General features: G+C 41.1%; 6 protein-coding genes across 12 annotated transcripts; 4 read left to right on the forward strand and 2 right to left on the reverse strand.

Moving 5' to 3' along the window:
* The first annotated feature begins 14,592 nt into the window (after positions 1-14,592).
* Positions 14,593-22,233, forward strand: LOC140519838 (inositol monophosphatase 3-like). Of its 4 annotated transcripts, none has more exons than XM_072633297.1 (6): positions 14,593-14,922; positions 15,424-15,586; positions 15,836-15,931; positions 16,146-16,307; positions 16,613-16,875; positions 20,236-22,233. In XM_072633297.1, the coding sequence occupies exons 1-6, from the start codon at positions 14,593-14,595 to the stop codon at positions 20,245-20,247; spliced, it is 1,026 nt and encodes a 341-aa protein (XP_072489398.1). In that variant the 3' UTR covers positions 20,248-22,233. The 4 variants fall into 4 exon arrangements, with proteins under 4 accessions (XP_072489398.1, XP_072489396.1, XP_072489397.1 ...); XM_072633295.1 differs by having other exon boundaries at positions 20,240-22,233; XM_072633296.1 differs by lacking the exon at positions 20,236-22,233 and adding an exon at positions 17,759-18,494.
* On the reverse strand, positions 18,407-21,742 carry FNDC11 (fibronectin type III domain containing 11). Its single transcript, XM_072633294.1, is given in 3 exon segments — positions 18,407-19,501; positions 21,618-21,699; positions 21,701-21,742. Coding segments are annotated over 3 exon segments (1,116 nt in total). The 3' UTR covers positions 18,407-18,509.
* A 24,028-nt stretch (positions 22,234-46,261) lies between the features above and the next one.
* On the forward strand, positions 46,262-82,147 carry SRMS (src-related kinase lacking C-terminal regulatory tyrosine and N-terminal myristylation sites). Of its 2 annotated transcripts, none has more exons than XR_011972299.1 (10): positions 46,262-46,346; positions 46,912-47,014; positions 47,674-54,982; positions 70,908-71,029; positions 73,531-73,697; positions 74,996-75,137; positions 76,377-76,535; positions 79,015-79,196; positions 80,062-80,229; positions 81,407-81,535. XR_011972299.1 is itself a non-coding variant. In XM_072633293.1 (10 exons), the coding sequence occupies exons 3-10, from the start codon at positions 54,561-54,563 to the stop codon at positions 81,598-81,600; spliced, it is 1,545 nt and encodes a 514-aa protein (XP_072489394.1). In that variant the 5' UTR covers positions 46,262-46,346; positions 46,912-47,014; positions 47,674-54,560; the 3' UTR covers positions 81,601-82,147. The 2 variants fall into 2 exon arrangements, 1 of the variants encoding a protein (XP_072489394.1); XM_072633293.1 differs by having other exon boundaries at positions 80,073-80,229; positions 81,407-82,147.
* A 13,094-nt stretch (positions 82,148-95,241) lies between these two features.
* On the forward strand, positions 95,242-114,032 carry PTK6 (protein tyrosine kinase 6). Its single transcript, XM_072633303.1, has 8 exons — positions 95,242-95,684; positions 98,423-98,544; positions 102,429-102,592; positions 105,611-105,764; positions 107,583-107,744; positions 108,532-108,713; positions 112,074-112,227; positions 113,269-114,032. Exons 1-8 carry the CDS (start codon positions 95,449-95,451, stop codon positions 113,454-113,456), a joined length of 1,362 nt encoding a protein of 453 aa, XP_072489404.1. The 5' UTR covers positions 95,242-95,448; the 3' UTR covers positions 113,457-114,032.
* Positions 114,033-117,667: 3,635 nt separating this feature from the next.
* Positions 117,668-124,295, reverse strand: PPDPF (pancreatic progenitor cell differentiation and proliferation factor). Its single transcript, XM_072633304.1, has 5 exons — positions 124,038-124,295; positions 119,671-119,755; positions 118,876-118,953; positions 118,466-118,562; positions 117,668-118,106 (listed from the first exon to the last, which is right to left on the reverse strand). The coding sequence occupies exons 2-5, from the start codon at positions 119,723-119,725 to the stop codon at positions 117,992-117,994; spliced, it is 345 nt and encodes a 114-aa protein (XP_072489405.1). The 5' UTR covers positions 119,726-119,755; positions 124,038-124,295; the 3' UTR covers positions 117,668-117,991.
* Positions 124,296-124,353: 58 nt separating this feature from the next.
* Positions 124,354-219,087, forward strand: EEF1A2 (eukaryotic translation elongation factor 1 alpha 2). 3 transcript variants are annotated; one of them, XM_072633301.1, is made up of 11 exons: positions 124,354-124,484; positions 124,606-124,673; positions 126,637-126,671; positions 141,620-141,858; positions 192,283-192,538; positions 196,354-196,533; positions 199,781-200,077; positions 210,415-210,565; positions 211,396-211,652; positions 215,693-215,927; positions 218,703-219,087. In XM_072633301.1, exons 5-11 carry the CDS (start codon positions 192,395-192,397, stop codon positions 218,828-218,830), a joined length of 1,392 nt encoding a protein of 463 aa, XP_072489402.1. In that variant the 5' UTR covers positions 124,354-124,484; positions 124,606-124,673; positions 126,637-126,671; positions 141,620-141,858; positions 192,283-192,394; the 3' UTR covers positions 218,831-219,087. The 3 variants fall into 3 exon arrangements, with proteins under 3 accessions (XP_072489402.1, XP_072489401.1, XP_072489403.1); XM_072633300.1 differs by lacking the exons at positions 124,354-124,484; positions 124,606-124,673; positions 126,637-126,671; positions 141,620-141,858 and adding an exon at positions 189,465-189,929; XM_072633302.1 differs by lacking the exons at positions 124,354-124,484; positions 124,606-124,673; positions 126,637-126,671; positions 141,620-141,858 and adding an exon at positions 189,793-190,440.
* Positions 219,088-245,975: the final 26,888 nt, after the last annotated feature.

A 245,975-nucleotide genomic window follows, 5' to 3' on the forward strand; every position in this document is an offset into this window, starting at 1 on the left:
ACTATTGACCTACTTTATTACTTTTTAAACTAGCACCTAGTTTTATTTACTACTTCAATGATCTTTTTTCTTCCAATTTTATTGACATCTTCTTTGATTTTTAGAATTTCTACTTTGTTATTTAAATGGAAATTTTTGACTTGTTGTTAAGGTTGTTTAATTAGCCACCCCATTTATTGATGTGTTCTTTCTTTTGTTGATGAAAGCATTTAGAGCTATAAATGTTTCCCTCAGAACTGTTTTAGCTGTATCTCATATGTTTTGATATGTTATCTCATTATTGTCATTTTCTTTGATGACATTTTCTATTATTTCTGTAATTTATTCTTTGACCTGCTAGTTGTTCAGAAATGCCTTCATATTGGGGGATTTCAACACTGAATCTCTCAAATACCCTCATCACTCAATTCCTCAACCTACTTTCTCTCCATGAACTACTCCTCTGTCCCACCTCAAACACACATCATGTACTCTTGATTATGTGCTCATTCACAAATGTACCACCTTTACATTTAAGAATTCTAAAGTCCCCTTATTTGACTACAATTTATTGGCTTTTCACCTCTCCTTCTGCCTTCCCTTTCAAAACCCTACCATTTGTCCACCCTGTGACCTCCATACCCTTGACCCCTTCCAATCCATCTCTCCTCAGGAGCCACTCTCATCTTAGCATCTTGACCTCTTGGTGAACCAATTCAACTATACTGTCCTTCTCTCTTGCATCCCTAGCCCTCTTATCATATCGCCCGTTACAACCAGCCAAATCTCAGCCTTGAACCACTTCCACCCCTTATTGCCTTCACTCTTACACGTATACTATAGAAAAGATGGAGAAAATCTCATGGCATCTCTTCCAAACCTTTTTGTCCCTCCTCAAACCTTTCATATCTCTTCCTGCCCCCTCACTCTCTTAGCTAAAAACCTTGTCTTATATTTTACAGAAAAATATGAGACACTTTGATGTGAACTCCTTCTTTCTCCCCTTTCCCTCATCTTCTGTCAAATGCCTTCTTCCACTCTCTCTTCTTTCACTTCTGTCTCACATGATGAAGTGGCCTGAATCCTTACCAAGGCTAACTCCTCTACTTGTTCAAGCAATCCAATCTTATCTCCTCCAACAGATTCCCTCCACTGTCATCTCCATTCTTTTACTTATTTTAAATCTCTACTTGTTTACTCACTCATTTTCTACTGCCTACAAACATGCCCATGTGTTCTCCATTCTGAAAAACCCCTCAAGTGATCCTTCTGTCCCTATTAACTATTGTCCTTTATCTCTTCTCTCCTTTTTGGTAGCTAAACACCTCTGAAAAGTCATCTACAGAATTGCCTCCACTTTCTCTCCTCTTACTCTCTTCTTAACCCCTTACGATCTGGTCCAACCTTTTCATTCCACCAAAACTGTTCTCTCCAAAATTACTAATTATCTCTTAGTTGCCAAGTCCAATTATCCTTCCCCAATCCTCATTTTCTTTTGCCTCCTGTTGTCTCTGACACTGTTGACACTCTCTCCTCTTTAATATTCTTTTCTCTCTGGGTTTTTGGAACACCACTTTCTCCTGGTTTTCCTCCTACCAATATGACTGCTTCTTCTCTGTCTCCTTTGTTGGATCCTCTTCTAGATCATGTTCTCTAATGTTAGTTGTCCCTTTGGGAACTGCTCTCGTTTCCCTGTATACTATTTCACTTGATTATCTCATCAGCTTCTGTGGATTTAATTACCTACTGATGATTCTCAAACTCTATTGTCTTCTAATCTTGCATCTCCAACTACCTTACAGACATCTCAAACTGGATGTCTAACAGACATTTTAAATTCAGTATGTCCAAGAAATAACTTAATATCTTTCCCCTTAAACCCTCTCCCCTCCTACCTTTTCTATAATTATAGAGTACAACACATCCTCATAGTCACCAGAACCTCCCAGGTTCACAGCCTAGAAGTCATCCTGGACTCTTCACTGTCTCTCAACCTGTATATCCTCTATGCCTGAGGATTTCACTTTTGTAACATCTCTCATTTATATCCCTTTTGCTCCTCTGACACTGCCACCACTCTAGTGCAGGTCCTGAGGTCCTTATCATCTCATGCCTGGATTATTGTAATAGCCTGCTGGTGTGTCTGCCTGCCTCAGATGTTCTTTTTGGCTCTAGGTACAGGTGATGTATTTCCCACTGGACTCAAGAGTTTGAGTCATGGTGATGCTGAAGGCAGGATCCCAGGCCTGTGGATTCCAGATTCCATGACCATCCAGCCCAGCAGGAAAGCCTTGAGAAGTTAGGGTGCTCAAGCCTAAGGGAGTCTTTGAACTTAAGAATATGGGACTGTGCTGTATAAGAAACTGAGATAAATTATGAACCTAATTCCTTCCCCCTCTCCAGAATATGAAGTGAGGTAGGGATTATGCCCAGGTATTGGGGGGAATTTTTGTAAATTTGTTTTTGTTATTCCTTTGAAGTAAATATTCCTTTGTAAAAGCTAACTACTATTTTGTAACTATTAAGTTAAATGGAACTAGAGGGTAGGGAACTCTTACATTTGAGGGAATATCATTGGTAGGAACTGGAGTCAATGGCAGACAGCCTATATACCCCCAACCTTTAGGGGAACTAGATAACCCTGGGGAGGAGTGAAATATAACATGCCTTGCTTCTAGACAGTAGGGACCAGGGTAGTCACTGCTATGAACTATAATATCATTGTTATAAAAATAAATGTTTTGAATACTTTTATAAACTAATGATGAAATTGTGGGATGGAGTTAACCACACTGACTCCACCTTGTGACTCAATTCTGGAACTTAGTTCCCTTCCTATTCAGTTATGGATCTAGTCCAATTTCTGTCTTGTCAGAAAACTTCATCCAGTTATTATCATATTGTTTAAGCCCAGCCCTATGTGGCTAGAGAGCAGGGTCACCTCTGCCTGTTGCTTAGAGTCCCTTAACTAAGGACCTAGGTTATGATGACCAGACTCGAAGACTGATGCAAGGAGTTTTCTCACCATTGTATATCTTAAGCAACCCACCTGTCTTATCTGAGTGCTGGCTACATCCTGGTGAATCAGTTATTGTTTCCATGTTCCTTTGATTGAGTTGGGGGTAGGGAGGAGGGTGACACCTCTGTTTTTGATTTTAGGGAATTGTATCTGTTTGCTCTCCTCCTTCCTGCTCAGAATGCCCTTAATCTTTACTCCAATTAGAAATTAGATTACCTAATTTTATATCCTGTTTTCTTTTAATTAATTGGCCTTAACTTGATTAATTTTTCTTATTGTGTAGAAATCTGTCTCCCTCTCTATTCAGGGTCCAGCCCCCAAACTGAGGAGGTTTGGTCTTAATTTGTTATGAAATTGGCATGCATTGCTTAATAAATTGATATGCTCAGAAGCTCAAACGTTTGCTTCCTCATTCATTTCAGATTCCACAGGCCACACTAATGAAGAATGAAATGAGCAGAACTAGGAGAACAATTTATACAGCAACATAAAAACAAACAATTTTTAAGCTTCGATCAAGTTACCATTCGTTATTCTGGAGGATTGATGATAAAATACGTTGTCTATTGCAATGAGGTAGCGGATTTAGGGTACAGGTTTTTGTGTCGCCTTTGAGGTAAATTTATTTTGCTTGATGATTGTGGCAAGAGAATGTCATTATTGCTGCAATTCATATCACTACCTTGAGCTTGCAGAATTTAGCCAAGACACCAAGACACTTTATCTCAGATAATTAACTGGTTAGTGATAGAAGAATTTCTGGTTCAGCTTTATTAATCCTGTTAACTTATGATGAATATTTCCTGTCACTAGCTATATCTCTAGTGTTAATAGCCCACAGTTTTCTGATTAGTTTATTATTTTTCCTGATGTAGATCTTCCTTCTTTTGATATCTGTTCATTGATGTGTAAATCTATACCTTTCCCTTTTGCCTTTTACAAAATTCCATTACATCCATTCTGTCTTGTAACTAAGACCTATAAAGAGTTACTGAAAATGTTGGTTGGGGCCCACTGGTTTTTGCGTACCTTAGGACTCTGCTCTGAGTATATGATAAACCAGTTATAAAAAACCTCTATGGGCTGATTAGTATGATGGGCAGCAATATCTGTAAAAGAGTAATTAGACTATTTTTATGTCACTATATATATTTGTAGCAAAATTTCTTTTTTTGTTGTGGAAGAGAAAATAGATTTCTTTTAATTTTAGAGAAATAGAAAAGCAGAGAGTACTTCAGATGTAAAATGTTTCATGAACTTTCATCAACTTTGTATTATTAATTATTTGTATTATTAATTTTACTTAACTGTTTTAATTCTTTATAAGAGACCCCTCTGTTGGGATTGGAAGCTCAATTCCGTGTGGACAGTCTCGGGCAGGTAAAGGTGGGAGCTTCTAAATCTTAGAGCTCTCATGAGACCCTCCCAGGAAATGACAGGGAATCGAGGTGAACCGAGCTATCTCGAGTAATTCCGCCTCTTCCCGTGAGAAATGTGATGGGGGAGAGATCTCCCCGCCCTCGAGATTGTCCCGGATCTGGGCACACCTAGTTACCTAGCAGCACAGTATTCAGATGCAAAACTATGCGGCTGAAGGTTAAGTAGGATTGAGGAAGCCTGAAAGCTCTCTTAGCAGGTGAGGAGCCAAGAGGACAGTAGGCTCCGCTTCTCTTCTTTCCTCTCTCCCCTCCCCCTCTCTCCCCGCTTGTACTTCTACTTCCAATCCCTTAAGATCCTAGCCTCCTTAGGAAATCTCCCCCTCTTCCTCCTAAGGAAGACCCCCCTGCACTTGTAACTAGACCCTGAAATAAAGCTCAACCCTTGTTCGACTGTGGAACGTCCTTTCTCTCATATGAGCATCCGGTTTTGGCCAACCGAAGACCTCGGAGGTGAGGTAAGAAGACTCGGGTAGCCCACACAGGCCTCTAGGCCTGGCACCCCTCAGAAATGGGAGTGATCTGTAAATGCTTGTAAGGTAAAATGAAACATATCAATGAGAGTAAAAAAATGTTTTTCACTGATAAGTACAAAAATAACAACAAAAACTCTAAGAAAAAACAAAAACAAATCTAGATTATTAGTGACTGTGTTTGTAACTACAAATTTTTACTATTTATAGATTGTTAAATTAAAAACAAAAGGAGATGTGTATTTTAACTTTTAACTCAGCCCTAAAGAAAACTTTCTGGTTGTTTCCAAACCCTTTCTAAACTTTTCTGCTTATTATCCACAGATTTATTGCTTTTGTTTGTATTTCCATGGTTGTAGTCAGTGTGTATATTTTTGTTTTGGTTCTATTTTTTTCAATCTCCAGGACTTTATGGTTTCCCATATTTTTAAAAAATTCTTCATATTCATTATTATTATGGTTCATATGATATCCTATAGCCTAGCAAATAACATGAGCTTAAAAAAAGTTTGTTGAATGAATACCAAAATTAACTTAATTTGCATTTTTCTGATTATACAGCTTGAATTTTTAGAGAGCTGTTAATTTGTGTTATCTTTGTCAAGACTGTTTATATCTTTTGACTGCTTGTCTATTGACCAAACAATTATTACCTTTAGCACCTTATACCAATTTTTTTTTTTTATAGATTTTGGGTGTTCTGAATTTTATCAGAAATGTTAATTGCAAAAATGATTTTTTCCAGTTGTTTCTTTGCACAGCCATCTCCTTCATGCCTGGAATACACTGGAATACTTTTGTAGAGTCCCTAGCTTCCTTTAAGGCCTCCACAAGGCCCATCCCGATCTCCCCAGCTGGTAGGGACTTCTTGCCCAAAATTAAATTTGTATTTACTTGTCTTTGTTCATGTTATTTCTCTCCAGTAGAATGTAAACTCCTAGAGGTCAGGCAATGTTTTGCTTTTGTTGTTGTCTCCTAGTGCCTCATGCATAACAAGTCTATTTTAAAAATACAATGAATGAATCTCAGAATTGTTTTAATTTGAATTTTTCTGATCAGACAACTTGAATTTTTAAAATGTAGTTGGTAATTTGTGTTTGTTCTTTCAAGATGGTTTAGATCTTTTGATCACTTGTTTATTGAAGAACAGTTCTTACTCTTAGCGACTTATGTCAATTCCTTATAGATTTTGGATGTTAAAAGTTTATCAGAAATGTTTATGACAAAGATGTGCTTCTCAATTTGGTTTTTTTCTTTATTAATTTGTATGCATTTCTAATTTGTATAAAAGATTTAAAATTTTTTAAAAAAAATAATCAAATTTGTATGTTTGTCTCATTTTTCGAAGATAAGATGTCTGAGAATATCTTATTTTTCTACTCTTGCAAAAAATGTGACATTTAATTTGACTATTTTAAAAATAATTATATTGCTCATCCATTAGGAATTTATTATTATGTATATTGAGAGATATGAGATTATTCCTATTTTTCAGCTAGTAGCTATTCAATTTTCCCAAGAGTTTTTAATAAATGAGTTTCTTGTCCATTTTATGAATATTATATGATATTATTCATATTATAAATTTGAGATTAAAAAGAAAACATGCTATGTACAATCTGTAGTTAACTTCAGATTTTCATTACCTAGTCTATTCTATTTTTTTAAGCCTTTGTATGAAAAAAATCAATTAACTAGGATAAGGCAGAAAACTATCAATTGAGAAAAATTTTTGCATCAAATATCAATCAATATATCAAATATACCTGATAAGAGTCTGCTATCCAAGATATATAGGGAAGTAACACACATATATAAAAACAAGAGTTTTTCTCTAAAGGAAAAATGGTGAAAAGATACTAAAAAAAGTTTTAAAAAGGATTGCAAACTACTTACAATCATATAGAAGACTGGTACAAATCACTTAACCTAAGTTAAATGCAAATCAAAACATCGCTGAGGTTTCATTTTACACCTAATACATTGGAAAATGTGACAAAACATAGAAATAATCAATACTACAGGGAAAGACAGGCATACAAATACTAAAATAGTAAAAAATCCAATCTGAATGCTATGTAACTATAATGACCCCTGGTCAAACTGTCAATTAGTCTGACCATCCTATCAAGGAATCTGTAATTAATGGAAGAATGACAATGTCCATTTCCTTTGACCCAGAGATCCTATTGCTAGTCATAGACTCCTAAAGGAAGAAAGGAAGGCTGGGTGAGAAGAAGGGAAGGAAGGAACAGGCATTTTTTAAGTGTTGACTATTTGCTAGGAACTGTACTAAGCACTGGGGATACGAATCCCAGCAAAAAGAAAGACAATATTTGCCCTCAAAGAGTTTATATTCTAATGGAGAAAGGACAGTTCAGAGAAAGGAGGTAAAAAGTTGTGGGTGGTAGGATGAAGATGTCCATTGAGTGAACATGGTTATGAAGTCTGGAGACCCAGAACAGGATTGGGAGAGGATACTGAAAGCCAGCCGAGGTACCTCCATGAAATAGAAGGGTCAGGAAGAACTCATAAATGGGAGAAGGGGGTAGGCCTTACTGAAGGATATTCCAGGGTGAGGAAGCCTCTGGGAGAATTTCTGGGATGAGATGGTGGCAGAGGCATGGTTATGAATTCTGGAGGTAATGACTGGACCTGAGAAGAAATCAACATTTCTGGGATACAACTAAAGCAGTTCTTGGTGAAAAATCATATCCCTTCTTAGTATTTCATTGCATGTGAGTTATTGATATAAATGAATTTTCTGCTCATTGAAAATAATTTCAGAGCTAAAAAAATCTAGGAAAATGGAATTCTGCTACCTAGACAAGGTCCCATATATGCCAAAATATTCACAGCAGTACTTTGTAGCAGTGAAGAACTAGAAACAAAGTAACTGCCTATTTACCATGGAATGGCAAAACAAATCATAGTACATGAATATAATGGAATATTACTATGTTATAAGAAACAATGACTACAAAGAATTCAGAGAAACATGGGAAGATTTACATGAATTGTTGCAGAGTAAAGCATCCAGAACCAAGAAATGTATGTACAATGACTATAATGTGTATCCAAAGAACAAAAAATCCAACTAGAATGCTATGTAATTATAATGACCAATCTTAGGCCTACAGAAGGAATGAGAAAGCATACCTCTCTTCTCTCTCTTAAAAAATATAGTTAGCATGGGATCACTCAATGGGGAAAAAGAAGGGATATATTTGGAAATTTTTAATTTAATTGATATAAATTGATATAAAATATTTCAATAAAAACTTTATAAATGAAAATATCTTGGGATTTCAATGGATTTCAAGCTCAATATGAGTCAATTGTGTAACAGAACAGTTAAAAAATGGAATATGATCTTAGACCACATAGCACTTGATGCATTCTCATGTGTGGTCCCCCGGAAAGCTTCCATAGGTTTTAGGCTCTTTGGGGGTCAACATGTACTCAGCATTACAGTTCACTTTCTCCCACTGATGGGTTTCCTTTTCCTAGTCAATTGGAGCATGCATTAGTTCAAGGAAAAAGACTAAATGTCTTTTAAACAGTAGAGGAAAATGAATGGTATGAAAGATCCTCCCGTTCACATAAGTATAATTTCTCCCACAATGCTAACAATCAGGGAACATATTCAGAGAAAATGTGTGGCTAGGGAATACATCTAAAGGGCATTATCTTTGGGCATAGCAGAGTCACTGTTGTCCTCTGGTGATGCCATTGGATTTCTCTCTCCTGGGCATCACCACTGAGTTGCTCCTACTTATTCCTAATACTCTTCATCTGCAATGGAGTGTCTTCACTGAGGTATTTTTGCTTTCTGCTGCTCTCCAGCTTTGATGTAACTTCTTCCTAAGGCAAGAATTGTACTAGTTCTTTAACTTAGGGACCCAGCACATAGCTTAAGTGCTGCTGTGACACAGATCCTAGCCAGCTATACCTAGTCAGCTAAGGTATTTAGGTGGTACTTAGCCACCCTAGGCATCTTAAGTCTATGTTTTGAACTCCTTTTCTCCTGCAGTCACTAGGCATCTTTTAATCTGTTCATGCAAATCACAAGGGCTGGTTGAAGAATACTAAAGGGAGTTGTTGACCTTTGTCCTACTTCCCTCCATGTAACACCCATAAAACCTATTTATCACTACTTATCCTTATTAGGGCTGATGGTACCCTAATAAGATTTACATACATTAATGTATGCAATTAGACTTTATTGACTAGTCAATAATATGAAATCAGACTCTCTAGGAACAAGTCACAAATCTTACCCCTAGAGCCCGTAGTAAGCATCCTCATGACAAATTTCCTTTTCTGCCCAGATAGGGGTTCTGTGTCTCTCTTGAAGTAGAAATCTGGAAAGTTTTAGCCAATCAATACTGCTCTCAAGGAAATACATTTCCAAGTGTGGGGAATGCAGGAGTTTGTCCTAGTCTCAACCAAGGAGCAAGTTGACATCTGAAGTCTTCCATCAGTTTCTATGGTTCTGGCTAAAGGCATGTATCAGTTACAAATGAATTCTTATTGGTGATTGATTATCTAAACTTATGATGAAAGGAAACTATCCATCAAATCTAATGTCTTTAGCAAACATTTAGCAGTTGCTTACCAGATTTGGGGGATATACAAAGCAGGGATAACTATTTACCAGATCTGGGAACTATACACATCCCTGTTGAACTATACTACTCAAGTCCTTTTCTTATGGACAAACAGCCTATATATAACAATCACTTAGCCACAACATGTAGGCTTAGGACAAAATGGCGCTCCTCATACCAAGTTAACATGCTTATTCCCACTATGCTCAAGCACCTAAATCACTGTTTTCCCTATACTGCATTAACACAGGCATAGTATTGTATATAGAAATTCATGTCTCTTCTTTATTTAGGTGTGTGAAAGATGAAATAGGTATGCCTGGTCTATTAAGCTTACCAAATCAAACTGTTATTCTCTACTTTAATTGGACATGATCTGGAATATTGTACTTTGTTCTGATCACTGTATTTTAAATTTAGTTTTTATTTTCAGTTCCAAATTCTCTCCCTCCATCCATCCTTCCCCACCCATTGAGAAGGCAAGAAATATGATACCCATTACACAGGTGAAGTCATGCAAAAAATTTTGACATTTGCCATGTTGCCAAAAAAAAATAAGGCAAAAGAAAAGAAAGAGAAAAAAATATGCTTCAATGTACACTCAAAGTGCATCAGTTCTCTACCTGGAGGTGGATAACATTTTCATTATGAGTCCTTTGGAATTATTATATATCATTGTATTGATCAGTGTTGCTAAGTCTTTCACAGCTGATGATTGTTACAATAATTTACATGTAAATTGTTCTTCTAGTTCTGCTCACTTTACATCAGTTCATATGTCTTCCAATGTTTCTTTGAAACTATCCTCTTCATTTCTTAAAGCATAATAATATTCCATAACAATCACATATCATAACTTGTTTAGCAATTCCTCAATTGATGGGCATCCTACCAGTTTCCAATTCTTTACCAATACAAAAAGAGGTGCTATATATATTTTTGTACATATGAGTCCTTTTCCTTTTATCTCTTTGGGACATATTCCTGGCTTAAAGGTTATGAATAGTTTTATAGACCCTTTGATCACTATATTTTTGAAAGAATGTCAAAAGCTAGAGTAGTTCCAAAGGGGAGCACAAGGATGATGAGAGTACTGAAGATGACAACCTAGGAGGCTAGATGGAAGGTGATGGGGAGGTTTAGCCTGAAGAAGAGAAGACTTGGGAGAGCTTCAAGTATTTGAAAGTCTGTAGTGTGGAAGAAAAGGTAGATACACTTTGCTTTATTCTAGAGATCAAAACTATAGACAATAGGTGAAGGTTGAAGAGAGGCAAATTGCTTCTCAGTGCAATGAAAACTACTAATCATTATAGATATCCAAAAATGGAATGGGTTGGTAATAGGAGGTAGTAAGTTCCCTATCATTAGAAGTCTTTTTTCTTTAAATGTTTGTGTATATTTCATATTTTATTTTTAATTTATGGAATAAAACAAGTATTTCCATAACAGTATAATTTGAAAAGGTGATTACATATTTAAGTGTACGCACGCATGTGCACGTGCGCACACACACACACACACACACACACATACACACACCCCACTCTCTACATATTTCCATTTATCAGTTCTTTCTCTGGATGCAGAAAGCATTTTTCTCCAAATGTCCTTTGTAGTTAATTTGTATATACAGGTGGAGTCTCCATGTCCACTTATTATAGAGGGGGTTCTAATTAAATGGATGAAAAAATATTTATTAAGAATTTACTTTATGCAAAGCAATGGGGGTACAAATAGAAAGGGGAGAAATTCCTCATTTCAAGGAACTCACTCTAATACTGAGTTTTAGGTCAGCTGGAAAGAGTAAATGGTTATTCGGGTACTGCGCAGCAAAGCAGATGGTATGAATCTTCTAATGTCATTTTCACTGAACAATCATATCTATTTCTGATGTCAGATCATTTAGAAAACAAGTGCTAGGATTTTTGGTGGTGAGAGCCTTTGGAGACAGCTGCCAGGTCACATCTCCATAATGGTTTTTCTCTGGATAACAGATTCAGGCACCAGGCTGGAAATAGGACTTGGGAGTGTTGCTGCTTTTCCTGGGGATCATGGGGTCCAGGTCCTGGGCTCTCTCTGCTCAGTTCTGAGGAGGTGGTGGTCAAGATTGTTGCGGTGGTTTGATCTGCCTGGTCCCTCCCTCAGGGTCCCTTGCCATTTCAGTTAGGTGGGAGTGCCTGCCCCTGCTGAGGAATGAGTTGGACTAGGTGACTTCTGATCAGAATTATTAAAATCAAAACTAAAAAAAAAAACCATAACAAGATATATTGGCAAAAAAAAAAAAAAAATTAAGCAGCTTTTGTGATAAAACACTACCTCAGCTGGTTGGTAACCATACCTCTCATGTCCTTTTTTAATTCTGAAGGACATTTAGGGAATAAAACAAAACAAAATTTCCTCAGTCTCAGACAGGTGGTTGTTAAATTGTTAGTTTTAAATGTAGTTTATCAAACCAGAGTTCTCAAGGCCTCGATTAATTAATTGTTTTTCTTTCTCTCTAGAGAGACTACTCTGAAAGAGAAAAATGTGCTTCATTCCAGGAACCTCCTACATTGGAATTTGCCTATCCATGCCTGGATGAATCACACTTTTGCTTATTTTTTAAAAAATGATGTCAGATAATCAGGAAGCCTGAATACATGGATAATTTGTGGTACTCTGTTCATATTACTCCTTCATCACTTAAATCATTAATTATTTCCTTCTGCAACTGAGGGGAAAAAGGAGAAAGAAAAAAGGAGAAATGATGAAGATGGTGTTTTCATTACTTCAAAAATAAAAGATATTTCAGAATGTAATTCATCTCTTTCAAAGTCACTAAAGCCAGTCTTGTTGTTTACAGGGATGTGACTGTTCCTCTGTGTATGTGGGAATGGAAGTGTCTACCCTTCCATGAGATTATGGGAGTGTCTACCCATTCACGTGATTACAGAAGTTAGAGCCACAACCAGGGTGGAGGTAATTGGTTATGGACCTAGAAAACAGAATTTATCAAGTGCTCCTAGCACCTGTGATCTTTCAGCAGTACACAATAGAACTTAGCACTTAGTTAAAAAGAGGAAGGCACTAGAAGGCCAGCTAGGGTTGTTCCCTTCCGTCTGCATGTTCTGATTTCTCCCTGCATGGAGGTCTCTCCAGCAGCTAGGCCTACCACCAGGAGGTTTTGTCTTCTATTTCTTCCCTCCCCCAAATGAGGGTCAGTGGTGAATGGAGAAAGTTCAACTGAAAAATTCCTAGTTAGGGTTCTGGATATATGTCTGTGAGAAAAGAGTGTATTAATTCTAGTTAACAAATATTCATTAAGATCCTACTATTATAAGCATATACTATAACATCAATATTATAAAAATAAATGTTTTGAATACTTTTATGAACTAATGAGGAAATTGTGGGAATTGAATTAACCACACTGACTCCACTTTGTGACTCAGTTCTGGAACTAGCTCAGTTTCCTTCCTATTCAGTTATGGACCTATGAGATACCTTGTTGTGTTTTATCCTTTGTTCTCGAAGAGGACCATGACATCAAGATGATGACATCACTTGCAGTTGACTTCCATTTGAGTGAGGGAGGGCTGTGCAAGGTCAGCAGACTCACTTTCTTCTCCTCAGCCATCTGGGTCCAGTGGCCTGATATTCATAAGGACGGCTGGAGAAGGCCCAGGAAGCAATGTGAGACCCTAGCCCTTTCCGTCTTAGGTTGTATCACATTCTCACTTTGAGATACACCCATTCAATGAATAGGCTTCTTTAAGTTACTCACGGGACAGCCCTTTTAATAAAAAAATAATCAAAATGGGAGGGAAAGACTCTCAGGGTTCCTGGGTAAAAGAGAAACAATGACTATTTAGTTATTACATCCACTCTGTGCTAAGTGGGTGGGGACTTGTTTTCCAGCCTGTGAGCTCCAAAGTGAATTGGGTTGAAGGCTTGATTTTTGAGCAAGGAATGTAGCCAGTAAACCCAAAGGAAAAAAAGGCAGCTTTTGGCCATGGAGTTTATCTTCCCCTAGGCAGAATACCAAAGGAAAGGAATGAAGAGGAAAGGAGAGGAGAGGAGAGGAGCTGTTACTCACAGATTGTGTTTGTCCTTCGCTCTCAAAGAGGACCATGACATCAAGATGATGACATGACTTGCAGTTGACTTTGATTTGAGTGAGGGAGGGCTGTGTAAGATCACCAGGCTCACTTTCTTCTGAGCCATCTGGGTCCAGTGGCCCAATATTCATCAGGATGACTGGAAATGGCCCCATTAGACACCTAAGGAGCAGAGAGAGGAATATATAGGGTGGGAGACACAGAAAAAGATACTGAGGGCTATGGATGCAGAGAAAGTGACTAGGGACCACAGGAGATACTGTATATTTTAGTATATATATGATCTATAAACTGACTGTAAAGGGCAGAACCAGAATAATTTATACAATAACAACTCTGTAAAATGTGGAAAGCTGTGAGAGCTATGATGGATTTAATTACCCATTCACTATTGCAGCTGATGCATGGAAGAAACGTACTATATGCCTTCTGACAGAGAGGCGACGGATCTAGTGTGCAGAATGAGAGAAATATTCTTGTACACAGCCAATGAGGGAATTTGTTTTGCTTGACTATAGATATTTGTTACGAGAAATTTATTTTTCTTTTTTTCTTTTTAAATTGGGGTGGGGAGTGTGATGAAGAGAAAATAAATTTCTATTCATTAAAAAAATTTTTTTTTATTAGAGAGGTGGGGGGTGTGTGTGCTACGTGTGGAACGTCGCGTGCACTGTCATAGGAGGTCACTACAGAATTAATTTTGCTTAATTGTTTTAATTTGCTTACAAAAAGGCACCTCACGGGAGAAACAAACACCAGTAAAACCTAGAGCGCGAGCGCTGGAGAGAGCCGGGCCGGGGCCACACCTCCACGGTCACTCGGGGAGGCAGGAGGCTACGTGGAAGGGGCGGGTCGCAGCCCTGCGGAAGGAGGCGGGTGGGGGCGGAAGGAGCTGGGGCTGGGGCTGCAGGGGTGCAGGGGCAGAGGCTGGGGCTCCGCCAGGATCCTCTGCAGCCCACGCTTCGGGAGGTGGGGCTCATGGCCGCTCTGGGTCGGCGCCTCCCTCGCCCGGCCTTGGCGCTGCTGCTGCTGCTGCTGGCGGCCTGTGGTTTCCTGGTGCTACCGTCGCTCCTCAGCGCGGCGGGCGGAGGCCAGCAGCTGGATTTGAGGGAGCTTCTGGCGTTGTCAGTGGCTGCGGCCGAGGCCGGGGGCCGGAGGGTGCGGGCTGTCCATGAAGCCGGGCCGGACCTGCAGCAGAGGACCAAGGGCCAAACCCAGGAGGGCGCAGAGGAGCTGCTCACCGCGGGAGACCTGCAGTCCCACCGCTGCATGGCCAGCCTGTGGGCCAGTACCTTCCCTGGCATTCGGGTGAGGGCCACGTTTGGGGGGGTGGCGGTGGGGGCGAGGCTGAAGCACTGCTCGATCCATGCTACCCGAGAGCCTCCTAGGGTGGGCTCTTGGGCAGGTTCCTACATCCTCTCCCCAAATCCCTGAGATTGGCTGGGGCTCGTAACCTACAAAGGAAATTGATGCCGTAGGAGAGCAAACACTATTCAGGGTCCCTGGAGAGGGTAAGGACTGAGTGGAGTTCAGGCCCCTGAAGCTTAGATAGCAATGTGCGGAGGAATATTAGCTGAGGTTCCAGGATCGCTCAAGGTGAATAGTTCCCCCTTTCTCGGGAACCATTAATCAGCTGTCTTCAGACCGGAATCACGGGGCTATACCATTCTTTTACCTTTCTCCACTACCTAAGCCCTCTCTTCCCAACACTGTGCTTGTGTGTATGTATTTGTATGTGTGTAGGTATATATGTATGTGTTGGGGGGATATGTACTTCTAGCTCAGGGTGACAGCTGACTCACCCCTCAGGTAATTTCTGAGGAGCATGATGAAGCTGCCTTGGACCTTTCAGAACCTTGGGATGGAAAGATCCCCCTGGACATCCAGGAAATGGTCCCAAGTGGCCAGACAGTGTCTATGGAGAGTGTGACCATCTGGATTGATCCTTTGGATGCTACACAGGAGTACACAGGTTTGTGTAGTAATGATCAGAGATGCTGGGAAAGAGAACCTAAGAACCAGGGGATGGATTTGGGAGCCCACTTTTTCAGTTTTTTGGGATTGAAATTCAGTAGAGGTCTGTGATGGGAAAGGGGACCCTTCCCTTCTCTCTCAGCTCAAGACCAGAATTAGTATTGATGTGGGATTCTTACAGATTGTGTCCACTCTTTGGCTGATATTTCCTCAGTTTTGCTGCTCCTCTTTGTCCTTGTTTCCCTAGAGGGTCTCCTGTCTTATGTGACCACAATGGTGTGTGTGGCAGTGGATGGGAAGCCGGTCATTGGAGTAATCCACAAACCCTTTTCAGGGTTCACAGGTAGGGAACAGGGGACCAAGGGTAATGGTGGTGCTGGTAGAAGTGGAGAAGAAAGCTTGTTTCTAGTCTAGGGGAATCTCATGCTTCTCATTGAGGGAGGAGTCCAGATTTTGGCCTAAAGTGACTCCCCTATGTCCCACTTCTCCTTATGGATCTTCTGATCTTCCCTAGCATCATGCCAGGTACCTATTCACTCACAACTCTTTCTTTGTAGCTTGGGCACTGGTTGGACACGGAGCCAATGTTAGTGCCCGGGATTCATATGATAAGAAGAGTCCTCGACTCATTGTTTCCCGATCCCATGCTGGGACCGTGCGTACCTTTAGTCAGAAAGCTTTTGGGACCAACGTGAACATCATCCCTGCTGGGGGAGCAGGTAAATGGGAAAATAGCAGAATGTACACTTGGACCATGGGTAAGGGTAGGTGGAAGTTCATAATATCCCTTGGAGATGGGTGGTCTTGGATCCAGGAAGTAGGAAAATGGGGCTGGTTCTGCTCTGTTCTTCTGCTGGAACAACACCAAAAGGCTAGGCTACTTTTTGGGGACATATCCCCATTGTTCCTTGTGGGGAGGATTTTGGCCTGCTCCAGATTTGTGGGAATTATGTGCTATGGGGGGGTCGGCTGGGAAGACAGTGGCTTTCTGGCCAGCTAAGGGAATGCTTCTTGCTTTCCAAAGGGTATAAGGTACTATCCCTCTTGAACCTCAACACTGCTGAACAACCAGATCAAGCAGATGCTTACCTCCACATCACCTTCATCAAGAAGTGGGACATCTGTGCAGGGAATGCAGTGCTGTCAGCCCTAGGGGGCCACATGACCACCCTGGATGGGAAGGACATTGATTATCTGGATTCCCCAGGAAACAAAGAAGGGCTGATTGCCAGTGTGGGTTTGGACCACCTGGAACTGGTGAAGAAAGTCAGTGGTTTGGAGGAGCAGGTGAGAAAAGAGTAGCTGTGAGGAGTCCCCTGATGCTGCCTCCAGCCCACTCGTCTGCTCTTTAGGACCCTCAGCCAGGGGCTGAGGGTCAAAGGGGCAGAATTAGAGATTAAATTCAACTTCTCTTGAGGAGAAGGGAAACTTTTATAGGATTATTTTATAATAAAAGGTCTTTTGAGCTATTTTATTGTGCCCTAGACAAAGTTTCCCAAACATTTGACCTAATGCCCTCTTTAAAAAAAAATTACTCAGCACCCCTCTGGGGTTAGGTTGTTAAACCTTATTTTTATTCAGTGCCCCCCCTCCCCCACCACATTGCACCCAAGGGTACTACCCTGCCCACTTTGGGAAACTGTGCTAGACAGAAGGGGGATACATGACTTCTGGGCCTGACTTTCCTGGGCAGGGAATATTTCCTGGGTCTAATAATCTCCATAGTTCTCCTTGTAGGTCTGCAGAGATCACCCAAAGAGGAGCATTGGGGGGTATCACGCTCAGTGAGGCCTGGGAAGGGGTGTTAATTCTAGTTTCAGGGAGCTGTTTCAGGTTTCCTGGAGAAAATTGGACACTCCTGGGGCAACCTGGTATTTTGAATCTCTGTATCTCCGCAATGCTACATTTCTTTCTCATTCATTATCCAATTTGATTCCCAGAGTAGTCAGTATTTTTCCCATTTGTTAGGAACCAGGCCCACAGCAGTAAAGTAATTTAATATATTAGGATTTTAGAGTTGGAAAGGACCTTATAGAGCAGCTAGTTCAATAATCTTTGTTTCACAGATGAAGAAAATTAGACCTTAGAAAGGTTAAATGATTTACCCAAGGTCACACAAAAAAATAGTGACATCTTGACTAGGATATTGTTTCTTAATTCCTTGTTAAAGGCTCTTTCCATCCTACGCCATGGCCTGCCTGGAGTGGTTCCTGAAGATGACTGAAAACATTGGAGGCTGGCCACAGTAATACTAGGGAGCCAAAAGAACTCTGATTCCCTCTGATAATTCAAAGTCTAGAATACTGGGCCTTGAAGAAGTTGCCATACTGCTGGGGAGGAATCCTAGGCTTAGAGTAGCCCAGAAGAAGGAAGTCAATTGACTATCAGATTCTAGTTCTTGGAACCCTCAGGCATTTCCTATTCATACCTGCCTGTATTTCCAGCTGGCTGTCTTTTCCTTTTCCAACCTTGCCAGGGCATCTCCAAGCCCTTAGAGCCTTCAGTGGGAGGAAATGTCAGAGAATGAAAACCACCCAGTCAAGAATTAGGAAGGCAACTCAGCTGGACGTTTGAAACTGGGGGGGAGGGGAGAGGTGGGAGGTGGTAGACATAGGTTCCCTCTCCCTAACCTTGCTTTAGTTGTATCAGCATGGCCTTATCTGAAGAGGCTGATGTTTTCTGCCCACATGAGGAGATACTGTGATGCCCTTTGAAAAAGGAAGAACTTTGGGGATGCAGCAGTGGAAACTCAGGGCTAATGGAGGCTGCTTGGGGCGATCGCTTTGACCAAGTCAGAAAAACACTCGCGTGGCTGCTGTTACCTTTAAAAATAAGTTGTTTTTTTTTTTTAATTTTACCCTTTTTTAAACTCCTTTTTATTAACGGATAAATATTAGAAAATTGTCTCTCAGGCTCTGTGGTCAGGGGCAGGCCAGGCTGGCCCTGCTCTCTGGGGTGTGAGCCCCCTCTGGGGGTGCTGGCTTGGTTTTCAAGGTGAGGCTGTCCCTCCACGGCTCATACACAAGTGTGTAGCTCTCAGCCCTCTTGACTGTGAATTTATAGGTGCGGCTGGGCAGCAGGTTTCGGATGTCAAATGTACAGCTGGCCACTGGGATGACACCACATTGCACCCGCTCCTGCTGACTCCGGGGCTCCAGGAGCTTGAAGCGGAGCTCGAATTGCTCAGGCACGGCTGGCTGGATTGTCACAAACCAGCGCAGGCTTGCCCAATCATGGTGTGCCACTGATTCCTTTCGGTCGAACATCACTGGCATCTTGGTGCTCAGCATCAGCCGTATGTGGGGGATTTTGGTGGCACCAATGTCTGACACCAGACGATGCTTGATGTGCAGACGGCCTGGCACCATCATGGCTAGGAAGTTGTCCATCACTGCTGACAAGTCTGCCAGCCGCTGCTCCACTGTATCCCAGCAAGACAGGAAGGGGAGCGTGTCATGTGATTCCAAAAGGGCCACCAGTTTGGCCCGCCCTCTGTCCAGCTGTTCCAGTAGGTCACTGAGCAGAAGCAGCTGGATTTTGGTCTGGGCTGTACCCACTTTTTTCATGCGCTGGAATTTCCAGGGGTCAATAAGCTGGAACATGGTGCTAGGCAGCATTAGGGGATTCTGGTCACCTAGGGCCAGGTGCTTTGGGAGGATCTCGATGTAGTAGGAGCACTTCTTTAGCAGCTCCATTCGGGCATGGTGGCGTTTCAGGAGGTGGGGGCTCAGGTCCGAGGTCAGGAACTCCCGGAGAATGTTCCTCCGATCTGTGTATGTCCTCCAGGCCTCAGTCTCTAGCTGCTGCTCCTCCTCTAGAGACTGGAGGCTCTGTGGGCTGCCCAGTTTCATCCTGTTTAGGCCCAGATCCATTGCCCCAAAGCTCATCTTTTCAGGGCTCTGCAATGAGGGAACTGAGGACCATAGTTGAGAAGGAGATGGGTGAGTGACTCTACTCCACCAAGATTAGACTCCCCCTGAGGGTAGGATCATAGATTTAGAGCTGGAAGGGACCTTAGAGGTCTGTTATTCTGACCCCCCTTCATTATACAGAGGAGGAAAATGAGATCCAGAGTGACTGGCCTGAGGTCAGTGAACAAACAGAGCTGAGATTTGAGTTCAAGTTCTCTGACTCCAAACCAAATTCTTTGCAATGCACTAGGGCTGAGTAAATGGACATTTTCCCAGTGACTGGGACACCCTTCCCAAAACTGGCTGGACTCTTCCCCTGATATGCCACTGGACACAAACCATTGCTGTTTCTCCAGAGAAAGGGCAAAAGAGTAGGTTAGTTCTATGATGGAACTTTACCTCTAGGGGCAATGGGGTGTGGGCCAGGGATAACCTGCCTAACTAACCTTTTCTAGGAAGAGGAAGTGTGAGTGAGCATGGCCTGAGCCCTTAGACACTGGTTTGGTTGTCCAAACTGATTCTAACTTTCCTCCCAATCTTTCCTGGAAGGGGAATCCTGTGGGAAAGTGCTAGCAGTCTATCTATATCCAGACCTCTGTCTCTTCTAGGGAGGGAGAAGTGATTTTATGAATAAAAAAATGGGAAATAGGGAGGGACACACTGAGGTCAATGGGTTAGGACTGTCTTTGGTGTTCTCTTAATAATCATTCCTTACATTTTCATTATATTTTGAGAGACAGTTTGCTGAAATGGAAAGAGCCCTGGACTTGGAATTAGAATTCTGCTGCCACCACTTGATACCTGTTTGTGACCTTGGGCAGATCACCTAAGCTCTCTGATCCTCCATTTCTTCTATAAAAGAGATAATTGTTCTACCTACCTCATTGGGCTTGTTGTGAAAATGAAATGAGATAGTCTAGGAATGGGAGGTGTGATAGAAAAAAGTTTCAGAAATCTGAGCTATTTGATAGAATCCTTTGGTCCTCAGAAATAAGCCTTTGGGTAGATATCATCTCCTTGCTACAAATTAGAAAATGACAGCTAGAGTGGTTAAGCAATTTGTCCAAGATCACACCTTGAGTTAGTAGCAGAACTAGGAATCTAACATGTATATAAAATACATATACATGTATATGCCTGTTCACCCCCAAATTTGGTGCTGTCTTAAATACACCACTGAAAAGGTTCCAGCATCCCCATTGTTGGCCATCAGCTGCTCATAGTATCATCCCAGGGGATGAGTCCACCTCATGGTCACTTCTAGTATCTGGGTCCAGTTTGGGGGAGGAGTCTAGAGGGCTGGGTACCGTAGTAAATAAGCACTGTGTTAGAAAACACAAGGCATGAATTTGCAGCCAAAAAGTCTAGAAGAGTGAGTTCTCAAGTTCATGTTCATGGATGGATTCAACCCAATTTTTTTCTGACTATGCTGGTCTTGCAAAAGCTGAATTTAGCAGAATTGTTACCCCCTGAGCATATTGGACAGAGCATCCCTGATTTTCAGAATGGGTTACAAAGTTGTATTCTGGGATCTTCGGGAAGGGATTTGGATTCTGGGAAGGGCATAGTTAACCTGATTGTTTAAGGAAACAGGATACATTGCCTCTGCCCTGAGGGCAGTTTCAACCTGACGTCTGGAAGGAAGTGGGGCAGCGAGGACATCTTTGGGTTTTGGGGAGAAGCCAGAATTCTGAATTTCCAAGGTTTAACGGGATGTGCTTATTTCTCTGCCCTTGGGAAACCTAACCGTGGTTCAAATTCTGCATCCAGCTTTGGCTAGCTCCTTGCTGAACGCTTGCCTCAATCTTTGCCCCCCAGTGCCTATGTGCTGCCAGCCCAATTCTTGACTATATAATAGTCTGTTTATCTTGGTTGGGAAGTCTCCTGAGCCTCAGAACTGCTGAAGGAGCTGGGAGCATCCCCTGTTGACCCAAGATCTTTTAAAGACCCCTTCACAACTGCTACCTCAATTATCCAACCTCATCCGGTCTCATTTCCACCCTCCAGACTCCCCCTAACCCAAAGTGTTTGCCATGCCACTCCTGTTCCTCCCCGAACCCCCAGGATCGAGCGTTTTAGCAGCCAAGCTCCACTCCCCACACCCGGTCCTCCACTCACCCCTAGGGACTTGCCGCAGCCTCGGAAGCAGAGCGGAGCCACAGGGCTGGAGTGTGGCCAGACGCCCCAGGCTCCCAGGACTCGGCCAGAGAAAAGAGGCGGTTGCTATGGTGACCTTGGGGCATTGTGACGCCCCGAATTTCAGGGAGACCTCATTTTCTCAATCCACCTCCGGGATAGAGAAGGGAGAAGGGAGACCTGGATCCTCATATCGCTCCTTCCGTTGGGGCCCGAAAACAGGATCAGAAAGCTGGACGAGACCAGAGACCATCTAGGGACAGAAGGACAAGACGTGTAGAGAGGTATCAGCTGACGTGATTGAGAACGGAAAAGATTGAGGTTCACCCTGTGTTTTCGACGGTCTTCTTTCGCCTTCCATAAAGGTGCCCTTCGGTGACTTCGACCCAATTTATGACAGGCTTAAGAGGCTGAAGCTGGATCTGAGATGGGATCCGGGATGTGGGCTGGAGGATTAACGTTGGGCTATGGACTGAAGGTCTGTGGGTGTTGGCCTGCCTGGGAGATTCGTTCTTAATCAGGTCCGAAGGGCAACAGGACTCCCCGCCTATTTGATTGGTGGCTGAAGCAGAACAGAAGGTGTCACTTTGTCCTCTTAGTAAGTAGTACCTGATTTAAAGTTGGAGGGACTCATAGATGTAATTTAGTCCAACCTCATTTTACAGGTGAGAAAACAGAGGTTCTGAGGACCATAAAATCAGGCAAGTAAAGAAGCAGGGCTGGGAATTGAAACATCTCTGATTTCGATTCCAGTATTTTCCTCATTATTTATCTTATTGCATTCCCCCCTCTCCCCCCACGTAAAACAATCTGCTTCAGAATAGAGATCTTCCCTTTATGGTTATGTAGGTCTGAAATTGAGACAAGGGTAGGATGGGATGAGAGGATTGAGAGCCTTTTGAAAGCTCTTTCTATGGTGGAAGTCCTTGGTAGTCAAGATTATAGGATTAGATCCAAATTTGATTAGCGATTCCCAAGTCAATCCTGATTCTGGCACCGTGCCTGGAATACAGTAAGTGACTTGACCCCTTTCCCTACTCGGTATTCTCTACCTGGATACATGAACTTAGAAATTTGGGGATATTTCCTAAATAAGGAACTGGATTAATTTTACTGTTTGAGGAGAGAAAGAGCAAAGAAGGCAAGATAGTGATGTATAAACAATGCATTCTGGGCAAACACAGTCAGGGACACTCCTGTGAATATTTCTTCATACTTGCAGGTTAGTCTCATGACTGGCACATCTGGCACTATTCAAGGAATTTGAAGGACTCAGGTTCTGGAGAGGGACAGACACTTCTTCTGAGGGCAGGTCCAACTTTAGGGTCCAGACTGCTCAGGAACAGAGAGTGAAAAACTTTCTCCTGGGAAAGGTGTTGGTCTGTGGGGCAGAATACAAAGAAGGGAGAGGGACTTGGGATAAATCGAAACACAACTCTTTTTCAGTGAGAGTTGGTGGATGGTGATGCCACCAAGGACCACCAGGTGGTGGTAGAATCTAGTGCCCTCCTCAATCCCATTCATTTTGATCTCTGGTGGCTGGCTGGCCAAATGTGCCCCTAATAACTAGCCTGTCCCTTTTTTTCTGTAAATAAACAGAGGTGTGGCAGAAATGTGGTCTGTGACCCAGCTTCACCTAAGAGGGAGACGACTCTGTTCCTGTGATTTATGGCTTACAGCAACCTTAGAGTCTGGTCTAATTCCCTCATTTTACAGAAGAGAAGAGTCCCAGTAAGGAGAAGACACTTGTTCAGGGTCAAACAGCAGAACCAAGATTCCAGTCCAGGACCTTTGATCTTGATTTAAAATCCATTGCTCTTTCTGTTTCATTTCACTGTCTCCTATTCATGTTGTTGAGTTGGTTTTCAGTCTTGTCTGACTCTTTGTGACCTTATTTGGGGTTTTCCTGACAAAAACACTGGAGAGGTTTGCCATTTCCTTCTCCAGCTCATTTTACAGATGAGGAAACTGAGGCAAATAGGATTAAGTGGCTTTCCCAAGGGTCATATAGGTAGTAAGTGTCTGAGGCCAGATTTGAACTCAGAAACATGAGTCTTTCTGATTCCAGGTCATCCATTGTGCCACCTATCTGCCTCTTCAGTACATACCCAACTACAAATGGCAATCTGCTCTATTATACCCTCTGGAAGAGAGATAACCTACTCTCTATTTGAACACCTCTAGTTGATCAGAGCTGACATCTCAGTTCACATGTTAACTCTTTAGCTTAATTGCCTCTGTTTTTCCAGTTAGCTGAGTAACACAGCAGGGTCTTGAGGGAGTAGGCTTTAAATATGATGGGTACATTTTGAAGTTGGGCTCCAAACCGAGGGCCCTGAGTAGCTAAGTAGAATGCTAGTAGAATGGTGGGAGGACACTTAGGGGAAATGAGGACTTCACCAAAGACACAGAAAATTTCACCCCTCTACTTTTTCACTTACATCTAGTCATGGAAGAAATAACAGCTCTGGGAAGTAGCCATAGCAACTGAGTGACTAACATATTGGTTGGGCTGGAACATTCCATCCTGTTATTGTTTTCTACACTACATCAGAGGAGCAAAAGCTAGTCATGGAAAACTCCAGAGAAGTGAGATTTTGTAGAATTTTCATCCATCATTGCAAACTCAGATTATAAAAATTTGGTGGGCTCACATTATTGTTCTCAATTCTGTTCTATTCAACAAATATTTGTTAAGCCTTTACAGCGACCTTAGAGTCTGGTCTAATTCCCTCATTTTACAGAAGAGAAGAGTCCCAGTAAGGAGAAGACACTTGTTCAGGGTCAAACAGCAGAACCAAGATTCCAATCCAGGACCTTTGATCTTGATTTAAAATCCATTGATCTTTCTGTTTCATTTCACTGCCTCCTATTCATGTTGTTGAGTTGGTTTTCAGTCTTGTCTATGTGCCAGGTACTATGCTTATCAATGGATCTACAAAGATAGAAAAGATAAAGAACCCCTTCCATTAAAGAAGCTTACATTCTACTAGGGGAAGTATCCCATCTTCACAGAATGAAGTAGAGATGTGGACTAAACCCTTGATTTCATTGATATGAGCACCTTCCAGGCAAGGAAATTTCCACTATTAATGCAGGATGGCACTTCTTTGTCACTTATAGATTTAATTACCTAGAGAGTACTGAAAATTTAAGTGATTTTCCCAGGGTCACACAGTCAGTATTCCAACTTTTTAGGTAAGTTACACATATACCCATATATATACATATATACACGTCATAGATTTATTTTAGGTAACTAATTTGGTTGAGTATTTCTATTCTATCATAAACAAAAAGTGATGAACATTTCTAAAGGTAGCAGGAAACTCTGGGACTGATCATGGATTCTGGAATCATTGAACCTCAATTCATATCCTGTCTCTCTGATATTTGCTCCCCTTGTGACTTTGGTAAATCACTGAACTTTGTAGGACCCTAACTTCCTTATCTACAAATGAGGGGTTTGGACTAGATATCTTCAAAGGTTCCTTCCAACCCTAAATCTTATACTATGAACTCAGTTAAACTCCAGTCTAGTTTAGTTCTTTTTTTAAAAAAAATTAACACAAATTTTATTTTGTTTTCAAACAAAGACAAATCTCTCTCTCTCTGCTGCCCCCTGCCCCTATCACTTTGAAAGCAAGATAAACAAAAACCCTGTTACAAACATGTACAGCCAAGCAAAATACAATTTATCACCAGCTCTGTTGAAACAAAATCTCAGTCTACATTCTGAATTCATCAGTTCTCTGTCAGGAGATGAGCAGCATGTTTCATCATAAGCCCCCTGAAGTTGTGATTGGGTATTGTGTTGATCAGGGTCCTCAAGATCTCACAGATATATGTATGTATATATCTATATGTACATGTGCACATATATGTTCATATGTATTTTGTTTTTATCAGCCAAAATCTACCTTCTTACCCTCCTGCCCCAACCCCCTCCCTGCCCCCACTGCCATTAAAAAGATAAGAAAAAAAAATCCAAGCATGTATAGTCAATCACACCAAATTTCCCCATTGGCCATGTCCTAATATATATGTATATGTATGTATGTGTATGTACATGTGTATATATACATACAGACAGACACATACATATATTTTGACATTCTGAGTCCTTCACGCCTCTAATGGGAAGGAGGTATTTCATCATTAGTCCTCTGAAATCCTGGTCATTGCATCACCCTCTTAATGTCATTGATTCTCTTGGAGAGTGAAGGACAAGCAGCGTAACGTAACAACAGCTTAAGAGTTCGGTGCAATAGTATTCCATCACACTGTAAGTTGACTTGTTTATTCATTTCCTAATTTATATGCACCTCCTCAGATTTTATTCTTTGCTACCTCAAAAAGAGTTATAAATATTTCTGTACATGCTTAAAATTTGTTTTGCTTAGGACTAATCTCTATCTTAATCTATCCTCCCTTTAAATCTCCCTCCTTGCTTCCCCTCTTTCCTTCCAGTTTCCCTGCTGATTGAAGTGCATTTCTGTATGCAAATGTGTGAGATATTTATCCTTAACCTTCCTATCCCTTCCCCCTCCTTCAGTATATTCCTCTTCCCCTCACTTTTTATTCTTTTCATGATGAAGACATAACAAATCACTCACAGGTCTTGGCTAATTGGAATCCTTCTACGATCCCTGATGATGATACTGATCAGAGGGCATACATATATTTAAATGTAAGCAGTTTATCTTTTTTTTTTTTGAGGGGAGAAGGCAAAGCAATTGGGATCAAAATGACTTGCCTAAGGTCACATGACTAGTAAGGGTCAAGTGTCTGAGGCTGGATTTGAACTTAGGTTCTCCTGACTCCAAGGCCCACACTGTTCGCTGTACCACCTTGCTACCCTGGTTTATCCTTGTTAATCATTCTTCATTTATATTTACCTTTCTGTTTCTCTTCATTCTTGTGTTTGAACTTCAAAATTTCTCTGCAGTTCTGTTCTTTTAATCAGGGATGGTTCAAAGTTCTCTATTTCCATAAAAATCCATTTTTCCCCCTGTATCATTATACTCAGTTTTCTGGGTAAGTCATTCTTGATAAGTTATTGTAAGCCCTTTTCCTTTGCCTTTTGGAATGTCATGTTTTTGACTTTCTCCACGCCTTTTGGCTTGTAAATTGTGTAGGATCCTGACAAGCTCCTTGGTACTTGAATTCTTTCTTTTTGGCTATTTATGATACTTTTTCTTTGACCTGAAAACTCTGGATTTTGTTCCTGGAAGTTTCCTTTTTTGAGTTTTTTTCAGATGTCTAGTGGATTCTTTCTATTTCCACTTTACTTTTTGATTCTAAGAGATAGGGACAGTTTTCTTTGAAGATTTATTGAAATGTGATATCTAGATTCTATTCTTTTGGTTGTGATGTTCTGATAGTTCAATGATTCTTAAATTTTTTTTTTCTCCTTGATCTGTTTTCCTGGAAGATATGAAGCAAGAGTTTAAAAAAGATTCTTGCTTCATCTCTTCCAGGAATTCTAGTTGAGTTTGTGCCCTGGCTGGGTTTTTCTCTGAGTCATTGTTTATAGATGTTTGGAAGACATTCTCTTCTTCTGAGTTTATGTCTTGACTGTCCTGATCATCATAACAATTCATTATGGTGGAACTGTTATTATTTTTGTTTGCCCATTCTTCCAGCCTAATTCCTGATTTTGGGTTTGATGTTAGACTGAACTCTGTGGTACTTCTAGAGGGAAGGTCTGGGCTGATCCTGTTGTATTTTTTGGGGGGTGGGGGGAGATGTATTATGTGTTGTATTATTCCAGAATCTCAGGAACAGGTTGAGAAGACCTGCAAGCATTCAGTTGGTCTTAAAATGGTCTTAAAATCCAGAGAAAAAACAGATTGCTGCTTCCCTGGTCTGAGCTCTGCAAATTCCTGATCTGGTTCTGGGTCCAAGCAAGAGTAGATTGTAGTTGAACTATGCTCCTATCAGCTAACTGGCAAGCTCTGCTGGCTCAGAGCAGCAGAATTATAGGTCCCTCTTTTTGTCTGGCATTTCTACCCTTATTATTCCTCTGTAGGCTGGGCTAGATGTCCATGGTGAGACTCTGCTTTGCACCTCAGGTCTGAGCCACACCCCTCCAGTTGCAAACTCCTGATCATTCTCTTTTCCCTATGGCCTCCAGAACTGAAAATCCCAGGGTAAGGCTCAGGTCCCCTTCTCATTCCATCCTGCATCTGTGACCTGAGATTGGAGAGTGGGTGACAAACCTGCCAGTTCACAGATGTCCCATCACAATTACCCAGTGTGGATCTGGGAGTACCCCAGTTCAGGTCTGGGACCTCTTCTTGCATGCTCCTCACCTGACCTGTTCCCATTTTCCATAGATCTCCCTGTCTGTCTCTTTATGCTGAACTGAGCTGGGCTGGACAAGTGGATGGCTCACTGTGACTTTTCCTGAATTTCTCCATGAGGATTTGGTCTGGCACGTTTTCTAGATTTGTTTGGAGAAGTTTGTGGAGGGGAGCTTGATGATGTACTGTTTCCTTTCATTGCACTATCTTGATTCTGTCCTTATTTTAGTTCTTCTTTAATTATGTTAGCTTTTAACATGAAGCATTCTGAACCTTACTCTCATCAGATTTGGCTTAAGGAGGGAATGGAATACACTCAATTGGGTATGGAAATCTATCCTACAGGAAAGTAGGGGGAAGGGGATAAAAAGAGGGGAGGATGTAAGAAGAGAAGGCAGATTTGGGGAGAAAGTAATCAGAAGCAAACACTTTTGAGGAAGAACAAGGAGAGAATAGAAAAAATGGGGATGAGATAGGATAGAGGGAAATATAGCTAGTCTTTCACAATGTAACTATTATGGAAGTGTTTTGCATGACTACCCATGTATATCCTATATTGAGTTGCTCACCTTCTCAATGAGGGTGGGTGGGGAGGGTTGAAGAGAGAGATTTTGGAACTCAGTTTTAAAAACAAATGTTAAAAATTGTTTTCACATGCAACTGAGAAATAAGACATACAAGCAATGGGGTATAGAAATCTGTCTTGCCCTACAGGAAAGTAGAAGGGGAGAGGGATAAAGGGGGGGGGTGATAGAAGGGAGGGCAGATTGGCAGAAGGGGTAAATCAGAATGCATGCCATCTTGGGGTGGGGGAAGGAGAAAGATAGGGAGAAAAGTTGAAACTCAAAATCTTGCGGAAGTGAATGTTGAAAACTAAAAATAAGTTAATAAAAAATTAAAATGAAACACTGTAGAAACAGCTGGTGTGATTGCTGTCCAATCTCAGTGGACAGGAGAGATTAAACAATTCTTGCAGATGGTTTAAGCCCTGGGAGATGGGAAATATGCCAATCTTTTGGAATTCACAATGTAAGTGAAAATTCTGACAAAAAAATTTCTTGAGTGACTAGTGACATTTGGGCTTCAGTTTTAGAATTCTCTGGAGTAGTGTGCCTTTTCATGGAATTCCAGCCCTTTCTATTTCTAAGTGGAAAATAGTTGCATGAAAGGGAAAATACTTAGATCATCATGCTAGGGTGTCCAAATTTATCCCCTTGTCTTTTCTTCTTGGAGACAGAGGGAATTTTTCTCTTGGAGAGGAGGGAGTTTCATTTGCTTTCATTTTAAAAATAAATCTTTTGTTTTTATATCACCTATATTTCTTCTCCTCCTTTCCCTCCTCCCAGAGAGATATTTTTTGAAAAATAAAAAAAAGAAAAGAGGAAGAACTGAAAAAAAATCAGCAAATATATGTTGATCAAAAAAAGTCAGAAAATATATGCAAAGGATTGGGGGAGAGGAAAGGTGTTTTCTGCTGCTTCTTTGGCGTCATACCGGTTCTTTGTAATTCTCCCATATTCACTTTCCCTTTTGTTTTTTAGTCATTGTTCTTCCAATTTATGTTGTTTCTGTCATCATGTGTATTGTTTTCTTTGCTCTGCTTACCTCACTCTGCATAAGTTTGTGCAAGTCTTTCTATGCTCCTCTGTATTCATTGTTTCTTATAGAACAGTAGGAGTTTATTAAATTCCTGTCAAGTCAGGTCAACAAACATTTAAGTACTTGTTATGAGCCAGGCATTGTACCAAGGGGCTGAGGGCAGAAAGATAGGCCAAAAACCCTGCGCCCCCCTAAAAAAACCTCAAACCACTAATCCTGGCTCTCAAGGACATCATAGTTTAATATGGGAGTCAGCATACAAACCACTGTTCACAAAAAAGATATGTACAGTATAAATTGGAGAAAATCTGAGAGAGAAGGCACTAACATTAAAGAAGACTAGGAAAGTTTCCTTGCAGAAGGTGAGATTTTAGCTGAGACTTGAAGGAAGCCAGGGAAACCAGGAGATGAAGATGAGGAGGGAAACAATACCCAATATGGCAGACAGTGAAAATACACATAGTAAGGAACTAGAGTGTGCAGTGCAAGTAATAGCAAGGAGGCCACTGTCACTGTGCTGTGGAGTGTGTGTGTCTGGGGGAAAGGGGAACATGGTGTAAGATGAATGGAAAAGTAGGAAGGGTTTAGGTTATAAAGGACTTTCAGAGCCAAGCAGAGGATTTAATATTGATCCTGGATTTGGTTCATTCTCTGGAGTTGATTGAGTAGAATGGTAATGCAGTCAGACCTGTGCTTTAAGAAGACCATTTTGGCTCCTTTGGAGGAGAAAGAATTGGAGTGAGGAGAGACTTGAGACAGGGAGACCAATCAGAAGGTAATTGCAATAGTCCAAGCATGAGGACATGAGGCTCTGTACCAGAATGTTTTCAGCGTAAGAGGAAAAAAGGGGGTGAATAGGAGAGAATATTGAAAAGATAGAATCCATATGTCTTGACAAATGAATAGGTTAGGATAGAGATACTGAAGAGTTGGGGATGTCAAGGTTCCTGGTCTAGGTGAATGGGAGGATGATGGTGCCTTCAACAGTAATAGGAAACTTAGGAAGAGAGGGGTGTTTTGGGAGAGGGAATATAATGGGTTCTGTTTTGGACATGTTCAACTTAAGATGCTTATCCAATTAAGATCCAATTTAAAATATATAAGAGACAGTGGAAAAAGTGAGCCTGAAGATTAGAGGAGTGGTTAGAGCTGAATAAAAAGACCTGAGAATGATCTGTATAGAGATGATAATTTAATCTACGATCCAATGAGATAGATCCCCAAGCAAAATTGTATAAAGGAAGAAGTGAAGGCCAAGAGAACAGATTCTTAGGGTTCACTCATGGTTAGTGAATATTACCTGGATGAAGATCCAGCAAAGAGAGCTGAGTGGTCAGACATGTAAGAGGAGAAACAGAAGGGAGTAACGTCAAGAAAACTTAGGAGAGAGTATTTAGGAGAAAGTACTGATTGACAAGTGTCAAAGGGTGCATAGAGGTCAAGAAGGAGGAAGAATGAGAAAAGGTTTTTAAATTTGGAAATTAAGAAATCATTGGCAACTTTGGAGACTCCAATTTCAGGTGAACGATGACAGTAGTCAGAATGCAGAGGTAGGAAGAGAATGAGAGGAAAACAAGATTGTAGATGATTGCAGATGTGTTCTCAAGGAGTTTAGCTACGAATGGGAAGAGACATAGGACAATAGCTATTGGTAATGGATGGATCAGGGAAGCAGACAGTAGACAGAGAGACTGAAGATTAGCTTCTCCTAAGGAGAAGGGCCACCTCTTTATGTGAGCAAGAGTAAACGAAGAGATAGGCTGAGCATTTGAGTAATGTTGTATGAGTTCTGCTGAATGACTTCAATTTTTTCAGTAAAGCATGAAGCAACATTCTCAGTTGGGGAGAGCCATATGTAGTTTGAAGAGGGGAGCCATGCATGGGAAACTTAAGGAGGGATAAAAAGTTTTGGGAAAGCTGCTATGTTTACACGCCCTGAGAATTCTTTAGGGAGGTGTAAAAGGTTTGCCTTGCCACAGAGGGCCCAGTTGAGATTACGTAACAGAAATTTGTAGTGGAACCAGTCAGAATGCTTTCATGATTTTCATGAGCCATAGTTTGTTCAGCCATTCCCTAATCGATGGGTACTTTCCAGTTCTTTGCTACTTTAAAAAGCACAGTTATAAATATTTTGGTGTATACAGAGCCTTTAGTCTTATCAATAGTTGCATTTACTGTTACTACATTTTTTCCTTCTTTCTCTTCACACCCCCCATCCCTACAAACTGCCCACCTTGTTCATATTGGCATTTTCTTTGTCTTCCTTCTAGACTTTCCCCCTTTGATCTGGTGAATTTCACTTTTTGATTTCTCTCTGATAATCCCTAGTTAGGCTTTTATTACCTTTCTTCAGGACTATTGCAATTATCTGGCAATTGGTCTCCCTTCTTCCAGTCTCTCCCCTCTCTAATGTATCTTTCACATGGCTGACAAATTTGTATTCCTAAAACATAGCTCTGACTACATATATACACAAGGTGGTTCCTCCTGATCTCTACAAGTCTTATTTAATATCCTACCTTTTACAACTATCTATTAGTCAAACTGGCCTCCTCCTTGTGTACAGTATACTATCTCCAGTCTCCATGCTTTTGTGCTAGAATGCAGTCCCTCCTCATATGTGTTGTTGGTGTCCTTCAAGGGACTTTTGGTATTTATTTTTGTATTCTCACTGCCTGGCATAGTGCCTTGCACTTAGTTGGTTCTGTGAATAGTTGTTGAATTGAAATCCCTCCATCTTGGATCTCAAATTCATGTGAAAACCCTATGTAGCCCCTGCTGCCCAGTCTTTCCAGAGAAATAAAAAAAAACAAAACCCAACTATCTCTGTGCTTTAGGATTTTACATTCTACCCGGGAGGAATACAACACAGATAACTAAATACAAGTTTATACAAAATAATACAAAGGATTTTCTCTTTTGAAAATTTTTCAAGATTTTGAGTTCCAAATTCTCTCTCTGCCCAGCCTATTGAGAAGGTGAGCAGTATGATACTTATTATACATGTGAAGGCAGACAAAATATATTTCCACATTAGCCATGTTGCAAAAAATTTTCTTTTAAAAAGCAGGAACTCTGTACTCAGTTCATCAGCTTTCACTCTAGAGGTGGCTAACATGTATATGTATATCTATATATCTATATATCTATCTATATATGTGTGTGTGTGTATGTGTGTGAATTAAATCAAATTTATTAGGAATCATGCACAAAGACCTGAAAAGGACCACCTGAGTCCACTTAGCATGAGAACAGCCATCCTCTTCTCCTTTCCAAGTGTCATTCCCTGCTCCATGCCCTTGTCCCAGAAGGGTTCAGCATCAATCCCTGTAAAGGTTCTTGATACCAATAGCCTGAAGGAATTGTTTTTTTAAAATTATTTATTTTTATTTATTTATTCTATTTAATTTACTTATTTTTAGTTTTCGACATTCACTTTCATAAGATTTTGAGTTTCTCCCCCAGCCTCTCCTCCCCACTCCCCAAAATGGTGTGCAATCTGATAGAGGCTCTACTTATACATTCATGTTAAGCATATTTTCACATTAGTCATGATGTAAAGAAGAATTAGAACTAATGGGAGGAACCATGAGAAAGAAGAAACAAAACAAAACAACAAAAGAAAAGGAGAACAAATAGTCTGCTTCTATATGCATTCACACTCCAAAGTTCTTTCTCTGGATGTGGACAGCATTTTCCATCGTGAGTCTTTTGGAATTGTCTTAGGTCCTTGAATTGCTGAGAAGAGCTCAGTCTATCAAGGACAGTCATTGCACAATGTATCTGTTGCTGTGTACAATGTTCTCCTGGTTCTGCTCATTTCTGTCAGCATAAGTTCATATATAGGTCTTTCCAGGTTTTTCTGAAGTCTTCCTGTTCATTATTCCTTATAGCACAATAGTATTTCATTGTGTTTATATACAACTTGTTCAGCCATTCCCCAATTGATGAACATTCCCTCAATTTCCAATCTTTTGCCACCACAAAAAGAGCTGCTATAAATATTTTTGTACATGTGGATCCCTTTCCTGTTTTTATGATTTCTTTGGGATACAGACCTAGAATATGGCATTGCTGGGCCAAAGGGTATGCACAATTTTATACCCCTTTGGGCATGGTTCCAAATTGCAGAGACAGCTTTCTTCTGTTTTCTCTTGGGGATCAGTGACCCCAGAGCTTTAGCCAATCAATCACTCTTTATTAAGTGCCTACTATGGGCCAGGCACTGGGCTAAGTTCTGGGGATACAAAAATAGTCAAAAGACAGTCCTTTCCCTTAAGGAGCTTACAATCTAATGGAGAAGACAGCATGCAAACAAATCTGCACTGAACAAGCTTGACTTCTAGCCACTCCACTTGTTACTACAGTCACTGCCAGCCCAGTGGTGGAAAGTTCCACTTGCCTCTACAGCCTAAGAAGAGATTGTCCATTAGTTATTGGCTCCACTATTCAATCAATAAACATTTATTAAGCATCTATTATCTATTAGGTATAGTTTTATGTAAAGTTTTATAGAATTTTGGGGGCTTAGTTCCAAATTGTTCTCCACAATGACTGAACTTTAGTTTACAACTCTACCAATAGTGCATTAGTATCTTTATTTTGTCATCCCCATTCCAGAGGTTGTAATTTTCCTTTTCAGTCATATTAGCCAATTTGATAGATGTGAAGTGGTATTTTAGAGTTGTTTCCATTTGCATTTATTCAATTATTACTGATTTAGAACATTTTTATATGACCATTCATAGCCTTGATTTCTTCTGAAAACTGCCTGTTCATATTCTTTGACCTTTTATCATTTGAGGAATAGGTTTTGTTTTTATAAATTTGGTTCGGTTCCTTCTATATTTAAGAATATATAAGGTCTCATCAGATAAACTTTCTGTAAAGTCCACCCTTCCTCCAATTTCCTGCTTTACTTCTAATTTTGTCCTAATATCCCTTTTTATTGGAAGCCTTCTCCAACCCCTAATTTTAGTGTATTTTCTCTAATTACTATTTATCTTGTATATGTAGCTTGCTTTGTATGTGTTTGTTTTCATGTTTTCTACCCCTGCTAGATTGTTGTTAGTTTCTTGGGACTATCTTTTGCCTCTTTTTATATCCCCAGTGTTTGACACATAGTGGGGGCTTAACAAATGTTTATTAATTGACATTGAAAAGTAAATAGGAGACGGATTGTAGAAAATTTTAAATGGCAGGCTACAGATTTTATGTTTTATCCTAGAGAAAGAGTTTTGAGCCTAGGATTCATGAACTTGTTGAGTTTTTAAGAATATGTTAATAAGTGTATTTCCACAATAAGTGCTTTCCTTCATAATCCTATGTATTTTATGAACTTAAAAACCATTATTCCAAGAGAGGTCAATAGGCTTCATCAGACTGCCAAAGGAATTCCCAATGCAAAAAAAGGTTAAGAACCACTGAAGCAGGCAAGAGGGAGTTACTGAAGATTTTTGAGATGGGCAGTGACATGGTCGGGGCTGTATTTTAGGAATATCAGGTATTCTGCTATGTGGAGGGTTTATTGGAGTGGAGAGAGCCTGGAAGCAAGAATACCAATAAGCTGACGGCTAGCAATAGTCCATGTGAGAGGTTATGAGAGTCTGAACTAGGATAGGGTTGAGTGGAGGGAAGGCACTGGATGCATGAGTTTTTGTGGGTTTTGTTTAAGTATGAATGTGGATGAGAGAAAGATCAATACAATGTTCCACATTTGGATGACTGGGAAGTGAGTGATACCTTAACAAAAATCAGAAAATTTTGGAGGAGAGATAAGTTTTAAGGGAACTATAATGGGTTCTTTTTTAGGCATGATGATCTTAAAATGCCTATGGAGATACATCTAGCAGTCAGTTGGTAAAGCTGGATTGTAGTTCAGAAAAGGGAGTAGGGATAGATATATAAATTTTTGGAGCTATCTGTCTAGAGATGTTAATTGAACCCCTGGGGAATTGATCTGATCACCAAGGGGGAGAGTATAGAAAGAGAAAAGGAGAGAGCTCTGGATAGGAGCTTGGAGAACACCTACACTTAGGGGCTTGCAATGAGCCTGAGGAGTCATTGGATTGGTAGGAGGAGACCCAAGAGAGAGCAAGATCATGGAATTTAAAGAAGAAAATTTTACTAAGAAGAAGTGACTGATCTTGTTAAAATTCAGAGGTCAGGTAGAATAGAAAAACTCTAGGTACTATGTTCGGTGGAGAGTTCCCTTGAAGTCACCCAGATTGCAAGGCCTCGTAAAGTGAGAGGGAGATGAGGAATGGAGACAAAAAAAAAAGACAACCTTTTCTAAGACTTTATGGAATAATGGAAAGGGTATGGGATTTGGAGACAGAGGGCCAGGGCTTCAATACTACATCTGCCACTTACTTCCTATCTTTCCACAACTATAAAATGCTGAGTTTGGATGTGATGATCTCATACTGTAACCTTAGATAGCTTGGTGGGAACCACTTTGAGATTGGGAGCTTTCCTTACAATAAACCTGTGGGGACAGATACAGCAAATATTATTCCCATTTTACAGATAAGGAAACAAGATCAGGGCACTAAAGTGACTTGCTTAAGGTTACATGGCTAGAAAATGGTAGAACTAGGAAGAAAACTCAGGTCTTCTAACTCTTTTAAGTACAGGGCTTTTGCTGTAATAGTACAGTCTCCTACTAGGGGCTTGAAGCCTTGGGTAATTTTAATTGTGCCTTCTCTAAGCTGACCATTTGAAGCACTGGAAACTCCCTAGTCCCTAGACAACTTTGGGACTCCTTTCCTTGTTAGAGATCAGTTATTTTTGGAAGGGAGAAATGGGCCGAGTGTGTCCGAGACTAAGTTTAGGTTATGGAGTTTAATTTTACTGAGTGTGTAGCAAATATGGTCTTAGTCACAGTAGGGTTGACTAGGAGGCCAAAGATATAGCTCACATGACCATTCTCTGGTCGTTCCTAATAGGAGTTTTCTCTGACTCTCTTATCTGTGGCAGTCAACTGTGGGTCCTTCTCTGAGGTCAGCGGGGATAGAATGGATAAACTGAATGATTCCTGCCCTGTTAGTCTAGGGATTAGCAAAAGCAGTCATGGTCTAGGCTGTCAAGGGCACATAGGTGGCACAGTACTTACAACAGTGGTTTTGGATTCAGGAAGATTTATCTTCCTGGGTTCAATTTTGGTCTCAGTTATTGCCTAGCTGTGTGACCCTGGGCAGGTCACTTAACTGTTTGCCTCAGTTCTTTATCTGTAAAATGAGTTGGAGAAGGAAGTGGCAAACCACTCCAGTATTTTTGTGAAGAAAACCTCAAAGGGGGTGTCATGAAAAGTTGGATATGACTGAAAATGACTGAACAACAAAAATCCACTGAAGTCTTACCTCCTGCCCTAAGTGAGGGTGTTGACTGGTCCTTGCAGGAAATAATTATTGAGATTTCTGATATCAGAAATTTATCAAAATCAAAAAATTATTCTCTGTGATTTCCTGTTGTTCTGGCTACATCTCCACCCCTCTTCCCCCAAATAAACAACCATACCAAACCAAACCAACAACACACATACACAGAAACTCTGAAAAGGCACACTCATGCTAACTCTGCTTAGTTGGAGCAGGGTGGAGAGCAGTCTCGCATATTAGCACGTCTTTATTTCCTTGCTTACCTTGGCTTCTGACGTCTGGAGTGCTAGGGACCCAGGATCCTGTGAAGGGGTGTGTTGAGGAGTATCACAGTGGAATGTGCTGAACTTGACATTTATATTATTTCCATTAACTTCTAGTGCTCCATAAGGCTCAGTTCATCCTTTGCACGCACAATGTGCTGTGCGAATTTAAGTGTTGGATTTGGAGTCACAGGATGTAGGTTCAAATACTGACTTCCTTTGCCTCCCCTATTGGAAGAAATGGATAAACCTGTGTACTCTCAGTTTTGGGCGGCTAGGTGGCGCAGTGGATAGAGTGAAATAAATGATGGAACAGAGTTTTGGGAGAAACATCTTCCTTCCGGAAAAAATAACCGTGGAAGTCAAAGAAACAGAGCTAGAAAGCGATATAAAAAGGGACCCTCAGGTTTGCAAGGACAGGAGAAACCTTACTGATTCAGGTCTTGAAGAAGGCCTCCACATCAAATTATTCTGATTAGATTAATTACAGAGAAAAAATCCTCCCTGGAACAAATATGATCTTTGGCAACTCCTGGGACCTCAAGGGTAACCCATTTTCTCTGAAATCATTCCTATAACTTAATTTCCCAAATAAGAAAAGTGGCTTTAACAGACTCACCTAATAGGCTCCTTTTACCGCTTGTAATGTCAGCCATGAGGCTGTGTAAAACTTTTTCTATGTGTATTTCCCATTGTTTTGACTATTTGGCTTCTAATCAAAGGCACCGAGGTGGGAGGAATCTTTTGAAGGATCTTAAGATCTCCGGGTTGAAGAATTCCCCAATACCTGCCTGACTTTGAGTCAGTCACTTCTGTCTGGGTCTCAATTTCCTCATCTGAAAAATAGATAACCTCTCAAATCCCTTCTAGCTCTAAACTATTTTCCTATGATCCCAAGGCATGACTAAGAATGACTAATTTTCCATGGTCATTAGTAACTGCATGACTCCTCAGAGTCATAGAATCATAGGATTTTAGAATTGGAAGGGAATGCAGGTGTATGGAATCACAAGCTGAGACAGACCTTAGAGATCATCTCACCCAATATCTTTCATAGAGGAGGAAACTGCCACTTAGAGGGTTTAAGTGATTTGCCCAAGGTCCCGTAGCTAGCAAAAAGGTAGAGCTGGTACCATATGGTCCAATCCATACCTGAGAAGGAAGCATCTTTACATTTCTAACCATACCTTCTCCACCTGTTGAAAGATCCTGGAGCATGTTGCACAGCTCTAGTTGTTAAGAATATATATTTTTTTCATATATTATGCCCAGATATATCTATCTGACTTTTCTTAATTGTTTTTTGTTCCGACTTTTGGGACCAGGAAAAATCAGCTGATCTCTTTTCCACATGATAGCCCTTGAAATATTGGAAAGCAGCTACCAGATCCTCCCGAAATCTTTACTCTTTCACTTTTCAGAGCAAGCCTTCCCACTTTCTTCAACAACTCTCAGATGGCATGATCTCATCTTTTTAAAAAGTTTCATTTATTACCATCCTTGTCACTCTCTTCTGTGTATGCTTCTAGGGAGTCAGTGTTCTTCTGTGCCCCCCTTTCTCCTGTCCTCCCTCTGCTACCCTAACTGAACAGAATACTCCTTAAAGTGATTTGACCAATGCGGATTACAGCTGGGTTATTATCTTTGCTCTGGAAAGCAGACCTTTTTTTTTTAAAAAACACAAAGAGTACATTAGATATTTTGAGTCATATTACAATCTTATTCATAATTGACGTTTATATAGTTCTTTAAAGTTTGTATAGTGCATAATTTTATAATAATCTTATTTAAGCTTTAGAACAACCCTGTGAGGATGGTGCTACTGATATTATTATCCCTATTTCACAGATGGGAGAATTGTGGCCTAGGGAGGTTCTGGCTTCTATATTACAGAACTAGCAAGTGTCAGAAGCAAATCCAAATCTTCTTAACTCCAGGTCCAACACCTGAGCCACTGTGGCACATTACCATAGTAGATAACACCATATTGAGTTTGAATTACATTGCAAGCCCCAGATCTGTTTCACACAAACATTTGTTTAGCTGTGCCTTAAATGTCATAGTCTTTTTTTAACCAAAGCGTGAGACTTCACATTTTTCCCTACTAAATTTCATTATATTGGAATGTTTCAGAGAGGATTCATATTCAGGTATGGGTTTGGCAATGAGTTCCTTTCCAACGCTAAGTTTTTGTGAGCATATTACACACACGCACAAAACATATATATGGATATGTATACATATATGTACCTATATAATTACATCTATGTATATTTATTATTTTATTAATTCTGCTTTATTCTATATCATTCAATAGAAATCTTTTCATGTTTCTCTGAATTCCTCATATTGTTGTAACCATGCAAAAATGCTCTATTTCATTCATATACCATATTTTGTCCAGCCATTCCCACTCCAAAGATGAACACCCACTTTGTTTCCAGGTTTCTGTAATCAGAGTAGTGCTATGATTTTTGGGTCAAGGGGAACGAACAACTTAGTGAATTTTTATGTTTTAGTCTTAATTTTTGTGTCAATTCCTTATATATCTTGGATTAAGCATTTTATCAGATATTTTTATAATGACTAGTTCTTGATGAAGCTATGTTGCATCTTATTGATCACTTCCCTTTCTAAAAGCTCACAAACTACTCCTTTAATAATGTCCTCTAGAACTTTACCAGGAATGAGTCAACTTCAGTTTATAGACTGAAGTCTGAATTGTCTTTTTTTTTTTTTTTTGCCCATTTGCAAATCCTCAGGATATTTTCCATTCTTCATGTTTTTTTTTTTTTAAAACTCTTGCAAAACAAGCACTTTCGCCAGTTTTATTAGTATAGTGGGATGTAGTTTGTCTCGGTCAAGGTGATTTGAACTCATTGAGAATGTAATGAATACTCTTAACTTTTCCTCACTTATCTTGGATTCACATGAGGCATGGTAAAGCTTTTTTTTCTAGTCCTTTATTTTCATTTTGTGTATATCTTAGTTTTTTAAAAAATATTTTTGGTAAGCATCAGATTGTGGGCTTTTGTCTTCTTATCCAATATGGTGCTCTTTTAAATATTATTGATTATTTAGTCCATTCACATTTAAAGTTATGGGGTTAGGTTTATATTTTCCTCCATTTGTCTCTAATACTTTTGTCTCAAATTATGGTTCCCCCCCATCCTCTGTAAATGTGGCAGTATTGTTCTTCAGTTATTTTAGCGTAATCTAATTTAGGACAATCTTATTATCACTGGCTCTCTTTCTTTTACCCTTAAGCCCCCATTTCTTACTCCTTTCCCTAGTTCTGGAGTTTGGAATATTAGTTTCTTTTTTTTTCCTTGCTTTTATCTGGCTGACTCTTCCTCTATTCCCATTTCTCTCATTTCCTTCAACTTACGTTATTCATTAGTTTTAAATTTTTATTTTATTTGCCTTTTCTAAAAAAAGAATTCATTTCTCTCCTTCTCTTCATGATTTCTCTTTCCTTTCCATCTATTCTTGACTTTTATTCTTTACTTCATTATCCTTGCACTTCTTTAGTCCTTTATTCTCTATAGTCCTTGTTGAATTAAATTTTTTTAGATATCTATTTGAGGTTCTTTCTTCTGAACACTTTCTGTTATTGATGGGTAGATCTTGCTTCTTGGTTCTGCCCTGCTCCTCTTTTGGAAATACCAATTCCTGCAGATTATAGAGAGTATATTGCCCATGGCAAAAATTTTCCCACGTCCCAGTTCATTATTGGTCATTGCCTTCCCCTTGGTTATTCCTCTTCCCTTCCCCAGCACATTTGCCTGAAAATTTCTTCTCTGAGTTCATGCTGTGCCATTATTCTAGGTTTTACTTGTCCTCAGAAGCTCTAATTCTCCTCCTGAGGTAGGATGAGATATTGCTCTAAGCAACAAATCCCTGCAGATAATACCCATTGTAGAGTTTCCTCTTCCTTTACAGAATATCTAAATATTCTCCCTTTATAGAATATCTCAGTATGGGATGGGGAGATGAGGAGCATTTAGCAGTGGTACCTCCCCCCATCACTGAAATAAGATTTCCCCTTTTCTTTTCCCCCTTTTCAAAGCTTTCCTGTGCCTCCTTACCCATTTTCCTGGAGGCTCTCTTCTTCCTGAGAGATTACAAGTGTTTATTTTCCCTTAATTGTAAGCCTTTGATTTGATTAGAGTATATCACCTATTTCTCTCTATATAATTTCTCTCTTCCCCTCTCCTCATCTCCCCTCCTTTTACGTGTCTGTCCATTTTGTAATTTAGCATCACAAATACGTTGATTCATGGCAGGCAGGATATTGTGAGGTTTAGCCCATGGTGTTTCAGGCTTATTTCTCCATCACCAATTATGTTTGACTTCTGATTTCATCCTTCTCTCCTCATGCATATTTAGAAAGAAATCTTATTGGTTTCTCTATTGCTATTTTGTTATCTTTGGTTGCCATATTTGTCTACCCTTTTTGTATTTCTATTGTATGAGCTGTTTGAGAAGCAAATTCTTTCTTCAGGTCTGGTATTCTTTTTAAGAATATTTAGGATGGTTCTTTTTATTGAATGTCTTTCTTTTTCTCATTTATATTTAAGTTCACATTTGTAGAGTATGTTATATTAGTCTATGTCTTAAGCACTTTTGCTTTTTGGAGCACATTATTCCATTCCCTCCTGTGGTTTCTGGTGTGTTCAGAATAGTCTCATGTTAGTTGAATTTTTTCCTTGATATTTGAAGGTCTTTTTCTTGGTTACTCATAAAATTTGTTGTTTCTCAAAGGAGTTGTTAAATTTAACCAGTTAGAGTTTACAGTATATATTTTCTTTTCTTTTCCTGAAGTGATTTATGGGTCCTTTCAGATGGCACTCTGTTTTCAATGTTCAGAAGTTCTAGAAAGTTTTCTTGTATTATTTCTTACATTATGGCGTTCAGGTTTTTTGACTTATGAAATTCTTCTGGAAGATCTATAATTCTTATATTGTCTTTGTGCATCCTTTCTTTGAGAGAAATGTGTTTTGTTTGTATGAAGATCACGCTTTCCTTTAAAATTATTGTTTTTTGCTTCCCTTCTTCCAGGTTGTCCTGCACTTCCATATATTTGCATTTCCAATCAGTTATCCTCTCTTTTGTTTCTTTCATGAGACTCGCCATTGTCGATTTAAGTTTTTCTATTCTGTCATTTATTTCTGCTTTGTAGGCTATAAATTCTGCTTTCACAATTCTCTCTTAAACTATTCACAAGTATTCTGCTGTGATTTCATATTCTTTTGGCAATCTACATGTTTTTGTCTTGATCAAATTTTGATTCATTTTCCTTTGGCTTGTAAACCTTATTAAAAGATCCTAGACTCTTTTTACTTTACCTGGAGGCCCTCTTTTCCTCTACTATTAATATCTTCCTGTTGGTTTATCTGCTTATGTTCAAGGTCATGGTATTTTCTTCTTTCTGAGATCTTTGATAATTTCATTCTTTTCTCCTTTATTCTCCTGTTGCTCATTTTCTGACTCCTTTCCCTTTGATAATCGTTTCCCTGGAAGTTGGTTCTCAGTCTCAGCATCTTCCTACACTGGCGATGTACTATTCAGTGGTCTTGTTTTCTGCCCTAAGTTGATTTCGGTGTGGAGTGGGGGGACACAACTGGCCCCAGATGAATGCTGAACACTTTCCCTCAGGCTTAGTGTAGTGCCATGTAGTGAAATACTTGTTTTGCTCCATTTGCCCTATTCCTCAGTTCTCTAGCCAAGCTCTGTTGAGGTGCAGGGCATTGCTACACTGCTATTGCATCTTGAACAAATTTCTACCATTTGAAGTTTGGATCTCTGCAGCACTGGGAGGATGATGGTAAGAATCAGAGTGTAAAGTTGATCTACAATGTCCTGCCCCTGTTCCCTCTATTCCTGTGTTTTCTAACCAAGCTCTTTGGGACATAGAACACTGTCATGCTGCTATTGAAATTAGCTGTGCAAATTTCTACAGTTTGGAATTTAGATATCTAGAGGTCTGGGGGAAGGGAAGTAGGATGTAAAGTTGACTTGTGTTGCTAATGCAGTCCCGCTACCTAGTCTGGTGAAGGAAGGGGTCCTGAGTGAGCTCTGTTAGGCATTATTGACCTAGTCTGTCATTGGTTGATTGACTTTGGACATTGTTTGGTTTCTTGGTGTCCTAGAATGTCCTAGACTGAAATTAATTTATCTCTTATGCGTAATTCTTAGACTAGAAAAGGTCTGTTCTACCATCTTGTTGGTCATATGACCTAGAATTCTCACTTATCTTGTGTTTCCACTGTCTGTTAACCATTTTTTCTACCCTTCCCAGTCTAAACTTTGTTCTTCTTAGTAAAGAAAAATAATGCAAAATAAGACTGGAGAAATTCTGCCTTATCTCCATCAATAGTTTTTTTTCCTTTTTCTTTTTTCCTTCTGATCATAATCAACAACAAATAAAATGGGCATTTCTATGTACAACATGGTACAGAAAAAAAAGCTTTGTTCATGAAACTGAATCTTGACAACAATAATAACAGGTAGCATTTATATAACACTTTATGGGTTAAGTACGATAAGGATATAGTACTTTACAAATATTTCTCATTTTATCTTAATTCTGGGCAGTAGGTGCTCTCATTATTCTCATTTTACAGGTGAGGAATCTGAGGCAGGTAGAGGCCAAATGCCTTGCCCAGGTTTATACAGCTAGTAAGTGACTGAAACCATATTTGCAATTCGGTCTTGCTGATGTTTTCAGCCATGTTGTCAAATCCTTTCAAGGAGGATGAACACAGCATCAAAGTCAGCTATCTCACTGATAGTAAATTCTTCAACTTGAAAAGGCTACAAGCCAAGACCAAAATGGACAGAGTGTTGGTGCATGATTTTTTTGTTTGCAGATGATTGTGCACTCAGTGCAGCCTCTGAAGGTGAGATGTAACAAAGTGTGAATCAGTTCTCTGCTGCCTGTGTTAATTTTGGCCTAATAATTAACACACCAAGAAAACACTAGTGCTCCTTCAGCCACCACCACAACATCCATACGTAGAACCATCGGTTACAACAAATGGAGAAGTTTTGAATGGCATGATTAAGTTGTGGTAGTGTACTTTCCAGGGATGTACACAATGACAATGAGGTTGATGCATGCATGGCCAGAGCTAGCTCACTGTTTGGGAGGCTCCGAAGAAAGGTTTGGGAGAGAAGAGGGATTAGACTGACTACCAAACTGAAGGTCTACAGAGCCATTGTGCTGACCTCATTGTTATATGCTTTTGAAACATGGACAGTCTACCAGCACCATGCCAGGACACTGAATCGCTTCCATTTGAACTGTCTTAGGAAATTCTGAGGATCACCTGGCATGATAAGGTACCAGACACTGAAGTCCTTGCTCGAGCTGAATGCCAAGTATTCAAACTATGCTTCAGAGAGCGCAACTCTGATGGGCTGGCCACATTGTTCAAATGCAAAATGTACACCTGCCAAAAAGACTATTTTATGGAGAACTTGCATGGGGCAGGCGATCACATGGTGGCCAGAAGAAACGATACAAGGACCCTTTCAAGGTCTCTCTCAAGAACTTTGGATTTGACTGCGCAACGTGGTAGACGCTGGCACAGGACCGCTCAGCTTGATGTGCCCAGATAAGAAAAAGTGCTGTGCTCTGTGAGCAAAGCAGAATTGAACAGCACAAAGTAAACGGAGGATGCACAAATTTGAGATATCCACCCAAAATATTCATATGGACTATCTGTGCCCAACCTGCAGTAGAGCATTCCGAGTTCTTATTGGTCTGATCGGCCAGTCGGACACATTGAAATTTCACTTTACAATGGTGATGTCATTTTGGTCTTCTTCGAAGACAAAGGCCAACAACCAACCTCTCACCTAGACAATTGCAGTTGCCTCAAAATTGGTCTCCCTGCCTTGAGGCCTTGCTCCTTCCTACCTTGCCCTCAGCTGCCAGGGTGATTTTCTTAAAGGGTTGATCTTACCAGATCACCCACCTGCTTAATAAACACCAATGTCTCCTTATTACCTCTGGGATCACATATAAGTCATCTAGCATTTAAAGCTCTTTACAACTTGGCCCCTTCCTATCTTTCCAGTCTTCTCATTCTTTACTTCCCTACACAAACTCTATGGCCCAGCCATACTGGATTACTTGTTCTTTGAACACAAAACTGCATCTCCCATATGCTTCCTTAGTGCTCACTGACTCCTATACCTGCTCTCCCTTCTCACCTCCATCTCTAGGTTTCTCTGGCTTTCTTCAAGACTCTCTTCAAGTCCCACCTTCTGCTGGAGGCCTTTTCTAATTCTCTCAGCTGCTAGTGCTGTCCTGAGATTGTCTTCCATCTACATTGGATATATCTTTTATGTGCCAAGTTATTTACATATTATTTCCACCATTAGAATTTGAACTCCTGAAGACAAGAATTGTTTTTATCTTGGTTCTCAGTAGTCAACACAGTGCATGGCTCATCGTACACACTTAACTATATTATTGGTGATGGAGAGACTAAATACTCTGTGCAGAGTACTGTGCTCAGAACTTTAGGGGAGATTGCAAGGTTTCCATAGAACACAGTCCCTGATCTTGTGTAGCTTATATAGTCTAGTAGTCACAAAGCCAAGGTTTAGGTGGCAGGAATTTAGTGACTTCTTTCTCTTGGCTAACCATGTAAAGGAAAAGTCACAGACCAAAAGAAAGGAAGATAGAAGTTTATTTTGGTGACTCTGTCACTGTGGCTCTATTTCTTTCCTGGAAAATCAGTACAGAGGAAGCCATCAGCTGCAATATGAATCTTTTTATTTACCTAACCAGCCTTGGCATATGTGCTACCCTTTCTATGGATTCATTTGGTGATTCACAATAGGGATGGCAGCCTTTCTTTTTCCAGATATGAGTCAGGTAGAATAATTTCTTTTTAGGAGAAGGGTTTGTCTTCTGTTAGAGACCTATTCTTGTATCTAATATGGAGCATTTTTTTTGTTCTGTTGTTTTTTTCCAGAAAAAAATAATGAGAATGAATGCAAAAAAAGAAATAACAACAAAACCACAGAGAAGCAGCCAGCCCAGCCTTTTTCTCCCCTAAACCAGGCCCCCAGACCCTCCCATCATGGGAAATTCTCAAAGACTAGGCCCTGACAAAAGACAATTATGAGGAAGAAGGAAAACATAAAGGGGTAAGGAAGGGGGGGCTTGCAGAAAGGAGTTATGATAATCAGGTGACACCTTACTTACAAGACTGAGAAAGACAGCAAATATATATTGCTAGATGTATATATATTTACATAGTAAAGCCATAAGTTAATAAAAAAAAGTAACTCTCTGAAAGCTTTTATTATTTAAAGGGGCTTTTTTTGGTGGGGATATGGACCCTCAAGATCCTGTCACAGTGGACCTTGATCCTGACCCTGACCAGGACCCTCTCTACAAAATCAAGCAGCCCTGCTCCTGTGGTCCTTTTCATGGTTCTGTATGGCTTCACAACCGGGTGTGCAGATGAGCTGAGTGTGAGCCCAGGAGACAAGCTCTTTGTGATCAAAGAAGAGGGCGTGTATGACAGTTGTTATATTTAAATGTGTGAAGGACTCTTATCTGGAAGAAGGAGTAGGATTATCCTATTTCCAGAGAAAACTACCTAGGACCAATGGATAGAGGTTACAGGGAAGAAGATTCTGACTCAGCATAAAGGAAAGTATTTTAACAATAGTTATCTCAGAATAGGATTTTCTGTTTCTACTTCAGGTCCATCACAGAGTTATATAAGCAAAGACTGGAAGAGCCTTTGATAAACAAGCTGGATAAGGGGATGGATTGGATGACCCCTGAGGTCTCTTTCATCTCTGAGGTTTGATGGTCTATGGTTCCCCGGCCTTGGGTTATTTTCTCTCTTTTCTTTTCTTCTTTTTCCTTTTGAACTCCCTATAAAAATAGATGCACCTTCATCAGTGATTCCTTGTCCTTGTCCTTGCCTGGAAGCATGTGTAAAGAGATGCTAAGAAACATTTGTCTCTGTGTCATTGTGAGGTTCATGTCTTCCATGATAGAAATCCTACCTCTTGGACCTTCCATGGGTCATTCAGTATATATCCCTGCTCCAGATGAGCACATGCTCTATATTTCCTTTGCAAAACAGTGAGCAGATATAAAGTGCCTCCAAAATAGATATACATATGTTGCAATCAGGAATTACTTTCTAGATCTAGTATCCCACAAAGCCTTCACTGGTCAATAATATTTTGTTGGAATCATTTGCATATAATTTTTTTCCTTTACTGTCCCAGGTAAAGGGAGAAATATTTTGGGAAATGCAATTTGGGGGCATTATTTGGGGATTTCCCCTGATCCTGGAGCCACTGTTTCCTAGCACTGTTGCCAACCAAAACAGGGAAAGGGAAGGTTGTTTTTCCTTGACAAGTTCATACTGGTCTTTTGGATAGTGACATAAAAGAGGCCAATATTCAACCAATCTGGCTCAATTAATCAAGACTTTACTTATGGTTCCAGTCTTCATGATCTACTTCGTGACATGCACATAAAATGAAAACCAACTGTACTTGAGTCCAGGGCTCAGCACTAACAGCAAATGTGGCAAATACCCTAAAGAGAAGGTGTCTTGCAAGTTTTTATAAAGAATGAGCTCTTCAATTACCAGGTAATTAGAATCATCAATGGGAAATGATTCTAAAGGAGGAAAGTCTGAGATGATGGGACTTTTTTCATAATCTCTAAGCTCTTTAAATATTTGACTTCCTGGCTCTAGTCTCTAAACCGATTATAAGACTCCATTATGTTTTGTATGACTTCACATGTATAATGGGCATATCATAGTGCTTGCCTTCTCAGGCAAGAGAAGGGCTGGAGGGAGAGAGAATTTGGAACTCAAAAGAAAAAAAGAATGTTAAAAACAAACAAATGAATGAATGACTATATAAAGATTGTACTTAATATAAAGCAAGTCCTACCAGTCTGACCTGCCCTTGATCCTTATTGCCCTAGCCCTTTTCACTGCTACAACCAAATGTGCTCTTTCTGAGACTTACTGATGCAGGTAGAGAGAGCACTACTTTCAGTAATGCATGCTTCCACCATGATTTTTGTTTGTCCACAAGTCTTCGGATGCCTAGGTCCTAGACGTGTGATTTCATCAACTGAGTTGCGTGGATTACAGGTATATGGGAGTGAAAGGCTGGATTGAGGTCTCTGGAGAGAATTGGTCTAAGGGGGAAGGTTCACTGGGAAAGATAAAAGCCAGAGAAAGAAAAAGGGAGAGAGATTAAAAGGAAGAGGGGAAAAAATGGGCATAGAGCTGGTGTGCTTTCCCTGGCCTTTAGCTACCCCTATGGGAGCTAATTCTTGAATCCCCTCCTTCATGCTGGTGCTAACCCTTTCAGATATTGAAATATCATAGAAGCAATGGATAAAGGATTTGAGACTTCACTGTTTCCATGTTGAAGGACTTTAACAGTCATCACCTGGTGAATACTTAACATCATTTCTGTTCTGTTGATTGCACTGCTGAACAGGCAAGGAAGTATGCAGAGTAAGGATGAATGGAGCTGGAGATGTAGGGGGTGACAGTTTTGGGAAATGAGGGGTAGGAGTGATATAAGATAATACTACAATGGTGGGTGGGGAACATAATCTGGTCTTTAGCAGTTGAATGTAGTAGAATTCACAGTGTGCCCTGCCTGGCATCAGCTCCCTTGGAGACTGTGTGAGCCTGGTTCTGGAAAAACATGATACATAACAGAGGGGCCTTGCCCCAGATTCAGAGTGCATGAAGGTATTTGATGACTATTCTCTATTGGCTTACCATAAGATGTTTAAAAAAACCCCAAACCTTTTAACTGGCTACTGTGCTAGATTGCTTGTACATATAAAAGGCTCCAAAAGAGGAACTCAGTATTTCTCTCTTCCCTGGTGACTTTCAAGTGAGGAAGAAACTACTGTAAGTCTCTGGATGGGAAGAAGAGTATTTGCTTTATCTCCCTTATCTCACCTGGGCTGCCATGTGGCTATGAACACATTGTGCTGCTGTTTTTACTATGTGTTACAGTTCTTCTCCCTTGACCTTAGATGAATGCATATTGGAGATGGAATGGACTTGGCTATGGTCTTGCGAGTCAACAGAACCATCAGAAGCACAGTAGCTGAATTCCATGTTTTGTTATTATTGTTTGGTCATTCCATTTGTGTCCAATTCTTGGTGACCCCGTTTGGAGTTTTCTTGGCAGAGATATTAGGGTTGTTTGCCATTTCTTTTTACAGATCTTACAGACGAGTTAACTGAGGCAAACAGAGTTAAGTGACTTGCCCAGGATCACATAGCTAGTAAGTAAGTGTCTGAGGCTGGGTTTAAACTTTGATCTTCCTAACTCCAAGTCCTGCATTCTGTGCCACACAGCTTCCAGACTTCATGGCAGAGCAACATTTTTACCCTAATCCAACAGCAGCCAAACCTGGTGAGTAGTCAGGCACAGGGTGACCAGCTTTAACTGGCCTGGTAGTGAATCAGCCTGGCAACTAAGATGCTATATAATGCAAGCAAAGGATCAACTTGCCCATCAGCTCTGCTGCCTTCAGAAGTGAATTTGGTGGGAGGAATATGTGTATCAGTCAATGTAAACTTGAGCCCATGTTACCCATGGACTCAGGGTGGTAGAAGAAAGTGTGCTTCTGGTTGAGAAATTTTTTGCTTTGGTGCTTGCTATATCCTCTCAGTAAATATTCCTTCATTAAAGCTAATTGATATTGAGATATTAGCTAATCAAAATGATATTGGGGTATTAATCACAGATTAAATGATACTGGGGTGATACTAACTAGCTCTGGTCCAGTGATATTTGGGGGAACACACTCAATGGAGGCTTGAGCATGACAATATTAGGAAGCTACTCCATAGTCCACAGGTTTATCTCTCAAACTCTGAGGAGAAGAATTATTTGATTTCTGGGAACCAGATCACCAGCGCTGGGGACAGGGTAGATTTAGGAGAGTGAACACAGAACCTTATATGTGCTTTAACAGCACCAAAGATGTAAACTTGGAAAGGAACCTTGGAAGACCTTTAGCCTAAATGCCACATTTTATAGATTAAAAAATATCGAGAACCAAAGGGATTAAATGACTTGCCCAAGGTCACACAGGTAGTGAGGCTAACTTGGAGAAATGACTATTGAGTTACTACAGAATTGGGTATACTAGATCACCTCCTTGCTATATATCCAGGCATATCTGGTTTGGACTGGGTTTAATCTTGCCTTTAAGAGAGGGGGTGAGCTCTTTTTTTCTCAGACCCATTGGCTTGTGAAATCCCGCTGGAAAAATTTCTTTGTTGCTCATGTCTAGAGTCAATGACAAAAAGGATGGAATAAAAAAGACTTTCAGGGTATTGTACTTCAGGGTACAATATTTATTAGGCATGGAACATATGATTTTTTTGGGGGGGGGGGTAAATAGTATTTTATTTTTTCCAAATAAGTGTAGAGATAATTTTCAGCATTCATTTTTTCTAAGTTTTTGAGTTCCAAATTTTTCTGCTTCCTCTTTCCCTTCTTCCCTCCCCTCTCCCCAAGACAGTAAGCAATTTGATATAGGTTATACAAATGCAATCATGTTAAACATATTTCCACAGTTAGTTATGTTGTAAAAGAAGAAACAGAACAAAAGGGAAAAATCACAAGAAAACCAAAACCAAAACCAAAAAAATTAAAAATAGCGTGCTTCAATTTTCATTCTGACTTCATAGTTCTTTCTCAGGATGTGGATGGCATTTCCCATTAGGTCTTTTGAAATTGTCTTGGATCATTGTATTGCTGAGAAGAGCTAAGTCAATCACAGCTGATTGTTGCACAATGTTGCTGTTATTATGTATAATGTTCTCCTGCCTCTGTTCACATTCACTCAGTTTGTCTAAGTCTTTTCTGGTTTTTCTGAAATCAGTCTGCTCATCATTTCTTATAACACAATAATATTCCATTAAATTTATATACCACAACTTGTTCAGCCATTCCCCAATTAATGGACATTTCACTTTCTAATTCTTTGCTACCACAAAAAGAACTGCTATAAATATTTTTGTATATGTGTGTCCTTTTCTCTTTTTTATGATCTCATTGGGATACTGACCTAATACTGTTATTGCTGGATCAAAGGGTATGCACAGTTTGATTGCCTTTTGGACATAGTTCCATATTACTCTCTAGAATGGTTGGATCAGTTCACAACTCCACCAACAGTGCATTAGTGAGACATATGATTTCTACATATAAAAAGGCAACCTAAAAACTCACCCTAATAGAACAGGATTTAGTAACTTAGAAATTCTGGTACAATCTATTGAGAGGATAATACTTCAACATAATATAAAGTAGTTGGTAGAATTGCTAATTGAGCATTTTATATTTCCTCTTGCCACTGTACTGTTATTCCACTAAAAACCTGAATCTCTTTTGAACTTGAATTCAGTTGCTTCTGCAGTCAATTGTTCTTACTGCTGTCTGAACCAACTACTCTTTTTATTAGTCACCCAGTCTCTGGATCTTTTGAACCCACTAAGCTTGGACATGTCCACCACAAAAACTGTATTTGGTCACCTACTCCAGAAAGGAAACCTAAGGAGAAAAAGATGACAGGAGTTCAGGGGCAGGTTTGTCCAACTGAGTCCATGTTGCTTGGTGGTTGCCTTTCATTCTGGCAGAGTATCAAAATGACATCATTATGTTAGAGTCATGTTACAGTGTGTCTGACTGTGGCCAGTCAGACCAATATGAGCTCAGAATGTTCTCCCACAGGTTGGGAACAGATAGTCTATGTGAACATTCGAGGTGGATTCTCTAAATTTGCACATGTCCTGTTTCTTTTGAGTTACTTCAGTTCTGCTTTGTTCATAGAACACAGCACCTTCTCGGATGTGGGTACACCAGGGAATAGTTAATTAGGGGAAGAGAATGAGCACCTCCCCCACCCTGCCACTTCACAAGAGTCTAGAAATAGAGTGATCATCATGGCTATTTTCTGGACCCCTCCTGGCTTCAGAGTGATTATCAGTAGTAATTGTTGCTCTTTCCCTCTGAGCTTGATTTACTTATTTTTTTCTTTTGCTCATTAAAGGGCCAATACCTGATTATTTCTTAGAGAGACTTATTTAATGAATGGCCTTCCCTCACTCTAAATGAGTACCAGAATAGGCCAAGATCTCTCACTGCATCCTGGGCCTTTTCCAGTCATCCTGATGAATATCTGGTCACTGGATTCAGATGGCTCTGGAGGAGAAGTGAGGCTGGTGACCAGTACAGCCCTCTCTTACTCAAAACAAAGTCAAGTACAAGTCATATCATCATTTCTCTGATGTCACAGTCTTCTTTGAAAACAAAGAATGAACACAGAGAGACAGAGATAGAGTGAACCACTTGGCCCACAGAAAAGTCATGATGAAGAGGGTTGATCTAGAAGTTATCTGCTCTTTTAACTATACTCCGGGTTTAGTATACCAGGCTTAACTAAAATGCAAAATCATTTCTGTGCTGGGTCACCCTATGTCTGGAAGTTGCCCCCCAAATCATTCATGTGTTCTCTGTAACCAGGAATTAAGGCATTGTCCATGCCCTGGGGTGGGGGCATGCAGGATGGGGAGAGGCAGTGGTTCCCACTATGTAAACATCAGAGAAAGGATATGGGAAATAGTATGCTATAGTGCATAATAAGTACCATTTATATATATAGTGCTTATTATGTACCAAGAACTGTGCTAAGTGACTTACAATTATTATCTCATTTGGTCTTTGCAACAACCCTGGGAAATAGGTGATTATCCCCATTTTGCAGATGAGGAAGCTGAGGCAAACAGAGATTAAGAGACTCGCCCAAGATCACACAGCTAGTAAGTATCTGAGGCCAGCTTTGACCTCAGGTTTTCCTGACTGCAGGCCTGATATTCTCTCCACTGAGTCACCTAGCTGCCCTGGATAAGAGATCTAGCTTTGAAGCCAGCAAGATTGTAGGTTTAAATTCCATCCCTTACACATATTGATCGAATGACTTTGGACAAATCACTTAACCTCTCAGTGCTCTAGCAAACACTTCAAGTCTGCAGGTTGTAAGAGGTTGATGTGCCTTAGGAAAAAGAGTTTCCTCATTTGTTAATTACTTTTATCAATGAAATCGTAGTCTCTGTTTCTATCATCTGAAGCAGTACTCTTCCCAGTGAGTCCTGTACTTGCTGCCTGAGTCAACATGTTATTTGCATTGCAGTGTGTTTGTATTTTTCATTATGATGTCGTGTTCAATTCTGGTTTGGGTGTGAGAAGTTCAGCGGAAACAGGAACTTGTGAACATGAATCTGAGGAGGTAGTGAAACTAAACCGATTTCAGGGTTTTGAATGGAACAGTTCAGTCCTATGAAGTGAACTATAGAAATATGACCACAGGGTTATAGGAAAGGAAATCCATCCAATGCAGACTGGACAGCTCCCAGGTTTACTAACTATTACTTCTCATGTGAGTTGGTTCTGGTACTCTATGATGACACTGCTATTTTCTTAGGAAAAGACGACTCACAGAATAAGTACCTTCCATTCTAGTTTCCTGGCAGGCACCATCCCTTTCCGAGCATTCTTTATGGAAAATCACCTAGGTTCATCCTATTGGCCTGTTTTAAATTCAGTCATTAGTATTACTGAGCTGAGCTTTTGGAATCATCCCACATGTTCCCAATAATCATTGGCTAATGAATCCTTAAACAGGGAAAAGGGACAAGAGAAACATCACAAAACTCTAAAATTCTTAGGATCGAATACAGACAAGTGTCCCTGTCCAAAAGAATAATTTCCCTCCAAAATCACTGAGACATCCCAGTTCATTACAAGGTGAATAGAGAAGGCTTAGAATCCCTGGCTATCATGTCAGGAAAGGAGTGTAAGGATCATCTGGCCCATCTTTTTATGTGTAAAGAAACTGAGATCTACAATAGGAAAAAAAATTAAAATTTCTTCCTACCTCACCCCTTGGCTGAAGCTTGTTTTCCTTTTGAAATATTTTTTTTAAAAAATAGTATAACTTGCAAGAGGTCAAATTTTATGATCTCCCTAAGCCTTAAATGTGTTTGTATTCTTAAACTTAAGGACACTCCAGCTGTGGCTAGGGATCCAGATATGTGTGTGTGTGTGTGTGTTCCAGCTAAGGAGTTCAGGAAAACAAGTTCTACAGGCTTTTCCAGTTTCACTTTCCACCCTCAGAAGTTTGCATAGAAAAGACAACACAGAGACATTCCTGGAGTAAGGGAGCAGTCGGAGGCAGTTCCTCACACAGGCAGGAAGATGCTTGGGGAGATCTGTGTCATCTGGGCCAGGTGAATTCAGATCTAGGTCCTGTTTCCAACTGGGCAGGCCCTTATGAAACAATCTTGGTACCCTGGGGGTCTGTCGGCAGCCAGAATGGAGTCTTTTTTGAGGAAACACTTGACTTTCCTATCATTCTTTTGGAACAAGCTTTGGCCCACGAGTATCCCTGATGACTGCATCCCCAGATATCCAGGCCCTGATCCTATCACAATGGACCTTGATCCTGACCCTGACCCAGAACCTTTCTCTCTGAAATCAAGCAGCCCCCCTCCTGCGGTCCTTTTCATGGTTCTATATGACTTCACAGCCAGGTGTGCAGATGAGCTGAGTGTGAGCCGAGGAGACAAACTCTTTGTGATCAAAGAAGAGGGTGACTACATCTTTGCCAGGAGGCTCTCTGGTCGACCAAGCACTGGGCTGGTACCCATTAATTATGTGGCCAAAGCCACCCAGGAGACCTTCTCTGACCAACCGTAAGTATCATAGATACTGACACTTCACTGTTTGACTATAGGTCTTTTGAGGGAGATAGCCTCAACAGCGAGATAACTGTGCTGGAAACTATACTTTTTTCAAGTCACTCAGATCGATTATCTGGGGGATGAGTTCAGGGTGGTGAACCCAGGATACAAGTGAGAATTTCTCTCTGATTTTTCTGACTTTCCCTAAATTATGCATAGAGATTGCGATTTCTTATTTGTTATTTCTTACTCTCTACTGGGCTCGGGTAGCACCAGAAAATCAGAGGCCCTTGGGAATGGAAGCAGTCTAGAAAGGTTTCATATTCAATGGCATACCATCAGGACATGAATTTCTAAACCCTGACAATTGTTAGAAAGCACCTGATTCTTGTTCTTTCCCAAGGTTGAATAGGATCCATTTTTGTGATCTTCCCAATACCCTTCCAAAAGAAAACCAAGGAGCCCTGAGAAAAACTTTTTAAAAAATTGATTTGTATTTGGTGTCTTTGTTTTCAAGTCAGATTTCCCTATTTCCCTCCTCCTTCCTCTCAGAGAGAGCCAAACAAAAAATTTTTTTAAAGTGGAAGAAGAGAGAAAAAAATCAGCAGAACAATGTATCAAAAAATCTGACATCACAGGCAATATTTCACACCTGTGGACTGGTCTCTTACCTCCCCCACCCCCTCACCTCTGCAAAGGTGTCTGTGGGATAGGGGGGGAAATGTCTTCTCATATTTGTCCCCTCCATCCAATTTTGGTTTTTGTAATTATACAATTCCTCTTATGGTTATTTTGTGCTAGTTATTTTTACTCTTTACGTTGCTGTAATCATTGTGTATATTGTTTTCTTGGCTGCTTATTTCACTCCATATCAGTTCAAGTAAGTCTCTCAGTGTGAGAATAACTTTTAAAGAGCAGCACATTCCTGTGGAAAGACTACTGAGCTTAGAGTGAGAGGGTGAGATTCTATCATCAGTGTGATTTGGGGCAAGTCACTTAACTTCTTTAAGGCTCAGATTCTTTACTTGCAAAGTGAAGAGATTGCACTAGATGATGATCTCGGGAGGCCCTTTGGGCTCTGAATTAATGATCCTGTGATTTGAGATCCCTGGTTGACTCCTAATCTGGTAGCCTATATACTAACAGTTCTTCTGGACCCTTGACTCTCTTTGTCACCAATCAGTGATGGTTCAGGGAATTTTGGATTTGTGTTCAGAGAGATGAGTCAGGGAGACTCAGTCCAATGGGAACATGGGCAGGCAGAACCAAGGTTCCAGGAATGGTACCCTCCCATAACTGGGCAAAAAGGTCACTTACTGTTCAATATAACTAAAAGACTCTTTTTCCTGTTGTTTACATATGAAGTTAAAGACTGAGCAAGTATAGTTCTCTCTGTGCTCTTTTTGGTGAATGTTGATTCTTCTTGCTTTGAGTAGACAAAGACAAATATTCATAAAGGAAGGAAGGCGGAAATACAATGAGCATTTATTAAGGATTAAGTGAGTTCCTATGACAAATGTAAAAGAAGCAGAAAGCTCAGTTCCTACCCTTAGGGAGTTTGTGATCTAGTTTGGTGAGACATAGTATATACACATGAAAGGGCAAGGCAGGAATGTGAGAGCATGTGTGTAGGTAGGTGTGTCTACTTAAGTGCTGGAAAAATTTAAAATCAAAGAAAGATCATTATGAGATGGGATTATTCAGGGGAGGCTTCATAGACAAGACTTCACTCCAGTCATACTATTGTCTAGGAGAGTATACTTTATGTTGAATTCATTCCCCGTTAGTAGGTTATTTAGTTTCTGTGTTTTTAGTCTCAAAGCAGCCATATTATATCCAAGAAAGAGGTCTTCCTTGTCATCCATAACACTGAGCCAAAGGATTTATACCAGGTTTATTATTTCGTTTTGAGAAAATGGGGAGTTTGAGGTAAGAGGGGAAAGAATGACTAAAGATTTCATTGAGAATCAGGGATAGAATGTAGAACAATTGAGGCAGCTCCAATGAGGTATCAGATTTTGTTGTAGGTCATTCTTATGTCAGACTCTTACCCAAGGAAGAGCGTCTTCTGCCATAGTAGGGCTCTGAACTCTTTCTAAGAATATTGCTCTCCCTGCACCTATCCCTGTGAAAGGACATGATAATGAGGAAGACCCAAGATGGACAGTGGAGTGCAGGGCTGGATATAGTTATCTGGGGGCTGGTATTCAGTACCTTCATCCTTCCTTACCTGACCATGACAATTCCCACTGAAGACTGTCTGACTCTTATCGATCTCTGAGAAACATGAATCACTTAGACTTTATTTTTTGTTGTGTCAGAGAAATGGCAGCACTTTCTGATAGGCTGGAGTAAGGATGGTTCTCACAGAGCATGAAGCATTAGGGTTGGGTGAAAGAAACTGGAAAAAAGAGACACTTCCTGAGATGACTCAGCACTGAGAAGGTTGTTGCCCTGTTTCTCTCGTCTCTGATGCTAAACTGATCACCCCTTTCCCCTATTCTTCCATCTACTGACATATCTCCTAGACCCTATAGTCTCCTAAACCCATGTTTAGGGAACATTCTGTCTCTGAAGATGCCAGCAGATAAAACCTATTTGCAATCTTTATGAAAAGTCATGTGGACAAATGACAGTGTCTCATCTTTGTCTCTGCCAAAATTCCTCTCTCTTCCTAGATACTGACAGAGAAGCCTAGAACCTGCATGGTTCCAAGCAAGATTCTAACAGGTAGCATGTGCTCATGGAAACTGGTCTGCCAACAGGCCCAGAAGAAATCAATTTAGCAGTGGCAATTATAATAATAATATTGATACCCGATAATAGAACTCTTTAGATTTTTATACTCAAATTTTTATGGAGAAACTTTGTTTTTTAATATCATCTTCATTTCCACTTTTTCATCTCCTTTCCCTAGTGAACCATCTCTTGAATGAATAAAAAAGAGAGAAAAATCAGTTCAGGAAAACTATTCAACGGCTCATCTGAATCTGATAGTATGTGCAATGCTGTAGTCATAAAATCCTCCACCTCTGCCAAGAGAGGAAGGAAATGGGTTTTCACAGCTCTTAGGGGGAAGGGTGTGGCTTGGTTATCACTGTTACACAATATTGCTTGTTTTTTTGTACATTGTTCTCTCAGCATGTATACTGCTTTCCTGGTGCTGCCTGCTTCACTCTGCATCAGTTCTATCTCCCCATGCTTCTCTGGATTTTTCATATTGATCATTTATCATGATGAGGTCATATTCCATTATATTCATGTGCCTCAATTTGTTTAGGCACTGTTCCCCAGGCAGTGTGACCCTTTAAATTTTGCAGATACACATGTGTGAATATATATATGTATATAAACACACATAATATATAGATATATAAATCTGTGTATGTATATGTGTATATATACACACATATATTTGTATGTGTATATGTATATTTATATACACACATATTATATATATTTATATACACACAGTTTCCAAATTGCAGCACATAATAACCCAGAGAGGTAAGTACTAGGTATGGGTTTACTGATTAATCAACAAGTATTTTTTAAGTACCCACTATTCACTAGGCACTGTGCTAGGGTGCTAGTAATATAAAGATGAATCAGTCCCTGCCTTTGAGGAGCTGGTTTGCCCATGGTCACCTAGTTAACGTCAGAGGTGGGAGTCAAGTCCGTGTCTCTTTTGACTCCTATGTCCAGTACTGTGATACCACACTCCAGAGAAGAGCTGTGAACTCTGGGAGTGGCACAAATTAGACAACTGAGCTGGATCTATCTAGAGGGGGACTAAGCAAATCCCTGGGCCTGCCTTCTGGGGATCTTGGAACACTGAAATATAATTTGTATTCATTGTAGTTGCTCTCGATGTCCCATTTCAGTGCCCTTTCCTCCCTTAGCAGAATCCCTTCTGTTGTCACTAAGTGGCACAGTACACAGAGTGCTGGGTCCAGAGTCAGGAAAGCCTGAGTTCAAATCATATTTCAGACACATAGCTTCATGATCTTGGGCAAGTAACTTAACCCTGTTTGCCTCAGTTTCCTCATCTGTAGAATGAACTGGAGAAGGAAATGGCAAATGGCAAACCACTCCAGTATCTTTGCCAAGAAAACCCTAAATGGGATTGTGAAGAGTCAGACAGAACTAAAACAACTCAATAACAAAAAAACTAGCATAGCACCTGGCACATGGTAAGTGCTACATAAAGGTTGGCCTTTATTATATTATTAAATCTACATCTTCAGATACCTACTAGCTGTGTAATCCTGGGGAAATCAGAACCTCTGGTTGTCTCAGTTTTCCCAGATGTAAAATGGGGAAACTTTCAGGGTTGTTGTGTGGATCAAATGAGATAATATTTGTAAAATGTTCACTTAGCACCATGTTGGGCACATAGTAGGTGCTTAGTAAGTGCTTGTCTCCTCCCTCCCTCCTTATCTCCTTGCCTTTCTCTCTCTTCCTTATTCCCTCCCTCATTCCCTTCCTTGCTTCCTTTCCTTCTTCACTCCTCAGAGACCCAGGAGAATAATACTCTCCTTCCTTCCCTCACTTTCAATATGAACTCTCATGAAAATCTGGTAAATTTGTTCACCCTGAAGAATAAATAACCAATAAAATGGACATAATGTGTTATCTGTCCCATAAGCTTTATTTTTAAATAAAGGATAGAGTCTGAAAAAAAAAACTTGTAATGTTGGAATTTCAGATGTTACTGGGACTGGGGGGTGGTGGATGATGGTGATGATAGCGGGATCTTTCTCAGGCCTTAAAATCACATCATGTAAGGCCTCCTGTGTTTCTTGAAACATCCATACACTTGGTAATGGTAGTGAGAGCTAGAAAAAAAGAGCAGGCTTTTCAAGTCAGGGTAACCACATTTAGCTGGTGAAGTCGAGGTCACAAACTCACAAACTTAGAGCTGCTCTATATGTCTTAGGGAAAGAGGATGGGGTTTAGCTTCATGAGTTAGCTAGTGCCTGCTGGAATGTTGACCACTGTTTTTTCCTCCACTCGTTGTTCAAAGGTTGGGAAGGGAAGCTGCCAAATGGACTAACTCCTTGTTTGTCCCAGGGAGGCTCTGGCTCATAGAAACCTTACTGTCAGGGCTGGGTTAGGGAGTGGTGGTGGGAGTCCATGCTATACTGCATTAACCAGCCCCACAAGAGTCCCATTCCTGGCCTGAGGATCAAGCTGGCCTTGGGCAAATGCCTTTCCTGACCCTTGTTTTATGTTCTTCCCTGTGAAAATGAGATATTGCCAGGCTTGGAGAGCTAATGATTATTTGTGGAGTTCTTTGAGATCTCCAGATGAAAGGGCAAAGTGTAATTAGCATCTTCCTCTGGCCCAGACGCAAGGGCATCCTGTTGTCAAGGGAAAGGGAGGGCTGCTCCTTCTAAGGCAGGCATCAGGGAACAGAGCTGGGTAGTGTCTACCTAGATATTGGCAGAGAATATATTGGTATAGCCTGGCCAGTCTTCAAGAAGAAACTAGGAATGACATCTAGGGATGTGCTAACCAATTCCCTTTGCCACTTTTCTTTTTCGGTAAATAGTATTTGATTTTTTCAAATTACATGTAAAGATAGTTTTCAGCATTCATTTTTTATGAGATTTAGAACTTCAGATTTTTTCTTCTTCCTTCCCTCCTATCCCCCTCCCCAAGATGGCAAGCAATCTGATTTAGATTATACATGTGTAATCATGTAAACATATTTCCACATTAGTCATATTGTGAAAGAAGAAACAGAACAAAAGGGAAAAGTCACAAAAACCAAAAGCCAAAAAAAAAGTGAAAATAGTATGCTTTGGTTTGCATTTAGACTCCACAGTTCTTTCTCTGGATGTGGATAGCATTTTCTCTCCTGTCTTTAGGAACTGTCTTGGATCACTGTATTGTTGAGAAGAGCTAAGTCAATCGTAGCTGATCACTGCACAATGTTTCTGTTACTGTGTACATGTCTTCCTGGTTCTGCTCACTTCTTTTAGCATCAATTTGTGTAAGCCTTTCCAGGTTTCTCTGAAATCTGCCTGCTCATCATTTCCTAACAACTTGTTCAGTCATTCCCTAATTGATGAGCATTCCCTCAATTGCCAATTCTTTGCCCCCACAAAAAGAGCTGCTATAAATATTTTTGTACATATAGGTTGTTTCTCATGATTTGTTTGAGATACAGACTTAGTAGTGGTATTGCTGGATCAAGGGGTATACACACTTTGATTGCCCTTTGGACATGGTTCCAAATGGCTCTCCAGAATGGTTGGATCAGTTTACAACTCCACTAACAATGCATTAGTGTCCCACTTTTCCCGCATCTTCTCCAACACTTATAATTTCCCTTTTCTGTCATATTAGCCAATCGATAGGTATAAGGTGGTACTTCAGAGTTGTTTTAATTTGCATTTCTTTAATTGGTAGCGATTTTGTTTTGGAAAAAAAATAGTGTTTTTTTCATGTGACTAACAGCTTTAATTTCTTCATCTGAAATTGCCTGTTAATATCCTTTGACCATTTATCAACTGGGGAATGTCTTGTATTCTTGCACATTTGATTCAGTTCTCTGTATATTTGAGAAATGAGGCCTTTATCAGAAACACTAGCTATAAAAATTGTTTACTATCTTTCTGCTTTCCTCCTAATGTCGGTTGCATTGGCTTTTGTTTGTGCAAATCCTTTTTAATTTAATGTAATCAAAATTATTCATTTTGTATTTCATAATGTTCTCCACCTCGTTTGGTCATAAATTCTTCTCTTCTCCACAGATGTGACAGGTAAACTATTCTTTGCTGTCTTAGTTTGATTATAGTATCGTCCTTTATGTCTAAATCACATACCTATGTTGACTTCATCTTTGTATACAGTGTGAGATGTTGATCTCTGTCTAGTTCCTGCCATATTATTTCCCAGTTTTCCCAACAGTTTTCTCAAATAGTGAGTTCTTTGTCAAATAGTGAGACTCCAGAAGCTGGAGTCTTTGGATTTATTTAACAGTAGGTTACTGTAATAATTTACTACAGTGTCTGGTGTATTTCATCTATTCTGCTGATCTACCACATCAAATAGTTTTGATGATTGCTGCTTTATAATATTGTTTTAGATCTGGTAGGGCTAGGACACCTAACTTTGCATTTTTTCATTAATTCCTTTGAGATTCTTGACCTTTTGTCCTTCTAGATGAATTTTGTTGTTTTTTTTCTAGCTCCATAAAATAAGTTTTGGTAGTTTGATTGGCATGGAACTGAATAAGTAAATTAATTTAGGTAGAATTGTCATTTTTATTATATTAGCTCTGCTTACCCAGGGACAATTGATATTTTTCCAGTTGTTTAGATGTGACTTTATTTGTGTAAAAATTGTTTTGTAATTACTTTCATGTAGTTCCTGGGTTTGTCTTGGCAAGTAGATTCCCAAATATTTTGTATTGTCTACAGTTATTTTAAATGGAATTTCTCTTTCTATCTCTTCTTATTGAACTTTGTTGGTAATGTATAGAAATGCTGATGACTTATGTGGATTTATTTTATATCCTGCTACTTAAATTGTTGTTAATTTGTTTACTAGTTGTTAATTATTTCAAATAGTTTTTTAGTTGATTCACTAGGATTCTCTAAAGTATACCATCATATCATCTACAAAGAATGATTGTTTTGTTTCCTCATTTCCTAGTCTAATTCCTTCAATTTCTTTTTCTTCTCTTGTTGCTAAAGTTAGCATTTCTAATGCAGTATTGAATAATTGTGGTGATAATGGGCATCCTTGTTTCACCCTTGATCTTATTGGGAAGGCTTCTAGCTTATCCCCATTATAGATAATGGTTACTGATGGTTTTAGATAGATGCTACTTGTGTTTGTCCTTCATTGCTGAAGAAGATCATGCCATCAGAGAAATGATGACATGAGTTGCACTTGACTTTGTTCTGAGTGAGGGAGGGCTGTGCAGGTCATCAGCCTCCTTCTCCTCCAGAGCCATCTGAATCCAGTGACTAGATATTCATCAGGATGACTGGAGATGGCCCAGGATGCAATGGGAGACCTTGGGCTCTTTAGGCCGAGGCCTTTGCAGGCACTCACTTAGGGTGAGGCAACACCCATTCATTGAATAGGCCTGTTTAAGCAGTAACCAGGGCATGACCCCTTTAATGAGGCCAAGAAAAAGAAAAACATCAGGCTGGGAGGGAAACAACAACAGTTACTATTGATAATCACTCTAATGCTAGGAGGATCAAGAGGAGCCCCCTCCCCTTCCTTCTCCTCTCCAAAGGATGGTAAATTTGATGCTACTTATCATTTTAAGGAAGCTCCATTTATTCCTGCATACTCTAGTGTTTCTAATAGGAATGGGTATTGTACTTTGTTAAAAGCTTTTTTTTTATACCTATTGAGGTAATCATATGATTTCTGTTAATTTTGTTATTGATATGGTCAATTATGCTAATAGTTTTCCTAATATTGAACCAGCCCTGAATTCCTGGTATAAATCCCACTAGTTATAGTATATTACCTTTGTGATAAATTGCTGTAATCTCTGCTAATATTTTATTTTAAATTTTTGCATCAATATTCACTAGGTAAATTGGGCTATAATTTTCTTTCTCTGCTTTGGCTTTTCCTGGTTTAGGTATCAGCACCATATTTGTGTCATAAAAGAAATTTGGTAGATTACCTTCTTTGCCTATATTTCCAAATAGTTTATATAGTATTGGAATTTATTGTTCTTTAAATGTTTGGTAGAATTTACTTGTAAATCCATCTGGCCCTGGTTTCCTTAGGGAATTCATTGATGGCATGTTCAACTTCTTTTTGTAAAATAGGGCTATTTAAATATTTTGTTTTATTTATTTGATTTTATTTCCTCTTCTGTTAATCTGGGCAATTTATATTTTTGTAAAATAGTCATCCATTTCACTTGCCAGATTTATTAGCAAAAAGTTGGGCTCCTAATTATTGCTTTAATTTCCTCCTCATTAGTAGTGAATTCACCCTTTTCTGTCACTTTTCTTACTTGACCTCTACTCCAGGGTGTGCTAGAGTCGGTTTCAGATGGCTGAGAGCCTATTGTCACATTTTCAGTGGGAGCATTTGTACTTCTGAAATAATCAAACACTATTAAATCAGGGCTTGATTTGTTGTTTTGTTGATTTCTAATCATAAGAAAGTGATGGAGAAAATGTTAATGATGCAAATTAGAAGTAAAACTGTAGTTCATGTATTTTTTTCCTTTGGAGAGCCAATAAACATTTACTAGTAGATCACTAGTTATTCTAGGCTGATGACAACCTAGAACTCTCATTTTCACATTTATACCAGTGGTCATAAAATCTCATCCAAAAGATTATTGGCCAGGCATGGGGAGCTTTTTTCAAGGGATCACTGGTCAGCCCCATTTCCTGCCCTCCATCCTTCCCATATGAATGTCAAACTTACTTTTCTTTCTCTATAATCCCAGCATTCCATCTCTAAGGACCAATTGAGTACATGATGGAGAAGACCTCTTTCCTGGATGGAAATGGTGGGGATGTTTTTAGAATTAAAAAGATAGAAAAATTCCCAGCCTACTCTAGGTAGAGAGAGAGTCCTAATGCATAATTGTTGTTGATGCTAATGGAAACTGTATCCCATACTCTGCCTTAGAGGGTGCTTAAAATAAGAGGAAAGCAAAATGAGATAGTTATATATCATTTTGCTTAAAGAATAAGGATGTGATATGGCTTCAGTTCAACACAACACAAACTTCTAAATGCTTACTACATAAACTACATATAACACTGGCACAAAGACAAAATCTATATAATTCATGTTCTCAAAGAACTTACATTTATTCACACCCCCTACTCAAGAATCCATGGTGCTTTCTCATTATGTGTAAACGCATCCTTACAAGGCCTCTACTTGGTCTTCAAGGTCTTTCATAGTCAGGGCCCTTGTTACCTGCTGATTCAACTCAGTTATTTGGCCTCATGGATAAGGTTTTCTAAGTTAGGGACTGAGAGGTCATGGGATCATAGATTTAAAGCCGGAGGGGATCTTGTATTGTTATTCAGTCATTTTGTGATCTCATGGGGGTTTTCTTGGCTAGGATACTGGAGCAATTTGCCGTTTCCTTCTCTAGGAAGGGACCTTAGAGGTCATCTATTCCAACCCTCTCATTTTACAGGTAAGGAACTGAAATCCAGAGAATTTAAGTGACTTGCCCTAAGTCACACAGGATATACACTTGCTTGATCCCAATCCAAATCCAGGCACTCCAATTCCAAACCCAGCACCAACATCCCAGGCTGGATTTGAACCACAACCGAGTGTTTATTGACCGATGTTCCTTATTTTGAGGTAGCATATTATAATAGGGAGAGGACTGGAGTTCGAGTTTGAGGAGCTGGGTTTGCATCCTGCCTTTACTACCTGAGTGACCTTAGGCAAATCCTTTCATGCCTTAGTTTACTTACATGTGAAATGATGGGGTTGGACTGGATGTTCTCTCAGATAATTTCTAGCTCCAAATATTGTATTCAATTAAAAAAAACACCTCAGGCTAGAGTTCGGATACACAAAGAAGAAAAACAACAGTTTCTGGTTTTAAGAAGTTTTCACATCAGTCACTAAAGAGGCAGGGTAGTATATTAGATAGAATGCTGGATCTAGAGTCAGGGAGATCTAGGTTCAATTCCTACTCCTAGGCACTTATCTGCTGCATAATTCTTTTTTAAATTTAATAGTATTTTATTTTTCCCAATTACATGTAAAGACATTTTTCTTTTTGAAATTCCTTTTTGAAAGATTTTTAGTTCTAAATTTTTCTCCCTCCCTCCCTGTTCTCCCCCCTCCCCAAGATGGCAAACAATCTGAAACAAGTTATACAGGAGCTGCACAATTCTGGAAGAGTCAGTTACCATCTCTGGGCCTGAGTTTTCTCATCTATAAAATAAGAAGCTAGACTTAATGATCTCTAGGGTTTTTTCAGTTCTAAATCTATGATTCTGCGATGCCATGTATGGTATAAGATAGTAGATCATAAGTACAAAGAAAAGCTCTGAATAGAAAGCTAAGAGAATTTTGCAGATGGTGAGATCATTATCAGATTGAGGGGGTGGGGATACAAGGGAGGCTTCATGAAGGATGTGATACCTGAGCTGAGCCTTGAAGGAAGAAAATGATTTCAATGTGGAGAGGGTGTGTTTCAGGCATGGTGGATAGCTTATCAGGAGTACAAGGATGTAGGAGAGGTCAGGATAAGATCAGACAAGTTGTGACAGTCCAGTTTGCCTGGCATGAAGAGTACCTGAAAGAGAATAGCATGAAATAAGGCTTAAAAGGTAATCTGAAGTTTAATTGTGGAGGACCTTGAAAGCTAAGCTGAGTAGTTCATATATTTTTAATAGGCAATGAAAAACTATTGAAAATGTTTGAGGAGATGAGTGACATGGTCCAACCTGTGCAATTCTTTTGACTGCTGTGTGAAGGATAGATAGAAGAAGAGAGAGATGGGAAGTACGGAACTTAGTGAGAAGCCTATATCAGTGATTTAGGAGAGAGGGGATGATGAGATTAAACTGGGGTTGTGGCAGCAAAGAAAAGAAGGGATGAGTATGAGCACTGTTGAAGAGGTAGAACTAATGGGACTTGACAACTGATTGTACATAAAGAATGAGAGAGAGGGGGGAATCCCAGATAACAGAGATTTTTAGCCCAAGTGACTGGGAAGATGGTGGCAGCATCAACAGAAATGAAGATGTTAGGAGGAAGAGAAGGTTTAAGGGTGATATGAGAAGTTCAAGTTTTGGATATGTTGAATTGGACAGGCTAATGAGGCATTTGGGTGGAGATGCCCAGTAGGCAGCTGGAGATGTAGAATCAGAGCTCAGAGAAAAGAGATCAAGCCTTGATAGATGGATCTTGAAATCAGGTATGTAGAAATGATCATTGAAGCAATGAGATCATCCAGGAAAATTTTGTGGAGAGAAAAGGGGAGAGAGATGAAAGCAGAGGGGTGTGTGTGTGTGTGTGTGTGTGTGTGTGTGTGTGTAATGCTCACACTTAGGGAGTAAAAGGAGGAAGAGGAATTAATGAAAAAACCTGAGGATTTGAACGAGGAGGAAACAGAAAAGAGTTTCAAGGAAAACAAGGGAGGAGAGTGTATCAAGAAGGAAGGGGTTGTCGGCAGTGACACATCCTGCAGAGAGGTCAAGGAGGATGAAGATCTTGCTGAGGGGCAAAGATAGATGATGGCAACGGGAGTCAGATTGTAGGTGAAAGAGTGAGTAGACTGTGAGGAGGTGGAGGCAGAGTGTGGGGTCTACTCTTAGTAGAACTTTAGCAGGGAAAGGGAAAAGAAATAAAGAGAGCTTTTTTCTTTCTGTCTGTCTTTTTTAAAAAGAGATTTGGGGCATTTTATCATGCTCACAAACAGAGGACAAAATCAGCAAAGTAGGAGAGATGAAAATGTCAGAGAAGGAATGATCTATGGAGTACTTTCTTTTGTAACCTGCCTTTGGTCACACTCAAGGAGAGCAGAGATGGGAGGTTGGGCATAGAAGAAGGGGAATGAACTGCTGGAGAGAAGATTTGGACCAGATGCCCAAGTTTCAAGGTCTGTGTGGCAGATGACAGGTTACACTTGCTTTATCTCCCAGCAGCCATTGCTCCAGACAGCTTTGCAGTCCTCTACTCATGAAATTCATGGTCTACTTCATATCATTGCTCCCATTGTTCTTTTCCTGGACAATACCCTCCCTCTTTTCTCTCTTAAAATTCAATATAATTCAAATTTATTAAGTGTTTGCTGTGCCCAGGCATTGTGCTAGACCTGGAATTCAAAGACGAAAATGAAATAGTCCTTGCCTTCAAGGAGCTTAATTCGACTCAGAGGAACCAACATATTCATGCATAGGTAAATTCAAAATACACATAAGGTTAATAAAAAGTAATTTTGGGTCAGAAGTGTTTGTAGAAAGAACAGCAACAGCTGGGGCATTGGAAAAAGTCAAAGACAAAAATTCCAAGAGAGTGGCAGGTCAGTTGAGCTTCAAGGGGGTTTAAGAATCCTAAGGGGTGGAAATGGTGAGGGAGAATATTTTTAGGTATGAAGGACTACTTATGCAAAGAGGGTTGGGTTATGGAATGTTGTGTATGAAGGAAATACAATTGGTGAATTTGACTGTAAAATGAAGCATGTATTGGGAAATAATGTGAAACCAGTCTGGAAATGATGGGCTGGATTCAGATTGTGAAGGTTTTTAAGTGACAAACAAATACATTTATATTTCATTTTAGAGGCAGAAGAGCACTGCTTTTAGCAAGAGAATGGCATGGTCAGAACTGGATTTTATGATGTGGTGGCTGTGGAGGGTGGATTAGAAGGAAGGGAGTGGACTCAGGGAGATCAATTAGAAGGCGATTGGAATACGGAAGAGGTAGGTGATGAGTGTTGAACTACGGTGTTGTCTATGTGAGTAGAAGAGAGGACCGATGTTAGAGATGTTGTGGAAGTAGAATCAATAAGACTTGACAGTTGACTAGATTTGGGAGGCAATGAAAGTGAAGAGTTATTAAGAATGACTCTGTGGTTGTGAACCAATCAGGTTGAGCAGAGAGGTGGGGTGGTCTTAGAAATAGACAAGTTATGCTTTAGGGGAATGATAATATATTACATTTTGGACATGGGCTTTGCATTCCAGACTGGTGGGTATAAGAGACATCTATGTTTCAACCCTTCTCCTGAAAGCACATCTCTACCCAAGTTCTGTCCATCCTTTAAGGTCCACCATGACCAGAAAGCCTTCCTTATACATCCAAGACCATTGCGCTCTCCCATGGTGGTGTAGAAGTCTTAGTGTAGGATCTTAGTGTTGGAAGGACCTTAAATGTCATGAACTCCAACCTTATTTTACAGATGAGGAAATGAAATTACTTTTCCCAGGTCACATAAAGAGATTGATAGAGCTGGCTCTTGAATATAGGTCTCTTATCATCCATTTCATCGCCCTTTCCATCAGGCATAGAAGCATAAAGTTGGTGCTTGATGCACACTTATTGAAGTGAGAAAGATTAGAATTTCCTTGGAAAAAATGAGGAAGCAGGAGGGTTTTAGGTCCTCATAGAAAGAAGTGTGACTACCCTTGCTTTATGTCAAATACCCAGAACAGGTAAGAGCAGGAATACCTTTGTCTTTCTGGGAAGTTGAATCAGAGTCAAATGGGGTGTTTTCTCTCATGGCCTGTGTGAGAGAGTGGAGTGGATCTGACACATTGGTGAACCAGGGCAGAAAGAACTTTTTCATGTTCCTTACAAGAAAGTACTCCTTCCTGGGCACCAAGCCAACTGTAGCAGGCCTCACCTGATGACTCAGGCTGATTGAGTACACGTAGCAGCTGGTATCATTAAAAAGTTTGGTTTCAAGGAATCTGATTGGCAGTGTGCCTGGATGGGGGAGGGGAGAACCCTGATATACAAGGTCATGGTGTTGGGGCCTAAATTCATAAGCACTGGGAACAATGAGTCCATTTCCCTGTTTCTGAATCCCTTCCAGAAATCTGCTAGGACTATTTATTTCTCCTCCTAGGCCCTAGTCCCTTTTCTTTACTACTCCAAATCCTGCCTATCCATCATTCAGGGATCAAATATCATCTCCATTATGAAGCTCTCCTAAGTACCCAGTCTGTATCTATGTATCTCTCCTATGAACCATTGGAGCATTCAGAGTCTATACCACATAATAGGTATTTGCTCACATACAGTCTTCTTGTGTTCTGACTTGTATGTGAATCTTGTGTGCCCATATAGACTGTGAGCTCCCTAAGGGCAATATCTGTGCCTTCTCATCTCCATTGAACTCATCACATACACAATGAAACTCAGTCAAAACGTGTTGAATTATATTGCAACTTCCTAGTGGGTAACTCTGCCTCAGGAATAGTAACTCCCAGAAATGGTTCTGAGTTGCTGCCTGACATGATGGTTATTGAGGAGTTTCCTTAGGTCTTTACTGGGCTGAGCACTGGTGGTAGACTATTTACGTGTTTCTAGAGGCTGTTCCTCTGGAATAGGGGACCTCACCCTTTTTTGTGTCATGGACCCCTAGGCAGTCTGGTGAAACCTGTGGATCCCTTCTTAGAATAGGGTTTTTAAATGCATAAAATAAGATACTTGGGATTAGAAAGAAAATCAGTTATATTGAAATAGATTTTTCCCATATGTGGGACCCCAAGGTTAAGAACCTACTCTAAAAGAAGGGGAGATGTGGGATCTTGGAGTATTCCAGTGGAGTAGGCTTCTCTAGGCAGACCTGTGCAGATGTCTTATCTATATTAGGATGATCTCCTTATGTTGAGGGGTGCCAGGAATTGATACTGATAGAACTGATAAAAGGGGTAGAATTGAACATCCTCACCCCAGCTCTTTGCCCTTCCTGTATTCTAGGCCAGACTTAGGCTGGTCTGAAAGTTCACGTTCAAGATTAGGACAAAATGAAACCTTTGAAGGTCATCTAACAGTTAATAAAAGGAGATTTCCATAGCAGTGTGATAATCTAGGTCCAGCTCAAAAATAAGTTACCCTCCTTACCTCCATGCCTTTGGTCAGCTGCCCAGGATTTAGCAACATGCATAGTGGGGACAGTTATCAATTCGGAGCACTGACACCTTCTGGGTGGGGGTTTTTTAAGGTTCATAGGCAACTAGGGAGATATACCTTTAAGGCTCAAGCCTTGCCATCCTCTCCAACCTCCTTTTTGTTAATCAAGTCTCTGGATAGCTATCTTGCCTTTTGGGGGCGAGGGGGAATCAGACTAGCCTAGGTTACGTGTCAGAGACCTTATTAAAAATAGTTCCTCCATATTCCTGGAGGCCCACAGGAGGGTGGTGATGGCAGGGGTAATGGGGATGAGCTAGGTGACCTGCCTCCATATGGCTTCTAAAGTGATCTATTTGCCTGGGTTGTTTTACAGGTGGTATTTTGATGGGATCAGTCGGAGCGAGGCCCAACAACTTTTGCTCTCCTCCTCCAACCAGCATGGAGCCTTTCTGGTTCGGCCCAGTGAAAGTAGTCGAGGAGACTACTCACTCTCAGGTAATTTCTTCCTAAGAAGCCATATCCTTTGTTTCCTACATTCCTTGATCCACCATCCTATCCTGGGAGGGTTTGGAGCAGTGATGTGCTGATACATGTTTAACAGGCAGTACCCCTGACACCCTTTTAAGTCTAATCTGTATTGTTATAAACAATTTCTTCATCATTTTCTCAAGTCTGAGCACTAAAAAAAACTCCAATAAATGGAGTCCTGACTTGTAGCTTTTACTGATTTCTGAGGTGTAAAAGACACACTGAAAATTGTGGGGCTCTAAAGCTGATAGGAGCTTGATGTTAGACTTTGAGGTTGGCCCCTGAAGGTCTTGGCTGAGTATATGAAGGGACTGTGGAGCTTTTGGAATAGTCAAGAGCTCTTACATGACAAAGCACAGTAGAGCATAGCAGAAATGCACTTGGACAGACCCAAACTGATTCTAGCTTGGACAGACTTGATGAGATTAGAGATGACTTAACCTCAAGAGGTCAATTAGAAGGAATACAACCCATTCGGTTTTTTCAATTATGTCCCCTGGAGTTAGATGGGAAGCACAGATCCATCTATAGTCTTTGGCCTTGTGTCCCTGGTGATAACCATCTGTGGTGATAGCAGTGTTTTGAAATTATAGGAGCTCACAAGTTGCTGTTGGGTGAATGAATGGAATGAAGAGTTTACCTATGCAAAAAAAAAAATGCTATAAATGACATAAGGGAAGGAAGCTCAGATAGAGTAAACCAATGAAAAGAACCTTGAACCCTAAAATTCACCCACTGATTAGCTATGTGTCCAAGGACTAATTCCCTCCCATTCTGGGTACTTTAATTAACCTACATAAAATGGGACTAACATTAGTTTGCCTACTAGATATTATAAAATACTTTGTTTTCCTCAGAAGTATAGTACCCTTGACCAATGAGAGAGTTAAATTAAATTTAATAGGTATTTACTGAGTCTTCCCAACTTTCTTTGTATATTGCTAACTTTATAATAAGAGGTCAGGCTGAATTCAGTAAGTAATTATTAAGTGTCTACTATGTGCCAGATATTCTGCCATATTCTAGGGATACAAAAAAAATAGCTCCTGCCTTCAAAGAGCTTACATTATTATATTGTTGGCAGGGTGAAGATGGTGGCATCCATCAAAAATTAAATATAATACATATGTATATGTGTGCATATCTATGTGTATATATATGCACATGTATATGTGTATATATGCATGCATGTGTATATACAAATATACACACACATACATACATGCATACATACATATACATATATATTTTTATATATATATATACCCACCCACACATATACCTATACGTGTGTGTGTGTGTGTGTGTGTATTTGACCTGGGCTTTGAAAGGAGTTGGAAATTCTAGGAAGTGAAGATGAAGGAGGACTACATATCGTGGATGGGGAACAGCCATGGTGCATTGTATGGAGATGGGGCATGGGATGTCATGTTCCAGAGAAGAAGGCTAGTTTAACTGGATTGTAGTAAAGGCTTTCAGAGAGTAATGTAATCCTCCATCAAAGGCAGGCTGGAGCTAGATTGTGGAGGTCTTTAAATCCCAAACAGGAGTTTGTATTTCATCTTAGAGGCAAGAGGGCCCCACTAGAGTTTCTTGAGCTGGAGAGAGACATGGCCAGAGTTGTGCCTTAGGAATATCCAGTTGTTAGCTGCATGGAGAATGAACTGAAATGGAAAAAGACCTGAGAGGTCATTTAGGGGGCCAGTATATTAGTCCAGACAAGATGTGAGACTCTATGAACTAGAGTGGTGTCTGTGAGTATGGACAGGAAGGGGTGAAGGAGAGATGTATGGTGGAGGTAGAATTAACAACATTGGACAACTTATTTGGATAAGATGGGTAAAAGAGAAGGAAGAGTCCAGAATGATTCTGAGGGTTGAGAAATTGGTGACTAAAAAGGCTAGTGGTGCCCTCAACAGAATTAGAGCTATAACTTGTTGAAGCCTGGATACAGTTTGTGATCTGTCCCCAAACTACGGGCCTTCAAGGGAACTTTCCTTACATTCTTTTTCCATTGGCCTGTAAGGCTGGCAAGGGCTACTTGGGTGGTAGCCCTTTGGTGACATGTCCTACCTGGACAATAGCCCTTCTGGGCTGCAAGTTAAGCTACCTCCTCTTTCCTTGCATTGAAATGTCCCTATTTTCAGTATTTCTGAATTTCCTTCAATATCTATCTAATTCCTTGATGTGTAGTTCTATCTTCTGTAGATCTGGAGGGCAGGAGAATGGGTAAGAAAATCATTGTTTTGGATTTCTAACTTTGGTTTTTATGTTTCCTCCTCTCACTCTTTCCCTCCACTCCCTTTCCTTTCAACTTCCTGATCTCTCTTTTTCTTTCTTGTCTCTTTCCCCAATTTCTTCGTCCTTTTCTCTCTCTCCATCTATCCTTTTCTCTCTTTCTCACTTGCTTCCTCCCCCTTTCCTCTTCTTCCCTCTTCTTTCTGCCTTCCCTGTCATTTTTTCCACAGTTCGCACACAAGCCAAGGTCTGCCACTACCGAATTGCCAAGGCCCCAGAGGGTGGCCTGTATATTCAGAAAGGTCAGGTTTTTCCCAGTCTGGAGGAGCTCCTTACCTACTACAAAGCCAATTGGAAGATTATCCAGACACCCCTGCTGCAGCCCTGTGTGCAAGAGGTGGGGCCCTTTCCTTCTCCCTCCTTTTTTCCCTGTCCTCCTCCTCCCTCCCATCTCCCCACCTCCCTCCCAGCTTCTTACATTCCTTTCCCCTCCTCCCTCCTCAGTTCCTTCTCCTTCCCCTCCTTGTTCCTCCTTACCCTCTTCCCGCTTTCCCAGGACGCTGCTTGAAGAGTACCAGTGAAAATACGAATCTTTACTGAGCGTACCTCTGTGTGCTCAGTCTTATATTCATCTCTGGTCCTATGTGGGGAAGGGAGAGAGGCCAGGGTTAAAGAGCTGCTATCAGCCTTTGGGGATTTTACTCTAGCACCAGTTGGATATGAGGCCATGTAAGCCTCATTTGGCATTTATAACTGATAGTCAAGGCTACTCCTGAACTATCCTGAGTTGGGACTGCTGATGCGGGTGGGAGAAGGCTTTTCCCAACCTAGGAGTCCTAAGGATTAGGTCACAGAATATGCACCATCAGGATTCATTGGGAAATGAGTTTCAGATGCCCTGGGCTCTATCAGAAACCCTGACAAAGGAAACTGGGTGTGAGCGCCTGGTAGTAACATGGCTTTACTTGTTGGATTTGAGCTCAGGGCTAGGAGGGATCGACAAATCACAGTTTATGCAGGATTGTCTCCTCTCCTGCTCTGATATAGGAGGGAAATGATAAAATTCCTCCATGTCTCATCAGCTATGAAATAGAAAGAATAATAGTTCTACCACCCATCAGGTAGTAATTAGTGTTTGAAAAGGGTTGATGGAGGGACACACGCCATGAAAAGTGCTACTTAAGTCCCCTGTGTAATTATCTGAGGCTCCCAGAGTATCCTGCTTTCAAGCCAAGAGTGAGGAGCACTTGGCTGAGATGAGATTTTAGCTTCTCATCCTTGGTCATCAGCAGGAGCCAGGCTTGAAATCGAGAGGGTTTGGTTTCAGCTTTTAGGGATAGTGATTGCTAACACATCCTGCCTTCCTCGGAAACAGCCAGAGAGACCTGTTAGGACATTGGTTTCAGCAAGGTATCTTTCCACACCTCAGGATTGCTTCCTCCTGGGAGGGAATCACAGACCTTCTGCTGAAATACGCCTCAAATTCATTGACTTCTTTCTTTCCAGCTCAGTTGATGTGTGTGTGTATGGGAGAAGGAAGTTCATGTCTTCCTTAAAAGAAATTGCAGTTTTCTTAAGGCACTTTTGCCAGAAAAAGTAAATAGGCACATTACATGTCAATCCTAGTCAGGTCTATTCATTTCCCCCTCTTCTTCCCTGCTCATCTCTGTCTCTGTCTCTCTTTTCATCCCTCAGCGACCACTGGAGAGGGATGAATGGGAACGTCCCCGGTCTGAGTTTGCCCTTCGAAGAAAGCTGGGCGAAGGCTATTTTGGAGAGGTGTGGGAAGGCTTGTGGCTGAATAAGGTTCCGGTGGCCATAAAGATCATAAAGTCTGGTACGTTTAGGGAAGGATGAGCCAGGCCCTGTGATTCACTTTACTCTCTCCCATTCTGTCTCATGTTGATAAATAAGGAAAACAGTTTTACTGTGAGGTAATTAATAAGTCTAAGATTAGTCTAGGGTTGGGGACTGTGGCCAGGGCAGGAACAGACTCAACTGATGCAAAAAGGGATGGGACCCATAAGCTTAGACTTCCCCAAATCCCAGGCTCTCAAGAGTTGGAAAGCACCTCAGAGGCCATGCAGTCCAATGCTGAACAGGTACTTGCCTTACATCCCTAATAAGTGGTTATCTATCCTTTGGTGGAAGACCTACAGTGATGGTGAACTCACTATCTTATGAGGCTGTCCATTTTATTTTTTGGCAGCTTACATTGAATTTAAATGTGTCTCTATAGCAACTTCTGCCAATTGTTTTTCTGCACTCTAGTACTAAGCAGGGCAAGACTCTTCCTCAGTGATTTTTAAACCAATATTTGAAGATGACTCTCATTCCTTGCCCCCACCAAGACTTCTTTTTTCTTGGCTAAGATTCTTCAGTAGATTTAGAAATGACAAGGTCTCCAGTCCATTTACTATCCTTGCCTCCCTTCTAGCCTGTTAATGTCCTTCCTACAATGCGATATGCAGAACAGAATACTATCCAGATGTAGTTTGACCAGGGCAGAGACAGGGAAATCAATACCACCCTGCCTTCACTAATGCGCTATGCTATAAGGTCTGTTGAACTTTTTTGATAGTTATATTGAACTTGCAGATCTTTTCCCATAGAACCTTTTCTACTTGGACCTCCTCTCTCCCCTTGCACAATTAACTTATTTAACTCAAGTGTAGGGCTTTGCATTTATGCTTATTCAACTTCATACTATTAGATTTGGTCCCTTGTTATGACCTATATATCTTGACCATTGTCAAATGTGCTAATTCTCCCAGATTTGCATCATTTGAAAATTTGATTAACAGGCATGCGTAGCTAGCCAGTCAAAAGTTACAGCCAAATGCATGAAAACTCACATCTCCTCCCCTCTTTTGCCATTGTCTTCCCCAATGCCCACCTGGACAAGATCTGAGAGTCTACTGTTCCTTCTCTGTTCAGGTCTCCACTGTTCCTGAGAGGCCAGAAGGACTGTGATTGGGGAGAAGGTCGAGTTTGGGTGATAGAGGTTACCATCAGTGCCCATTCTTTCATGTATCCCCCAGACCTTCATGGGCTATGCTTGCTTGCTTTCTTGCAGCTGACATGAAGCTTGATGACTTCACCAAGGAGATTCAGAACCTAAAGAATCTCAAACATGAGAAGCTGATCAGGTTGCATGCGGTCTGCTCCATCGGAGAGCCTGTATACATTGTGACAGAACTTATGAGAAAAGGGAACCTCCAGAGCTTCCTCAGCAGTGAGTGCTTTCTTTCCCCCCACTTCTCCTGTCAGCCACAGATGCCAAGGGCCTACTGTTCACTTGGAGAAGAGGAGGCCTAATCCCCACAGATGATTGATTGATTGTGTGCTGGTTCCCTGTCTTAGTTCTCTCCATGGTTCTTCCCTGCCAGTCTCCCTCAGAGTTCTCTTTTGGTCCCTCTCTTTCAGATCCTGTTTTTTGTGTCTCTTATGGCCCCTCCCTTTCATGACCTGCTCAGCCCCCTCCATGTCTTTCCCTCTCAGTCTCATCTCCTTATAGCAACCCTGCCTTGAGCAGAAGCCCCAGCCCTTTATAATGAAGAGATAACCCATTTACCAATTGCTAGGTGTAGTGAGAGGCCTCTTCTTAGCCTGTGGGGCAGACAGGAGAATAAAGTGCACAGTCACTGTCCTGCAGAGCTCATTAGACAAAGCTAATACTCATCAAAGACTCAGAACAGTCTAGGTTAGAGTGTGCTGCAATGGGTAGTCCAGAGACCAATACTCTTGTGGGCTATGTGTGAGGTTCATGTTGCTGAGTCTAAAGCTGTCTTGGGAATAGACAGATGGTCCTTAGTCCTTCTGGGGCTTTGATATTGAGACCAGTGCTGTTTGACCTATGCAAATACTCTGGTGCATACTTGGGCATGGAGGAGGAAGCCTATTTCCTGACTCAACCTTAACCCTGACCCTGATACCACTAGGAAGTTGCACCCAGATACACATTAGTTCTATTGTTAGGACCCTATCCATGGTTACAAAGTATTAACTAATGATAATAATGATGTTCATGATAACAGTAATAGCCTCTCAGCCTCTGTTTCTCCACCTGCATAATGGGATTAATGATACAGATTTACTTTCCAGAGAACCTTTAAGGCTTAATTAAGAAACGTACTGAGCTCTTTGAAGATAAAAAGCCCTTTCTGATTACATAGATAATAATTAAACATTTTAAGAAGGAAAATGATGTCCCATTTGACAAATTCTGTTCTCATCAGAGCAGGGCTGGTTCTTGACTTAGCTGCTCTAATATGTTACCACTGGGATGGTTCTAGTTTGTAGGACACTCCTGGCTGGGAGCTCTTTAGCCCCTACAACTTGTGACCTTCCCCTAATTCCCAAGCTTATCTGAGTTTCCCAGTATCCTGACCTGATCCTGGGATGAGGGACATGAATGGAAGGGAGGTGCCAGGGTGTGAGTAAGTAGTCTTTGGGGAATGCCACAGATTCTCAGTAGCCTGTGAAAAGTTCTGACCTAGAAAACCCAGTTTCCTTTCTTTGCCTGGATGAATCAGCCTTTCTGAAAGGCCAAGGGTGAAAGAATAGGTTTTGGAAATCATCTGTGTACTTTACTGTGCTCCCTAGGGGAATCTATAGCCTTGCTGTGGAAAAGCAAGAACGCAAGGACCAAGCACATCCTTTTTCTGACTCACAGCTTTCCCAAAGCGTTTTCTGCTCCCCTCCCTCCATACCTTCCTCTCAACATTCTCCCTCTAATCTATCCTCCCCTTTCCCAACTCCAATGCCCTTTCTTATGTTCTCTCTTCCACATACATCTTCTCTCCTCATTGTTCTACATCTTCCCCTACAGTCTCGTATTCATCCCTCCCTACATCCTTCTTTTCCTGTCTTCTCCCCTCTAATCCTCTCTTCCATTCTCCTGAAACTTCTATTGTCCCATCATCCTCTCCATTCCTTCCCCTCTAGCCTTTTCCCATTTCTCTTCCCCTCATCTTCAGTCCTTATCCTTGAATCTTTCCCCTCTATCTCTTCCCCATCAGCCTCCTCTCCATCTCCCTCCCATCTCTCCATGTTATCCCGAGTGAGCCTCTCTTCTATTCTCCCTTCATTCTCACCTCAATCTCCCCATCATCTCTCTCTCCCTTTCTTCCACAGCTTTCCCTCCTCATCTCCCCCTAACTCTCCCTTCTTCCATATCCTCTCCTCTCATATTCATTTCTTAGTCCCTTTTCCAAGATTGTTTCCTTGTACCTCCTTTCTCATCCTTACTTCTCCTCTCTTACTTACTTACTTACTCTCTCCTCATTAGTCTCTCTTCCATCTCTTCTACCACATTCTCTTTCCCTTCCCTCTCATTTTCTCTCCTCCATTTCGATTTTTAGACCTCCCTCTTAAGAATGGAGAGTAGCATTTTTCTAACAATGCTCCCTTTCTTGGTGCTTTTATGAAGAAGACCCTGTACCAGGCACTAGAAATGTCCAGTGTTTCCTCATCTTTTCAGTGCCCTCCCTGAAAAATAACCCATTCTGGAGCTGACCTTGGGAAGGGGAACTCCATCTATGCATGGCAACTCATATCCCCATATATACTTACTGCACTTGACCCTCCCACATCTACCCTGACTACCTATGGTGTGCACCTGGCAGGTATCATTATCTCTGTGGATTTCCAGCCTTAGGGAGCCATCATCACCCCCACTGACTCAGGGTCATGACCTTGAATTTCTCCTTTAGGTCCAGAAGGGAAGGCCCTCAGTATCATCCACCTCATGAGCATCGCCTGCCAGGTGGCTGAGGGTATGACCTACCTGGAGGAGAGGCACATTGTGCATCGGGATCTAGCTGCTCGAAACATCCTGGTGGGAGATGACCTCACTTGCAAGATTGCAGACTTTGGCCTAGCTAGGCTTCTAAAGGTCAGGCCAAGGGCTCTGTTTTTCTATTTTTGACCCTTGCCACCAATTTACTCTTGGCCAGATTATTCCCATCTGTATCCCTTTAAATCCTGCCTTCTCTAGTAATAGTCTCTTCTCCATCGTATATGATTTATGAATGAAACACATACTGGACCACAATACGGTTCTGATGTAGTGGGAAAAGTCCTTAGGTTGAGATTCAGAAGACATAGGCTGGAATCTTGAGCTTGCCTCCTGAGATGTTTAGGTTTTAGGTGACCCAAGATCTCACAGGTAGTGAGTAACAGAGCTAGTATTAAAACTAGGTGTCTGGATTTTTGTGGGATCCTGAGCAAGACACTATATTTTGGGGATCCATTTTCCCTTTTTTGTAAAATGATGGGGTTGGACTAAATAAGCTATAAGGTCCTTTCCAAGTCTGGCTTCCTGAAACTCTGAATCCACGTTAAGCGTATTATGGGTTCCCTTTGCTTCTAGTAGTCTTCCGTCTTGCTTCCTTCCCAACACCCACTCAAGTCTGTGCTCAGGGAATTGAAATGACCTCTAGTGACGCCAAAATGAAATATCATTAAGAAGTCAATATGACATAATATTGTGTGTTCTTAAAACAAATATGACAAAAGTGATTTTGGTTTATCCATGTTATTGGTTTACCTTTGCTTTGTTTCCACCATCATGAATAATTGAGAACTGATTGCAAAGTCCAAATCCCAACATATTGGCAACCCTTACAGCCCAGAACTAATTAAGGTGTGGGAAGGGGTGATGTGTTTGTTGTTCCACTCTTTTAAAGGTTTCTAGGTTGAAGTGGAACTGGAGGGTTGTATTTTGGTTCCTCTTACCCCCAGAATGACTCATTTTTCAGTTGCTTTTTAGGATGATATTTATTCCACAAAAAGTAGCACCAAAATCCCTGTAAAGTGGACAGCACCAGAAGCAGCCAATTATAGGATCTACTCACAGAAGTCAGATGTTTGGTCCTATGGGATCCTGCTTTATGAGGTCTTCACATATGGACAGTATCCCTATGAAGGTATGGTTCCAAGTCACTCTCTTTTTAGCTTCTCCTTTGAACTCCAGTTTTACTATGGGGCTCATATCTATCTAACTTTGGATAAATTTTCAAAGGCTCCCATGTGAGTCAATATCTGCATGTCCTTTAAGTCTGTGTTAGATTTAATAGAATATTCTAAGGGAGGAAGAAACATGGCTGCTGTTCCTTGGGAGTTCCTAGTCTGAAGTAGGGACTTGTTTCAGAGACTCTCTGATATGAGCAATCAAGATTTTCTTTTTCGGGGAGTCCTTAACATGATGGAAAAAAAGTCCCCTGTCTTCTGGAGTCCCAGTTGGATGGGAATACAGGGACCTTGCTACTGCAGGATCCCTAGCCTAGTGAGGAAGAGAAGAACCATGCCCAGGAAATGGCCATCCCATTTGTGACACTTTTTTATATTGAGCAAGTTCCTTAATCTCTTAAGTCTTCTGTTTTCTTATCTGTAAAATGGAGTTGAACTGGATGATATCTAGGTCTCTTCCAGCTCTAGACTTACGTTCTATAATTAAATTAAAAAATATATTGTCTTCACGGAGCTCAAAACTTCCTGTCTTCTGATGGATTTGGGAAGACTTCCTTGTTAGTCAATTTCCGTATGACTTCCAGGCTTTGGTTAGGCCTTGTAGGGAGTTCTAAGGTAGGAGGAGACATGGCTCCATACTCCTGGGTCTCCCTAATCTGAGGCAGGGAAAATTTCCTTGACTCAGACAGTGACTGGTCTAAACAAGCAATCAAGACTTTCTTCCTTGGTGAGTCTCTTACCTGATGAAAAAAAATGGTCTACACCTTCAGGAGCCCCAGTTTGATGGGGATAGAAAGGAAACAAGCCCAGGAAAATGAAATTAGACATAGTGGATTAGACAAGTATCTGTAGACCAAAAGAGTCAATTTAGTAAGCCATTCAGTCAACTAGGCTTAATACCCCAGAGACAAAGCCATTGATTGATGTAGTGAAATTGCATTTTTTTTTTTGATAGGCTCTTTATGCTTTGGAATAATGGGTAATGAATATGGCTAGTTAGGGCAGTCTTCCTGGGAGAAGTGACAGCCCAAACCTTGGCTGTCTTCCTCCTGAGGGAAACCTCTAGAAGGGGATGGATTCCTTGGATTTCGACCTTCCTTTTTTCCTAACCCCAATGTATGTTGCTTCTTCCAGGAATGACTAATCAAGAGACCATTCAGCAGATCTCCCGAGGTTACAGGCTGCCTCGCCCACCCATTTGTTCCCCTGAAGTCTATGTACTCATGTTAGAGTGCTGGAAGAGCAATGCTGAGGAGAGGCCTGCCTTCTCTGTGCTCAGGGAGAAGCTCAGCTCCATCTACAGACGTCTCCATTACACCTTCACATGACCTAGGCCGTTGCCTTTTCCTGCATTCTCTCCTCATCTTCCTGCCCCAAACCAAAAGCTGTACATATCCCTGACTTTGGGAACAGTTGCCAGTGTCTAAAGCCCTCTCATGGGGAGGGGGAGCTTCAGGAGAATGTCTGTAAGATCCATAAGGTCTATGACCAGGAGACTTATTGAGCCTGGATACCCCTCTGCTGTCAGTCACCTCACAGAATCTCAGAATCGGAATGGTCCTTAGAGGCCATGTAGATCAACCTATACCCCAAGAGCTCCTACTGCCACAAACTGGACAAGTGGTCTTCTAGCCTTTGCTAAAAGATCTCTAGTGAAGGGAAACTCACTACCTCCCAGCACCACCCTTTCTATTTCCCTCTTTATTTCCCCTCTTCTCCTCATTCTCCTTCCCCTATAGGAGAATAGAATGTGGAGGAAAGGAATCTTCCATAGTGCTAGTCACTCTCAGGAAAATATTTAATGTAAATACTGTACAGACAACATCTAAATGTCAAGAAAGAGAATAACCTGGAATAATATGTCTATAGAATTCATCTGGTGGCCTGTTGGTGTTTGTGTGTTTTCATTACATATGTGTTTGTTGAAAGGAAAATTCTTTCTTCAGGCCTTCATTTGAATTAATGAGGCAAGACTCACGGAAAAAGAAAGTTAAAAGAAGTTTATTAAAAGTATATCAAGGTAGCAACATGCTGACAGGGCTAATCACTGGAGTTCAACAGGGGATTCAAGATGGAGCCAGCTTTTACGGATAACCTTAGTAATGAGATAAAGACAATTTAAATAGGTCCTTCACAGCCAAAGGGGATGGGCCATTGTATCTTAGCTCCTCCCCAATTGCCTGTTTGTAGTTTAACAGATGGGAAATAACCTATGACAGGTATGGTATGTCCTGCTACATGACAGATAGCAGATAATGCAAAAGCTACAAACTGGGCGATACCTCCCCCAACACTGATTTACAAGCAGGATTGGGAACAATGTGTCACTGAGTCAGCATAAGTTTCAATATGTTCATTCAGCAGATACATATTGGGCACCTCATATTGTCCAAGACTATGCTGAGGGCTTCAGAGAATATAACCATAAATATAAGAGACAGCCTGTGCCTTGATGGAGGAACAAGGAAAAAATAAGATAAAAGACATATATACATACAGAGACATATAACGTAGTCAAGTCAACAGGCTTTTATTAGGTGCCTACTCTGTGCCAGAGACTCTATTTTAGATACAAAGAAAGGCAAAAGTCCTTCAACATCCCCCAAACCCAGTCCCTATGCTCACAGTTTAATGGGAGAGCCAACATACAAAAACATAGGATAAATTGGAAATAAGAGAGGGAAGGCATTAGCATTATGAAGAATTGGAAAAGGCTGAGATTTTTAGCTGAGACCTGACGCCAATTAAGACAGGAGATAGAGAGGAAGAGAGAGTTCCAGGCATGGCCGATAGAGTGGTACTGATGATAGTAATGAGAACAGTGCTATCTGACATTTACATGGCAGAGTGAGATCACCTGATTCAATCTATACTTCCCAAAGAACCCCTTCTACAACATACCTGACAAATAGTCATCCAGTCTTTTTGTGAAGCCCCTCCATTAGGTCTGCGGTGGGAGGATAATTTCCACCTGAGACATCCTATTCCAATTTTGAATAGTTCTAATTGTTAGGAAGTTTTTCCTTATATCAAGCCTAAAATGTGCTTTTGGGCAACATCCACACATTTTTATTAGTTCTGGCCTCTAGGACCAAACTGAATCCCTTTTTCTTGTGATAGCAAGAAAAACCATCTCTTCGTGATGGCACAAAATCAAGACCTCTTGCTGAACTGAATGCTCTCTAGCTCATCAATGTCTACCCTAAAATGTGGGGCCCAGAACTGAATAAAATACCCCACCTAGGATCTGACTGGGACAGGGTCCATGGAACTACCACCTCTTAATTTCTGGAAACTGTTGCTGTCAATAGAGCCCAAGGTTGTATGAGCTTTTTGGGTTACAATATCTCATTCTTGGCATATTGAGCTAAGGTATGCAAAATACTTTACCATTTTATCCTCGGTTTCCTCATCCGTGAAATGGGAGTTGAACTAGGTAAGTGATTCTCAGGCTTTTTCATCAAGATCCCTTTACATTCATAAAAATTATTGACTACTCAAACGGCTTTGATTTATGTGGGTTATATCTACTCTGGTTATATCTACGGATACTTATGCACTACAAATGGCATCTTAGTATTATTCCAAAAATAGTTTTGATCTTATGGACCCCATGAGAAGGTCTTGGGGACAGGGGTCCCTGGACAACACTTTGAGAATCTTCAAATTAGATGATTGCTAAGGTCCATTCTGGCATGATGTAAAGTTATGTAACTATGTAAGCAGAGGTTAAAGTAAAGTGAGTTCATGCATGCAGAAGCACATGGGCACACATAGGGACACTTGGACATATCTATAGATCCCAAAGAGCATAGATTCATAACATGTACTCTCAGATACTTATTCCCCAAGGAAACCCCATTTGGTCATTGTTCTCTACACTTTTCCTGGTTTGTCTCTGAAAACAAATGCTTTCTCTGTTGAGGTAACTGAGTTGGGTTCTTCTGAGCCCTGAAGAATTTGGGAAGAACCCTGAATTTATACATGGGGATCAAATTCTGTGTCTGCCTCTGTTACTTAACTATCCAATGTGACTCTCTGGGTCCCAGTCTCCTCATCTGTTAAAAAAAAAAAGAGGACAGGCTAAATGATGTCTAAGGCTCTTTCCAGCTTTAAATCCTATGATCTGAAGCTTGAGCTGAGTAAAACACTGTATCAAAGACCCTGAAATTAAACAGCAGAGAGCAAGGACTTGGGCTGAATCTTGAAGAAAATTTAGGAGTAAGGTATGAGGAGGGGGAGGGGAAAGAACACTTCCGTATACCAGGATCAGGCTCACAAGTTTACCAAGCAGAGTCATCTGGCAAAGAGGATTATATTATAGGAATGCCTATTGGATTTATTTAAATCAGAGCTTCTTAACCTTTGTGGCCTGGAGTGCTTTGGAATCTGGAAAAGCCTTTGGACCACTTTTTGGAATCATACTTTTATGTGCAGAAAATAAAACACATGGGAAGCCAATTTAAAATATATATATACATATATATATATACATACATATAACGCAGAAAGGAAACCAATATATTGACATAGGTATATTAAAAACAAATACCCTGACCTGAGGTTAAGAACCCCTGATTAATGTTAGAAACACAAAACAGACTGGCAAAGGCAGTCAAAACAGGCAACTTTCTTGAGTTTAAAACATCTCAGATATCAAGTCTAGGGACATCAGTTCATTAAAAAAAAAATTCCCACCAATATTCAAAGTTAGGTTTTCAATAATATTTCTTTACAAGAGATCCAGAAGTTTTAGACCTTATTCTAAGTAAGTCCTATAGCATGAGAATAGTTTCACTCTGACTCCTCAGGATGAGAGAGAATGTTCTTCCAGACACCACCCTGAATCCTTCAGTCACTGGGTCTGGACACACTGTAAATTTTTTTAACCCGATCACTGCTGTCTCCAATTCTTTGACAGATCCCCAAGGACACTCAACTCACAAAAGATCTAGATAATTGAAGTCAAGTAAATACTTCTGCCTTGTATCTAACTGGAACCAAAGTATTGGATGAGATAATATGGGGGTGGAGGGAATATACTGGACTAGGAGTCTGAAGACCTGGGTTCAGATTGTGTAACATTTGAAGGTTACACAAACCTGAGCCTCAGGTTGCTCATTCGTAAAATGAGGGCCTTCAATCAGGTGATCTGAGCTCCCTTTAGTCTCTGAATTTCTAGGATGCTAGGAAAACTGAGGCCAGAATTTATATTCCATCACCATCAAAAGGCTTTTTTTTCCTGACAAGCCATCCTCCTACCGCAACTGTCAAGACAGAAATTAGGTTAAACGGAAGAGAAAATTTCCCAACTGTGAATGTTTAGCAATGTGACTTTGAGGGACTGAGGGTTCAGTTTTTGGCAAATTCCTAACTCTGGATGTCTTCAGAGGTAGTGTGTGTGTGTGTGTGTGTGTGTGTGTGTGTGTGTGTGCATGCGCACGCGCGCACGCACACACGCTCAGGATGATGTGAGTGGTCCTGGTGGAAAAGATGACTAATCTTGGTTCTTAAGTCCTGGGAGTTTTTGAGCAAAGCAGGCTGACAGCTTCCCACACAGGGAACAATCTTGATACTCTTGCATGCTGTAGCAAAAATCCCATCCTTTTAATGCCAGTATATTTCTCAGTGACACTGCTATGTGACTGCTTAGTCTGGAACACTAAGATCTTAGAAGAATCAGTATCGCAAATGACCCAGATGACAATGTAGGGACAATGCAGGAAGCAACATGATTAAGTAGAAGAAGTGTTGTATTTGAAGTTCACAGAAAAGGGACTGAATCCAGGCTGGGGTGACTTTAGGCAAGTTATTTCATCTCCCTGTGCCTCAGTTTCCTCATTTATAAATGTTGTTGTTGAGTCACGTCCAACTCCATGACCCTATAGACTTCGTAGGGTTTTCTTGGCAAAGATACTATAGAGATTTGCCATTTCCTTCTCCAGTGTGTTCCCATTTTACAGATAAGGAACTGATGAAAATAGGTGTTAAATGACTTGCCCAGGTTCACACAGTTAATAAATGTCTGAGGCTGGATTTGAACTCAGATCTTCTTGACTTCAGGTCCAGTGCTCTGTCCATTGCAAAACCTGGCTGCGATTGGGCTCTTAAGATCGTTCCAGTGCTAAACTTCATCTATAATCTATCTATAAGCTTTATCTCTAATCTATCTTTATAATCTTGAATAGCTTACAGAATTTTATCAACTGTGATTTGTTCCTACTAATGGCACAAAAAATACCATCAGGGCCATATATGCCAGAAAAGGGGGTGAGCAGTACTGTGGCCACAGATGGACAGGCTGGGTGATTCGCTGGTAGCCATGAAATATTAAAAGAGCCAGAGGAAGGCCTTCAGTGGGCCTTTACAGGCAACTTGGTGGGACAGAACAGTCAGTGGAAAAAAAAACCCACTTGGTCTAGAGTCAAAGGATCAGAGTCCAATTCTTCCATCAGATGCTTATCACCTATGTGGCCTTGGGTAAATAGATTGCCTTCCCCAAGCCTCCTCTTCTGTAAAATAAGAAATGTGAACTGGAAGACCCTAGAGGTCTCTTTCAGCTCTCTATGTTCCTCTCTGAAAGGGGCAGAGCCCCTCCCTCCCCCCACTCAGGTCCAAGTTAAACTAATCACGAGTAGAGTTGCTTCTGCAGTTAAAGTGTTTGTCTCTGGGTATAAGGCAGAAAAAGTGGTGAAAATTCTAACCAGGGAACAGGTACAAATCCTTTCTGAGAGGCTTAGGTGTTCTCTGGGGGGAAAGGAATGAGGGAGGGTAAAAGTAAGCGCATGTGTCTGATGAAGCAGTCAGCAACCCAGTCAACACGCACTTTTTTGTGTCCTCTAGGGCTCCCCACATTTACCAGTCTCCCTCCACACAAAGACATACATAGCTGTGCAGGAAAGGAATGATGGGGGAGTTTCTAAGAGACTGGGAGTCCACAGTCACTCCTGTGGGATGGACCATATTAATTATCTCTCCCATTAAGCTTGCATTGACTTTGTAGAAACAGCTGCAAACGTCTGGATTCATATGAACAATTGATGTCTCAGCACCTATTTGTTAAGTACCCACTACATATGAAGTACTAATGTCCTCTGGGGACTACAAAGATATTTTAAGTCCCCTTTGACTTCAAGTAATTTGTAATTTAGCTGGGGAGACAATATAATTATGCACATTATTGAATATACGAGGTAGTGTATGGGACATGCCAAATGAGTGATATGATCAAAGACAGCAAAAAGACCTGCAAGTTTATGTGACCAGAGAAGGTTTCTTGGAGGGGGCAAAGGATGAGAATTGGCCTTGAAATATGGAAAGGATTCACAGGCAGAGAAGAGAGGAAGGCAAACAGAGGTGAGCTGGTCAATATTCAACAATTGGCTCACCAAAAAAAAAATATGCCTGAAACATTTTGAAGTTTAATCTGCATTAACATTTTTTTCTATCACTTTCTCAAGTCAAGACAATCTACAAAACAATAAATTAAGCCCAGATTTGTAGCATTTGTTGATTCTGAAAATTAACAACCAGGGACTATCACCTTACTCCTGGAGGCAACATTCACCAAGATGTAAAACTAGGCAATTTTAGGATCATTGGAGGGGATAATGGGAAGACCACCATGGTTGAACAGAACCACATAAAGAAGGAAAAAATAGGGGACAAGATTAGAGGTTGGGGCAAGATTATCACTGAATTCTGAAATAAGGAGTCTGCACATTATCCTGTGATCACAGGGGCACTGTTGATGGTTCCTGAGTAGGGGAGAGACATGATGAAAGTGGTGTAATAGATGGAGTCTAGATCAAAGGTCTTCAACTTGGGTAAAGATCTGAATGATTTTTGTGTCAGAACTTCAGCGATTTTATTTTTGGGATATTGACTAATTATAATTAGGACCAGTATTAAAGTGGGATTGTAAAGAAAGGACTATATTGCCCAAAGGATTCCTGTTCTCTTTCATATTAGGGGCTTGTGTGGGTGAAGAACAATACTAATGAATTCTAAAGGAAAGATGAAATGGAAGGGAAATTCTCTACAAGCTCTCTATAAGAGCAGATGAAATCAGGGCTGGTTCCCCCTGTACTCAAATCATCTGAAGATTAGAAATGTTTTTTGTTCTTTCCTGCTACTTAGAGATCAGTCTCTCTTCAGAGGAGGATTGTGGTGGCAGTGGGGAGAAGTCAAGCAAAGAAAGGCCAGAGTTGAGAGATTAAAGGCTTTTGAAGTTTATTTGGAGAACCATCTTTATATTTAGGTATGTGGGTCATCCTCACACCTTTAGATTCTTTGCATATCTCACCAGCCACAAGCCAAACAGGTTTGAAAGTTCTCTGGGACTCAGGGGAGGGGCTGTGGAACTTTCTCACCTCCTTCACTTTTCCCAGCTCCTGCTGGTGCTCAAACTTTCAAAGTCAACATCTCTGTCACATTTCTAGGGTATAGCCCTAAACAGACTTAGGGCCAGATCTTTTATTTTGGTCAATGTGTTTCTGTTCTGTGGCTATGGGAGTGTGTCCATGATTAATCCATTCACATAGGACCAAATTGAAGAACTGGGAACAATGTTTGATAAGGAAATAAAGATGGCAGACCCAGGCACCTGCATGGTCTGCTGGTTCTAATGATGAACTTAGAGTTAGTCAGTCAATAAGCATTTTTTAAGCACCTGCTATGAGCTAGGCACTGTGCTGAGTGCTGGGGATGTAAAGAAAGGCAAAAGACAGTTCTTGCCCTCAAGGAGCCCACACTCTAACAGGGGAGAGGAGACAACATGTAAGTAACCATGTACAAGCAAGCTATGTATAGGATAAATAGGAAAAAACTCAATAGAAAGAAGGCACTAGAATTAAGAAAAGACTGGGAAAGGCTTCTTATAAAAGATAAGGGAGACAACTAGCTGTGTGCTAGTAAATGTTTAACAACTGGCTCTCAAGAAAAAAAATATGCTTTTTAGCTGGGACTTAGAGTAAGCCAGGGAAGCCAGTAGGCTGAGATAAGGAGGGAGAGCATTTCGGGCATGGGGGACCCTGAAAGACCATACCTGGGGCTGAAAGCTGGAATATCTTTTTCAAGGAACAGCAAGGTGGAGCAGTGGATAGAGCACAGGGTCTGGAGGCAGGAAGACCTGAATTCAAATTCAACCTTAGATACTTACTAGCTGTGCTACCCTGGGAAAGTCACTTAACCTCCGTTTGCCTCATTTATAAAATGGGGATTAAAAATAGCACCTACCTCCAAGAAACAAATGAGATAATAATTATAAAGCCTTTAGCATGGTGCCTGGCACAAAGTAGGTACTATGTAAGTGTTACTTATTAAGGAGTTTAGTGCCACTGGATCAAAGAGTATGTGTATGAAGGAGTATAAGGTATAAGAAAACTTGAAAGACAGGGAGGAGCTGAGTTTTGAAGGGCTTTGAATGCAAAACAGAATTTTATATTCAATTCTGGAAGTGGAAGGGAGTCACTGGAATTTTTTGAGTGGGATGCAGGAAGTGATATGGTTGGCATCGTGCTTTAGGAAAATCACTTTGGCAACTGACCGGGGGATGAGACTTCTGGCAGGCAGACCAGCTCGCAGGTTATTGCAATAGTCCAGGCATGAATCTTACCTTTCTCTTCCTCTGTCTTCCCTTCTCTTTACAATCTCCCATTCCCCTTTCCTCTTTTCCCCCTCTTTTTCTGTGATCATTCCTTATATAACCTTAATGTGAAATTTAATTACAATTTAGAAGGAAGAAAACAAACTTTTATTAAGCACCTACTACATATTACACAGAGGTGGGTGTTATTACAGTTGAGGAAACTGAGGCAGATGAAGTTTAAGTGACTTGTCCACTTCTACACAGCTAGTAAGTGCCTGAGTTTAGGGTGATATAATTATGGAATGAAAATTTATGTTTCCCTAACATGGTTTTAAAAGCATTTGATGTGCTAGTTGTGTGTTTCTCTTTCTATGACAGCATAAATCTAAATTAAGTTGTTTTTTACATATGGCCCTTAATTTATTTTTCCTCTTATTTCATAGACCTGGAGAGCTATGTTTCTTCTTGATCTCAATAGTGTTTGCTTTTTCCTAGACCAAATTTTGTCTTAGAAAGGCAGTATAGAGTCTTGGCCTAGGAAGACCTGGGTTCAAATCTTGTCTCTTACCTCTTCTATGTGGTCCTGGACAAACCACTCTTGTGGCTATGGAAATGGAGACAGTCCAAATAAGTTGAGGAAGTTGAGACTGGATTAGTGTGTCTCAGAGGATTAGCCCTCACCTTTTGGGGAGTTGAATGTCTAAACTCCATTTTCAAGTCGTCCTCACATTGGCTCCTTCCATCCTTTCCAACATTTTTTTGTGTGTCTACAATCTTATTTGAACCATAATTTTAGTCCAGGGGTGGGAAACCTGCTTCCTCAAGGCCCCATGTGGCGCTTTAGGTCCTCAAGTGAGCCTTTTGACTGAGTCCAAGTTTTACAGAACAAATCTACACTTGAGGACCTAGAGGGCCACATGTGGCCTCGAAGTAGCAGGTTCCCCACCCCTTCAGTCTAGTTGGATTTGTCACCATCCCCCCACATTGAGATCCTTGCCAGAATTTTCCTTCTTCTCTTGTGTTATGAACTGAAGTTTGGAATGCAGTCTTTGAATGCCACCTAGCGTCTCTATGGGAGATGAACCAACACCAAATTAATGGAAGAAGTATGTCCAATCCAGACATAAACCCAGGCAGGGTTTATTTGAACAATAAAAATAATGTAATTCAATAAGCATTTTTTACCTGTCTGTTATGTATAAAGCACTGTGCTGGATGTGGAGGACATGCACAATTTAGTCAAGACATGGTTGCTGTTCTCATGGAGTTTGTAGTCTAGAAGAAGGAAAAGATCCCAATAATGAACTTATATCATAAAAGAAGACAGAAAACTCTGTCTTGGGAACCATTATTTCCCCTTTCCAGTGAATTTTAGCCACTTTGGGGGAATAATAATTTTATTTCTAATAATAATTTCCTTCCAGTTGAATATAAACTCTCTGAAGACAGGGACTGTTTCATTTTTTTGTCTACTTGTCCTCCAAATGTGTCTTGTACATTCCCAGGGCTGCTCTTTTGCTCTTTGTCTTGTTTTGAGTTCTCTCTCTTTTTTAAAATTATAAACTTAATAATCAAAATCAAATAAAGCATTTTCATAAGGGAAAAACAAGAAAATGAGATTGCGTATGAAATTGAAGACTTTTGTTACATGTAGTTTGTTTTTTAAAAATATATATACATATGGTATTAGAGGAAAAAAGAACAAAGTAAAAAGTACACAGCAGAGAACATAAGAAAACAAACAAGGAAGAAAATAAAAGACGGACAGTTCTAAATATAATGCATAGTATGTATTCTACAGACTTTCTTGAAATGGAAATTTATTGCTATATATTTTGAATCCTCTCTTACATTCTGCTGTGCACATGACATGTTTTTTTTCTTATTTTGTATTTGTTTCAATATGTAATTTGTTTCTTTCTCTTTTCTTATTGTATATTTAAGTTTCAGTAATACAAAAATTAAAATTTAACAAGGTAGTTACAAAATCACAGTTTGCATTCCCTTCTGAACTTCTTTTTGTTTTCTTTTACGTATTTTGAAATGTTTTATTGATGATACTTCTGTGTTAACTCTCACTCAGGCCAAACTTGTCTACTTATCTCCCAAATGTGCCTTGTATATTCCCAGGTTTGCTCTTTTCCTTATCTGGAAGGTTCTGCTCTAAAAAAATGATCATAACCAATGTCTAGGAGCTAGTTCCTGGGAACTAGTTTCTTGAGAATATCGATATTCAAGAGCTATAAACAGATATAGGGAACAAAGGATTGGACGTGAGATTTCAAGCCAGAGAAGATGTTTATTTTCTCATAGGAGTTAAGCTAGGAAGGAAGGAAGGAAAGAAGGAAGGAAGGAAAGAGGGAGGGAAAGAGGCAAACAAACTTTACAAATATTATCTTGCTAAGTCTTCAAAACTACCCTGGGAGGTAGGTTCTATTATGATTCACATTTTACAATTGAGGAAATTGAGGCAGACAGAGGTTAAGTGATTTTCCTAAGGTTGTAAAACCAGTAAGTGCCTGAGTTTAGAGTATGTGACACACTTACTGAAGGAAACTTTATCTTTCCCTTCCATGATTTTAAAAGCAACTGAAGCACAGGTTGTGTATTTCTCTTTCTGAGTTCATGAATTAGAGGAATGCTGATACTTAATTTATAGAAGAGAAGACTCAGGGGGAACGTTAGCCATTGTCAAGCATTTGAAGGGCTGTCATGTGAAACAGGGATTAGACTTGTTCTCTTTGGTCCCAGAACAACGACTGAAGGATGTAAGGAGGCAGATTTAGGCTTGAGATCAGGAAAAGCTTCCTAGCAATTGCAGTTATCCCAAAGTGGAAGAGGCTCTCTGAAGAAATGGTGTTCCCACTCCTTGCACGTCTTCGAGCAGAGGCTGAATAGCACTTTATAGCACATAATGGGGATTCTTTTTATGTATGGTTTGAACTTAATGTCTGTTGAGTCCCCTTCCATCTCTCAAATTCTGGGATTCTATGCATTTTCCTTCTGGGTCAAAGGAAATTGGTGAGGAGGTAAGAATTTTAATGGGAAATTGGACAAAAGTTATATTTGGAGATTTTCCCAGATCTCTGAGTAAGGGAAAAGTAGCCAATTTGTGATAAATAAGTTAAGTATTTATAAAATATTGCATGAGAATTATTTTACGTTTTAAGTACTAGATGAATCAAGAGCAACCTGTGCCAAAATATTAGGAGGTAGGGCTCCTGGGCATCTATGCCCAACTATTTGCTTTTCCTCCTCTTCTGCCCAGAGATGGGGTAAGTGCTTTAGTATGGGGGATGCCCCCTAAAGGTATAGTTAACTGTATCAGCTGAGAGACCCTTTTCATGGGGGTGAGGGGTGGGGCAGTGTATGTATGTTAATTTCATCTACATGTTGGGCTTCTACTTATTCAACCATGTTGCCCCCAACTTTCAATGTCATCCACAGTGATAGACTTGAAAGACTTTGTGATGTAGGTTCCATTCCCTTGGCCTATTGGAAATTTAGTAATTTAGTTAAAAAAGCAAAGGAGGTTAGCCTGAAATAAAACAATCTTGATGTATTCATACTGACCCTTACTTAGTCAATGACTCAATCAACCGATGAGCATTTATTAAGTGCCTGCTGTGAGCCATTGTGTCAGTCATTGTGTTAGTCTCTGAGGATATGAAAATGAAAGTCGCAGTCCTCCAAGAACTTACATTCTATAAATGGGGATATAACATGTGCAAATATAGACATCTGCAAAATATATACACAAGAAACACGAGGACTTTTCTGAGGGGGGAATCAGGAAAGCTTTAATATAAAAAGTGGTGCTTGAGCTGAGTCTTAGAGGCAACTTGGGATTGTAAGAGACAGGTATGAGGCAGAAGTACATTCCAGTCATGGGGGACAGCCATTGCCAAGGCACAGAGATGAGAGATGGAATGCTGAGTATGAGGAATAGTAAGAAATCCAGTTTGACTGCATTGTAAAGTATATGAATGGGAGTAACATATTATGGGGCTAAAAAGAAAGATTGGGACCAGGTTGTGAAGTGCTTCAAATACCAGACTGGGGAGTTTATATTTGATCTGAAAGGTAATAGGGAATCATTGGAGTTTATTGAGTAGATGAATGACATAGTCAGATCCATATTTTAGGAAAAGTCACTTTGGCAGTTTTATGAATGAGAGAATTGAAGTGGGGAAAGAATAATCACTTCTCTTCTTAAATTCTCACAAGCTATACGTGTTAATAAGGTTCTCAAATTGTGAAGAATCATAGGACCTGGCAATGGAAAGGGCCTGAGGCAGCTAGGTGGCACAGTGGATAGCACCTGCCCTGGAGTCAGGAGGACTTGAGTTTAAATGTAACCTTGGATATTTACTAGCTATGTGATCCTGAGTCAGTCACTTAACCCCAGGTTGCCTTCTCTCAACCCCTCAGGAAGGGACCACTGAGATCATGAAGTCTAGCCCCCTTACTTTAAATGTGGAAACAAAGACCAGAAGAGGAGAAATGACCTTCCTAAAGTCAAAGAAATATTTCATGATAGTGTTTCAGAGCTGGAAAAATCCATTTTGTTTTTCTGATTTTTTGTAGTGAAGTGAAAGCCTGAAATCTGTTATTAATAACCAAAAGGTTGTATGGAAGGAGGGAAGGTGACTGGACTGAACATTAGCAGGAAGAGTAGATATGTATCTTTTTCCCGAGAAAGAGAGCAAGATTTGGATGGCAGCTGTGGGAGTGAGAGAAGGTAGGTTGATCAGATCGTGAGTGCTGACTCTACTGTCTTTTGATTCATCATCTACCTTCTCCTGGTCAGGTTTTGCTGAAGCTTCAGAGATGACTTAATATGAATCACTGAAAATGACTGCCCTCCCAGTGCCACCCTCCATGGTGCCTGGAGAGGAGCAGCTTAAGGAGGAATGCAATAAGTTCGTTGCTTTGAGGTTGCTGTCCTCTGAAGTGACATACCCAGACATCCAATTCCTTTTGTTCCTCTCTCTACCTTAACCTCTCATTTACCCCTTTCCCTATTGCCTTATTGATTGGTCCCTCATTTGCCTGTTCATTTTCTCAATCCCTTGCTTCCTTGTCTTCCTTCTCCATCCCTGGTCTTGCCCCCTAATCATTTAGAAGTGACTTTAGACCAAAAAGAGAAGAAAAACAATAATCTGGAGATGGAGATGTCCCTTTCAGGTCGACTTATGCATAAGGTAGTGAGGTCAGGGAGTGGTGTGAGTGAGTGTGGGGGGCTGTTGAATCCTGGTTCAGAGCTGATATGTTCTCCAGGGACCTTAATGACAAGGCAATAATCTAATTGGGGTTCCGCTGTCGTCATACATCAGCAGGGGAGTGGCTCACAGGGCAGGTTGCCACTGAAGTCAGAATAAAGGGGTGCAGCTTTTGTGGGAAGAGCCCCGCAGGTTGGTGGCAATCACTCCAAGTTGAGTTGTTCTGTCAGGGTGAGGTCCAGAGATCAGCTGGGCCAGCTCTCTGTTGTCAAAATATTTAAAGTTCCCAGGAGATGAGAAATGTGTTCTGAGTGACATCTTCCTGAGAGAAAGAAAGATTCCAGAATCCTGAAGCTCCTCTCAACATGGATTTAAGAAATCTTTCACATTTGGGTCCCAAATACCTGTATGTTAGCCTCTGGGACTTTGAGGCACGGACAGAGGATGAATTGAGCTTTAAGGCTGGGGACCTTTTTCATGTAATAGAGAAGAAGGAAGATTGGTGGAGAGCCACAAAGCTTGATGCAGCTGGAAGGAGCCTAGGAGAAGGCTATGTCCCTCACAATTACTTAGCTGAACAAGAGACAATGGAGACAGAACCGTAAGTAAGAGGCAACCAAGGGAAGGAGTCTGGGCTCGTCATCCCTTGGAACGTTACATTTGTTGCTTGTGGATGCCATTCTGGGAAGTAACTTCCCACGGGGCTCTTAGTTACTCCTTTAGCACTGGCAATGCGGCTTAGGATCATAAGATCATAGATGCAGTGCTTGAAAGGCCATTTTCTAGATGAGGAAACTGAATTTCAGGGAGGTCCAAGGTCACACAGGCAGCAAACATCAGAGGAAGGATTTGAACGCAGACTTAATTCTAGAGTTAGTGCTCAGTTCCTACAGCTACCAATCCCAGAGAAGAGGATTGGATCCCACTAAAAATCCTGGAACAACTTAAAGGAAAAGCCAGAAAAAACCTGAAAGTAGTTGTTGTAGTGACCTATGGGACCTTTCTTGGCATGTAGGGAGGAGGAGTTTTTGAGAGTGGTGGGTTACCCCAAGTGGAAAAGAGTTCAGGCATCCCAGTGGTAGTTTGCTGTTCTTGGTTACTTTTTGCCACCCCAAGGAATTACTTTGCATATTGCTGCACCACACTTGGCATTACCGTCAGTACCTCAAAGAACTGTGATTTCACTAGTCTGCGTGCTCCCTTCACTAGTATAGATTATGGCTCCTCCATACCTCAGCAGACATCATAAACATTGGTAATGACCAAACAAATTCATTGAAGTTATCACTATAGTATCATTACTAAGTTGTCTGCAGCCCAAGCCTCTTGGGCATAATTTGGAATGAAGGTTTTAAAAAAAAAAAGCTTGAATATCTTTTTCACAAGAGGCAATGTGGTATACTAGATGCTGGATCTGGAACTAGGAAGAGCTGGGTTCAAATCCTACCTCTGATATTTACTAACTGTAACCCTGGACAAATCACTTAACTTCTCTGAACCCAAGACAAGACTCGTTGTTAAAGTTCTAAATTTCACAGTGCAAAGTAGGGGAAGGTCTGATTCTTTTAGGGCTTTGTCAGTTGCTTATAGTTTTGTATTTGGGGCTGGAAAAAAATGGAGGTATTAGCTTTGGGAATTCCTTGTTCAGAGAAGAATAGGTGGGTCACTAGCCCCACTTGATTGTCATTTAGCCAGGCTTCCTGGGGAAGGATAAGATAGGATCAGTGGGTATTACTTTCTGAGTGGGTGAATACAAGCAGCTTGAGGTAGAGAGAAATCCTATATCGGCTTCTCAAAATTCAGAGAAAAAAGGACATTGCCGGGACTCACTTTCAAAACAACCACAAACTGGAATCTCAACCTAGTTAGTGGGGAGAGAGAAAGAGTGTTGCAACACCTTCCAGCTCTGTAGGGCGGAGGAGCAGGGTGGAGAAAGCTGTGTTGCCAAACACAGACAGCTGTGCTGGTGGGTGTCCACTTCCAGATTTTCCCCTCCTACATGGCTTCTTCAGAACTTCTGACAGGCCAGTGCACCACTGGCAGTAACAAACTGATGAAGGATGCTAGCCCAGCCACGCTGCTGCCCTCAAGTATACCCAAATTAATTAGCGAATGAGAAGCTGGCCACCTGAGTTTGGTTTGTGTAATTTCATGGTTCGCAATCATGGTTTGGAGATAAGACCTTGGAACAAAATAAGTTTCCTCCCCTCTTTCCCATTCTCCTCTACTGCAGCCTCCACTGGTGAGTATACCCAAAGAACACCAATGATCTGAGTTATGAGTCCTTTACAACCCTCTTGGCATCATTTGTTTTCGCTAACATTTGAGCCAGCTGAACATTTGTGAAAGAAACTCACTTTGACAGTTTGAGAACGAAGCTCGAAGAGATTCTGTCGAATACCTTCCACTATCAGGGAATAGATGTTATCAGTAGGAAGTCAGAAGTTTCCATGAAACTGGCCTGGAGATAAGAGCTGAACAGCTGTACAGGTAGTACCATCCAGAGTCCAAGGAGGTAGGACAAGCAATTAAAAGGCTGGTGGGATGAATGTGCTGACACTGTGAAACCAAGGCAATATACGTTCCCTAGATCATGGTCCAAAATCATACTTTGGGGTTATTCCTGAGACTTGACCACTGGTGATCTATCTAAGGGGCTAGGAGCTAAGAAAGCAACACTCCCATAACCAGAGAGGATACATGTTGGTGTTCTCATTTCCCTACCTCCAGGTCCCAAACCCCATGTATCATGGGAACTTTTATGACATGTTACTTCTCCTTACCGTTCCTCTCACTGATTCTGTGCTAAAGATCTTCTCCCCACATACGCAATTTTTGATAATTTGTTCCTATAGTTCTTCAATTACTTCCCCTTGGAGTTCAATCTATACCAGGAGTTATATGGTTCTTGGGTAATTATTTAATATGCCTCCAGTTTTCCTTCCTTCCTCATTCTGCCTTAACGAAGCCTTGCTGTTTCAGCTTATATAGAAGGGGGTGGGTAGAAATCACTCCATGTTCCTGGGGCCAACTCAGGCCAGGGGCAGAACTAGGTGACTAGTGGTGAACAGTAAACACTTAAACACTGGTTAAATTAAATTGAATTTATGTTACAACCTCTCTAGACAGTCATTCCTGCTGCCCCTGCTACACTGTAAGTCACTAGGGTTGCTCCTGGGCTATGGTTTTTATCGTTCTAAGTCATTCCATGACTGTGGCATAATAGATGAAAGATCAAAGAGCCTTCACTTGAAGGGAGCACAAATGACTTTTTTAGGGACTAGGGCATCCCTGAGAATTTGGCGTTAGGACCACGCTATTTTTCTTTACTTCTTGCAGATGGTTTTTTGGACAAATTTCTCGTTCAGAATCTCTCCATAGGCTCCTTGCAGAAGAGAATGAAACTGGCACCTTCCTCATCAGGATCAGTGAGAAGACAGGAGCAGATTATGTTCTCTCAGGTAAAACTCTCTTCCTTTTCTGATAGAACCAGCCACTGACTTACTGACTTCCCTCTGAAAGTCTGCAGAATTTTATTTGACCCTACTATTTATTTGTCTGTGGACCTGGGACATCCCCACTGCCACAATCGACCTCTCCTTCTACATCCTTACTTCCCCCCACCCCATTAATGGGACCTGTTTCCTTGATTATGCAGGATCCTTCTCCCTCCCACTAATGGTAAAAACTAGGATAAGTATGTTTCCCAGGACAAACTGTGCTACCTTAAATATGGTACCTTAAATATGGTGCAGAGACAGGTAATATGTTTTACTGGGAAGAATATTGGGCTTGGGCAATTTGGATCTTGGCTCTATGACTTCTTAGTTATGTGATTTTAAGCAAATTATTCCAATATTCTGAGTTCACTTTCTTTCTCTGTATCTCTTCCAGATCTAACTGTCTATGAGTCTCATATTGCAATGTAAGATTTGGAATCAGGGACCAAAGTTCAAATCCTGATTTTTCCATTTGATACATCTGTGAACTTGGACAAATCATCTCACCTCCTTTGGCCTCAATTTCCCCTTTTATAAAATGAGAGGGTTGGACTAAATTACTGAGGTTGTTGAGATAGAACTGGAGGAAGTCATGAAATCCTGTTGACTGGGTCTACTATACATGTTTTCTAGTTACTTTCAATTGGACCCTAACAACAGCAAGACAATCTTACTACTCCTCCCTAATTGTTTTCCTATGCCACTCATCACAGTAGCGGTGGTTGCAAACCTTTTCTTTTGTCCTTAAGCTTCCTCTCTACACCTACTCTTCTAAGGACCTCAACTCATACTTCACTAAAAAAAATTGAGCCCATTTGCTGAGATCTCCTTCTCTCTCCCCTCTTGATCTCATCTCTCTAATAGCATCCCCCACTATCTCTTCTTTATTCCAGAATGAGATGATGAGGTAACTCTTTTGTTTACCATCCTTGATCTCTTCCCCTCCCATCTTATCCAGCAAATTACCCCCACCATCATCCCCACTCTCCATTCTAATATCTCTGCCTATTTACTGGCTCCTTCTTCACTGCTAACAAACTTTCCCAAGTCTCTCCTATCCTTTAAAAACCCTCATTAGATAATGCCATGTTTGCTAGATATCATCCTACATCTCTTCTATCTCAGCTAAACTCCTTGAAAAAATCATCTACAATAGGTGTTTTTCCACTTCCTTTCCTCTCAATCCCTTCTAAGCTTTTTGTAATCTGGCATTCATTTTCATTATTCAAATGAAACTCCTCTGTTAAAGGTACCAATTGCAAATCTTACCCTGGTCCTTCTTAGCCTTTCTGCAGCATTTGATACATCTTCTCCTGCATACTGTCTCATCTCTAGACTTTCATGACATTGTTCTTTCCTGGCTCCCATCCTATCTGCCCAATTGCTCATTTTCAGTCTCTTCTGTTGTATCTTCATCCTTGTCATACCAACTAAAGGTAGGTATCCCCCAAGGCTCTGCCCTGGGTCCTGCTCTCTTTTTTCTTCTATACTCCCTCATTTAGTGATCTCATCATCTTCCATGGGTTCAATTATCATCTCTATGCAGATGATTATATATATCCGGCCCTAGGCTCTCTCCTGAGCTCCAGTCCTATATCAACTATATTAACTATGAAATACCTTATAGGTATCTCAAACTTAAGTCTAAAACATAACTCATTTTCTTTCCCCCCTTCTGAGCTTCCCTTTTACTGTTAATGGAGACCATGTTTCTCTCAGTCATCCAGACTTTCAACCTACGTGTCATCCTCAACTCCTCACTTTCTCTCACCGCTGCCCTGCCCTCACACCCATCAAAAAATCTGTTGTTCAGGCCCTTGGACTCTTATAATAGCCTTAAACTTGTTTTCTCTTCCTCAAATATCTCCCCACACCAATCCAGCTTTTACTCAGGTGGCAAAGTGGTTTTCCTAAAATTAGGGTCTGACCACATCAGCTTTCTGGTGCTCTATTACCTTTATTTTATTTGGATGGGGGAGGTGAGGCAATCAGGGTTAAGTGACTTGCCCAAGGTCTCACAGCTAGTGTGTCAAGTGTCTGACACTGGATTTGAACTTAGGTCCTCCTGACTCTGGGACTGGTACCACCTAGCTGCCCTCTCTATCACTTTTAGAACCAAGTATAAAGTCATAACTGTTTGGGATTTGAAGCTCTTTACCACCTGACCTTTCCAGTCTTTTTACATCCTATCCTTCTTTATCCACTCTACTTATCTAGCCATGTTTGCCACCTTGCTGTTTCTTGAACTTGATACTACATCTCCAAACTCCAAACCTTTGCAATAGCTGTTTCTCATGCATAAAATGTTCTTCCCAGCCTCTGTCCTGACTCTTAGAATCCCTTACTACCTTTAAGACTCAGACCAAGTACTACTTCCTTCAGGAGGCTTTTTCTGGTCTTCCCAGCTGCTAGTGTCCTGCTCTCTAAGGTTACTATCTACTCTATTTATTTTGCATATTCTAATTTTTACATATTATCCCCCTCCATTAGAACATAAGATTTTTGAGCATAGGGACTATTTTTGTTCTTTCTTTGTATCTCCAGCATTGAACACAGTACCAGGCACGTAGGAAATATCTACTGTTTGCTTGACTAATGACCTCTAAGGTCCCTACCAGAACTCAATTTGTGATCCTTTGAATCTATGCTCATTTTAGGCTTCTGTGAATTAAAACAAAAACTGCTTGGGATCAGTTGAAAAGTAAGGTATATGCTGTCATTTTAGCCTAGGTGTTTTACTTGATTAAATATGTTGGGTATTCCTTAAACCCTAAGAAAGTCAGCTAGGTGGCACAGTGGATAGATTGCTGGGCCTGGAGTCCAGGAGGGTTGTCTTCTTGAGTTCAAATCCAGCCTCAGACACTTACTAGCAGTGTGATGCTGGTCAAGCCATTTAATTCTGTTTGCCTCAGTTTCTTCATCTGCAAAATGAGTGAGAGAAGGAAATGGCAAACCACTCCAGTATCTTTGCCTAGAAAACACCAAATGGAGTAACAGAGTCAGACATGACTGAAAATGACTCAACAATAACAAAATTCCAGGGAATTTAACTCATGGTTAACTCAAATTCAAAATGAAATTAATACAGAGAATTATAGGAAGTCCATAAGTTGTGCTCAAAGGAAGCTGGGGAATCTAGGAGGAAGGACATTTCAGGCATGAGAAACTATTTGTCGTGGAGTCAAAAAGGCAGGAGATAGAATGTCATGTGCAAGGGACCATTAGCAGGCCAGATTGAAAGGAATAGAGAGGAAATGAAAGACAATAATGAGAAGTAAGACCGGAAAGGAAAGTAGAAGTCAAATTGTACCGAGCTGACTATTTTGTATTTTATCAGAGACAATAGGAAGCCAGTGGAAGCAATAATTTTTTTAGTAAGGGGTGACAGTCAGATCTGTGTTTTAGGAATATGTATTTGGCAGAGAGGTGGGGGATGGAATTTTCCCTAAGACATTGGCCCTGTCCTCCTAGTGCTCACAATCGCTTTGCCTCAGCACACTGATGAAGAAGATACAAACCAAAATATATTTGCAATCTGAAAATGAGGAGGGGAGGCTAAGTTAATTTTCCAATTCATACAGAACCTAGGAGAGAGGTTCCAGCTTCTTGACATTTTACTAGAGACCTTGTTGCCTCTTTCACATTTCTGGACTCAGAAGTTGAAAGACCCTTCCCTTTATGGATACAAATGCACTCCCTCTGAAGAACATACAGCCCCTAGGGGCACTGGTTTGAATCTGTGCTTGTCTGTCAGTCCTGGATTTGGGGAACTCTCCAATTTTTAAGAATGACTGTCATGTGTATGTACCTTCTTTTTCTCCTTTTCTGTCTCTTGGATTTCAAAGTTCGGGACAACCAAATAGTGAGACACTACAAGATCTGGAGGAATGCTGAGGGAAGATACTACATGAATACGGCTGTGTCCTTCACTGATCTTGCTGGCTTAGTGCAGTATCACAAAAGTAAGACTCTGTCCCATGGCCTGAGGCTCACCACACCCTGCTGGAAGGTAAATTGAGGTCTGGATCAAGATGTGTTCCAAGTCTTGACTGGGAGGACCACTCTCCTCCTCCGGCTCTGGCTATGAGTAGCCAGAATGGGCCCTTTGCAGGGACTTTGAGAACTTTTGTGGTTAACTGTTTGCCTCCAGGCTTAGCCATTGTGTCATAGTTCCCCAGTCAGTCCATCTAGATTTGCAAACCGAGATATCCTTTCCAACACCAACTCCTCCCCCATTCCCACCTGATTCTTATACTGTTTTATGTCTGGTATTGGTGAATTTTTTGTTTGGTTTGTGTTGTAAGTCCCACCTACTGTAACCATGCAAGATCTCTTCTCAATAAAATTTGTCAGAATCTAGAATCAGCTGGTCTTTTAGGCTCTTGGAAAGGGGATGTGGGAATTGTGTTGGGAAGGGTATGGGGACCTACATGGTACAAGACTGTCTTGGAGCAAGGGAAGAATTGGGGCAGGTACAGTGGGACAACTCCCAGAAGCTTGGCTTTCATCCCTCATTTAGCCTGGGAACTCTCTAATTTTAGGACTCTGGTGGGATCAATAGACTAGGGCTTAGTATGGAAGGAACATAGGCATGGGTGGAAGAATTACCATGTTGATTTATTTAGAATTTGACTCTCAAACTCAGGAAGAATCTCCCTTTGTACACAAGCTGCTTTTCAATACTAGTGGTGAGTAATGGAGAGTGAGGGCTCCCTGCTTCTGAGCTTTGCTTAAGAAACCCATTTAATGAAGGGTCTAGCACTTAGTAGGTGCTTTATAAATGCTAGTTATTATTTTTATTCCATTACTAGAGATAGACCTTTCAGGAATGTCTGGGGAGAAAGGTCCAAAGCTAGGAGTAAGTTAGGAGTCTCTAGTGCAAGCTTGTTCTTTCATTTTTCTAGGGGGCACCTTAATTTAGAAGTTTATGTAAGTAAACACCAATTCTATGCAACAAACATTTTTAAATGTCTGTGAAGTACAAGGCAGTTTGCCTGGTGCTGACGAAACAATGACAAAAGCAGGACTCTCCTTACTCTCAAAGAGCTTACCTTCTGTGGAGGAAGGATGGATACTTTCTACCACATACAGTTGCTGAGTCACTTTTCGGTCTCATCCAACTCTTTGTGACCCCACTTGAAGTTTTCTTGGCAAAAATACTGGAGTGGTTTGCCATTTCCTGCTCTAACTCTTGCAGATGAGGAAACTGAGGCAGACAAGATTAAGTGACTTGCCCAGGATCACACAGCTAGTGTCTGAGGCCAGATTTGAATTCAGGGAGATGAGTCTTCCTCCCTCCTGGCCAAACGTTCTATGTACTGCACCACCTAGCTGCCCACAGCAGGTAGACAGATAAGTAAATCCAAAGGAATTTCAAAAGGGATGAGGGTGGTGGGGAGAGAATATTAGCAGCTTTGGAGGTGAGGTTGATCAGAAAGGTCTTGAGTAAGAGATAACCTACATTTTGAAGGAAGTTAGGGCTCCTGAGAGGCAAAAATGAGGATTCCAGACAGGATGCTATTTGAGAAAAAGACACAGAGGTCAGAGAATGAATGTCATATGCAGACCAATAGGCTGGGTTGAACAGAATGGAGGAAGTACAAAGGGGAGTTATATGAAGTAAAACTGACAAGGTGAGTCAGAGAGTAAAGAGCTTTAAATGCAAAGCTAATGATTTCATATTTTTATCTTACAGGCAATAGAGAGCCTTTGAATATTTATGAGCAAAGGTGTGACTTGGAATAATCACTTTGGCAACAGTATGGAGTTGAGCAGGGAAAGACTAGAAGCAGTGAAACCAATTAAGAAGCAACTGCAATAAATAATCCATTGCAGAGGTGATGAGGATTTGAACTGGGATGGTGGCTGTGTGAATGGAGAGAAGGGAACAGATGAAAGATTATAGATAGATAGATGGGATCCTAGAAACTGAGAGAGTTCCCTAAGAAAATTTCAATGACTTGGTCAGGATCATGTTGCTCATATGAATGGAAGTCTTTCTGCCTTCAAGTCCAGCACTCTGTCCCATATACTACATGTCCAAAGATGGTGTGGAGGTAGAACTGACAAATTAGAAACTGATCGGATATGTGGGGTAAGGGGAGAGAAAAGGTTAAGGATAACTCTAAAGTTTTCAAACTGTGTAGGTGGAAGGTTGCAGGTTCACTCACTAGAAATAGGAAGGATTAGAGGAAAGAGGGGTTCAGCTAGAAATATAAGAAGTTCTTTTTTGGCCACCTTGCCTATGGGAAATCCAGGTGGAGAGATCTAGCAGATAAGTGGTATTTCAGGACTAGAGTTCAGCAAAGAGAATAAGACTCTTTATATTGATTTAGGAATCATCAGCACTGAGGAAATCAAGCCCATGGGAACTGATCACTAAGGGATAAACCATAGAGAGAATAAAAATATCCATTATTACGTGCCTATTATATGTGGTCCTCTATAGGCTTGACCTTCTCACTTGCCAATGGAATGATATGACTTCTGGGAGGCTATGATAGTATAGATGTTCAGAATCTGTTCCAAAGTCAGGACAAACTGTCATAAAAAATTTAGGCCATGTGATAATAATTAGGTAGTCCTCAAAGCAAAAAGTTCTGCCCAGATGAGAAAACGAATGCGGCCCCTGAGAATTGACATGGAAGCTGTCTCCTTTGTCACCTTCAGGAAGGGTGAACACATGGGAGGGCTCAGTCAAGATTTATTGAATGGGCTTGTTCCATGGTATAGTGTCAGAAATGTTGAATTGAATTCTAGGCCTGACTCTACTACTTGCCACCCGTACGACTTTGAGCAAGTCATCTGTCTTCTCTGGGTTTTGATTTTTTTAACTCTAAAATGGGGGTATGAAGTGACCTAGATGATCTCTAAGGGATTTTCCAGCTTTACATTATGATTTCTTGGTTTCAGAGGAGTCCAAGGATGAATCTATCCATCCTGCTCAGCCAGCTTTAGAATAAATTCTTAATCATGCTCTCCTCCCTCGGGTGTAACCAGCCTCCAACCTGTTCCTATGTTTCTATAGCATGAGTCAAAACCATTGCCTCACTGGGATGACTGGGAAAGACCCAGGGAGGAGTTTAGCCTGACCAGGAAGCTGGGCTCAGGATACTTCGGGGAAGTCTTTGAAGGATACTGGAAAGGGAAAGTCAAAGTGGCCATTAAGGTCATTGCCAAGGGTAAGTACCATTTTTCTTGGCTGGATGGGTAGTCACAATTTAACCTTGGGTTCTATTTCATCTACAATTACATATAGATAGAACTCAGGTATGGCATTGCTCTCCACACTCATGTTCTCACCATTCCTCCAACTTCTTTCTCCAAGTCAGGGAACTTCCAGGGAACCTTAAAGAAAAAGACCTCTACTTGCAACTTTGACTTATCTCTTCTAAGAGTTCATCCCTTTGATCATTTTGCTCTCATTTTCAATATCTCCTTATCTATTGGCTCCTTTCTTGCTGCCTACTAAAACCCAGATCTTCCTCAGAGGCATCTAGTGGCCCAGGGGATATGGCCCTGGTACTAGAATCAGGATGACCTGAGCTCAGATCTGATCTCAGACACTTACTAGCTGTCTGATGAGTAAGTCACTTAATCTCTGTCTGCCCCAATTTCAACTGTAAAATGGGAATAATAAAAGCATTTACCTCCCAGGGTTGTTGTGGGGATCAGATGAGATAATATTTATAAAAATTATTTAGCACAGTTCTGGGCACATAGAAGTTGCTGAATGAATGTTTGCTTCCTTCCTTAAAAACTTTTAATTTGACTTTATCCTTCTCTCAAAAACTGTCATCCCATATCTTACCTCCTTTTGATAACCAAGCTCCTAGGAAAAGTCCTCTCTACTGCCTCCACTTCTTTTCTTCCTACTCCACAATCTGTTGTAATCTGGCTTCTGACCCAGCCAGGTGATTGAAACTTTTTACTCAAGGTTACCATCAATCTCTTAATTATATATGTATTCCTGAGCCTCTTCTGCACCTGAAGTTTCTGTGTTATCCATATCTAATCAGAGGCAGAAGAGTTCTATTTCCTTCAGTCACCTCTCTTCTTGTTGGTGGTCTAAAGAGATCTCACTCCCCACCCCTCAGTCAGGGACAGGAGGCCGTTCTCTCCTTCTTCAGCCTAGTCCACATCTATTCAGATCTTGTTAGCGAAGGAGAACCTTTCTCTTTCCCTGACACCTCACTCAGCCTCATAGCTTTTGTTTGTAAAACCTGTACCTTTTATAAGTGATTTTGTATTTACTTATGAATGAATGATTGAAAAACCATTTAAATGCCTATGATTTTCCAGGTATTGTGCTAGGGGCTGGCGACACAAATAGAAAAGTTAATTCATTCTTTTCCTCAAGGTATTTATATTCTAATAGAGTCAGACAACCTATATACGAGTATGTTGGTGAGGGAGTCACAGACATGGTGAGCAGAGCCACAGGGCTGTAGATTGTCAGGACCTTTCCAGAAACTGTGGTAGTATTGATCTGATTGCTGTTCCCAGGCCAAGAGATGGAAAGCTGGGTCAGTTTAAACACATGAAAGCAGGACAGATAAAGGACGTGAAATACATCAGGATGTAGGATGAGTTAGGTGAGATGGCACTCATCAATCAGCACAGCTGAGCCACAGTGGAGTTTCAAAACGGATCCACTCCCCCAAGGAGGGGAAGTTATTTATCTATTTATATCGTTTCCCAATGTAAGAACATGAGACTGTTTCTCATTTCTTTTTTTGTATCCCTAGCATTTAATACAGTGCCTGGTATATAAGAGGTGCCTAATAAGTGCTTGGTTGACTGATGAAGGTGTTGGAGTAAAACTCTGTTTCCTTTTAGCTCTAAATCTTATGACTCACTTCTTTCATGGGACCCAGTACAATATCCACCTTGATTCAGGACTGCTTTTAAGAGGCTGACCCAGAAAGAATCTTCTCCCTTTTCCCTGTGTAGTGCATTTATTCAGGAACTTTAAATCAATTCACTTTCTATTCCCACAGATGACCTGATGCACCAGAACACCTTCTACTCAGAGATTGAGGCCATGAAGAAGCTACGCCACAAACACATCCTCTCTCTGTATGCTATTTGTTCCACTGGGGACCCTGTCTACATCATCACTGAACTGATGCCCAGAGGAAACCTTCTGGAGCTCCTTCGAGGTAGGAACAGAAGGAGGCAGTCAATGGACCAGGGTTTGGCCTACAAAAACTCTAGTGCTTCAAGAACAGCTCCTGATGCAATACACAGAGGTGGCCCATGAGAATGACCTTTGCTTTTGATTCAGGAGTAATGACCTCTTGTCTCCCCAACTGCTGTTTCCCTAATAGCAGTGTGCTCAGAGAACTTTAACCTGATCTAAAGAGGCAGAGAGTGTGGCGAATGGTGAACTCAGACTTGGGGTTAAGTCCTGACTCTGCCACTGGGCCTGAGCAAGTCAACTCCCCACTCTGGGACTCAGTTCCTTATCTATCAAATGAGATGGTAGAAAATGACTGGATAATTTTAAGATACCTTCTAACTCTGACATTCTTTGATCTTGGCTCTTCTATATGCTACATGAGTGACCTTGGACAAGTTCCTTTACTCCCCTGAGTTTCAATTTTATCTGTAAAATGAGGAAGTTGGACCAAATAAACACTAAATTCCAAAGCCTATGATCCTAAGATCCCATGTTCTTGTGATTCCATGAAGAGCAAAGTAAATGTTCTCCTTGTAGATATTCTATAATGCATGACAAAGCGTAAGAGAATATAAGTTTGAATTAGCCAGAATTTATCCATTTTTTAAGTTCTCTCCAGTGATATAGATGATGAATATTTCACTCCAACCTTCTCCTGCTCTACTGTATTTTGTCCCATTCCCATCATTGTAATTTTCCTTTTGGATTGACCTGGTTGAACAGCTATGGTAAAGAGCATTGGAGACCTTATTCTTTGTCTCTCACAGACCCTGAAGGGGTAAAATTGCCCACCACGGAGCTTGTGGACATAGCATCTCAAATATCAGAGGGCATGTGCTACCTTGAGTCACAGAATTGTGTTCACCGAGACCTGGCTGCTAGGAACATCCTTGTGGGAGAAAATAACATCTGCAAAGTGGGAGACTTTGGGCTGGCCCGACTTATCAAGGTAAACTTCAGATTCCAAAGCCTTCAACTCAAACTTCAGCTCACAGCAGTATACATGAAAATCTTACCTCAGAGGACTCCTTCCTCTATTGCTAATTTGGGGTTTTCAGGGTCAGATTGTGTTCTTCACAGCCACGGTGTTGTTTGTTACAACATGAACGCTACCTCTGTACTTGGACACCAGTAGTATAAGGAAGCAGGCTTACTAGAGAGAGAAAGAGTTAAGATTCAGTTCCCTTGTTTTATGATTGGGGAAATGACTATAGTTCTTCAAGGCAATGTAGTACAATGGAAAGCATGCTGTATTTCAAGTCAGAGAAACTTGGTTCAAAACTCAGTCCTGCCACTTTGCTACCTGTGTGACCTTAAGCAAGTCATTTATGAGTCCCAATTTCCTCATTTGTAAAATGAGAATGTTAAACTAGCTGACCTCTGAGGTCTAAATCTATGATCTTATGATTCCCAACTGATGGATAGCTGTCCTTAATGCTGGCCAGCTGGGTCAGGGAGCCTGGCCATAGTCTTTGGAGAACAACTCCATCTTTTTGTCTTCCTCTCTTCCTTCTTCCTTACGGATACTCTGCTTCAACCAAACTGAATTACCTCATTGTCTCCCAAATATGACATAGCCTTTCCTACTTCCAGGATCTGGCTTCCATTGTATACTCCAAATGGAATGTCCTTCTTCCTACACTTAGCCTGTTCTGAATTCTTGTTGTTGTTCAGTCATTCCAGTCATGTCCAACTCTTTGTGAGGCCATTTGAGTTTTTCTTGGCAAAGATACTGGAGTAGTTTGCCATTTCCTTCTCTAGTTCATTTTACAGATGAGGATACTGAGGCAAATAGTGACTTCCCAGGGTCACATAGCTAGTAAGTGTCTGAGGTCAGATTTAAACTCATAAAGATGAGTTTTCCTGACTCTAGGCCTGGCAGTCTCTTCATTGTGCCACCTAGATGCCCATTCAAAATTCTACCCAATCTTAAAAGACTGGTTCACATTTTTCCTCTTCTGTAAAGTTTTTCTTGACTTCTCCAACACAGAGTGATCTCTCCCTCCACTGACTTCTTACAGTATTTTGTTATCTGTTCTAGGCTTCTGACACATATAACTGACTGCCTAGTTATCTCCTCTGTGACCTCCACATTTTGTCTGCTCAGCTAGATAGTAAAGTCCTCAAGGGCAAGAATTATCCTTCTTTCAAATTGTCATACTTGGTACAATGCACCTCAGTGAACTGATTCAATTTCATAAGTTTTTATGAAGCATCTACTCTAAATTGTTCACTGTTCCAGAGAAGATCAAGGAATTTCAGGTTAGTAGAGGAGTATGACACATACAGAAATAATTCTAATACAAAATGACACAGGTTAAATGCATTAGACAAATAGGAATAAAGCACTACGTGAAGTCAGAGAGGAAAGGTCATTCCTAACTATTGTGGAAGACTTCTTTTTTTTTTTAATTAAATTATTTTATTTGTTTCCAGTGTTCTACAATCATTTCCATATATTTTAGATTTTTTCCCTTCCCTCCCCCTCCTTCCTCCTTCCTCCTTCCCACCCCACTCCCTCCCTGAGATGGCATAAAATTTTATGTAGGTTCTACACATACATTCCTATTAAATACATTTTCACCTTAGTCATGTTGCATAGAGGAATTAAAATGAATGAGAGAAATCATAAAACAAAACAAAACATAATACAAAAGAAAATGGTCTGCTTCATTCTGTGATCAAATTCCATAGTTCCTTCTCTGGATGTGAAGACTTCTTTAAGTTGGTGCCTTTTGAGCTGGTCCTTAAAAGACCTAGGAAGAAAAATAAATTCCTATCCCTGAACATGCACTTGGACAGACTTCACGAGATGGTAGAGGATAGAAGGGCCTGGCATGATATGGTCCATGGGGTTACAAAGTATTGGACATAACTCAGTGACTGAACAACAACAAAGCAATTTATTAGGTTACTTCTGGGGTCAGGGGATTGATAGGGAAAATGTTTAGGCAAGGAATTAGAGAAGAGGAAACACCTCATGAATAGGAGGTGGTAAGGCATTCAGTTTAACTGGAACAAAATGTTCCTGGAAAGGAGTAACATGTGATAAGTCTGGAAAAGTGGTGTGGCACCACCACCTGTGGTAATAATGGAAGACCTTGAATGCCAGGCAAAAGTGTTTGAATTTTACCCTTGTTAGGTAATAAAGAGCCATAGAAGATATTTGAGGAGAGAAGTGACATGACCAGATCTGTACATAGGAAGACTAGCTGGCCCCATTCAAGTATCAGTGTAGAACCAGTGTCTGGGAAGCCCTGGGAATCCTCATTACACCAAGGGATGTTGGAAACAGCATTGCCTTACATCGGTACTATTTTTAAGTTTGTGAAAAATTTCACAAAATTTGTGTTATTTGATTGTCACAAGAATCCTGTCAAGTAGGTAGACCAAGCATTAATATCACCTCAATTTTACAGATGACTACATTGAGATGCACAGTGGCTGAGGAATTGGGAGGATGGGATGGCTTCTAGTCTCTTCCTGCCACACGGGGAGGTTTCTCGACTTTATCCAAGTATCCATTCATGAACAGTTATTAAGTACCTACTATATGCAAAGTACTGAGGACACAGATAGGTAGGACAAAGGCCTTCCTCTTAAGCAGTGTATAACTTAATAATTTGTAAGCTTCTGTATTTTAGTCCCCAGCCCTATTACATACCCTGCTCCCCTTCTCTACTTTCCAAACATTGGTAATCTCTTTTTGCTTTTAATGCTATAATACTGCAAGATTTGGCTTTTCACAAATATCAGAAAGAATGGTCCCTTATAAACAGTGGCATAAGAGGTCAGCCCTCCAGTCTCTGTGAATTAGAACAGCAGTTCTAAACAACTGGAAAACAGAGATGTGGGTCCCATAGCATGTCTGCCAAATAACATTCTTCAGGGGAAATTCCATTTCAACTGCTGTAAACAGTTCAACAGCCTTGATGGTACTGAAATTCATGTAGAGTTTCTGAGAGTTTGATACCTGCCCTGAGACAGACACATCCTGGGCCAGCGAGGTGGTACAGAGGAAAGAATACCTTGCCTGGAGTCAGGAAGACCTGAATTCAATTCTGACCTCAGATGTTTACTAACTTCGTGATTCTGTGCAAGTGACTTAGCCTCTGTTTGTCTCAGTTTCCGCATCTGTCAAATAGGGATAATAGTAGCATCTACCTCCCACTCCCAGGGTTGTTGTGAGGATCAAATGAGATAATTTTTGCAAAGTACTTAGGACAGTGCTTGGCACATAGTATGGTGGTATATAAATGTTAGCTATTGTTATTATCCTCCCTGGCTAACAAAACTTTTGTGTTTACAGGATGATATCTACCTTTCCTATGCACACAACATCCCCTACAAATGGACGGCACCAGAAGCTCTCTCCTATGGGCATTATTCAATCAAATCTGATGTCTGGTCCTTTGGAATTCTCCTCTATGAAATCTTCAGTGGTGGACAGATACCTTACCCAGGTAGAGCGTTCTCTGAACTATAAACAGAAAGGGAAAAGGAATGAAGATAGATGATGGTAGGTAAGGTAGTTCTACATTGCAGATGTCAGTCATATGAGCGCTTATGGCAGGAAGTCCCATAACCTCTGACATAGACATGCCCAAGATAACAGGGGAGAGCTCAGAAAGTATTGTCAAGGATATAATTCTTGTGATGCAAACTCGTTGCTTTCTGGCCCTTGGTGTACTTTCTGCCAAATACTTTAGTTAGCTTAAAACCTAGCCTCACACACACCTGGTTTCCTTGTTCTCTTTTCTGTCAGCAAACTCAGTCTAAACACATGGTATAAAGGCCAGCTCAGGAACAATAGCTCAGGGGTCTGGGCTCTGCTGGCTTTAACATGCTAACTTGAGGCACTTTCAGAATGGAAACTGGTGATTTTGCTGGGGCTACTGGCAGCAAATGGTGCCTTCCTGCCCCACAGATCAACTTTCCACAAATCGCCAGCAGACAAAAACGAGTTCTGGGCTCTGATACCCTTAAGGTTATAAGCCAAAGGCAGAGGGAAAATTTTTTTGCCCTATGAGCCAAAGATCTGGTAGACTTAGTGCCTGGTCACCTCAGATGCCAGAGGACAAATGGAGTCTAACGTATAGTATGTTATTTTTTGGTCTTTCTTAGCTATGAAGATAAAAAACCTCTTGTTTTTCATTTTGCCTCAAAACTTAAGGGGGATCAAAACACTACTTGTGCCTTATCCTTCCTAGTGCGAATGTCAGACAATCTTAAAGTTTCCTAAATCCTAAAGTTTCCATTCCTCCACAATGCTGTGGAGTAGTAGAGTGTCTGACATAGTATTAGGGGAAACCTGGTTTTAAGTCCCACCTCTGACCCATGGGGCATTTATTTAACCTCCCTTGGACTTAATCTCAGGTATAAAATGTAGATGATTTTTTATAGAGTGTTATAAAAAAACAGGAAATTACTATTCATCATGCCCAGAAATTCTTTAGTCTCTATATCCGTGGCCCTTACCCTTTTGTTTTCCTTTTCTTCTTTAGGGATGTCCAATAATGAGACTCACATGAAAGTCCTGGGCGGCTTTCGGATGCTCCGCCCCACAAAATGCCCACCATCCATCTATGACCTCATGTGTAAATGCTGGAATCTGACTCCAGGAGAAAGACCCTGCTTCAAAAGCCTCAAAGAAAAACTCATTAGCTTCACCAATTACGAAAACCCACTCTGAGACGGGGGCCTGCCTGAAAGATATGCATAAGGATAATTCCTTACTTACTATCAAACTCCTCTACCTGGTACCCTATGAGCAAGCTCAGTGGTCTCCCTTCCCCCAGGATCATGAACCTTGGGCATGTAAAAGATCCATGGAGACTGTGTCTGAAGGCAATGTGGCCTAGTGCAGTGTTGTTGGACCTTGAGGTAGAAAGCCTGGATTTGAGTCTGGGCTCCAACATTCCTGGATACTTGCACAGACTTCCAAAAATGACTCCATTTCTCTGGACCTCTATTGTTCTCTGAATAATGATACTCATGCTACCTCTCTCACAGGGCTGTTGTGAGGAAATCATTTTTTAAACGTTAAAACTATCAAAATGTCAGCTGCTACGGTCAGTGCTGCTCCTTGCTTCGGTTGAGGCTGTGTGGTGTGTACAAAACAGAAGGTCACTTGAAATATGTGAATGTACTGAGGTCAGAGCATAGCTGACCTTCAAAAATACTCAGAAGGCAAAGTGGTTGGTTTGTTTCTATTTCATTTACTAAAACTTTGCTGTTATAAAATGAATAAATTTCATTTACAATGAAAGATTAAGAACTTCTGGACTGTCATAGGCTCTAAGCTACAGGGGATACCTATGAGAAACTCAAAAATGGAAGTTCAAGTTTGCTGAGGCTTTCCAAGTGCCCTTGGGTAAGCCTCATTTAGAGGGCATGTAGTGCAGTGAAAAATGCGTCAGATTGGCACCAGAGGACCTGTAGTCTTGAGCAAGTCACCTAAATTTTTCAGACTTTGATTTCTTCATGTGTAAAAGAAAAGGGTTAGACGTGATGTTTCTCGGGTCCCGTCTTGCCCTAATCTGAGCTGTAACTGTGCCATACAATTGCTCATTGTTTGAAAGGGAAAAACTCTGGCCCTGGGGTGGGAATCTTAGGATAAAATCATAAAGCTGTGCAGTGGGGAAAGGAAAAGGGGTTTTTAAATTTTTGATCATGAGGAGTTACTAACTTCTAAATTGTAATTCAGGCTGTATCCAATTCAAACCTGGGCAGGACTACAGCCTGAGTCTACAGCTGGTATTTAATGGAAATTTCAGCAACCCTCCTTCTATTTTCAGATCCTGTTTTCAACCCTGACTTCTTACTTGTTCTCTCTGTGAACTGTAAGGCTTGTTATCATATGGTCTGTAAACAATGTTCATAAGTTAATAATGTGTATGGGGGGTGGGGTGGGGAGAGAGTGAAACTGTTGGAAGAATGAGGAAAAGCGACCTGTATTTGGAGTCAGAGAATCTGAGTTCAAATTCTGTCTGTTTCACTTTTTTGTCACCTAATTTGTTACAGCCTCAATTTTCTCATCTGTAAAATGAGGAGGCTGGACTGACTTCTGTTAGCTCTTCTTAAACTGTGGGCTACAGTAAAAGGTTTCTGAAAGTGCAAGGCCCAAATATTAATTCAAAATCAAACGCATAATGAAACCGAAGTGTCTCCGGCAGCGCTTAACCATATAACCTTGGTTCTGAACACAAAGCTTGTGCACTTTGCCCTGTACATGCCCTCAGGCCACACTGCTGAAACTTTAAAGTTTAAGAAGCCCTGCCTAGGTTACCTTACAGTTATAAGTCTGTTGTCTAATGATCCTTTGATACCCACTAAAGCTTCCTGGGATTGCTGCCCTGATCATCCTTTAGGGGTAGAGTGAGTAGGCCCTGAACCTATGGACATTTAAGTCATTACCATGTCTGAAGATGCCTGAGCCCCCTCTGGGTAGTTTATTTGAAGGGTTTGCAGCTATGTTGGCCCTTGGTATCTGGAATCCTAAATCTGGGTCCAAGCACTACACATCCATTATGGCTTGACTTCTCTTTTATTTCAGTCCCAAGTGGAAGAATTGGTTTAAATGGCCCACTGACCATGAAAATATAAGCTTCCTGGTTTCCTTCATATTAAACTCCACCACTGACCCACCTGGGAGTGAGCTGGGAGCTGGGATTTGTCAGCTCTCTGATGGTAATAACTGTCTGTGCTGAGGCTAGTTATTTGTGGGGAACCCTTCTCTTCCTCTCAAATCCCTGTGCAGGTTATAAGCAGGAGCACGTCCTACACATTCTCCTACCTGTGCCCTCTCTGCTAGAAGATTCATTTGGTAGGCAGGTCCTGCTGGTGACTTGCTCTAAAATCAGAGGCCATTGGTCCCTTGTTGCCCTTATGCCACGGTAAAGAAAGACTGTAAAATGAACTAGGTTGGTCATACCTTATGGAATACTGGACACAGCCAAGGGCAGTTGGTTGGGCAGGGAGAGTGGTCCCCATGCAGCTCCCAGTGACCACTGCTGACAGATACCACCTGGTCCCAATCTAACAATGGCTATTTATAGGCAGAAGTGGAGCTTAGGTTAAAAAGGGAGCCATCTGCTATTCTGCCCTAGGACATGTTTGACTGAGGGCAGACCTGTGTCCTGATGGTGAGGTTGAGGTAATGCCAGTCCCTAGGACAGGACAGCAAGCTTTCCTGATCACTGCAACAATGATCAAAATCTACTCCCTTTCCCTTCGCTGCAGGGTGGTTATAGAGTCGCTTTTAAAGCAGGAGTGACCCTAGAAATCATGTAGTCCAACTACTTCATTTTTAATAAGAAACTTAAGCCCAGGGAAGTGACTTGCCCAGGACCACATAGCTAATCAGTGTTAGAGCCAGAAAGAGAGCCCCAAGTCACAGGGCTCAGAATAGCATTAACTTTCAAGGTGATTTGGCAAGACCTGTCTAAAAGCCCTGAGTGCTGGTGGTAGTGGATTAGAAATAAAGGGGGAATGAGTCCAGAAAATAAACTCCCTCTGGGAAAGATTCTTCCTCAATTTCTAAGTCTACATGCCTACCTGAGGAGTATAGCAGGTGCTTTCAAGATTAATTTATACCCCAGGGTTGCTTCATGTACCAACACAGGTTCTGACAACACTACCAATCAAATCATACTTTCAGTCCATGAGGGAACTTGTTTAAACAATCATTTCATAATTTGAATAAACCAGCAACCCTTCCTTGTTCATCTATCTTTTGTAGAATTCCAGACTTTCAAGTGTTTACCCAAGTCAATGCCTAATGATATAACTGCATCTGCTAAACCAGAACTAGTTGTTAGCACTACACAAAAAGGAGGAATGGGAGAAAGAGAAGGTTGGCAGACCTGCCATGAGGCTTTGACCTTCCTGGTTTATGTCATACCTGGTAGCATATTGGATAAACTGCTGAATATTAGAGTCAGGTAGGGAGACACATACTAGCTGTATGGACCCTGGACAAGTTACTTAACCTATTTTGCTGTTTCTCCAATACTTGCGTGGGTTTCTGTAAGGATTAAATGTGTTAAGTGCTTAGCATGCAGCAGTGCCATATAAATGCTTATTCCTTCCCTTCCCCTCACATAAGCCACTTCCTAGTGATTGAGGATAGGGCTTAATGTGTATATCCCCTTGTCAGTATAACATACAAAAAAAGCACCCAGCCAATTCATTTAGGAATTAACTCTTTGTCCTCGTACAGTAAGGGGTGAGGCAAGGTAAGAAGGGTCGAAGCTGGGACCCTGGGAATCAGTCTCTTTTGGGCTATGAAAGGAACTCATAGCTAATTCCTGGCTGGCCTTGGTTCCCAGAGGGTTTGGAAGGAAAAACTGGTGTCTCCTATAGGAGAGGGGCCATATTACACAGCAGTTCCCTCTGCACATGCTCTCGTCTCCATCCCCAACCCAACTTCTTAGGCCTTATGTTTGGGGGACTCTGGCTTTCTACCTTGTGAGATACACAGCAGATAGTTTGGCCCCTGGACTCTTTTCCTTAGGATGGTGGCATCCTGAGAGGGAGATCTGAGGTTAAGAATATGGCAGATAGAAGGAAAGTCTTAAGTGTAAAGGAGAGGCAGGGGCAACACAAAAGGCCCCACTGAGCATCCCTCAGTATACAGATGCAGACCCAGAAGAGCACGAAATATTCCTTGGGATCTGGCAGAATGGAGCCCACCCTTTTCTGTGTTTTTCTCTTCTTTCCTCATCATTCCACTTTTCTTGCTAACTGCTTCCTGCTTCCCCACCTGCAGCAGATTCTTTCTGACTATACGGATTTAATCTGGCTTAATTGCAGGGTTACAAATAGGTGATTAGAGGTGCTACCCTTCAAGAGAAGGAATGGTCCAAACCAAGAGAGGAAAACACTCCATGAAGGCACACACCATTAAAAGGCTGCTCGAAGTTTATTAGATTCTGTTGAGTACAAAGTAAACGAATTACTGAGGCTGCTGAAAAGCACACAGGTGACTCAGACAGTAAAAAAACATGACAGTGTGGTTTCTTTTACTCGTTTTTTGGTGTTTTGCTTTTGTTTTCCTTTTTTAAAAAAAAAAACCACACACACAACACAACTACTTCTACACTTAAGCAGCCTATCTATTCTAAGGGAATGGGTGGGAGAGGGAAGGGGGGGAGGGGAGGGGGAAATGGGCTCTGATGCCTAGCGCACTTCAGAAGCGGGGGGAGCAGCAAAGGAGGGTGCTGCTGCTCATGCAGAAGGCCCAGGGCTGGTCTTGTTGGGCTCGCTGACATGCCGCTTCCTCATGGCTTCCTGAGCCAGGTCACAGGTGATCGTGCCATGAGCAACCTGGAAAGATCTTGAGCTGCAAGTGAAGTATCAGAGGAAGAGTCAAACATCACTAAATGCCAATGCTACAGAAAAGCACCAGCACCTCAGGAAGTGCTGGAGGTTAGGAAAACCTTTCTCCACCACTCCCCCACTTGCCCCATAATTTCCAGTCTATCTCAGTTCATTTTTTTGTGCATTTCATGCTGTAATAAATTCTCACTCACTGAAGAGTTAGGAACAGGTAAACTAATGGCAAGTTAAAAACCTGGGTTTATTTTTAGGCGGAAGGGGATGGAGGGAGGGTAGAGTTAAGTTGTCAAAACCACATTTTTCCCCAAAGTCAACTTTTTCCAAGCCCACTACATAGCCACCTCCAATCAGAGGTTCACTTACTGCTCTGGGGATTCCAATACAGTTGTCATGAATGGATGACTCGACTTCCCGAAGAAGAAACTTGCCCACCAGTGGCCTGGGTCTGATTTGGGAAGCCCTAGAATACAGGAGAGAGAGAGTCACTCATCTTGGGAGCAACCCAGAATAGCTAACAATCTGTTATTCTGTAGATTCAACTCTCCTTTTCATTCAGGTCAGATGCTTCTCCCAAAGGAAAGGAACAGGTCAAATCCCAGCCCTTCTGCCTAGCCCTGGTTGCTAGAAAGTGTACAGCAGTACTAGGAGCTCTTGTTCACCCTCCTCTCACTTGACCACTATTTGCTTTTTATAGTAAGGCTAATTATATTGTTTAGAATATCTAGAGGGATGGGCATGTTCCTAAGAAGGGTTAATAAGGGTGCTATACTCACCAGGATGGTGGGGGATCACTTCCCCAGAGTACTCAGCACTTCCACAGGAGCTGTTGCTGGAAGTGGAACCCAGACGCCCTGGGAAGGAAACACTGTGTCACTAGTGCCTCCTTCCCTGGCATACAGATAGTCTTCTGCCCCTATGCGTTCTTGGGATGGCTACTAAAGGTCCCCCCCAAATCCCAGAATTTTGCCTCTTCCACCAAGGAGACCTCCTCTAGTAGATCCACAATTTATTATGACTCGTTTTTTACCTAATCAAATCAGGGCTCTAAACGTACGGTTGATTATTCTCATATCACAAACTGGTGCCATTTCTAAAGATCAGCAAGGCTGTACACCAGTGGTTAAGTGTATGCCTTTGGAACCATAGGTAGAAGTTTGGGGGTATACTCTAGGAGTTAAACAGAGTTTATGAAGTGCTTTCTTCCACCAACCTTGTAATGTAGGTAGTATAAGCAGGATTACACCTGTTTTACAGATGAGAAAATGGAGGCTCAGAATGTTAAGTGACTTGCCCAAGGTCACACAGCTACTAAGAGGTACAGCCAGGACTCAAACCTGGGTGGGTCTTCTGAGTCCTCTGAGTGGTGCCTCCACTTATACTCTGATGTACACCCTGACATCTTTTTCACCAGGTTGAGTTAATTTATACCTAGGGGCTGTATGTTTTCTTTTCATAATGGATTTCCAAAAGTGCCAAGAGAAATCCCCAGTCCTCCTGCAGACATCAGGTAGCTGAGTGCTCACAGGCACACTGGACCCTACAGTTCTAGCCAGGCAGGGAGGCCTTACTTCGGTAGTAGTCATGGGTTGCTACAAGTGAACCGCTAGACGGGATTGCTGCCATGTTGCTTGCTCTTCTTGTGATGATGTAAACCTGCAGGGGAGACGGTTACAATTTTCAGAAGCACGTAAGAGACGCCCACTAGGCTGCAACTGTTCCTCCTCTAGTTACCTGGCTCTGTGGAGCCTGCAGCGCCAAAGAAGTTACTTATTATCATGTGGACCCCAATACTTTTCTCAAGGAGGTATTTCTCAAGGCAACTGGAGAATTTCTACCTACTCTCAGAAGTTTCTAAGACGATGGGTATGACATCATGGGCTAAACCTTGGCCACTCTGGTCTCCCTCAGCCTCATAGGTCTTTTAAGTAGATCCCAACACTATGAGACAATGATTTTTGGAGAAATTATAGATAGGGTATCCTGCTTCTACCTTGCTTATTAATTCTAGAGTGTTAAAAAAAAATTAAAATCTATGTTTGTATCATTTAATTCACTTGGAAATGAGAAAACTGGGGTGGCTTTTAGGAGACTTTCCTAGAGTACTGGCAAAGGAGGTGTTCTCAGAGAAATGATTACCTATACAAGTTCAGTTTTCAATATTTCTCCTGACAAGCATGGAAGCACTATCATCCCAGCGAAGCCAGGCTTCCAGCACAGTCATCTTTGACTCTTTCCTCCACCCCTAAACTGCCTAGCTCCATCAAGGCATCTTCTCTGGTATTTCTCCCTATCTGTCCACTCCTTTTCATCAACTCTAGTTCAAGTTCTTCTGCCTGGACCTGCATCAGCTACAGATTCCAAAATAACTACCTTCCCAAATTCAGTTAGATTAGGAGAGCATGTCACACGTACCAGACTGCAGAATTACCTTTACATTTTTCTTCCAGATAGTTCCTTTACAAAATTGTTTTCAAATATCCTGGAAACCTAGCCTGATTCTTCATCCCTCAGGCTAAAACTGTTCTCTTCCTCACCAAAATATCCTAAAGCACCTGGCAGCTTCCTTTGAAACATATTCTCCCAAAGGCAAGTTCCACTTTAGGAACCTCCACTTTAGAATGGCCAAGATGGGAGAACCTGCTGGCTTGAGGTCACAAGTGGCCCTCGAGGGTGGCCCTTTAACAGGAAACCAAACTTCAAAGAGCAAGTCTCCTTAAATAAAATGATTTGTTCTGCAAAACTTGGTCTCAAAGGGCCACACCCAAAGACCTAGAAGGCTAATGGTGTGGTCCTTTAATCTCAGACCAGTCACCAGGCTGGGGGAAGGGCACCTTCTCAATTCCCTTTCATGCATTGTCCACCACCAGAATATCTCATAGTGCGCAAGTCTAATTTGTATCTCCAGAGCTTAGTACAATGTCTGGCACATAGTTGGTGCTTAATAAATGCTTACTGATTAGACTCACATAGTCTAGAACAGAACACTGCATAATATTCTAATTATGCTTAGGAAATGCTGGTTAAATGGGATTCTAACAGCGACCCTGTGGACATTAAGAGTCCAACTCAGAGCTTTGCTTTTTAAGTTGTCTCAAAACAGAACTCCGTGGCAAAGCTTAACGTTCACGGTATTAAGCTGCCCCTCTCACACCCTAACGTCCTCCCCATACACACACCCCAGAGCAGCAGCAACCTTGAGAGATCTTTCTTCTTACTAACTGCCTGTTCTCAGGCAACAAAGAGGGCCTGCACCAGAAACAGAAGAACATTGTTTGGCCCCTGCCTCGCAGAGAAGGGAGACAAACTCGCCTCTCCCTAATTCCTCCAGACAACTGTCGATTATCTGCGCCGCCCCGTTTGCGGCTCCTCCCTTGCAGCCTTACATAACCCTAGAAGCGGGAGGGGGAGAGGGGTACCCCACCCAGAACTCCATCAAACCGGTTCAAACTGGCTCAGAGAAACCCGCAGATCCAGTGCCAAGCTTTCTCTGTTCCCTGATTCCAACCCTAAGTGACAGTAAAGGAGGAGAGGGGGCGGGGGTGCAGTGTCTAAGCTAATCCCCCCCCAACCCCCCATCCCTTCCCAGATCCACTACGGCCCGGCAGGAACCGGATGAGTCTCATCACAGAAGAGGGAGGGGAAGGGCGCTGTTGTTCTCCAGAGCAGCAAGAGCCCGCCTCCCCACCTCTGCTTGCCCCTCCCAGCAGCCTCCAAAGGAAGCTAAGCTAAACCAGAAAGGTTTAATTTATATGAGGCCAGATCGGATTTAAAAGACAGGTTGTTCTGTCATTTGGTCCAGTGGGCCTCTTCATCGTACACACACAGCAGGGAAATGTCCAGGGTTGGGCTTTGATGCTTCCAGGTATGCCGACCCCCTCCAACTTTGCAGGCAGTCCTGGTGTCTGGCCACATGCCCTAGGATTTTTTTTTTTTTTTGCGGGGATGGGAGGGTGGGATACTGTACTCAAACTGATCCAGATGAGTCTGGGTTGGGTCTTTTCCGGAATCTGGCCTTTCTCTTACCTCTTTCCCCACCCCTGTTTCTGTCTGAACTGGTTGTAGTGGCTTCAGGTAAGGACTAAAATCTCCACGTGGAAACAGGGACAGTTTGCCTCCCAGAGATCAAGGCCAATTTTGACCTTAAGAAGCTTTGATCCCGCCAACCGAAGCCAGCACACGGGTGAAGTCCCTTCTAATGGCCATATTTGGGAAGCAGCTCTGATAGGACAGAATTCCTGAGGTTGCCAAGGGGGCCAACAGGGTATGGTTTCTGTTTGATAGAACCTAGATGCATTCAAGCCTCCCCGGTTTCTCCAAGAGTACCTAGAAATGGCGAACTGGGCGGTTGGGGGTGTACAAAGAAGGGGCTAGGCTAGCCCCAACACGTGCTGTGGGTGAGAAGGGTAGGGCATTCACTTCCCGTCCCCTACACAGAGATCCTGGGTGGGACAAAAGACAGTTCTCTCTCCACCCTAAACGGTAAGGCGGAAGCCAGAAGGAAGGCAAACAAAGCTTTACAAAGGTTGGGAACTGGCCGGGAAGACAATCACTAACGCGTGGTAGGAGGAAAATAAAAAGGTGGCGATCCCGCAGGGAAGTGATGGGGGGAGGAATATTAGTAGAAGAGGAAGTGGTTTATATTATTTTCCATATATATTTTCTGTATTATTTTCTCTCAAGGGGTTCCTAATCTACCTCCTTTTAGATGGAAAACACCTATCACCCCTAGTGCCCAAGCACAGCAGCGAATACTGTAGGAACCAGATAATTACAGTGGGCCAGGCCACCTCGGAAAGAGTTCACTTATCAACCAACCAAGAGCTAAGACTGAAGTACCTTTCCACTCTCTAAGATCTCGGAAATCTTTGGAAGGTGTCGATTTCTCAAGATGCCTCATTTTGGGGTCCTGTCAATGGGGGTCTGGATTCCTCTTCCCTGGGTAGTAGCCTAGGGTAGCCAAACCGTGGCCTGGACCTTCACGCTTGAGAATCTGGCCTCAAACCCTAACTTAGCCACCTTTATTTATCACATAGAAGTTCTTATTTACCACAGCGTTTTGTGCCCCTTCTCGGCTGTCCTCCCAACCCCCAAGAAGTTACTTTGCATTTACTTAAATGTGTGCATGGGCTTCCCCCTATGAAATGGAAACTCCATAGAGGGCAGGGAGTTTTGTCTTTTGAAAACTCCAGTAGCTAGTACAGAATATATTTAAATAAATTTTGGTTGAGAAGTCAACCATGACCCTTTCTGATCCTATTTTCCTTATCTATAAAATGAAAGGTTGGACTAGACAGTCTCTAAGGCCCCTTTCCCCTCGATTAAATTTTATTAGGCTCAGCCAATGCCCCAAAGTTCCTCAAATCTAGCCTTTCCTAAGAACTCTATCATCAAGGAACCTTGAGGGTTCTTTTTTTTAATGTGAACATTTATTTACATTACTTTTACTTGTATTGTCGTATTTCCTTATATTAAGATCTGGAGTAATAGGGTTTTTAGAGATCTTCTGGAGTGCATCCCTTTCCATTTACAGATAAGGGAAACTGAGTGACTAGCTCGAGGTTATGCCAGAGCGCTAAGCGACTTGCCAGAGGTAGTAAGGAGCAGAGCCAGAACCGGAACCCAAAGTCTTCTCGACGCTGTGTTCCTTCCACTTGGATACACTCACCCTTCCGCGTGTTATCTCTGGCCTGGAACTGCCTAAACAAATCCAAATGCCCTGGCTCCTTTGCTAGCCTTCCAGGACAATCTTTAAAATGGAGTCCGGACTTTGCCCTGTGAGGGTGGGGTCTCCTCTCCTCCCCTCCTAGTCTCCCCTTTCTAGCCTTCTGCTACGAACTCAGAGCACAGGGCAGCCAAGAGTGAGGGACGGGGCGGGGAGAGCTGCCCAGCCCCGAAAGACGGCTCCAGCTACTAGCCCTTTTCTTAGCCTGCTTACCTTAGTGGCGGCTCCCGAGCAGCCCCTGTCAGGCAGTGGGCTGCGGCGGACGATCACAAGTGACCTGGCTCGGGGGAAAGGGGCGCTAGGCCACAGAGCCCATTTGTAAAGGAGATTACGGGAGGATACTCCACGGCAACGAAAATGCGAGAGTTCTTTGGGTTTGACTCTAGGGGAGGTCGGGCAAAGACTTATATAGAATGGAGAGAGGGGCGGGGGAAAGCTCCCGTCATTGGAGGTGGGAGGAGCGAACCAGACTCCGCTTCCCTTCCCCGGACTCCACCTCCCTCCCCCGGCCCCAGTTGAGGCTCGGATGAGCTCCGCTCTGGGTAAAGGAGGGACCTGGGCGCTTTTGCTGGTAGAAGTGAGGAGAGGACCAAGACTTTCGCCCCTCCTTGCTCCACCCCTAGGCATTTGAGCTACTGGGAAGGAGCGGAGGATAAAAAGGTGTGGTCCAAAGTTATCCCTAATTGAAGAAGTTCCTAGAAAAAAAGAGCATTTGAACATTTAAAAAACCTCCCATGTTCATCAGCTGTTGGACCCAGTCATCTGTCTTCCTTCTTTGCAGCTAGCCCCCGAAGCTTCCTGGACGAGCAAGAACCTGATGCTTTTATTTTAGAGGCCTTCAGCAGACTGGTGAGGACCCTCCTAGCTTGCAAGATACTCTGAGGCAATGGAATTCCTGAGGCTTCCCTTGCCCATTGTCTGCCTTGGTCTTAATAGAACCCCTAGATGTATCAAAGCTGATCTAAAGACCAGGATGATAAAGGCCAGGACTGAGAGCTGGGTTGCTGATGGGAGACAGGAATGAGGGGAAGAGGGAGTAGCAGAGTTTAGTAGGGGTAGAGTCCTTATTTTCCCCTCATTTCAAAGAAGTGTATTGTAATGTTATTGAAACACTTTCTTTAAAATGAAAGTAGCCTGTGCTATTTTGGCTTTGGAGGTGAGGGGATCTGACGATGGGTCAGGTGGAATCTGTCAAAAATTGAGGGGCAGGTTGCCTGTTATCCCAAGTCCTCCAATTCCTTCTTCCAGTAGCAGACTTCCTCATCCAGTGGACTGATAGTTTCCCTTACCTTTGGGCTAGGGATGAGAATAGGGCTAGGGCTACCCCTGACCTCCCAATGCTTCTGGTGGCTCTGAAAGTGAAGAATGCCACATGTTTCTGGGAAACTGATTAGCCCGGCCAAGGAGAGGCAGGGACTCAAGAAGGAGAAAGGGCAGGGAAAGTAGGGGCCCCAATAGAGATTTGGTAAATTTCCCAATAGTCTGAGGAGAGGCAGGGAAATAAAGGTGTTGGGGAGTGGGCTGGTTATTCTAATTCATTAGAATCCAGAAAGATTCATGGGCAGACTGTCTTGGGTGGGACACGACCTGGGTTCTGAAGTTTCATTACAAAAGTTAGGGACTCTGGGGGACTGACTGACAGGAGAATGGTTAGCCTAGAGAAAACCTAGGTAGAATGTCACTTCCGTATTCAAGTATATGAAAGGCTGTCATAGAGTGTACTTTTTTTTCTGCTTAGACATAGAAGGAAGAACAAAGAGTAATGGCTATATATTATAGGAGTAAGATTTTATCTTTTTTAAAACTTAATTTTCCCCCCAATTATCAGGCATCTGTTTTCTCTCCTTCCCCCCACTGAAAAAAAGAAAAATCCCACCCCCAAAATTCCCACACTGGCCATGTGAGAAAAAACCCCGAAAAGTTCTCATTCTTTATGAGTCCATCACATCTCCATCAAGAGATGGGTAGCATTCTTCATCATCAGTCCATTATGATCAGTGTTCAGTTTTTTTCAGAGATGTTTTTACATTGTTGTTATAAACTGTTCTGTTTCTGTTCAGTACACACTCCAGCTCTTCCTAGGTTTTCTCTGCAGTTATCTCTTTCATCATTTCTTATAGCACAATAATATTCCATTAATTTATGTCATAATTTTTTCAGCCATTCCTCAGTTGATGGGCATCTCCTTAGTTGCTCATTTGCCACTACAAAACAAGCTGCCATAAACATTTTTGTACAAATAGGACTTTTGATCTCTTTTTTTGATCTCCTTGGGATACATGCCTAGCATCACTGGTCAAAGTACAATTTAGTAATTTAGTACACTTTAGTAACTTTTTGAGCTAGTTCCAAATTGATTTCTAGTATAGCTAAGTCATAGAGCCATCAACTGTGCAGCTGTATACATGTTTTCCCCAAACTCCTCCAACATTTGTCATTTTTCTTTTTTTGTCAGTTTTTCTAATCTGCTGGGTGTGAAGTAGAATTGCAGAGTTGCTGTAATTCTAATTTCTATGATTATTACTGAACTGGAATTTTTTTCATATAGCTTTAGATAGCTTGCATGTCTTCCTTCTTCAAATCCTTTGACTATTTATCAATTGGGAAATAGCTTTTATTTTTATAAATTTGAATTAGCTCTCTATATATCTTGGAAATGAGGCTTTTTTCAGAGAGAAACATGCTGTAAAGATTTTTTTCCCCTCCCAGTTAACTGCTTCTATTTTAATTTTAGCTGTTTTGGATTTATTTGTGCAAAAAACATTTACATTTTATGTAATCCAAATTGTGATCTTCTCTATTCCTTTTTCAGGTCATGAACTCTTCCTCTATTCATTGATCTGAGAGGTAATATTTTCTTATCCCTCTGTCTTGTTTGGATGTGACATTTTATATCTAGGTCAGATATCCATCTGGAGTTTATCTTGGTATGTGATGTGAAGTTTTGATCCGAATCTAGTTTCTGTCAGATTGCTGTCTAGGTTCTTGTTTGTTTGGTTTTTTTTGCGTTGTTTTGTTTTTATCAGATAGTGATAGTGACCCAGTATCTTGGGTCTTTGGATTTATAAACACCAGGCTACTAAGTTCATTTGCTTCTGTGTGTTTTATACCTAATTTGTTCCACTAATCAACCTCTAGTTTAAAACCATTGTCAAATTGTTTCAATGATTACTGCTTTGAAGTTACTTTTGGGACCTCCATTTTGAGAATAAGGCCCAGGTTAGCCATGTTTCATTCCCTTTCTGGCTGTTTTTCTGATTTTAACAACTTTCCCACTGTGATTAACCCTCAACCTCTCTTATCACCTGGGGCTTTCTTACTCTGCAATATCCTAACATCATGCTACACCGCCCCCCCCCCCCCCCACCTTCTCTCATTAGTGCATTCCTTTCAGGGCTTTCATTTTGGGGAGTGTGATGGCAATCAAAATAGGATCTTTTGCTGTTTTTGTTTTGGTATAATCAAGTAATCAAGTGCCTGATTGAATCTTACCTTTATCAATCAAGAGTCTTTACTAAGAGTAAAGTACAGAAACAAGAATTTCTTTAACTAGAAACAGTATATTTATTTATGTTGTCAGTGTGAGTAAAGATATTGCCCACTCATTAATGGGCATGCCCAGTAAGGGGAGTTTGATTAGGGAAGATTTATAGCTCATAGCTTTTGTTAATGAGGCACTGGTTCTCAAGGGTTGGGATGCCCTCTGGTTCTAAAAAAAGTATAAATACTCTGAGGGTGAAGTTTTACTTTGGAGCTTAGATTTTGGCAAGAAGGTTTGAGTTCCAGATGAGGACTATAGTAAGCCGCTAAAGAGGCCCCTGGCTTTGAGAACCCAGATGTTGTGCTTCCATCTCTGGTAACATGGTCAGACAGCTGTACCTGTCTGTTGAATTATGGTCAGGCAGAGGAAGCCATGTCTGTTCATTACTTTGGGGCTTACTGAATGGAAGTGTTTGTTTGGCCAGATGAGGACTCTGGGAAGCTGCTAAGGAGCCCCCCAGCTCTGAGTATCCAGATGTTGTGCTTCCTTCTCTGGTAACAATGATCAGACAGTTGGGGTCCAATTGTCTGTTGAATTCAGGCAGAGGAAGCCATGTCTGTTGATCTTTTGATTTCTCTGTACTTTCTTTGAAATTCAAGGTGCTGACTCTCTGAACTAATTGAATGATATATGTACTTGATTAAACGAATGATGCATGTGCTTGATTAACGTGATTGTTAACCCCTTGAAAGTTCCTTTCCTTTTGTGAATGCAGATCTAAGAACCTGTGATAGCAGCACTCCCCTCTCTGTGTATGTTGGGGTCCTTACTGAAACAGGGAGCATGACCAGCCTCATACCCATCCCACCTGTGCTTTTGACTATAAGGAACGTTCCACCACATTATTTTCTTCATTAGAATGTAAGTTTCTCAAGGATAGGGATTGTCTTTCTTTTTGCTTGTATTTGTATCTTTAGTGCTTAGCACAGTGCCTGGCACATAGTGAATACTTAAATGCTTGTTACCTTTATTGTTATTGTTTAGTTGTTTCAGTTATTTCTAACCCTTTGTGACCCCATTTGAGATTTTCTGGGCAAAGATACTGGAGTGGTTTGCCATTTCCTTCTCCAGCTCATTTTATAGATGAGGAAACAGAAGCAAACAGGGTTGAGTGACTTGCCCAGGGTCACATGCTTGTAAATATCTGAAGTGAAATTTGAGTTCAGGAAGATAAGTCTTCCTGACTTTAGGCCCAGCACTTTATCCACTGCACCACCTGCCCACTTACCTATCTACCTACCTATAAAATGTAGATAGGGAAGTAAATGGGGATAATACCTGTAATAATTATAGGTAAGTAAGTAGATATACCTTTAATAACACCTCATAAGGTTGTAGTGAGGGTCAAATGAATTTATGTATAAATAAAGATCTCCGTAACCATTAAAACAATATATAAATTTAATTTATTGTTATCATCATTATGATTATCATTAAAGAAAACTTAAATAACCCTACAGGTTTTGAAGGGTTGATAGAATAAAGTAATATGATCAAGCAATCAACCAAGAGGGATTCATTGAACTACTATTTGCCAGACACCGTACTGGACCCAGAATGAAACAATTGTCACTCATAAGAAAAAAAGGAGGAAGGAAAAAAAAAATAAAAACAGAAGGGAAAGCAGGGTAAACAGAATGCAGAAAGGAAATAGAAAATGATTCTGGCAAGGCTGGCCAACAAAGAGAGCTTACTGTCACCCTTGTCTCTTTCTTTCAGTTAGAAAGGGATTCTATAGCATCTCTGAGCCATTTGGTAATGAAGGAGACTTATAAGAGGGGGACACTCTGCCCCTAGCCTGGAGGACTGTGCAAGCAAGGACCCTGACATACACAGGAGGGCCTGCTATCACAGGTTCTTGGATACATTTTTCTAAAAGGAAAGGCAAATTTTGAGGGGTCAACAGTCACTTTAATCAAGCACATATATCATTTACTTAGTTCAGGGGAAAAAATCAGCACTGTGAACTTCAGGGAAAATATAAAGAAACGATGGCCAACAAACAGGGCTTGCAACTGACTGACATAAGCAATACATACATGCCTATATAGTTAATCAGAGAGAGAAGCACCAAAGCTTTAGCGGCCGCCCAGAGTCTAGCCAAACAAACACTTCCAATCAGTAAGCCCCAAAGGTTCCCCACCCCTTCCTTAAGGTTTTCTTCCTGTAGGAAGCTAAGATGCTGTCTTGGGAGTGACATTCAGCTGACAACTCTGAGACACCCTGTTCTTTCCTCCAGAGCCTATGAAGTAGCAAGTAATGGAGCAACAAGTTATCAAGCAGAAGGAGCATATAGCAAAAAACTTATCACGAATTTGGTAACATTTATCCTTCTAGGGACTTGGAGGAAGGGAAGATTTACCAACATGGTCTCTATTCGTTAAGGCTTGTGTAGGAAGGATGTCAGGCTTCCATTTTGGGGATATTCCTCTCTTGGCCTCCTATCTTTCCCACCTTCTTAGAAACATGTCCTTTGCTTTCTCCTCAATTTTTTCAAATCCAGATGGAGTTTTCCATTTATGTTGCATATTGCTAATCTCCTTCCCTTCCAAAGAGCATTGATGATAAATCCAACTTTGAAAAAATAGGGGTTGAGCAACTGATGGGGCCTGGCAGAGAGGGCTTCTTCAGCTAGGTATGTCATAACACTGGAAGGTCTAGTTTTACTTCGACATTGGTTATGAGAAAAATAAAAATAAACTCTGTTTGAAAAGTTGGAAACATTTCATGGTGGCAGGGCAGCTGCTGACCTTCTGAACTGAATTTTTCCATTGCTCTTTGTGAACACAAATGAAATTTCCTGCTTTTCCAGTGTGATTCTAGACATTGTAGGCACTGAAAAGGTTTTTGTGAGGATGGAAGAGTATCAGTGACCACCCCAATTAGGGAAGGCAATAAAGACACCCTTCTACATCATCTTCAAGAGTTCAAATCTGGCCTCAGACACTTACCAGCTGTGCGATCACTGACAAATCACTTAACTCTGTTTGCCTCAGTTTTCTCATCTGTAAAATGAGTTGGAGAAGGAAATGACAAACCACTCCAGTATTTTTGCCAAGAAAACCCCAAATGGAGTCACAAAGAGTTGGACATGACTAAAAATGACTGGACAATGAAACTACATCACTAAGGCTGGGCATCATGAATGAACCTAATTTATTTGCTCACTACATTTTTATTAGGCAATTATTGTGTGGAGGTAAAGTAGTATAGTAGAATGAGTCCTAGATGGTGTCAAAAGGTCTTGGTTTAAATCCCAGATTTATCAATTAGAACCTGTGTGACCTTGGTCAAGTTACTCAGCTTCTTCAGGCCTCAATTTTCTCATCTGCACAATGAGAAGTGTGAATTAGAATGCTTCTAGGTCTCTTCTAGTTCTAAATCCATGATCCTAGGGTCCTATATATGATACTGTAAAGGTCTAGGGCTACCATAGGACCCTTGCTATGTCTCAATGTGAGTGATAATAGCTGAACAAGTTGTGTTATATGATTGTGATGGAATACTATTGTGCTGTAAGAAATGAAAAGCATGGTGTTTTCATAAAAACCTGGGAAGACTTACTTGAACTGATGCAAAATGAAAGGAGCAGAATCAGGAGAACATTGTACACAGTAAGAGCAATTGCATGATGATCAACTGTGAATGACTTAGGTATTCTCAGCAATACAGTGATCCAAGATGATTCCAAAAGACTTATGATGCAACATGTTGTCTATCCCTAGAGAAAGTACTGATAGAATCTGAATGCAGATTGAAGCATGCTATTTTTTAAATTTGATTTTTGTTGTTTTTTTTTGTCTGTTTTCTTTTACAACATGACTAATATGGAAATATGTTTTGCATCACTGTATATGTGTAACCTATATGAAACATACTTGCCTTCTTAGTGAAGGGGGAGAAGAAGGAGGGAGAGAATTTGGAACTCAGAATTTAAAAAAAATGAATGTTAAAAATTGTTTATACATGTAATTTGGAAAAAAAATAAAATACTAAATAAATATAGTGTGAAAAGGGTCATATAAATATAATTATCGTTATTTCTTTGTTTTCTCTTAAGAGTAACCAGTAGCATGTTAGCAAACATTCAACAACTGCTTCTCAGGTGGGGGGGAAGGGGAGTGTACTAATGACACACTTTAAAGTTTAACCTGCATTATTAACATATCCCTATCAATTTAAATCTAGACAATCAACAAAATAATAAAGCAAGCCCTGAGTTATGGCATTTCCTGATTTCTGAGGTGGGAATGCTTAGGCTTAAATTTTCAGCATGTCCTTCAGGATAATCTTGGTATATCTTAGAATTTTTCTAACGATAAGCATTATGCAGCGGTGGATAGAGTGCTGAACTTGGAATCAGGTAGATCGTGTTTCAAATCCTACTTCAAATGCTTATTAGCTTGGTGACCCTAGACCAGGCCTTTAATCTCTCTTAATCTTAGTTTCCTGGTCTGTAGAGTGGGTATGACATCTGTAACACTTGGGCTAGATCTGTGATTTTCATCTATATAAAGAGCTCCCCACAAGGAACTTCCACTTCTGTACAAATCAGCATCGTCTCGGCAGTTATGGTCTTAGCCTTTAGAAACATTGCTTAGCTGAGCCCACAGGGACTAGGGTATTTACTTCTCCCAATTCTGTACCAGCTAGGAGGTGCGAACTGGGTTGGTTCCAGGGAAGGCTACCTCTGGTGGTGAGGGGGTCCATTTTCTCACACTAGTTACCTACCAATCATCCTGGGCACAATCTTATTATCATAAATTAGATTATGACTCATAAGATGAGAGGATTCATCACAAAGTAGAGTAGTGTATGGGATAGATAATGTTCCTACATAGAAAAAGTGTTAATGTAAATGCAACATAGTATATTAATAGAGCAAATAAAACAGAATTCAGTAAGTTATAACTACTATTACAATCCACATGGAAAGTAGTATTTAAAATTCATCAGAAAATGTGTGTCTTTTTCTGCAATGTCAGTCCCTTATCTCTTTGGTGAAGGTGAGTAGCATAGTTTATTGTTGGTTCTCTGGAATTATGGTAGGTCATTGTGCTGATCAGAGTTCTTAAACTTTTCACAATTGTTTTTCTTTAGAATGTCCTTTCTACTATATAAATTGTCCTCATTTTGCTCCCTTCATTCTGCATGAGTTTATATAAGTACACATTTTTCTTAAACTTTTACTTTTGCTGTTTCTTACAGTGCAGTAGTATTCCATTTACATCCATATACCATAATTTATTCACTTATTCTCCAGTTAATTGGCAACACCCCTCCCTTAGTTTCCAGTTGTTTGCTATAACAAAAAATTCTACTATAAATATTTTTATACAGAGCGGTCCTTTTTCTCTTTCAGACACAGGCACCTCTAAGTCAAAGGGTACACACAGGTTAGTGACTTTTTGTGTATAGTTCCGAATTGCTTTCTGGAGTAGCTCAACCTATTCATAGCTACACCAACAGTGCATTTGTGTGCCTGTTTTTCAGCAGCTCCTCCAACAATCATCACTTTCCCCTCCCATCTTTCTCAATCTAATAGATGTGAGGTAGAAACTGAGTTGCTTTAATTTACATTTTTAGAAAAAAAAGTCAATATGAAAATTTGTTTTCCTCAACTATGAATATTTGTTAGAAGGTTCCTCCCATACAAATGGAAGGCATGGGAGGCAAGAAGTTTTAATGATAGGATAGACAAAAGGAAATTAAGAAAAAGTAATTGAAGTATTTAAAAATGCACCAAAAAAGACCAGAAAGAATCACTGTAAAGTAGGACAGCTTTGAAAGTTACATGTTGAGTTTATCACTTTTTTTAAAGAAAGCAATTTATACATAATAGATATTTACAATTTCATGTATAATCCTCTTTTTTCCTACCAAATATATGAAAATACCAATTTTATTTCATGTTTGTTGAGTACAGATGAAAACATAGTCTGCAGAACTGTTAACTAAGTATTTTGCATTCAGTCTTGCACTCCAAAGTGAACTTCTCTTTGTGCTCAGATGTTTAATAGTCATTGGTTCCTGCATGTGCTGCTGCTACAACCACCCACCTGAATGGATACCACCAGGCTGTTCCTGTGCATACTAATGCTGTTGTATTCAGACCTCTGGACCTTTCAGCCTTCAGATCTTTTTGACACATTCATCTCAAAGTTACTGTTTGGTCAGGACATGGATGTAATGGTAATTATGAGAGTTAAAGATATTCCCCACCCATAGGGAGATTTGTTTTGTAGGTATGCCCACACCTTATGTTAATTTCTAATGAGGACATGGTTCTCAAGGGTTGTGATGCCTTCTGGCTCTGAAAAGTGAGGTGAGGTTTCTACTTTGGCACTTGCTTATTGGAAATGTTTGTTTGGCCAGTGGAGAATCTGGGCAGCGGCTAAAGAGCCCCGCCCCTTTCCCCTCCTTTGAAAACCCAGATGTTGGTGCTTCTCTCTCTGGTAACTTTGTATGTATGTAATGGTCAGACTGTTGGAAGCCCTGTCTGTTGATCTTCATTTCTCTGTTTGTATTTTCTCTGAAGTTCAGGGTGCTGATTTTTTCCCATGAACTAAGTGATTAAAGTGATTGTTGATCTCGCAAAAGTTGCTTTCCTTTTAGAAGAGCAAATTTAAGAACTTGTACAGCAGGTCCTCCTAAGTATGCTGGGATCCTTGCTGTTATAATGGGAGATACAGGTAAGGAGACATTAAACAGGTGTATTGAGTTCACTTTCAGGCTTGCCTTCAGGGCGTATACACAAAACCAACTGAAGGTCAGGTGGGTGACAAGGACAATCACACACACTTCGCACCCAAAAAGAGAAAGGTGGGAGAGTCAGGTTGATCTCTTCTGCACATCCAGTGAGTCATTAGTCCTTCTTCCAGTAGCCAGTTAGGGCTCAAATTGTGAGCCCTTCACCCCTTAGTCATGAATGAGCAGAAGCTGACACTAAAGCTGGTTCATGGTCAGTTGGAAGCAGGTAAGGAATATCTGTGTATATTCTTTACAGCCTATATAGCATGGTCTTACAGAGCGGCCAAGGACACTGAGAAGTTAAAGGACTTGGCCAATGTCACACGGTGGATAAGTTTGTGTCAGTCTGAACCTGATCCCAGTTTGTATGTCACAGTTTCAACCCAGGTCTTCCTACCTCCCAACTAGCTTTCAATCTACTATACTTACACCATGCTTTCTCTTTTATCATTAAGTCAACACCATAGGATTGTTGTGAAGATAAAATAAGATAATGTAGGCAAAGAAGCCTTAATGTTTTATATCAAGTCAGTTTAAAAAAAAATATAATACAAAGGCTCTATGTACAATATTAGTGGAAGTGGTGTTGTCTTATTATCTTGGTTTTTAGTTCCCACGAAGAAAAATTGGGACAATAGATGAATGGTACTCTTCAGAATCCGGAGGCTGATTCCCCACTTCTGCCATGCAGCTCACAATACTATGGAATAAAGTTTTGCCAAAAGAAGTGATATACCTTCCTCCCTTGGTTTCTTTTTAAAAAAAAATTCTAATTTATTTATTTATTTCTAGTTTTCAACATTCATTTCCACAAGATTTTGAGTTCCAAATTTTCTTTCCGTCTCTCCCCTCCACCCACTCCAAGACAGCATGCATTCTGATTACCCCTTTCCCCAATCTGCCCTCCCTTCTATCACACCCTTCCCTTCTCTTATCCCCATTCCCTCTGTTTTCTTGGAGGACAAGATAGATTTCTATAACCCATTCCTTGTATATCTTATTTCCCAGTTTCATGTTGAATTCCAACTTTTCTCCTTTCCTACCTCCCCACTCATCCCCACTGAGAAGGCAAGCAATTCAGTATAGGTTATACATGTGTAGTTATGCAAAAGACTTCCATAAAAGTCATGTTGTGGAAGACTAACTATACTTCCTTCCATCCTATCCTAACCCCCATTTATTCTATTCTCTCTTTTGACCTTATCCCTCCTTAAAAGTATTAGCTTCTAATTTCATCCTTCTCCCATTTATCCTCCCTTCTATCACCCCCAGCCTCTGATTATCCCTTTGTCCCCTACTTTCCTGTAGTTGTAAGATAGAGTTTCATAGCAAATTGAGTATGCATGTTATTCCCTCCTTAAGCCAAATATGATGAGAGTAAAGTTCACTTTTTCCCTCTCACCTCCCTTCTCTTCCCTTCCGTTGAAAAAGCTTTTTCTTGCCTCTTTTATGTGAGACATAATTTGCTCCATTCTATTTTTCCCTTTCTCCTCCCAATATATTCTTCTCTCATGTAAAATCCCTTCAGCTACTAGTTGAAGTACTAAGAAAAGTCTCAAGAGTTATAAATATTATCTTTCCCTTTAGGAATGTAAACAGTTCAACTTCACTAAGTCGCTTATGACTGCCCTTTCCTGTTTACCTTTTCATGCTTCTCTTGATTCTTGTGTTTGAAGATCGAATTTTGTATTCAGCTCTGGTCTTTTTATCAAGAATGCTTGAAAGTCTGGTATTTCATTGAATGATCATTTTCTCCCTGAAATATTATACTCAGTTTTGCTGGGTAATTGATTCTTGGTTTTAATCCTAGTTCCTTTGACTTTCTGGAATATCATATTCCAAGCCCTGCGATCCCTTAATATAGAAGCTGGTAGATCTTGTGTTATCTTCATTGTATTTCTACAATACTACAATTGTTTCTTTCTGTATATAAGATCCATTTTGTTTTCATGAAACTACTCAGATTCAATCTGACCCACCAGTCAATTGAAGTATCACAAATGTTCAGATTCTTTAAGAGTCTGGCCAGTATGGCAGATCTTTAATAAACCCTGTTTTTCTTTGGCTGAAAGAAGGCCTGGGTTGAATTCTTTTGGTCAGGACCTGCATGTTGCTGTTGACGGATCCCAACACCCCTAAACCTCGACCCTATACATTTTTTCCCCCTAGAAAACCAGTTGTTAAACCTTTACCAACAGGACACTGTGATATTACCACCTTGGAGGGTTAAGGTCTGAGACCTATCTTCCTACTGAGGGCTTAAAGCAATTCTTCCCTTGAACATAGCAGGAAAGAGGAAGAGTAAAAGACTTTCTCTTTGGCTGATTGGTGAAGGATTGCTGTCTGCAATAAATCAAAAGCTCTGATGTTATACTGAGTACTTTCACTACTGTTAGCATAGGGAAGGCTGTGTTTACAGGCATATGATTGGGACCACGCCTGTTCTGCCTTTTCTTTTTGCTCTTATTCTAGTTTCTCTGAAAGGGAAACAAGAATATTATTGCTGCTTTAGGCTGGACAGAAATTCTTCTAGGGCCCCAGGAAGCAGAGTTGTATGCATGTCCTGTGGGTACACTGGGGCTGCCCAATTGTGACTAATGAGCTTGATGGTTGTTCATCCTTCATTCTCAAAGAAAACCAATGATATCATGAAAGGGGTGTCTTGAATTGCCAGAGAACTGGATTTAAGTGAGGTAGAGCATCCCAAAGTCATTACCTTCACTCTTGCCTCCAGAGTCATGTAAGTCTACTGGCAAGACAAAGCTAAACAACTGGCAATGGCCTGGGATGATGCAGTGGGTGACCTTGGCCTTTCTACATTAAGATCTTTCCTAAGTTTCAGTTTGTCTGAGGTAACACATTCAATGACTAAGAACTAGGTAAGAATTGAGCCAGGAGCTGAACCAATTTACCATCACAAAACTATCAGTCTGGGCCATCTCTAAGCAGATCTCCCTTGGGTCTCTGTAGTGGAAGAGTCCAAATGGGATGGACCCATAAACAATTCAGCATGAAGATATCAAACTTAGTGTTTTCAGGACCTGAGATCATGTTCATCTTTGGTCCCATCTCCATTTTCTGATTCTGTTTTCTTGAATTTCAGCCTCTTCCACCTCAAATCTAAATTCCTCTGTTGGGTGTACATCTCATTAATGAGGCCATCTAGGCCATAATTGAAACAACATTACTATGTGATTTCAAGGAAAAGTTCCAACTTTGGGGAAATATGAAGCACTTCATATTTTATATTTCCCCAAAGAATTTATAGCATTTGACAGATTTCTTTCAATATTATTGTTCCATAAATCTCCTGTGTGACTCTAGGAGCATAGTTAAGTGTCAGTTTTCTACGGATGCAACATTCACAATGTTCAATTCAACCTTTGTATTTGTAACAGACCTGGTAATAAAACAGATGTCAATATTTAAGCATTTAACTATGCAAAACTTATCTCAGAACTACTGGTCTGACTTACAGAGAAACATGCCAGAAAATTCTGTTTATCTATCAGCAGTCTGAGAATAAAACAAAACAAACATAGTAATTTTTCTCCAGAATGCCCTGAGATACTAGAGCATCCAATGAGTATCTTCAAATACATCTCTGAGTATTCTCAAGGAGTCCCCCACAGTACAGTGCCCCCTCTGGGTTACTATTCCCACCCCAATGGTTCAATCCCTGGAGGGACAAGTTCATTGGTTCAGGTACTTTGTGGGTTTGCATCCCCAGATCTGGGGCACTTAGGTGACTCAGTATAGAGATTATTGGATCTGGAGACTCATCTTCCTGAGTTCAAATCTGGCCTCAGACACTTACTAGCTATGTGACTCTGGAAAAGTCACTTAACCCTGTTTTCCTCAGTTTCTTCATCTGTAAAATGAACTGGAGAAGGAAATGGCAAACTGCTCCAGTATTTCTGCTAAAAAAACCCTAAATGGAGTCATGAAAAGCCAGACATCTCTGTCAACAGTAAGGTTACGAGTCCCCAAATGTGTTTTTGCCTCTAGTCAGCCAGAAGACATTATTAGCTTTAGCCATGGACATTTACTGAAATAGCATAGACTCAACAATAGTAACAAAACACTATCCTCCCATAAAATTCTCCCAACAAATACAAAGTTGGTGAGAAGTTTTCACACGTACTGAATGTACTAGTAGAGAGACATACACTCTGGGAACTACTGTTGCTAAGGAACTGAGTCACACCTCCAATGCTACAGGGCCCTGAGGATTTTTTTTCCTTCTCAATTAATGTCCTCACTCTGTTCCCTACAGGATGCAGTATCTCTTTATGGGATTGTCAGTTTGATGCAAGGCTGTAGTTCCTCCTGTCTCCAGCTTCTACCTTAGCTAAAATGTTGGATTACTGTATTACTATGGGCTTTTGAACCAAACCAGAACACATATTCTGGGTCTAGGATCACCTGCCTCTCCAAGTTTGCTCTCTTGAGGTCTCAGCCCCCAGGCGCTTACATTCTCGACCCTGAGGCCAGTCCCCTATCCAGAAGCAGGATCCCCATCTTAGGCTCTAGGTTCTTTCTCCTGTGTTTGAATCCAGGCTCTCGATTAGCTGTGTGTAAGTCATTTAATCTCTTTGGGCCTCAGTTCCTCAGGTAAGAGGACTAATATCTACCATAGTCCTCATACCCCTCCCACACCTCCATGGAATAGGATAAATATTCGCTAAAAGGCTGCAAAATTCAGGCTTGATTGGTCCAACGGTAAGGTAAAGTTTAGGCTATGCCTCCCTATGATGGGGTGTTTGGGTGCATGTACTTGGACCCCAATTCTAAAACCACATTTCTCCCTAGCCTCAAAACACTATCCCAGGCAGTTTCTCCCCAGCCCAAGGACACAGTCTGCCCCAGCAACAAAAAACAGAACTTATTTATCTGAACCAGCTGTGAACTGGATGAACTGGCTGTGCACTGGGTCATAATGACATTTATTACTCACTGACCAATCACATGTATCCTAGACTTAGACATATGTATACTCCCTTACATTTATCTTGTCTTACAAGACATTGATGACAGCAGCCTGGTATTCCTTAGTCAGTCCTGACCATTAGTTAACTTAGCGATATTTCAGGCCTAAAACCACACCTTCATGTAGCCCCCTCCTTGGGCTATTTTCTGATGAACTCTGGGTAAAATATCTGCGCAGTAGATATGTGTGTATTCCTTTAAGAACTAACCACTCCTTAACCACTTCTTAATCCCACCCTGAATCACCTAGTTAGCATATTTGGCACATGTTTTACTGTAGAATATCCTATATAAACTTTATTTGTACCCCTCTAAGGTTGCAGGTTCCTAAGAACTCTTGCCCACTAAAAAGTGTAATAAATCTTTACTTTGACCTCAACAATATTTGAGTCTGTGAATTCATTCCAGGCAACCTGCCCCTGTACTCTAGTCTTTGGGGGATTTCAGAATTTCATCCATCCCCCTTTCCAGCCCTCATCACCTAGATGCATCTTCCTATTAGTTTCTGGCTCTGTTGATGTGACTTCCTTGTCATCTAGTGTTGAGGGCCAGGGTGGAGTGCGGTTGACAAGATCAGGATAGACCTTCAGGGAAACTGTTCTTTGAGACTGTGCTTATTATCATCCATAAAGGCTCTCCATGCCCCCCAGAAGTTGCTGTCCCCATGAGACAAACAAGAGAATTACAGAAAACAAGGGATATGTAAAATAGATGCCCTCTAGGCTCCTAGTCTGATTTAATCAGTCTTCTAAAACTGATTAAATCACTAGGGCGGAGACAAGCAGAATGTCAAGTAGGCTAGCAGTTTCTGTCTATAAACACCCAGACCCTCAGATCAATAAAGGGAGTTGATCTTTCTTCTCCTGCTTCCTGTGTCTTTCTTCTTCACCACATCACCGAGCCCTGTAGCTACATAGGCCATGCACTACAATCTAGGGGTGTGAAAGGTCTTGTACACATGGATTCAGTGCACTTCAGTGTTGGTGGATACCAGTTGGAGTCACCACGCCTTGCCCTGCTGAAACACATACACACACACACACACATACACACATACATTTCTAGATGGAGATAAGGAGAGCTTCTTCTACTGAAGTTTAGTACTACTATATCCTTATTGCATATTCTTACTTCATTGGAACTAAGTAAATCTCTTCGTTAACTATTTTCAGTGATCTGTAAGTGCCCCAGTTTATCCCATTATCAAATATGAGCTAACAAGGTACTGGGGTCAGGCCTATCCCTAACATCTCATCTATTTAAAAGGAGGATATTGGACAAGATGTCTGAGATCCCTTCTAATTCTAATCCTATTTGTATCTGGAGACCCTAGATGTAAATCTTTGCTGTTTGGTGTACACTTCAATATTTTCAACATCCACATTTCCTTCCTTGCATTCTTTGTTTTGTCTATCTTTTTAGTTCTTTGTCTTCTTTCTGGTTTCTGTTTTTTTTTTAATTGCCAATGACCTCTTGCTCTCCATTATAACCTTTCTGTTCATAATGAATCATTTTTGTGTCTTATGATTATCTCCAACGCGAGAGACAAAAGAGTTCCATTTCTTTCTGTAGGGACAGAACTGAGATTGGACTGATGCAAGTCTCTGCATATGTAACATCATCTGTATGGAAGATTTCTTTTGCATACATCCTCCTCTGATGCCTCACCCTACTGTAGGGTTCCTGAACATTATGACAGTAAACCAAGGACCAACTTGGCAAAGTTCAAGTAACCACACTCCACATTCCTTTCTCTTGTCTGCTGTCATCTGCCCTGCGGCTGCACCTTCATGACCAGAGACTATACCTTAGGAGACTTTCAGCTGGAATCCCTGTGGGCTTGGGGGTCCTGATTGTGGATTGCCTCACAGGGCCCAATATATCCATCCAGCAGCCCCTGTCATATATCACATTAGACTGCCTCCTATCTCCCAAGTTGTCCCTCCTTCCCTCTCTCTTTCCAGGTTTGGAATCAAAGTCAAATCAACACTATCATTGCTACTGGAAAGGATCTATCTATGTCCCTACTGTGTCTTTTACCTTCTCTGAGACTTTCTATATCACAACATCCTTTCTGGGCCATCACTTCCCTATATGTATTGTCTTCCTCTTTTGGAATATGTTCTCCTTGAGAGCAAGGACTCTCTAGAATTGTTTATGTATACCCAGTATTTTAGTGCAATGCTTGGTATATATAAGTATTTAAAACATTCATTCATTCATTCATTCATTCATTCATTCATTCATTCATTCATTGTAGAAGCTTATCACCAGAAGACTGGCTCCCAGTTGATGAATTTTTTCCTGACACAGAAATTAGATAAAAACTATTTATCAAGTCATGGATTTTCATTGGTGGATCCTTAAAGAATCAAAGTATGGAAAATATAGTCTCAGCTTTTTTTCCCCTCTGTGCTTCCTTCTCCCCCCAGTACAGACTCTCTTATGCTCTTTATACAAAGAGCTTTGTAATAATAATAAGAATTCATGATTTAGATTTTTTTTTTTGTTTTAGGACAGGAGTTTACAAAGCCCATTTTAAGGGCGCATTAAGACTACAATAAAATCCAGTGACCAAATGAGAACTCACACCATGAAACCTATTCCTGAGATGTGCCATGCTGGTCAGACCTGTTTGCTGGCTTTACAAGATGAAGAAAGGACGATAAAAATGACATTAACTAGCAATATAATGCTTTAAGGTTTGCAATGGACTACAAGTGTTTCATTGGATTCTCATAATAATCCTGGGAGGTAAGTATAGTTGTAATCCCCATTTTTCACATGAGGCATTTGAATTATACTTCATAGCCTCATAGATATTCATAGAGTCTGATTGGGCATGCTGGTTGGTATAAGTTGCTATATTTGGTTTTCCTTCGATGCATGCTGAAGAAAGATCTCTTTTCCTTCCTCCCTCCCTCCGCCCCTCCCTCCCTCCCTTGTTTCCTTCCTCCCTACTTTCCCTCCTCCCTTCCTCCCTTCTTTCCTTCCTCCCTCCCTCCCTTCTTTCCTTCCTTCCTTCCTTTTATTTTTAAAAAGCCTATTATTTACCTCCTTACTTATTAAGTCTTAATCATTGAATGGGCACTGCCGCAGTCAAACTGAGACCTGTTACAGACTTTAGCTTGAAAAGGCCAAGATCCCACTCTGCATCCTGGACCACCTCCAATTATCCTGATTGATATATGGCCACTGGACCCAAATGGTTCCAGAGAAGAAAGTGAGGCTGGTGACTTTGCACAGCTCTCTCTCACTTAACTCCAATTCATTTGGAGTTCATGGTATCACCTCGCTGAAGTCATGGTCCTCTTCAAGAATGAAGGACAAACTGCCAGAAAGATTAATAGTCACACACCTTGTTTGTATTAGAGAGTGGATCTGAACCCAGTTCTATCCTGCTCCCAAATGGAGAACTCCCAGATAGATTAAGAAGTTACTTTGAGAAGTCTTGGATCTTTTATTCTCCAGCGTTTTTCTGCTTTCTCTGACCATTCAGTTGCTCTTTTGAAAGTCAGACATCTATTGGTTTTTATAGAGGGTATGGCTCATATAGAAAAGAAGGGAGAGAATATCCCAGTCCACCAGGGAACTTCTCTCAGGTTCCTCATGACTCCATTTCTGTTTTCTTTGGCCCCTCCATCTTTGAAACTGAGGGAAAATGGCATTGTATCTATTTTATGAAGGCTGAGAGAATAGAGAAGCAGAGCGGGACAGAGGTTTTACTTGTGTAATAGGCTTAAGAAACAAATTCCTCATGTGCAGCAGATTGTGAAGACTGCAGCCCCACATGTAAGGGATTATGGGGTTAGAGGTCTGACTACATTCACTGGTAGATTGGGGTGTGCTGGAGCCAACTCTAATTATTGAAGGTTGACTGTTAAATTTTCAGTGTCGGGGCAGCTAGGTGATGTGGTGGATAGAGTGCTGGGCCTGGAGTCAGGAAGATTCATCTTTCTGAATTCAAATCTGGCCTCAGACACTTACTGGCTGTGTGATCCTGGGAAAGTCACTTAACTCTGTTTGCTTCAGTTTCCTCATTTGTAAAATGAGCTGGAGAAGGAAATGGCACACTGCTCCAGTGTCTCTGCCAAGAAAACCCCAAATGGGATCATGAAGAGTCAGACACGACTGAAAAACAACTAAAGTACAATAAATTTTTGGTGTGACCATTTTACCCCACAGAAACCAGCAATTGCTACAAATCAGGGCTTGATTTATTGTTTGCTGATCACCTACACTTAAAGTGTTAATGATGCAGATTAAACTTTAAAAAGTGTGTGTGCATACTTTCCCAGTATCCTCAGCTCAGTTGTTAATCATTTACCAATTGCTCGATAAACCATGCTTGAGCTTTCAACAGGAGTGCAGTAGAAGGCTCAGGGAATGAAGTGATCCCCAGAGTGCAGGCCTGGTGACTGTAGGAGTACTACTACTACTAATTACTGGCTTTTAAAAAATAGCATTTTAAGTTTGACGAAGTGCTTAACATCCAATATGTCATTTGAACCTTAAAACATCACTCCTTCTACGTCACCCAATCTCAGCCTGCAACTTGATTGATTATTACATATTTTAATTTATCCTCCTATGTTCTGTAGCAATATAGGCCTATATTTGGATAATTTATTTCTCATTAATAAACTTATAATCTCTATCTCATTGTTTACTTAGCTCGAGCCCCTACTGCTGCTTCCCTACTGCTTACAAACATGTCCATGTTCCATCCAAAAAAACTCTTCACTTCATCTGTCCATCCTTGCTATTATCCCATTTCTCTCCTTCCTTTTGTACAGTACAGTACAGTGTGTGTAATTGGTGCCTCCACCATCTTTCCTTTCACTTTCTTCTCTCTACAATATGACTTTTGACTTCTTCATTTAACTGAAACTGCTCTTTCTAAAGTTGCTAATGATCTGTTAATTGCCAGATCCAATGACCTCATCCTTCTTGACCTCTCTACACTGCTAATGACTCTCTTTTTGATATTCTCTTCTCTTTAGGTTTTCTTGACACCATCCTCTCCTGATTCTCTTCCTACCTATCTGACTGATCCTTCTCAATTTACTTTGGTGGATCTTCATCCGAGTTATAACTGCTGTCTGTGGGTACCCCACAGGGCTCTGTTCTGGGTCCTCTTGGCTTCTTCTATGTAATTTCATGTTAGTGATTTCATCATCTCCTATGGCTTCAATTATCATCTCTATGCTGATGATTCTCAAATCTACTAACCCTAACTGGTGACCTGCACAGCCCTCCCTCACTCAAAACAAAGTCAAGTGCAAGTCATGTCATCATTTCTCTGATGGCATGGTCTTCTTTGACAACGAAGGACAAACACAACAACCCTAACTCTAACTGATCTCTCTGTTGAGTTCCAATCTCACAACTCCAACTTCCAATTGGATTTCTCATACTGGATATCCTGTAGATGTCTGTAAACTCCACATGTCCAAAACCCTCACCTCATAATTCTCCTGTTACCATTGAAGGTTCCACCATCTTCCCACTTACCTTGGCTCTCAACCTAGAAATCATCTTCAACTCTCCACTTTCTTTCACTGGATGCTGCTTCTCCCCCCTCCCCCCACACCCCATTGCTTGGAATTTTCTCTCTCTTCATTGAAGTCTCCTTACTTCTCTTTCTCTTCTCTTGGTACTCTTCAAGTACCAGCTAAAATCCTACTCTCTCCTACTGTATAGCTTGCTTTGTATATATTTGGTTGCATGTTGTCTCCCCATTGGATCAAGGGAAGGGACTATCTTTCCCTTTTTTGTATCCCCAGCATTTATCAGAGTGCTTGGCACATAGAAGGCATTTAATAAATGTTTGTTGAGTTGAAATTTGATTTTGTTGTTTTTCTGTTGTTTTTGTTGTATCCAACTCTTCATGGCTCCATTTGGGTTGTCTTGACAAAGATATTGGAGTTTTTTGCCATTTTCTTTTCCAGCTTATTTTTCAGATGAAGAAGCTGAGAAAAACAGAGTTAAGTGACTTGCCCAGAGTCACACAGCTAGTAAGTGTCCCAAGGACAAATTTGATCTCAGGTTTTCCTGAGCTCTATCCACAGCTACACCTAGCTGCCTTTGTTTATTTTTTCCAAAGTGTCCTGTGTATAGCTTGTTTTTCATAGTTTCTTTTCATACTGTCTCTCCCAGTAGACTGAGCACTTGAGGTCAGAGGCTGCCTTTTGCTTTTCTTTCTACTTCCAACACTTAGCACAGCATCTAGCACATAGCAGGTACTTAACAAATGTTTTTTGACAGCCTGAGTATGGAACGATAGTCTTTTCTTTAGAACTATAAGAACCAGGAGTTTCCTAGAGCACTGATAGATCAAGTGACTTGCTCAGGGTCATTCAGTCAGAATATGTCAAACAATATATGTTGAACCCCAGACTACATCTCCGCTATCTCATGCTGCTTCTATAATTAATAAATATTAAAATAACTGAATATGTAATATAACAGATGGAATCATAATTGATGTAAAATATATCCATATACCTATATCTTTAAAACTATTTATAATATATTGACTATGATCAATGTTCTAGCCCATGTTTCCTCAGACTCTAAATATATCTATAGTTGACTCCACTTTGAAACCCAGTTTCAAATCACTTAAATCATGCCAGGTAATGATTAAATTCTCTTAATATTAAAATAAATGTTATTAAATATTAATTTTAAATTATTTAAAATGATTAATTTAAATTAAAATACTAAATATTATAGTACATTTAAAATAAATTAAAATTCTCTGAAATATATTAATATTTCTGATTAAAATTTGTTCTTTTTCTTTTGTCACAAGAAACACTCTATCAGCTTCTCTCTAGCTCTTTAGAGAATTTTCTTTGCAAATTTCGTTTATAGAATTTACTTACAAAATAACATTCAAGACAAGTTTTCTCAAGAAAGTTCATCCTTACCTTCTTTCCCTCTGATGCATTAGACTCTTCACAGTTTTCATATATCACAGATAAGACAAGCACTTTCTCCCAGAGTCCATAAGAAGAGGCACTTTAAACCTTCCCTCAACTGACTTTAAATTGTCAACACAAACATTCTATCTCAACTCTTTGTTCAGTTGTTTATAGTCATGTCCAACTCTTTGTGACCCTTTTTGGCAGAGATACTGGAATGGTTTGCCATTTTCTTCTCTGGCTCATTTTACAGATGAGACAAGCAAGGTGAAGTGACTTGCCCAGGGTTACATTGCTAGTCAGTGTCTGATGGGTCTTCCTAACCTTAGACGTGGCACTCTGTCTACGGTACCATCTGGCTGCCTCATCTTAGCTCTTACAACCTATAATAACAATATCTAAGCTCTTAGCTGGCTCTTAAAGAAACAGCAACATTCTCCATAGTCTGAGTATAATAGTTATTCAAAACAAGGGTTACATTTATTTATGGGCTGTCAGTGGCTACATAAAGAGGATACAACATATCTGATCCGTAAGGAGCACAGGGAAGTCATTGAAGGCATCTTAAAATGTTCATTCAAGAATTCATTCAAGAACCATTAATTAATATTTGTGAGTTTGATAAACTGAGTGATAATAAACTGAAGAGTGGTATGGATTCTTACGTATTGCTGACATTCAGATATTTGGCCAAGGGAGGAGGAAGATTGGTTGTTTTGAAGAGACAGAGAGATGGAGAGAGAGGTAAATGGATAGACACACTAACGTGCAGAGAGAGCAAGCACTGTTAGGTGCTGGGAATGATAAAACATTTAGATAAGGCATGCTCCCTGCCCTTATGTAGCTTAGAGCCTAAAGATGGCTAAGACAGAAATAACTTGTATCTTTCATATAAATGTATATATATATACATACACATACACACACACATATATGGAGAGGGGAAGGGAATAAACATTTATTAAGTACCTATTATGTGAGAGGCATTGTGCTAAGCACTTAAGAAAATTATTTTATTTGATCCTCACAATAGCCCTGTAATGTAGGTGCTATTATCTCCACTTTACAGTTGAGGAAATTGAGGCAGACAGGCTAAATTAAATGACTTGCCCAGGATCTCATAGCTAGTAAGTGTCAGAGGGTGGATTTGAACTGAGGTCTTCCTGATCTCAAATTCAGTGTTCCATCCACTGCACCTATAGCCCAGAGACAGCTCCAGGGACCCCAAACCATGGATTCATGTGAACTGGGTTCAGTTCTAGAGGATGACCACAAGAGAGTTCCCATATTTGATATTATTCTTTAGCTCATCATTGTCTTCACCTGGAATCACTCCAAGAATATCACCTTATATACATATTTAAGTATCCTCAAATACGGATAAAAGGTACTCCCAGTTTCCATATAAGCACCCAAGGTTAGCAGGTAGTACTTATATTTAGACATGGTGTGACCTTTATTTCGTCTCCCAGAAGTTGCAGAAGGCAAAAAGGGCTCACAGGAACTCATGAACAGATACAGTCAAAACATAAAGCAGCCAGATTATCTATAGACCATCTAGGAAAGAAAATGAATTTAGGGTTGTTGTCAGGGTAACCCTCTGACATTCAGTTGAATCCATCTTTCCCACAGAATCCTACTTATAGAGATAGCATAAAACAATGCATAAGGTGCTAGATTCAGAATCAGGAAGAAAATTCAAATTTTCCTTCAGGTACTTTCTAGGTATGTGAATCTGGGCAAGGCATTTGACCTCCCAAAGCCTTAGTTTCTCCATCTATAAAATGAGAAAAATGATATTTATAGTGTCTAGCTCACAAATCTGTTGGAAAGTCTAATAAAATAATTTAAGGCTCTTTGTAAACCACAAGGTGTTTTAGAAATGTCAACTATTCGTGTTGAATTTAAATTTACAAATTTCCATTTTATTAGGTTTGGACCATCATTCTATCCCATGGAGAACTTTTGGATTCTGACTTATCATTTGACATATTAGCTATCTTTCCTAACTTTCGGTTATGTCCTATAGTACCTTGGAATAAACCTGACATTTATTTTTAGACTTAATTTGTCAGTCAGTCCTACATTGTCTGGTGACATCTCTGGGACATCTTGAGTGTCCCTCTAAAGGCCTACATCTCAGCACTATTGTAAGTGCTCAAAGTTGTTGATTTGGTCCTTGTGAGAACTCTCAGTAAAGATTTCTTCAGTTGAACCTCGTGAAGTAGGCACTGCAGGAATTATTTTAGTACATTCATTTCACAGAAAGGGAGACTAGAACATAGAGAGATAATGATTTAAAAATTGTTTCTAGCTCTGATAGTCTCTGTGAGTTCCTTGTGAGCAGGGTATATAATTTACCATTCTTTGTATTCCCAGCATTTTGCACAATGCCTGGCACATAGTAGGCACTTAATAAATGTTTACTGCCTGACCAGCTGTCATAAATTGGGAGAAGTGAGGGTAGAACTAAGATTGAAATCCAGTTCCTTAAATTGCTACTGTACCACCCCATCCTGCCTAGCTGTTGTGGAGTGTGAGGGGCAGTGTGGTGTATCCATAGAGCACTGACCTCAGAATCAGAAAGAACCGAATTTAAATTTCATCTTTGATATATACTGGGTAAGAGGGATACTGAAATATGCACAGGACCTCCTGGTCCCAAGAAGGAAACATGGGGCAAGGCTCCATGAAAGAGGCTGAAATTAGAGCCAAAAGGACCTGGAATTCAAACCCCAGTTCTGCCACTCCCTGCTGGGCAATCATGTAGCTTCTTTGGGTCTCATTGTTCTCAAATGCAAAATGAGGAGATTGGACTAAATGTCTCTTTTAGCTAAATCTAAATGACTGTAATTCAATCTTTGGTATTTTACACTGGGGAAAAGAAAAGGTTGACCAAAGTTAGATGGAGTTTGCTGCCACCTAGAGGGGAAAATTTTTATCTCCTCTAGATGTTAGCTTCATCAGTTTTCACCTTAGTTCACCCTCTCCCTCTACAGTACAGAAGACTTATTCATATAGGAATATGAGGAATCTCCTAAGCTGGGTCCTTGAGTATCATCTAGGAAAGAGTTTCCCAAGTGAATCTGTCTCCCATTATTGCCATAAAGCTGTCTTTAGTCCAGTGGCCAGTCCTTTTCTCTTTCCTAGCCTCTGCCAGATATTTTGAGGAACGTAGGTGTATTCTCTCTGCTGCTGTTTCTCAGTTATGCCTGACCCTTCATGACCATACTTGGGGTTTTCTTGGCAAAGACAGTGGAATTGTTTGCCATTTGTTTCTCTAGTTCATTTTATAGATGAGGAAACCGAGGCAAACAGGGTTAAGTGACTTGCCCAGTATCACATAGCTGAGGCCAGATTTGAATTCACATGGATGAATCTTCCTGACTCCAGGCCCAACTCTATCCATTTTGCCACCTACCAGTATTTTCTCTTGGTTTCTTTAAAAGAAGGATCAGAGGAAATGAAAGAAATATCACCATGGAGTTATAGCTAACCATGAGAAATCTTTCTAGGACATTCCAACTGCATTGCCTCTACCTGACTATCTAATCCCTCTCAGATGTATATGTTGTGATCTGGTAGCCAGGCAGAGGCATGTAGTGGAAGGAGCATTGAGCAGAACACCTAGGTTCAAGCTTCGGTGAGCATTCATTAGTTGTGTGATCTCTGGGTCAAAGGGCATGAGCCTTAGAGGAGATAATAATACTTTGATCAATCACTTCATAGAGGTGTGGTAAGAAAAGTACCCAGCAAGGTGCCATAAAAGGGTAGCTAGGTGGCTGATAAAGTGAAGGCAAAGTGCTCTTGTTGTCTAGAACAGGATAATATATTCCCCAAAATATCACCTGTTCATTATAGAGAACAAGTCTCAGGATGGACTACACAGCAATCCAACTTGTCTCATTCTTTCTAGACAACATGATGTACTAGATAGAGCACCAGACTTAAAAAAAAAAAATCAGTGCTCTATAATTTTCTCTACGCCAAACCATAGGTTTTCTTTGATCCCATTCCTTTTCCTGAGCCCTGATAGCTATCCACAAATCTTTTAGGTATTTTGAATGGATCTAATCCTTTAGCACTTGGATTTCCTCTTATATGTGGATTCCCTGAAATCTGTCCCATGTCTGATGCATGTTGTGGGGCAGCATCTAATGAAAACCACAGCTTAAGAACCCACACTGATGTGCTTCTATTAATCCCTCCCCTAAATAGAGGACAAATTAAATCAAGGAAGAAAACATTTAATTACAGAATACAGTAAAAAAAAGTGGTAAGAAAGATTTTCTTCATGCACATAAGGGTAGTCTTCCGCAGATTCCCATATACCAATGGGAAAAAGGTAATACAGAGGGAATGGCCAAAGACTGTAATAGTAACAATAATAATTAACATTTATATAATATTTACCATGTACAAAGCACTGTACCAAGCACATTACAATTTCATTTCATTTGATACTCACAGCAGCTCTGGGAGGTGTTCTTATTATGTCCATTTTACAACAGAGGTTAAATAACTTGTCCAAGGTCATACAGCTAAAAAGTGTTTAAGGTCAACTTTAAACTCAGGTCTTTTTTGTTTTTTGACTCCAGGTCTAGTGCTCTATCCACTGTGCCATCTACCTGCTTCCATATGCATCACTGTAGTAGCTCGTAACTGACTCTTGCTTTCTTCCCTACAGAGCTACCAATGACTTCTGATGGTGTCACTGGGTTGGAGTCTTTTGTTCATCTTTGCTGTACTGTTTTCTGCTAGCATCTATACTAGGATATTTTCTGTTGCTCACTTCTAGTCACCTCTGCTGACGTACTGATTTCTGCAGTTATTTTCTGGTCTCTAGCAACCATGTGGCCTCTTCAGCCACAGGGAAATGGATCCATCAGCTCTTTCAGTTATTTCAGCTTGTTTATGACATAGACATTATCATTTCTCTGGGCTTCTTTCATAAAATCCCAAAGGATTCTTCTGTTCTCATAGGGGCCCTGAAATGGATCATTATCATTATAGTTCTGTTCCATTAAAACTAGTTATAGAATTGTAAGTGATCTCACAAGTCTAATTCATAGCCTACAAGTTAAATAATAATAATAATAGCTCATCCTTACATGGTGATTTGTGGTTTACAAAGGGGGTACTAGGTGGTACAGTGCCAGGCTTGGAGTCAAGAAGACTCATTTTCATGAGTTCAAATCTGGCCCTAGATACTTACTAGCTGTGTGACCATGGGCAAGTCACTTAACCCTGTTTGCCTCAGTTTCCTCATCTGTAAAATTATCTGAAAAATAAAATGGCAAACACTTTAGTCTTTTTGCCAAAAAATCCCCCCCAAAAAACCCAAAACACCACACAAACCCAAAATGGAGTCACAAAGAGTTGGACATATAACTGAACAACAACAGTGGTTTACAAAGCACTTTCCCCTAACAAGTCTGGTAGTACAAGTAAAGAATTCTTATTTTTACAGGTATGAAAATTGAGGTCCAGTTTTTAATCATAAAAGTCATTATTCAAATCCAGTTCTTTAGACTCATCCCAATTAGCCCAAGGAGGTAGCCCTTTCTTCCTTCTTCCTACTAGATCTAAGTTGGTAGATTTCTCATCTTCTTAACAATATATAAAATCTTCATACAAAAGAATTCTTCCTGTCATTTAATTGAAAGACCTTGTAATCTAATGTAAAGCCATTGTAATTGTATCATTACAAGCCCTCTTTATATTTCTGTTGAATCTGGGGAAGTTGCTTTATATGTGGGATATTAGAACATTTGACAACCAAAGGCCAGCTTCTCCAAGGAGAGAGAATAGGATAAAGAAACAGGAGAAAGGAGGTTAGTTCTAACATAGGCTCTGTTTTTGTAAGACAGCTAATGTTTAGGTCTCAGGACATACAATCTAGCTACACATTTCTTTCTCCTCAAAGCAGATAAAAAATTAACAGTGAATAAGTGATTTTAAAGTGGGATATAAAAATTTACCACAACCCATTATGTGGTGAAACCTATTGATAGGCAATGCCATTACCGAGCAAAGAGCATCTCGTGGGATTTCTTCTTAAGAGCAGAATAAGACCTCCTAGCAGATTTGATAAGAAGAGATCTAATGTTAAAAACATTAATGTCATTTAGACTTTTCAGATGTATTCACGGCAAAGCTAGACCTCAGTGAATAATAGAGGGGTCTGTTCCAGGTATTACCTTGGGACAGACCATGCTAGCGTTTGTTGACGTTGACTTCTCTTTGCCCAATGGACAAATGACCAAAAGATATAACAAGCAGTTCTCAAAAGAGGAATTGAAAAATTTAAAGAATCATATAAAATATGGCTCTAAATGACTGGTAGTAAGAAACATGTAAACCAAAATAATGTCAAAGTTTCATTTTATCCAAGAAATTAGTAAAGGTGATAAAAGAGAGGAATAGTTAATGCTGGAGGGATTGTAGAAAGACAGGAATGTTAACACACTATTGGTGGAGCTGTGAATTGATCTAATAATTCTAGAAAGCAGTTTGGAATTATGCAAACAAAATGACTAAAATACCCATGCCCTTTGACCCAGAGATCATACTGCTAAGAAAGAACACCAAGGAAGGAAAAAGGTCATGCAAATATCAAAATATTTATAGCCCTTCTTTTTGTAGCAGCAAAGAATTGTACACAAAGTAGATGCCCATTGATTGAATGGCTAAATAAGTTGTGGTATTATTTATGGTAGAAGAAATGATGATGACGAAGAATGTAAAGAATCATGGGAAGACATATCTATGATTGCTAACCTCATGGGGGTTGTTGTGAGGGAGGAATTTTGTAAATTTTCAAGAACTATGGAAAAGTAAGTTATCATTTTCATAGCTAACTGGGACTGGTTTACTTAGTAATATTGGATCTTAGCACACTTCTTGAAAGTCAAACCAGTGTTTTCTTTGGCTCTGAGAAGTTTTAGGCAGGTCAGGTTTACAAGCCCACTTGTCTTCAGTCATCATAACAGTAGGCTCCATTCACTGCTCTCAGCCCTTTTCCCACCTGAGTGTCCTCTGCTCCCCAGTCATGCTGATAAATTGAAAAGAAAATTTGTTCTTGGTGCTCCCAAACTTCTTTTCCTATCCTTAGTTCCATTCATTGTGCCCACTGCTTTCCTACTGCCCCACTCATGAAAGAATCTGGTTAAATGATTTCTTCTGCTGTATTAGAAACTGTCCTCCTTCTGGGGGTGTTTGCATTCCAGATGACCCTGGAGAGGGATGGGACCTTGAGCTGATCATCTTACATCTCTGGGCTACAGTTTTCTCCTCTTTAAAATAAGTATATTGGATTATATAGCTTCTGAGATCTATAATCCTGTAATCTAAAGTGGAATTTCAGGTTAGAGAGGTTTTTTTTTTGCCTACCCAATATTATTCAAATTTATTGTTCCCAGCCCCAATTGTTCCATCTCTACATCACAGGAATGCTTTTGCCTTCTTTGCCTCCCATGTTGGTACTTTGAAAATAGCTAGGTCTTTCCTTTTTGGTGAAGTGGGGGGCTACTGATATGGAACACTGCATTATAATATCAGCCTTTTTTTGATGACTAGTTTTGCTGAATTGGAGTACCCCCCAGTATTTTTTTATTATTTATTATAAGAGATAGCTTTTAGGAATATAGAGGTGAGGAATACATTGGGAACTGTAGGTAGCATAAACAATATTGATAAGCTTTATTTTAAAAAAAGAAAAATATCACAGAAAGTAACAAGGCCTCAAGTGATACCACTAAGTTCTGATTCACTTTTGTCTTACTAGCAGTATGATTGAGCAAATCACTTTAAGTCTCAGAAACTTTAATTTCTTCATTTGTAGAATTGGGATAATAATAATGACAATTTCAGAGAGTTATTGTGAGGATCAAATGAGAGAATGTTTACAATGTGCTTTGCAAATCCTAAAGCACTCTTTGTCATCTCTTATTTTTATAATTGTGGAAGCAGGAGTTGCTTTGGGTGAGACACTAGCCATCTCCTTATAGAGTTAACAGTCTGGTTACCACAAAAAATTGACGATCAGAAGAATAATGCTTGATTTCCAAAAGAAGTCATTTCCTCTAGGCTACCTTCTACCTCCGGCTCTGCAGCTCTTCATTAAGAAGCCTCTTTTCTAGCCAATTAGGCAGCTTGTCCTATTGCTTAAGTTTCCGGGAGTCTAATTGGGGAGAATTCTAAAGAAAGAAGTGATAATTTGGTTAGCAGAAGTGCTTAATAAGCTGACATAAATCATCTGAGGATCCGTTAGGTGATTATTTATTAAGACTCCTTCTCTCTTTGAACTTGACTAAAAGGGGGATAGAAAAACACCCAGGGCCAAGGAGACACTATAGGTTGAAGGTGTTGGATTGGCTGAACTTGTAGTAGAATTAGGCTATTGATTGAAGGATGCTGGTGAGCTGTCTTTCATCCCTACTAAGCACAGGATAACCATCACCAGGAGACTTAATGAGATGACTAATGAGTTGTTTAGCCTCCTTGCTGGTGTGAACCCTGGGGAATCCTAGGATGCTGTAGTGGAAAGAGCACTGAGTTTGGAGTAAAATAAACAAACCAACCCCAGACAACCAAAAACCAAGTACCTATTTGACCTTGTGCAAGCTTTTTAACTTCCCTGAATCTCAGTTTCCTCATTTGTACACAGTCAGTGAGCACCTGCTGAGATCATCAAAGATGGAAATACTTGTGTGGGAGACAGCAGGGATCTGGGAGAAGACATTCTGCATTCTCCTACTGTGTGGGTGGGAGCAGCTGCTTTCCATTGCTTTCCATATAGCCAAAATGGACTGAATCTTTAAAACTACCAGACTGGGAGAGTCTCATCTCTTAGCAGGGGCATCCTGGGTAAAAGTCTTGTTCACCCCCAGTATGGTCATCATTCACTGATGGTTGTGAAGAAAGACTGTTTTCTCTTTCCCCTAACATGTTGGGGCCCCAAGAAGTGGGTTTGAGGTTTTAATTTGCTTCATTTGTCCTTTTCAGTTCTAGGCATAGGCAGTGGAATCCACAGACCCAGGAGCTTGTCCCACGATGACCTTGAAACCAGGATTCCAGTCTAGGTCCTGCTGCCAGGCCATCTGGGAAATTCTGAGAAAAGGGTGGGGTGGGGGTGGGGGAGACTAAAGCTAAACTAGGCCAAACTGTAGCTTGGGGGACTTTGTCCTTAGAACTTGATGAGACAATGCTATATAGGGACTGAGATAAATTGTGAATCTAATCCCGTTCCCCCAGTAGAAATTTCAGGAGTGTGGGAAGGATTATGCCCTTCAGGTGTTGGGGAGGGAATATTTGTATATTGTTCTTACTATATTTTTAAAGTAACTTTGTAAAAGTTAATCTGATTCTTCAAGTACTTAAATGGTACTGGGGTGCTGAAGACCCATAAAATTGGATACTTAAGTCAATGGCAGACCCCCTTAAAGATACTAGAGAGCCCAGAGGAAGAGGTGGCTTTCAGGCTGTTCGGGTCAGAGTAGTCATTATTACTTGTAAAATAAGGGGTTTAGGCTGAAGGGCAGTTTAGCAGACAGAATGCTAGATTTGGAGTCAGAGGATTTGTATTTGAATTCTAGTTCTATTATCTACTGCTGGTTTAACTGAAGGCAAATTAGCTTCTCTGAGATTCAGTTTTCTCATTTAAGAACTGAGAGGGATTAAACTAGATCAGGAGACAGCAAACTATGTCCTGAGAGCCAAATCCTTTCTGCCCCCTGTTTTTGTACAGCCCTAAAGCTAATTTTTTTTTTTTACATTTTAAAACACAATGAAACTTTACTTTAAAAATATATTTTTAAAAAACCCCTTTCTTCTTTCCCAAGCCATATTGAAGAAGACAGGAGGACATATTTGGCCCATAGGCTGTATGGTTGACCCCTAGATTAGATGGCCTCTGAAGTCTCTACCTGTCCTCTTCAATCGGAGACTATTGCTACTATTATTAAGGGGAATGTCTTGAGTTTAAGTCTTGACTTGCAAGAAAGGATCGTGTGTGTGTGTGTGTGTGTGTGTGTGTGTGTGTGTATGTGTGTGTGTGTGTGTGTATGTGTGTGTGTGTACATGATTTCAAAGTGGACTTTATAGTTACTAGGTTTTAACTGAGCAGTTTAGAGTCAGATTCAAGTGAGTTATGAAAGCCCTGTCTATTTTCTCATTGGGCTACTGATAATTGTGTTACCTCAAATAGGAGCTGACTGACCTGACTCTTCAGTAGTTAATAAAACTGTCATGTGTTTGCTTCTCTTAATCGATCAACCGATAAGCATTTAGTAAATGCCTACTATGTGCCATATACTGGACTAAGTGCTGAGGATACAAAGCTGAACAATTCTTGCCTTTAATGAGTTTACATTTTGATGGGTAAGATAACATGCATAAATACAAGTTTAAATGTAACATGCACAAAATGAATACAAGATAGTTTTGGGAGGGAGCGTGATCAAGAAAAACTTCATGTAGAAAGCAGTACTTGTGTAGTCTTTTTTGCCTGTCAATCAGCAAGCATTTATTAAGCACTTACATCAAGCTAAAGTGCTGTGGATACCAAAAACAAAACAAAACAAAACAAACAAACAAACAAAAAAAAAAGAAAAGAAAAGAAAAGAAAAAAACCAGTCCCTGACCTCAAAGGGCTTATATTCCAGTGGGGGAGAAAACATGCAAATAATAGGTATATACAAAGTACATACAATGGAAAGTCTTGAAAGAAATTAGATATTCTAAGAGGACGTAAATAGAAAATGAATTTCATCCATGGAAGGCATGAAAAAGATTGGAGACAGGAGATTGAGGATGAAGTGAGAGGCAGAATACTGAGGAGATCAATAAGGCTAGATGGAAGTGTACATGGAGGAGGGTAATATGTAGGAAGACTGGTAAGATAGGAGGAAGCCAGGTTGTAGATTTTATTGACCAACAGAAAAATTTATGTTGAATCCTAGAGATAATAAGGAACCACTGGAGTTTATGGAATGGCAATAGGAAAGGTGTATGACATGATCATATTTGACCTTTAGAAAAATCACTTTGGTGGCATGTGAAAGATTGACCAGAGTAAAGAGAAGTCTGTTATAGTAGTCTAAGGGAGAGGTAATGAGGATGGTATCTTTAGGAGGGAATATATGTAGAGACAGGAGATGTAGAGAAAGAAATGACAATATTTAGCTGTTGGATTGTGGAATAAAAGAGGAGTCAAGTGATACTAGGTTGTAAAATTAAATAACTGGATGGATGGTAGTGCTCTAGACTAGAAGTTCCTAAACTTCTTTGGCCTACTGCCCCCTTTAAAAAAATTACTCAACACCCCTTGGAAATCTACTTTCTTTAACTCTTTGATGGTTTAAAAAATTTGCATAATTTTGAAAAAATAAAAAATTTTAAAAATGTATCTTAAATTTAATAATTTATTGTGTTTGTGATTTTTCCCCTTGCACTAAATTTTGATGACATGATATTGTACCATGTAAATATATAATGTCATATTGTAAATAAGCCGTTACTCGCACATATTCCTGCTGGTGCATGCTGGACTTCCCTACAATGCATGACATACCTACCTACCAACACTTGCTTTTTAAGACCTGTCTGTGGACTTGACCACTGATTGGTTGTAACTTGCATTTTGTGTGTTTATTTGGAAAATAATACAATCACTTCGACCTTAACTCTGTTACACAACAGATGAAACATGTAGGAATGATTTTTCAAAAATTTTCTTCTCTTCTTTTCCTTATGCTTCCACTGCCCCCTTATTTTTATTCAATGCCCCCCCCCCCCCAGATCCTTCCAGTGCCCTCCAGGGGGAACCTATGCAGACTGAGTCTAGACAGTAATAAGAAGTTTGGGTTTTGTGTGTACTATGTGTCATACGCTAGGTACTAGGGATACAGACATAATTACCCTGGTCCCAAATGAATGCCAGGAATGTTAAATTTCACTTCTTCTCTAGGATTCTTCCATACACTTAAGTGAGTTTGGGGATGTCTCGTCTTTGCCATTGACTCAAGTTACCACCAATTATATTCCCCCAATGTGAGGGATCCTCAGGACCCTGGTTCCATGTAACCACTCAATAAATTGGCTGTTACAAAGGAATAATTACTTCAAAGGTATAATGAGAACAAATGTACATATATTCCTCTAGTCCTCTTAACTTGGAGGACATGATCCTTCTTATAATTCCTTTGATCTTTGGGGAGGAGAGGGAAATTAGGTTCACAGTTTAACTCAGTCCCTATATAGCATAGTCCCACCAAATTCTAAGTACAAAGCCTCTCAGACTTCCAATGTGACACCTGAATTTTCAGAGCTTCCATTCTTGACTGGTAGCAACATCTCACCTAGGATTCTGGTTCTAAGTCACCATGGTTCAAGTTCCTGGGTCTATGAACTCTACCGGCCTGTGCCTAGAACTGAAAAGGACAAAGGAACCAAATCAAAATCTCCCATTTCTTGGGGATGCAAAGTCTAAGAGGAAAGGGAAGGTAACCCTTCCCCCTGCCCAGTTTAGTGCATGGTGCCCTTAATGTAGATGAATAAGACCTTCACCTCTAGAAGTCACTGCAAAGAGAGAGTTAGACTGTCCCAATCTTACAATTTTAAAGATACATCCCACTTTCACTATAAAACCAATGGAGAGCAGCTGCTCCCACCCACATAGTAGGGGAATGCAGAATATCTTTTACCAGAAGCACTTGCATGCTAGGTGATTCTGCCATGTGCCAAAGTTGGATTACACAAAGGCAAAAATAAAACAGTCTCTGGCATTAAGCAGCTTACATTTTATGGGGAAAACTGGGTATACATATAAGGAAATACAGAATCACAGAATTTGAGAGTTGGACAGCACTTCAGAGGCCATTTCATCCAACCCATACACAAAAGGAACCCTTCATAAAAGGCCAAACAAGTGGTCATCTAGCCTCTGCTTAAAGATCACCAAAGAGGAGGAACACAACACCTCTTAAAGCAAGCCAACCTACTTTTGGACTTATTTTTAGGAAGTCGTTCTAGACCTCAAATCTAAATTTACTTCTTTTTAACTTCTACCCATTGTTCTTGGTTCTGTTCTCTGAGTTCAATCAAAGCAAGTCTAATCTTTCTTTTACCTTTATAATCCTTCCAATACCTAAAAAACCCCAAACTATAGTGTCCTGAAATGCCATTTTTTCTAGCTAAAAAGTACTTATTTCCTTAAACTTATCCTGATATGTTATGATATGTTCATGATTCTGGTTATCCTTCTTTGAACATTCATGTATAGTGTTATGTAAACTATGTAGTAGATATCTCTTCCATCTTTGTGTCAGGTGAAAATTTGATGAGTGTAGCATCCCTACCTTTATCCAAGCCATTAATAAAATAGCTTATACAGCACAGGGCCAGGTATCCCTGGGGTCCTCCATCAGAGACCTCCTGCCACACTGATACTGAACCATTGATAGCTACTCTGGGTCCTGCCATCCAACCAGTTCTGAGTCTACATTTTTCCATCTTCTCTGCAAGAGTAGTATGAGATACTTTATCAAAAGTTTTGCTAAAATCTAGGTCAAGTATATTCACAGCATTCTCTTCATCTAGTTTGATAATCCTGTCCAAAAATGAAACGAAGTTAATCTGGCATGGTTTGTTTTTGATGAAGCTCTTTGTGATCACTATTATCCTTTCTAGGTATTAACTAACCATCTTCTTAAAGATTCTTTTTAGAATTTTCATAGGAATCAAAGTCAAGTTCACTGACCTATAGTTTGCAGATTGTTCTCTCATCTTTTTAAAAAAATGAGGATCTTGGTCCTCCTTCACTCTTCTGACACTTCTCCCATTTCCCATAATTTTTAAAATATTATACACAGTGGGGTCTGTAATCATATTTGCCAATTCTTTTAGGATCCAAAGATGTAGTTCATCTGGTTCAGGCAAAAAAAAAAATGTATACCAAGTAAATATAAGATGGTTTGGGAACAGTGGAAGACATTAGCTTTGGAGTGGCAGTGGGTGGGTAGGGAGATGGATTCATGTAGGAGGGAGCACTTTAGTTGAATTGCAGAGGAAGCTAGGGATTCCAAGAAGTGGAAGTGAGGAAGGCATGCATTCTGGGTATGATAGAGAGACTATCCCAGTCCACGAAAAGGAATAGAGAAGGAAGATGGAATCTCAAGTGTGAGTGACAAATAAATGAGTTCCAGTTGCCTAGAACCTAGAGTGCAGGAGGAAAACTAATATTGAATGAAGGTAGGTCTGAGCTAGATTGTGAAGCATTTTAAATGCCATAAATAGGAGTTTGTATTTGATCCTAGAGGCAATATGGAATAGTTGGACATTTTTGGTGAGAGATGTGACTTTGTCGAACATTTGCTTTAGGAATACCACTTTTGTAGCTGAATGGAGGATGAATTGGAGAGGCATGGGATTTGAGGGAAGAAGATGTATATTAACTATGACCCTCTGTGTCTGAGATTAGGTTGACCCACATTCATCCTGGGACATCCTGTTATTATTTTTTCTGACTCAGTAAGATAATTTTTTTTAGCAATTTAATTGGAATAGTATTACATAAATAGATTAGTTAGGTAAAATTGTCATTTAAAATTATATTAGCTTTACCTACCCACACTCAATATATATTACTTCAATTATTTTTCATATAGTGCCTTTGTCTGTTTTGGCGGTATATTCTCATGATCTATGGCTGAACAGTATGTTCAGCTCAGCCCACTACCAGCTACCAGTGGAAGAACAACCTACCCAACCCAGCAGCAGATTGACTTGGCTGACTGAGATGCTCTGCCTGCTGAAATGCAAGCCTATGCTAGCAATAGAGGTTCATTCTTCACTGGCACTTAAACCTTGCCTTATATTGCACTTCATGAGGATAGATTTGTGAGTTTCCTTGTCCATGCATGTATCCTGCACAAGGACTTTCTTTGTGCCTACATTATATATAATGGAGAAAAGTTAGAGGTCTTTCCAATAGGATCAGGGGAAAAGCAAATATACTCATGGTCACCCTACTATTTAACAAAGTCCTGAAAATGCTAGTTATCACAATAAGACAAGAAAAAGAAATTGAGGGAATAAGCATGTGCAAAGAAGAAACAAAACTGTTGCTTTTTGGAATATGATAATTTACTTAGAAAACTCTAAGAAGTCAGCTAAAAACTAATTGCAACTATAAATTTGGCAAAGTTACAGGATATAAAATAAACCCATGTAAAGCATCAGCATTCCAATATATTAGCAATAAAACCACACAGAAAAGCTAGAATGAGAAATTTCATTCAAAATAACTTCAAAAGGTATAAAATGTTTGAGAGTCTATTTTCCAAGACGTACTCAGAAGCTATAAGACTCTAACTAAAAAAAATCTTTGAAGAAATGTAGATTTGAATCAAGTAGAAAAATATTAATTACTTATAGATAGGTTAAGCCAATTTAATAAAAATGACAGTACTACCTAAGTAAACTTATGCAGTGCTATATCAATCAAACTACCAGAAGATCATTTTATAGAGCTAGAAAAAAAATAATGAAATTTGTATGGAGAAACAAAAGGTCAAGAATCTCAAGGGTGATAAAGAAACAAAAACAGGAAGAAATGGGAGCCTATTTCTACCATATTTCTTTTAAAATGTTTGTCACTAGTTAAAAAAAAGAAGGGTTAATCAGTGGGACAGATTAGGTATATAACATAGAAAAGTAAATGTAGCATCACATTCAATAACCTCAAGGACCCAGTTACTGGCGTAGGGACTCAATACTAGGCAAAAACTACTGGGAAAACTAGAAAGTTAGACTGGCCAAAATTAGGTATAGGATAACAACCGATACCTCACACCCTAAACCAAGATGAACTCCAACTGGACACATGACTTAAACATAAAGAATGACATCATAAGCTAATTAAAAGAGCAAGGAAGAAATTACCCTTCAGATTTTTAGATAAGGGAAGAATTCATAGCCAAATAAGTAATAGATGATGGAAAGTAGAAAATGTGATTATATAAATTTAAAAAATTTTCATAAAATAAAATTAATACTGTTAAAATTAGAAGGGAATCATGTAATGCGGAAACAATCTTTGCAGAAATTTCTATGATAAAGGTCTCACATCTGAGATATGTAGGAAACTGATCAAATTTATAAGATTATAAAGATTATATTTATAAGATTAAGAGCCAATCCCCAATAAATTGTCAAAGTATATGAGTAGATAGTTTTCAAAGAAGAAATTCAAGCTATCAGCGACCACAAGAAGAAAAAAGATCTAATTCACTAATAATTAGAGAAGTCAAAATTAAAACAGTTCTAAACTTACACTTCACATTCATCAGATTAAGCAAAAACGACAAAAGGGGACAATGACAAATGTTAGAATGTCTGTAAGGAAACATGTACAGTAATGCACAGCTGGCAGGTCTGTGAATTGGTCCAGTCATTCTAAAAAGGAATTTAGAACTATGTTCCCAAAGTCAATAAGGCATCTAGACAGTGCAGTGGATAGAGTACTGGGCCAGGAATCAGGAAGATTCATCTTTCTGGGTTCAAATCTGGCCTCAGATGCTTTCTTTCTAGCTATGTAATTCTGGGTAAGTCACTTAACTTTCTTTGCCTCATTTTTTCATCTGCAAAATGAGATAGAGAAGGAAATGTCAAAACCACATTAGTATCTTTGCCAAGAAAATCCCAAATAAGATCATGAAGAGTTGTACATGACTGAACAACAGCAATAACTCAAAAAGTCCCTAATCTTTGCATATTCTTTTACCTAGAGATCCCATTACTATATGTATACCCCAAAGAGATCAAAGAAAGCAGAAAAACACCCACATGGGCAACAATATTTATACCAACTCTTTCATGTTAATCCCCAACCAGAAAGTAAAGGAGTATGTACACATTGGAGGATGGCTAAACAAATTATGGTATGTGAATGTAATATTATTGTATCATAATATAATGAACAGTTTCAAAGGAAGCTAGGAAGACTTCTGTGAAATGATGCTGAATGAAGCTTGCAGAACTAGAAGACTTCATTTAACGATGACAATATTATAATGAAAAACAACTATGGAATACTTTAGAATTTTTGTCAATGCAATAGTAACTCACAATTCCAGAAAACTGAAGATGAAATATGATTCCCTCCTTCCAAAGATGTGATGGACTATGCATATTTATTATGAAGGTATCCTTTTTCTTTTTTCTTTCCTTTTTTTTGTTGTTGAATTTAAGGGTCAGTGGGAGGAATAAATACTTGTAAAAACAATAAATTTTTTTAAAAGAAAAAACAAACCAGATCAGGTGCTTCAGCTAACTAAGACATGACTTTTTTTTTTAATTTAATTTTTCATTTTTAACACAGTTTATAACAGATAAAACAATTCAAACTTTTGGTCAGGTGATACTTCTTTTTAAAGCATTTACAATATGGACGACAAAAGAATTTTTTTTAAACATTAACCAACTGAGACACAAATAATATTTATGTTGCTAACTTCACAAGCTCTTGACCTAATTGTGTCCACATTATTACTAAGAATTAAAGGACCCTAACTTATTGTTGTTGGCCTAATAGCTTCATTTTAGACTTAATCTTGGATGTTCCCTTACCAATAATCTATAATTGAATAGATCTGGTATTAAGCTTACAAACCTTTTGACTATAGGAAATTGCCACCAAGAATAGAGACATTGCGGGGATACAGTATCTCCCCAACTTCATGTCAGTTACAGGCAGGATTAGATTGTCCACTTGCATTCAGTCAGGCTTAAAGTCTGCCAGGTGTCCCCCAGGTGGGAAAATTGAGTCAGGAGAATCCTACCTCAGCCTAGGCTGAACAGCCGCTCTCCCACCCTTCCCATGAGATCACCTTTTGCAGTTCATACCAGCATCTCACCAACTTACTGGCATCATAGATTGGAGGCTCAGATCGCCTTTCTTGCTACCCATACCTGGAATTAGACGCAGAAGAACATTCACTTAATAGTCCCATAGCATCTAAAAATGACAAGTTCCAATAACCAGGTTTCAAATAAGATTATAATTTCACTTTGGCTAAGGAACATATTTTGAGGCAAGTCTTAAATGGTTTACATGCCTTTATATACATGTTCTAGTTCCTGATTAAATAACAATCATAAAATCAAATTTACCATTAAAACCTTAACTTTTTCATCAATGCCAAATTTTACCCAAGGTTACCTTCCTCTAGGAAATTTAGACTGAAATTCTTTTCCCCAAACTAAAGATGTCATTGATTTATTCTCAGTAATTAATTCAGTCAATTGTTTTAATACTAATTGCTTTTACCTCACTTTGTAACAGGACATGACTTTTAATTCCTTGATCTTTTTTATTTTTTAATTTTTATTTGTTTTCAGTGTTCTGCAATCACTTCCATATAGCTTAGATTTTTTCCCCCCTCTCTTCCCCTTCTTCCCCCTTCCCTCCCCATTCCCTCCCTGAGACAGCATGCCATCTAATATAGGTTCTACACATATGTTCCTATTAAATACATTTTCACCTTAGTCATGTTGAATAAAAGAATTAAAATGAATGGGAGAAATCATAAACCAGAACAAAAGAAAACAAAACATAACACAAGAGAAAATGTTCTGCTTCACTCTGCGATCCAATTCCATTGTTCTTTCTCTGGATGTGGAAGGAGTTTCACCTCAAAAGTCAATTGGGAATTTTTAGGTCCTTGCATTGTTATGAAGGACTAAATCTACCAGAAGAATTCCTTGCACACTGTGGTTGTTGCTGTGTACAAAGTTCTCCTGGTTCTGGCTCCTTTCATTCAGCATCACTTCATATAAGTCTTTCCAGGCCTCTCTGAAATCTTCCTGTTCATCATTTCTTATAGCACAATAGTATTCCATTACATTCATATACCACAACTTGTTCAGTCATTCCCCAACTGATGGGCAGCCCCTTGATTTCCAGTTTTTGGCCACCACAAAGAGAGCTGCTATAAATATTTTTGTCCACGTGGGACCCTTTCCCTTTTTTATGATCTCTTGGGGATACAGTCCTAGAAACTGTATTGCTGGGTCAAAGGGTATGCACATTTTTGTAGCCCTTTGGGCATAGTTTCAAATTGCTCTCCAGAATGGTTGGATCAGCTCACAGCTCCACCAACAATGAATTAATGTCCCAACTCTCCCACATCCTCTCCAACATTTATCATCTTCCTGTTTTGTCTTGTTAGCCAATCTGATAGGTGTGATGTGGTACCTCAGAGTTGTTTTGATTTGCATCTCTCTAATCAATAGTTTAGATTTAAAGCATTTTTTTTTTCATATGACTACGGATAACTTTAATTTTCCTCTGAAAACTGCCTGTTCATATCCTTTGACCACTTATCAATTGGGGAATGACTTGTATTCTTGTACATTTGACTCAGTTCCCTATATATTTTAGAAATGAGGCCTTTATCACAGACACTAGTGGCAAAAATTCTTTCCTAGTTTTCTGCTTCCCCCCTAATCTTGGTTGCATTGGGTTTGTGCAAAAACTTTTCAATTTAATGTAGTCAAAGTTATCCATTTTGTATTTCATAATGTTCTCTATCTTTTGTTTGGTCAAAAATTTCTCCATTCTCCATAAATCTGGCAAATACACTATTCCTTGCTCCCCTAATTTGTTTATAGTATCAATCTTTATACTAGATCATGTATCCATTTGGACTTTACTCTTGTGTATGGTGTCAGGCATTGGTCTGTGCCCAGTTTCTGCCACATTGTTATCCAGTTTTCCCAGTAATTTTTGTAGAACAGTGAGTTTTTGTCCCAGAAGTTGGAGTCCTTGGGTTTATCGAACAGTAGATTGCTATATCCATTGACTACTATGTCTTGAGTACATAACATATTCCACTGGTCTACCCCTCTGTTTCTTAGCCAGTACCAAGTGGTTTTGATGATTGCTGCTTTATAATACAATTTGAGATCTGGTAGGGCTCCTTGGTCTTTTTTAGCTGCAGCTAATGATGGTCATTTTCTCCACTGAGAAGCAGCTTGCTTGCAGGAAGCATTTCCCTTTAGGCATCTGACCCAGGTACCCGGAGATTCTTGAATTCATGAAATGGTCACCAAAGCTTGAAACATTCCTCTCTCAGGATCAATGTTCATTCACATACTCAGGGTAAGAAACCAAAACAGAAGTGGTTGCCAGGGACTTCAGATCTGGTCTCAGGTTCTGCTAGGCAAGCCCATTGCCCTTGCTTTATATACTTAAATTCTAATCACCCTTGACTGAGAAGGGGAAGAAATATCCCCTTTCCTCTTTGCTGAAAGTCCAAGAACCTCAGAAAGGTTCTTTGAGACCGAAGTGGCACACTCCAAAGGCAAAAGAGCTTTTCTCCTCTATCCTTTATATATCCTGCTGAATGGGTAACTTTTCTTGTCAGAATCAGCAATCATTTTCAATGCAACCTCCTAACCAAATGGAACAAAGGACTAACAAGGAGTCATTGTTTCATTCATTAGTAAAGGGACTGACCACATGTAGCTAGGATTCAATACATGCCCAGTTCTGTGCAAGTGTTGCAATTCAGCCGCTCTACTGAGAAAAATGAGTAGATTGTTGCAATATATGACAAGGACCTGAAGTAGAACTAGAGTAGTGGCTGGGTGAGTAGAGAAAAGGGAAAAGGGATAAGATTTTGTGGTGATATCGAAGACAAGACTTGGCAACTGATTGGCTTTATGGGATGAGAGAGAGTGAGCAATCAAAGGGACTTCAAGTTTGGGAAGCTGGGTGACTGTGAGAATGGTAGTGCCTTTGGCAAGAATGAAGAGGGATGGTTAGGGAGGGAGAAGAATAATGAGTTCTGTTTTGTACATGGGGCTTTTGAGCTAGTTTGAAATATCCAATAGGCAATTGGTGATGCAGGACTAGATTTCAGGAGAGAGGCTAAGTGTGGATATATAAATCTGGGAATTATCTGTATAGAGTGGAATAATGTAATACATGGGAACTGATGAGATTATCAGAGAAAGAGTATAGAGGGAAAACAGAAGAGAACCAAGGGAGGTATAGTTACAGGTACAGTTGGCGGCCACAATATGGTTGATGATGATTCAGTAAAGGAAACTGAAGAGGAGTGATCTGACGGGTAGGAGAAGGACCTATGGTGGACTTAGATGTAGCCTGTTGTTCAGTCATGTCTGACTTTCTTGGCAAAAATACTGGAGTGGTTTGCCATTTCCTTTCCCCAGATCATTTTGCAGATGAGGAAACTGAGGCAAACAGGGTTAAGTGACTAGCCCAGGGTCACATAGCTAGTAAGTGTCTGAGGCCAGATTTGAATTTAGGAAGAGTCTTCCTCATTCTAGGTCCCTTCCTCTATCTATTGTGCCACCTAGCTTCCTCTGGGTGAAGCCTATCTGTTGACTATTTCAGGATTTTCTCATTTTCAGGGCTTGTCAGTGTTTACTGTGTCCTTCTCTTGTCACATTTGCTTTCTTATCCCTTAGTGTCCCTGGGGAATTGACAAGGGTTTGGTCAGTCCAGTGCATATTTAACCTTAAGCCACTCTCCTTTTGAGGCCTAGAAAACCTTTACATTTGGGGAGTCTGTGTCCTCTGAGGACCTCTAGGCCCTCCCTTAGCTCAGAAGGTGATAATTACACAGATGCTATTTTGCTCCTCAGAGGCAGAAAATCAAAATCCCTATTTTTAGTGGCTGTGAAAACCTTTTTCCCTGTTTCCTGAAGTATCTAGATGCAGGTGAACAGACCTGATTTTCAAGGATCTTGGCTTTCTGGAGTTGAGTTAGTACAGTTACAGTGGGAAGCAGGAGGCTGGGATGCTGGAGTTGGTGCTTGATGCCTCCAGGCCTCACCATGGCAACTAGCTTCAGGCCTTTAGTAAAGTGAAGCTGTAGATGTGAGATTTTTCCTCGAGAAAGTTCTCCTTTATGTTATCCCACTGGCTGAGAATAGTTAGTGGGGAGGGTGCCTGTGGAGGCTTTTAGGTACATTTCCCACTCAGGTGCTTGTCTATAACCACAGCTGAGATTTTCTTTTTTGTCTGGGTGCTGAGCCTGCCTCTACACAGGCCAATTGAAATAGAGAGCTGAATTATGATCTGGGTATTATAGTTATAGAAAAAGACAAGCTATAAAAATTCAGGTGTCCAAATCCAATGAATTCTTCCAAAACTGCAAATTATTGTGGCTTTGAGATAGCTAGGTGGTAAACTGATGTACTAAACTTGGAATTTAAAATAAATTTGATTTTAGATTTAAAAAGGTGATTTTAAATCCTTCCTCAGATACTTAGTAACTGTGTGACTCCGGGCAAGCCCCTTAACCTCACCCTCTGAATGAATCAGTAACGTGGACACTTTTCTCACAGGATTGTTATGGGTAGCAAATGAGATAATATATGGAAAATGCTTTGTCAACCTTAAAGTGCTACGTAAGTATTAGCTATTATAACTTCCATAATCCCTAATAATCTAATTATCTCATATTTCAGTCAGATTTAGGACCAAAAGAAAATAGGAACATTTCATACCCACAGGGAACTTACCTGGCCATAATTTGTTGATTACAAAACAAGGGATACAGCAAAATGAACCCATCTGTGCCATAGCAATTATTGCAACCTTTTTTGTGTTCTGTTTAAGCACTTGTCATGGAACATGGGAAATATCTGGCTAGGAATGGGATCATAGACTGACCCAAATGGTCACTGAACATTGGAATTTACATGTTTTATAGCCAGGAATGAACAAAGAGAATCAGCCCCCAGCAACATCAAATAGGCCAATCAGAAAGAAGTCAGACAAAGGCGTTCACATGAGTTGGCACAATTCCTTTGCTGGTTAGTGGTTACACTTGGGAATTGATTAGCTCGATTTATTTTTGTCTATATGTCCTCCTCTCTTCTCCCTTTGGGGGAAAGGGCCTAGTCTGAGTTATTGCATCACCCCTCTTTCCCTTTCCTTCATTTTACAAGTATAGTCATACTTCAAAGCCTTGGATGAGGCAAAAAAGAGGTTTTCCCCATCAACTTTCCTTGCTTTTGACTGTTTGCAGATACCTAGATTTGGTATCTAATCATTAGGGAAATTATTTAGAAGGATACAATGGAACAAAATTGTTAATTATCCTGGGAGAACTTGTAGTTCAGATCCTCAGATTTAAGAAGGGGTAAAATGGAATATAAGGAGAAAGTTAGAAAGTTTGGTCGATAGAGTACTTGGCTTGGAGTCAGGAAGACCTGAGTTCAAATCCAGCCTTAGATACTTACTAGCTGTGTGACCCCAGGCAAGTCACTCAACTTCTGTTTGCTTTAATCTACTAGAGAAGGAAAAGACAAACTACTCTAGTATCCTTGTGAAGAAAACACCATGGGCAATGTTTGTATGGTCCATGGGATCACAAAGAGTCAGCCATGACTCACCAACAACAATAACACAGGGAATGTAAGAGGCAGCATGGAATAGTGCAGAGGTCCTCAAAGTGTGGTCTTAGGACCCCAGAGCATCCTTGAAATCTTTTCAGGTGATCCAGGAGATCAAAAATATTTTCATAATGATACTGAGTTATTATTTTTCATTAAAATATTTCTTCTTTTTCCAACTACATATCTGTTTGAGGTCAGATCTTCTTCATATACAACAGCCAAAACATGTCCTAATAAATTGAATGCAGAAGCAGATATAAGAATCCAGCTGTCTTCTATTAGACATTAATTTTAAAAAATATGTAAAACAATGCTACTTTTCCCACTTTTTTATTTTAGAAAATGTTATTTTTCACATTTTTTATAAGAATGTATAACAGATTTATTATTTAAATGAATAAATCCATGTTTTGAAAATTTAAGTTTTAATTTCTAATGTGGTAAATATTGATAATTATAGCATGAATCTAAGCCTTAATGTCTGTCTCAAAAGCTCTTTGGGGTTCTTAATAATTGTTAAAATTCTAAAGAGGTCTGAAGATAAAACAAAAATTTGATAATCACTGGAGTAACAAAGAGAGAGCTGGCTTTGGAATCAGGAAGATGTAGGTTTAAGTTTGATCTCGGCTGCATGCTGACTGAAAGATTTGGGCAGGTCACTTAACTTCTTGCTGCTCAAAACTAAGTTTTAAAGACAATGCCTTTATGCTTTGCTAGAAAAAGCTCATCTGGAAACTTCCTTAACCAAGAATACCTAGTTCTTGTTAGAAAAGGAAGGAAGAAAATTGTACTGGAGCTGTGGGGGAAATTAGTAGGCTCTCAGAGGTATAATTTGGGGAGGGGCAGATGTAGTTCCTAGGCATGACCTTAGAGTGACTAAACAGCATTCTGTATAGGGTCAGGGATAATCCAGAATAATCACATTCAAGAGGCTAGGCAGAGGGCATGAAAGAAGCTGACAGCAGTGGATTCAAAATCAGTTGGTCCATAAGCATTTATTAGGTACCTGCTGTGTGCCAGACATTATGCTAAGTGCAAAGGATACAAAAAAAAGGGCAAAAGAGAGATCCTGTCCTTATGGAACTTCCAATCTAAGCGGGGAAACAACATGCAAACAACTATATAATTGGAGATAACCAACGAGGGAAGGTACTAGTATTAACGGGGACAGGAAAAGCTTCCTGTAGAAAGGAGCAAATTAATACAGAAATACACTTTGAAGGGACATGTTGGCATTTGTAAGGTGGTGTCATACAACTTCTCTCTGGGAATTAGCAATGATAACTAACATTTCTAGAACATTTTAAGGTTTACCTAGCACTCTACATCATGTTATCTCATTTGATTTGCATTTGAACAGAAGTCTATGATACATAAAGTCTGGGAACAAAACAAACTTCATTTTCCCCAGGGAAGTCACTAAACTCAGCCCTGTGTCAGACCATACCCTGGACAGACAATGATAGGGTCAGGTGCATTTCCAGTCTGGGAGGACTTTGGAGTCTAATTGGAGAGACAAGGCAACACAGAGAAGCATGGTGGGTGAGTAGGTGGGTGCTCTGTAGGCAAGCAAGAACTGCAGAGATTAGCAATCACATAGATGGCAAATCATATAGAGATGTATATTTTAGGCATTTCCCAGGGGAGATGATCCCATGGGCCTTCAGAGACTTGACTATTTCCATATCTGGGTGTGTTGTGTGGAGAGGTCATCTTTCCAAAGATCTGTTGAAGTTCTGTTGTCCTCCATGGCTTATCTGGGGCTTCCTCAGGACTCATTGGATCCAAGCTTTGATATCTATCTCAATGATCTTCAGCCCTTGGCAGCAGGGTAAGTGTCTGCCTTTGGGTCCCAGGTTCTCACCCTTTGCCTTTAACCAACAGGTCAAGCAGCAGCTCCTGGGATAATCTGTCCCAGGTTACTGAAAAGGAATGGGAGGCACAGGCTGATGCAAAGGTTGAGAGTAATGCATTTTCTGGTTCTTACCAACACAGAGATGATGTCACTGGCAACCAATAGGAGACTGTGTTTATTTCCAGACTTGGCAGATATTGCTTGATTACATTTAATTTTAGTTGGATCTTCCTACAGACACAAGAACGGCACCTCAGATGAAGAAGGAACTGTCTGAGCTTTTGTGTCTTTCCTTTGAGAAGCATGGATTGAAGTTCTAATTCTCCACAGCTACTTGTGTTTATAGAAAGAGCATGTGGGAGTCAAAGAATTTTCCCATTTGCCAACTTGGACTCCCAGTGTTTTGAGGTGTCTGAAATGACTTTGGCCAATAGAACAAGGGGGTCTGGATAATAATGTAATGGTAGGAAACCGAGACATTACCTGATGAATTTTATGGACCTGTCTAAAAAAATGCCTTCATTCACTCATGCATTCTTTCATTCAGAAAACATTAAGCATATGCAAAGCCTTGTGCTAGGCATTAAGGGATAGAAAGATGAAAAATAATATAGTTGTTTGGGAGTACAATCTAAAAAGAAGGAAGACATACACCTAAATAAAGTTGGCATCATGGTGCAGGGAAAGAGATTGGTTCTGAAGTTAGGGAATATCGGTTCAAATACTGCCTCTGATATTTATTACTTTGTGACTTTGGATAAATCACTTAGTACTCTTTTGTTTTTTGTTGTCATTCAGTTATTCAGTCATGCCTGACTCTTTGTGACCCCATGGACCAGAGCCCTTCTATCCTCCACTATCTCTTGAAGTCTGTCCAAGCTTATGTTCATTCTCCATAACACTGTGTATCCACCTCATCCTGGGCTGTCCCCTTTTCCTTTTGCCTCCAATCTTTCCCAGTGTCAGGGTCTTTTCCAATGAGTCCCATCTTCTCAATATATGGCCAAAGTTTTTAAGCAGTATTTGACCTTCCACTGAATAGACTGAATGAATGACCTTAATTTCCTCATCTGTAAAAGAAAAGGGTTGGATTTATTTGCCTCTGAGTTCCCTTTTAGCTCTAGTTCTGTGATCTTAAGTATGACATGAGGTGGGAGGTGGCAGTTTAAAGGAGAGATCCAAGCAAAGTGCTCTGGGAAAATTTTAGGAGGGAGAGACCAAGAAAGGCTTCTGGAAGGATGTGGTACCTGAGCTAGGCCTGAAAGGAAGAGAAAGATTCCAATGGGTGCCTGTAAAGAGGGAGTGTATGCTGGGTTAGTATGAATACACACTATGATGAGGAAAGGGCTTGGTATTACAGCTTGACTGGAATATAGCATACAAAAGAGGTAATCAAGTGAAGCAAAGCTAGAAAGGCAGATTGAGGTCTCATCATGGGAGGTCTTGAATGCAAACCTATTTGTCCTTTAGGCAATAGGGAGTCACTGAATATCTGGGGGCAGAAGAGTAACATTTAGTTCAATTCAACAAGCATTTATAAAGCACCTACTACGTGTGGAACTGTTTTAACTGTGGGATACAAAGACCAAAACTAAATATTACCTGCCCACAAGGAACTTATTTTACTTAGGAATGGGGGAGAGGAATAACGTGTAACAAAATAATGTAACAATAAAATATATAGCGTACCATGTACATACAGGGCAGTTAGATGGCACAGTGCATAGAGTACTGGTTCTGAAGTCAGGAAGACTCATCTTCCTGAGTTCAAATGTGACCTTAGATACTTACTAGCTGTGTGACCTGGGGCAAGTCACTTAATCCTATCTGACTCAGTTTCCTCATCTGTAAAATGAGCTGGAGAAGAAAATGACAGACCACTTCAGTTTCTTTGCCAAGAAAACCCCAAATGTGGTCATGAAGAATTGGACACAACTGAACAATAACTGAACTTGAAGTAACTACAAGTAATCTGGGGGTGAATGGAGGGGATGAACATTAATAACTAGGGGATCAGGAAAGCTATCCAGGTATAGTAGACATGTCACTTCTAAATTCAAATCTCAGAGATGTGGAGCTGAAAGATGGGCTGTTATGTACAGCAAATATTAAGGGGGCTAGTGGAAGAAGGAAGGGAATAGGCATTTATTAAGCACCTACTCCATAGTAGGCACTTCATAAAAATTATCTCATTTGATCCTCACAGATGCCTTGGGATGCAGGTGCTATTGTTACCCTCATTTTATAGATGAGGAAATTGGGGCAAACAGAGGTTAAATGACTTGCCCAGGGTCACACAGTTATAACAGGATTTCAACTCAGGTCTTCCTGACTCCAGGCCTAGCACTCTATCCATTTGCCACCTAGCAACCAGTTTGACTGGAATAGATGTGTGGGATATGGAGTGGTGTGTGTGTGTGCGCGTGCGCGTGCGTGCGTGCGTGCGTGCGTGTGTAGTAATATGAAATCTGTCTAGAAACACAGGTTGGAGTCAGGTTGTCAAGGATTTTAAATGCAAACAACAGGAATTTGTATTTTGTCCTAGAGGAAAAATGAAACCATGGGTGCTTTCTTGAACAGGGGAAAGACATCGTTAGACCTGTGTACTTTAAATCTTATTTTGGCAGTTTTGTGAAAAATTGATTGGAGTAGGGTAGGGGTAGGAAAGCTACAGACAGTGAGATTGGGTAGAATACTGTTACAGTGATTCAGGGAAAAGATGATGACGACTTTGACTAGTGGGAGCAGAGAGGAGGCAGATGGGAGAAATGCTGTTGAGGTTGACTTGGCAAATAAATGGATGTGGGGGAGGGGTGAATGAGAATGAAGAATCAGAGATGGCTGAGGTTTGAGGCCTGGGAGGTTGGGAGGACTGCAGTGTATCAGGAGAAGCAAGAACTTTGGGAAAAGTGGTAGATTTCAGTTCTCTGCTTTGTATTGCCCATAGCAAGAAATATGGTCAGGGATGTCCAGAGAGGGTTCACTGTACAATCAGCACATACAGCTGCCTACAGATTATGTCTACAAGATCCCTGGATGGGTCACCTGCTTCTAAGTAGCCTTTCTATTGGCCAATTGAGGGCCTTGAAATTCTACCAACAGTGATGGACTCTTTCTTAAAGCAGTATCCCTACATAATATGAATCTATCTGGAAGAATTGAGCTATTTAACTCTTAGCATGCTGCAATGGATCAGATTCAGTTGTTTGGTCATAGCTGGCTGCAGGATTAGATATTTTGACTACTGGAAATGGGGGAATTGTCTGATAGGTCAAGCCTAGCTAGGTGTGAGGGAGACCTTTGGTCAGAGTGGAGAAGAGAATGAGTGAGTTTCTGGAGTGCTCAGTGAGGAGGTTAGTAGTCAGTCAAGAAAGGTGGGGTCGAAAGACACTTGCACAAAAGGAGCTTACTTATTGTGCATACAGCTGGCCCTGCCAAAATCTATTTGGTCTCTGCCTATATTTTCAGGAACCACTTCCACGGCTTAATGAAAATTCCAGCCTAATTGTAAGGGGAGTAGAGATATTAAATTTCAGGCTCAGCCAGCTTCCTGGTGGGGAATTTTTTGGAAGTTGTTTTCACACTAGGCATTTATTTTTAATCCCTGGCTACAGGGTGATCCTATCAACAATGATCTGCGATTTCAGCTCCCCCTTATCTTCCTTTGGTACCTCCTTCCTTCTCTAGCGATTGTTTGCATTTAGCTGGTATGCTACCTTGGGGCACTATTTGAAGATCTGATTTTAGGTATTGAAATCAGGGAGATCATAGGACCCTCAGATGCCACAGAGGAGGCTGTTGATCTTGACAGTGTAGAAGGAGATGCAGGAGACCTGGGGGCACTACAAATACACACCATCCTTATATATATATATATCTCCATAGAAAATTCTTTGCCACCCACCCTCCATCACAAAAGACCATGTTGCAAAAGGCTTTGTCCTCCAGCTTATACTTGAGTAATGCCCTCACTATGCACCCTTCCCTTTGCCTTGTAAACAGCCTGTAGGAGCTGCTTGGCAATAATTATATACATAATCTCCCCATATAATTCTCAGGCCTCTGATTTCTCTATAATATGGCCCAGAACTAGATCAGTGTGAACTAGCCAACAAAGCCCTCTGGTCAACGTGGTCTGGTGGAAAGACTGTAGGATATGGAATTAGGAAATCTGAATTCAAAACTTGGTTTTGATACTCTCTAGCTGTCTGACCATAGACATTTCACCTTTCTAAGCCTCAGTTTTATATTCTGTGAAATGGGACTAATATTATTATTAGAGATTTATAGGTAGAAGGAACCTAAAAGATCATCTAGTTCAACCCTCTCATTTTACAGTTGGAGAAACTGAGTCTTATAGAGATGAAATGACTTGCTCAAGATAATACAAGTGGAAAATGAGATAGTTGGAATTTGAATTTGGGTCTTTTGACTCCAAATCTGGGGTGTTTTTCCACTGTACTATAATAGTATTTCTAGCTTCTCTAGAGGGTGATTGTAATAGTATGATTAAAATGTGTGTGAAGCACCGTATAAATGTCAGCACTATTTATTTCTAGTTCCTCGAATATAGTGAGTGCTGAATAAATATTTATTACATTGATCTGGAAGCTGCTGCCTACCCCCTTTCTGCTCCCCTTGAAGTTTTTCACCTAGAGTTATCATTGAAATGATTTTCATAGGAAAAGGTCCTGAAACACATATGGAGCAGTTTTATCAAAGGAATGTAGAAGCATCTTGATTGAGGGGATGTGGCCCTGGACTTGGAGTCCGAGAAAACTGGGTTCAAATCCCACTTTAGATACTTATTAGCTGTGTCTCTTTGGGCAAGTCCCTTAACTATTTGGTACCTCACTCTCCCTATCTGTAAAATGAAGGGCTGAATTAAATGAGTTCCAATATCCCTTACAGCTCTAAATCTCTAATTTTATGAATCCTTTTGCCTTGGATGACACTAGATAAATTTTCAACCCATCTTGCCTTGAACCAGGTCTCCAAGCCATATTCTTTTCTTTCCTTTTAAAATTTGTTTAGTATTTTATTTTCTCCCAATTACAGGTAAAAATAATTTTTGACATTCATTTTTAAAACTTTGAGTTCCAAATACTCTCCCTTCCTCCCTCTCCACTCCATCTCCATTGAAAAGGCAAGCAATTTGATATAGGCTATTCCTGTGTAGTTGTATTTCCATAAAACATATTTCCATATTAGTCATATTGTAAAAGAAAACATAAGCAAAAAAACCTGAAGAAAAATAAAGTGTGTTTCAATCTGCATTCGGGCACCATCAGTTCTTTCTCTGGGGATGAATTGCATTTTTCATCATAAGTCCTTCAGAGTTGTAGATCATTGTATCGCTGAGAATAGCTAAGTCATTCACAGCTGATCGTCTTACAATATTGCCATTACTTTTTTATTTATTTTATTTATTTTTATTTATTTATTTGACATTCATTTTAACAAAATTTTGGGTTCCAAATTTTCTCCCCTTTTCTCCCCTCCCCGCCCCAAACACCAAGCATTCTAATTGCCCCTATGACCAATCTTCTCTCTCTTCTATCATCCCTCTCTGCCCTTGTCTCCATCTTCTCTTTTGTCCTGTAGGGCCACATAACAGGTAGGCCCTTTACCTGTATTTCCTATTTCCTAGTTGCAAGAACATTACTTGACAGTTGTTCCTAACACTTTGAGTTCCAACTTCTTTACCTCCCTCCCTCCCCACCCCTTCCCTTTGGAAGGCAAGCAATTCAATATAGGCCAAATATGTGTAGTTTTGCAAATGACTTCCATAATAGTTGTGTTGTATAAGACTAACTATATTTCCCTCCATCCTATCCTGTCCCCCATTACTTCTATTCTCTTTTGATCCTGTCCCTCCCCATGAGTGTCGACCTCAAATTGCTCCCTCCTCCCCATGCCCTCCTTTCCATCATCCCTCCCACCCTGCTTATCCCCTTATCCCCCACTTTCCTGTATTGTAAGATAGGTTTTCATACCAAAATGAGTTTGCATTTTATTCCTTCCTTTAGTGGAATGTGATGAGAGTAAACTTCATGTTTTTCTCTCACCTCCCCTCTTTATCCCTCCACCAATAAGTCTTTTGCTTGCCTCTTTTATGAGAGATAATTTGCCCCATTCCATTTCTCCCTTTCTCCTCCCAATATATTTCTCTCTCACTGCTTGATTTCATTTTTTTTAAGATATGATCCCATCCTCTTCAATTCACTCTGTGCACTCTGTCTCTATGTGTGTGTGCGTGTGTGCATGTGTGTGTGTGTAATCCCACCCAGTACCCAGATACTGAAAAGTTTCAAGAGTTACAAATATTGTCTTTCCATGTAGGAATGTAAACAGTTCATCTTTAGTAAGTCCCTTATGACTTCTCTTTGCTGTTCACCTTTTCATGCTTCTCTTCATTCTTGTGTTTGAAAGTCAAGTTTTCTTTTCAGCTCTGGTCTTTTCATCAAGAATGCTTGAAAGTCCTCTATTTCATTGAAAGACCAATTTTTCCCCTGAAGTACTATACTCAGTTTTGCTGGGTAGGTGATTCTTGGTTTTAGTCCTAGTTCCTTTGACTTCTGGAATATCCTATTCCATGCCCTTCAATCCCTTAATGTAGAAGCTGCTAGATCTTGTGTTATCCTGATTGTATTTCCACAATACTTGAATTGTTTCTTTCTAGCTGCTTGCAATATTTTCTCCTTGACCTGGGAACTCTGGAATTTGGCCACAATGTTCCTAGGAGTTTCTCTTTTTGGATCTCTTTCAGGCGGTGTTCTGTGGATTCCTTGAATATCTATTTTGCCCTCTGCTTCTAGAATCTCAGGGCAGTTTTCCTTGATAATTTCATGAAAGATGATGTCTAGGCTCTTTTTTTGATCATGGCTTTCAGGTAGTCCCATAATTTTAAAACTGTCTCTCCTGGATCTATTTTCCAGGTCAGTTGTTTTTCCCATGAGATATTTCACATTATCTTCCATTTTGTCATTCTTTTGGTTTTGTTTTGTGATTTCTTGGTTTCTCATAAAGTCATTAGCCTCCATCTGTTCCATTCTAATTTTGAAAGAACTATTTTCTTCAGTGAGCTTTTGAACCTCCTTTTCCATTTGGCTAATTCTGCTTTTGAAAGCCTTCTTCTCCTCATTGGCTTTTTGAACCTCTTTTGCCAATTGAGTTAGCCTATTATTCAAGGTGTTATTTTCTTCAGCATTTTTTTGGGTCTCCTTTAGCAGGGTGCTGACCTGCTGTTCATGCTTTTCTTGCATCTCTCTCATTTCTCTTCCCAGCTTTTCCTCCACCTCTCTAACTTGATTTTCAAAATCCTTTTTGAGCTCTTCCATGGCCTGAGCCCATTGAGTGGGCTGGGATACAGAGGCCTTGACTTCTGTTTCTTTGCCTGATGGTAAGCCTTGTTCTTCCTCATTAGAAAGGAAGGGAGGAAATGCCTGTTCACCAAGAAAGTAACCTTTTATAGTCTTATGTCTTTTCCCTTTTCTGGGCATTTTCCTAGCCAGTGACTTGACCTCTGAATATTCTCCTCACACCCACCTTGCCTCCTGATCTTCCCAGCCAGAGCTTGGGGTCTGAGATTTAAATGCTGCTTCCCAGCCTCAGGGCTTTTGGCAGGGGCAGGGCTGCTATTCAGTGTGAGATTAAGTTCAGGTGCTCAGGTCAGGGCAGGGCCGCCTCTCAGGCTCAGTTCCCTCAGGGGGTTTATGCAGAGACCTTCAACAATGGATCCAGGCTCCTGCCTGCTTGGGGAGCCCTGGTCTGCCGCTGCCTCAGCTTCTGCCTCCCGAGGGGGCCTGAGTTATGGGGGCACCCCACTCCCCTCTCAACCCGCGAAAGAGACCCTCTCACCGACCCTTGTCACCTGTGGGTGGAGGGACCTGCACGGCCGCTGGAGATCCCGTCCCTGAAGCCTGCTCGGATCTGTTCCTCTTGGTGCCGCGGCCGCGGCAGGGCTGGGCTGGGCTCCACGTCCGCAGCGTGATGGACCTTTTGCGAGAGGTTTGCAGGTCCCTCTGGAACAGAAATCTCCTTTGCTCCACTGTTCTGTGGCCTCTACTGCTCCAGAATTTGCCGTGAGTTCCTTTTTACAGATATTCTATGGGTTGTGGGCTCGGAGCTATGTGTATGTGCGTCTTTCTACTCCGCCATCTTGGCTCCGCCCCCCGCCATTACTTTTTACACAGAAAACATGTCATTTTGCATTAGCTTCTGTAAGTCTTTCCAGGTATTTCCAAGAGCATCCTGCTCATCTCTTATAGCATAATAGTATTCCATCACAATCACATACCACAATTAGTTGAGCCATTCCCCAATTGATGTGCATCCTTTTAATTTCTAACTCCTTGCCACCAGACAAAAGCTGCTATAAATATTTCTTTATGTGTGGGTTTTTTCTCTTTTATTTATTTATTTTTTAAATCTCTTTTTGTTTACAGACCTAGCTGTGGCACTGCTAGGTCAAAGGTATGCATGGTTTTATAGCCCTTTGGGCCGAGATCTAAATTGCTCCACTCCACCAACAATACATTAATGTCTCATTTTCCCCACATCCCCTCAAACATTTGTCATTTTCCTTTTCTGTCCTATTACTCAATCTAATAGGTATGAGGTAGTACCTAAGAATTGTTTCACTTTGCATTCCTCCAACCAATAGTGATTTAGAGCACCTCTTCATCTGACTATAGATAGCTTTGATTACCTCATCTGAAAACTGTTCATATCACTTCGATTATTTATCAGTTGAGGAATGGCTCCTATTTTTATAAATTTGACTCAGTTCTCTATATATTTGAGAAATAAGGTTTTTATCAGAGAAAATTTTTTCAAAAATTTATGTTATGATTATTAAATATATTTCCCTCCATCCTATCCTCCCTTTTATTCTTTTCTTTCTCTCCTTTCACTCTGTCCCTCCCCCAATCTGCCCTCCCTTCTATCATTCCCCCCTTCCCCTTCCCCTTCCCCTTCTACTTTTCTGTAGGTTAAAACAGATTTCTGTACCCTACTGAGTGGGGATGTTATTCCATCTTTGAGCCAATTTTGATATAAAGTTCAAGTATTCCCTGACACCTCCTCCATCTTCGCCTTCACTGTAAAAGCTTTTTCTTGTCTCTTTTATGTGAGATAATTGATCACATTCTACCTCTCCCTTTCCCTTTCTCCTATTGTATTCCTCTTTCTTACTTCTTATTTTTATTTTTTTTGATATCATCCCTTCATATTCAACTTGTACCTGTGCCTTCTGTCTTTATATACTCCTAGCTGCCCTAGTAATTGGAAAGTTTTTATGAGTGATAAGTATTATTTCCCTTTTCTGTTTACTTTCTTATGCTTCTCTTGAAAGTCAAATTTTCTATTTAGCTCTGGTCTTTTCATCAAGAATGCTTGAAAGTCCCCTATTTTATTGAATATGTATTTTTCCCCTGAATAATTATACTAAGTTTTGCTGGGTAAGTGATTTTGGTTGTAGTCCTAATTCTTTTGCCCTCTGGAGTATCATATTCTAAGCCCTCTGATCCTATAATGTAGAAACTGCTAAATCTTGTGGCTCCACAATACTCAAATTGTTTCTTTCTTACTGCTTCCAGTGTTCTCTCCTTGATCTGGAATCTGGCTATAATATTCCTGGGAGTTTTCAATTTGGAATCTTTCTCAGGAGGTGATTGGTAGATTCTTTCAATTTCTATTTCATCCTTTGGTTCTAGAATATCAGGGCAGTTTTCCTTGATAATTTCTTAAAAGATGATGTCTAGGCTTTTTTTTTGATCATGGCTTTCAGGTAGTCCAATAATTTTAAAATTATTTCTCCTGGATCTATTTTCCAGGTCAGTTGTTTTTCTGAGATACTTCACATTGCCTTCTATTTCTTCATTCTTTTGATTTTGTTTTATTGTTTCTTGATTTCTCTTAAATTCATTAGCTTCCATTTGCTCAATTCTAATTTTTAAGGAATTATTTTCTTCAGTGTGAGCTTTTTTACCTCTTTTTCCATTTGGCTAATTTTACTTTTTTTTTTTTTTTTTTGCCAATTTTACTTTTTGAGGAGTTCTTTTCTTCAGTGAATTTTTGTGCCTCATTTTCCATTTGTCCAGTTTTGCTTTTCAAGGCATTCTCCTCCTCATTGGCTTTTTGTACTTCTTTTACCATTTGTTCTATTCTGTTTTTTAATGTGTTGTTTTCTTCAGTACTTTTTTGTACCTCCTTTAACCAAGCTGTTGTCTCTTTTTTTCATGATTTTCTTACATCACTCTCATTTTTCCTCCACCTCTCTTACTTGATTTCCAAAATCCTTTTTGAGCTCCTCCATGGCCTAAGACCAATTCATATTTTTATTGGACGTTTTGGATGTTTGAGCTTTGACTTTGTTATCTTCTTTTGAGTGTGTGTTTTGCTTTTCCTCGTTACCATAGTAACCTTCTATGGTCAGAATTTTTTTTTGTTTGGTTATTTTTTTAACCTACTTCTTGACTTTTAATTCTTTGTTAAAGTGGGACTCTGTTTCCATGGTAGAGGGTGCACTCTCTCAAGTTTCAGGGGTTTTGTGCAGCTGTTTTCAGAGATACTTTTAGAGACCTGTAAGTTTTCAGTTTTTCCAAGGTAATATGATCTAAAGAGAGGTGTGTTTACTATTCTCCTGGCTTGTACTCTGATCTGTGAGTGACTATAAGCACTCTTTTCTGCCCTGGAACTGTGGTGAGGGTCCTTGCTCCACTGTGACTGTAAGCTCTGGTGTGGTAATGCTCCTTCTTGCCCTGGGACTGCCAACCAGGACTCTGACTTAGATCTGAGTATGGGCAAAGCAACAGAGTCCTGCCCCCAGTGCCAGCAAATAGACCTCTGTAAAATCCTTCTGATCATTTGTTCAGTCCTCTTACTATCTGTGGGTGGAGAGCTCTGGAAGCAGTTTCTGATTCAGTGACTTGCAAGGCTTGTTCCTGATTTGCTGAGGTCTGGTCTGTACTGTCATGGCCTGTACTGAACTGTGTTCCATTCATACGCTCAGGTGCAATAGACCTTTCCTGCTGACATTCTAAGTTTTCTTTGGCTGGGAAATTATTTCACCCCATCCTTTTGTGGATTCTGCTGCTTCAGGAATTGTTTTATGGCATCACTTAAAGGTGCTTGGAGTGGTTTTGGGGAGAGCTAGGCGAGTTGCTACCTTTTCTCTGCAATCTTGGTTTTGCCTCTCAACCTTCAAACCATTTTACAACCATCTCCACATCACACCACTGAATTGGTACCATCTTCCCCTTTTTCTTGCTCCCCATTATACATTGTTCTCTCCTATTAGAATGTAAACTTCTTGAGAGCAGGGACTTTTTTTTTGTTCTTAGTATAGTGCCTGGCATATAATAAACACTCAATAAATGCTGTTATGTATGAATGTGAATCTCTCTCCCTCTCCCCTCTTCTCCCTCTCTCTCCTCTGCCTCTCCCTCTTCTTCTCCCTCACCCTCTCCTTTCCTCCCCCCCTTCTCTCTCTTTCCCATACTACAATCTCTGACTGTTTCTATGTGTACCTCTGCCTTTTCTTTCTGTCAGTATTTGTCTCCAGTCTTGCCTACTCATATATATCCTCTTCTTCAGTTTCAGTGGTCCTTGCAAACATTACCTTGACAAGAATGTGTGAGGATGGGTGTTGTTTTCATATTGCAGTCTGAGACTAGTGTGTCTATGTACAAGTGTATGAAAACCAGGGCAAACATCCTAAAGCAGGCCTTTCTGTGGTCAGCTGAGTATATGACATATGGAAAATAGTGTTAGAATTGGTATCAGAAGACCTAGGTTCAAATCCTTGTCCTGCTGCTCTATATCTGTGTGACTATAAGCAATTGATTTCCTCTCCTCTGGGCTCCAGCTTCCATCTGGAAAAGTCAGGAAGACCTGAGTTTAAATCCAACCTCAGACACTTGACTCACTTACTAACTATGTGACCTTGAGCAAGTCACTTAACCCCAACTTGCCTTGCCTTCCCCCTTCCAATAACAAACAAGCAAACAAAAAAGAAATACCAAGCAGACAATTTTACATTTTATCCTGGAGACAGTAGGAAGCCACCTGGAGGCTCAAGGGCATCTGGGAGTTCAACAATGCCAAAGACTGGGCTTATAGAGTTCCTAATCTTGAGATCATATGAGCATGTCTAAGCGTACATATGTTGGGGAGGTCTGAAACCTTCATGATATCTGACTTCATGAGGTTTTCAGGAAGTAAATGACAGCAAACAAGGGAATTCTGTTAGAGGGAGATGATTTTTACAGGTCAATTTGAAAGAGCAGATAAATTTGAGACTTCCAAAGAGGGTGGGGCTTAAGAGAAGCATCCATCACATTCTGAGATGAAACTGAATGGCTTCTCCATGCTCCACATGATGGAATACTTGGAGAACACCTGTCATGGCTGTCCTGTATGCATGAGGGGGCAGGACAGGATGTAGAATCGTTCAGAACATACATGATATTTTAAAAACCAAGATACGGAGACTAGAGAAGAAATCTTGGGAAGCCTCGTAGGATCTGTCTGCTTTTCTTGTGTCCAGGCAGTGGTGAGGTATAAGTGGGACAAGTGCTGGCTCTGGCCCCAGAGACTTAGGTTCAGATGCTGTCTCTGATGCTTCATGGTTATGTGTGTTTTTGGACAAATGACAACTTCCTGGGGCCTCGATATCCTCATCTATAAAAAGAAGAAGTTAGACTAGATGGTTCCTGGGGTCTCTTCTTCCAGCATGAAATCTACAATAGTCTCTCCCTCTCTTAAATAAAAATATCTGTCCTTGATGGAGATAATTTGGAGGGACCAAGGGCCTATAATAATAGCTATCATTTACGTAGCACTTTATGGTTGGCAAAATATTTTACAGGGATTATCTCATTATCTTAATTTTATAGATGAGAAAGCTGAGGCAGAAGAGAAGGGACTTACTTGTCCAGTGTCTCACAGCTAGTAAGTGTCTGAGGCAGTATAATGAACTCAGACCTTCCTGACTCGAGTTTCAGTGCTCTGTCCATAGCTCCATCTAGTGGCCTTTCCCCTGGAAGCCTTTGTCCCATCCCCCCATCCCAGTATTCAAAATCCCAGAGCCTTCCATTAGCTCAGTAATCTGCCATGGTTGCAGCAGAACTGTCTTACTCCTTTCCAGGTATACCTTGAGAAGTAGCTTGGCTGGACTTGGAGTCAAGAAGATTATTCCATTTGACATTTACTAACTGCATAAACATGGGCAAGTCACTTAATCTCTCTGAGCCTCAGTTTTCTCATCTGCAAATTGGGTACTTTCAGGATCTGATTCACAGGCTTATTGTGAGGTTCAGATCAGATACTGTATTTTGTATTCACATCAGATACTATATTTTGTATTCACATCAGATACTGTACTTTGCTAGCCTTGAATGTTGTTTGAGATGTGATTGGAGATTTTGTTACAAGGAAAGGGAACTATGCCTTCAAGGGATAGCTGGGGGTTTTGAGAAGTTTGGAGGGGAAGTTTCTCCTTAGAGACTTGGGTGACTGTAGAGGACCAGATCTGGCTTTGGAAAGCCAGCATTCCATTAGCTTAATTTTAGGGTCCCAACCGCTAAAGTGTTTTCTAATGAAGTCTCATTTCTCCTCAGAGACTGGAACAGTGTTCCAAGGATTTTAACTCTCCTCTGACCTTTTGAAGGCAAATGAGACAATGAAAAGAGCTCACATTTATACAGAGAATTAAAGTGTGAAAAGCACTTTATATCTCTAATCTCATTTGATGTTCACAACACCTCTGGAAAGTATGCAGGGTAATCATTATTATTGCCATCTGACAGATGGCAAAATTGAGTCTTGAGTCTCAGACTGTCATAAAGCAGTATTTTTTCAGGACTAGAACTTGCCTCCAGGCCATAGTATCACAAGATTCTTAAAGTTATAAGTGACCTTGTTCTTGTCCAGTTATGTCTAACTCTTTGGGATTCCATTTAGGGTTTTCTTGGCAAAGTGGTTTTCCATTTCCTACTCCAGCTCATTTTACAGATAAGGAAACTGAGGCAAACAGGGTTAAGTGATTTGCCCAGTCACACAGTTCCTAAGTGTCTGAGGTCACATTTGAACTCAAGTCTTCCTGACTCCAGGTCTGGCACTCTATTCACTGTGCCATCTAGCTGCCCATAGATTCCCTTAGAGATGATCTAATCCTCATTTTACTGAAAAGAAAACTAAGGCAGAAGAAAGGCAAATGACTTAACCAATGTCAGATAAGCAGTAAATGACAAAGACAGAATTTGATCCCAGATCTCTTGACTTTAAAGTCCACCATTCTTTTCGCTATGCCATGCTGCATTCTGAAGAGATTTAATATGTGGGGGACCAGTGAGTGTGGTCCAGGCATAATGCTAAAGCTGACATTTTGAATCATTTATTTGTGCTATTGTTTCAAATTCTAATGGCTACTGAAATGAGTATTGGACTTAAGGCTCAGAAGGCTTGCCTTTAAATTTTACCTTGGATAATTAAGTTAGGTAAATCATTTAGTTTCTCAGAGACTTTCTCATTTGCAAAAGGGAGGGGGTACTACCTACCTATAACGCTGAGATGAGAAAACCACTTTACAAACTCTAAGCTACGCAAGTGTAATAAAGCAAATGCTACTGCCCCTCCTTCCTGAGCCTATACTGCCATCAGGTCATTTATGGCAACCATTCTGATTACTCAGTGATGTAGAGGCCAGAGCCCAGTCCCTGGAGCTCATCACCTATAGCCCAATTCACTCTCCAATTCTTCTTTCTGAACTCTGTGCTCAGATCCCAGAAAAACACAGTCTGACCCAGAACAACTGACAGAAGCTAGAGTCTAAAGCAGCCCAGCTGTGCCCCAAATCCAGAGCCTATTATTGTCCAGGGACGAGACTGCAGTCTGATCTGAGGCCAAAGCCCAGCCCCTGGAGTGAAAAACCAAAAGGTTAGAACCCTTAACCCTGAATCCTGAATCAGCACAGAGCCTGGAACCGAGCCTCCCATACGCTGGAGCCCAGTCAAGCCCTGACTCTTGAGCCCAGTTCCAGCTCTCCCTCTAGACCTTGCCTTCTTTCTACACAGTTAACCTAGTAATAGTGTACTTCATTTCTAGCTGAGCAATGGCTGCTTACTGTACAGATCAAAATGAGTTTAACCTGCTCTGACTGCTCTTGCCAGAGAATGCACTCACAAAAGAGCCAGTGGGCCTGCATTATTGTTAATGTTAGCTGGGTACTCTCCATCTCCTCCAGTTCCAGAGATAGCATGTTCCCTGTTTAGCCTGACTGACTGCGTTCATGGGGAGTGTTTTAGATCAGCAATACCCAGCTTCACTATGTTGCCTGAAAGAAGCAGTGGACTCAGGGATTTCCAACCTGGACATTGAATCATCGCATTTTAGTGCCAGGAGAGACTTTCCCTGAGATTTTCAAGGTCTCTTCAGGGTCTGAATGGAAGCTTGAGCCACGATGAAGTTCCTTTGAAGGTGCTAATTCCAAAGAGGGTTAGTGCTTCATTTCTAGCTTTTGCTTTGGATCCAAGCCACTTTAATTAAATCCCACATCCTTCGCTTCCTCTCTGAGCCTTACCTCCCATTGTGGTAACATAGCATGTCATAGAGGACCAGACTTTATAAGGGATGAGGTCACCCTTCTGTTAGATGGAAGCAGGCCAGTCATTAAAGAAAAAAAAGAAACAAAACCACAAACAACAATTGAGCAGCCTGATCTCAAAATGAGGTTCTTGTTTGGAAGGCATTAAAAAATACTAACTACTCTAATAATAATGATTCCTATTTTGCTTTTTGTTTGAATAGTAATGAAACATTTTCCTCACCATATTCTTGAGAATACAGTACAATGAATCAATCAATCGGTCAATCAACAGGCAAGCAATATTAGATCCCTCCTGTGTGCTAAACACTGTGCCAGACTGACTATATAAATATAATATATAAATATAATGAAAACAATCTCTACTCATAGGAGTACTATTACCTTCACTAACAGGTGAAATAATTGGGATTAAGGGAAGAGGCATATTGGTTTAAAGGATTTGAAATTGGAACAGAATTTAGAAATTAGACAGTCTAATCCCCTAATTTATAAATGAGGATACTGAGGATCAGAGAGCACCAGTGGTTTGCCCATATTTAATAATAGGAGAGCCACGACTCAAACCCAGCCAAGTGTTCTGATGCCATATCTACTGCTCTTGCTATGCTGGTCCATGGATACACAGGTAATTAATATATGCATATAATTGTATAATATATTTATTATTATAATATGCAATAAGGATATATAATGATAATTATTATAATATATAATATGATGATTATGATATATATTTATATATAATATGTGTGTGTGTGTAAAAGGTGGCTAGGCCTGACCATTGGCCTCTTGACTCTGAGGACCAGACTCTTCCATCACACTTCCTTTGCTCTAGTGACCTGGGTTATAATAGTTTTCTTTTTTGTAACCTTTGGTTGGGTCTTATTAGAGCCCTGGAAGGGACCTTGAGAGGACATTTGATCTATCCTGGGCATGATTGTGTTCCTAACCATCATAGAAACACAGCTGTCCCTCCTTTATCTAAAAGTCATCATGGACAAGACCTCCCAGAAGGGAGGAGGAATTGAGGGGCCACACATGCACATTCTTGGAGCTCTTAGCTCTTATTAAACACAATTATTCTTCTTCCTATACACTGGTCATAGTGCACACTGTTACACTGTTTTTTTCTGCATTTTTTTCACCTATGCATGTTCTTTACCTTCCTAGCAAGAGTATGAACTCTTTGAGGTCAGGGGCTAGGTCTTATCCATCTCAGTACTATGCACATAGTAGATGTTTAAGAAGGACTTAAAAAAAAATGAAGAGTCTGTGTGCTGAGGTGGATAATGCCTTAAAGCATAATACTGTTCTCCATGCCTGGAAGGCTTCAAGATTGTATGTTTTGGTATTTAAGCAAAAATGTATTAATGGAGGCAGCAAGGTAGTACAGTGGATAAAGCACTTGCCCTAGAGTCAGAGGTTCCAGAGTTCAAATATAGCCTCAGACGCTTACTAGCTGTGACTCTGGCCAGTCACTTAACCCTGATTGCCTTTCCCTCCTCCCCCCAACATATTAATGCATGTAAATGCAAGATGTAACAGAACAGCCATTGAATTTTGGAGTCAGATGACCTGGGTTCAAATCTCAGCTTTGTATCCTACTACCTGTGTGTACTTAGTCAAGTAATTTCACCAATCTAGACTTTAGTTTCCTCATTTATACAATGAGAGGGCATAGACTAGGTAATCTCTGATGTTTCTTTAATTTCTAAATCTATGGTCCTGTTCTGCTATTAAAGAAATACTCTCCCATCTGCCTCTTCAAACACACCTCTCTTCCCCTCCCTTTTTTCTATATGTGATAAATGGGTTGGTTAGTTTTAGGGATGTGCATTCAACTTTCAATTAATTGAAATAACCAAGGGAACTCTAGTGTAGATAATCCAAAGAGCTTTCTCTTTGCCTTTGGAAACCATCCTGATTTTTTTTCTTTTCTTTCAGCATCAGCAGGTTCTCCTTTTCTCGTCATACTTTACTGGAACTGGTAATACAAAGAGTTTGCCTTCCTTGAGTTCACACTGACTGATTGGGGAAGCAGGCATAAATTGTTGCTAAGAGGGGGGTGGGGTGGAAGAAGGCAGCCTGGCATAAAAACTCAGCCTCAGGGAACCACCAAGTGGCCTGAGGATGCTCACACAGACAATACCTGTTAACTGAATTCACAGGATGGAAGGACCCAGGGCCTTGCACAAAGTTGGAATTCAGTAAACATTTGTTAATTGGGTGAATGAAGGATTGTAGTAGGGAAGCCTTTTCCTGCAGCAAGGACTGGCATCCATGGAATACCTTGGCCATCCCTGAAGGCTGGCCTCACTCAACCTCAATTCAAAGCCTTAGAATAATGCACATTAAGGCCTGCAGTTCTTTGTCAGCCTGAATTTCTCCTGGGCTTGCTTTCTATCCTTGTTAGGGTTTTTTCCTTTCTCTCCATCCCTATCCTCCTCCTGTGCCCCACTGTCTTCTAGCTGACCTTGTCCTCAGGGTCCTTTGGGCGAATTCCTTCAACTTGTCAATTTCCCCTCTCTTGCCCTCCCCTGCATCTTGTCTCGCCCACTCCCCTCCTCGCCCTTCTCTGCTAACCTTCTGCGGCCTCTGCCTCTGTCTGTCTCTGACGGTCCCTGTCTCTGTCTGTCTAAGGGAGTCTAATTTCATTCTCTCCCTTCTCTGTTTTTCCTGTCTCTATTTCTCTCTCGCACTCTCCTTGTTTCTCCTTTGGCTTTCTCGGTTTCTCTCTGTCCTTCCGTTCCTGTCTTTCTGTCTCTCCATCCAGCCTGTATCTCCTCCCTCCTTCTTTCACCCCCCTTCCACCCCGCCCCCAACCGCCGCCTCCGCCACCGCCTCCTCCTCCTCCTATCTCTCCAGCCCTGTACCGCATTGCTGTAGTACAGGGGGTCACTGCATTGCGCCGTCACCGTCAATAGGTGGACCCCCTCCTAGGGAGATAAAACCGCCGGAGCCGGCGCCGCCAGTCCCTCTGGCTGAGACCTCAGCTGCGGGTAAGATCGCTTGTGCCCCCTCCCTTCCCCTCGGGAGGCCTCCTAGCAATGAGGGCAGCCCCTCGCCTCTACTCCAGGTCCCCGGGGACTGGGAGGGGCAGGAGCCCTGGATGGGAGAAAGCAGGGATGGAGCAAGGAGAAGGCTAAGGCGCAGAAGTAGATTGTCTTGGGAGTGGGGGGGGGGGGGACTACGGTTACCCACATCGAGTCCCCTGTCCCAAGAATTGAGGAGAAGGGAGCGGGGTGTGGGCGTTGGGAAAGGACACCTGCAAGATCTGAGGGGGCAGCAGCCGCAGCTCGAGATGGGTTGTGCTGCGTCGTAGCTTGTTTATCTCGTTCTTAAAACGAGGTGCGTCCTTGCGGGGTCTCCGGGGAGCTGGAACCCGGGCGAGCGCAGAGAGCACTAGCAGAGGCAGCCTTGACCTTGCGGCTCACAGAGGGCGGTCCCTTTGGCTGCCCCTGAGGAGGGGGCTCAGACGAGGGCCGCTCCAGGGTCACCTCTGTTTTGCCGGTAAGACAATTGCCCTAAGTCTCTGGGGATCCTTAGAATGACAGGCTGAAGTGAGATGGGGAGTGGGGTGAAAAACTGGCGGGGGTGGGTGGATGGGGTGGATTGTTAGGCTGACCTGATCTGGTAACTTAAAAATATCCCTGCCAATCTCCCCTCCATCAGTCCTTCTGGGTGCCCACTCCTTCCCCTTCGAATATTTTAGGCTTCTCTGGGTCATAGATATCCGATTGCGTGTGTGCGTTTGTGTGTTTGAATTTCTATGCGTGGGTCTCTGTCTCGTTCTCGGTCTGTCTCTGTCTCGCTCTGTGTCTGTTTCAGTGTCTGTTTATCTCTCTGTCTCTCTCCCCCTTTCTCCCCCCATAGCTAGAGTGGGGAAATCTGGAAAGATGGATATCTCTACCATTAGAAAAGTGTCTATAGGTGAGCCATATAGGAGGAGGTTTTGACAAGACTTTAGGGAACTGTCTTCCTTTGGCATCTTAGATTTGGGAATAAACCCTATTCTCCCAGATCCTTGGAACCTTTTGGATCTTCACGAACCTCAGTGGTTAGGCTAGGAGCTAACCCTAATTCCTGCCAAGGGGTCACTGTGGAGCATCCCTAGACTTCCTCTCTTCCCAATCAGAAGCCAAGATCCCTGCCAAGCAGGCTTGTTTTTGGCTCCTCTAGCTAGTCCTGACCCTTCAGCTCAGACCCAAGGAGAAAGGGCCAGAGCTGAAGCTATTTTGAGTTGTGTCCTTATCTGGACAGCATATTGTCACTCAGGTTATGAGTTCCTAATATTGCTTTGGTGGAGGGGGAGGGTGGTACTGAAGGAGGGAAAAAAAAATGGCTCCCTTTCCAGAACAGCCTTGATTTAAGGAGTGTGTGTGTGTGTGTGTGTGTGTGTGTGTGTGTGTGTGTGTGTGTGTTTTTGGGGTTGGTGGGAAGAGAAGATAGCAGTCCTGAATATCTCATCAGGGAAAATGTGTTTATATCAGATGGAGGTAAAGTCTGTTTTAGCTGTATGGGAGAAAGGCAGATCTTAATCCTGTTCCTGGATCTGTTGACCTGTCCTCCCTTGAGCTCCATCTTTCCTGTCCCATGTGGTGTGTATGTGTGGGGTGTGGGGAGTTGGGGATGGGGTGGAAATGAAAGGTTGTAGAGTAGGTAGAGGTTTCTGGAGCCAGAGTTCAGGGAGATCAGTCATTATCGTGAGGAGACAGAGCAAAGCTGCTGGAATGGCAGGGCCCAGGAAGACTGTGGCTCACTCTAGGGGTGGGGGTGGGGGCTTAAAATATCTCATTCTACTTCTTTTTCCAAATCACAGTCACAATGAGGTCAGGTCTCAATGGGCCCCATCGCCTAATCTTTTTTGACCCCAGCTAGTGAGTCAGTCAGGACAGATTGGAGGTGGATGTTTGATTTGCTGGTTTGGATTCCTATTTTACCTGGATTATTTTGACCAAGAAGAGTTGAATTGCCCACAGGGCAATATAATGAGGGAGAGACAGACAGACATAGAGATTGAGAAAGAGAGACAGAGAAAGGGGTGGGGGAGAGACAGGGGAAAGGGATGGATACATAGAGGAGAGAGACAGAGATAAAGGGAGAGAGACAAAGAGATGGGGGTGGGGAAGAGAGAAGAGAAGAGGAGAGGAGGGGGGAGGGAGGGAGGGAGGGAGGGAGAGAGAAAGAGAGAGAGAGAGAGAGAGAGAGAGAGAGAGAGAGAGAGCGCGAGAGAGAGAGCGAGAGCGCCTTGGCTTGTGCCAGCACTAGAGCTGCTGGCAGGTCTTCCTGCCCTGGATGGAGCTTTTGTTGGAGACGCTTTTGAGCTTCTTTGTTACCTATTTTCTCTTCCAGTCTACAAACTCGGCTCAGTTTCGACTGTCTGAAGAACCCCTGCCCCACCCAGTGCCCTAACCTTCTAAATTGAGTTGGCCCCCTCCCCTGCCCCCAACACACACCTTTCAAGATGGGTAAGGAGAAGACCCATATCAATATCGTCGTCATTGGCCATGTAGATTCAGGCAAGTCTACTACCACGGGGCACCTCATCTACAAGTGCGGGGGCATTGACAAGAGGACCATTGAAAAATTTGAGAAGGAGGCTGCAGAGGTGAGTGAGACCATAGTGATTGGTTGTCTCTCTCCCCATTACTCATCACTTTCTTACCCTCCTCTTCCCTTTTCTTCTCTTTTCCATGTATTGCCTACCCCTTCCCCTCCCAGGCACCATTCTCCTTCCTTTCTCCCTCGTTGTCCCTATCCCCTTCCTTCCCTTTCCCTTGTCATTTTTCCTCCACACTCCTATATTTTCTCCTCCTTCCCCTCTTTCTCTCCTTCTCTTTCCTCTTTCCCTCTCCCCACTCCCCTACTGCTTCTTCTCTTCTCTCCTCTCCTTCCCTCCCCTTTCCTTCTTCTTCCCCTGTTCTCTCCTTCTTACCTACCCACTCCTGTATTTTCTCCCCATTATATTCCCTTCTTTCCTCTTTCTCTCTTATACTTTCTTCTTCCTCTTCTTCTCTCCCTCCCCTTACCTCTTCTTTTCCCTGTCCCCTCTCCTTTCCCTTTCCCTTCCCCCATTCCTATACTTCCTTCTCCTTCTTCTTCCCTGCCTACCCTTTTCCTTGCTCCCCCTATCTCCTCCCTCCTTTCCTTTCCTCCTGCCTCTCCTCCCTTCTCCTCTCCTTCACCCTCCCCTTTTCTCTTTCCTCTCACCTTCCTATCTCCCCTCTCCTCTCCTTTTCTCTTCCTTTCCTTATTCCCTCCTACTCTTCCCTTCCCCCCACCAGGGGAACTGGTTTTCTCACAGAGCAGATCAGTGGGCTTGACCCCACTTTATTCTAGGGCTCATTTTACCTCTTTTGAAGGTAGGACAAGTGTGTGACTTTGTACGTTAAGTACACAGTGCATGAAACCTGGCATCTATGAGTCTATGATATTATCTCCTGGGTTCTGGCTGGGGAAAAAAAGCATCAGTAGAAGGGGAGCAGGGCCCCAAAGCTCTGAGTCCCCAGCCTGCACCAAAGGACAGAATTTAAGATTAGGGAACTCAGCTCACTATCGTGCCCCAAGGAGCCAGACCTGAGTTTTTCAGGCTGCAAATGGAGCTGGGAGCCTTCAGCTATCAATGCTGTTGGGTCTGTTCTGCAGAGTAACCCAAAAGGCCTTGCACAATCTGACTTGATTGCTAACCGACTCAGTAAACAGGGTAGTTACATTCTGTGGTGTTCAGAACAAACCTTCTAAGTCATAAGTACTTGATATATATTTGTTGATTCTATTTAACTCAGATCAGAATATTTATTATGCTGGTATAGACAAAATTCCTGAGGTCCCTACCAGCTCAACCTTCCCCAGTTATTCCTATCTGGCAAATGAAGGCAGAAGCTGATGTACCCAAAATGCTGATGGGCTGGGCAGCCCTTCACCTCTTCCAGGGACCGGAATATGCAGGGCTCACAGTTACTATTAATAGCTGATTGACTGAGCTTCCTGACTCCATTTTCTGATGCTGAGCTGGGCAAGGTTTTTCTTTCACTAGGTTGCATTACTAGGAAATGGAGGCCTCAAGTGCAAGTACAAAACCAGACTGCAATTTTGCCCTTTGCCAAGGCTAGGGAAGCTGCCCTGGCTAGGAAGCCCTGAAGCAGCTGCTGGGTGGGGGTAGGGACATGGGGGAAGACTGGGAGTTTGTCAAAACTGGTGGCTTGGAGTCTTGCTGGCCTTAAAAACACTACTATCTGTTGCTCACCTTAGGGAAGCTGAAAAGCCCTGTGTCCTTCTGGGCAGAAAACAGTGGTATCCTTGTATGGAACAGTTGGGGTGGGGGGAGGGAGGCTAAGTCTAAGACTGCTTTTGAGAACTTGGTACCTGGCTTTGGGTTGGCTTGGCTAACTTCAGAGCACCCAGAGCTGGAGGGAACTCCTTTCCTGAGCAGAGATGGGAACTTATTGAGTCAGGTAGATGAGGCCAGACAGGTCTGTAAGGGTCTCCAGGATCTTTGGGTAGGAATGGATGTGCCGAAGTTGGTCAGATAGGCCCAAGGGAAGAAGTTTTTCAGAGTACCAGGTTGCGTTTAATAACGTAGTTGGGTCCCTCAGGACCTGTGTGCTAAGGGAGATGACATTCACATGACTGTGACAAGCTACCTCATAATCTTTTTGGTCAATTCCCTACAGCCAGCCTGGCACCCAGATGTTCTCAGCTGTTTTTCAGTAATTAGAGTATTAAAAGTAGCACTGTCTCTACCTTTGAAGCTATTGCTTTAGGAAAATTCAAAGGCATTTGCACTGGCCTTTTGGCTGAGAGCCTCAGAACGTTCTAATGTTGGGCTATAAGTCTTATACTCCTATGTCATCTGAACTGTGTGGTTCCCCTTTTCCCTCCCCATGTTCCCTGTTTATGCTGAAGAAGGAAGAAAGTTACAGCATGCATGACAAAGCATGTAGCTCACTTACTCCAAAAGCTAAGACTTACCTCTTTGGCAGGAAGACTCTGCTCTCTGAGGAGAGCAAATCCCATAGTGGGGCCCTAACCCCAACCCCCTGCCCTTAAAACATACACTCATTTCAGCTCTAACCCATAGCAGTAATTGGATGCTCTAGAGTAGCTGGTTATGGGCTGCTGATCCCTCTCCATCCACCTGAAGTTCTGTCTTCCTCTGGCACTCCAGGATTCATTGCTAACCCAATCCTGGGTTCTACTCAGAAAAGAAAAGCCTGCCAGCCCCTATGGGTCTCCTTCAGGGTCAAGCAGCTGAGGTTAGTGAGAGAACCATGATTACTGCTTCATGAAGCATATTGAGCCTGGAAGAGGGACAGAGAAAGGAAGCCACAGATCCTAATTGAAGATCCTTGTCAGGAGTATGGTGGCCACAGGTTGTAGCGGCAGGAGTGTGGACTTGGTATCAGGAGAATTGGGGCCAAGCTCTCCCTTTGCTGCTCAGTAATTGTGTGATCTTGGGTGAGTTACTTTCCCCTCTCTAGCCCTCAATTTTCCCCCTCTTCAAGTGTATGGGATTGGAGATATTCAAGAATTCTTCAAGATGTAACATGCTAGGACTTTAGAAAAAACTGGAAAATTGGTCGATGCTGTATTAATTCACAAGATTTTACAGCTGTTTAATAGGCAGAAATACCTAGATGCATTATTGTTCTTGGATTGATACAATGTAACTCCTGACCTCTGGGGAAAACAGGGTACCTGTCAACATCAGTTAATTTGTTTGTCTATTTAAAAAAAAAATTAATTCTTGTATGCTCCAATTTGCTCCCCCTACTGGGGAACTTTTGAATGAACTCTAGTTGAGGAAATGCTTTTGACGGTTGTATAGGGGAGGGGGAAGGGGAGGAGGAGGAGGAGAGGAACCCAATATTTCATGTTTTCCGAGATCTGGACCTCAGAGGACATCTAGTCTATAAGACCCTCAATTTATTTATGAAGAAACTGAGTCCCAGGGAGGTTTAGTGACTTTGTTCTTTGCCTTGCCTAAGACCATGTAGTTACGAAGCATCAAATCATGGGATTTGAACCCAAAACTTGAGAGCCATTTCTCTTTCCAGTATTCCATGTTGCCTTCCCAGAGGGAGAGAGACTTAGGAATCACATGATCCAATCCCCTCACTTGACAAAGGAGGAGGCAGGTCTAGAGAGGGAAAGTAGATTGCATAAAATCATGTAGCTAATGTCATAACTGGGACTAGAAGTCAGACTTCCTGACTCCTAATCTAGGGCTCTTTTCCTTGAAAACAAACTGCTTTCATTTCCAAAAAATGATTGTTGGTCAGTAGCATTTATTATCAATCACATGATGCCATGTGGAATCCAGCGCCTCCTGACACACCGGGGTGGAATCTGCCTTATAGTTGTTTCTTTTCAAGGCTAACTTATCTTTCCCAATTATTCCTTCCTCTCTTGACTGATATTTAGATGGGGAAAGGCTCCTTTAAGTATGCCTGGGTCCTGGATAAGCTCAAGGCTGAGCGTGAGCGGGGCATCACCATTGACATCTCTCTGTGGAAGTTTGAGACGACCAAATACTACATCACCATCATTGATGCGCCAGGACACAGGGATTTTATCAAGAACATGATCACAGGAACTTCCCAGGTAGGCAGTAACTCTGGCCGGTGAGGGGCAAGTGAGGGATAGTAGGGGGGGAAATTGAGAAGCAGGGAATGGGTTGGAGAAAATAGAGACTGCATGGTGCATGATCCATGAATAATCATAATCATAATAGCTAATAATAATATTAGCTAGCATTTATATTGCACCTAGTATATACCAGGTCAACTTTACAAATATTACCGTACTTGATCTTCATAACAACCCTGGGACGTAGGTGCTATTATTGTTTCCATTTTACAGATGGGGAAACTGAGGCAAACAGAGGGTTTTTTTTTTTAAATTGACTTGTCCAAGGTCCTGCAGCAAGTAAGTGTCTGCAGCTGGATTTGAATTCAGGTCTTCCTGACTCTAGGTCCAGCACTTCATCCACTGTACTACCTAACTGGCCTTAAAAGTAAGATTTCTATCCAGGAAATGCTTTGGGTATCAAACTCTTCGGATACGGGGAGGTTATGCCTGCCTTGAGTAAGCAGTCTCTTTCTCCTCTTCCTTCTTCTTCAGATACATGGTCTCACATTTTTTGATACTGCTAGTCTGTGCTTACCACCACCACCACCACCACCACCACCACCACCACCACCACCACCACCACCACCACCTTTTGAAGGAACACATATTGCTAGTAGGGAGCAAATAAAGAGAACTCCATAGGATCCATCCAGGGGTTTATAATCAAGGACGAGTTAACACGGACACACATAAACATAAAGATTAAAACACTGATGGTGATGCTTTCATATGCTTTATCTCCCTCAATGAGAAAGACAGGATAATGATTCTCAGCTCCTTTTAACAGCTGAGGAAACTGAGGTCCATAGGGACAACATGATCCCATATTGAGGATACTGGATTTGGAATCAAAGGATCTGGTTTGAATCCTTGCTTGGTCAGTTACTGATTTAATGGCACTGGACCTGGAGTCAGGAAGACTTGAGTTCAAATCCTGCTTCAGACATTTTTAACCGTGTGACCCTAGGCAAATCACTTAACCCTGTTTGCCTTAGTTTCTGCTTCTATAAAATGACTCTGGTATCTTTGCCAAGAACTCCTCAAATGAAGTGATGAGGAGTTGGACGTGACTGAACAATAACAACAGACCTCGGGTAAGCCTCTCTAGCTCTATAGGACTCTGTTTCCTCATATAAGAGAGGTGAGTGGACAGAGAGGGCTGCTTAAGTCACTTCCAGGTCTAAATTGATGAGCCTTTGACCCTTGCACTTATTCTGAGGACTGGCCCAGTTCAGTCACAAATCTAATTAGTGGATAAGCTAAGACTAGGGCATAAGACTAAGTCTAAGATTCCCTGTCTGCATTATACTACCCTGCTTCCCAAACCCAGGCAGATGCTAACAAATTCATCATGTTGGGATCTAGGATCAGGGCGTTTGGAAATGTGAACCAGGGGAGTAACTGTGGGACTTCTATGTCTAAATAAGGAGGATCTAAGGAGAGCTGTCTCTTCTGATTATTTGAGAAAGGCTTTTTGGGGGATGTGAGAATTCAGGAACTATTTGAAAGAAGGGGAGATTTTTGCTTAGGAGAAAGCACAGAAGTGGAAATGGAAACAGAGGATGGCCTGAAGCATCATGCAGGCTTTGAATGTGGATCTTAGCTGAGCAAATAGTATTTTTCTGGGGCCTGAGGGCAGTTCCCCAAGTCTGTCTGGCCAGTGCCCCTCTGCACCAACCACTGATGAACATTGGAGCTTTGGTTAGACCCTAGAGACACCTACTCAGTGTAGAATTACAAGGTGGCCAATGAAAGAGGCCAACGTGCACCTCAGCACACATTCACCGCTGTGATTCAATTTAGAGCTCCTGTTGAGAAGTCATCTGCTCAGGGAAAGTGCTGATGGCTTAAGTTGTTTGGAAACAGTGGTAGAGCAGGTGTTTAATTGTTCTCAGGGAAAGAGGCCACTGAGACTAACTGGAGAGAAATTATTGTTTGCTGCCTTTTCTGTTTTCCAGTGAGGGGTTTTTGGAAATGGGCACTAGAGGATTAGGAAACTTTAGTGAATGCCTGTCCCAGTCATGGCCCCCAAAGAGCTGCACATGGCTGAAGGAGCCTGTGAGGTCATGCCCAAATGTCAGTGTTTTATGAAAATGGCTTTAACTCTGCTACCCATGGGCATTCAGATGGAGCTCAATCTGACTCCTTGCCCCTCCCTTCCCGTGACCCTTTCCTGGCTCCAGGGCTAAAGTCTACAAACCCATCCCTATTCAATTCTCCACCTTGTCTCCAGCAGTGGTAAAAGGCTTGATGAACATCTGTTTTCCCCATGCAGAAGTGGGAGCAGATGTGGCAGGAAGGGTGCTAGTGTGTAGGGCAGTGACCTTGAGCCTTCCCTGTAGTGACCTGACTATCAGTTCTGGTCTCAGTCATCACGAGGACAAACTCTTTTTCTGAATAGGGGATGTGGAAAAGAAGTATCCTTTGGCATCCTTGATGTATAGATAAGGGGAAAATATGGGGTCCTTTGGAGAGTAGGGTAGGAAGGTAAATGGCAATTTGAGGAGGAAGAGTAGTAGTAGGTACAATGGATATGGCACTATTTCTAGAGAAGACCTGAGTTTAAATCCAATCTCTGACGCTAGGCAAGTCACATAATAAGAGCTAGCATTTATACTGTTTTGAGGTTTGCCAAGTATTTTCATGTATTATCTCATCTGATCTTCACAACTGACCTGAGAGGTAGGTATTATTATCCTCAATTTATAGGTGAGGAAACTGAGGCAGACAGGGGTTAAGCAACTTGGACAGGGAAACAGTAAGTATTGAACTCAGTCAACTCTTTTAGACACAAAATCCAATGCTCTATCTACTTTGCCATTTCTCTGTGCCTCAGTTTCCTTTTTGTCAAATAGAGTGTTGGATAAGATAGCCTCTGAGGTTTTTTTTTCAGCTCTAGATCTGTGATCCTATGAATGAAATTGAGATTGAGTCAACATATCTCTACCTTCTTCCAGTGGCTAAGTGGTGCAATGGAGAGAACACTGGGTCTGGAGTCAGAAAGTCCCAAGTTCAAATCCAGCTTCAGATACTTATTATCTGTATAACCTGGGGCAAGTCACTGACTTTTAGCTTCCTCACTTGTAAAATGGATGTGATAATAATAGCATTATTCTCCTAGGAAGATCAAATGAAGAGATATTTGTAAGGTACATGGCACATTGTAGGAGCTTAATATATGCTTGTTTTCTTCCTTTTCCTCCTTGCTTTTCTCTGCTAGGCTGATTGTGCGGTGCTGATTGTGGCTGCTGGTGTGGGAGAGTTTGAAGCTGGCATCTCCAAAAATGGGCAGACCCGGGAGCATGCCTTGCTGGCTTACACTCTGGGTGTGAAACAGCTTATTGTGGGGATCAACAAGATGGACTCCACAGAGCCCCCCTACAGTGAAAAGCGTTATGATGAAATCGTCAAGGAGGTCAGCGCCTACATCAAGAAGATTGGCTACAACCCTGCCACAGTCCCCTTTGTGCCCATCTCAGGCTGGCATGGTGACAACATGTTGGAGCCATCCCCAAATGTAAGTAGCTTCCCCAGGAACCCCTTAGGTGGCTGGCCCTCTTCTTTAGGAGCTTTTCTTGACTTGGATGGTCAGGCTTCTGAAGCCTGTGTGGGAAGGGAGAAACATTTACAGCCAGATGTGACCTGAGTCTGGTGTAGTACTCACATCCACACCAGGGACGGACCATGCTGATTTCAGAGCAGACAGAGCTGTGCCTACCCAGAGCTTGGTCTGCTCTCTCTACCATGAGCCTGATTCACAGTATGTGAGACTTAGCCAGAGAAGCCTTGGTCCAGAGACATGCAGATGAGGAGCTGGTCCATTTGGGAGGCACATGGGCTAGAGGGGTCGGGTCATGATATGGACCAGAGATCCTCAGCCTTTTTGTTCTTTCTGTGAAGCTTAGGGGCACACAGTATCTATAAAGGGGAGAGAGAAGGGAGTAAGTGAGGGGCCATGAGAGCCCGGGGACGAGTCTCTCTATCTACTGGCTGACTGTCACCCTGAGGGAGCCATGGATAGAGATACAAAGATGGGCTGTGTGATTTCCATGATGTCATTGGTGTGGGTGCTCCTTTCATTGACTCAGAATGTGAATCCTCCATGCTATTCACAGGTGGACTTTCCATGACTTTCTGTGGTCAAAAAATATTCATCAACTGCTGGCCCACCTTCTAGTGTATGAGTCATTCTGAGCTTAGCTAGACTGGCCCTCAGACATAGTTTATCACCAGAACTGTGCTTCAAGCTTTTTCAGCTAGGCAGAACCCACTCGAGCTTGTTAATTGAGGTCTTAGGATCATTTAGATCTGGGAGGAAGCTTAGATGCCAACTAGCCCAACCCATTTGTTTTACAGATGTGGAGACTGAGGCTCAGAGAAGCTAGGTAGCTTGTACTAGGTCACACAGGTACTAAGCATGAGAGGTGGGATTTCATTTGAATTGAGGTCCTCTGGCTCCAACGATCTCTTTATTGTGCCAGTCTGCCTTCCTTGGGTTCCATTGACAAAGCCTTTGAGAACCCAAGGTGACCCTCCTTCCCCTTCCCCAGTACATCAACTGTAAGAAGGAGAATTATACCTTGTATTTATGCTGCTGGACATTTTTCAAAGCACTTTCATGTCTGTTCTTTATTTAATCTTCAAAGCAGCCCTTTGAAGAAATAGATTTTATAGATGAAGAAACTAGGACAAGTTAAATGAGCTAAGGTTAGAGAGTGAAGTTCTAGGTTAGGACTCAGGGCCTCCAATTCCTGCCTGTTAGTTTAGTGCTCTCTCCATTGTACCCCACTGCCGTGGACTGCTTGGACCATTTTTTCCTCTAATGCTTCTCTTGCCCTCTGGTTAGCTGGGTCTAGGCTGTAATGGTATAGGTTGCTTAGTCCTTTCCCTCTACCACTGACTGGTCTTTGTCTATTCTTTTTTTATTTTGCCTTTTATATCACACCAGGGTGTGAGTATGTCCCCAGAGTAGCCAGTGCTTTTGGGTTTGGTATCCAGGGACTCAGTTCAGTTCAGTTTCTTTTAGGAGGTTGGACTAGATAATTACTAAAGTTGTTTCTCTTGCTAATGTTCTATGCCTCTATGCTCCTTCTTCCTCAGGAAAGGGACAACAAGGCAGGATCCCTCCCAGGATACATGCCCCACATCCTGAGCAAGAGGCAGCAGCAGCTCCTCCCTCTGCTTTGCTCCAGGAAGGTGGCCTGCCAAAGGGCTCTAGTTGCTGGCCTGGAAGATGATCCTGAACATTCCTTCTGAGAATAGCTCATGGGTGGAAATGATACCTGAGACTGGGGACTGATTTGAATTTTGTTCTCCAGGAAGATCCTAGCCAGGGGTCTGGGACTTCGTTTCCATTTTCCTTTCCAGTTCATAGGATTATAGATCTAGGGATGGAAAGGACATCTTGTCCAAACCCATCATTTTCAGGTGAAGAAACTGAGGCCCAGAGGGGTTTAGGTGACATGGCCAAAGTCATAAAGGCACTAAGTGGCACAGCCAGGATCTGACCCCAGGACCCCTGTCTCTAGACCCACTGGCAGGTAGGAGGAATGTTCCTTAAAGCAAGTTCATTACTGCAGGTATGGGCACTGAAGATACTAAGATAACCAATTAGAGATGACAGGTCTGTATTGTGGGTATCTAGGGAAACTAGGTGGTGCAATGGATAGAATGCTGGGCAGGAAGATTCATCTTCCTGAGTTCAAATCCAGTTTCAGAAACTTACTAGTGGTGTGACCCTGGGCAACTCACTTAACCCTTTTTAACTCAGTTTCCTCATTTGTAAAATGAGCTAGAGAAGGAAATGGCAAACCACTCCAGTGTTTGCCACTGCTGGTGACAGCAAATAGGGTCACAAGGAGTTGGACACAACTGAAACAACCGAACAATGACAAAATCTAGGGGAAGCAAGTGGACCTGTGATTTCATTAATATAGGGAACTGTAGGCTGAGGAAACTGTCTGCTAATTTAGGTTGACACTTTGTCTACAACTTAGTCTTAGAACACTACCTGCAAAATAAGTGACTTGCCTAGGATCACACAACCAATGTGTATCAGAGTGAGGTCTTCCTAGATTTGAGGCTATCTATCCACTATATCACACTGTTTCATGATTCCTATTATATATAATATATGTATGTCTATTTAACATATACATATGCATACATACATGGGTGTGTATGTGTATACATATGCCCCTAATCTCAATAAGGCAGAATCGCTCCCCATCCTTTGTCTTCTGTCTTTGTTGGAACCTAAATTCCAGTCATTACTAGTCATCTCTTCCTTCTGTCCTGTCTCCCCAAGACTAGGCTCCTTAGATAATATAGATACTGAGCCTTGCTGGGAGCCAGGCAGAGAGAGTTTCCTGTTTAACTGGGGCTCTCAGTCTGGGGATGCTGCTCAGCTTGTCCTCTTTCAGTATCAAGGGAAGCACAGTAGCTGTAAGCATAATCCAGCAAAGGGAGCCTGCTTTGTTGAAGTGGCTATGGCTCTTGGTGCTTACAATGCCAATGGTTTTACGATTAGTGGCAGCTTTGGAATCTGTCATTTTTGGGTGACTCGGAGTGGGGAAGTCCAGCCTTCAGTGTCTGTTGGTCAGACGATGAGACAGGAAACATGAATGGCAATTTTTAGGAAAGCAGGGAGGGATGTGGCTCTTTAAGCCTCCTGGATCTAGGAAAAGGGGAGGATTGTATGTGAGGGGCTGTAACTCCGTTTCTGAATGCAAGAAGGCCTCCCAAGGGTATTGGAGGCCCATGAGAACACAATGTGGACTAGATGGTGGGGTGGTAATGAGGTCTATTCCTCTGGCCAAATTTGCCTTGTAGGATAGAATTGGGCATTCTTTGATTTAGAAATCCTGACTGAGTCCCTGATGACTAATTTGGGCCAAGAGGTTCCAGAACAGTTTTCATGTGAAAGGTTTCCTGGAGACAAAATGATATTTGGTGGTTAGCCTCCTGTGCCCACTCCCTGCCTGACACTCAGTTTATTTTTACCATGCTACCCATACTGAAATTCTTTTGTCCTTTGTCTTCTCCCAAGACATGGACTAATGGGAAACACGCCTAGGTAACATGGAGTGTGTTACAGTCAGATAACCTGGGTTTAAACATTGTCTTTAAAACTTACTCTCTGCATGACCTTGGGCAAATCACAAGCTCCCTATGCCTCAGTTTCCTCATCTGTAAAATGAGGGGGTTGGAGTAGATGACCCCTAAAGTATCTTCTAGCTCTAAATTTATGATGCCATGATGTGCACATTTTGTTTAGCTAGGGGCTTTGGGAGACAATGCGCCTGATTATTGTCCAACTGCTAAGGATTTCAGGTCAGAAATGAAGGGAGGATTGATGCTATCATGTTAGGTCAATGGGGAGATATTCAGGGTAATTCAAGTCCTCCAGCTGATTTGCATTCTCTCTAGGCTCTCCTTCAGCCTTGTGTCTTCACCCTATTTTCTTTCATTGGTGAGTTCTGGGTTTCTGAAACTCCAATTCAGTGGATATGCATATTTGTTTTCTCTGCTCCTTCGTTGCCAGTCCTGATTCCTTTAAAGGGAGGCTTCCCCTCTCAGTACCCATCTACCCTTGTAGATGGGTACATGGGGTCAGTAAATAGGAGCCGCTGCTGCTGCCCTGTCACTTAGTGAAACTTAATTTTTCATTCTCTCTCCTCCAAGTTCACCAATGTCCTCTTCTCACTTGGAGGAGGCCTGACTTTTTCTTCTCAGAGAAGCCTAATGGGGACCTTTCATTTCAGCCATCCTGAGCCATCCCTCAGTTTCTTACTGTAGTGAATCCTGGGAGTGGGGGAGGTACTTCTGAAGAGAGCTGGAGGGAGCTCAAAGGCCAAATCCTGATCATAGCCTGCAAGCAAAATTGGCTCAGTGACTATTAATTAGAATGAATAAAAACTCCAGATTAATATTAATAGTAGTGACTAATTAAGAATTCCAATCAATAAGAATTCCAGAAGCACAAGGCCTCAGGCCATCTAGTATAATTCATAACTGAGAAAGAATCCCTTTTATGACATACATGCCAAGTAGCCATCCAGCCATGGATTGAAGACCTCCTGAAGGGCAAAATCCATTTCTGAAGGAGCCTGCTCCACTTTTGGACAGCTCTAATATTTAAGAAGTTTTTCCTTCACCCCAAAGCCGAATTTGCTTCCATTCAATCACCGATAATTGCTTCTGGTTCTCCTTTTCTCATTGAATAGACCAAGTCTAATTCTGCTTTCACGTGACAGCCCATCAACTATTTGCAGACAGAAATCATGTCTGTTTAGGTTTACTAGAAGATCATCACCTAAATTTAGGGGTGGGAGAGGGTAGAGCTGGAGACAGAAAGATCTAGAACAGCTTTGAGATTTCCTTATGCTTCATATCTATATGTATTCCTCAGGATACTGTGGACCTAACAGTGAATTTAAGATTCTTCTTCTTCTTCATCTTCATCTTCTCCTCCTCCTCCTTCTTCTCTTCCTCCTCTTCCCTTCCTTCTCCTCCTCCTTCATATTCTTTTTCTTCTCCTCCTCCTTCTCTTCCTTCTTTTCCTCTTCCTCTCCTTCTCCTCCTCCTCTTCTTCCCCTCCTTTTCCTCCACCTCCTCCTTCTCCTTCTCCTTTTTCTTCTTCTTTCCTCTTCCTTCTCTCCTCCTCCTTCTCTTCCTTTTCCTCCTTCTCCTCATCGCCCTCTTCTTCTTTTCCTCCTCCTTTTCCTTCCCTGTCCTCCTCTTCTTTCCTCCTCCATTTTTATTGATCTTTTTGTTTTTGCTCCATCCCAATGTATCTCTTTTTACATTTGTCTCCCAGAGAACCATACCTTATATCAAAGAATTAAAAAGAGGAGAAAAAATCAACAACATATTGAAAAAGTAGGACATTATCTGTAGGTCCCACCCCTGGAGTCTCCTACTTCTACCAAAAAGAGAGAGTGATGTGTTCTCATGTCTCTTCTGTGATCTTATAGAATTGTGCATGTCCTGCCTCATTTGTACCTTCTCATCCTGTGTGATTCTCCTCTCTGTCCTTCCATAATGCTTCCAAAGAAAATCTATGTGCCCATGTTGCTGGAGGCTTTCTTCTGGAATCTTTGACATCCCACTCAGAGCCTCAGTGCAGCACTCAGGCTGTCAGCAAAGGATAGGAGAAACTCTTCCACATCAAAGGTTTTCCATTTAGGTTTGGGGGAACTTTCTTTCCCCTCTTTGGGAACACATTTCTGGTTTCATAATGGAGGCTGTGGATCTCACTTTCCAGAAAATAATTTAGCTGGCTTTGTTGGAACTGGTCCATACTGTGAAACCAGGGATCCTTGTGGATTAGGTTATCCTTGCTTGTGCTTTGCTGTATATGTATCCCTAAATCCTCATCCTGTATTTGTACTGCCTCCTTCTTCAGATAAGGGGCTCCCCAATGTCCAGGGCCATATCCCTGTCTTTCCCTGTACCAGTCTGTCAGTGCTCTGCTCATAGGGGCTCAAAATTGTAGGGGTCTGAGCTGTGACACCCCCCCTCTGGCCATGGAGGGATGGACTCCCAACTCTTGACTACTGTGCCTTCCCTACCCCCAAGGGAAGGGAAGCATCTTGGTGGGGGCCCTTCCTGCTCCAAGTGCCTATGATTAGCTGTTGAACGAAGCGAGATGTGACTCTGAGTCATCCTGAGGGAGAGAAAGAGGACACCTCCTTCATGGTACAGTTTGGTTTATCTTGGGAATAAGTGACGTTGGGGGCATTTTGGGAACATTTTTCTCATCCAAGTCTCCACCCTCCTTCATCTGTGTTGCAATTCCATTCTTTAACACTGTTCTGATGAGAAAGGGAAGCAAATGAGCCTGGAATTAAAGACAATCTGGATCCAGGGAACCCAGGGAGGTTACCTCATTTATATATTCATAACCCCTTTATTTCTAACCTCCCTTCTCCCCGCTAGATGAGGAATACTCCAGTTTTTGTGGCAATTACAGAGAGCTTTCTTTTCCCACTCTTGGTGAGCCAGGCAGCCTCTCCATCCTTGCTCTACTCTCCTGCCCAGTTGAGCCATCTGTCCTTAGGAGGGGGGAGTCTTTCCATAGGAGAGGGAAGCCACAGGGCAGTCAAGGTGAAGGGCATCTCAGGGAGCTACTCCAGCTCATCCCTGGCTGAGATCCCAGGAGCAGCCTGGGCTGCTCACAGAGCACTGGGATAGAGGAGGAGACATCTGAGCCATAGCTTGGATGTGGGAGGAGTAGAGCCTGGCAGAAATCCAGCTCACTGCAGTGAGAAGTGAATGTGAAATGAATGTGAGGAGCTGCCCAGGGCCCTGGAAACTGCTGGACTCATCAGGAAAGACAGGGACAACACTGCAGTATATGTATGTGTGCATGTGTGCATATGTACCTACATATGTATGTATGTGTGTGTGTATGTGTGTATACACACATACATATGTGTGTGGTAGAGGGTGGGAGAAGGGTGGGGGAGGGGGAGAACTTGCTTCTAAGATCACAAGCTCAAAGCATGTGCGCCTGCACCTTCACCTGCATGGGTGCTTTGGGTCATGTCTTGCCCTTTTAATCAGAGCATCACTTCTTTAAGATTTTCAGAGATATTTAAAGATTATATCTTGGGGCTAATGTTGAAAGGTCGGATGAATGATAACTAGAATTAAAGAATGCTAGGGATAGAAGAGAAAGACATTAGAGATCATATGGTCCAACCTCCTCAATTTGTGGAAGAAACAAAGGTCCAGAGAAGTAACTTGTCGATGTAAACACACACATGTATATATAATATATGTTTCTCCTTCTCCTTCCCCTCTTCCTTCTTCTTCCTTCCCTTCCTCTTTCTCCTCTACTTCTTCCTCCTCCTCCTTCTTTCTCTCTCTCTTTCTCCCTCCCCACCTCTCTCTCTTTTCATCCCTCTCTCTCCTTCCTTTCCTCCTTCCCTCTTCCCTCCTTTCCCTCCTTCATTTCTTATCCTTTCTTTCCTTTCTCCTTCTCTTTCTGCCTCTCTCTCCCTCTCTTTCTTTCCCTTCTTTCCACCCTCTCCTTTCTCTTTCTCCCTTTTTCTTTCTCTCCTCCTCCTATCCCTCTTATCTTCTCTCTCTTTGTCTCTTTCTCCCTTTTCCCCTTTCTCACTCTCCTTGTCTCCCTCTCTTTTCCTCTCCTCTCTCTCCTTCCTACCCTTGCTTTGTTTTTGTCCTTCTTCCTCTCCCCTTCTCTCCTTCACTCCCTCTTTCTTCTTCCCTCTCTCCTTCCTTCACTTTCTCCCTCCTTTCCTCTCTCACTTTTCTTCTTTCTCCCTCCCTCCCCCACTCTATGTCTCTGTCTCTGTGTCTCTGTCTCTGTCTCTCTCTGTCTCTCATTCTCTCTCCCTTCCCCCTCCCTTTCTCTCTGTCTGGCTCCTCTTTCTCATCCGTTTCTAAACTGTGACATGATCTCCAAGGTAAGAAACTGGCATTAGCTCTGGTTGGACTTGAAGGTGATGTTTATTTTCCTTTTCTTGTGCAAAGAGCCCTGTGTCAAAGGGCTTTTTGTTTTAGAGAAATTTCAAGAGAATGGGAATATTATAATAATATCAAAATATTAACATAACATTGTAACATGTTATATTAATATATTACCATATATAACATAACAATATAATAATAAAAAATAATAGCTGGCATTTATAAAGCACCTACTATATACCATGCACTGTGGTAAGGGCTTTACTAATATTATCCTTACAACAACTCTGCCAGATAGTTGTTAGCATTATCCATATTTTGCAGGTAAAGAGACTGAAGCAAACAGAAGTTAAGTGACTTGCCCAAAAGTTAGTGTATGAAACTAGATTTATATTCAGGTCTTCCTGACTCCAGCACTTCTATCCACTGTGCCTTCTCTCAAAGGATTTCCTCATCTGTGTTCTTTCTCACTTGAGTAAATCTCTGGGGGAGGTGTGTGGTGGTGGAGGGGATATGAAGGGAAGTGTTGGGGACTGATAAATGAACCTTCTTGTGGTCTTTGGAGTTTCTAACTTCTCATCAGCACTCTAGGGAACAGGTCAGGTATGTAATACCCTGGACCAGTGGAATGATTTCCTTGAGGTATGTCTGCGCACTAGTTCCCAACTCTCTGAGTGCCTGTAATCAGCTGAGTATAAAGGAGGGAAAGGGTCACGTTTCTCTTTGCTGCCTCTGTTTTTCTGGTCCTCCAAACTAGACCTGGAGGGTACTGCAAAGGCCTTGAAAAACTGGAAAGCAAAGGTTTCCTTCATAGTTGTTCACTGAGAAAATGGGGAGGAGGAGGGATAGTTAAGGAAGGGGAGGACACAGGACAGCACAGGAGAAGGGAGGACACGTTTGAGACTCAGGCTGTCCTCAGATCTGCTCCTCAGGTGATCACTTGTCCTTTCTTTCCTGGCCTTACTTTAGAAGGCTTGTATGTGGTAGCTGGGCTTGTTAGGAACCTGGGCTCAGGGAGTGAGGGGTCAGGGTTCTGTGTGGCCTGGGCATGGATGATTCTGTACCTGGTTCTCAGTTTGTATTGTGAACCTGAGCAGTGAGTTTTTTTGGAATGGTGACGGGCCTGCAGGTTGTCATGTGGTAAAGCTCAGTCTAGGATTAACATGTTAGAAGTTAGGAGAGAAGGGGAAAGAAGGAGGGTGAAGAGAAAGAAGGGAGAGAAAGGAATGGGGATGGTGGAAGAGAGGGGTAAGAAGGAAAGAGATAAGGATGGGGAGACAAAAGGCCTAGAGGGATAGGGAAGAGAGGAGAAAGAGCAGAGAAAGGAGAAAGGGCAAGGAAGGAAGGATAAGAGAGAAGAGAGAGAGATTAGACAGGAAGAAGGAAGGGAGAAGGAGATAGGGTGGTTAAAGCTGCCACAGGAAATGCAGATTCTTAAATGATGGAAAATTTGGAGCATTCACTGTCTTCACGAAATGGAAATGAAGCAAATTAAAACAAATATTTCAGCAATTAGCCATCTGCCATTGAGCTCAGCCTAAGAGGAGAGAAAAAATGAAGGAGAAAAAGATGGAAAAGCAGGAAGTAGAGGGTCCAGTGATCACTGATGTTTTGCTGGCTTCTGAGTTTGGAGGAGCTCAGATGTTCAGGCTGAGCTTCTTACTCCAACTACTTCTTATTCTGCTTTTGCCACCCAGCCTTGTTCCATACTACCCTTATTTCTTCTGTTTCGTACTCTTCTCTCTGGGACCACATTATGCATATAGAAAGAGTGCTGGATGTGGAGTCAGATGTTCAGGGTTCAAATTTCAACCATGTCATGGTAAACAAATGAATGGATGCGTGACCTTGGGGAAGTTACTTCACATCTCTGGGGCCTCAGTTTTCTCATCTGCAAAATATGGTGATATGGATTCAATCACTTGTAAGGCCCTTTTCAACTCTAAGTTATGCCTATCATTCTTTTTTCTATTCTATCTCAACTGTATTTGAATTCTGACTTTTCTATTTCCTAGTAGTGAAATAGTCTTGGACAAATTACTTCACCTTTAGTTTCCTGGTCTGTAAAATGAAGAGATTAGACTAGCTAGTCTCTAAACTTCCTTCAAGCTCTACAGCTTATAAAATCTGTATCTCTATGTCTCCTTGCTTTAGCAGGAAGTCAAAGCTAGAATGCCTCCTGAGATTAGAGAACTTCCTGTGCTTTTGAGGAGTAAGAAAAACTGACTGGTGAAGGAGCCACTAGGAGCTGTCCATGACATCCTTGATTCAAGAGTAGACATTCCCAGGGATCCATGGCAAACAGATTCAGGCTGATTGGCCCACCCTGTACTTAGCAATGACTAGCTCAGCTTTTTCTTGATTTAGCTCAGTTGGGCTGTTGCCCTGGATGTCATCATTGTCTTTTCTGTTCTCCAGATGCCTTGGTTTAAGGGTTGGAAGGTGGAACGGAAGGAAGGAAATGCCAGTGGTGTATCCCTGCTGGAAGCCTTGGATACCATCCTGCCCCCTACCCGCCCAACAGACAAACCCTTGCGCCTCCCACTTCAGGATGTCTACAAGATTGGAGGTGAGAATTCCAGTCTCTTCTTTGCTGTTCCCTGTCTTTGCTTAAACCTCATAGAATACACTGTAAGCTCTATGAGACAGGGAATGGGCTTGTTTGGCCATCCACCTCAACACCAACATAGGAGTCTTATATGCAATAGATACTCATTAAAGTTATTGACTAATGAATGAATGACATAGACCCCAGGAAAGCCTAGAAAGGACTAGATACATAAAGATGATAGAGAGCTCTGGACTTGGAATTCTAGTCTTGTCTTGGGTATGATGTGAATCTCAGTCTGTCTGTCTGTTTCCATCTGCCTGGCTAATTATTTCTCTCCTTCCTGCTCAATTTCTGATTTTTCTATTGTAGCCATTTCAGTTTATTATTACCACCTCCAGCACTATATAATGTATAGGGCATTGGACTTGGAGTTAGAAAGGTCTGAGTTTAAATACTGCCTCGGAAACTTCTTAGTTGTATGATCCTGGGCAAGTCACTTAACTTTTTTGTGCCTCAGTTTCCTCATCTGAAAAATGAGAGGCTTGGACTTAACCTTTAAGGTCTCTTCCTGCTTTTAATCCTGTGATTCAGAAGCCCTGTGGGGACAGGAGCAAAAAATGAAACTCAAATTAATTCAGTTCGCAATTTTGATAAAAAGTTTGGGAGAGAGGGGGGAGCTTTTGGCTGAAATGAAATCTTTGGATTATTGGTGGATTTCAATGATCCATACCCCCATGGTGGTCTTTGACCCTGGAATCTCCCTTTATAGTCATCAGAATTTTCAGGAACTTCTCTTTTTCTAGATTATTTGTGTCTCCTTGATTTCCCCCTCTCTTGACTCTTCTCAGGGATTGGAACAGTGCCTGTGGGCCGAGTGGAGACAGGGATCCTTCGGCCAGGAATGGTGGTGACTTTTGCTCCTGTAAACATCACTACTGAGGTGAAGTCGGTGGAGATGCACCATGAGGCCTTAAGTGAGGCCCTTCCTGGAGACAACGTAGGATTCAATGTGAAGAATGTGTCTGTCAAGGACATCCGCCGTGGCAATGTCTGTGGTGACAGCAAGTCAGATCCTCCCCAGGAAGCTGCTCAGTTCACCTCCCAGGTAAATACAGCCTCTTTTCTCTGTCTTATGATAGGCAAGAAAGTATGGGTTAAGGAGGAAGGAAGGGAGGGTGGCAGAAAATGAGGTTAATGAGACAGGAAGAGGGCAGTTTGTGGGAGGAATGGAATGTAGAGGACTGGGCTAATGGCCTCTGGAGATGATGGGAGGGTGGTCCCTCATCATTCACAAGTTGATTTCTAGTTTTACTTTCCTCACTGATAGATTTTGTGATATACTTTAGCCCTAGTGACTTCCCACAGAAGTCACTTACAGGTTTGTCTGATGTCTTGTTAATTAAATGACCCATCTTGGGGGTAATGGTGGGATTCTGGGGAGTGGGGTGTAGACTGGGGCCTCAATAAGGAGAGGTAAACTAATCTTCAGGTAAAACTATGGACCAGGAAACTGGAGACTTGGAACCCTTTTCCCTTTATGATTAACACCCCAGTTTTATTGTATCAGCTTCTTAGAGTCATAGTCATTTAGATCTAGAAGATGAAGGGGATGCCAGAGGCCATCTAGGCCTCTTCATTTTATAGAGGATGAGACTGAGACCCAGGGAAGGCAAGTGACTTGCTCAAGGTCACCCAGGTAGTGAGTTGAGGACAGGGATACTCTTGTTCATGAATACTAGAGGTATGAACCTGTAATTGAGTTTTTGGGAGAAGGATATTCTCCAACTTGCCAAGGTAATGGGTGATATTAGAGCTCTTCTAACTGAACCCATGGGCCATTCTCCTGCCATAGTCCTGGAAATATGGAAGGTAACCAGCCACACTGCTGGTGAACTGTGAGAGCAAACTCTGGCACACAGAGAGCTTATGATTGTCCAGAAGGCCTTCTGGTGTTTAGGCTTTGGAGGCAGGAATTCCATAAAGAGGATTCCCTTAGAGTTTATTGTTCCAAAAGGGAACCATGCTCCTCTCGACTTAGGTCAAAAGTCTGAGGGTCTACTTGGAGGTAGCATATGGACTTGAAGGCAGAGGACCTGGGTCCCAGCTTTGCCACAGACTACCTGTGTGTTGGCAAACTTTTCTCTTCCCTTCCCTTCCCTTCCCTTCCTTTCCCTTCCTTTCCCTTCCCTTCCCTTCCCTTCCCTTCCCTTCCCTTCCCTTCCCTTCCCTTCCCTTCCCTTCCCTTCCCTTCCCTTCCCTTCCCTTCCCTTCCTTTCTCTTCATCCATCTCTCTCTATCTCTTTCAATCTCAGTTTTTTCATCTGTATCTATAAAATGAGGAGGTTGGACCAGATGACCTCTAAGAATCCTTTCTGGGCCCTACTTTTCTCATTTCTTTGCATGTTGGATTAGATGTTTTTTGAGGTCTCAATCAGTTCTAACATTCTGTGATTCTCAAGTCAATATAACTCAACAAATATTTGTTTAGCAACTACTATATAAGGCACTGTATCTGGTGCTAGGGATAAAAAGATACAAAATAACACAATCCTTACCCTCTGGGAACTCACCTTCTTTTAGGGGGCATGTGGTATATATCCAGATAAGTACAATACAAGGTTGAATGCAGTCTGGTGAAAGAAGCTTTTCTCTGTGCTCCTGGTAAAATTCAAAGCAGGAGAACACTTTTGGTTAAGAGAGATCAAGGAGATCATGCTTGAGCTGAGCCTCAGCAGAAGCAAAGGATTCTGACAGGAAGAAATGAGGAGGGGGGATGCATTTTGGGCACTTGGGATGGCACATGTTAATTCACAGCAGATGAATTGCAGGAGATGGCATATGGAGGGCAGAGAGAGCCAATAGTCCAACTTGACTGTAGCCCAGAGTATATGAAGGAGTATAATGTGAATAAGACTGGAAAGGTAACTTGAAATCACTTTGTGGAGAACTTTAAATACCAATTTATATTTTGTACTACTGAGGCAATAGGGAACCACTAAAGATAGATGATAGATGGAGAGACAGATGGGTAGATGAGTGGGTGCACAGATGGATGGGTAGATAGATAATAGAGCATTTATATCTTTGCTATGTGCCAGACACTGTGATATATGCTAGGGAAACAAATATATGGAAGCAAGACACTTCAGGGAGCTTATATTCTAACTGGGGAGGCTAACACATAATGAAGAGCTGAGGAACTGGAAAGAGGAGGGGAGAGGAAAGTGTGGTGGAAGCTTGTGATCAAGCAACATTAGGTAGAAACTGGCCTATCAAATCCTAGGGTCACTCTAGGGTCAGAGTTCCATTCTCAGGTGGGAAGGGATTGGAAGTGATGTACCAAATGTGAACATGGTGGCCGAAAGGGAAGGGGGCAGGGAATGAGCATGCCTGCTGTGTCAGGCATTGTGCTAAGCACTTTTATAAAGATTTTCATATTGGCCCTTATAACAACCTTGTGAGGTAGTTGCTATTATTACCCTCATTTTACGGGGGGGAAATTGAGGCAAACAGGGTTTTTTTTTTTTATGACTTACCCAGGGTCACAGAGATGAGTAAAAGATTAGATGTCTTGAAAGTGAGACCAAGGCCTGAAACTGGGCAAGGTAAGGCCAAAGCTGGCCTACCGAGGTTTTTGAATAAGGTGATTCTTTGGGTACAGTTTTAGTGCTGACCCTAGAGGAGGCATCAGGAACATCTTGCAGTCATAGAAGAGAAGCCCTCAGCCAGCACTCTACCTTCTCTTCAAAATTACCAATACCAAGGCTATGTATATGTGGTGCCAAGGCCCTGTGCTGAGGCCTGCTTATTTTCCTCTGCAGGAGCAGATTTAGCCAGAATTGTTTGGCTACACCTGGAAACTATCTCATTATATTTCCCAAGAGTAACTGGAGTGATTATGTGCCACTCCATTGTGTCCAACTTGGAGACAGGCAGGGCTTCCTGATTCCTGTACACCATCCCAGTGGCTCATTATTGATGTGTAGCTTTGCCAGTCATTCCTAGACTCAGGTCCCTGACCCTTGCTTTTCTCCTCACCCCTCTTGCTTAGTTTGTCAGAGGCCTCTTTCTCCAAGCATTCGAATTAGTAAGGGCTTCATGTGGCCTGGCAATGTGAACCTTTGCCAGCATTAAGCCACAGCTGTATCTGGGAAGGGAACTGGCTGTGGTTGATTTAAGAAATGAAAGGTAAAAACACCCTCAGTTTGCCTGGTTGTCTGACTGTGATTGAGCCCTTGTTGTGGGTGAGATCCAGTGAAGGTGTGGTTCCTTCCTCAAGCCTAACAGGAAGTTACAGGTTGGAGCAGGATTGAGAACAGTTCAAGAACTTGTAATGTTTCCAGGAGATGTATGGTTTTTTAGAGACGAATACAGCCAAGTTCTTCCAGAAAGCAGTGAGTGGTGTGCTTAAGGGTTGGGGCTTTCTTTATCATACACAACACTCTTTGAGGTCCAGTCTAGGTCCTTATCAGATTTAGAGCTTCCTAGGCATTGGACTATGTTTTCCCTTAGATAGGGATTCTCTGATGGTGGTGCTATGTCACTTATATGTCAATCAATCAGTCTGCAAGCACTTATTAAGTACATGCTAGGCACTAGGGATACGAGTCCTAAGAATGAAGCAATCTCTAATCAAAGGGGACCCATCAGTACATATCACATTACACCTGGGGTGGCTCAGTGGCATTATAGATAGAATACTGGACCTGGGGTCAAGAAAAGTTGAGTTCAAATCCAGTTTCAGATACTCACTAGCTCTGTGACCCTGGGCAAATCAATTAACTCTTATCTGCCTCACGTTCCCTACCTGTAAAATGGGAATAAAAATAGCACCTCTATCCCAGGGTTATTGTAAGGATCAAATAAGGAAATATTTGTAGAACACTTTGCAAGCCTTAAAATGGTATATAATATTATTCTAATAGAGGAGACAACAAGAACTTAAAGACAGAATAAATTTAAAGACAATAAATACAAACCAGTTAATTTTGGAGAAAAGAGCACTTGTAATTGGGGGGAACAGGAAACTTTTCCTGTAGAACATGGTCCTTGATGTGCATGTTGAAGGAAGAGTGGGACCCTGTGTGGTGCACTTGGGGGATACTTGGTCAGAAGCTGAGCTCAGCTTTCTCTTATGTTTTATAGGTCATTATCCTGAACCACCCAGGGCAGATCAGTGCTGGCTACTCGCCTGTCATCGACTGCCACACTGCCCACATTGCCTGCAAGTTTGCTGAGCTGAAAGAGAAGATTGATCGGCGCTCTGGCAAGAAGCTGGAAGATAATCCAAAATCCCTGAAATCTGGAGATGCTGCTATTGTGGAAATGATCCCTGGCAAGCCCATGTGTGTGGAGAGCTTCTCCCAGTATCCTCCTCTTGGTGAGAAACTGCTTGGCTTCTCTCTTCCATTCAACAGACATTGTACAGAAATCTTATCAGGAGTTACAGAAACAGGGATCCTGTATTTACAACCAACTCTCCATTATCCACACTAAGTGTTATAGATAATTGTAAATAACAGATAATTTCAAACATCAGATAACCCCAAAGTCAGTTATGGTAGTTTAGGAGTATGCTGCAAGATTTTCTTGTAATATACATATACCTTTTCCCCCTATCTAGCTTGGGCTCAAAGTGCTGTTAGGTTCAGTTGGTCTTCTCTTAGGCACATCAGGTAGAGTGTAGGGGCCTGATAGGACCTGGAACATACTAGATGGTTAGGGAAATTGACCAAAAATTAAAAATTTGCTGTGATTAATCCTCAAAGCTGCTTTGAGGATATATATTCATATACTGAGAAAATACTATAGTTGATGAGAGCCGTATTTTGCCCCTAGTCAGCTCAGACCTTTTGAATGATAGGACCAAGAATGTCTGTGTGTGCTGGGGGCCCATACTCTGAATTGTACACAATGAGTTCTCCAATCTACCAGCTGAAAGCATTTTAGAATGCCTTTAGGCTTGAGAATGGAGGGCCTATCCCTTGGGGTGAACGGAGATCTCTTAGAAATCACATCCCTCCCTGAATTCAGGACCTCTTGACTGTACTCAAGGGCACTACAATAACTTTAGGAAGGGAAGAGGAAGAAGATGAGGGACCAAAGGGAGCAGAAATGAGGCTAGTTTCCATACAGATAGGAAAGTTCTTCAACCCAGCTTGTACTGCTCCAGACCCCTGGTCCCTAACTCTTAGCCATTTTAAAGCTGCTCACCAGGGTCAGTCCTATCCCTGCTGCAGACTTGTAGATGATTGGGGGATGAAGAGGAATCATGTCCAACTTAAGAGTAGGACTCCTTGAAAGGGCAAGGAGGCATATTCTTTAGGGAAATAAACCTGATATGGAACCTGATGGAGATTCTGGCCCAGAGTGATAAGCAGTTGACAGTTGAATAGGGAGGCAGCTTATCTTAGTGGACAGAGGGCTGCCTTTAGTAGGAAGACTTGGGGTCAAGCCTTGCCTTTGTTACATGCTGGCTGTGTGGCCATGGGCTAATCACTTAACCTCTCAGTACTTCAGGAATATAAATGAACAGATTTATTAACAATGAGTTTCCACAAGAGGTGTCCCCCACTCTGTTGAAATGCCAGGTGGAAAAAAACCCCCAAACCTTTTTTTGGGAGGAAACATATTTATGAAGCACTGACTATGTACAAAGTACTATGTTCAGTACTGGGTGTCCACAGACCAATCCCCTCTCCCCCCAACAAAAAAAAGATAAAAAAGAAATAGTCCTTTGCTTCAAGAAGCTTACATTCTACCCAAAGCATACAACATGTAAGATAGAGTATTCCAAGCTCATATGGGTCTGATCAGCCAGAGTCGGACACATTGTACTTGACTCCAACAGTGATATCATTTCTGTCCTCTTTGAGAATGAAGGACAGTAATTGGAGCCTGTTAAAACCATAATGTGTATGTGGGTAAAAATGAGGGAGCAATTGGGCTAGGTAGAGGCTGGCCAAATCACTATAGCAAACTTGAGGTGAGAGAATGTCTTGACAAAAAGGGGACAAGGAAAAGATGACAGAAGAGATGGCATCTGAGTCAGAACCTTGAAGGAAGGGCCTAAAGTGAAGGAGCATGGTGCAGTAGAGACAGCACTGACCCTGGAGTCAGAGGATTTGAGTTCAAATTCCACCTGCAATGTTTATGACCTAGGTGACTTCAGGCAAGTCTCTTAACCTTCTTGGGACTTGGTTTCCTCATCTGTAAAGTTAGCAGGTTGGACTAGATGACCTCTGAGTTAACAACCAACCCCAAATATATATTGCTACCTCTGCTTGAGTTTCCCCATCTGCAAAGTGGAGTTGGATTAGATGACCTCAGCTCTAAATCTTTAATCTAGATAAAATTTAAGACTCCTTTCAGCTCTAGATCAGTGCTCCTGTGATAAGATAAAGATTCTGAGAGGTGGAGGTGAGGGATCAGGGCAGTGACTGGTGCAAATAGAGGTAAGACATGGCATGTCAGGCTTGAAGAACAGATAGTAGACCTGTTTGTCTGGAATGTTGAGTGCTTAAAGTATACTAGTTTGAGATCAACCAGGAAAGTTAGGGATTGTGAAGGACCTTCAAGGCCCGCCTGAGGACTATGTATAGGAAATAGGGAACTACTGATTTTTTTTTTTTTTTTAGCAAGGGAGTGGCATAATCAGATCTGTGCCTTAAGAAAATTTTTTGAGTAGCTACATGGAAGGTGCGTTAGAGAGGACAGAGACTGGAAGTGGGAAGACCATTTGGGAGGGTGTTAGGGAAAGGGACAGGAACTAGACTTGTGATTTTGTTGATATAGGGGATTTCCAGGTGAGGAAACTCCCTCTACCAAAGCAGGTCAACACCTTGCAACTTAGTCTTGGAGAATTGTCTAGAGTACTGAGAAATTAGGTAACTTGCCCAGGGTCACACCGTCAGCATGTGGCAGAGTTGGTCTTCCTGATCTTCCTGTCTTCAAGGACAGTTTTCTATCTCTATGCTGCCTCTCAGGAGGCTATTATAATCTGTAAAATAGTCTATGTAACAGATTGGTCAAGAAGTAGGAGAGGGAAGCAGAGGACTGGTCTCTTTGGGATAGGCCTGCTGGCTCTTCTGTGGATGCAGGTGTGTATGGGGCCTGGTCTGTACTCTCACTCTCCTCCTCTCCCCCTGTTCCACAGGTCGCTTTGCCGTGCGGGACATGAGGCAGACTGTGGCTGTAGGTGTCATCAAGAACGTCGAGAAGAAGAGCGGAGGGGCAGGCAAGGTGACCAAGTCTGCACAGAAGGCCCAGAAAGCTGGGAAATGAATTGTGGGCTCCCTGTGCATGGTGCAGAAGCCCTCCCCAGCTCCCAGACGCTGCCACCTTCTCCCCCCTGAGGCGCATGTGTGCACATCCGCTTGTAAGAGTTTATATGTCAACGACTGGATGCTCATTATCAAGGTCCAGTGGAAATTCTTTAAAAGGAAAAGCACATCCCAGCGTTCGTGAAGCTTTACTGTCCCAGCGTTTGTGAAGCTTAATGTTAATTTTACCAATAAACTGATCCGACATATACACAAAAAGTGACAGGCATGACTGTGTGTATTCATACATGTATGGTGTATATATATGCATATGTGTGTGTGTGTGTGTGTGTATGTGTGTGTATGCACATTTGTCTTTGGTGCTCTGGGAGCGAGGGCAAGAGACCCACTGATTCAGTGTTGGAGTCTAGCCACTGGGGAAAAGGGTGGGGATGACACTTTCTTTCCAGTTGGTTCAGCCTGTAGCTGGAGACCAAGACTTGGGATTTTTCTGTCCTTTAGGTTCTTCCCTGGTACATTTTGGGGATGGAGAATTATACTCTAGCTGCCAGGTTCAAGAAAATCAGAGAGGTGCACAGTGAATAGCAGGCTGGTCTGGGAGTAAAGAAGATGTGGGCTCGAATCCCACCCCTGGCTGTGTAACTTCACTTCTCGGTGCCTCAGGTAGCTCTCTGAGAGGAATGGAAGTTGCTGATGTGTGTCTGTGGAGGGATTTTCCATACTAGGAGATCCTTACATCTATAAAACCCTAGGTTCACCAATACCCCTCCCCCCATGCCTCGAGAGAAGTCAATACTTGGTGTGAAAGTTAAGTCTAATAAGATAGTTTCTATTCCTAAGTCACCCTTCCTTGATGTGTGGAGCCAGCTCACAAATTCCTTGTTCACACCCAAGGTGGAGCTCCAAGAATGGGGACAAGGACTAATATTAACATCACACATTTAATCGGGCCTTTATACTTTTCCAAAGCATTTTCTCATCCATTTTCTCAGCAGTTCCTTATAGGAGCTCATTGAAGTAACCTCAGTAGGTGTTTTTGTCCCTGTTTTGAGATGAGGAAGTCAGAATCCAGAGAAGTGAATTGTGTAACATCACACACGCAGGCAGTGGCAGATCCAGCGTTGGACCCACGAATCCCATCTTCTAGCCAAATTACCCCATTGACAGCCCCATGCTGCCCTTTTACATAGTCAGAATTTCAGAGCTTTATTGTGCAGTCATGTCTGTTAGGTTCACAGAAATCTAGTTCCCTAGATGCCTTTGTTGGTCTTGGTCTGCCTCCTCAAAGTTTTAAGATTTTTATCTCAAAAGAATGGTAAATTCTTGATGCCAATATCTAGACATCTGGAGTTTTCTTGGGCCTATCTACGGCAGAAATTGAACTATGGAGGGGCCACATACATGTTCTATTCTCAGGGCTGAGGCTAAGAGATTAATTACCCCAGAAGGAACATTCGGGTTCCAATAGGGCACAAAATCATCAGGCTAATAAAACACTCCACCATTCAAATAGGAGCTGATATACCTGGAGTAGGTGGGAGTGGGAGCAGGATTAATTATTTGAAGAAGCCTAGAGCTAGCTATTATTCCTCTCCACATTGTACTTATAGGTCTCATGTCTATGCTGATACCAATATCCAGGTATGTGGTTAGTAAAGGGTACAGAGGAATGCTTGAGGATGTCTGACCTGTTGGGTTGCCATCATCATCAGTGAAGTGGGGCTGTCCCCTTGACTTCCAAACCATTACTCAGTATCCCTGTTGGATTGAGAATCTAGGATTGGAGGGATTGGCTGACCTTGTACTTTCCTCATGGAAGTGTCTGTATTTGGTTCAATGAGTCTCATTTGATAACACAGCCTCTTTAAGCTGAACAGCCCAGTCATGCATGAGTGTTTTATGTTCTCTGCAAAAACTCAAGGTCGTATGCCCTAATGATCCAGCTGCCCTGCTGGGGTACCAGCCTTCTCTGATGGTGGTCCTGACTAGCTGAATCCTTCCATGACTGGGAAGATGGTCAGGTCATATTTATGGAACTTTTCCAAAGCAGCAAGTTGATTCAGAAATCTACTTAATTTTCTTGGAGCAGGATTCAGCTTAAAGAGGGGAGGTGAGCATGCTGGGTTGTCAGGTGAGATCTGGAATAAGGAGGGCAGGATAGGACCAGGGAGTCATACAGTTTAGTGGCTATGGAATTAGTGAGAGAAGAAGGATTGGGGGTGGGTCAGAGCTGGTTGAGGAAATGCAGTGCTGGGGCAAAGAGAACATTTCCAGGTGAGTTAGGTGTAGGGTCAGCTCACCACCAAACAGCCCTGTTGATTTAGTTCAGCTAATCACCCATTAAACTCCCACCTTCCACTTCCCTCTTTCTCATTGCAGTTTCTTCTCTGGAAACCATTTCCAGGCTCAGCTTTTTCTTAATTCTCTAGTAGAATCTAGCCATGGAGATAGAGCTGAACTGAGAATCAGGATGCCTAGTCTCTGTTTCTATCAGTGCCACTGAAGGGAATCAGGTGAAGTGACTGATCATCCCTTTAATTTTCCCATCTTTGGAATGGATGTACTAGGAAGCTTGCAATGACAGCAGTAAAATAAGGCATAAAGGAGCTGAGTGAAAGTCTCCATAAATATACCAGGAAAAGCTCTAAAAATGTACCATAAGGCACAAAGATCAAGAAAAGCACAGCGAAATGCCTCTAAGCTCCTCTATTTAGTTCAGAATCATACAAGAAACCTACCAGAAACCCATAGAAGCTGAGTGGAGACCAACCAGGGGAGCTGGAAGACAGATCACCAGCAGTCCTAAGCCAACATAGTAGACAGGGGCAGCCTGGCTCCCAGGCACTAAAGGGCCAGATAGTCCACATCCAAGCCACCATAGAAAAGAGGGGCAGTCCAGGGCCAGTAGCCTAGCAGCCTGTCAGCCTGTACCTCAGCCTCAGCAGGAGGCAGGGATAGAAGCACACAGGCAGCCTGCACCTGAGCTACAGAAAGAGAAAGGTCCAGGACAGCCCTTGGAAAGCAAAGCACCTTAGGTCTCCCAGGAGGTCTACTGCCAGCACAATCAACAAAATCTGATTGGGGTCTGTCAGGATCACATCAAAGGATGGAGTTAATTCTCCATCCATTATGGTACAAAATGTAGATAGAAAAAAGGCTGAGGATAAAATCTAGGTTGAGCTAGCAGGGGTCTGAGCCAAACCCAGGAATTCCTGCCGAGGGTGGAGTCTCTTCTTAGTCACCATGTCAATGACTAAGCATGGCTTGCTCATCCCATCCAAGAATATAAGAAAGAGCAGAATATTTGCAAAGTACATAGTCCCAGAAACTGAGACTTTAGATAGGAATAAACAGAACAAAACACAGGTAAGAAATACTATAAACTGACAGAAGCCCAAGAAGTAAATCCAGAAGGGAATAATTCCATAGCAAGTCCAAATAGACCCTCAGGAAAAGGAATGATTTGGCTACAGACTGCAAGAGTATTTGGACAAAAAAAAAGCAAGAGATACAAAAGATAATTTTGATTTGAGTGAAAAAAGAGCTATAGGAGAAAGAATGAGGAGAATTAATAGCTTAAATGAGAGGGTGATGAACCTTATTCCTGAATAGGACTCCCTGAAAATTAGAGTGTGCCAAACAGAAAGCACTAACTCAATGAGACAAGTATTAATACAAAATCACAAGGTTGAAAAAACTGAAATCAATGTGTTAACACTTGTCCCTTAATAAAGATGGTGTGAAGACAAATGAGAAAGCAAATTCCCATCAGTATAGGAGTTTTCTCAAGGCACATACTAACAGCTTATAGAATCTGCTACAAAGTTTGAATTCTAATTCCTAGTGGCTGCAAGATGTTGAATTTCTTAGCTCCCCTGGACCTGCTTTTTGGCTACAGATTGTAATAAATGGGGGTCATACATCTCTTAAAAACACAGAAATTTAACCCCTGGAAAGCCAAGTATGACTCAGAATAATATAACACTGACTGGAGCCAGAAGACCTGGATTCAAATCCTGATTCTTCCTCTTACGCCCTGTGTGACCTTGGGCAAGTCTATTTATCATGAGGTCAAAGTAGGTGATCTCTAATGTCTCTTCCAACTCTAAATCTATGAATTCAGAATACTCATTGATATTTCTTAGACCCTGACCCTTTTCTTCGTCTTCTGGGGAAGCCTATAGACCTCCCTGTCAGAATAATGTTTTTAAGTTCAGAAGACAAAATACATAAAGTCACGAAGAAACTAAGGTATGTTGAATTTTTTTGTTGTTTAGTCATTTCAGTCTTGTCTGACTCTTTGTGACTCCATTTGAGATTTTCTTGGTAGGATTACTGCAATGGTTTGCCATTTCCCTCTCCAGCTCATTTTACAGATGAGGAAACTGAGGCAAACAAGGTTAAGCGACTTGCCCAGTCTCACACAGTTATTAAGTCTGAGGCCGTATTTGAACTCAAGAAGATGAATCTTTCCAGTTCTAGACATGGCACTCTATTCATTGTAGCATCTAGATGCCCCATAAAAATGCCCAGAATCAGGAGATAAAGTATTCATGTTGGAAGAATGGCAAGGAGGCAGGTTTCACTAGATCACATGGGTGGTATGATATGTGGGTAAGTATAAGAAGCGTGGAAATATGAGAAGGTCAGGTTATGAAGAGTTTTGAATGCCAAAAAGAATCTGATATTTGATTCTGAAACATTTCAATTGGGTCCAACTCTTTTTGACCCCATTTGGGGTTTTCCTGGCTAGACCACTGGTGTGGTTTGCCATGTCCTTCTCCAGCTCATTTTATAGATGAGGAACTGAAATATAGTTGAAATACAAATACAATATATTTGAAAAAAAATCATGGACTCCAGGTTAATGATCCCTGCTATGAATTATGACAATAGGAGTCACTAGTCTTTCCATAAAGATACAGAAAAAAAACTTTCAGAATACCAGACCCAACTAAACACAGTACAATGAAAAAGAATACTAGATTTGGAGTCACAGGACAAGTCCAAGGTCCTATATTCAAATCTGGTCTTTGGTTGAATCACTTCATCTCTATAGACCTTGAGAGACTTAAACTAAATTTCCTTCCCAGCTTTAAGTTTGTGATTCTATGACTTGTAGGACCCTACATCTATTCTATGACTTTCCTGGACCCTATATCTGACCTCTGTGAATTCATGTCCTTGGTTTTGCTGAGGATTGTGATGGATTTGGCTCTATTTGAAGCAAGATATTATTATCTGATTGATTTTAGCCTTCTGAAATTTGAGAGCAGAATTCTCTTTGCTGAGCAACCATGTGGGTTGGGTGGGAACCCAGAGAATAATTGCATGAACAGATTCCAGTTTCTAAAGTGACTTCTCCAAGAGTCCACTGGGGGGTAGCAGATCCACAAGGACCATCTTGGTGGCCAGGTCGTTGTTAAACAAAACCAATATATGTGTTCCATCAGTTCCCATTCACGGTAATGAATTTGTATTTCAAATGAAATAGCCTCCTGATAATGACTGTGCAGACTATATGGCCTCTTGTGCAGGGAGTGTGGCCTTACTCCCTAGAGAGATGATGTATTTTTTTTTTAATACAAGAAAGTTCTTATTTCAAGCCAGATATAAGGGAGGACACATTTTTTGGAAGGAGGTGGTGAGGAGTCACCTTGAGGACTACTTGCCTCAGAAAATGCACACTGGACACTTTCATCTTTCTTCTCCCCTCCCCCGTTTCCTTCTCTAGCTCTAGCTCAACTAGTGCCTGTTAAAACAGGAGTCTGAATCACTGAGGAAAAGCCAGCTTTCTCTTTCTCCAGAAATGTCAAGGCAGTTTCATAGTTCACAAAGTTTCTTGGAATAGTAAGATATTTATGGGAACTTTAGGTCAAATTTGCAATCACAAATACATTGAGGTTTTTCATATTCTCCTTTAAAAAGCAAACTAATAGATAATTTCCCTAATAGGGATAAGGGAGATGGGTGAATGGTGCTAGAACAGAACTTTACAATTGAAGGGCTCCATTCTCCGTAGGTCCCATTTATACCTCCAAGTTCCACCAGAAATATTATTGGAGTATCTCAGAAGTGATCATGTGTCAGCAGAAAAGTAGAATCCAATTTATGAAACTTCAATCTGCACTCAACAGTTTGGAGAAGCTTCGAGAGAGGCTATTTATCAATTAGAGCCAGCAATGGGAACCATTGCCTGGGCTCTTCTCCTGGGTGTGGCGGCCAAATATAGTAGAAAAAGCATCACGTGATGTCTTCCAAAGATACATCGCACAATGGGGAGGGTCACCCCCAAAGCCCACTTCATTTTGATAATTGAGAATATTTGGTAATAATATTGAAACTCTTCAACAAATCATATTAAATGCCAATCAGATTGAAGACTATGAAGGAAATCAAAACACATTTAATGCCTTTCAAAAGGCAAGAAAGGAACTCATAGGACTGCTAGACTATCTCAAAGTTCAGTGGAAACACTAGGCAATCAGGAGACTTGGGTTTTACATCTAATTTTGCTACTAGCTGGTTGTGTGACAGTGGGAAAGACATTCTCATTCTCTGAGGCTTAGTTTACTCCTTAGAAAAGTTAGGATCTTGGACTAGCTGGTCTTTACGGTTTCTTCCAGGTTTAAGATACAAATTCTAGAAACCAAGGAAACTGTTATATTTAGTTGTATTGTTGGATGTGCTGTCCACTTGCTCTGGGGTACTTAGGAGGCTTTGAGATTTTTATCTCACATGCTTGCGTGTGTGTGTGTGTGTGTGTGTGTGTGTGTGTGTGTGTGTGTGTGTGTATCCTTGTGTCATATTACAAACCTTTCAGGTTTTCATTTCCTGGAAGTGGTCTCAAGGCTGCCATCTGGTGGAATTCCACTAAGATGTCAGAACAAAGGAATAATATTTTGATAAGAGGCTGCTGCTGGCTGATGAGGATAGTTGATAACCCCCACGGTTGGCTAGATTGAACTTGCCCAAAGGGTAGCTGCAGCTCTTTCTTCCATTTTTACTGTTTCAGCATTTATAAAGTTTAATGTTAATTTTACCAATAAGCTGGTTCTACATACACAAAAAGGGACAGGCATGACTGTGTGTTCATATGTGTATGGTGTGTGTATGTGTGTATACTGGTCATGTTTTTGTTCATGCAATGACTTTTGAAACCTAAGGGTGAGGTAGAGTGTCCTAGGGCTCTGGCCTTGCAATTAAAAAGAGGCTGGAATATCCAGGAATTGCTACAACCTCAAGTGACATGGCTGGTCCTAGATGTAGGGGCAATAGATGATGTTATATGAAGTGAATTGGGCAGGGCTTCATGTCCCCCAAGTAACCTCTGGCACCTTCCTGGCACCTGAAATTCCATTCTCTTTCATTCCTTTGGGTCTTGAAAGCTTTACTGGCCCTGAAAGTAATTTTGAATTCATTAGGATGCAAATACTCCTAGGAGGGATAGAGCCATTATATCATAAATAAACTCAGAGACAGTTACCAACTATCTGAGAGCAAAGCCAATCAGAAGAGAGTTGGGGGAGGAGTCAGTGGGGAGGAGTAATTAAGTCTTCATTTTCTTTGTCCTTTTTCACAGGGCATTCTAAAGCCAATTTTTTTGAAGTGAAGCATCTTCCATACCCAACTTATGAATATGTAAGCAAGTAGGGCTTGGCTATATGTTACATACAGAGGATGATTATTTGAGCCACCATGACAAATTCCACTTCTCATGGCTACAGCTTTGTTCCCTTGATAAATCTCTCTCTAGGTTCAAAAGACAATCTAGGGCATAATTAACCTCTAGGATATTACTAAAATGGAAGGAAACTCTTCTTTAATTAGTTTGTTACCTCCCACTTCAAACTGAACTGGGGGGAAACAAAAATCTCCTCTCCTTTTTGAGTTAGCTTCTCTTTTCTTGATCTTAAACTGCACACTTATATGCTTAGAATAAAATGATTATAAATAACCATAAGCTTTAATAGAAAATTTTAAATAGTATAGAAATAGAAACATTAAAAAAAAAGGTAGAGCAGACTGTTAGAGGGTATACAACTGGAGAGAGTTCAATCAATTAATCAATAAACATTTATTAAACACCTACTATGTGCCACACATTATGCTAAGTGCTGAGGATGCATAAGAGGTAAAAGATAATCCCTGCCCTCAAAAATCTTATAAGCTAATGCAAGAGAAAACATGCAAGCAAATATGTACAAAGCAAGCTACAAGAGAACTAGTTAAAGATAAATGATTATGAATAAGACAAATAACAAAAATAAGTAACAATAATTCACAAGATAAATAATGAACAGAAGCAGGGTTCTAGAATTAAGAGGGATTAGGGAAGGCTTCCAGTAACAATGGAGATTTTAATTGGGACCTAAAGGAAGACAAGGGGATAAGTAAGTAAAGATGAGAAGGAAGAGCATTCCAGGAATGGGGGACAGTCAGTGAAAATCTCCACATCCCAGCAGTGGAGTATCTTGTTTATGGAAAAACAAGATGCAAGTGTTACTAGATCAAGGGGTACTAGTTAGAAAGTAAGGTGTCAGAAGATTGGAAAGGTAGGAGGGGGACTGATTATGAAGGGCTTTGAAAGCTGAATAGAGGGTTTTGAATTTGATCCTGGAGGCAATAAGGAGTCACTGAAGTCTATTGAGTGTGTGTGTGTGTGGGGGGGGGGGGGGGGCGCGGTTTAGGTGGAAAGAGAATGGGTTCCATTGTGGACATATTGAATTTAAGATGTCTACTGAACATCTGATTTGAGATATTTGAAAGGCCATTGGAGATATGAGATTGGAGGTCAGTATAGAGTTTGGGACAGGATAAATAGATTTGAGAATCATCAGTAGAGAGATGGTAATTAAATCCATGTGAGCTGATGAGATAAAAAAATAAATTAATGTAAAGAGAGAAGAGAAGAAAGCCCAGGACAGAATCCTGAGAGATACCTATAGTTAGAGCTAGTGATCTGGAAGAGGATCCAACAAAGGAGGCAGAGAAGGAGCAGTCAGGTAAGAAGACAACCGAGAGTGGTGTCTTAAAAACCTAGAGAGAAGAGAATATCAGGGAACAGAGAGTCGTAGTAATTGTCAAAGGCTGCAGAGAGGTCCAAGACAATGAGTACTGAGAAAAAGTCATTGGATTTGGCAACTAAGAAATCATTAGTAACTTTTTTCTAAATATTTGTTTTCCTTTTTTTTTTTTTTTAAAGCCAAAGAAAGCAAAGTTTATTAAAGATTCGCCGAATTGGGTTGCCTCTTAAGGAGCCTAAGCATTTGTGATGCTTGTATTCACGAGCGGGCCAGATAGAATCCCAGCTAGACAGGGTCTGAGCTGGATTGAATCTGAGCGCCTTCATGGAGGCAAGATGGGACTTAAATACAGAAAAGAGTATAGGGGGGATCTGGGGGTGGGGGGTGGTGGTCTGGTAGTCCAGGGTGATGGGAGGAGGGATTTAGGAAGGGTCTTGAGGAGAAGTCCAAGGAGGGAATCCAAGGAGGGTCAAAGGCTGGTAACAGCTGGAGGCTATCAGGGGATATCAGACAATGGAGGGTTTGGGTGGGAAGCAGGTGGGGCAATCCAGAGACCTTGATAGGGGCAGTATGGGAATGGATACAGATCTTGATGGGAGTGGTTGGCAGCCTGGGGAAATGGGGTTTTGATAGGATCAAGGGTGGGGGGGTGCAACAGAGACTGGAGTAGAATGATAATGAAAAGCCTTCCTGAGACTGCGGGAACTAATGGGAAGACTAGATTTGAGTAAGAAAGGCCAGATTAAGTGGAAAGATTCAAGGGGAGCTCAAGGAGGCTCCCAGAGTCTGAACCTCATCATTCCCCTCTCAAACAGATTGAACCCAAATTCTTTTGGGGTAAAGGGCGAAGGTCTCAGCTTCCGAAACGTCTTCCTGCTGGCAAGGGGCATAGAGCTGTCCCTGCCTTGATGGGTCCTGTTCAAGGGGGTCAGACTTCAGAACCTGGGTGGTGCCAGGTCCAGTGGGCTGGAGACCTTGGATTCAGACTGAGATTGGTATGCAGCATGGGCTGTCATCTGGAAGTTGATAGCTTGCACTCTTCCAGTTTGAGCAGGAGAACTTGAGATTAGCAGCTTTTCCCAGTCAGGGAACCATAAATGACGAGGTTGAGGGGTGAAGGGGGACCCCAAGATACCGACAGTCCGGGTCATGCTCGAATGAATTCGACTCAAGTCTTCTTAAAGCCAAAGAAAACAAAGTTTATTAAACATTCGCCAAATTGGGTTGCCTCTTAAGGAGCCTAAGCATTTGTAACGCTTGTATTCACAAGCAGGCCAGATAGAATCCCAGCTAGACAGAGTCTGAGCTGGATTGAATCTGAGCCTTGTTTTCCTTTTCTTTTAACATTTATTATTTATTAATTTATTTTTAGTTTTCAACATTCATTTCCATAAGTTTTAAATTTTCTCTCCCTCCTTTCCCCTTCCCTCCCCAAGATGGCATGCAATCTGATATGGGTTCTACACATACATTCCTATTAAACAAATTTTCACATAGTCATGTTGCAAAGAAGAATTAAAATGAATTGGAGAAATCATGAGAAGAACCAAACCAAAACTAAATATAACACAAGAGAAAATAGTTTGCTTCATTTTGTGTTCCGATTCCATAGTTCTTTCTCTGGATGTAAATAGCATTTTGCCTCAAGAGTCCTTTGGGAATGTTTTAGGCACTTGCATTGCCATGAAGGGCTTAGTCTATCAGAAACGGTCCTTGAACACTGTGGCTGTAACTGTGTATAATGTTCTCCTAGTTCTGCTCATTTCACTCAGCATCAGTTCATATAAGTCTTCCAGGTTTTTCTAAAGTCTGGCTGTTCGTCATTTCTTGTAGCACATTAATATATTCATATACCACAACTTGTTCAGCCATTCTTCAATTGATGGGCATTCCCTCAATTTCCAGTTCTTGGTGATCACAAAAAGAGCTGCTATGAATGTCTATGTACATGTGGGCCCTTTCGCCATTTCTATGATCTCTTTGGGATACAGCCCTAGAAGCTGTATTGTTGTATAAAAAAGTACATTAGTAACTTTGGAGAGAATGGCTTTGATAGAATGATAAGGTCAGAAGCCAAATTTTAAGGGGTTAAGAAGAGAGTGAAAGGAGAGAAAGTCCAGGTGCCTATTATAGATGACCTTTTTGAGGAGTTTAGCTACAAAGAACAGAAGAGAAATAGGACAATAGTGGGGATGGAAGGATCATATCAGGGTTTTTTCAGGATAGGGAAGACATGGACATGTTTGTGGACAGTAAGGAAGGAGCTAGTAGAGAGTGAGAGATTGAAAATAAATGAAAGAGTAGTGAAGATAGAAGGGCAATCTGTTAGAGGAGATGGGATGGAATGGGATCATTTGAACAAGCATAGGTTGTTTTGAACAAGATAGGTTAGCCTTGGTGGGGATTTAGATCACCTTATTATGTGTAGACAAGGGTTAAGAAGGAGAGAGTAGCAGAAAGCATCGGAATGATAGGAGATGAGGGAGAGGAGAGAAGAGGGAGCTCATGGAGAATGGCATAACTATTTTAAAATATTAGGTAGGGTTCTCAACTGAGGGAGTGGGAGGAGAAGAAGCCATGGGAGGTTTGAGGAGGTTTGAAAAGATTTGGAAGAGATGCTGTGGATCGTGAGTTGATAAGGTAAATAGAGTAGAATTGTTCAGCAGCAGTGAGGGCCCAGTTGAGGCTGGATAATGTAAATCTATAGTGGACCCAGCCAAAATGGTTGCATTTGTTCAGCAGCAAATGTATAGGAACAAAGGTGGCAAATGATAGGAATGATCCCAGGTTGAGGCTTGGCTAGCTATAATCAGCAAAACATGATATAGGAGCTAAGGAGTTAATCAAGGAGAACAATGTAGAGTTGCATTGATTCACCAAGAGGAGAGAGTGGTTAGCATGGAGGAGGTAGGTTGGGAGAGAATTGAGGGGGTCAAGGGATTGGAGGTCACAGTGGTAGATGAAGAGTAGGTTTTATAAGAGATGGCAGAGGCAGAGATGAAAAGTCAATAGACTGTAGTCGGAGATAGGGACTTCAGAATTTTTGAACATGAGGTGGTAAATTGTGGGTGATCACAAGATTAAGGGTATGTGAACATCTTTGTGTGTGGCTGAGGTGTGATGGAGGAGTAACTCATGGGAAGAGAGTAGGCTGAGGAACTATGCAGGTAGGGTATTTGAAGGGGATTCAATATGTATGTTGAAGTCCCTTAGTATGAGGGTAGGAGTTGGAGAGGACAGAAAAATTGTGAGCCAGGTATTCAACTCATTGAGAAAGGGGAGTGACCTGGGGATCTGTAGACAACATCTACCACAATTTTTATTAGATGGTAGATATTAATAGCATGAACCATAAAGAAATAGAACTTACTGAGTCATGATGGTGGGGGAAAAACCTGGAAGTGTCAATGGGGAACAAGAAGTATTCCAACTCCTCTGCCTTGACTAGTGAACGTAGGAGAATGAATAAAGGTACAGACAGTATTGGAGAGGGTGTCCAGAGAGGCTTGTTATCAAAGGGAGTCAAGTTTTAGTAATAGGCAATAGATGGAAGGAATGGGAGAAGAAAAGGTATAAGACAAAGGCAGTTTGCTGTGTAGGGAACAGGCATTCCATAGAGTATAATGGAATTCCTGGGTGCTATTTGATTAAAACTTTAGGGAGGAGGATTAAGGGGACTAGGAAGGAAGAACTGGTTAATAGGGGGATGGAGAATGGGGTTTGGATGATGATGTACAGGAGTTGAGAGACATTGGGATGTGAATGGTATGATCAAGTGTGAAAATGTTCATCATTGAGTGGAGGGTACCATTCGTCTTCACAACAGAGGTTGGAGATTGGGCTAGAGGCAAGGGCAATGTGAAATAAGAGGCACAAAGTCAAATAGTCAATTGAGAGGCTGCATTTTACTACTCTTCTTCTTTCAAAAGGGAGGAAATTAGGCAGGAAAAGGGCTCAACTGGAGACGGGAGTCAAACCTCCACAGTAGGAGAAAGAAGTCCCATTCCCCATCAACTTTTCCTTTCCTCTTCCTTCAAAGGACAGATTGCATTTCTTCTCTCTTCCATCCCTCTTCCTCACCAATGGGAGAGAAAATTGAGGAAAACATCATCATAAAGATAAAAGAAGGGGTAATTTTGTTCCACAGAATCAATGAAAGATAGGTAGACTCACCAACAACAGTCTGCTGATTTGGTCCCACTTTTCCGTTCCAGTCTACTCTCACCAACCTGAATTATTGTATGTATTATGATCAAAATTTATGTCTGATCACTTGTACTCTCCCATGTTTTCTTTTTTTAAAATATGCAATAGCTATTTATTTAATATTACCTTCATGCTTAATGTTTACAATAAAAACTGAACAATTTATGAAATGACTTCAAAAACAATTAAAATCAACAAATACTTTTATGTGTACAAAGTGCTGTATTATAGTAGATGCTCTCAGGAATGCAGTTTAAGAAAAGCTTCATTTCTTCACTAGAGACTCTCCTGTTTTCCATCACTATGGGTGGGTCATACTCTCCCCTTTCCATGTCAACATATTCAGAGAGTGGGGGAGGAGCCAGAACCCAGGAACCTTACTTTACCTTCTTTATATCTTGTACTCAGACCTCTTTCAGAAGTTCTTTTCAAGAACTTGGAAGTGACATAGCTCTGTTTCTTGGTTGGTCCATCCATGACAAATAAACCACTCCATTCCATTTCATGATACAGAATGCTAACTGAATAGAAAAACATTCTGAATTAACAAAAAAAAATGTAGTTATTGTAGGCTATTTGGGGGACATTTTATCCACAATTAAAGGTGTATTTAATGGGCAATGCTATATCTTGTGTGTTATGGCACTTTGGCTCTTATCTTACTTGTGACCTTGGGCATTTCAATTCAAGAAACATTTATTGAGGTTTTACTGTGTGTAAAGAAACGTGCGACAAAAGGGCCTGGGGAACAGGAAGACTTTGGACCAAGTTCTTGCCTTTGATATGTAACCATGGACAAGTTACTAAGCTTCTCAGTTCTCTAGGCAACTCTCTTAAGGTTATAAGTTATAGATGAGTGGTTGATCGGTATCAGTGTAAGGAATTTCCACATCGAGACTCGTAGATTTGGTCCTCTTCAGATGTGAAAGGCACAGTGTAAAGCTGCTGAGGTACTGTCAGGCATGATGCCAAGGCAAGTAGTTTCTTCATTCAGACTCAATTTCTCACATGTATAAAATGAATGAGTTGGACTAGATGATTTCTAAAGTCTCTTCTAACTCTCAGTTCTATGATCCTATATACTAGGTGCTCCATAAATGAGGTTGAGCTGTCTGTCTAGGTAAACATTAGACTTTGATTTGAGTTCATTTGGATCTCTGTGTCCTAGGAGTTTGTCAGTATTGAGGATTTCCTTGAAAAGGGTACTTGCTATGAGATGTTTGCTGATTTGACCTTGTTCGAATCTCCAGTGCTTAGGACAGTGCCCAGCACAAATAAGTGTTTAATAAATACTTGTTGAGTGATTAACTAAGTGTGTGTAGCTTGGTTTTAGTTTCATTTCCTGAGTTTGAATGGGTACAAGGCATTAGAGATGATTCTGTATCTTTCAAGATTTGGGATCTTGCAGTCTTAGAGGATGTGACTTATATGTATTTATAGTATGGACAAGATTCCATCCTATATGGAGATGATGCTCCTCTGCTATTATTAATTGAACATGAGCTTTGATTTCTAGTTATCTTTTCTGAAAAGAAAGGAATTTAAACTTAGTCAACCTCCTTTTTTTTTTTTTAAACAGGTATCCCTACATGATCAATAGCACATTTTTGAAAGATGTTTCTCTGAGGTTATCAGGGGCTCTCTATGGTCAGATACTATCCTTGGGCCAGGTTTCTGTCAGTCCATGGCCAGAGTTAGGTCAGTTTATCAACACAGAACAGAGAAAAATTATCTAGTATACATATGTAAGAGACTCATGATGTTGGCTTCCTCAGTCCCATGATGATGGTGACAGTAACAACAATATTCCCTGTTGTTTATCGACTAAAATATAAATTCTTCACACTAGTATTTGAGGACCTCCAATATGACTCCAAACTTTTCAGCCTTATTTCACTCTACTCTCCTTCATGAACTCCATGTTTCAGTCAAATTGGACCTCTGACTGTTTTTTGATCTCATCCTGCCCTTTCCTGCTCTTATGCATTTGAGCACACTGGACCCCAGGCCAAGAATATAGTTCTCTTCATCCTTACCTATTGAAATCCTTTTCTTCCATCAAGGGGCAATCACAAAGCCTCTTCTTCCAATAAACCTTGCCTGATTCCCTCAGTTAAAAGTGTTCTCTCTCTCCTCACATTTTCATAAAACACTTTTTTTAATCTGCCATTATTTTACCTTGGATCACACTTGTGTAGTTCTTATACTCCCTTTATTAGAGTGTAAGCTTCTTGGGGGTAGGGACTATGTTTTTTTTTAATCCTCAACAGTGCTATGTAGTAGTAGGTCTTTAGCAAGTGTCTGTCGAATTGAATTAAGATTGAGTTGAAAGGTCCCTTTCAATGACATTAAAGTAGACTGGGCAAGTATTATTATCCCTCTTTTATAGGAACTTGGCAAAGACCACAGAGTTGAAGTTAAGAGGCAGAACTTGAACTAGTATCTGGGTCTCAATCAATCAGCAAGCATTTATTAGGTCTTCACCACATGTCAAGAATTCTAACATTTAGAATTCTAGATTCTAGAATTAGAAATTTTAACATTCTGTCATATCAGCTTCTAGGTCCTGGGATAAAAAGACAGAAGTGATGCAATCTCTGCCTTCAAGGAGCTTGTATTTTATATAAATGGAAAAACATGCACATATATAAGTATATACAAAATAGATATGTGGTGTGACAGGAATGGGGAAGGTAAGAACTGTCTAGATAGGATAAAAAGAAAAATGACACAGTCCCTGCCTTCAAGGAGCTTATATTCTACAAGAAGAGACAAACATACACATATAGAAATATTGAAAATAGATACAAGATGTGCACATGTGTGTGTGTATGTGTGTGTGTGTGTGTGTGTGTGTGTGTGTGTGTGTGTGTGTGTGTGTGTGTGTAGGAAGGCACTAGCCACAAGAGGATCAGGAAAGCCTTCTTGTTGAAGGTAGCACTTAAGATGGATCTTTAAGGAAACTAGGTATTTTAAGAGGCAGAGGAGAGGAGTGCTTGTATTCCAGGCGTGGGGCAAGTCAGTGCCAAGGCACAAAGATGAGAGATGGAGCATTCTGCCTGACAAATGACTGAACTATAGAATGTGTGAAGGGGAACTAGCTGTAATAAGTCTAGAAATGTAGGATGGAATCAGGTTGTGAAGGGCCTTCAATGCTGGAAAAAGGTGTTTATATTTTATACTAGAGATAATAGGAAGTTCCGAGTTCATTGAGTAGGAGATTAACCTGGTCAAATCTGTGCTTCAGGAAAGTTACTTTGGCAGCTATGTGGAGGAGGATGGGAGTGTGGGGAGATTGGAAGGAGCCAGATCAATTAAGAAGCTACTGCAGTAAGAGTCCAGGTGAGGAAGGACCAGCTGAAGGTCTTTTCCCCCTTACTATTCTACCTAATGGAGCTACCAAAGAACATTTTATTGGACAGCCTGGATTTCTTCTTTAGCCCAGTCCCCAGAGTTATGGGCTTTTTGTTTCATGTCTTCCATAGCAGAGTAGGACCTAGTGCAATCCTAGGGTGGGGGTGGGATGGAGAAGGCAATCAGTTGTCCCCATTGTTTGTCTGGGCTTGGTGAATAATTTACAATCTTTTTACTAAAATCTGAGGCTACTGATTGGCAGACTCAGCAGGCACTTTGGACTCTTTTAAAAAATTCATAAGGTGTTTGAGAATCTGCAGGCACAGTGTCCTCCCTGATGCTGAGCTGGGGGAATCTGATCTGTGCTCTGGCCTTGCTGCACTGGGTGGGGGTGGGGGTGGGGATGATGAAGGCCTATGCCACCCACCCCTCATTCTGGAGGAGAGAAAAATCCTAGGGAGGCTCCAAGGCAAAGGGGGAAGGAAGGCTCTGCAGGCTGGGTAAAAGAATGAGGAGGAGTTTGCATTCACTGTCCCAAATTTTCCTTTTATTTAGATTTTTGTTCCGCTCTGCTCTCACCCTCCATCTGAGTGCCAAGCACAATATTTTCCTTTTAGAAAGTGCTGAAATAAGGGGCTGCTGAATAAATTAACGACTGAATGTGAGACCATTCTGGAATTGTTTGAAAGCTGACAATCTCCTTTCACTGTTCCTACTTACCTAATTCTCCTGAATGTCTTCCTAGAGCCAGAGATATCTCTGCCCTGTTCTAGCCTTTCTCCCTTTAAGGTAGTTCTTCCTCGAGTTCTTAAGATCATTAGGTGAGTCTTTTTTTAAGAGAAGTAATATGGATGCGTGGTGTAGCTTACTCATTTCTCAGGGAATGAGCCCTGCCAAACTGAGAAAGATGGGGGAAAAGGAAGTCTGTCTTTTGTCTGCCTCTTTAAGAAAGAAGATATTTTTGGGAGGTTGGGATGGGGATAGCTGACACGCTCCTTAGCTTGGGGCAACTAAGTGGCACAGTGGATAGACCTCTAGGCCTAGAGTCAGAAAGCCCTGAGTTCAAATCCAACCTCAGACACTTATTAACTATGTGACCCGGAGCAAGTCACTTAATGTTTATCTCAGTTTCCTCATCTGTAAAATGTGGTTAATAATATCACCTATCTCCCAGGGTCATTTTGAGAATCTGACGAAATAATAATTGTAAAGTACTTAGCACATTGCCTGCTACAGAGTAGTCATTATACAAATGTTAGCAATTACTATTATTTACGTAGGTTGAGAGCAGGGGGAGCATGTCGGTTTAGGCCTAGATGGTTACCTCAAGTTTTTCCATCCGGACCTGTAGTCAACAGAAGGAGCTACTCGGGAGGCTCCTATCAGGTACTGCATGTAATACTTTGGGTGGCATTTCTAGCCCACTTAGGTCAAAGTCTGCAAAGTGAATTAACTTTACTTCCTCATATCTGTAGGCTCTGGGTGATGTTCAGATGAATATCTAGGGTACTAGAGGGGGAAGGGAGAAAAGGTGAAAAGACAGGAGAGAAGAATGCTCCCTTCTCCCTCCAGTGCTAGATGGGAAACCATAAACAATTGTCATTAGAAGGTGTAGGATGCCAGTTCATTTCCTGAATTTATTTGCTTGGCTCCTTGTATCTCCGTTGGGGATTAGTTGGGAGGGAAGATGGAGGGAAGCCAGGGGCTGAGAAAACAGAAAGGATGGTGAAGGATTCTGAGTGCTTGATATATGTCAGCTCTGCTGGAGGGAGCAAGGAGGCTGCTGAGTTTGGTCACTATTCCATCCATGAAAGAACAGCCAGGTTATCAGAGGCAGAGGGACCAGCAGGGGGACCCTCCTTGCCTCTGAGAACAATGAGGCTAGCTTGAATGTACCTAAAGTCAGAGAGAGAAGGACCCAAGCAGCTCGAGGACAAAATACTGACAAGCAAGTTGGAGTCTCAAGGTTTTAAAATGCTCATGAAACTCCAGCTATATAGTAGGAAGTATTATTACACCGGAACTCAGGATCTTTGTGGTCCAGGCCAGGAAGTGAATGAACAAACATTTACTGAGCATATACTGTGTGCCAAGCACTGTGCTAAGCTCTGGGGATACAAGTGGAAAAGCAAAGACAGTCCCTATCTGTATAGAGTTGAGGCCAATTTGCAAGGAGAGTCTGAAAAATCGACCTGTCTAATTTGGAATTCTGCCACGTAGCAAATTCAATTCAATTCATTTCAATTCAACAAATATTTATTAAGACACGCTGCATGCAAGGCACTATGCTAAACCCTGTAATTCAAAGGTAACATACAACAATCTGCTCTCAATGTCTTTAGAATTTAATGAGGGAAAAGACATATTACTCAAGTATTTATGATGTGAGACAGTGAGCTAAGCTCCCAGGAAAGGTCCAGGTAAAGTGATCTAGGAACATTTGGTCAAGTCACCTACTTTCTCCTAAGAAATGGCTAAGTATTGTGAGAAAAGGCTTGGAGGCAGAAAGAGGAAGGTTTAGAATGGAGATCAGAGATTGGATAGCCCATGTAGGCTGAAATGCAGGGTATCTGAAGGGTAGTAGAATGAGATGAGTTTGTAAAGACAGAAAGTCTCCAATGCAAATGCTGGTTTTAGGCTATTTAGGCCTTGTTTGGCAGGCAAAAGAAAGAGCTATTGAAGGTTTTTTAGTAGATGAGTAACATGATTACGGTAATACATTAGGAAGATTACTGCAGTGATGTGAAGGATGCACTGGAGAGGGGAGAGACTGGAGGCAGGCAAGGAGACCAGTTTGGAGGTTGTTACAATAGTTAAAGTGAAGACAACTGAGAACCTGAGCTGAGATCTTTGCTTTCAGAGGAAAGAGAAGAAAATGGATACAAACCACTTCAGAGGTGATTTTATAGCCAGGGTCCAAGGTATCTTTTTTTTAATTATTCAGGTTGATAATATGATTTACTTCTTTTAAAAATAGTTTATTTTTTTCCAGTTACACATAAAATTTTTTAATATCATTTAAAAAAAAGTTGAGTTCTTCCCTCCCTTCTCCACCCCCATTGAGAACTCAGGGGGCAATTTGATATGATATAAATAAGCAGTCATGCAAAAACACAGGTCATATGATTTATTTTTCTAGTGCTGAAAGGCAAACACATAAGCAACTCTTAGTCCATAGGACCATATATTCAGAGATATAAGGAAAGTTAGAGGCCTTCTATCACTAACATCATAAGATACTAGAACTAGGGTGAGAAGGAACCTCATTTAGTCCAGCTCCTTTCCATTATTGCTGAGGAAACCAAAGCTCCAGGAGATTAAGAGATGCTGATCAGGTCACTCACCTAGTGTCAGAAATAGTATTTGAACCCAGCTTTTCCGGACTTCCCATCCAGCCTGCTGTCTACTACACCACCCCAGTAAGAAGTAAAAATAATACTGATTTGTTGGAAGCAGCCCTGATGTATGGGTTGCACGTAGCAGAGAAAGAGCCCAGTCCATGAGAGCAGATGAGTAGAAGGTAGCAGATGAGGGTGGTAGCACAGGAAGCCATATACACCCCCTTCCATCTGTCAACTCCAGAAAATTTCTGAGAAAATAGCAAGCAATGAAGGAAGGCAAGGAGGGGAGAAACCAGGGGGCTTAGAAGTAAAACTTTCATAAGCCAAAGAGTGACAAACCAGGGAAATGGGGCATTGGGAGGTTGGCCAAAGGCCATGTCAAGACAGATGGAGCCAGATGAGAAGACAGGTCATAACGAGCAAAGGAATGGAAGTCTCTGTAGAGACTCCCTGACAGCCCCACCCAGGATGTCGTGTAGTAAGCATCATTTGACAAATTTGAAGATGATGGCTGTTGTCCAGAAATCTAAAGAGTTCTGTGCTAACTGGAAGCATCTTTATTATGACTTACTTCACTGGAGCTGAAGGGAAAATCCAGCTAACAGATTTTGCCAACGTTTCATTAGAGAAAAGGGTGACATTAATGATGGCTCAAGTCCAACACTGGGTTGACTGATTGGGTCATTTTTTTTTCCTCCTAGTCCAAGCTCTGTCTCTTGGCTCCTCTCTCCTGGCAGTCTTTTGAAAGAAGACCACCCTGCCCCAAGAAATACCTTGAGAAATGGGAGCACCTTGAGATGACTTTATCAAAACCTTGTTTTCCATGTAGCTAACAGCCATCTATCACTGGGAGTACTTGGCTGACACTCTGGGTGAACAAGAAAGAGAGATCATTTTGTGACTGGAAGGCTTCCATGAGACAGAACATTCTGGGGTGTTAGGAACAAAGTAATTTGATTAATCTAGTTTACACTAAGGTGTAAATGACTGGTATCCTCAAATCTCCCAGGGCTGTCCTCATTTTAAAGAAGGACTATGTTGGTAACCAAAATGAACTCCTCCTAATTGGTAGAATGTTTGGCAGGATGATAAAGTAACAGGAAGCAATTCAGGCAATATAAAGGAGATAGTTTTAGACAGGGGACTTATACACAAATATACACAAATATTTATTTCTAAAAAGCTAAAAAGAAGGGCATTTCTTAGCTATTGAGGTGGGGAACTGTATGTGTCTTCTTGACTAGGGAAGAGATAATATTCTTATGGATGATTCTCCAAATGGAGCCCGTGAAGATGGTTTAGCTTGGTTGTACCTGGATGGTTTGGTGCAGTGTCTTATGGGGCCTTCCAAAGAACTCTGGATTGATTTGAAACAGTGTTAGTTCCAATCTATAGGTAAACAAAATCCCGCAGCTGTGACTCAACACTGCTCACTGCAAAGTGGCAGTCTTCTTTTTTAAACCTCTCTCATTCATGCTCACTCACGACAGAAGGAAGAATGAAAAGATACAGTAGCTTTCATCACCCATATAGATAATAGGAACAAAACAATCAAAAGATTGAGGAAATCTGTGAATTTGTGTGTGAATATGAGAGTGTGTAAGATCGTGTGAGAACATGTTTGTGTAAGTGTTTGAGTATGTCATAGATTTAGAGATCACTGTGACCTTAGAGGACATCTAGCCCAAACCTCTTATTTTACGGATGAGAAAACTGAGGTCCAGAAAAGTTAAATAACTTGCCCAAGGTCACACAGGGAAGTGACAGAGAGAATTTAAATCCAGGTTCTCTGACTCCAAAGCAAGCACTCTATTCACTGTACCATAATTCTCTAGGTTTGTGATGGTTTAAGGGTACATTTAGGCATGAATGTTTGGAAGTTTGTGTTGTGTGAGCACATGAGTGTGTTTGCATAAATATGGGTGAACATATGCACTTATTTGTGGGTATAAATTCTTGTGGATTTAAGAGTATGCTAAGTATAAGCATGTATTCTATGGTTGTGAATGGATTGGTCGTGTCTGTAAGCTGCCTGTGATTCTGTATCACGTGAGATACATACACATTGTGAATGTGTATGTACATATGGGTAAGTGTGCCTATGTATGGATATGCTTGTATGTATTGTGTTTGGGATCTGATGTATATACTAAGTGGAGATAGTCAGGCAGAGCATTGTCAGAGTATATTTCATAGTTAGAAAAGCTGTTTCTTTAAGGTCTGACAGGAAATAGGGTGATTCCCTCCATCCAAATACTATGAGACAAGTGTGACCTTAGCTACCTTTCTTGTCCCCAAATTGGATGAAGGGTTTCTTATAAATATCAGCTTTGTTCTTGAGCTGTGGAATCTGTGTTCAGATCTGATCAAACATCTGAAGACTCACCAATAAATTTTAAGAATTATCAATATAATTTATTTTAGCATCACTTACATTTGTAAATGTATCCCTGCTTCATCATTCTCTGAGACAGTCATTCCTTATGAGAGAGAAGAAAAAAGAAAGAAAAAATTCATTAAAAAGTCTGATATTATAGACAGTGTTCCTTATTCATGGTCCCTCATCTCTACACAAGTGAGTGGTGAGGTGATTTCTTATTCCTTTTCTTTGGCCAAGCTTCATTATAATTTTGCTGCATTTGGTTTTTTTATTTTGTTGTTCTTTCTAATGACATTGCTAGAGTCTCCTGGTTCTCCTCCTACTGCTCTGACTGCTCAGTTTCCTTTGTTGCATCCTCATCCCAGTCACACCTTCTAAATATGGGTGTTCCCCCAAGGCTCTATCTGCTCTCTTTTCTCCCTCTCTCCTATTTTGCTAGATGATTTCATCAGCTCCTATGGGTTCAAATATGATCTCTATGCAGTTGTTTCTCAGATTGATTTGTCCAGTCCTATCTCTCTCCTGACTTCCAGTTTATCTTCAACTGCCTATTTGACATCTCAATTGAATTCATTATCTTTTCTCTCACCCCACCCCCTTTGTCACTTCCCTGTTACTGTTGACAGTGCCATTGATGCCCCAGTCACCCATATTTACCACCCAGGTTCCCTCTCTCTCATCCCCCATATCTAATCTGTTGCTAAGTCCTGTTGATTTGTACCTTCATAACATGTCTTGCATACATCCCCTTCTCTTCTCTGACACTGCATAAGCATGGTGCAGGCCCTCATTCTTGGACTATTGCAATAGCCCGCTGGTTGGTCTCCCTACCTAAAGTTTCTCCCCACTCCAGTCCATTTTCTACTCAGTTGTCACAGCAATTTTCTTAATTCTTACCATGTCACCCTGTCCCACCCTTCAATAAACTTTAGTAGCTCCCCATTGCCTTTAGAATCAAATATAAAACCCTCTATTTGGCTTTTAAGCCATTAACAACCTGAGCTCTTCCTGACTTTCCTGTCACACTTGCTTTCATATACTCTCCAATCTTGTGGTAGCAGCCTCCTTACTCTTCTTTGCATACAATACTCTTTTTCCTGGGGCAGTGACATTAGCTTTCCCCTGTACCTGGAATTCTCTCCTTCCTCATCTCTATCTACTAGCTTCTTTGGCTTCCGCTAGTCTCAGCTAAAGTTCCTTCTTTTTCAGGATGCCTTTGCTGGTCCTCCTTAAGTATCTTCCCGCTGAGATTATCTTTAAAGTATTTTAAATTTATCCTTATATGTACACACAAACAATTGCACAGCATGCATGCATATACATACACACATATATGTATATACATATATGTTGTGCAATTGTATGTGTGTGTGTGTGTGTGTGTATATATATATATATATATATATATGCATAGACACATATATATTTTGTACAGTTATTTGCATTGGCTCCTCCATTACACTGTTAACTCCTTGAGAGTAGGGCCTGTTTTATTCCCCTTTTTTTTGTGCACAATTCTAACTATATAGTAGGTGTTTTATAAATATTTGATAACTTGATTCGTTAGTCATTGAATATATTGGTTTCTTGGTTTTTCTTACTTCACGGCATTGAAATATACAAAACATAGAACTATTTAAAATGTATTTGTGTTAGCAGCATGGCCAGATGTTGGTTATGAGCATATATTTCTTATGCAACCTGACCTCATGTTGGCTGTGATCCAGATCTCCAACAAACACTTGGATTCTAGTCCCTCATGACATACTATTTAAGGCATAGTCTCCAGGAGACAATGAAACACCAATGGTTCCAAGAATGCTATATTTGTCATTGACTACTACAGAAGGGCATGTCCTCCTAGGGAAGCATCAGTATATATTCATCCCTACCCAAAAGAGTTTTGAGTTGGGAATCAGGATATCTAGATTCTGGTCTTCCACTTGCATCTAATTTGCTTTGTAACTTTGGGAAAGTCACTTATTTCCTTGGGATTCAGCTTCCACATATGTCAGATGAGGATTTGGCAAATTAAAGGGACATGATAGTGGTCTTTAGATAATTGTTGTGTATAAGATAGGATCAAAGATCTAGAACTATAAGGGACCTCAAAGGTCATGTAGTGCAACTCCTTCATTTTAAGGATAAAGAATCTTAGCACCAGGGAAGTTAAATCTCTTGCCAAGGGTCACATAGATAGTGTCAGATATAGAACTTAGACCTAGGTCCTCCAATTCCAAAGTCAATGCCATTTCCACTGTACCAAACTTGGTCCCAGAAGAGAGAAGTAATAGCAGTGTGTGGAAGTGGCAAAGAGGCAAATTAAGGCTTGATATAACAGAGTAATTAAAAATGGAATGGATTGTCTTGGGAGAGAGTGCATTCCTCTCACTTGGGATCTTTAGGCAAAAGTAATACCACCAATTTAATTCAATTGATTTCAATAGACATCCCTTCAATAGCTATTATATGCAGGGAATATGGAAGGATAAGGAAGACAAAAATGACAGTAGTTCCTGCCCTCAAGCAGTTTACATTTTTATGGGGGGGAGGAGTTTATCATGTACACAGATAAGCCCTTACAAAATGAATGCAGTTAATTAATGAACAAGTATTTATTCAATACTTATTATGCAACAGGCACTGTGTTAGGTTTTGGGTATAAAAAGACAAAAATAAAACAGTCCCTACCATCAAGGAACTTACATTCCATTGGGGAGACATTTATATGTGTAAGTATAACATGCATAATATATATTGTATGTATATCATATATATAATGTATCTATATTTTGTGTGTATATATACATACACATACACACACACATATATAATATACAAAACATAATTACACAATAAATACAAAATAAATTAGAGGAGAAAAGTGCTCATAGCTTTGGGGAGATCAGAAAAGGCTTCATGTAGAAGATAGCATTTGAACTAACCTTTGAAGGAAACTAAGGATTCTAAGAAATAGAGATTCTGAGGGAATATATTATAAGCATAGGGGACAGCTTATGAAAAGGCACAGATATGGGTGATGGGATGTCTGAGTGTGAGAAGGCCAGTTGTGCTGGGTTATAGTGTGCATCTAGAGAAATAATGCACATTATGGCTAGAAGGGTAAGTTGGGCAGAAGTAAGGGATTAGGAGTCAAACAGAAAAGTTTATTTTGGATTCTAAAGTTAATAGTGAGCCATTGAAGCTTGTTGAGCTAGGGTATGACATGGCCAGAATTTCACTTTAGAAAAATCACTTTGGCAGCTGGGTAGAGGATGCACTGGAGAGGGGGGGGGGCATCTGAGTCTAAGAGACCAATTGGAAAACTATTACAATACTTTAGACCAGGGCCTGAACTAGGATAGTAGCTGTGGGAGTAGAGAGGAAGGGATAGAGTTGAGATACTGTGGAAGAGGAAAGGAAAAGTCTTGGCAACAATATGTGTGGTAAGAGAGTAAGCAGTTGAGGGTGACTCTGATATTGTGATACTGGATGATTGAAATGATGGAGGTATCTTTAATAGAAATAAAGAAGTTAGGAAGTAAGATTTTTTTTTGAGGGATAATGAGGTCTATTTTGTATATATTGAGTTATAAATTTCTATCAAAATAGAGATGTTAGGGAGTAGGAGAGGGTGGGGAGTCAAGATGGTGGAGAGAAGCCAGAAAGTTGTCTGTGCTCTCCTCAGTTTCCCTCAGAAGCAACACTAAATCAACTCTCTAAAATAATTCTGGAGTAACAGAACCCACAAAAAGATGAAGAGGAGCAATTTTCTATCCAAAGATAACTTAGAAGGACTTCAGGAAAGGTCTGTCTCACTTGAGTAAAAGCAGAGCACGACTCAGTGCAGGTGGTGTCTGGGCAAGTCAGCAGGAAGCTCTTAACCACAGTACAGATCAGCAACCAAGGCCCTTGGGTCCTGCTTCAGAGGTTAATGGCACAGCAGGCCAGCTATGAGGCCTTTAGTCCTAGTGCAGTGGACAAGCCATCAACCCTAGAGGCCCCAGAAAAGACAGCCAGTGACAAGGCACATGGACCCCAGTGTAAGAAGCTTGGGAGAGTGATCAACTTTTAAAAATGAGCAAAAAACAAAAAAGAGCCCTGACCTGTAGAAAGCTACTATGGCAACAGGGAAGATCAAAATACAAACTCTAAAGAGGACAACAATGTCAAAATGCTAAATGTGAAGCCTCAAAGGGGAATATGAATTGGTCTCAAGCCCTAGAAGTCTTCTTGGAAGAGCTCAAAAAGGATTTAAAAAATCAAGTAAGAAGGGTAGAAGAAAAATTGGGAAAAGAAATGAGAGTCATGTGAGAGAATTATGAAAAAAAAGAGTTAACAGCTTGGAAAAGGAAGCACAAAAATTGACTGAAGAAAACAACTCCTTAAAAAACAGAATTGACCAAATGGGGAAAAAAATCCCATTTTAGAAAACAATTTCTTTAAAAAATAGAGTTGGCCAAATGGAAAAGAAAGCACAAAAGCTAAATGAAGAAAATAATTCCTTAAAAATTAGAATTGGGCAAGTGGAAGCTAGTGACTCTGGAAGACACCAAGAATCAACCAAACAAAATCAAAAGAATGAAAAAATAGAAGAAAATGTAAAATACTGCATTGGAAAAATGACTGACCTAGAAAATAGATCCAGAAGATGTAATTTAAGAATTATAGGACTACCTGAAAGTCATGATAAAAAAAAAGATCCTGGACAGCATTTTTCAAGGAATTATCAAGGAAAATTGCCCTCATATTTTAGAACCAGAGGGTAAAATAGTCATTGAAAGAATCAACTGATCACTCCCTGAAAGAGAGGCCAAAATGAAAACTCCAAGGAATTTG

The sequence above is a fragment of the Notamacropus eugenii genome, chromosome 1, assembly GCF_028372415.1.
Source record: "Notamacropus eugenii isolate mMacEug1 chromosome 1, mMacEug1.pri_v2, whole genome shotgun sequence".
NCBI classification, from domain to species: domain Eukaryota; kingdom Metazoa; phylum Chordata; class Mammalia; order Diprotodontia; family Macropodidae; genus Notamacropus; species Notamacropus eugenii.

What these genes read in the sequence shown, in the direction of transcription:
- LOC140519838 (XM_072633295.1), top strand. Translation starts at nt 14,593, where the DNA reads ATGGCCGCTCTGGGTCGGCGCCTCCCTCGCCCGGCCTTGGCGCTGCTG. An exon ending in GTACCTTCCCTGGCATTCGG is followed by an intron (nt 14,923 to 15,423) that starts GTGAGGGCCACG and finishes CTCACCCCTCAG; the next exon opens with GTAATTTCTGAGGAGCATGA. An exon ending in CATCCCTGCTGGGGGAGCAG is followed by an intron (nt 16,308 to 16,612) that starts GTAAATGGGAAA and finishes TGCTTTCCAAAG; the next exon opens with GGTATAAGGTACTATCCCTC.
- SRMS (XM_072633293.1), top strand. Translation starts at nt 54,561, where the DNA reads ATGAAACAATCTTGGTACCCTGGGGGTCTGTCGGCAGCCAGAATGGAG. An exon ending in GAGACCTTCTCTGACCAACC is followed by an intron (nt 54,983 to 70,907) that starts GTAAGTATCATA and finishes GTTGTTTTACAG; the next exon opens with GTGGTATTTTGATGGGATCA. An exon ending in TGCAGCCCTGTGTGCAAGAG is followed by an intron (nt 73,698 to 74,995) that starts GTGGGGCCCTTT and finishes TTCATCCCTCAG; the next exon opens with CGACCACTGGAGAGGGATGA.
- PTK6 (XM_072633303.1), top strand. Translation starts at nt 95,449, where the DNA reads ATGGATTTAAGAAATCTTTCACATTTGGGTCCCAAATACCTGTATGTT. An exon ending in GAGACAATGGAGACAGAACC is followed by an intron (nt 95,685 to 98,422) that starts GTAAGTAAGAGG and finishes TACTTCTTGCAG; the next exon opens with ATGGTTTTTTGGACAAATTT. An exon ending in GGCTGGCCCGACTTATCAAG is followed by an intron (nt 108,714 to 112,073) that starts GTAAACTTCAGA and finishes TTGTGTTTACAG; the next exon opens with GATGATATCTACCTTTCCTA.
- PPDPF (XM_072633304.1), bottom strand. Translation starts at nt 119,725, where the DNA reads ATGGCAGCAATCCCGTCTAGCGGTTCACTTGTAGCAACCCATGACTAC. An exon ending in AGTGATCCCCCACCATCCTG is followed by an intron (nt 118,563 to 118,875) that starts GTGAGTATAGCA and finishes CCTGTATTCTAG; the next exon opens with GGCTTCCCAAATCAGACCCA. An exon ending in GTATTGGAATCCCCAGAGCA is followed by an intron (nt 118,107 to 118,465) that starts GTAAGTGAACCT and finishes CTTCACTTGCAG; the next exon opens with CTCAAGATCTTTCCAGGTTG.
- EEF1A2 (XM_072633301.1), top strand. Translation starts at nt 192,395, where the DNA reads ATGGGTAAGGAGAAGACCCATATCAATATCGTCGTCATTGGCCATGTA. An exon ending in TTGAGAAGGAGGCTGCAGAG is followed by an intron (nt 192,539 to 196,353) that starts GTGAGTGAGACC and finishes ACTGATATTTAG; the next exon opens with ATGGGGAAAGGCTCCTTTAA. An exon ending in TGTTGGAGCCATCCCCAAAT is followed by an intron (nt 200,078 to 210,414) that starts GTAAGTAGCTTC and finishes TCTGTTCTCCAG; the next exon opens with ATGCCTTGGTTTAAGGGTTG.